Here is a 243793-nt window from a genome sequence, read left to right on the forward strand (position 1 = left end):
ACATGGGCAGGGTGAGACTGGTGGTGTGGTGCTCTGGGAGCTGTCTGAAATATTATATCTTCTTCCAGAGCAACTAATGGAAAGAATAGATGGAGAAAGACAGCATGTGAACCTCTTTGTTAAAACTCATAATAAATCTCTGGGGGGAAAAGGAAGAACTATGTACCAGGAACAACCAAAACCTTTGCTTATTGATAATAAGTTGATGACTCAGCATGCATTCAGCCTCCTACTGGCTGAAAGTTGAAGAAAAACATCAAAACGTCCAGCAGTGAGAAGGATATTGGCTTGCTTTGTGGCCTGTTTGCCTTTCTTAGCTGTTCTTGGCACTCAGAGAGATTAAGTCAACTATGAAACAAGAAAGGTGAGACCTGAGGTGAGGTAGACTTTAAAGTGCACCCTTATTGAAAGACTGGTATAATCCACAAGAGGAAGGAAGAACAGGCAATCTGAGGGTGTTTCATAAATACATTCCTGTTCAAAGCTGAGGCAGTGCAGACAATAAATTTGTCTAAGTTGACATTCAAGTCTTTCCCTGAAAAGAAAAAATGATGGACAGTGTGTGTATCTGCATACGACTTTGAGTTCTTAGTCTGTGCACATGCAATCATGGGTGTGTGGCTGACAGGGGTGCTATGACCCCGGTCAAGTCACTTGACTTCTCGGCACTTCGGCCTCCCCCAGCTGTAACAACACATCCCTGCTCTACCCGCACAGGCAGGCAGGCAGGCAGTGGGCCGGCAGTGTGTCAGGAGCCTGGCTTCAGCCCATCACATGGAGACTGACTGTTTGTGTGCATTGTAGGTGGAGGGGACCCTTCACCACAGCTCCACTCTGTGGAATTCTAATTATTCCTCTCCACCCTCACCCCCAACTGGCAACCATGCCCTGTGTAAACAAGCAGCTGGGGTCAGGGGCAAAGCAATCAGCACCACTGGGTAGCTCTTAATGGATTGCTGTGTTTGCTGACAGGTGGTTTGGTGGCACTTTGAAATCAATATGGACTCAGTAGAGGCAGGTTTTGGGATGTGTTGTAAGACCAATATGTATGTATGTTACGTGGCTCATGCAAATAACAATAACACTGTTATTGCTGTTATTGCAGGAGGTGCAGGTGGTGCAGTATTTAATAACAATATTAGACGTTAAAGTGTGATACAAATCTTTGAATTTAATTTGCTATTTTCCACTGAGCCAAAATTTTCTCTAGTCTTGTTCTCTTATTCATCGATATCCCTACATATGCGGATTTACATGGCTTACTTAGGTAACAGTGAATGACAAATGCATTTTCAAATGTAGGGACCACAAATTTTAAAAAATGGATGTTATTATTAATCAAATCTACATTTTGTGTTGATAATATGCTAATAGATGTATTTTCATCTGAATACATACCTGTAGCATTTTCCGATAAGTGTAGGTCAAACCTTTTATTGAAGTCTCTTGAGATGTAAAACGCGCAAAGTGGAATCAAAAGCAGATTCAAAGCAGAACAAGTCAAGGTTCAGAGGATTACGGAGCAGAGAGAGGAGACGTGAGTTGATCTAGGTGAATCCTCAGACAAGGCTTCCACAGGAATGTATTGTGTATGTACACTCCTGAAATGTATTGTACACAGTATTGCGTTAGATGTGAGTAAAATTGTATATTTAGGTAATCGGAGGATTCTTAGGAGGCGGGCTTTGGCTTCATTTAGTCCTGACAAAAGAGTCATAGGACGGTGGGTCAGCAAGTGAGTTGATGTGTTCTTCAATCCAACGAGGAACAATAGGAAACAGAGAAATGCAGACATTAAACAAGAAAGGTTTACAGGAATATGATGGAAAGTCCTGATCACCACAATAACGTAGCAGATGATCAGGTGTAGAATGGACATCAGAGCTGGTCCTTAAATACTGGCTGACAGTGAGAGTTGATGATCAGTTGGTGTGATGACCAAAGAGCGGAAACTCAGGGAAACCTTCACCTGCGCAGCCCAACCAAGACTTTGGAGACTTCTGTGTTGGGTCTTCATAGAGACTATGAGGCAAACATATTTGTCCCTCGAGTTTTTCCACTTCTTTGTACATTCCCTCGCATCCATTCCAATTACTTTTGTGCACAACATCTGTGAGATATCATATTTATTGTTATTCAGTGCCTGATCACTTCGAAAACTACGGTGTAAAAGTATCCAGAAATACACAGGAGGACTCCATGATAGTGAGCATGCCAGTCACAATAGTTGTGGGCTGTGTTGATGCTACGTGTTGTTACATCTCCAGGGAGGTGCAGCTCAAGTTACAGGGTAGGTTTAACACAGGAGCATAAATCTCCTCTAACACTTGCTGTTGACCTTCTATTATACTTATGGTAACATAATACCTTGTTGTCAACATTGTAAAGTACTATTTCACTTCAGGTGACTGCTGTCAGCTCCACACCTGTGTGCAAGGAGGAGAAAATGAGAAACCAGTCTTACTGTAAATTATAGCAATTTGCAGCCTAACGACTCTCACTTTGATCCAAAGTAAGACCAGTGAAAATAAATTAGATGTATCGTACCAGCAAATTGTTTATTCGTTCCCCTTATTCTTCTTGGGCTTGTTTTCATTTATTATTTCACTAATAAATATCAACAGTTTGGTAACTTCATAAGTTTTTTTATCATCAGTGCTTCGCTTCACCGCAAACATGTTGTGCAGCTGTAACTTATGTATCTGTAGGTTCAGGCGCAAAGGTGAATCGCTGCATTGTGTTATATGTTTAGCTTTAAGTAATGTGATAAACGTTTTAGGCCCCTTTGTTGTTGAATCCCATGTAATCCTTTCCACTTGCACAAAAAATCTGGAGAGCAAAGAGCCTGAGTTTAAAAAAATCCTGCTTTCATCCACCTGAGGTCATGGCAGTTTGTATATGTGTTCATATCATGCTTCACTTCAGGCTCACTACGGAAGGTAGCCGGAAGAGGATGTGGATATGGGTGGAGGGATAGAGTAGTCGAGCTACACACTGCAAAGGGTTGTTTGTGTGGACATTGATACGAATACCAGGAATGAGCACAGGGTGTATCTGACCCTGGGATACAAGTGCGGAGAGACGCGCTTTTAAAAGAAATAAACAAACAGGTGGTCTTGTTAGCAGCTAAGATTTTTAACACCCTTTAACTATCTGTCTACCTCACTTGGATTTGAAATATTAAACTTCTATGATTATAACAATTATAATTACAGCTTACATTTATAAAATCCCCTATTGAAATGCACAAGGTGCTTAATGAGTCAAAACACAGCTGTAGGGAAAAACATAAAAATGGTTTCCATTTTCAAAGACACATAAGGAAGATTTTCTTTTTAAAATTGCAGCTCTCTTTACGCCGCTGTTAAAATTATAATGCATAGCTTTAAATGATGACCCGCATTCTGCATGTTTAATTTCTGTCCATTGGTTTTTAAGTGGATTAAAGGATGCTGGATGCCCTCGTAAGTGGCATTTAATTTAAAAAATGAATTAAAGTCTGCCACTTTACTAATCCTCTCTCAATCTCTAATATCATTACGTTGGTAAATTCATCTTGGAGCGGGAAGAATGAATGGGCCTCTTGTGTTATTATTATTATTTCTGGCACGGAGCACCACACACACGCCTGTGTAGCACTGACTGAAGGTCTATGCCCAGATGGCAATGGTGCTACAACTTATTGTACAACAAACACATCTTTCAAGTCTCCAGCCAGCACTGGCCTCAATATGGGCTGGGACAAGGGCCAAACAATGCATTACCTCTCACCGCCTAACCTCCACCGCTTCCATTTCACATAGTTAGCCCTCCACTGAACAGGAGCATACCAATCCCCAGGTTGATTTACTGTCCGAGGGATGCTATGGGTTTCCCTGCTCCAGAGTAGCTGAGGAGCTGCTGTAGAACACAGCATGTAGACAAATATCCTTTAACACAATGGCACAAATGAAGAATAAAAGGGAACATTCATACATTTAATTGGTTATCAAGTTTTGTATGGTTTCCACTGGATGACTAATGACTATTTGGAGTTGAAAGCCTTGGGGCCTTGAGTGCTTGGGTGTGTGGTTCTATACAGTCTGTGTTCTGACAGCTGGTAGAGGAAAAAAAATAACTTGGCAGAAGTTTGCAATCCACAAAAAAATTAGTCAATAACAGGAACTCAATCAAACTGCCCTGGTTTCCGGCAAGCTATGTACTCTGGACTGCCTGGTCTGACAGGGGCTGGCTTGCAGAAATACTGTTGGCAGCAGGTTGGCCCCCACCGCAGCACAGAGTGCACTCAGTTGGCTCTGTTGTGTGTGCCACACTCATTTGTACCTAATCTCAGTGAGGTTTTCGTGTTTTATGCCGTATACTGCATAAGAAAGTCATTGTTAGAAACTTAAATGACTTGTCACAAGTCAATTTACTGTAACCTGATCTGAGTTATTCTGTTTGCAGGATAAACAACATGTGCTAGAAAAGGAACATTTGTAGAAACAGAAGTTTCACATAAATAGTGGTGTGAGTGTGTACAATACTGATCAGCAGAATGTCTCGAAACCATGGACGTCACCAGCTGATGCTTTTACCCCCTTGAGATGCGTTTACTGCAGCCATCTTTAATTGCTGCTGGTCTGTGGGTCTCTGCGTTTTATATTTAGGAATTGGAAAACATGTTGTGTTGGGTTGAGATCAGGTGACTGTCTTGGCAATTGAAAAATATCATATTTCTTTTCCGACTCTTGGGCTGCTTTTGCAATACGTTTCGGGTTATTATCCATTTGCACTGTGATACTCTACCCAATCAGTTTTGCAGCATTTGGCTGAATCTGAGCAGCGAGTATAGCCCTGCACATGTCAGAGTTTATCCTGCTACTTCTATCAGCATTCAAATCATCAATAAACACTAGTGACCCACTTCCTCTGGCAGCCTTTCATGCCCATGTCATTAGCATTCCCTCTACCGTGTTTAACCAATGACGCTCTAGCATCTTCTCATTGACTGGCATCTAAGATTCCAGAGATGATTTCCTTTTATACCACATCCCTGACATAACATGTCATCTGAAACAAAGCAACATATTTATACAGATATAAATACAGTCTTAAAGATTTGGTTTAAAACTTTCCTTTTTGACAAAGCATACAGTTAAGGTTGGAACCAGTGAGCATGAATCATCGTTTAGTTATGCTGCTGTAGGTCTAGGCTACTTGGGCTTACCATGATGTACTTACCATTTCTTATTCAGTCGCCTTTTTTTACTCACTGTGTTTATATGCCACTTTGCATTTAATCATTAGTTATTATTTGACTCTGGCTCTCTTCCACAGCATGTGGTTTGTCCTGTCTTCCTTCCCTCACCACCAACTGGTCGTGGCAGATGGCTGCCCTCCGTGAGCCTGGTTCTGCTGAGAGAAAAGGGCGATAATGTTGATGCTGACATTGGCTGATATTGTGGTACACGTTGAAAATAATGTCATAGCGAGTAAACCTCCAGAGTGACATGCAGCGTTAGCTTTCCACACTTGGATTCCACAGCACCTGTCATCACCGCTACCTTGTTTAGTCTAAGTGTCTCTGTCTATCAGCTCACCTAACACAGAAGAGGCAATGCTTTGAAAATCAGATCCAGAAGTGAGAAATAAAAGAGATATTTACAGGAGAATTTTTAGCATTAGAGAGATTTTTCTTTTCGGAATAATGACCAAAGTCACAAAATCATGGCTTCAAGTGTAATCTGTCTTGAACTGGTAGGGAGCAAATAGGTACAAATACTGTGCTTAATTTGTACTTTATTGTAGTATTTATTTTTCTGACAACTTTTTACTTTCACTCCCTACATTTTTAAACAAATATCTGTGCTTTCTACTCGTTGCATTTTCAAAACACCCTTGTTGCTTTAGGGTCAACGTTCATAGCGTTTATACTCGGGAGTTAAAGTGGGCCGGGTGGACTGCAGGTGTCCGTATATTGTGTTTGCGGTACTTATTTATCTAGCCAGCACTACAGAATAGGTGGAGGGAGTGATGTTTTTTAAGTGGTAGGTAATTTAAAATTCAACATTTCTATCAGACTGCAAACTGTTTGTGTGCAGTTTGTCGCACAGTGTCTTGCTAGCTAAAGGTCTAGCTGCTGTATTTAACAGGAAGAGAAAAGAGTGCGACATAACTAAAGTGAGAGATAGAGAAAGATGTAGGAACACAGACAGGACAGGAAAGGAAGAAGAGAGGTTTGATTTAAAGGTAAGGTCTGCTCATTGACACCTGATAAACTCCAAATTTAAAGCTAAATAAACTAACACAAACTAAGCTGCGCTAACTTTGTGTTATTTAAATGTTGCATGAAAATACTGGGTAGCTTTGTCCAGGATAAACAGGTTAGCTTGCATTAATGTGGTGAATTCACAGTAAAACGCCGTGTTGGATTGGTGCACAGTGCCTGTGGTGCTCATGACCAGAGGTAGGTTACATCAAGTGTAGCAGAGATGAATTTGGGTTTAAGCTGATGATGCTTAGATTAATTCACTGAATTCCAACTTTACACTGTGTAGTGTAAATACACAAGACAGTACAAACAGTATAGTGCCAGTGTAGGATAGACGTCAGCCATTATAGCCTGTGAAACTACTTGAATTCAGTTGTCTAAATCCACAAAGAGCAGCATCTTGGCGTTTTCTGACCTGCTGAATCTCAGGTTATAGGTTATAGGTGTGGAGGCAAGTCACCCTCTATAACATAGCCAACAGAAAATAGTTGTTTTTTTATTCTCTTTCACTGCTTTTGTCCTACATAACAGATTCAAGTGCAGTCATTAGAATTAGAATTTAAATTTGAACATTTTTTCTTTTCATGTACTAATATTCTTTTATTGTTATATTAATATAACCAAAGGGTTGCTTTGTACAAAAAATGTTAGAAGAATTGTCCTTCAAGGAGCTACTTTGTGCTTTCTTACTTTTTCACTTTTACTTGAGTAAAAGTTAATTCAGTACCTATGGTATTTTTTAACCTAGGTATTTCTATTTCTACTTAAGTAAAGAAAGTCTGTACTTTTGCCACCTTTGTTCAAAGCAGCTTGCTGATGACCCATCAGGAATGAGTCACAGCCTATTTTGTATCTTTAATCAAGCTCCTGTAGTTATTTACGCCTGCTTATGAGATGTCATATAGGCGCCACCCTCTGGCAGGAAACCTCATCTACACTTAAGAAAAAATGAACATTATCCAGCGTTGTCAGTCCTCTTTAAAGTTTGTGTCTTCTCCTGTCCTGTTTGGCAAAAAAAAATAATAATAATAATAATCATTGCCAGATCAGAAAACATTTGGGGTGGGGTTTTATCACATATGCCTCACACCACCACCTCCCGCATGTGCAGACCACCACAGTCTATCTGTACCCTTTCTCACACTCTCTATTGCCCTACCCCATGTTTAGAGCCATGGCTTCAGACTAATTGAATAAGCAGCGACCCTGTGGACCGCCTCTCTGAGGGATTAGGATATGATCTCAAAAGAGCGCTCCTCTGAGGGCAAACATAGCCAATCTAGAGCCATTTCATGCTCTGCGCTCCAGCATATGAGAGGTCGGCATGGAGGCCCACACACACACACACACCAGAGAAAAGTCATTCATGGGGTCTCAAATCAAACATGTTTTAAATTCTGGTCTTTCTCTTATGAAGCACAGATGTTCTTTATCTTTCTGTCAACCTCCCAAAATAATGGCAACACTATTAAAAGTCAAAAACTACTCTGGCACTTAAATTCATCGCGTTCATATAGCACTAATTGTATTATAAAGAATTACAAAGGTAATATGTTTTGACACTTTTATTGATCAAGTGTTTGTGATGGCCTGCCTGAATTTCAGATGTCTGGATTTTTAAATCACTGCTGTCACACTTTTGCCCGCATGCCATTCATCAAATTAACTGTATGAATCTTCTAATGACGTTCGCTTTAATTACAGTGATTAACGTTAGCTCTGTGGAGTGGTTCTCACACGTAATGTTGGCTACAAATCCTCCGATCCACCACTTTATTTTTGAGAAAATGCTGCAGTCTGCGAGCATTCACCTTGAGCAGCATTTCTGTGAGCTTAAGGGTTCAGAGGAAGCGAAGTCAAACAGTGTGGGTTTTATTACATGCCTCAGCAATCCAGGAAAGGGGAAGCACATGTCTCGGTGAAATATGATCAAATTTAGATTATCTGTGGATATTTTGCCCCATTTTAACCTCTCACATAAAATGAATCATATAAAAGTCTACCCTAATTCTGTGTGCATTATTTGTTACATGGAGCGTCTTCTTTTCCCCGTGGGCAGCCAGTGTAGCAGTTTATTTCTACCTTTCTTTTTCCAGCTGCCTATTAGGATTGTGGCTTCCCTGTTGCCGGCGTATTTCTCCCCTATGGCAGAAAGAGAAGCATGCCATTAGTTCACCAGACCTGCCATTGCTGTCAAAATATCAGTCGGCAGTAAGAGTATTAGATACCTATATTTCCTAGTACAGCAGCCTCCATCGCTGTAGAGCAGCCTCCATCGCTAGTAGAGCAGCCTCCATCGCTGCCTTCTCTTTTGGCACGTGGAATAGAAAGACAAAACCCAGATGACTGGTTCCGAATCTATGAAAACATGAACTAAGTACACTGCTTTGGATGTGGATTCCGAAAGAAAATAACGAAAAAGCCACTGGTGGAAAAAAAAAAATGCTTCTCAAATGACAATTCCCCTGAGAAGACACAGTTTGCTGTCATGGTTAGCTACAATCCCAAGTGCATTATTGTGCTTTGTTTACCTGCTTGCTCTTTTTTTTCTTCTCACGAGTTTGTTTCATACATTTTGTGCTGTACTGAAAGAAAACGTGTGTTTATGTACTTTTTTTTCCAAACGCAATAATTCTATTTTTTTTCAAACAGTGCCAGTTGCAAATGCTCACAGTGCTACTTCACCTCATCTATCTTCATCAAGGGACTCAAATAGTTGGAAGCCATTTTTTGCTATTTAGTGCTGGGTTTCACTTCCACAGTGAAGCCAGTTTGATTCCTTAAGTAGCAGAGGGAATGGTGCAAGAAAGATTTGTAATAAAAGCCTGCACAGGTAAATCAATTTTCAACCTGTCATCACCCACAAGGGTAATATTATTGGAAACAGGCGGTGTGTATAGCATGTGGATGCTGGCAACTGATTTCATGGTCCCTTATGACTTGGGCACTGTTAAATTCAACACTTCTTTGTGAATTATCATCAAATTTTGATGTTTTTTTTCCTCATTTTTTAAAGTTCACTTTTTTGTGCATAGACCCAACTAGCAAAAAAAAATCCCACATTGTAGTAAATGTCTCAGAAATGTCACTTAGAAACATTAACAGAATTTTATATTAATCTTAAATTAAGCATATATACACAAACTAAAACACTGTTATTCCTGCCCTGTGCTAACAACAAGCTAAACAAAACAGGATTGTATTAATGATAAATCATCAATAATGATAATAAAAGTTTAAGATCAGATTATAGTTTAGTTGTGTTAATAATCAAACAGTAATATTTAAATATATATTGTTGTTAATTTAATACAGTATTAAGCAAAATAATTTCAAATCAATGTATAATCTCAAGTAAAATAAAAACTTTGTAATAGTTCAGTTCAAAACAGAGAGATTTGAAGGTGACTAAATAATAAACTCATTTTCTGGATTGATTATCTTAAAAAAGGTTAAATATATTTATGTAACTATATATAGTTTGCTTTAAATTTAAAAAAATTTAAAATGTATATTTTTTTCCCATCACAGGATTATTAATTCTGCAGTTATTTGAATACTCCCTCTGACTGGCCAAAGCCTTATCCACTAAGCTGAATCTCAGGGCAGTCCACAGTTTGTGTGAGCTCTGAATCTGCAGGCTTTGCAGGCTTTCCTCTTCCCCAGGCAGGGCGGAGAGGCTGCTGACTCCACATTCTCATCCCTCTATCCCTTTTCCTCCATCCCTCCATCCCCCAGTGTCCTGTTTACTCTCTGCAGCCCTGTGGCCATACCACCTCGGAGACTCTCCAGACCACCAAGGCCCTGGCGGCCTCCTTGGATTGGTTGGTGACGGCCCTCACCATGGGAACTGCAGGGAGAGGTGCTGGAGTGGGTGGGGGAGTGGCACGGACAGTGGCTTAGTGGTGGGGATTTTTCATGCTGCGGACCAGGCCAGAGGGTGAAGATATGATTACATGTGGCCGGTCTTTGACATTCAAAATATATAGGTAGGATGTTGCATTGTGTGGCCAGGTGACCTTTTATAATGCTCCTCTGCTGCACTGGAGATTTTTTTTTATATCTTTACACTGGCTAATGACTATTTCAAAACCATAAAAACCATTATGAAAAAGAAATGGGATTTCAGATTATCGTTGGAGAAACTATAAAGATGTTAAAAGTTCCAGTTCGAATGTCTTCTCTCAGATTCTACCATTACATTCAGTCTCGGCTCTGGTTGGCAGGAGGTTTTCATACCATCCTTCTTAACTTTCCTCTATTGCCATGAAAGTAATAAGAGATGTTATTTTTGACACTCTGAGAAAACGGGAGGGAGTTATGCTGGCCTGCTAATGTCCTGGGATTCTTTCCAGAGCATTGGTCGCCCTCTGCTGGTCAGAGTCTACAATCTTGTCCTTGTCAGCAATAATGTGGTGTGTTTGCACAAAACCTACAGCCTACCACAAAAGCAACCACAGCAAGCTCCATTATGACATTTATATTTGCATGGGTGGTCCCCTTTACATTGTTGAACTCAGTGACAGCAAGCTCTTACAAATCTACAAAGACAGCTCGGGTCCAATTTTAGGCAGTAAAAAAAAGGAGCTCCGCTTAGGTCAGTCCGTCAGCGACCCATTAAAGCAAACAGCACGGGCCAAACAGCATATTGAAGGTTTTCTCAAAACGTTCACTGGCAGGACATCGTATTCTCTTCAGGAAGGCCTGCCATGGTGGAATGATGAAGGAGTGAAGGAAATATGGGTTTCTAGTTTGGATGCGATATATACGAGGTGTTCAGGGCTAGACTCTGGAATAGAAAGAGATGAAAAAAGGAGGCTGGAAGAGGATACAGGTGTGTGTGTGTGTGTGTGTGTGTGTGTGTGTGTGTGTGTGTGTGTGTGTGTGTGTGTGTGTGTGTGTGTGTGTGTGTGTGTGTGTGTGTGTAACATCAAGGCATTCTGCATTAATTTTCTGCTGAGGTTTTGGAAAGCAGGTCCCAGCTCTGAGTTAAAAGTGTGTGTCTTCCCCACACTGGTGTGCTGACGTGAGCTCTGTGGGCCTACAAGTTTCTTGTGGCCCCCTGAGTCCTTTCAGAAAAGAGGGGGAGGGTCTGCTGAGACAGCACATATAGGTAAAGAGTGTGGCTTGCAGTGGTCAGTGATTAAGCAAAATTTTAGGAAATGAAAAACTTGTTTGTGAATTATTGTAAGCAGCTTCTTAACTGGACAGTGCATATGTGTCTTTTCGTGTTCCCTTTAAAGTCTGAAAGGGAAGCTTTAGTTATTGATTCTAAAAAAAATTATTTGTTTCCAGCTATATTCCTGAAAAATCTCACCAAACCTGAAGCAGTTCTGGAAAATGCGCTGGGGGGGGGGGGGCTGACTCTAAAGTGTTTGTGTAGGGTCCTCAACATTTTGACAGCCACAGGATATGTGTGGGCCATTGTTAGTCACTCCAAGTGCTACCTCGGTGGTACAGCTTCCTCCTCTCCCACCAACTTCCATGCACCCACACACACTCAGACACACATTTACATGCCGGAGCCATTACACACAACTTTCCATATTACTATCACAAGTTGTTGTTTTTTACTTTTTGGTAAGTTTCAGATAAAGTTAAAGACTTTTCCTGCAGTTGCATTTCATTTACATTTACCCAACAGATACAAAGTGTTGATTCAGACAAGACTGAATAAATAACATAAGAGTAAAAGTACAAGAAATAAAAACTAGGTTAGTGTTTCAATAAAAACCGTCACAAAATAATATAAAAAGGCATCGAACACGTCATTATTTCTTAAACTTTAGCTATATGTGAATGATTTTTTGGGTGAATTTAACTGCTGGAAGAAAAGGGTGTCACCGTTGTCAGAAACATCCACCTGATAGTATTTTCCAGCTGCAATAAATCTCCAGCCTCTACCAGTAAGAGCATGAACATCATCCAAAACACCCCTGAATAGACACAGACACAGTAAATCTTTTTTCTGCTTGCGCTGCCTGCCACACAACACATAAAATGTCTCCCTCAAAATGGGCTCTTTGTGTGGTCAAGTGAATATAGCCCGAAGAATGAACCGCAGTGCTGTGATTCTTTTCCTGTTTCCCCCGTCTAAAAGCAGACTGCCCTGAAAATGAAGGCAGGCACAAAAATGCCAAACCAAGAACAAACCAGGGAGGAATTTTTAGCTTAGGTCAGGTATCAGTGATCCCCCAGCAGTGAACGCCAATCTACAATCAACACCCAAATGGATGTTATTAAATGCAGTCAGCAGCGGTGGACAGTAATATGAGGATATCTGGCTGCTGTAGCTGTATAGTGTTTCTCAAAATATGCAGTATTGCAAATGTTGGATCCATCTTTTGCGCTGTACTAAATGTTTCAACAAGACACAAACTAAGCTGACACCCATTAAATCATTAAATCTTTTGCTTCACCTCAGAGTGACCCTTATCTCTCAGTTTCATTGTTGTGTCATCCATATAATCCTCCTGTCCCGTCCTGAGCTTCATCGTGGGAAATATTTCATACTACAATAGGAGCGGCTGTACGGGTTGCCATTTGGTTGCCTCGTGCTGTGTTTTTGTTGGCCATGGTGGCTGTTTTTGGGAGTCAGACGGAGAACAGGCTAAGGGTCTTTTCCCCTCTGTACGGTCCCTGCTGCAGAGAGTGCAGCTCATCGATCACTGTGCACTGGGAGGGAGGACAAACTCTGTGGGTGGGATGGGGGAACATAACAGAGACATGTACAATATGGATGTAAGAAGCTTACATACATCTAGTATGCTGTATCCTGTAACATATGAGAGCTCTACAAGTTATATGTGTGCGCAGGCAAGTCACACACACACAGTTCATTGGACTAGATGAAGAGGAATCCAATAAAACATGACAGGGGTATGTTGTGGGCAGGATAAGTAGAAGTTTGGGGGGGTGAAAGGGTCAAGAAGGGAATCATTTGTGTCCCTGGAAAAATCCAAAGAGTTAAAACATGCGCACAAGCAGCGTGTTCAGACACCCACGTCTGCACACGAGCTCAAGTTAGCACACGAACCTCAGACACCAAGAACATGCGCCTTCGCCCTGTTTGAACAAGATGATCGGCTCCATTTAGTCACTTCAGCAAAAACTCCTCAGCAAGAGCTAAGGCATAAAAGAGCGAAACACATACATACAGAGGCCTGATAGATTGCGGCTCTTTCGGCCACAGAGGCCTCTCAGCGGGGCTGGCAGGATGAACAGAGACCCCATGCAGGCTGAGGGGTGAGTCGGAGGGATGAGTAAATACAAATCTGATGGAAAGGGACCGCCTAACCAGCAGTAGGGCCCAACCTGAAGATGAGCCAAGCTGATGACCCAACAGCGGGGAACCGCCAAGATCATTTAAGGTTTGAGCGTGACCATTTGATCGAAGCTGAAACCACTAAGTGAAAACACCGGACGCAGCAAGCTGCCATGTTTCTCCCTCGTCTGGAAATCAATCTGCCTGTGGGTGGGAGCTATTTTCATTCCAAGTCATGATGCACTCTCACTGAAAACAAAATTTTACTGTAAATATCTGTCAACCATATGGGACGTCAAGTTCCAAATAATATCTGGGAAATTATCGTTAATATTAGACTAATTTGATTTTGGCATACTTTAGAACATCAACATCCCTGATCATTTCTAGCTAAAGCTCTATTAACTGTAAGTGAACTTCTCATTGAAATTATAGCGTTTTAGCTGCCTGTTAGAGATCCTGATCACTATTAGCAGCTCATTATCCAAAAGCATAGGCAACAAACCCAAGTAAAATCAGGTTTCATTATTTTTGAGGGACATCGTCCATATTTTCTTGAATGTATTAATTATGTTTCTGCTAAGAGTGACCAAAGATGGCAATTAAAGAGTAACAGCAGATGATATAACACAGGATACTTCAGTGTCATTAGAGCTTTTAGAAAAGTTTCTAAAAGCATCTGGTCGTGCCAGATTTAAAGCAGTAGGTGCAAAACCACTGAGTGCACTGAACTAAAAACGAGTGTGTTTTATTGCTTGTGAGTTACACATTGCTTTTTTCTTTCAAACTTAGATCGTCTCGGTTTAACAGGAGAACAGTAGTTTGCAGGTGTGGCTGTTCAGGGTGAAAATTGTGAAGGAATAATTGGACATTGTGTTCTTATTGGTGTCAGACTTCAGCAGAGTAAAAAACAGATCACTCACCCAGCATGTTCCCACCGCTGGACGTGACGACACGTGTACTGCTATTAACTGAACATAAACATGGTCTGTTCCTCCCCTGCACAAATCAGAACCACCTGCCCTCGGGCCCTGAGAACTAGCTGGTCCTCTCTCCGGACCTCCTTTGAGAGAGCGAGAGAGAGCACCTCTTGTTTGGACAAACGTCAAAGCCGGTCCAGCGGCCTCCTACATGAAACGAATAGTGGAGAAAAGAGAATCTTAGCCTTCGTGTAGCCTCCTTCAACCCCAGGCTTCCTCTCCACCCCGTTGCACAGAGCCCAATATTTTTTAATTACATACAGGAAACTCCTGTTACAAAGGACACTTTCATAGTCAATCTAATGGCAGGCTGTGAGAAGTGCTGGGGTCACCTCTCCCTCTCTCCCTGTCTAATTGATTGTGTGTGGGTGGTATTGACTAACAAACAACCGAGAGTGTGCAACCTAGAAATTCGGGTCCACTTTCTCAAAGCCAAGAAGGCACCAGGTGCTTGAATGCAACACGCTTCTTAAAGACACCAACAGCAAAACTACATGTACAGCTATTGTCTTCACTTTTACAAGCACCTGATCTAGCAGAGAAAGCTGCCTCTGCAGCACCTTCTGTCTTATTTCCTTGTTCATGTATCCTGGATTAAAATACTTGTCAGTCTTAACAATATTTTATATTGCCAGACAAAGAGTTAGACATGTCAATAAGCTTTTTCAATTCTCAGATTTTTTTTGCTCTGGTGGTCTCTAACTGACAGGAACTGAGGCGCTATTTGTTATCTTTAGGTCCAATAAGTACATCTGGTTTTGGTTTGGCTCCTCAAGATCGCCCCTGGAGATGTGGATGGAGGGGACTTAGGGGTGAGGTGGGGTAGTGGAGGGGCAGTTCTTGGAGCCTTTTTTCTTCTCTTAAATTGAATTTCTCACCATTCCAACCTGGGCCTTAGACCAGGGATAGAGCGAGAGCTTGCATTTGGCTTCCAGCCCTCAGGCTCCTGAAAAGCTATTCAAAAAAAAGAGAAAAAGGTAGGGAAAAATCCTTGGCCCAAATCAGTATCACCTGTTTTGCCAAATGACTCGCATGTTCAGAGTAATGGTTATTAAGCGACTCAGATTCTCTCTGCCTGTGTTTGCAATAGAGGAATGTATGAACTCTCTCTGAACCGTTCCTGACATGAAACTTTTAGTGGGATGAAATGATGTGTGAAAGTAAACAAATAGTAGACTAAACAAGACTGTCAGCCTCAGATAGGAAACTATTTGAAATGTATTTTTAGGACGCTTTATGTAAAAGTTTTTTTTATTTTCATTTTGATTTTTCCCCTCAAAATTGGTTATAAATCAGTTGCCAATATTCTAGTTCGGTTCAAGCATCTGTAATATTTATACAACACTGTCAATTGCACATGTTCAGTAGCCCACAGGAAAACAGCTGTTGGTGGAAGAAAGATTATTATAATAACCCACTAAGGTGGCCTATGTAAGGCAGTGCGTGTTACAGTTTTTTATAATTATTGACTTTAATTATTAAATAATTATCATTTCAGATTCAGGGGAGTTTAATGATATAATCAAACTTTTTTCATTTATGTTCTGAACATTTATAATTGAAAATAAATTAGTCAATTCAGCTTAAAGGAGACATTTGTGCTTCTTGGTTTATGTCTATTAAGTTTTTAAAAATCTGAAAAAGCAGAAAAAAGGCATCCAAACTGTTTTTCTCCCAGGTTGTTTAACTTTACTGTAAAATTGAGTGTCTGTGGGGTTGCCTTTAAAGCCAGCTTCAAATAGCCATTTAATGAAGTTCAGAAGTGACACTTGGTCACTCCAGACATTAGGATTGCAGTCCAATAGACTGCATAAAGAAATGCGTTCACTGAAAACAAAGCATACAAATACACTGCAGTGGTTTGTCATTTTTCATTTACAGAAATGCTCATAAACTTACTTCCTTAGACTCCATGTGCGACAATATGCTGCTTTATACATTATTTGTGCAGTTCAAAGTTAACCAAATCTTTACATTTAAGAGTATTTAATTGAATAAAAAGTGGATTTAATGGTTCTCTTTGACAAGTTTTATTTATGATTCTTATTGTTCTCTTTTGCAGAGTGCATATATTCAAGTTTTTGTCTTAAAGTTTATTAATTTATTTTAAGAACAAGAACAACAATAAGAACAATGATGAACATTTACCATCCTTAATATATATTATTACCACATATTTACCTTATATACTTGCTTTTCCAATATATATTGGAATAAAAAGCTTGAAAATTATTTGTTTTTCTTAGTGTTTGTTTTTGAAGTGCACTTATTCATGATAAGAAAATTACATGTTTGGGTATGCTAACAAGCATATGTAGTTTTGCATAAATGCATTTATTGATTGACTGATTTTGATATAAATGGAGGTATGGGACATTATATTGTAAAATGTTTATCTGCCAGTATTTACCATGTTTTTGACATATATTAGATATTCAGTCCAGCAGATTTTCATGAAGAAACCTGTCAAATAAAAAGCCATTTTAATATGCAAGAAATTTGCATAGGCCTGTTAATTCTGAGAGTCTGGTTTTATGGACAAAGCCAAACTGGAACCGTGTGAACTAAAGGATCGGGCTGTGGTGTAGAAAGGGCAGTTAAAGAACATCCTGAAATACCTGTTCTTAATGAAGAACAATAAGATTCACAAACTGAAGATAAATCATAGAATTTTCTAGCAAGATATCAAGAGTCGAACAAATATGAAAAATCTTCTTTTCCTATGGTTGTGCTTCATTTCTTAAAAATCACCAAACCTTCCATTACAACTACAGAACAGTTCATTATAGCTATCATTTTTTCTTTGTATTCAGTTTCGATATGAGATGATTTTTAGTTATTTTCCATGTTCAACTGCACTTTTCACATCATGTTCATTTCCTAAGAAGAAATTCAACCAAAATAATTCAAGCTTCAGCAGATTCCAGATTTTACAGATGGAAGAAAACCCGTCACTGTCTAATGCATGCTACGCAAAGCAGAATTGCTATATAAATCAAAATAGTTTATTTTCTCAACTCTTACGATTCTGTAGCATAACAATTTCACACTGTAATTGTACTCAAATACTGGGTTCCTAAGGCTTTGGGGGCAGTTTGCATTTCTGGTATTTCTCTACAACTGAATACATGTTTTCCCGTTGTACTCTCCCATAAAGTCTTTACTTATCCCTGATTAAACCCCTGGGTTCTGTAGAATAAGAGCTTATAATGCTTGCTTTGTGGGAAAATTCTACTTTTCCTCACTGTCATTCTCCTTTTTTCAGACTCTTAGCCTGTTTTTTGTTGTCTGTACAATCCCTGATACCCTGAATCCCATTACTGCAACAGCATCGTCACCCCCACACGCTCAGTTTATTTTCTCAAGTGACTGTATTGCACAAACTGACCCCTTCAGATTCTCCTGATTTTGCTCCTGGAATCTGCTCTACTTTCATTCTGAGTGAAAGTGTGTGCTCCTGTGTTTCACTTATTATGTTTATTACATAAACTGAGCCAAGGTTTAAAAAAATAATAACTTTGCCAAAAATAGAATATTGCAAAGTTTATAAACACACAAAGAAAGCTATTAAAGTTCTATGTAATATTATCTTACTAAATGGATTTCGCTTTTGACAACATGCAGTATTCTTAAAATTCAAAAAAAGAAAGGACAACAAACGCTTGAAGATACATTTTCAGTTTAATGAGTGTGTGCACACTTCAAAAATACATGCTAAATATGTTAGCAATCAGTGAGAATGACTTATTTTACCAGAACTACAATAATCTGGTATTTAACACGAAGGTAGATGAAAACGTAGCTCTAACTAGAGAGGCAGCAACAGGTAGACGGTGTGTCACTCTCAGTTAGTGAACCTTCACAGAAGGCGTTTCAAATAAAAACTTGTTTTCTTTATTAGCGATTTTAGTGCGATGAATATGCAGAAAGAGAGGCTCTGAAGCACAAGGTACAGTTAAAAAAACTAATGTAAGTTATAACTACGTACCAAGTTCAAACTTTAGCTGCAAAGACATGCAAGAAAAAAAATGTATATACTTTGCTAATAAGACATAAACTGTGTTGTCAAGGTGTTTATTTTAAGGTGACATGTGTTGCCGACTAGTCTGTCCAGTGGAACCTCAGCAGCATTGTGTGATATTAGGTCATAAAGCGCATATACTACAGCTTGTTAAGCCAAACACACAAATTTCATTGTCTCCAATAAGCACAATGCACATCCAACAGATTCTAATTTGAATTATTAGCACCTATTTACAGCTGACCGTGTTTATAACCAAGAGGGCAGCGCAGATAATTACATTTATATTACAACTGTTGCTGTAGCCTTCAAGCAGTAGCAGCTGAGGTATATTTCTAAATGCATAAAGTTGTTGTTCTCAAAAGGACAAAAAAAATCAGCAAGGAAAGGCGGTACAGTGTTTTTGGTTAGAGATAAATAAGGATGAGTCCAAGCGAGAATTTTATAGTGAAATAAAAGAGAAGAAAATGCGAATTTTTGTGGCTTCCACAAGAAAACACTATCATACAATATGTGTAATAGTAATTTGTAATAATAATAATAAGTATTAATATGTTTCTATTAAAACTACATCAGATTATGACTTCAGCACCATTTTGAAATGCCAAATAAAAGAATATTGCAAACCACCAGTTGAACATGTATACTTCCCCTGTCACAGTTTCAACAATAACTGAACAGTATTAGCTTCACAATGATAGCACAGTAATCACACGTCACATAGTAATTCTACTGGATTTTTTAGTGTTATGTGATGGTCTGTTTTTTTTTTTTTATTTACCCTGTTTTTTTGTGACATCATCCCCAGTATTTAACACACAGAACTAGCTACTGTTATACCTAAACTGAGCTATTTTCCTTTATATATTTCATCAGGGTGTTGCTTACAATAACACAACACAGTGGATCACATGTCAGGAAGAGGTTTGCGGTGTAGACAGATTTTCAGTCAGTGTCATGAGTGCACTGACTAAAATTTAGGTAATTTACAGGGACAGAAGGGTTGGTCCAAGTGGCCACAGGTGGAGCGTCACCTCAGTGTAGCACCCTGGAAAGAAACATTGCGATGGTTTACTGTGAGAGAACCACATCAGTATCACAGCATCCATTCTGCTACTCCAAACAAAATTTGAGACATGCTTCCCTCTTGTGGATGATTTGAAAGCATAACTCTGACACTGAATTTTTAAAATGTCGTCCCACAGTCCAAAAAAAACACGTCGGTTCAGCTAACTCATGATTCTAAATTGGGCGTGCATGTGAGGGTGTGTTTCTCTGTGTTTGCCCTGATACACTGGCATCCTGCCCAGGGTGAGTATAAGGAGGTGTGTGCATATAAGAAGGGAACAGATTTAAATATAGAGCAATACTTTCAGACCCACCTCAGCTTTCAGTATTGGGCACACATGATGATCTCCGTGATCTGCACATAGTTTTCTGTGAAACAGACAAAAAACAATAATCACCAGTACAATGGTAAGACAGGAATAAATATCCACAACAAATGTAAAGCACAATAAGATGCATTCAAATAATTTTCTTTACTAGGTTCACATATTTTACAAATTTAAGTAGTTTTCCTGCATAAAAAGCCTTTACCCTCACAAACGCATGCTTTACCTTTGTGTGAAGACGATGATGAAGGGCAGGGTCAGCAAGCCAAGGATGCCTCAAAGCCTCACATGCCCCCATCCTCCAACTAATGGGAAACACAAAATCACAATATTTTTTTTTACACAGTTCATGTATTATTAGCTTTTGTAAGATCAGAGGTCAGTGTATGTGTACAAAATCCAAATACCTTTTATTTACAATCAGGAGTCTGGAGATGAAGTCTTTGGCTTCTTCTGATGTATCTACAAACTCTTGTTCCTCAAAGTTCCACTGACAGGCCAAGATGTTATTCAGAGTCTCATTGTCATCATCGCCGAGGAAGGGACACAGACCGCTCAGACTAGCAGGGAAAAGGGAACGGATGATCAGCAAAGGTTTGTGGATGTGCGTGCATGCTTCTGTGTGTTTACTTACAGCATATATGTAATTACACCAAGGCTCCACATGTCTGTGTTGAATGACACAAAGTCATAGTTGATGACTTCAGGAGCGAGAAACTCTGGAGTCCCAAAATTCACTCGGAGTTTCTCCCTTGGTTTATATCTAAGTTTGAAATATGATTGAAATTCACAAAAATGACATGTTGCATGTTGTATGACCACAGCAGTTCATCCAAGTGGGAATAAAACAGAAGTAAATATCAGTACTTACATCCTGGCAAGACCAAAGTCAATGATCTTGACCTTATTTGTGATTCTGCTCACACACAGGATGTTTTCTGGCTGAAATTCAGCAACAACAAAGTATTACCATTTGACTTTTAGAATGTGATAATCCTGTTGTGCAATATATCTACAAAGCAATCACTGCAAACACGTGTGACTTTGTTACCTTCAAGTCGAGATGCAGGATGGACATTTTGTGCATGTGCTGCAGGCCATCGCAGATCTGCCTGATGAACAGCACAGCATCCAACTCCATCAAAGTGTGGTTTTCATCAATAATCCTGTCAAACAGCTCGCCTCCGGCAACGCTGAAGGCAAAGACGAGCACATGAAAAGCATTAAAAGAAATTTTAAAAAGAAAAAAAAATGGCAGGTAGATAAAATATGTAAGCAAAGTAAGTTGCATATGAAATCAAATTAGAAAAAAGGTAAAGAATAAGCTATAAGTAAACCAAAATCCCTTCTGAAATATATAAACATGTTTTTTTAATAAAGGAACGTACTATTCAAGTACAAGGATGATGTCATTTCTTGACTCATAGGCCGCATACAGCTTGATCAGGTTGGCATGGTCGAGATTATTCATGACTTGGATCTCATTCTTCACGACCTCCTACCAAAGAGACAGAAACACAGACACACGGATGCGATGAGAGGTGTCAGCTGTTCTCTGCTAGGACAGACAATGCTTCTTCTCTTCTAGGTCAAATACTTGTCACCTCGGTGACAAGTATTTCCCTCTATCTCTGTTCCAAGAGCGATCTTGTTTTGTACTAGCGAGTGTTTAAAATTTGAAACCGGGACTCTGCTTTTTATATCATGTGATGTAGCTGTCACTGTACTTTGTAGTCGTGACAGTATATGAGAGGTGTCATACCCTTTCTTTCTGACTCCTGGCTTTGATGACTTTCGCTGCCAAAGTGAGACCGGATGAATTCTCCACACATTTGTGCACCTGGCCGAAACGACCCCTTTGAGGAGAGAAAGCAAAGACACATTTCTGTAGCTGGAGAGAGAAACGTGTCAGTTCCATTATCACATCAAATCAGACGATCCAGCAGTTGGGAAAGACGGTGCTGTGATAGATGTATTTTCCCACGACGAATCAAAAACTGATCTTCCTTCATACGGGGATGTTTCTGGAGAGTCTTGTGCTTAATCTGTTATTTCATTAAATGTGAGCCAAGCTGTGTCTCCACTTTGAAGACTTGGATTAACACTTTGTGATTAGCTACCAGCTGGCACCGGGGATACAGTTTCACATGCCAGTCGGTTCTAAAGTAAAAATAACTGCCGTGACTCTGAAGTTATGAAACATCAGAAAGGAAGGCGGGGGTTGGGGGGACTTACATTTACATTTACGGGTAATTAAAACCTGTTCTTACCATCTTTGATCTGTGATGGATCAACTTGTCGATATCTTTTACTTATTTTGCATTTCATGGAGATTTGAGGAGAAGTACAGCACTCACCCGCCCAGGATCTCCTGCCAGCTGATGGTATAGAAGTTTGTAATCAGGTTGGGCTTGGCTGACACAATGCGGTGATTAAAAGGAGCCACTGGAGGTGGAGTGGTGTCTAAAGTCGGATGGGGGCACAAGAAAAAAGATGTAATCTGTTTTAATAAGTTGAGGAATGTGAGAACATACAAGCTTCACTGATAATTAGCTACAGTGAGCCTTTGGAGAGTGTAGATAGCTGTCATAATCAAGTTAGCACATTGTGTACTAAAGTGCTATGATAATCAACAGCTACAGAGTTGCCGCTTTAATATAACAGGTTACCATTTCACTTCATTTTGTAGTACTCCATTTGTAATTATTTTTCTTTTTTTATCCTCCCTCCCCTCACCAAGAACCAGTCATACCAGATGGTCTGGCTGTACCTGAGGTTTCTTCCTGTTAAATGGGAGTTTGTCCTTCCCACTGTCACCAAGTGCTTGCTCAGAAGTTCTTTTGATAACTGGGGTTTTATCTCTGTTATTGTACACTCTTTACCTTACAGTGTAAAGCAACTTGAGGTGACTGTGTGATTTGGCACTATATAAATAAACTGAACTGAATTGAATGAAGTCTGTGGCTAACTATGCTCAGAGTCCCAATAAAAAGAGAGGGAACGCATATGTACTGATATATAAAGCTATATAAAGACTCTTTACAGATATTTGAGCAGTTCCAGTCAAGCCATTACAAAGACTTCTACTATACAGTGTACTATAAATGATACATACAGAATTTGTTGCTACCTTGAAAAAGCAAACACATTTTCAGTTTAAAAAATGTATAATCCTACAAAGATAAGTATATAATAATTTACTGGTGCTCTCACCGATAAAGTACTGCTCAGGACCGTCGTCATCCTCCTTTTCCGCATCATCTTTTTCTCTCTCCTTCTTCACCTGTTGTTTCAGGTTCAGCTGGAGTTCAATTCCATCTGCCTTGAAGACACCCCAACCCTCTGACTCAGCCTTCTTCTCGTCCTTATTTTTGTTTTCTTCCTCCTCTTCCACCTTCTTTTCCAGCAGCTGGCTCTTTGGGTGTTCCTCTACAATAAAGTGTTCCTGGGTGACAAAGGACTTGGTGCTGCTGACCTGTGATATGGTGTCCTGTTCAGCCTCAGGAGATGGTGCTGCATCTTTGTGGTCATCTCTACTGAATGAAAGTCGATGGATTAGTATGTTTTTTTGCATTTTTAAATATTTTTTTATGTTTTTGTGCATAAATTTGACCATAAAAATAGAAAAAACACAAACAAACAAAAATAATGTAATAACATATCTAACACTGTTATGAATTGTTATTGAATTAATGAAATGTTTTAGATCTTAAATATATACTATACAGTCGCAATGTGACACCATACAGGACGTTCATGAAATATCATGTTTTGTTCAACAATTTTTAACAGACACTAAAATGTTTAGTATTATAATTGTAATAATAATAAATTATTACAGATTGTTTTAGTCCTTAAATGTAATAATGGACTACCTGATTGGAGTTGCTTCCTTCTTCTTGTCAGGGGAGGTAGAAAGACCTGAGTCTTCTTCAGCTGCAGAAACACCTTTTTCCTCTTTGTCCTCTTGGACTCCAAGCTTTTCTTCTTCTTTTTGCTTCCCTAGATTCTCCACACTAGGCTTGAGCTCCTTCTCTGTAACATCCTCAGGCACCTTCTCTCCACTTTCCTCCTCAGTAACTGCCTCAACATCCTCGTTTTTCTCAGCAATATCCACTTGGGAGTCTTCTTGCAGGTAGTCCACCAAGCTGCTGGCAGAGGCATCGGGTTCTTGATCTTTAGGGGGCACTCCAGCTTCTAGATCCCGAAAACCAAGGGTGATCTGCTGACCTGATTTCTCAGCGTTCTCCCTGTTGAGTTTCTGAACCTCCTCAAGGAGCAAAATCTGCTTCTTCAGTGAGATATGTTCTACAAGAATACCAAAGAGAAGTTAGATTTAGTCTCTTAGGATCTGGTTAATATTCATCACTTTAAGAAGAATTAACATTTTCACTCTGAAAAATTCCACTCCGATCTTTAAACGTAGTTTCTATCCCAATTAAACGCTAGCAAGCAACAGCTACATGTAATAACACTGTAATACAGCCACATGTTCCACTCATAGAAGGTATTTTAGAGTATTTATTTACATTTTGCTGCTGCTGTGTCTCAGATTATTTTGACTTGCAAAGAGACACTGGAGTTTGTAGAAGTAACAGTGTGTTGATCTCAGCACCTGCTGTATCTGGAGGCTTCATCTTCTTTTGTGCTTTCAGACCCTTAGGGCTCAAACGGGGTGTATCTGTCCCATCTTTGCCTTTGTGGTCTTTCAACTGTGAAATGCAAAACAGAAACTGTCAAACCAGAGACCCAGACAAGTACATTAATATGAAATGAATGCATGATCAAAGCTTTATTAGAAAATAAACAAATCAGTTGTGTCACCCTGGTACTATTTCTTGTCCCAGAGCGATTATAAAATACAAATGGTCTTCTTTTTTTTCGTATCTCTGGAGTGGCGATGCAAATATTTCACATGTTCTCTAAGCACATAAACGTACAAAGTTTCCACATTTGCGAGAGGCGAGGAAATGCTTTGGTCCGTGAAGCTTTATCTTGGGAGAAGACTGCAGAGTACTGGGCTCACATGCAGGTGTTATCTCTTGTTTCCCTTTTTTCCCTTTATTAGAGGTAGTTTTCTAGTAAAAAGACAAGAAGACAATGCTTAGAAGGGTTACATGAATGCACACAGAATTGGTGGCATTTTGGTAAGTTAGATTCACACGTTAATGCACAGGATGAATCAAAAATCAAAGACATGTTGGATTTAGTGTCACATGTAAAACGCAACAAGAAGTTAATAAAACGTTGAGTAATTTGATGACAGGTGAATGAAGGATAAAATACGAAGCATTTTCTCTGTTCTCAGCACACAAATTAGCACAGTTAGTGCACGTCTTTATTGCACTGGTAGAATTGCATGCCTTTGATTATTTGTGGCAGACTTGGATAGACAGGAGCAGGGCAGTGAATTTATAGCTTATCACTGGTCACACTCAGCGATGGAATGCAATGTCGACCCTGAATGGAAAATATTGCAAGTGACTGCAGGCTGTAGTTCAAATTTCTCAGCTAAGGAAACTCACTAAACACTCTCTGATCAGCTTAGCATGGAAAAAAGCCTGTCTTGAACATCAGGTGTCTCACATTTGTTTTCTGTATGCTGTTGGGACATAAACAGCAGGGGAGCTATTTCAAGTGCAGCGTCTCTCCGGTGACCGCGGTGATTGGAGGGTGAGGAAGTGAATGCAGATGCCGCAGTAGCCCGAATTACTTTCAAGTATGTCACACCTGTGGAGGTGGAGGAAGACAGAGCAGCCACCTGACAAGTGCTCTGACGACAACAGAAATTCCCTGAAACGTGAGTCACGGTGAAAACATCACATTGGTATTTGGTCATTAATCATCAGGGTATAATTAAGCCATAAAATGTGACACAAACTTTTAACGGGCTTGATATCGTTGAGTCTGATTTTAACATAACCAAGTATGGGCATATAAAACCTAAGAGTGCACCACTGCACAATGTGCACTGTTACGAAGGTATTTTTTTCCAAGTATGTGATATCGTTATCATGTTACGTCAGACTTAAGTGAGTTTGTGATTTGCTTGTACGTCATACATCAAGAGAGATACAAGCTGTGTGGCGAACTGATAGGAGTGTGGTGTAAGATGTCAAGCAGCACTCAGTGACCTTTAGTGAGGTTTAACTGGATGTGAGTGGATCCTAAGTTTTCAGTTGGTGAATTGTTTTCCTTTAAAAAAGTCATAGAAAAATGCATATTTGTTTTTTTTTTTCTTCATTAAGTTCAACATTTTGAATCTTGGTAGACTTGCGAGAACTACAGTGGAAGCAGGCATTGCCTCAATGGGACTGTATTACTTCCATGAACTTGTAGCAGACTTCTGAAACACTATCTGCAGTTTAAAATAAAGACAATTACTGGAAGCTGTAATTCAAAAATACCTTGGCAGCATTGTAACAAGAACTCTCGCCTAAGTTTTACATTTTATGTGCTGCAAGAAGTTTAGAAGATTGCAAAGAATCACAATGACAAAGACTTCAGACAATGACTGTTCATCAACAAAGCGATAATGGCAAAGATATGACTTGGATAGTAACACTAACAGGTCTGCACAAGAGAGCCGCAGAAATGAAATGGAAATGAAAGAAATGGACTGCAAAACAGAAAAGGAAAGAAAACTCTACAGTTTGTTAACACCTGGTAAGCTGAAGGGATGCAAGGCCATTTGGACCACAAACACTGTAGCCCTCATCCAAAGACAGCATTTCTAAACCAGGCCACTCGTATTTCACCGCAGACCTTGCACTGGCCCTCTCGTGCCCTGCTGGAGGTCCCCCGCAGGCTTCATGCGAAGGAGACCCTCAAGTTACACTCGGAGATCCAACATCGACACGTGTGAGTTAAACTGGGAGTTTATATATGGAATAAGTGACATACTGTCCAGTAGCTTACCCAACACTATAAAACTAGTCTTCTTGCTTACTTTACCTTTAATCAGCAGTTGGCAAGTTTATACATGCCAAAACTCAGACACTACACCAGTCTATTATATGTGGAATTTCACACACAAGCCAAGTCACATTTGCTGCTATGATCGTTTTCATATGTCCTGCCAAGAACAACAAGATCCCAGTGAGATCTTAAAAATCAAAGTCAGCATGGAAAATACAAGACTTGATGCTCATGGTGATGCATGGGCTATGATGCCTGGGCCACCTTTAAATACATCAAAACAAATGCTTGTGAATCTAAATTGGATCAGTAATAAAGGTTGTCCCCTTTTTCTCCAAAACCTCATTCATGACCAAACATCTTACAGTCCTTTTGCAGTATAGAGCAGGTGCACACTTCAGCCTATATGTGCTGTGTCTTACTTCAGCTTGTCTCACCTTGTCAGGCTTTTTCGATACTGTATCTGAAGATGATTTCCTCTTTATAGCTTGCTTCCCTTTACTGTCTTTTGACCTCGAGCCCTTCTTAGCCGTCGGGCCTTTGAGCATCAGCTCCATTATCTTCGAATGTTTCACCGTCTCCCCGATGAAGCTGATCACCTGTTGCATGCTTAGGACCAATTTTTCCATTCCTTCCAGCTTCTGAGCCTGCTGCTCGGACCGCTGGTTCACCGCCGACATGATGGAGCTCATCTCCTGGCAAATCTGCCCCACCTCTCGTCCCATGACTTGGGTCTGATTCATTACCCTGGGCGGGAGATGGATCTCCTCCTTGTCGACCTTCAAATTCTCCATATCCTTCTCAATGTCGTCAATGTCGTGAGACATCCCATCTAGTCGGCTGAGGACTTTTTCCTGAATATTGATGAGCTTGTCCATCTTGCTGCTCAGTGTCTCTATGCGATTTTGGATGATGTCAAAGCCTGCGTTCTTGCCATCACCCACTGCATTTATTACCAGGGAACTCATGGTTTCCAGTGATGTAAAATTCACGTTAAGACACCAACTTGGGACAAGAGTAGGACCAAGAATGCCCTCAAAAATACTTCTGCAAAAATCTTAGCCAGCTCTACAAAAAAATGAAATAAAATTCAGAAAAAATATTCTACATCGAAAACTGCCAGGTGACAGATCAAATAAACTATAAAGTTCAATTTGTGTTTATCTCAGTTACTACTGAGTCAGACTTCTGTTCCTCCCAAACCTTATCCCTGAGCGGCTGCTCCTCTCTTCTAGAATTGGTATCTAGAATGGAGTGAGCAGGTGTCCCTAAATGTAAACGGCCAGCCTACGTCAGCGGGGTTTAAGTGATTGGGGTGGGAGCTTGGCAATGCTTGGGACATATGAGACGTTTGAGAGTCTTTAAGTGTTAAGCCCACCACCATCACTCGCCTGCTGGCTGTCAAAACGTTCACTGTACACATTTCTGCTTCTAAGGACAATGCTCATTAATTTGCACAATTTATCCTATTTAACTGATGGAGGTATTAACTTGTTCCAAGAGAGGGATACATGTGGTTCACATTTTTGAATCAACTGCACTAAAAAAAGAGAGAGAGCTGAATGTGAAGTCCATGTGTGGCTTTTTAGGCAACGCAAGAGTACGTTTGAGATCATTTCAAAAGAGAAAATGTTCCGTTCTAGTGTTTATTTGTTGTATTAAAAGGTTTGTGACATCAAGGGAAGGACTGGGCTGTAAGATATTTGGCACTGATGCATGTGACTGTGCGTGTACTGTTGTGAATGAGAACCATGTTGCAATGCAGATTCCCTCCTTATCTTTTGAATGCCTAAAACTCGCACTCAGTGTCAGGGGCAACCTGAAGAGGTCTGTGTTTCCTGGTTGGGTGGAGATAGATTAAAATGTTTATCCCTGACCTGAAATAAGAGATGGGTAACATGGGCGAGTTATATGATGCTTACTCACTGACAGAAACATCCACCGATAACCATCCTTAAGACAGCAAAGGATCCATTTTAACTGAGCTGCTGAAATATGACCGCAATCCAGCTTCACTATATATCAAAATAGGCATGATGTATTCTACCAACAAATCAGAGAAAACATATAAACAGAAATGCAGCCTCGCTGTCGGTCGGGTTTTTGTTTCGTTTTGTTTTTTGCCTTTCTGAGTTCATTCTGTACCCATAAGTACACGGATGACAAAATGAAGGAAGGATCCAGCTTTGCTCAAGCTACCATGAAATTCTTTTGACAACAGAGGCACAGAGCACAAATTGAGCCACGGTGACCTTAGCCAAACTCGTTGTGACGCGAGCCAAAGTCTGGCCTCACCAGTGCAAAGGACCAGGGAAGGTTCTGAACTCTGCAAAGGAAAGTGCAAGCAAGTGGAAGTGGGAGAAAAAGAGTTTACCTGTCGGCTTATGTTTCATGACAAGTCACCACACTGGGTTGAACATTTGTCTAATTTTTTTTGTGTGTGTGTAGATACGCTATGTTGAACAAAGCCTTCGGAAATCCTTCTACACCAGTGAGACCAGAGAGTGAACCGAACCACTGCTTCCCCTTGAATCTGTATTGTCTCAAGTCTCACTAAAGCAAGACAGCTGCAGCGGGAAGACCAAGTAACTGTGACAGGGCAGAAACAGATGGAATGAAATGGACCATCAGTCACTCAGGGTAAGGCACCAGTGCTCACACCTGTCTTTGAATGCCAGCAGATGACAGACAGCATGGGAATTAACATCATGTTGTGTCAATTTAATGAGCTCGGACACTTAGCTTTCTTACAGTGTGCATGTGCATGTAACACGCACAAATATTAAAGACAAGACAGAGCAAATGATTCTGCAACGTGGTGTTGTTGTCATATCAGTGGACATTAAACGCAACCTTGCAACATCCTGGCACGATCTCGGTAGATCTGTCAGTGGTCAGCGGCGGGAGGTTACGAAACCCAGCAGGAGATATAAAGAGACATTAGACTTATGACATAAAGCAAATGTCAAGTTTATATCACTTACACTTTACAGTGAAACTAATACCAAAGAAAGTAACAGCATCACGGCCAGGGCTCAAAGTAGTCTCTCACAATCTCTGCCAAGAGCGAGTATGTGTACACACAATGTGGAAGCTGTGAAATCTTTGCCCGGTTCTGCTGCTGCGTGGTTAAAAGTTGTTACGTTAATGTGACAGCAAAATCACTGGGATGTTTAGCGGCATTGTGTAATGCATAAATGATGAATGCTTTATAGATTATTCAAAATAATTCTTTGTTATATTTACGGGTGCGTATCCCAGTTGAACTTGTAGTTCTCGAGTGACTTCTAGAGTGGAAAACATTTGAAGGTAAATTGATATACAGCACAGGGGAGAGCACCTTTAAATAGTAAAACATAGAACTTTTGAGATCACCGTGTACCCTTTGTATCCCCTAATGACTGTAAAATCAAAGTCTTGCGTAATAAAAGCACTAAGAAGAATCAATCTAGTTTATGCCACAATCACTTGGTTGCAACTGATGAAGCTGATTTATCACTCAGTGAATAAGTTCTTTGTCATGTTGCAAAAAAAACAGAAAACAGATGATATCTTTGAATGACTTATTTCTTCTACAACCATTCAAAAGCCCAAATATATTTATTTTCCCTGGTAAATTGCAGAAAAATCCTCTGCGAATTCATAATTATGACCTAACTTTGCACAGATTTTTGTCACTGACCTCATTATTTTAAGCTTCAATAAATTGTCACATTATTTTGGTTATTTATTATACATTCAAGGGACATGCTTTTGGAAAATGAATGCTTAGAGGCATTTTTCTGCACAAATAATTGCTGAAAGACTTACATGTTGCTTCAAATTTCCGATGAAACTATGCACCCCTCATTGTCCTCACCTGTACGCATACATCCATCTACACATACTGTGTACATGCAGCATAGTATGTTTTTTGTTTGTTTGTTTGTTTATTCATTTAAGTTTCTGTTGACAGCAGTGGAAGAATTCAAAAATGAAAAGAAGATCTCATCCAGCCCTGAATCATAAGAGCAAAAATGTAAAAAAGTTTACCTAAATGCCCTACAAATGTGTTTGTTTGCTTGCTTGCTTGCTTGTTTAGACAGCATTTTTTAAAGGGTCAGTGTGTGAATATTGTGACCTGCGTGACCCTCTGTATTAGGTTATTTGTTTGGCACTGAGACAAGATTAAAAATGGACTGCCCTTACAGAGAACACAATGTCCTGGGAAGCTCTGGGGATGTGTGCTATGGCCACCATCCAGTCACCTCTCCGTCTCCGCTCACACACCGCTCTGTCTGCCAGCTCTGGCTACACTTTCTCTTGGAAACTTGTGGGCTTAAATGTGACTGGCAACCATGAAACTCAACTCCTCGTGCTAATGTCTAAGAAGCCTCTTCTGTTCTCCCACTGTCATCTGAGATTTTGTCTTGGCATGCAAACACGTTTTGCTGCTGCACTTTGACAGACTTTCTGGTTCTGTTTATATAATGTCATGAAACCACACTACACAGCGTCCTGATGATTCAATATAGTGAGACGCACACACTCCAACTTCACCCTCACCCTCTCGTTGCATACAAATATGTCTGTCTTGTTAAATGCAATTGTCACGAGGACACATTGCATGCACGTTTCTGTATGCAAACTGAAATATGTACATATTTTGAAAGCAGCTTTTGGATCCTCCATCCAATGACCATTTAAGAAAATAGTCATTTTTTGGGTGCTTTCACTGGTTTAATTTTTCAAATAGAGGGTGTTGTGATTTCTCATTATATTGTTAGTCATATACCACAAGGAGCGCTTCAAATAAACCAACAAAGTGCCAGAAAACTTTCTTACACCACCACCTGAGGGTCACTCCAAAAAGGAAGCTAATCCTGATAGACTCCTGTGTTATAATTTCCAACATAAGGGTAGAAATAAACATACTTACAGCTTGGTACAAAAAATATTTTCCCTTTTATAGCATATTGTCCACGCCAATGACAACTGTACAGCAGTTTCATTTCTTCCTAATTCTACAAGCTGCAAATTCTACAAGCTGGATACATTTTTTTTATGTCATCTTGTAATTTTCTTATATTGTGGTGACTTCTGCCTTATAGTGCATCACATAAAGTTACAGAGATTCTAAAAAATGACTGACCAAATGCTGCTTCAATGTTCCTCCACATAACATATAATCAGACAATATACATCTACAACTGTATGCAAGTCTATAAACACAATACACCCTCAAAATTTCTGCATCTCTTGAAAATAATTTATTTTTATCTTTAAACATTGCTTTAATTCCACATTTAAACTGCTTCCATATTTCACACAAAAACTTCTTATGGTTCAATATTGTGCATCTTTAGATTTAACGTATGCCTTAAATTGTACCCATCCAATTTAAATCGCTTAAACAAAAATTCTTAGGCAACGACCCATACAAAGAGAACAGTAAAATTACCTGCATACTGTCACAGTTATTTGTTGTTGTTTTTTAATCTAAGCACTGCTCAGAGTAATTTCATTCAATTGCTTCTACATAGCACAATAATCCTTATTGTAATCCTAATTCACTCCCATTAACATCAAGTGCAGTCCCACTGAGGAATATATTCCCAAAGGCACTATTATTACCAGTATGGAAATGTAAGGAGCGTTTTACACAAGAGATATCAAAGTTAGTGACAGACTGTAAAGAAAGCTTGGTCAAATACGTGCCACTCTCCTACAGTAAATGTCAGTGTGTGTCTCCTAAATGCCAAGAGAGGAATGGAAACAAGAGAGGGTGAGAAGTCTTCAGCTTGTCTCTGTGGTATACTGCCACAGTATTAAAGATAACTAGAGGATGCGTGTATTTATAAGCAGCGGTGTATATAGACAGTGTATATATTTACTCTCAGTCAGATTTCCCTCAGTATACATGAGCTTTCTTCAAAATAAAATGCCATGTAAGAGTTCTGATGGAAACAAAAACACATAGGAGACAAAGTGAACTGAACTGTTGAGCTGCAAACAACAAAAGACAAAACTGTTGAGTTGCAGAAAAAATTTTTGGCTCTGATGTCAGCCCCTGAATGTACTACACTAAATCAAGGCTGCGAAAAATCACTAAGTCGCTAGATGGCAGCAAAGCCAGGATCTCCTGTCTGTTTCATCATTCAGCAGAGACACTACATTATTGTGTCTGTCATGCTCTGCCACTAGAGTACACTGTACCTTTACAGGTGATTCTCTAATGTGCTCCCACAAACGCCACCAGCTGCAGTCCTAATTCAGTCCCAACAAACTGAATGTTGTGCAAAGAACTTTCCAACTTCTAATAAGCATAAGAGGAAGCCAAAGATTGTGCTGACATTCCCTTGTGACAGTAACTGTTAAAACACAAGAAGAACAAAGCAAGTACTAAACTACACAAATAATCTAGCTCAACTATAAATTCTGCATTTACAAAGTTATTAATCTTCATCTGCTATTGACGCTGACAGAGGATTTTTAGTTAAACTACTTACTTGTGATGTACCGTGGCATTGTATTTAACAGGATTTAGGCCAATTGGGTACATAAGTTTGTCTTGTTGTAATGAATTACAGGCAAATATAGTATACATCTGTGGCACTTGTGTTGTCTGAAGTGTCATACAGACTTGCTGAGGCCAGACTTTCCATGAAACCTAAGGGTACAATAGAGCACAACATCATTTTCCTGTGTAGTATACAACTTGAACTGGACTTCACCTGTAGAATAAAAACTTTTATTATGCATCAGGTAATATTTATGTATTTTGATCCCAGCAGTGAATCTTTAGTCTATTCCAAGGAACTGAAGAAGACTAAGAGCAGAAGAGAGGTGATTATGTTCAAGTAAGGGGACATCTGCAGAAAACAGCGGTTCTTTTGACATAGTAAACTAAGTAAGTAAAGTTTATTTATACTTTATAGAGCTTTTCATAGACATAAGAGTCTCAATGCACTGTACAATAAAAACAACAAAAAACACACTTAATACCAATAGATACATGCACCAAGACATAGCTGTAGGGTTAAAACACTGTATATTACTATCCAAGAATATTGATTTTAACACATACAGTGGTGTAATGTCCTTTCATTTAAATAATAATACTAGTAATACTACTAACTTAAAAATCACCACTAGAAACATGAACACTCAAAAAGTGCAAACCTCCACCAAGGCAGCTCATTTTCTTTATGTTACATATATTTCATTTGTTCTTTTTAAACATACTTTGGAAATTGTACGTTTTTATTTCCGTAAAAAGAAGTGCAAAGTGCCGGCTTTTATTATTCACCCTGTGGAAACCCATTTTAATGTACTTGACATTATTTTGATTATAGTTTTTGTTTTATTATTTTTTACTTCTGTGGTTATGGTACATGTGGCATTCATTTTATTGTTTAATAAAATTCACTTAAATGTTTAGTGAAAAATATAAAAAGAAAAGTGTTTTTTTTGTTTTCCAAAAAATAAGATTAAAAATGCTTATTCAGAAACATTTTATATGTTTTCAAACTATTAAGTATTTAAATGGTTGTAACCTGTTACTGTAATGTATATAACAAAGTCATAATACAACAAACACTGTGTAGGAGTAGGAAATAGATAATAGGTTTAATTTGACAACAACTGGACATGAATAAACTGAGCTTATTATATATTATTACACTACAGTATATGTCTAACTGATTAGGCAGCTCATTCTCTTGCTCTTGACAATACTTTCGTTAAAGATATAACACGTTTTGGGGCAAAAAAAAAACAGACAGATATGACAGGTCAAATGTGACATGATATTTGGATGCAAACTATAATGTAATATTTAGAATCCCCATAAATCACTCTAATATTGCCAATATAAACATTTTTTTAAAAGATAAAAGACATATTATGAAAGCTTGACCTAATTAAAGTTTACTTAAAGAAAACATCAGTGATCCAAAGCAACATGATATTAAGAAGCCTCATAAATCCTTCCCTATATGCCTGTATGCTGTCAATATAAACAATGGAAGTAAGAAACACAATTTTAAATAGCTCTGTATAGCATTATTATCACTTTGACCTTCAGATCAATTTATTAACCTTGAAGGAGAGGTCAGAGGTCAGATGTAACATGATATCTTAAATCTTTATATGGTACTTTTTATATGTTAATGATACATACCACACATGTAGGAATCATAATTTATACGTTATAGGGGTTTTTTGGTCAATTTATGACTCATAAATCGTGACGTTGACCTTGATGACTTTGGTGGATGTGCGCCTAATTTTCATAGGTTGTTTAAAGTTTTAGCAGAATTCATTGAAAATTTCTCGAGCCATCGTGTTTACAGACAGAATGACACTCGTGCACGCACGCGAAACTGACAAAGCATAACTTCCTTGGGAATAATTCTATTCTGCAAGAAAAATACAGTCCTGATGTGACAGTAAACACTATTCTTCCCTTCTTGAAGGACATATCAATGTGGATGGTGATTACCAGGTAAGAGCTGGTATTAGATGTTGCTTTAAACGCTGCTGCTGTCACCTCTTCTTAACACAGAGTTTTTGGTAGGATTGATACTATTTGTTGTAGGTCCTTTTTAATGATTACCAGCAAACAAAAACACAATTAGTGTTTCAGAGGAAAAAAAAACATAACTCACAGTGCAACAGTATTGTTATATGTGTACGTAATAGGGCCATTAACATTCAGCCTAGATAACTTATTAATACCTCAATAAATCAAAGATGTCTTCTTCTAATTAGATTTTAAAACAACATGGCATAGCACCCCAAAAGCATCTTACACAGATCCAAAAAAATGCAATTAAACAAATATGTTTTAGTATTCTGTGCTGTCTCATTAGGACTTACAACAACAAAATAATCCCCATGTTGAAAGGACTGGATCTGAATATAATGTTTTTGTTTGCAAAGGTAGAACGTTTTCTTTGTCCCATCTGCTAGCTCATCAAAACATTAAGACAATCAAACTCTTCACAGAACAACTGCTGACTATTCAAATGCTTACATTGAAACCCATACAATGAGAAAATGTAAAATACTGATAACCATTGTTTAAAAACACAAAGATATTTTAGCTTTTTACAATTAACATGTAAATATTGTCCCACATATCAGAAGGTTTTGTATGTACCTGAATGGTGAATGCTCTTTGCTGCCTCCTGTAGTAGAATAAATCATACAGGCTGTGCCAGAGGTAGGAAAGAATCAGACACATGCTGTTGACTAGCCAGATATCCCAGAATGTGACAAAGTTGTCCATGGCTTTCACTTTACCCTTCATCCTTCCCTTTCAGCCTCGCTTTGCCTATATTTAACTACAAACGGCCTTTCAAAGCTCAAGGAGGAGTCTCTCAAGTGAAGCTGATGAGCGTATACTTTCTCAGGATAAGAGCTGCCAGGACATTAATGCTACTCTACCTCCCGCAGCCTCTGTTAATTCAGCCAAGGGTCCTACTTCAATCAGCACTTGCAGCTAAAGGAAGGGCAGTGTGTCCTCATGACAAAAGAGTGACAGGTGCCAGCAAAGGGTGTCTGGGAGATAAGCTCTCTCTCACGCTGTCCAGTCACTCCAGCTGTATTAGGAATCGACCTTTTTTAAATTTTCTATATCACTCTTGTCCCATTGATCTCCACTTTAAAACTGAGAATCACAGAATAAAGAAAAACTAAATTAAATCAGCACAGCATTGACTCTGAAGAGTGAGAGAATTGTTATGGGTTTCCAGCTCGCTGTCAACACAGACCCAGTGTAAACCAATAGCCTGTGCTATGCAATTCCCACTGCAAATGTCACAAAGACTATTACATGAAGGATTAGACTCAATGATTCCAGCTGTATCAGTTTCATATATAATAATTATTAAATGACACTACAAATGAACTTCTAATCAGTACTTCATGGTGGCTCTGAAGAGTTTTAAGCTCAGCACCATATCTTCAGTATATTGTGCAATAAAGACATATAATGGGTGTGTGAATATATATAACCACAATCCCAAGAATGTATTATCTGGCTAAGAGTGGACAGTCACAGCTACACAGCTATGTGCAGCATGTCTGGAAACTTCCTCTGACTTGACCAGTCGTTCTGCCAAACACAACACTGAGCTCACTTTTGGCTTCTGGGTGGAGGCATGTCTCAGATTGTTTCTTACAGACAAGACAGAGAAGTGTTGAGGCACATTAGTTATTGGTTTGGTTTTTTTCTATATTATTATTATTATTATTAATATTGTGTTTTATTTTTAATATTTGATCAACTGGAATTGCTCAATTTACTGAGGTCAGATTTAAGTGTCTTTTTTTTCCCCCAATGTATTTCAAATGTTTTGTAAAATTATAACAAGTGTTGCTGATTATGTTATTTCAGGATACTGATAGACATTGATCCTGAATATGAGATCTTAGAAGTTTATCATTTAAACTTATGAACTGTGAATTTTTGCAGTGGTGTATTTTTACTGATACAGTTCAATAAACATTTTCTCCATTATAGATATAAGCAATTAGATAAAGATGAAGAACAGTTAAATTGGTCATTTAAAAAGACATTCAACTGGAAATAAAGAAAGCACATTCAGAATTTACAATAGAGAAATTATTAGAGAATTATTTGAATAGTGAAAACTTGCTGAAAACTTAAAATGCTTGTTCCCACAGTCTTGCAAAACCACAGCCACAACTTGCATGCCTGAGGGCATACAGGTGCTCCCGACTTTTCAGAGGAATTCAGACTTTCAAACAAACAGCTCCAGGGTCTTTTACTTTGACACAAAGCTATTTACAAACATTCTGGCATAGATACCTTTCACCCTGAACTCTTACAAAACAGTTAAAAAAAAATTAGAAATAAAGAGGGATAGAGAAGCTAAAAAACTGTGTGGTTCACCTTTTAAGTCCCAATTTTATTTTATTTTATTTTTTTATAATTAGGTTCTGAGTTTTTTTTTTTTAAACCTATCGACACAATGTGCTTTCCTGGTGACGGACTGTCTAATCGGCACGTAAACGCACACAGGAACGTAATCCGAAAACTCGTCTAGAAAGGCAAAATGTTCATTAAAAAATGTGTTTAAATCTTCACACCACACCACAGCTGGTTAAAAAGAAAAATTTAATCATTAAAAATGAAAACGTCAAAAGGTCAACGCCGTGTTTTGGTCACGTGATCAAAGGTCCAACGTTTAGCGGGAACCAACATGGCGAACGAGAAGACAGCTGCAGCACCAGACTCGGTGCAATGTCCCGTTTGTTTTAAAGACTTCACGTCCGCCACAATCAACGGACATCTGGATATATGTCTACTGAAAGGCGTTACCGACAGCAGCCCGTCCACAGCAGACGAGAGCGGACCTCCCGTAAAGAAATCCCGCACTGGTCCCGAGGCTGTCATCAAACCTGCAGCCAGCTCCTCCTCCATGGCCAGCGCGCAGTCACCGGGGGTGTTTTCGCTGTTTCAGAGCAACAGGGGGAAACCTCCGGTCCAGACTGAACGGAACGGTTTGTTTGTCGGTAAACAAAGTCCTGGCAGTGCTGCCAGCAAGGGGGTGAAACGTTTACTGAACGAGGAGGCGGATCTTGGAGCAGCAGGTACAGAGACTTTGAGGAGTCAGCAGCCCGCGCCTGCATCCAGCGGGCAGGGCTTGAAAACGGCGAAACGTCTGTCACCGCGGACGTTGTTTGCAGTAGACAAACCTCTGGCGGAGGTGCTGAGACCAGAAACACTGGAGGAATACTTTGGGCAAAATAAAGTTGTAGGAGAGCAAAGTCTCTTCCGGCCACTTCTTGACTCCCAGGAAATACCGTCGCTGATCCTCTGGGGACCTCCGGGATGCGGAAAGGTGTGGAGGTGACCCAGTATGATGCAGCATCTCTACCCCGCTTTGCTTAGTATTTTCCTGCCGTTTGATATGTAATGGTTAAAACACCTTATTGCCACTGATTCAGCTCCCCTCACTTTATTTGTAGGGGACAAATTAAAGGAAAAACCTGTATCCTTCACCCCTAAGATGATAACCGGGCGGTATTATTGGGTCAATTCCAAAGGTCACTATAAATCAATGCAAAGTATTTCTGTATGATCACTTTTTATGTCTTATTGTAAAGGAGGCGATGAGTTTCAAAATTAAGTGAATCACGTGCTGTGCTGTTTTGTCCATGTCCTATGCCACGCTCTCCAAACACCAACCGAGATGACTAAAGTCAGACGTGTCGCATCATTCATTAAAGTTTTCCTTTAATTTGTCATTAATGATATCCCGAACAATAAGTCATCACCTGCTCTCGGCAACTAGTACTCAGAGTTGAAGATGCTTGAACCGACTGAGTTCTAATTTCTAAAAAAAACAAAAAAAAACAATCAGGGATATTGAACAAAAACTTGTACTTTAAAAAATGTCATTATATAAAATTATCAAATGTTAATGTACAGTATAACCATATAAATATTTAACACTCTACCTCATCCATATAGTGCTTTAAAAGTGTTTTTTTAAATATAACTTTTAAAGTCTCATCTATTCAGTGATTCTTAAAGCTCTACTCTGATTTTTCACACAAAAAATATTTTAATTTAAGAAGCTTTTATCAGTTTTCTTTTAGTAATATGGCAATTTTCTGTTGAATTAATAATCCACAAATTGCTGAAATTATTGTGGGTAAGAGAAAAAAAATGTTAAAAATTATTGTGATTAATTATTCGAATGTAAATTTCTTATATTCTAATAATTACAGTCTCAGTTTTGGCATGAAACTTGGGGCTTGTCCATTTTGCACCTTTTTTCTTGTATGTTTTTAAATAATTATTGTCTAGATTAATGCTGAATATCCAATACAGTGGATTTAAGTGAAATTTCAGCTGTGGTACTCTTTGTTTTATTCAAGTAGAACTTTTATGTCGTGTTGAAAGAGTGAATGATGGCGTCTGTGGCTGCTCAGTTGGTGGTACAGCTTGTTAATGACTCCTTAGGCATGTTGAGCTGCCAGCGTGGATCATTGAGCAGTCACTAGCCATTCCCAGACTTTGTCGGCATGCTTTTCTGACACCTTATCTCTTCTTTGACCCTCCTGTCGACTGCTTTGCCGCAGTCAGGTTTCCTCATTGAATAGACGAGTCACAAAATCAGCTCATTTAACTTGATTACACATCACAGAAACTTCTCGATGAAAGCTGCATTACATGTTCTGCCTGTGAGTTTACGTTAAATTACTCTCCATGTGGCTCGCTGTATTTCAGACCACTCTAGCCCACATCATTGCCAGCACCAGTAAGAAGAAGGGGACGGCTCGCTTTGTAACTCTGTCTGCCACCAGTACATCCACCAATGAGGTCAGAGAAGTGATAAAGCAGGCGCAAAACGAGCTCCGACTGTGCAAGAGGAAGACCATCCTGTTCATCGATGAAATTCACCGCTTCAATAAATCCCAACAGGTGAGGAGGTATTTTAGAGCAGAAAGTTGTACTCTGCTTGTTGCAGACTTGTAAGTACATCAGATTTTTTTTATGTTCTTCCCCCTGACAATAAGATTGTATATCAGCAGGAGTGTATATGTATGTATAAACAGCTTACGGGACCATCTTTATCCCTTCAAAAACAGCACGAGTTCTCCAGCTCATGTCTTTGATCTATTGGAAACATACATTTTTGGGGTTTCGACTGATAATAATAAGTAGAAACGATTTATTTACATTTTGTCTCCTAATTCATTGGTAACTAAATGGTTCATGTTTATGTTTTACAGAAATCTTAAATGGTTGTATCAATCAATATAATCCATTGTCCTTTATTTGCAGTAGTTTATTCAAAGGTCTGCTTCACTACTGGTACCAAATATTGCCAAAAGTATTCGCTTGTCTGCCTTCAGATGCACATGAACTTGAGTAGCATCCTATTCTTAATCTATAGGGTTTAACATGACAACGACTCAGCCTTGCAGCTTTCACAAATGTTTGTAGAAGCAGTCTGCATGCCTATGTGCTTGATTTTATAGACTTGTGGCCATGGAAGGGATTAGAACACATGAATTCAATGATTTGGATGGGTGACATCCAATTACTACTTTTGGCACTATACTGTATTTATTCTGAAAACTGAAGCTTTAAATTCTAGCATCCTGTGAAATCCTGTATTATGTGTAACAGTAATATAACAGCAATGTCTAATAGAAACAAGGATTGGTCCAGATCCTTTTTGAATGCCCAGTAAAATTAGTCTCACTTGGATCTGTATGTGTTTGCGTCTGTAGGACACCTTCCTTCCACATGTGGAGTGTGGCACACTCACTTTGATTGGAGCGACCACTGAGAATCCATCCTTCCAGGTGAATGCTGCCCTACTGAGCAGGTGCAAGGTGCTGGTTCTGGAGAAGCTGTCTGCGGAGGCGATGGGCTCGATCCTGAACAGAGCTGTGGCCACACTTGGGATCAGAATCCAGGGACAAGATTCGACAAACCCCAAAGATGAAGACCAAACAGATGGACACAGGTAGGTTCCCACAAGCTCCTCGACTGTAGTGTCACACGTGACCAAATATCACCTAAACCTCACTATCTTTGTATTCCTCACATAGTGGGTATCGGAAGATGGAGCCACAGCAATCGTCTCAGCTTTGGTTTTGTTTGATAGTTTGACAGATGAGGTTCGGCACAAGCTATAATCACCTGTTAGCTGCCAGCTGATGATTGTATATAATCTACTATCTGTTTAAGGTAGATTACACAAATCCATCGTTTTAGTTAATTATTTTTTATGGGGGGAAAATAAAAAACAACATTTTGACAAAACTGATAAAATCATTTTGCTGCCAGTCAGAGTGACTTATATCAAGATATGTTTTTGAGATGAGCGCTAGTTAAAACAGAATAGCATAACACTGAGAATATTCATGATGAAAGGCATTTAAGCATTATCTATTTTTTACTTTTTAAATTTTATTCCATATTAAACAGTAGTGGCACTGATACAGTGTATATTTTTAATGTTTTTAGACCAAAGATTTACATTCAACAAAAAGCCCTGGACACCATGGCCTACCTTTGTGATGGCGACGCAAGAGTCGGGCTCAATAGTCTCCAGCTGGCTGTTCAGGCTCAGATGTCCAAAACAAACCTCTTGGCACCCGACGATTCTCCTCAAGAGATACTAGTGACAGAAGAGCATGTCAAAGAAGGTCTCCAAAGGTCCCACATTCTCTATGATAAAGCTGGTAAGCGCAGATGTACTCACATTGTCATTTTAGCATCGACGCTCCTTTCTTTTAAGTTCCTTTTATCAAAGCTGGTCTTTTGGGTGTCACTATGTGCAACTAGGCCTGAATAAATATTCCAGCTCATAACACTGTGACCCATGCTTGCATCATCCTCACCCTCTGTTTTCAATTGTATTTCCAAAACTCTTACATGGAATCCTGTTTATGTGGAAAATGTTTTTGCAGGTGGGACCAAGAGGCAGAAATTACCGGCCTCTTGCCTCTAATTTCTTATTGAAACTGTTAATTTTTTTACTTCTGTTTTGCTGGAAAACGTCACCAGAGGTCCTGGGATAACGGTTGTTTCAATAAAAGAAGAGGCTTTGTCTTTAAGGATGTGGGCAGCACTAGGGCTGCCACGATTAGTCGACTAGTCACGATTACGTCGACTATCAAAATCGTCGACGACTGATTTAATAGTCGACGCGTCGTTTGAAGCTTTGTAAGATCACAAAAGACGCAGGAATAAGTAGTAGGATTTAAGAGTGTAATAACGGACTGAAACAGAAGATGGCAGCACTGCATGTACAAGGATGCCAGCTGCCGTTAAACCGCGAAGAAGAAGTAGCTCTGTCCCAGAATTCATAGCGCAGCCCAGCTCAGTTTCCAACAATGGCGGCAGCTAGTTAGTTTTAATATTACTCTTATTATTCTTTCTGGGTCACAAAATAAACGTTTAACATATTTTCAGGCGAGAATGTAACTGTGTAAACCTCAAATATCTGCTCAGTTTATCAAGACACCACATATTTTCAAATCGCTCCGACGTTTTCGGAGACGTCTGTTACCCACTAGCTCGATAGCTAGCCGGGGGCAAGGCTCACTAGAGCCCGTGAGAACACCGGACTCCCGGCAAATCGTTTTCAAACCCACCGCCGTCTTTCGCTACTCAGGTTAAACATATATAAGTCACTTAGATAACTTAAAAAATGTTATTGTTTGGCTTTTTTAGTATTTTATTTGTTCCTGAGTAAATCGCTTTGGCTGAGATTAAAGTTATAGTTTTTGCACAGCTGAATAAACGTCAAGCAGAAAGCTGATTATCAGAAGTGTGAGATGCTCCAGAATATACTCCAGTGTCCCGTTATATTTTAGATAGCAAGGAGTTTATTAAACCGAAACAATCTGCAAATTTCATTAAAATTTAATAAACTATCATCTTGTCTTTATTTTTAGTTAGCACATACCTTAAACACTTAAAGCTGTAAGTTAATGATAGTTATATAAGAGCAGATGCATGCTGGTGCAATAAGCTGTAAGTTTTAAGTCCAATGGATGCATGATCTGATTAGTCAACTAATCGCAAAAATAATCGGTGACTAGTCCACTATCAAAATAATCGTTTGCGGCAGCCCTAGGCAGCACAAATCGCTCCATACTTTACAAATCCACATTTTTTAAATTCCTCTCGGCAGCGTCATTTATAGCACTGGTCATGAGTACTTTCATGCTTTGAGCTTAACAGCTCTATCATATTACGCCCCAGTGTCTTTGATCACCGTTATATAACGGGGACGAACCTTATTTCTTGCGTTTCTTTGCCCCTGCTAGGTATTTAGGTGTGCCGTGTGTTTCTTGTGAGTGCAGTGCACGTATTTTAGCTGAGCGTCAGAGCAGCGTGTGTTATTCATTCATACCAGATTCATAAAATGAAGCGCTTTGAGACTGTTTTTTTTTTTTTTTTTATTGCATTCATAGCTAACTGATATTTTAATGTTTTTGCTCATTACAATAACTTATAAGGCCTGGGTTTACCTATAATCAGTGCTTTTTTTTTTAGTCTGCTGTAGTTTTAGCTGTTCTCATCACCTTTGCTCATCATGCACAGAACTCCTCAGACTCATTAGTCCTCCACACTGTCCTGTTACACAACAGGCAGCTGTCCCAAAAGATGGAGATTTACTGTTCCCTGCTTCACTGGGAGATGAAGCCATCATTCAGCTTGACTAATGACTTTAATGGAGACGGTATTCATCTATTTTTGCCTGATCAGTCCTTGTTTTTTTTAGATAAAGTCATTTTTTTTCAGTATGTAATGACCTTCAATCTCTTGGTTTGAAAATTGCTGATGGAATGCCACCTGAAGAAAAATCTTCTTATCTGTTAGAAACATTTCAGTTGGGTGTGTGTGTGTGTGTGTGTGTTACTTAAAGGTGAAGAGCATTACAACTGCATATCAGCGTTACATAAGTCTATGAGAGGCTCCCATGAGAATGCGTCTCTCTACTGGCTGGGCCGTATGCTTGAGGGTGGCGAGGATCCGCTCTACGTGGCTCGCAGATTGGTCCGCTTTGCCAGTGAAGATGTGGGTAGGTGAATTTAATTATCGCATTATGTCACCTCTACATTTATATATATATTTATATATTTTAGAATTTTCCAGCTGCAATCATCCGGTGTGTATTGACCTTTTTTTCCCCTGGCACAAAGGGGTTAATAAATAGCAAGAAAATCAAAATACACACAGAAAAAAAAAGATACGGGCACTGCTATCAGCCCAATATTTTTTTTAAACATTATCAGTGCATCCCCAAGTTAAAGGCTTCTTACACTTTTTTCCAGTTTTTCTTCTCTACATTCCTAACCCCATCTGGCTTTATTATGTCAGTAGAGCTATTTATACTTTTTTATTGTACAATTTTAAGACAAAACAAGACAATTTTGAATTAGGTGGCAGCAATATGTCTCAGAAAAGTTGAGACATGGCAACAAAAGCCTGGAAAAGTAAGAGGTACTACAAAGAAACAGCTGGAGGAACATGTTGCAACTAATTAGTGTAATTGGCAATATTACAGCAACAAGATTAGATATAAAATAGCATCTTAGAGAAGCAGAGAGTTTCTCAGAAGTAAAGCGCAGAGGTTCAGCAATCTGCCAAAAACTGCATCTACAAATTGTTAAAAAAAAGAACTCAGAATAATTTTCCTCAATGTAACATAAAGACTTTAAATATCTCATCATCTATAGTACATAACATTATCAAAAGATTGATGATTGAAGAAATCTCTGTGCATAATGGAGAAGGCTGAAAATCAACATCAGATTCCCGTGATGCTGCATTAAAAACGGTCATGGTGTTGTCATGGAAACCACAGCACGAGCTCAGGAACACTTCTATAAATCGCTGTCTGTGGAAATAGTTCAGAAACTACTGACTGGACTGAAATGACAGAGAGAGAGGAAGCTTGACAAAGTAGTCATAATGTTTTTTTAAAAAGTGCTTCTTATTCTGCAGCATCCTTCTTGTCTTTCAGGTATGGCAGATCCCGCCGCTCTTACTCAGGCTGTTTCTGCCTTCCAAGCCTGTCATTTCATTGGGATGCCTGAATGTGAGGTAAGGTCAGTGGACCAATCAGTGACTGGAAGTCTCCTGTCTTGTCAACCCTAAAGTTGTCTTCACCTCAGTTTTCTTCCTTTTGTTTCATCTGCTGATCAACAGGTGATCCTCGCTCAGTGTGTGGTCTATCTGGCACGAGCACCCAAGTCTGTTTCGATCTACAAGGCCTATGATAATGTGAAGACCTGTTTGAGAAGCCACAAAGGTCCCCTGCCTCCCGTCCCCTTGCACCTCCGCAATGCCCCAACCAGGCTTATGAAACAGCTGGGATACTCGAAAGGCTACAAATACAACCCAGCCTTCAGCGACCCCGTAGAGCAGGAGTACTTACCTGAGGAGCTGCAAGGAATCAACTTCTTCACCTGGAAGCCCTCAGACTCATGAGTACTTTTGTAAAAACAAAAAACACAAAAGTAAATACAGCAAACGTATTTTCTCCACATAAATTACATCCACTGAGCTCTGCTTCACTGCATATTATTCTGTAGTTGTCCAGCTACCCTGCTGTACTGACACACTGAACCACAGTTTGAAAACCACTGCTGTCATGTTCTTTAAAACTGAGGCTGCTACAAGGACCAGTTAAGGCTTATTATATAAGCTGTGTATTTACGCTGGCAGTTAAGATTTTTCACTTGTGTCACAAACTTGTTAATTACAAAGGTTAGAAAAAAATAATAAAAAACTGCACTCATTCTATAAACGGTCATTTGTCATGTTATAGTTTTTACATTTGCTTTGTAGTTATACAAATAGATCAGTGACACAGTAACTAAATACACCCAACTCACCTTTGTATTTTCATAATGCTAATTCAGACTTTTAAAAATTGTCCATGTTTGGATTTATCTTTGTAAAACATGTATACATTGTTTAAAATGAATAAATGTGTTTCCTTATCTGTTCAATCCTGCATGTTTCTTATAATGTGTAGATACTTAAAGGAAATACAAGTCAGACATAATACAAACGTTTCATTACACACGTTAATGTTCAGCCTCTTCACATGTTATGAAGTCTAAATCAGTTTTGGGCCATTGTCTGCAAAGAAACATCACCAGAGTTTGTACCTGTCTCAGAGAGAATTTTCTTTACAGGGCAGTGAAACAGATTCCTGTCATCGACTTCCTGATTTCTTCTTTTTCACATATTTGTCAAACTGAAATGTTCCAGATAAAACAACATTTAACGTTAGACCCTACCTGGCCCTGTGTGAAAAGGTAAATGGCCCACTTGTTAAATTCTGAATTAACTTAGAAAACAGAGTTCAATTTCACTAACCACACACTGACCTGATTACTGCCAGACCTGTTGAATCAAAAAGATCACTTTAACAGGACCTGTATAACAAAGTGAAGTATGCCTAAAGATCATGCCACGATCTAAAGAAACTCGAGAACAAATGATACAAGTCAATGACATCTACCTGTCTATAAAGGTTACGTCACATCTAAGGCTTTGGGACTCCAAAGAGTAGACAGTCTACCAAAATTATTCCCAAGAATACATCAACACCTCATCCAGATCACAAATGAACGCAGGACAACATCTAAAAAACAGCAGGCTTCACTTGCCTCAGTTAAGGTCAGAGTTCATGATTCAACAATAAGAAAGAGACCAGGCAAAAATGGCATCCATGGGGGAGTTCAAAGGTTAAAACCACTACTGGCCTCCAGAGTCACCCTGAACTGTAACACATACACTGAACAGCACTGTACTGGAATTGAAAACGAAAAAGGCTTTCGGTTCATGTTTATGACACTTTTTTTAGTATTCAAAACGGCTGCTTATATGTGATCTGGCCATGAAAACACCAAGAACAAATTCGCTCTCGTGTGATGCAGTGTGCTGCTGTCAAGACCCAGTTAGGTGCAATTATTGTCCCTCCACAAGTGGGTTAGAAGGACCGCAAAGAAACCTGAAAGTAAAGGAAAACTTTGATTGATTTGGATCAGAAATCACAATTTTGTAGGAAGGGTCTGAGCTTTACTTCTACGAAGGCTCAGATCCTTCAGTGTTAGCAGCAAGATGCTCTATATGTTTTATCAGTCTGCTGTTGCGAGAACCGTCTTCTTTGCTGTAGCATGCTGGAGTCCAGGCATCAAAGCAAAGGACGCAAACAGACTGTACAAACTCATCTGGAAGGCAGAGTCTGTTTTTGGCATGAAGCTCGCCACCCTGGAGGAGGTGAACAGTGACAGAATGCTGCTCCCACTGCTATCAGACTCTTTAATTTATCCCCGTGGGTCACTTTTGTGCACCACAACATATATTTGCACACATACTTGTCCTATTATATTTATATGTATATTTAGATTTAGATTTATACCTATATCTCTATATTTATCTATATGTCTTAATGTTTATTTATTAATATCGCCGTTTCTACACTCATTTTGTATGAGTGCTTAATGTTTGTTGTATATCTGCTGCTATGACAACTCAATTTCCCTCTGGGATTAATAAAGTTTCTCTGATTCTGATCTGCTCATGTTTTTACGAGGCGCTCTAAAAGATGCAGTTATACTCCCTGCCACAAGAGGGCGTTTATGGAAACGGCTTGTAGAGGAGCCGAAGAAGAAACTATAGTTTAAAGATGGCGCTACCCGGTGTTTTACTCGTGCGTTTGAGAGCGCTATGCAACATTGGCAAATGCGTTCACAGTGGCTGTAAAACAGCGTCTGACTTGAGTAAAGAAATGCGGTGGTATGGGACCAAATCTCCAAGCTTTCAGATGAATGCGACATCTTATTTCCAGAGTAAACGAGGTGAGTGAAGATGCCGGTTAGCTAACGGGTGACAGCTCGCCAGCAGCGGCGCTAAAAACTCAAGGGCACGTCATTTAAAAGGTTATTTGTTGTGCTTGTATTTCGTAGTCTTGCTTCTTTTGTTTTCTTTAATCTCATATTTGGACTCCCATGTATCCACTGCCGACAGTCACCTTTTACAATTTTTATTATATTTACTATTTAGTCGATAGCAGACGCCACCTCCTGAAGGAGTTTCCAGATCCTAAAAGCCTCCTGCACAACACCATCTCACGGTCACTGGGAGTCAGCGACCTCTCTCAGCTCATCCAGTACAGTTGCATGGAACATGCTGGTGTTAAGGTCAGCGCTAAAGTCAGAACAAGACAGCATTATTGCTTTCACTGTACATGTGACAAAATCCGTTGATGGTGTTAAGTTTTGTGTTGTGGCTCCTCTGTAGAAGGCCACTGTCACGCTGCAGTGGCCCTGCAAGATGGAAGTGGAGGGTTACGGCTCAAAGAAGAGCGAGGCAGAGCAATTTGCAGCAGCTGCCGCTTGTCAGAAGCTCAGAGTAAGCTGAAAACCAGCATGTGAGTTTGCAGTATATGATATGTCTCTTTCTCCCCTCTCACCGTTCTTTGATTGTGTTTGTTTACAGGAAATGGGTGTGATAGGGCCAAACAACCAGCTCCCCAGGAGGAGAGCTGGCCGTGGGAGAGGAGGGCTGCATACACCTCTTCATGATAATGAGGATAATTCCTGGACAGGTGACATCTACAGAGGCAGAGCAAATGACCGGGCACCTGCTAAAGAGGATGACTCCAATGTGTCAGAAGCTCTTTCCTTGTTTCCACAACCTAAATCTCTGCTGAATAGGGTTATCCAGGTGGCCACATCGTCCAACAATATCTGGGTTTGTAGTTCACTTTGTTTTGGGCGGTAACCATCTATCCTCTTTAAACTCGATGTGCATTGTAAGCTAACATGTGACTTATTACTGCAGGAGCTACTGCAGTTCAGAACAACAGGAGGGAAGCTAAAGAAGTGTGAGCTGACTCTGCTGTGGCCCGAGGAGATGACATTCACAGCCAAAGCAGGCAGCCGGGCGGCAGCAGAGGCAAGAGCTGCTGCACTTGCCTGCATGAAGCTAAAGGTGAGTATTTGTCGAGAACTACTGTATCTTAACAAGTCAAGATTGTACTTAATATATGCATCTCACCTGCTGGTTACAGGAATTGGAGCTGCTGGATAAGGACAACAACCCACTGACACATGCCAAGTATCATCGAGAAAAGGTGAGGGAGGCTGGAGAGAGGGAGAGGCGCCCACTTCCATTGGAGATTCCAAAATATCTGGAGCAAAGCATGAGAGAGTACCTCACCCAGGTGAGTCTTGGTACAAGGAGGATTAGTGGTGTTTGACTGAGTTTTGACAAAAATGTAAGTTTCTGAGTTTGCGCATTTTTCTAACAGTACCCAGTGACAACAGAGGTACAGAAACTATGGAAAGAGGAAGAGGCAAAAGAACGGCAGACAATAAACCGGAATGATGAGGAAGAGGAGGATTTTATAACAGATGCCATCACAGGCAGGCCGTACAGGCCTCTTTCTGAATCTGAGGCTCAGCAGCTCAGCATCCACCTGCAGGAGAGATGGAACAGAGCGAACCCCGAACTGAGCCTCGAGCTCCCGGTCGACGCCCACCGTCAGCGTGTGATCTCAGCTGTGCAGGCCTCCAGGGTAGTTGTGATTGCTGGAGAAACAGGATGTGGCAAGACAACTCGGGTCCCTCGTTTTCTGCTGGAGGATCGCGTGAGAGGGGGCAGCGGGGCTGAGTGCAACATCTTGGTAACCCAGCCTCGCCGGATCAGTGCTGTGTCGGTGGCCCACCGTGTTGCTCAGGAGATGGGTCCAGCTCTGAAACAGTCTGTAGGATATCAGGTTAGGACAGCCGCATAGATTATACAATATCTTAGTTGAACACAAAACGATTTGTTTTGATTTCTCTAATAAGAGAAATGTATTTGCACAACTTCAAAACTTCGTCTTGTGCTTTAAAAATTAAGCTTTTTAAAACTTTTTATTCAATAAATGTATTTGAAATTCCTCTCGACAAAGCTGTTTTTGGGCTCCCACAACAAAGTGCTCTAACTTTAATTTCAGTCATCACCGGGACATAAAATTATGTCATAGGTGTTTTTGTTATTTTTGTTTTTATGAAACTATCTAGATTACAGCAAAATGTTTGATCTGCCTGCACCTCTCTAGAAAACTTGAGCGTTGCAGCTCATGCAATGACTACAGATTTATATTAAAGTTCTAATTTTTGAGGGCCTTCCTTATATCTATTGTTTTTAACTATTTTCTGACATAAAGAGTAAAAAGTAGAATAAAATAAACTGGCAGTTTTCTTATTCTACCACATTGGTTTTGTAACTGAATCCTTGAATTGTGGCTGGTAGCGTCAAAAGGATATGAAGGGTTGAGTTAATCTTTTCCATAGTAATGCATAATATTTGTATTATCTTTCTCCTGTAGGTGAGACTCGAGAGCCGACTCCCAGAGCACAGTGGAGGAGCGTTGCTCTTCCTCACAGTGGGCGTCCTGCTGAGGAAGCTGCAGTCAAACCCAACCCTGAAGGGAATCAGCCACGTGGTGGTTGACGAGGTCCACGAGAGAGACATAAACACAGACCTGCTGCTGGCTCTGCTGCGCACAAGCCTGAATGAGAACCCTGACCTGAGGGTCGTTCTCATGAGTGCCACTGGGGACACCCAGAGGCTGGCTCAGTACTTTGGCGGCTGCCCGATCGTAAAGGTGCCAGGGTTCATGCACCCAGTACGAGACAAGTACCTGGAAGATGTACTAAAAGAGATGGGGCGTCGGTCTCAGGTCCCAGAAAGGGCGAAGACGGACAAAGAGGTGGAACTCACATCTGCCACATTTTTGTTTTTCACACATTTTCTTTCTTTTTTTTTTTTTCCAAACTGATGAGTTGCTCTGCGTCTTTTTCTTGTTTAGAACGATGCCGCACCGGTTCTTGATTTAGTCGCTGATGTCATCGAACACATTGACAGATGTGGAGAACCAGGTGCCTATTTTACCAAGCTGTTAATTCACTTTAAATAATAGTGTTTGAAATTTTGGGCCGAGTCATATTTTACAACAACTCCTCTCCCCTCATTCTTCAGGTGCAGTGCTGTGTTTCCTCCCGGGATGGCAGGACATAAAAGCTGTTCAAGAGAAGCTCGAGGAAAAACCGCGCTTCTCCTCTGGCTCCCAGATGATCCTGCCCTGTAAGTAAGGAGATGGATTTCCAGAGGCCTGCTTTTTGGCCTCTGGAAAAAGGTTCCCCACCTATAACCACTTTATAATTTGGCTCTGCTTTTCTTTTAGTGCACTCAAGTTTATCAGTGGCTGACCAGCAGGCTGTGTTCCAGCGCCCCCAAGTGGGACAAAGAAAGATTGTCCTGGCCACAAACATTGCTGAGACCTCAGTTACAATAGATGACATTGTTCACGTGGTGGATGCAGGAACTCACAAAGAACAGAATTATGACCCAAGGACTAAGGTTAGTATTGGCATTTGATTTTATTCCAGGAAAATGTCAGCAAAAGTAATCTTTCTATTTATTTATTCCCCCCCAGGTGTCCTGTCTGGATACAGTTTGGATTTCCCGTTCAAATGTTACACAAAGAAAAGGGAGAGCAGGCCGGTGTCAGCCGGGACAGTCCTACCACCTTTTCTCAAGAGAACAGCTGGAATCCATGCCTCCCTTTCCCATCCCTGAGATCCTGCGCACCCCACTTGAGAGTTTAGTAGTGCAGGCTAAAATCCACAGTCCAAACTCAAAGGTACAGGAATAATTTTTTTCCCCTGTTCTTTCTTGTATCTGTATTTAAAATTTTTTCCATTTTATATTTATTAATGGCTTATCATTTTTGGTGCTTGTAGGCTGTAGATTTCTTATCCCAAGTATTGGACAGCCCAGAGCCAGAGTCTGTGAGAGACGCTGTCCGTAATCTACAAGATATAGGTAAGCGCGTCTTTACTCGTCTTTACTCGTCTTTACTCGTCTTTACTCGTCTTTACTCGTCATTTTGATGCACTTTTGTTTTGCAGGAGTCCTGGACAGGACCGAAACACTGACTCCATTAGGGGATCGTGTCGCCTGCATGTCATGTGACCCACGGCTGGGCAAAATATTAGTCCTGAGTAGCATGTTTAGATGTGTTCTGCCTATGTTGTCTGTAGCTGCCTGTCTCACTAGAGACCCTTTCCACAACAGCTTGCAGAACAGAGCACTAGTCAACAAGGTGAGATGTCTTCACCATAATAAATTTTTCCATATTTTTGTTTGCTAAGCTGTTACTGAGTCGTCTGCTTTCTGTTTGTCCAGGCCAAAGAGGCTCTGAGTGGCTCAAGCTACAGTGACTATCTGGTGGTCAGTAGAGCTGTTCTGGGCTGGAGGAAAGTTCAGCAGGACGGCAACCGAGAGGACAGGGATGACTTTCTGGAGAGACACACCCTGTCCAAGGCCAGCCTTCGTTTTATAAACGGTCAGTCTTTTACACCCTGTCTCAGTCCACTTTTGGAAGTTAAAAATCCCTGCCCTTTTGTTTTTTGCTAAAATGCTAAATTCAAATATTTCTGTCATCTGATCCTATTGCAGGTCTTATATCTCAGTTCAGTGATCATCTGCATGACGCCGGGCTGGTTTCTCATCCCAGTGACTGCCAGCGTTACACCTCTCTCTACAATGAGCACAGCAACCAGGATGAGCTGCTTAAAGCTGTGCTGCTGGCTGGGCTGTATCCCAACCTCATTCAGGTACATGTCAGCTACCCAGACTGACTTTCATTGCCTATATCCTGCTATAATCCCCCCAGGGACTCATAATTATCTCTGTATGGGCTAAAATGGATACGTATGCATTTGTATGGTAACAGTGATGTAACGGTTCTATACATCTACTTGAGCCTTTCTAGGTTAAAGCTGTATAGGTGTTTGTGTTGAATCTGACGTTGCATTGCATTTAAATTAGACCTGGTTTGTTTTGTTCTTTTGTTTTTAGGTGAAGAAAGGTGTTGTGACTAAAGGAGGACGCTTTCGTCCCAACAGCATTTCTTTGCGAACACTCAGTGGGCCAGTGCTGCTTCACCGCTCCTCAGTGAACCGGTCAGAGCGTGCCCTAAATATTGAGTTGCATCACAAACAGACTTGATGTGCATGTAAAGTTTGTTTTCATTTTATATTGTAGAGGGAAAGAAGACCTCCCTAGTCGGTGGTTGACCTTCTTCAGTGCCATCAAGTCCAACGGGAATGTTTTCATCAGAGACTCTTCTGCAGTCCATCCACTCGCTCTGTTGCTGCTTACAGACTGCGATATCACAGAGATGGGTAAGATGTTTTCTGCTCTCCCTAAAGAATGCATTTGTAGCACAGGTTGGAGGATGGTAATCTGACTGAAGTCCTTTGTTTGTGCACGTCTCTGATCAGCTGAAAATCTTGTTGGTTTAGTGTTCAAGTGCTGACTAATGCTTTTGGACTGTTATGGAGTGCTACAGTAAAAATGAAATTATTTCAACTGTGCAAGTCTGTCTACATGTTTGCATTTTAGACAAGCACCAAAAATGAAATCATCCCTCTGCATTAGCAGACTTGAATACTACTCTTCTTTTTCTTGTGACCAGTGCATGGCGACAAAATAGAAGTATCATTTCCTGGACGATCTCTGGTGCGCTGTGAGCTGCCGGTTGAGACGTGGGAGCTGCTCTGGGAGCTACGCACTTCCATTCAGACCATGCTGCACCGAAACCTCAACAGCCCCAGTAACACAAACGCTTCTCAAGATGGAGAGCTCATCTCTTTACTAGTAGAGCTGCTGAACAATACAGATTCAAACCCTCTTGTTCACAGCAGTGACAGTGAAGTGGATTGATAAGACTGAGGGTTTTCTACATGTCTGCTGGCTCAGACAGATTAAGTGGCTGATGATTTGCTGTTTTGACATCACTTTTTTTTTTTTTTTTTTTTTTTTTTCTTTTAGTGCTGGATTCCATTGTGAAAGCACGGAATTTGTCAGGAACTCTTTAAAGAACACACTACTGCTATTTTATTATTATTTTTTTTTTATTTAATTTTTAATGATGGCTGATGTAAGGCCTCATTTGAATTTCGAACTTGTAATAGATGGTTAGTTGCTTTCTGAAAAGCTGAAGCTGGATCTTACTCTAATGGGTAGTGACAAAAGATGGCTGACCAAAGATTGTATGCAATAAATGTCATATTTATTAAAATCAACATCGCTGTTTCAGAAATGGTTTGATTTTCTATATAGAGTTATGGGATTAGAGAACAATTAAACTCCAATGGGAAGTTTGTCTTTAAGAAAAATCCTTCATAAATGTCATGTGGAAGCTGCTCAGGCGTCTCAGTAATTCCTCCATGACGTCCTGAGGGACCGCGATGCAAAATCTGCAGAGACAAAAAAAAAAAAAAAAAAAAAAAAAAGACTGAGACTTGGACCATGAAATGAATCCATCTGCAGTCTAAACACAGACTTCTTTTAACAATAGAAATAATTTTTTGTTTCATACAAAAATAAAATTGCTTTATATAATATCTATAATTTCTCAATTATGTACTTTGAAGAGTGCCCGACTTGTGTTGTACCTGATGTGGTAGGTGCCCTCCTTTTGTCCGTACTCCCAACCAGGACCGGTAAACACTCCACCTTCTTCTAGCAGTCTCGTACAGTAGAATGTGTCTGGCTGCAGTCCTAATTCCTGAAATATCCAAGGAAAACAACAAAAACACATTTCAGGAAAATGAACCAGGAGAAAGTTCAAAGGGCTTCAGCATCGATTATGTAAAACATCCTCTTGCATTTCTGCTGTAACCTTGGCTTTCTGAATAGCTTTTGGTGTGAGGTGCAGTCTGGGGAACGCAAACAATCCTCCTTCAATGGGTGGGCAGCTGAATCCCGGTAGGCTGTTGACAACCTCGTGGACTCTCTTCACGCTATGAACCAGCACAGTCCTGATCTGCTCAATCTCCTGCAGAAGACATCAGCTTGTAGAAAATGGCAAATTCTTTATCAAAAACAGCTACAGCGCTACATGTAGTTGGTCGTCCTCAGCTAAACAAGAGTACAGTTCTCAGGTCCAACCTGTTTATAGAGCAGGTACGAGGGGTCTCCTGGCTTTGGAGGGTCCGTCATCAGATCCAGGGCAATCTGACCTAAAACTGGTGCACAAGAATCTTTGGAGAACAGTGTGTGGATGTATTTCATGACAGCAGGATCCAGATTTACCAGCTCGACATATCCAGCACGGAGACCACACCTAATGAAAGAGACTTACATGTAGAAACAACAAAAAATGTAGCTGTTCTGGAGCTTTGCTTCTCATAATCACTCTCAGTGGATGACCAGTTTATCACTGAATTTGATTTTTTATTTTCATTTCACACTATCCCTACCATCCTCCTCTGACATACCAACCCTCTGCACGCCCTTCTTTACTACATCCTATGAAGATTTCTTCTTTACTTCCTGCCTGCCAGTTCAAGGGGACTGGTACATCAAAGGGAAAGCTCAGGTTGAGCAGTTTGGAGACATAGTTTGAGACCAAGATGGTTTAGACATGTGCAGAGGAAGGATAGTGGATATACTGGACACACAACCTTCCTTTTGACTCTTGCCCTGAAATGCATCCCCATCCTCTCCACCCTGCTTGCACTCTTAAAAGTATCACTGTTACACCTGTGATACTTTTAAGTTCCGTATGTTAGCTTGTATAAGAAGTGTTTAAACTTACAATGAGACTCTGGTCAATGATCTCTTAGTTCATACCAGTCTAAAGAAAATGTCCAAAGCTATTTTAGCACACTTGGCACTAATTTGCATGAATTTCAAAAAGACATTTCTACAATTAACACCGAAAATATATGTTAAACACAAAAGTGTAATTGTCACGATGCAAGTCATGCAATGCAATCAACTTTGGAAGAGTTTACCTGACAGCCATAAAAGACTGACAGACAACATGAGCACCCAAGTTTGTGAATGTGATAACTCGAGATCAAAGTGATGTAGGAGTTTTAAATTACATCATAGGTGTATCTACTAGAAGGCTGAGAGGTGCCACTAACTACCGCCAGTATCAGGGTAACCATTGCACTGGTTAGCATATTAACCTGGCTGCAAGGAGGTTCAGGGGTCAAACCTGCTGACCAGCTGGAGTCTTTCCCTGTGCATATGTGGGATTTGTCCAGGTTATCTGGCAACCTTTCAGAGTCCAAAGTTTGCATGTTAGGTTAATTGGTGACTTTAAGTGTGATTGTGTTTATAAATGACTGTCTCTGTACTGGTCCAATAATAGCCTGCCAGCCTGACTAGGGTGTATCTCACATCTCACGCAGTGACGCTGAGGTACCCAAAAATCTCCTCAGAACTTGTTTTTTTTTTTCACTAGTATATCCAGTGTTCAGATTTCTCTTCTGAAAAAAGCATAAACTGTAGAGAGTAGCTTATGTCACATTTGTGTTTTTCAAGATAAGATTTCTTAAAACTCAACAATACAGAGAAATAATATTTGTAATATTATAAGTTGTATAAGTTTTTAAAAATCCTGATCATCTTTGTAGTTGTGCAAATAATGCACAATAGCACTTATAAGTATCAGTGAGCATACTAACATCTTCATCTTTTTGATCTTGTAGTGAGATTGCTTATTTGACTGCTTTATTTCTTTAAATTGCAGTTTAGTTTTTGCCTCAAGCTTTGTGAGAATCATCCATTACAAACCAGATACATATCTGGACTGAACACATACTCTCCCGAGAAGCCTTTGGACACTGAGTGAAAGGACGCCAGCTCCACTGTGCCTGAGAAAGGAGGCCCCATCTCGCTCACAGCCCTTTTGTAGGACACAAACTCACAGTTTTCCCCATAAACACAGTCCTGATAGAGCTGCAATGCAACATGTAAACATCCATAAGTTCCTTTATACAGATGCATTTGGTTTTTAAAATATGCTTGCATGGATGATAATAGCTTCTCCACCTCATCAACCAGAAGAAAGAGCCTCTTTTCCCAAGCAAACCGGATCACCTCTTGCACTGATTTTTGGCTCTGAACATGACCTACAGGCAGTGTGGCATAAAAACAAGTAAGGGTATAATATTCATCCTGTAACACAAAGAACAAACACTTACAGTAGACGATCCCCACACTGGCTGGAATAAATACCTGCTGGATTTCCGGGGTTGATGATGTACAGAGCCACAGGATTACAGACTCCCTTTGCAGATTCGAGCGCTCGCTGCAGCTCTTCCACCTGCAGCGCCCATCCCTGCTCCTCACTCAGGTAATAAGGGACGGCGACTGCACCCAACTGCGTTATGGACAACACGGTTTTGTTGTGGCATGGCACTGGAATCAACACACCTGTTCTTGGTGAAGCCTCACGGTTCACTAAGACATTGAGAATGTTCTAGAAAGCACAGAAAAGAGAGCTTGTGATGATCCATTAGAAAGCACATACACATGTATGCTGCATGTCTGTAATCATGGAGTTACCGAGATTGACCACTGTGAGCCAGGACTGATGTAAATGTTCTCGGGGTGAGATGGAATTCCTCCGTCTCGTCTCTTTATGAATTCAGAGATGCTGTGGATGATTTCTGGTATGCCAGGTACAGCAGAATATGAACCTGAAGAGATTGAAAACAGACTTTAACTCACTTGGGGGAGAATGGACTGCCATACACGTTATGTGTCTGTGAGCGAGGGAGGGAGAAAAAGGAAAAGTACGAGCTGTCATCGAGCAAAAACGGGAGCTGGAAGCATGTAAATATAATAATAACCACTGCAGCCAAGAAGAGTGCCTGACGAGCCCAGTTGTAGGTAAGCTATTAAGACTCGACTGTACACCGTGTTCGTGTTTTCCTCCAAAAACAACAAGTTCCGTTGGAGCAGCCTTTCAACGCCTCTCTCTGTCTCTCGCAAGCAAAGTTGACCCAGACAACAAAGTAAAGCTATTTTTCGGCTACGAGCCCAACACGAACCTGACGTATTAGCCAGAGGTCCCTTTACTACGGTTCGGAGCCGCGAACCTTCAGTAACAGTAATAAATCACAGCAATAGTACATTCACGTAGTTGTAAACAGCATGATAATATATTAACTAATCCAAAGTATTCAGAATACGTTACTCTCATTGAGTAACGTAACGGAATACGTTACAGAATACATTTTGGGGCATGTATTCTGTAATCTGTAATGGAATACATTTTAAAAGTAACCTTCCCAACACTGTGTCCTTGGGCAAGACACTTCACCTACCGCCTACTGGTGTTGGCCAGAGGGGCCGATGTGCGATATGGCAGCCTCGCTTCTGTCAGGCTGCCCCAGGGCAGCTGTGGCTACAACTGTAGCTTGCCTCCACCAGTGTGTGAATGTGAGAATGAATGAATAGTGGAATTGTAAAGCGCTTTGAGGGTCTCGAAAAGCGCTATATAAATGCAATCTATTATTATTATTATTATTATTATTATTATTATTATTATTATTATTATTATTATAAAACACACCTACAACTTGATCCGGCAAAACAAAGCAGACTTTTTGTATTTGTATTTCTGCCTAGATTTGAATTCATAAAATGGCTTTTTTAAAATGTTTTATAAGACATATACATTTCATTGTATTTATAATGTTTGTCTATATGAGCCTATAGTTTATTAAACACTTCTATTATTACATATGCTTCCTGTATAGAGACTTTTATGTATATAATAAACATGGAAGCCAGAGTATGACAGTATTTCTGCGCAGTTTATTTGTAATCTGTGGAGACCTGTTACTGTTGTTTTAAGTGAATCACTGAAAGTAAGATATTCTCACCCAACTTTATGAATTAAAAAACTTTTTTAAAAGAATTCTTGCAAACCTCATTTTTCATACATGAACAGCTATTTTATTTTATTTTAGAATTGAACTGAATTTTGATTTTTTTTTTCTTTTTTCTATTACACACAGTGGGCGAAACGGCATTTCAGTGCTGTGTATGTCCTGTACATTGCAGAACTGACAATAAAGTTTAATTTGACTAACAATGATTGTAGTAACCCTAAGAACCTTAAAGGTATACTCCAGTTCCATTTTTACCATTTGAAGCTCTGTAGATCTGTATCTATAGATAGTTTTGATGCCATCTGCCCTGTTTTGGGGGTTTTAGTCTTTTGCTATTTCTGTATGGGCTCAAAATGTGGTCATAAATATTTTGTACTTGTAAAAAAGATTTGTATGCGTAAAAAAGATTTGTGTGTGCGTAAAAAAGATTTGTGTGTGTGTAAAAAAGATTTGTATGTGTAAAAAAGATTTGTATGCATAAAAAAGATTTGTGTGTGGACTTAGCCCAAAAAAAACCCCTGCAAGTTACAAGTACGAATTTTGACCCCATTTTTCTTCCTTTCATCTGATTGGTCAATGTCATGTCAATCACAAATGTAACAATCCAATCAGAGAACAGATGGGTTTGGCTGTCGGAGGGGCGCTTTTTTTGAACTGCAGGTCTTTGAAGGGAATAAATGTCCTTTTACATGCCAACCCAGCGTTTTCCTTCATCACCACGAAGGAAAACAGTCTGTGATCGTCCGAGTTTGGTGATTTTTGTGTCACAGGTCTACGTGTTTAATATAGGGACTTCCACAGCCTTTTCAACAGCGCTGCGGACCGCGGGGTGGGGGCGGGCAGTGTTTTGGAAATGACAGTCTTCATTACAAAGCTTTCTTCGTTATGAATTAGCATACATGTTTTTATTTAACATTTGAAGAACCAGCAAAAAAAATAGAAACTCTTGTAGAGGACATAAAGTTAGAGATAGAAAAGACAAGGAGCAGGTGCATCTAGTACAGGTAGAGCTGCTGCAAAAACCCACAGAGCCCAGCAGCCAGCACAACAAATTCTGGATCCTTTGCTTTTAGTTAGCAGTTAGCATTAGCAGCACATCCTGCGTCTGATGTGAAAGGACTTTTATGCTGCGCACTGTGACTCACAGCAATGGTCCCGGGTCAGCCCTGACTTTGTGTTAAACTAATCCTAAAGTAATAATGGTATTTCTAACCACTGATATAGCACAACTTTATCCTTTCAACAGCTGCTGAAAGCTAGGGGACCTAGCTGCTATCAGATATTTATATAGAGATCCTCCAGCTTCAAACTGTATTACCCTTCAAGGACCTGCAGTTCAAAAAAGCGCCCCTCCGACAGCCAAACCCATCTGTTCTCTGATTGGATTGTTACATTTGTGATTGACATGACATTGACCAATTAGATGAAAGGAAGAAAAATAGGGTCAAAATTCGTACTTGTAACTTGCAGGGTTTTTTTGGGCTAAGTCCACACACAAATCTTTTTTACGCACACACAAATCTTTTTTACACATACAAATCTTTTTTACACATACAAATCTTTTTTACGCACACACAAATCTTTTTTACAAGTACAAAATATTTATGACCACATTTTGAGCCCATATTTCTGCCACCACACGGTTACTGCAGATAAAGCCTTGTGGCAGGGGCGTGGTCTCTGGCCTGCTGCAGCGGAGAAAGCGTCACAGTGAGCTCATGGGGCGGTGCTGAGGCGGGGAGAATAGGTGCGCAGGTGCATCAATTGACTGTGTGTGTCTGCTTTTTGTCAGTGAAAGCTAGCTGGGAAGGTGTGGCAGCGAGACGGGGTGCCTGTGTCCGGAGCCAAGGGCCGAAACCACAGTAGTAGTTGTCACACAATAAAGATAACTGTGTGCAGTGAGTTTATGTGCTCCACCTTGGGGGTCCTGCACTACAAGCATTTTCATTTTTTTCCACGTCATTAGACCGCATACGTTGCCCTCACCTACACTCCCTCCAACACATCTTCCCAGCTCCTCCTGGGCCCTCTGTCTTACATCAAGTGGCAGATTGCTGCTGTTGATAAGCGGCGGGTAAACACACGCTGCAAGAACCTGTGAAAAAGCGCAACACGGACATCCTTACTCAAAGGAAACGTAATGAGTTTACACAGTGTGTAAAGGTCCAAGTTTACCTGTCTGACAAATGTCAGAGGTTTCATTCCTGCCCTGTGTAAATCACCCTGGAAGACATCGATCACTTCTTTGTAGGGTCTTCTCACTCCCTGTAGAAGAGGAATTGAAAGCAAAGGTTAAAGATATTACAACAAAGACAGCATGACTAACTCTGGTTTATGCTCCCTATATTACAACTCTGCGTAAACATAGTTTTTCTTGCCTGTCTGAGCTCGTCCTTGATCTGGTTTGCTCGTCTTGCCAGGGCTCCATACTCTAACTGCTTCATGTTCCACATGTTTGAATTTATGTCCTGCTACGCAGATATTACTGTAACCCTCTTTACTTTGTTCAGACCAACAGAAGTGTGGGGGAGGTGAGCTGAGTCTTTTCTTCCTTCTCGGCTTGATGTGAGCAGAATCATTTACCAAAGGATTTGTTTTTTTAGTCAGATGTGCACAGAATTAGGCAATATGTGCCTTATTAACAGACCATGTGCTGGAAGGACAGACTTCTTGAATTGACTCCAGTGCACAATTTGATGCTTTACTTCTGCATTGTGTATAAACTTTTGGTCATGACCATGCATGACAGAGCCCATTAAAGTATCTTCTCTTAGTGCCTCTGTGTGCGATCTGTCAGTCTTATTTAGAGAGAAGTTTTAAACAAATAATTATGATTTGTTTTTTTTAGTATTTATTTATTTATTTATTTCTAATAGGGCATGAGATTCACATCAATGAACCAAACTAAATTAATTAATCTATGGATGGACAGATCTCCATAAATAGGAACAAACAGCACAACAACTTATGTGCCATGTGGTATGTGCTACTGAATGTTTAGGCCACAGGATCAGTACAACTGTTTCTTAGTCTGAAAGGTGAACAGCTTTCATCGTGGCACAAAGGTTAGAAGAAGGTGATGATGTCTTCACTAAGAGAGGCACACAGAGGTCAGTTTGACAATTTTGTTTCTGTATTTCCGATAAAATTAATGATGGTTTATGTCAGTCAAATATAAATGTAACACTCATTAAACAACATTGTACATCCTTTCCAAAAATCCATTTTAGTAGCATTAGAACTAAAGACGGTGACTCAGTGAGTGAAACCACGCCGTTTGTCGGTTGTTGTTCTGAGATTTTAAACAACAGCTGCTGCACAATTATGTACTCTCACTGGCCACTTTGTTAGGTACACCTTACATTAACTTGCCTCACACAGTTGCTACAGATTTGTCGGCTGCACATCCCAAAGCTGTCCTTGGATTGACTGTGCAGGTCTCTTGAGTACGGTGAACTCACTGTCTCTGTACGAGGGTTGATCGAGAGTGGTGTGTGAAAATCACAGTAGATCAGCAGTTTCTGAAATACCAGCACCAACAAGGATGCCAAGGTCCAGGTCACTAAGATCACCCTTCTCCCCTGTTGTGATACTCTGTTTAAACTTCAGCAGGGCATCTCTATATGTCTACATACCAAAATGCGCCGAGGTCCTGTCCTGTGATTCATGTTAACAAGCAGTTGAAAAAGGTATAGCTAACAAAGCAGCCAGTCAGCATACAGTCACTTGACTCCTTCAACTTCAGCAGGTCGTCTTGACCATGCCTAAAAAGATGGAGCTGTGTATTTTAAACCACAGCTGCTGCACAATTATACTAAAGCAAAGGAAGCTGCAGTCAAACCCAACCCTGAAGGGAATCAGCCACGTGGTGGTTGACGAGGTCCACGAGAGAGACATAAACACAGACCTGCTGCTGGCTCTGCTGCACACAAGCCTGAATGAGAACCCTGACCTGAGGGTCGTTCTCATGAGTGCCACTGGGGACAACAGAGGCTGGCTCAGTACTTTGGCGGCTGCCCGATCGTAAAGGTGCCAGGGTTCATGCACCCAGTACGAGACAAGTACCTGGAAGATGTACTAAAAGAGATGGGGCGTCGGTCTCAGGTCCCAGAAAGGGCGAAGATGGACAAAGAGGTGGAACTCACATCTGCCACATTTTTGTTTTTCACACTTTTTTTTTTCCAAACTGATGAGTTGCTCTGCGTCTTCTTGTTTAGAACGATGCCGCACCGGTTCTTGATTTAGTCGCTGATGTCATCGAACACATTGACAGATGTGGAGAACCAGGTGCCTATTTTACCAAGCTGTTAATTCACTTTAAATAATAGTGTTTGAAATTTTGGACTGAGTCATATTTTACAACAACTCCTCTCCCCTCATTCTTCAGGTGCAGTGCTGTGTTTCCTCCCGGGATGGCAGGACATAAAAGCTGTTCAAGAGAAGCTCGAGGAAAAACCGCGCTTCTCCTCTGGCTCCCAGATGATCCTGCCCTGTAAGTAAGGAGATGGATTTCCAGAGGCCTGCTTTTTGGCCTCTGGAAAAAGGTTCCCCACCTATAACCAGTTTATAATTTGGCTCTGCTTTTCTTTTAGTGCACTCAAGTTTATCAGTGGCTGACCAGCAGGCTGTGTTCCAGCGCCCCCAAGTGGGACAAAGAAAGATTGTCCTGGCCACAAACATTGCTGAGACCTCAGTTACAATAGATGACATTGTTCACAAGAACTCACAAAGAACAGAATTATGACCCAAGGACTAAGGTTAGTATTGGCATTTGATTTTATTCCAGGAAAATGTCAGCAAAAGTAATCTCTTTATTTATTATTTCCCCCCCAGGTGTCCTGTCTGGATACAGTTTGGATTTCCCGTTCAAATGTTACACAAAGAAAAGGGAGAGCAGGCTGGTGTCAGCCGGGACAGTCCTACCACCTTTTCTCAAGAAAACAGCTGGAATCCATGCCTCCCTTTCCCATCCCTGAGATCCTGCGCACCCCACTTGAGAGTTTAGTAGTGCAGGCTAAAATCCACAGTCCAAACTCAAATGAGAGATGATGAGATAGCCTTTATTTGTCAGTTGCAGGTCTTTTGCCCACAAACGAGATGACAGACCTTGCCGACCTTACATACAATACACAAACATCACATTGGAGAGACAGGTCAGGCTAGGTAGCGAGGAAAAAAAAAACGTCGAAATGTGTAACACAAAAGGATAATACAGGAATGCACAGATATCAACACACCATAGCACAATAAACACAGACAAGCAACATGGGAAAGAGTTCCAGTGTGTACATCTGATCTGGGACCGCTGCAATCTTCGACTGCGCCTCCAACTGACCTGATGTCCACATCAGAGGGGAGGTAAGCGTTGGAGGTGGCGTTGGATCCGGGGTAGGGAGGGTGATGCGTCAGTGAGTGCTTATCAGTATCAGTATATGTATGTGTGTGCGTGTCCATAGTTCAGCTGAGACAGTGTCCTTCGCCCTGCCAGGCTAAGTAAACAGTCTTCCAGCCAACCCAGGTGGCCTTGCATGGAATGGGAAGGAACAGACTAAACACAGTCGTTATCAGGGAGTTTTGTTCAGCTCCGGCCTTGCAGCTGGCGCCAAAGGGGTATCCGCGTAAGTGATGGTATTTTTTACTTTAGTGGGAACAGCTCATATGAATTTCAAAGCAGTTCTACAGTCCAACACTGGTCTCTCAATCTCCCGTTGGAGAGCCGCGAGCTTCGCCATACTTGCGTTCTGTGATGTTGTCATTTCTTGTGCTCAAGGAGCCAATTTCTGAGAACTCACGGCAGTGTGCCTCCCCGGGATGTCATCCAATTTGCGCCCAGAGATGTTATTCCGGGCTAGCCCTTCCGAGATGTATCCAGTCTGCAGTCAGAGATCTTATTCTGAGTATTCACAGCAGCCGTAGCCTCTCCAAGATCTTATCCGTGCTGCACTCAATGAGCCCACTTTGAGAAACTCACGCCTCTCCCATCGTTTCAATCCCAGCGGGCAGCCTTGTGGGGGTTTGAACAGCCGGTTCCGCTTTCTTAATTCTTCGATAAGTCAGGGCCAAGCCAGCTCCGATCAGCCAGAACCCTGTTACCATGGTTCCGAATAGGTAGATATCTTCAGCACTCAGGCTCACCCAAGCCCAAACTTCTCGTTGAGAAAGGGGTGTCAATTACAGTTAGGGACCAGTTGATCCAATCCATAATTCCTCTTTTAGGTTTTAGAGAACAGACTGTGAGAGAGTGTTCCAGGGAAAATACAAAAAAAACACGAGACTAGACAAGGACATAAGCAGGGAAGATAAGGGAGAGGAGAAAAAGTGCGTCCGCCTCCTCCGAGAGCCAAAGAATGAAACAGGTACTGGGTACTGGAATCATTTTTTCCCTGTCCCTTTCCTTTTCTTGTATCTGTATTTAAAATTTTTTCCATTTTATATTTATTAATGGCTTATCATTTTTGGTACAGCTTGTAGGCTGTAGATTTCTTATCCCAAGTATTGGACAGCCCAGAGCCAGAGTCTGTGAGAGACGCTGTCCGTAATCTACAAGATATAGGTAAGCGCGTCTTTACTTGTCTTTACTCGTCATTTTGATGCACTTTTGTTTTGCAGGAGTCCTGGACAGGACCGAAACACTGACTCCATTAGGGGATCGTGTCGCCTGCATGTCATGTGACCCACGGCTGGGCAAAATATTAGTCCTGAGTAGCATGTTTAGATGTGTTCTGCCTATGTTGTCTGTAGCTGCCTGTCTCACTAGAGACTCTTTCCACAACAGCTTGCAGAACAGAGCACTAGTCAACAAGGTGAGATGTCTTCACCATAATAAATTTTGCCATATTTTTGTTTGCTAAGCTGTTACTGAGTCGTCTGCTTTCTGTTTGTCCAGGCCAAAGAGGCTCTGAGTGGCTCAAGCTACAGTGACTATCTGGTGGTCAGTAGAGCTGTTCTGGGCTGGAGGAAAGTTCAGCAGGAAGGCACTGCTGTTTTAGTGCTGGAGTCTAATGTGAAATCACTGAATTTATCAGGAACTCTTTAAAGAACACACAATTGTCTGTTGCCAGTGTTTTTTAATGATGGCTGATGTAAGGCCTCATTTGAATTTGGAACTTGAAATATATGATTAGTTGCTTTCTGAAAAGCTGAAGCTGTATCTTACTCTAATGGGTAGTGACAAAAGATGGCTGACCAAAGATTGTATGCAATAAACATCATACTTAATAGGATAATACTTAAAATCAACATCGCTGTTTCAAAAATGGTTTGATTTTCTATATAGAGTTATGGGATTACAGAAAAAAGAAACCTTAGAGGGAACTTTTCCTTTTTCTTTAAGAAAAATCCTTCATAAATGTCATGTGGAAGCTGCTCAGGCATCTCAGTAATTCCTCCATGACGTCCTGAGGGACCGCGATGCAAAAGCTGCAGAAACAACAACAACAACAAAAAATAGAATAGAACTGATTTTTTGTTTCATACCAAAAATAAAATTGCTTTATATAATATCTATAATTTCTCAATTATGTACTTTGAAGAGTGCCCGACTTGTGTTGTACCTGATGTGGTAGGTGCCCTCCTTTTGTCCGTACTCCCAACCAGGACCGGTAAACACTCCACCTTCTTCTAGCAGTCTCGTACAGTAGAATGTGTCTGGCTGCAGTCCTAATTCCTGAAATATCCAAGGAAAACAACAAAAATACATTTCAGGAAAATGAACCAGGAGAAAGTTCAAAGGGCTTCAGCACCGATCATGTAATACATCCTCTTGCATTTCTGCTGTAACCTTGGCTTTCTGAATAGCTTTTGGTGTGAGGTGCAGTCTGGGGAACGCAAACAATCCTCCTTCAATGGGTGGGCAGCTGAATCCCGGTAGGCTGTTGACAACCTCGTGGACTTTCTTCACGTTATGAACCAGCACAGTCCTGATCTGCTCAATCTCCTGCAGAAGACATCAGCTTGTAGAAAATGGCAAATTCTTTATGAAAAACAGCTACAGTTACAGCGCTACATGTAGTTGGTCGTCCTCAGCTAAACAAGAGTACAGTTCTCTGGTCCAACCTGTTTATAGAGCAGGTACGAGGGGTCTCCTGGCTTTGGAGGGTCCGTCATCAGATCCAGGGCAATCTGACCTAAAACTGGTGCACAAGAATCTTTGGAGAACAGTGTGTGGATGTATTTCATGACAGCAGGATCCAGATTTACCAGCTCGACATATCCAGCACGGAGACCACACCTAATGAAAGAGACTTACATGTAGAAACAACAAAAAACGTAGCTGTTCTGGAGCTTTGCTTCTCATGATCACTCTCAGTGGATGACCAGTTTATCACTGAATTTCATTGTTTGTTTGTTTCTCATTTCACACTACACCCCTGTCAGCTGATCCAGGTGACAGGATCAGCTGACTGTGACAGGAAGATGGCGCCTTTGCTCGGCTTCACTTCTACCTGCCTACGTTGTATTGTATTTTATGCTTTTATATCAGCCCTGACGTTTAATATATGGAGCTATGCTGCTGTGATTTACGACCGTTCTTCCTTGCTCCACATCAAAGAGTCTATGGAACATCTTTATGATGACTGGGACAGTTATAGAAAAACTTTTCCCCCCCACCATCTGTGCACTCTTCCACCCCACCGGATTACTTCTTGCTACCTGCGAAACGTGCCCTAAGCAATTCCAAGAAGAAATCCAGGAAAAGAGGCTGTAGGGCCGGCATCCAGGTACACATCAGACGAGCCTACAAATCGGAGATTTCCCGACTCGTCTGGAGGCGTCCCCGTTTTCTGCTGCCAGTTACCCTTCCGGATTTGATTGGAAACACGTACTTGCAGCCACTACAGCGTGGATCCTGCCAATCTGATGCTCTGGATTTTGCCGATTATCTCCCCACCGCTGCGCCCTCACAGCCTGCATGCACAACCGGTGGTTGGCCCCGCCGGTTCCGTGGCGCTGCTGGAGACCCCGTGTGCGGACACGGTGTTTGCTGTCAGTTCCACTCCGACAAGTTGACGGGAAACCTCCGCTGCCAGCTTTTAAACGGATTGCGCTCTTGAACGCCCGCTCCATCGCAAACAAATCCTTCTCTCTGAATGAGCTCTTCACAGGGAAAAGCCTGGACTTTCTGTTTCTCACTGAAACATGGCAGAGGGATGGCGAATTTATTCACCTAAGCGAACTGCGTCCTGCAGACTGCTCTTACTTGGGCGCCCCCCGTTTAGGTCGCCGTGGTGGAGGTCTTGCTGTTGTCTTTAAGGACAGTTTCACCCGCAGAGGTATGCAAACTGAAAACTATTCTTCCTTTGAGTCGCAAACAATTAAGGTGGGCTCTACGAACATCTTTTATTGTGTTTTAGTCTATCGCCCTCCTGGCCCTGCTACTGAGTTCTTAAAGGATTTTATGGACTTCTTATCTTCTATTATCAAGCTGGAGAAAGTTTTAATTCTTGGGGATTTTAACATTCATATTGATGATGCCTCATCTAACTGAACATTTATCTATATCTGAGTCCTTTAACTTTGTCCAACATGTCTCCGGTCCAACCCATTTAAAAGGCCATACCTTGGACCTTGTTTTTTCCTTGGGCCTCAATATTGGCAATGTGTTTGCTGAGGATGTACATTTGAGTGATCATAACTGTATCTTTGTTGAACTTAATTTTAGCTCTAAACAGACACCTGTGAAGTTAAAAACTCATAGACGCATAATAACTGAGACTACTGCTGAGAGGTTCTCCATTATGTTTGACAGTTCTCTACTTTTTACCGGAAACGATGTAAATGCTCTTATTCAGTCTTTTAATAGAGAATGCACATCCATTTTGGATCAAGTGGCACCTATTAAAACAAGCTCGGTTTTACAAAAGAAGACATGCCCTTGGATAAACGAGTCTATCTTAAACTTAAGGAGAATATGCCGCAAAATAGAACGACTATGGAAGAAAACCAAACTTGACGCACACAGGCTCCATCTTTGAGATCTCATGCTCTCCTTAAATGACACGGTGAAAACTGTTAGATCAGAATATTTTTCTAGACTCATAACAAAAAACAAGAGAAATCCCAGGTTTCTTTTTGACAAAGTTAGTGCTATTGTCTCCCCAGATGTGGTACCTTTAGATGTACACTCTAAAGTAGATAGTAATAAACTCCTCCGATTTTTTGTTGATAAGACTAAAGACATCAGTGCTAAAATCTCCCCAAAGCTTTCTTGTTCTCCGAGTCAGGCACTCCCTTTGTACTCCTGGTCGACTTTTGCAACTGTAACATATGATGAAATAGCAGCCCTGGTGGACAAAATGAAGCCATCCTCAAGCCCCTCAGACATTATCCCCACTAAGCTTTTTATTAATGCCTTTGACACCATTGGTCCTTGGGTTGTGAACCTTTTTAATGTTTCTCTTCAGACTGGGGTGTTCCCCAGCTTTTTTAAACATGCCATTGTGGAACCAAGGCTCAAAAAACCCAATCTGGACCCAACACTACTTCAAATTTTAAGACCTATCTCCAAACCCCCATTTATGTCAAAACTCCTTGAGAAGGCAGTAGCTGTCCACCTTACAGCATACTTGGGGAAATATAACATCCATGACCGTTTTCAATCTGGGTTCCGTAAATTGCACTCCACTGAGACAGCACTACTGAAAGTTACTAATGATATTATGATGTCAGCAGACTCCGGAGAATACACAGTCCTAGTCTTGTTAGACCTCACCTCAGCCTTTGATACAGTCAACCATACCATCCTGATAAACAGACTGAGAGACCTGGTTGGGATGTCTGGCTCTGTTCTAGACTGGTTTTCATCTTATATATCTGAAAGGAGTTTTAGTGTGTCTGCAAACCAGATCATGTCGGAATCTCCTCAGGGCTCTGTGCTGGGACCTATTCTGTTTTTAATATACATTCTTCCTTTAAGTCAGATAATACAGCATTTTCCTGAAGTATTTTATCATCTTTTTGCTGACGATATTCAGCTATATTATTCTTTTAAGCCTGCTGAAGCTCATAAGCTCTCCAATCTGATTGACTGTTTAACCAACATTAAACAATGGTTGAACAATAATTGCTTACAGCTAAACCCGGCCAAAACAGAAACTTTGATTATTGCACCAGGCAGTGCAATACCCGATATTAAACGGCGACTGGGTGACTTAGGTTCCTCACAGAAATATAACCTTAGAAACTTGGGTGTTATTTTTGATGAAGCTTTTTCTTTGGAGGGACATTTAAATCAGATAGTAAGAAACTGCTTTTTTCACTTGAGGAACATTTCTAAACTTAGATCCATCGTGTCAACATGTGAACTTGAGATGATAATACATGTTTTTATCTCTACAAGACTTGACTACTGTAACAGCCTGTTTACTTTTCTAAACATGAAAGGGCTAGCCCGCCTACAGGTTGTTCAAAACTCTGCAACGAGGCTACTGACCGAACAAGGGTGTTCATATGACGCCTGTTTTAAAGTCGCTGCACTGGCTACCAATCAGATTCAGGTTCCATTTTAAAATTGTAGTTTTAACTTTTAGAGCATTACACCGACCGATGACCGATCTTTCCAAGCTGTTGCACCCAGACTGTGGAATGCACTTCCCCTATTTCTACGGGGTCTGGACTCAGCGGAGAACTTCAAAAAGCAGCTAAAGACATTTTTATTTCAAAAAGCTTTTAATTAGACCAGGGTTTTTATGATGTATTTTATGACTGTATTACGTTTTTACCTTGTAAAGCACTTTGTGACATATGTCTGTGAAAGGTGCTATATAAATAAACTTTACTTACTTACTACTTACTTACTATCCCTACCATCCTCCTCTGACACACCAACCCTCTGCACGCCCTTCTTTACTACATCCTATGAAAATTTCTTCTTTACTTCCTGCCTGCCAGCTCAAAACGAGTGGTACATCAAAGGGAAAGCTCAGGTTGAGCAGTTTGGAGACATAGTTTGAGACCGAGATGGTTTGGACATGTGCAGAGGAAGGATAGTGGATATACTGGACACACAACCTTCCTTTTCACTCTTGCCCTTAAATGCATCCCCATCCTCTCCACCCTGCTTGCACTCTTTTCTTCACCTCTCTTTTGCATTCATCCACTAATCTTTGCTCCTTGCAGCATCACTGTTACACCTGTGATACTTTTAAGTTCCGTATTTTAGCTTGTATAAGAAGTGTTTAAACTTACAATGAGACTCTGGTCAATGATCTCTTTGTTCATACCAGTCTAAAGAAAATGTCCAAAGCTATTTTAGCACACTTGGCACTAATTTGCATGAATTTCAAAAAGACATTTCTACAATTAACACAGAAAATATATGTTAAACACAAAAGTGTAATTGTCACGATGCAAGTCATGCAATGCAATCAACTTTGGAAGATTTTACCTAACAGCCATAAAAGACTGACAGACAACATGAGCACCCAAGTTTGTGAATGTGATAACTCGAGAACAAAGTGATGTAGGAGTTTTAAATTACATTATAGGTGTATCTACTAGAAGGCTGAGAGGTGCCACTAACTGCCGCCAGTATCAGGGTAACCATTGCACTGGTTAGCATATTAACTTGGCTGCTTCTCTTCTGAAAAAAGCATAAACTGTAGAGAGTAGCACATTTGCGTTTTTCAAGATAAGATTTCTTAAAACTCAACAATACAGAGAAATAATATTTGTAATGCAGTTAACAAACTTGAGAAGTTTGGTGTATAAGTTTTTAAAAAGCCTGATCATCTTTGTAGTTGTGCAAATAATGCACAATAGCACTTATAAGTATCAGTGAGCAAACTAACGTCTTCATCTTTTTGATCTTGTAGTGAGATTGCTTATTTGACTGCTTTATTTCTTTAAATTGCAGTTTAGTTTTTGCCTCAAGCTTTGTGAGAATCATCCATTACAAACCAGATACATATCTGGACTGAACACATACTCTCCCGAGAAGCCTTTGGACACTGAGTGAAAGGACGCCAGCTCCACTGTGCCTGAGAAAGGAGGCCCCATCTCGCTCACAGCCCTTTTGTAGGAGACAAACTCACAGTTTTCCCCATAAACACAGTCCTGATAGAGCTGCAATGCAACATGTAAACATCCATAAGTTCCTTTATACAGATGCATTAGGTTTTTAAAATATGCTTGCATGGATGATAATAGCTTCTCCACCTCATCAACCAGAAGAAAGAGCCTCTTTTCCCAAGCAAACTGGATCACCTCTTGCACTGATTTTTGGCTCTGAACATGACCTACAGGCAGTGTGGCATAAAAACAAGTAAGGGTATAATATTCATCCTGTAACACAAAGACCAAACACTTACAGTAGACGATCCCCACACTGGCTGGAATAAATACCTGCTGGATTTCCGGGGTTGATGACGTACAGAGCCACAGGATTACAGACTCCCTTTGCAGATTCGAGCGCTCGCTGCAGCTCTTCCACCTGCAGCGCCCATCCCTGCTCCTCACTCAGGTAATAAGGGACGGCGACTGCACCCAACTGCGTTATGGACAACACGGTTTTGTTGTGGCATGGCACTGGAATCAACACACCTGTTCTTGGTGAAGCCTCACGGTTCACTAAGACATTGAGAATGTTCTAGAAAGCACAGAAAAGAGAGCTTGTGATGATCCATTAGAAAGCACATACACATGTATGCTGCATGTCTGTAATCATGGAGTTACCGAGATTGACCACTGTGAGCCAGGACTGATGTAAATGTTCTCGGGGTGAGATGGAATTCCTCCGTCTCGTCTCTTTATGAATTCAGAGATGCTGTGGATGATTTCTGGTATGCCAGGTACAGCAGAATATGAACCTGAAGAGATTGAAAACAGACTTTAACTCACAAAAAACACACCTACAACTTGATCCTGCAAAACAAAGCAGACTTTCGGTATTATTATTTCTGCCTAGATTTGAATTCATAAAATGGCTTTTTTAAACCGTTTTATAAGACATATACATTTCATTGTATTTATAATGTTTGTCTATATGAGCCTATAGTTCATTAAACACTACATTGGAATAATTTTTCTTTTTTATTATTACATATGCTTCCTGTATAGAGACTTTTATGTATATAATAAGCATAGATGCCAGAGTACGACAGCATTTCTGCGCAGTTCATTTGTAATCTGTTGAGACCTGTTACTGTTGTTCCTGTTATGTTGGTTTCCAGGAACACCAATTATGTTCCTGGGTCAATTTGACCATCATCCAACCTCATCCAAAAGTGTCAGAAACACTGGTATTGATTATTTTACAGTTTTCTTTTATAATTTTAATTTTTTTCGTTTTCTGTAGTGATGCAGATGACATGTGACATCTCTTCTGTTCTGGGTCAATCTGACCCACAACATAACAGGAGGGTTAAGTGAATCAAATCAAATCAAAATTTATTTCTATAGCACATAGTAATACCACAATTTGACCAAAGTGCTTCACAGTCAGTCAGAGCAACAGTATATAAGCCAGTTAGAATAAAAACAGTTAAAAGGAGGGCAAGAAAAAATATGAGTAAACAGCATAACTATCCACGAAATAACCGACTAGTTTGAATCAAAAGCCAGAGTAAAAAAAATAAGTTTAAAGACGCAATTTAAAAGACTGGATGGACTCGGAGGAACGAATATAAGGAGGGAAATTATTCCAGAGTCTGGGTGCAACGATAGCAAAGGCCCAATCTCCTCTGGACTTCAGACGAGACCTCGGTTGTGTCAGGAGCATCTGATTGGACGATCTTAGTGCTCTATTAGGATTATACAAATGGAGGAGTTTAAATAGATAGCTGGGAGCCAAATTGTTTAGAATTTTAACGGTAAGTAAGAGAATTTTGAAATTGATGCGATATTCAACAGGGAGTCAATGTAAGTTGGCTAAAACTGGTGTGATGTGATCATAATTTCTAGTACCAGTTAAGAGACGCGCAGCTGCATTTTGAACTAACTGGAGCCAGTGAAGAGAAGAATATGGGAGGCCCGAGTAGCGGAAATTACAGTAGTCCAATTTGGAAGTGATAAAAGCATGGCTAAGCTTTTCGAGAACCTTCAAGGGAAGGTATGGCTTTGCTTTATCTGACGCAGCTGGTAGAAACTGTCATGTTTCGGCTGTGTGCAGGCAGGAGAAGGACCCAAACGCAAAACCACACAGGAATTAAACTTAAAAAGCTGTTTTATTGCAGAATGGCGCAGAAAATATAACTAAACTAAACTGGGACATGGATAACTAACACACAGGGAAACACAGCCATGAGGGAGACTACGACACTGACAAAGAGAAACACAGGGCTTAAATACACTGAGGGATAACGAGGGAATGAGACACAGAAGGAGAGCACAGCTGGGAGTAATCAGGCTTGACGAGACAAGGGAAGCAAAACTAGAAACGCTGACATGAGACACGGACCTTCAAAGTAAAACAGGAAACACACTGACTGAACTCTAAACATGTAAACTTAACAGCAACTGGGGAGACAGAACATAGGAACCTGAAACATGGGACAGAAAGGCACAGTAGACACAACGTGGACATAACAACGCCACAGGGAAACAGTAAAACAAAACACAGAACGTCTTAGAAAATAAAATAGGAAACCTAATGAAACGCAGACATGACTACATGAACTTGACAACATAACAGACATGAAACACATGAAGGGCAAGGGAGACTTAACAGGGGTTGGAAGACACAAGGGGAATCTAATAACAAATGAACTAGAAAACCTAATCAGCTTAACCATATACTATAAACATCAAAATAAACTAAAACTCAAAACTCTGGGTCATAAGACCCAGGATCGTGACAGAAACTGTTTTTACCACAGTGGAGATATGTTTCTTGAGCTTGAAAGAGCTGTCCAGGAAAACACCAAGATTTCTTACAGTGAGCTCTAGCTCTTGGCCAGCAAGAGGCCCTAAGGCATCAGTTAGTTGGTCCAGCGGAGTGTGACTATCAAAAACTATAACTATAACTTTTGTCTTATTTATTCAATGTAAGAAAGTTACGTGATAACCAAGTTTTGACCTCTTTTAGACAGTTGAATAGAGGTTGCAGAGAAGTAGAGACATCCAAAGGGAAATAAATTTGTATGTCGTCGGCGTAACAGTGGAAGGAAATGTTATATTTTTTAAATAGTATTCCCTACGGCAGCATGTACAAGGAAAGTAAGATATTCTCACCAAACTTTATGAATTAAAAAACTTAAAACAAAAAATTATTTATGCTTTACAACTACATTAGTGTATGTAGCTTTAAGAATCCTTGCAAACCTCATTTTTTTAATACATAAACATCTATTTTATTTTATTTTTGAATTGAATTGAATGTTCAATTGTTCTATTTGCACACAGTGGGTGAAACAGCATTTCAGTACTGTGTATGTCCTGTACATTGCAGAACTGACAGTAAAGTTTAATTTGACTTACAATAATTGTAGTAACCCTAAGAACCTTAAAGGTATACTCCAGTTCCATTTTTACCAGTTGAAGCTCTGTAGATCTGTATCTATAGATAGTTTTGATGCCATCTGCCTTGTTTTGGGGGTTTTAGTCTTTTGCTATTTCTGCCACCACACGGTTACTGCAGATAAAGCCTTGTGGCAGGGGCGTGGTCTCTGGCCTGCTGCAGCGGAGAAAGCGTCACAGTGAGCTCATGGGGCGGTGCTGAGGCGGGGAGAATAGGTGCGCAGGTGCATCAATTGACTGTGTGTGTCTGCTTTTTGTCAGTGAAAGCTAGCTGGGAAGGTGTAGCAGCGAGACAGGGTGCCTGTGTCCGGAGCCAAGGGCCGAAACCACAGTAGTAGTTGTCACACAATAAAGATTCCGTGCTCGGATAACTGTGTGCAGTGAGTTTATGTGCTCCACCTTGGGGGTCCTGCACTACAAGCATTTTCATTTTTTTCCACGTCATTAGACCGCATACGTTGCCCTCACCTACACTCCCTCCAACACATCTTCCCAGCTCCTCCTGGGCCCTCTGTCTTACATCAAGTGGCAGATTGCTGCTGTTGATAAGCGGCGGGTAAACACACGCTGCAAGAACCTGTGAAAAAGCGCAACACGGACATCCTTACTCAAAGGAAACGTAATGAGTTTACACAGTGTGTAAAGGTCCAAGTTTACCTGTCTGACAAATGTCAGAGGTTTCATTCCTGCCCTGTGTAAATCACCCTGGAAGACATCGATCACTTCTTTGTAGGGTCTTCTCACTCCCTGTAGAAGAGGAATTGAAAGCAAAGGTTAAAGATATTACAACAAAGACAGCATGACTAACTCTGGTTTATGCTCCCTATATTACAACTCTGCGTAAACATAGTTTTTCTTGCCTGTCTGAGCTCGTCCTTGATCTGGTTTGCTCGTCTTGCCAGGGCTCCATATTCTAACTGCTTCATGTTCCACATGTTTGAATTTATGTCCTGCTACGCAGATATTACTGTAACCCTCTTTACTTTGTTCAGACCAACGGAAGTGTGGGGGAGGTGAGTCTTTTCTTCCTTCTCGGCTTGAAGTGAGCAGAACCACCAAAGGACTTGTTTTTTAGTCAGATGTGCACAGAATTAGGCAATAAATAAATTATTAACAGACCATGTGCTGAAAGGACAGACTTCTTGAATTGACTCCAGTGCACAATTTGATGCTTTACTTCTGCATTGTGTATAAACTTTTGGTCATGACCATGCATGACAGAGCCCATTAAAGTATCTTCTCTTAGTGCCTCTGTGTGCGATCTGTCAGTCTTATTTAGAGAGAAGTTTTAAACAAATAATTATGATTTGTATTTATTTATTTATTTATTCATTCATTCATAATAAGCCACCTGATTCACACCAATGAACCAAACTAAATTAATTAATCTATGGATGGACAGATCTCCATAAATAGGAATAAACAGGACAACAACTTATGTGCCATGTGGTATGTGCCACTGAACAGCTTTCATCGTGGCACAAAGGTTAGAAGGAGGTTAATACTTTCCTTAGAAGAAAATGTCTAAGAAAGACTCTCCCTCTCTACTGTTCAAGGTTATCAGTGCTTGTAGGTTCACCTACGTTTGCAGTACCATGCAGAAGTTTTGATCCACCCCTCATTTCTTTATATTTTGCTCACAAAATGGAAAAATAAGTGCATCAATTTATTGAAACGTGAAAATATACATGGAAATACAGAATATAAGGTAAAATTGAGCTTTTATAGTTCAAATCTGGATGATCAAAATCTGGTGGTACTGTTCTGCATTAATAATTCTATCAATTTTGACATGATTCCCACTGGCTGAAATGCAGACCCCAGACAAAACCCAAAACATCCTCCACTGTGTTTTACAGATGGCTGTAGGCACTCACTGTTGTACATCTTCACTGATTTTCTCTGTATACGTTGATAATTTGAACTACACGTTTCAGTTTGGATTCATTACTCCATCAGATCAGTTCATGTGAAATGTGGCATACCTCAGCCACAAAGAGGAGAAAACCTCTTTCCCTTCATTAACAGTGGCTTCTTGACAGCCACTCCTCCACTGAGACCATATCCGATGAGGTTTCAGTGAACAGTATGAATTTAGCTGAAGGCCCACATGCATGTCTCAGGTCCTGTATTAGGTCTTTGCTGGATTGTTTCCTATTTTTTATAAGGGCATAACTTTCAGATTCTGTTCAACTGTTTTAGATAGTTTTTAGGCCCAACACTCTTTTTTTCCTCCATTTGTCCAGTTTCCTAAATTGTTTTTAGGCACACAGTTTCGAGATATGCCAGGTTTTTGACTAACAGCTCTTTGGGAATCACCTTACTGGTACAAAAATATTTCTCTCTCTTTTTTTTGTCTATCAAACCATGTTATGTTTGGTATTTTTCATAGATCCAACCAAAGAAACTGGAACAAGTTATGTGTTTTGCACTAGGTTCAACCCTTTGTTATGCTGCTACAACAATATGAATTTCCCAACTCTGGGATTAATAAGGGGTTAGTAAAGGGTGTTAACATCCATGTCTTACCATCCATAAAGCTTAAATGACTTATAGCCTACTGGGATGACTGTTTCTTTAATTTTCTTTTTCTGAACAGTGCATATAAATAACATGAAGCAAACGCAAGTATGATTAATATTAGAGATATAATTCTTTATTAGAGATTATTAGAGATTAATATTTTTAATTTTTAATCCGAGTGTGTGTTTTAAATCTTTCTTATACTGCGCTGTGTTTTAAAATTGGAGTCGCTGTTTCTTTACGGAGAAGATTTACAGTCGTACTCTTCAGCTTCCTGTTTTGTTTTTCTGTCGCTCGGCTTCGGGTAGACATGGAAGAATTTGCGAGGCGCGGAGACAGCCAGAGCCTCCCCGTGATAAAACGCGCTCTCTTTAAACACCGGTGGACTTGTTAAACCCCGCAGAAGACACGGGCAGCAGTACCGAGCCTCACCCGTCCGTGGTGTCCGCGACATGGCTCTCAGCTCGGGCGGCTGGGCTCCACCAGCCCCGATTCCTGCCTCGTCCCCACAGGCTGCATGCGGCGGCCCTGCACCTACCGCCTGCTGCAGTACAGTCTTAATGTCCGTCCGTGTTTCGGTGTGCCATTCCGGGATCCGACCGCTGTACCTCCCCGGAGCGGGCAGCGAGGCTCTGCGCCTGCAGCTCAGCATGGACCCGAGCCGGGCCGGAGAGTTCCGACTGGCTTTACGCGATACGAGCGGAAACCGCAGTGTGGTAAGCGTAGACACACACACACATCTGTATGTTTAGAACAAATGCTTTTGTTATCAACCTAAACGTGTGTGTGTGCACAAACGCCTTTTTAAAGTGACATTTATATTCTTAACTAACAAAAGGCCTTTACGCGCAGTTTTACGGATCTCATAGCACGACATGTGCACCTTGGTGGATTCAATTTGAGGCACGACAAATCTCAGAACAACAGAAACTCTTTCCTGCGGTTTACACCAGGATCCACTGTGACAATCAAGCGCCTGATAGCAGAGCCTTCAGATTCCCACCCCGGTGTCGTGCTTATTACCGAACAGTATGTTTTTAAAAGGGGGGCCTTAAAAAGCCTCACATTGTTGTTTTAACGGAGAAGTGGTGTAGTTACTAAAACTTTTAGTTTCGTTTTCATTTTCGGCCCTTCCACGACATAACAGCATCACGGGGGAAGTCCTTTATAGTGGTAAACTCTCCAAGTCTTAATGGCAAAATGGCAGGTGGGAATTTCCACGATCCTCTTGTCATCTGAACAAACATGCAGATTTCAGCCTTGTACTGGCAAGTCATTTCTCATTATGTGTGTTGTAGGAAGTCTGTATTTATTCACTGGTATTCTACACCAAATGATTCAAACAGTGGCTTAAGCAGAAGAAGAAGCTTTAGTCATTCTGTTAGCCAGTTAATGGCGTGACTAACCTTAGTGCTCAAGCCCTCCTGTGATTGGAGAGTTGGTAATGACAGATAAAAATAACAGCATGGCTTATCGGGAAAACCACACTGAGCACAGAGTGCATTTACCTTGGCGCTTTACCACTGTTTCCATTTAGATTGCTGACTGTGGCACTAACAAAAAGTCAGCAGGCGGAGTTTAAGATATATGAGATTTTCATTGGAAGTGACCAGGAATTAGAAATGAGTACAACAGAAGGACAGCTCAGGTTGAGCGGTTTGGAGACAACGTTAGAAAGGCAAGGCTGAGTTGGTTAGAACATGTGCAGAGGAGGGAAAGTGGACATATTGGAAAAAGGATGGTGAAGATGGGAAACATCAGGCACCCCAGGATATGATACTATTTAACATTTTATAATATGAAGAACTGTGTCACTAACAGATTATACTTTTGAACAAGAGAAACAGTGTAAGGGTTAAACACAGAATTATGATTAATTTGTGAGTTTGCAGATAGTTAAATATGCACAATACTGATCAGAACATAATCAGTAAATATAAAAGTGTTAGAAAATAATCATTTTAGAGACAGGCGTAAGTCAGGCCTGGATCGCAGTTGGTCCAAGTCAGACTGCGACTGTTTGCACAAACTTTGTATCCTATCAGGTGAACTCTGGGCAACCATTTAATCACAACAAGTTACCATCCGTCACAAAATGTGAAGAAAAAAAAAACAGTACAGTCTCCAGGCAACCACCGGTTTTTTGAAATACATGGAAGGATGTTGCTATCCTGTTTTCACTGAGCCTTTAGCTTTGTCGAGCTAAGAGTGTCCACTGTTGGATGGTTCTTTGGTTGACCCGATTAAAAAGTAAGAGCCAGGAGGATTGCTGTGGTTTATACAATCGAACAACCTCTGGCTAAGAGGATGGCACAATGCAGAGCCCACAACTACCTCTTCAGGCCAGGACTCTGCAGTCTATTTACTCCTGTAGGCCAGTGGACACCTTCAGTGATGTGGATGTACACATATTGGACAGGGATGAGCATTGGGGAGTCTAGGAGGCCACGCTCAAGAAGAACATAGAGGAGATTGATGGATGTATGGTGGATGACGGATGTGACAGAAGAAGATGGTAGGGATAGGGTGAGATAGAGGCGGGTGATGCGCTGTGGTGACCCTTAAATGGAGCAGCAGAAAGAAGAAATGAATGTTTACAGGCTGTATAAAACACCAAATGTAAGCATAGTACTTTCAACTTCTAATGTCTGATTAGTTCTCGCATCTTCAGTGCTTCTCATTCGTGAAGTGTCTCCATGCTCTTTCCCATGGTTCTTGTGTGGTTTGTGGCGTTTGAACCTGTTGTGTTTGGCATAATTTGCTGTGTTTGTGTGTGTGTGTGTGTGTGTGTGTGTGTGTGTGTGTGTGTGTGTGTGTGTGTCTATGTGTGTCAGCCCCTCGTTCAGGAGCAAGCTCCTCGATTTGTCTCGGATGGTCCTGCTGCTGTTCAGAGCTACCTATGCAAGCCTGCACACCGTCATCCAAATAATTAAAAAGTATTGCCGCAAAATGTAACGTGTGACACCATGAAATAAATCATGGAGCATAATATGAAACTGTAGATCTATGATATGATATTTAGACACATTTTTCAGACAGTTTTTGCCCATGCAGCAAGGGGCCACCATTCAGACTCGAACATGACATACGGTCATTTTTCAAATTTACTGCTTGTTTTTATGTTTTATTGTCCCTCTTTCAGTAACAGTAACTTGTTCAGTTTAAATAAAGCTTTGATCTTAAATACTAAATACTTAAAAACCGACCAACTCTAAGCAGTCTGTGAGACTAAACGTGTATTTTTGCACAATTAATCTGGCAAAGCAAGCCATTTAAAGCTGTTTGGCTTCACATATTTGTGCTTTTTTTTTACTTTTTGACGATCAAAGGATCAATTAGCAGATTGTGGCAGGCAAAAGACATTTCAATACAAACACAAGTTTAATCTTCTCAATACTGGCAATAAAATAAACAAAAAAGGCACACATTAAGCTCACCTCACTTTGCACAGTGTCTGACTGGCCACATCATAACTTAACTCCCAGATCTGCCCTTTGTTTGTCACATTCACTGTGTGTCATCTTCCTGAACTCTGACAGGCTCTGAATTTGCTTTTGCATCTCCACTCTGACAGATTTCCCCCTTGACTACCGAAACACGTCTTGATTCAACTTCTTTTAGCTCGTCTGTCTCAGCTCAAAGACTTGACAGCCACCCCGCGTTATCGTATCAGACAATGTACATGCATTCCTTCCGGCAGAAGGCAAATCCATCTTCCCGGCTTTTGTCTGTGCCCTGAAGATCCCACTGCCACAGTGAATGTTCCAAGACGGATTGTGTGTAAAAGAAATCTCTGCTGCCAAATTCACTCACTGATGACACGTCTTTCTCTGTCAAAGTGAGGATTTCACATGCTTCATTTTGCCATGTATCAGGGGATTGTTTCCTTTCTATTAAATTGTGATAGTCCTCCAAAGAGAACTGCAGTTTGCATCTGTTGCATCTACTGTTTGTTTTTTTTCTCCCTCAGCTCTTGTTCAGTGCAAAGGAGGGTCTTCCTTTTTAATATGCTAAACATTCGTTAGTCCCAGCTTTTCAGGTTTGAGGTGTTTTTTGACATATTAAACAATTAGTCAGGTGGATGCAAATGAAAGTGATTTGACTTGTGGGTGTTGGAACTGAGTTTTTGGCTCTAGGATTCATTTGTCACACTTCAGCTAATGTATGGGGAAGAAATTTTCTTACATCACTTTGTGTTTTTACCTGCAGTTTATCGCAGAGTTTGACCTGCGCTCTGTGCAGTATGAGGTCAAGTCTTCTCGCTGCCATGAGATGCGTCTTGTTGCTCCGCCTCACGACTGCATCCGCTTCAACTTCCGCTGTGACCGAGAGGCCGAGGAGTGGGCCACCGTGATGATGTCTTCACTAAGAGAGGCGCACAGAGGTCAGTTTGACAATTTTGTTTCTTTATTTCCGATAAAATGAATAATGGTTTATGTCCGTCAAATATAAATGTAACGCTCATTAAACAACAGCTGCTGCACAATTATGTACTCTCACTGGCCACTTTGTTAGGTACACCTTACATTAACTTGCCTCACACAGTTGCTACAGATTTGTCGGCTGCACATCCCAAAGCTGTCCTTGGATTGACTGTGCAGGTCTCTTGAGTACGGTGAACTCACTGTCTCTGTACGAGGGTTGATCGAGAGTGGTGTGTGAAAATCACAGTAGATCAGCAGTTTCTGAAATACCAGCACCAACAAGGATGCCAAGGTCCAGGTCACTAAGATCACCCTTCTCCCCTGTTGTGATACTCTGTTTGAACTTCAGCAGGGCATCTCTATATGTCTACATACCAAGATGTGCCAAGGTCCTGTCCTGTGATTCGTGTTAACAAGCAGTTGAAAAAGGTGTAGCTAACAAAGCAGCCAGTCAGCATACAGTCACTTGACTCCTTCAACTTCAGCAGGTCGTCTTGACCATGCCTAAAAAGATGGAGCTGTGGATTTTAAACCACAGCTGCTGCACAATTATACTAAAGCAAATCCAGCAAACAGCAACCTATTTTAGTTACAGGAAACAGTTTCTGCCATGTTTGCTGTAACTAATTAGATATTTGTTAACGAGTGGTTTGAGAGGACGTACCCAATAAAGTGTATTTCACAATTCTGTTTCCTGTGACGCATTGTTTTTTCGCTGTGTTGCTCCAATTTGAAAACTCAGTTCAACTTTCACCCAAATATCTGCTGAGTAAAGGATCCTCTTCTGCGTTTTGACTGGCAACGGTCCATTTTGAATCAGCTTTGATGAACTGCAAATCTCTTGAAAGCACAAAGCATCAGCAGTTGCACAAGTTCCTTACTTTGTGCATACACAGCAAAACCGTTTCTTACTGGTTCTTTTTTACAATGACGCAAAACTTTTTGTCTTAAACTGTGTTGCACTCAGTTTTTGCTGTAACAGTTCAACAAACAAAATGCTTTCAAGCCTCCACCCGAAGGGAGAGAGTATGTAATCGGTCTGTCTGTTTCCTAACAGTCTAGCGTCCTGAGTTTTCAAGATATCATTTACAAATTTCCTGTGATGGTAGATGCCAGAATCAGGTCAAGTTAAAGGTCATACCAAATGTGGAAATCAGTACAAATGTTAAATTAACCACAATTTTTCATGGATCATCTTCAAATTTTGCAACAACATACTAGGCCTTGGGGGACATGAGTACCTAGGTTGGTTAAGCATTTGACCTTGACCTTCAAATGACCGTGAAAAGAAATTCAAGAACCCATATGGAGTAATATGTCATATGAAAGGGCATGGAGACCCTGCGACGTCACAATGACGCCGTAAAGCTTTGCAAAAGTCACACAGCGCATGAATAAATGTTAAAAGTTTTTTCAGCTTACAGAAGCCAAAGATTTCAGTCAGTTGGGTTCCAATCATGTGGGTGAAGATGATAAAATACAGTATTCGAGTATTTAATGCTTCAAGGTCATAGGTCAAAGGTTAGGGTCACACCAATTAAGAAAAAAACTGTAAAGCAATATATTGGTCATTGGGGGACATAAGCTTTTTTTTTTTCTTTAAAACATTTTTTCAATATAACATTATATAACTTCACAATGACTCAAAAAGATTAATATACTACACTTGATACCCATATTTACAATGCTGACGTCAGCATGTTGTAATAAAAACATCATAAAACATTAGTTTCAGTGTAGCCCTCTGAGAGCTCTTGTTTGTAAAGAATTGATTTAATGTTGATAATCCATCAAAGAAATAAAACCTGAGGCGCCCTCTGGTGGCGGCATGCCGATGAACAATCTATTTTTTTTCTCTACCCGTTTTGCCTTTCTCTCTCTCCCCTCATACTTTTGTTTATTACATTTTTCTTTTCATAAAAACGTGAAAATAGGATTTACCTCAGGTTAAAGGGGATGAATAAAACCATTTGTTAAACCGTTAAAAAGAGTCTTTATAAACAAACTGAGTAAATAAGGGCAAATTACTGACCCTTGTTATACTGTAAACGTATTGCACCTAAAATTTTTTGTGTCTGCGAAACATAACTCGCGCTGTGAGAAGTCAAAGAAAAAGCACTTTAGATGTTTTCTATCTGAGGTTAATGGTAAAAGCTGGAATCAAATCAAAGCAGCATTACACATGTTAGTTGGAGGAGATAAAGTATTGTTTGGTTTGGGCCAACTGTTATAGGGCGTTAGTTTTTTGTATGCTTTTGCTGTGTTGCTTCGTGATAAACGTGCGCAGACGTCGGACCTTTATCAACCCGGTGCAGCAAGTGTAAACACTGATATCGGCTGAACTTGGTATGTGTTGACTTCAAGGCGTTGTAAAGCACTTCAGTGACAAACTTCTCCATCTCTCCTCTGACAGTTGCAAATGTGGACACATACGAATCAGACAGCAAACAGAACAACACGGCAGTGGCGAAGGAGCAGTGGAGCTCAGCCTCGCTCCCGCTGAGCGGTGAGCATCCATGTTTAGTCGCCATGGTTTTTTTTTCTCTCTCTCTCTCTCTCTTTACTCACAGTGTGGTTTAATAATGTCACGTTTAATTGCTGTGCTGTGCTTTTCAGAGGAGCTGTGTTTGGAGCTCACAAGGGCAATCGAAGCCGGCGACACGCAAGCTGCTTCACAGCACGCGTCCGCGCTGGCTCGACAGAAAGCGGCGCTGACGATACAGCTGTCGGAAAAAAACTACGCAGATGGGGAAATCAGGTGAGGAGGTGGAGAAACGTTTGGCTGCGCGGGGCTATTCAAGGTCATTATTATGACCGCTGTGTCTTCCAGGGTTTACCTGTGTGCCATGTCTGTGTTGCAGTTTATCTGTGGTGGTGGAGGATGTCTCCTCATCCTGTTGCGTCACAGTGAAAGTGTTTCCCTACATGACTGTGGCTGCACTCAAGCAACAGGTCAGAAAACTGCTGGTTACAACAGCTGGAAATGTAGCTGATCATAAATTTGCACTCACTGACTTCCTCCTCCTTTCTTCTTCTTCTTCTTCTTCTTCAGGTATTTCTCGAGTACGGTTTCCATCCTCGCGTCCAGCGCTGGGTGATCGGTCAGTGTTTGTGCACCGAGCCGAGGTCATTAGCTTCCTACGGGGTGCAGAAGGATGGCGATACAGCGTATCTATACTTGATCTCTGCCCGGCAAGCCCGGATTACCCGCCAGCTGTTCCAGCAGGACCTGGAGAGTGCCCTACTCACCACACCTCTCCCCCCAGGCAACGGGCCCACCTCCCAGGACTGGAGGGGTTACAACACCCTCCCCTCGAGGCTTCCCCACAACAACCAGGGTGAGTTCAGGGTACATTGCGATGATGATGTTTCGGTTGCATCTGCACAGCAGGCGATGAGTGCACTGCTGCAGTCCTGCTAATTAACAACAACACTTGTTAGCAGAGTCAGTCGCAGCCACCTTAACCATCCTCAGTACTTTAGAGCTTTTTGTCACTGATGTGCTGAGGTAATACTGATATAAACTGAACCTTTCCTGCTGCTGAATCAGGGGGACGTTGGAAGTTATTGCATAATTAGTTTCATTTCATTAGGTAAAGAAACCCTTCATGGAGGAAGCCTTGCCGCCGAGCAGCCAGCACTCTGTGACCGAACACCGGAGCAATGTTTGCTGACTCGATCATCTTTTAGATTTACTGCGTCTCAAACTTGTGGTCAACGAAGCATAAAGTCTAGTAGAAAGTCACCTGTGTACACATTAAAGTCTTGTGATTTCCAGATTAGTTCCTGACTGCAGAAGATTTGCAACCAGTCTTTAACTGTCCAAGTTTTTAACTGCCAGCCTGTCTTATCGTCTTTCGTTGGTGTCCGAAACACCAACATAGACCTTCGTTTCAAGAAGGATGAACACCTGTCCACACACATGGCATCGACCAAATCGAGTGCTTCCGAGCACCAAGATACAGAGTCCCATTTGTGAAACCGATGGTGCCCTGGGAGGAGCAGATAGAGGAGCATGACAGGAGGAAAAGGGAAATAGATATGATGGTACTACGCTGAAATCCAAGCCAGACTGCGTAACGGCTAAATTCCTGAAAAGCATGATGACCGCTGATACTGATGAGCATAAAGTGCTATTAGATTAATTATTCTAATTACTCGCTGTCTTTTGGGGGAAGTTATGTGTAGAAAATACAAGAATCCGGACAATCCCTACAGTTTGAGAGTCATCAAACCTGAATTAACACTGCAGGAAAACAATTCCTAATGTAGGAATTATACATGTTCTGTCAGGAATTTGTGAGTGGGGCTGCTAAATAACCTTAAGATATTATTCAAAAATTACAATTCTTTATTTTGTGATTTTTGTAGGCGTGTGAAAGTCTTTCAAGCTGGATGTAGATGCAGCCAGTTTAACATTGTGTTGTCCGCAGGTACAGGTGGAGGGAGTGACAGACCAGGTGACATCAAAGATGTTCTCGACATTGAGAAGCTGCAGCTGAATGATCATACCAGCAAAGCGAGTAAAACACAGGTATGTGTTTAGTATATGATGCTTCTAACATTGCAGGGACACGGGAATGCCAAACTTGATTAACTCCCATGCACCCTAATAACAAGGACATGTTTTGGCTCTAGTACGCTGTATAAACAGACCCAGTCATTTTGTCCTGGAAGCCAGCCTACAATATGAAAGAAACTGCTCTGTTCAGAAAAGAGAAGCAAGGGTTACCCCTAGTAGGCATCCCAGGAGGGAAGAGTTGAAGGATAGATTATGCTTGGAGTGAATTAAACCTTAAAGTAAACCTGTTTGTAATGCAGTCATAGGTCAGTGTTGGTGGGCTCTGGGCTCTTAATCCCCACAGACAAGAGTTAATGCAAAATCTACCTAATTTTTCAAACCATAGTTCCAGCAAGAAAAGTAATGGTGAATTTGTTAATTACGAATAATGAACACCTTGACAGCACAGACATTATAGATAAGCAGTATTATTACTTTTGATAGAGCTTTAAATGAACTCCACATGTTTGTGTACTCAGCAGACAGAGTGGGCGTGTCCCTCGTGCACTTTCATCAACAAGCCATCTCGTCCCGGCTGCGAGATCTGCGCTACAGCCAGACCTGACACACAGAGCTTTATCCAGCAGGTACTATAACAGATACCTAGGAATCAATATTTGTTTTACTCTCCTGGACCTTCTCCCCCTGCTGACAGTGATCTTTTTTTCATCTCGCACAAAGGAGAAAGGAAGGCGAGAGGATCGGGGAGAGTCTGGTTTAAGCAGCAGCTGACTGCCCTTCATCACTGTCCGGTTTTCACTTCTCACTCACTCGCACGCACACATACATACACACAGAGTGAGAAGACTAATTCTGCCACTTACATGTTGACAAAATACTTACACGAAGCCTGTCAAGTGCACTGAGAGTCCTCTGACAGCTGGCTGGCTGCTGAAGACGGGGCCGTTTGAAGCGCTGTAGCATGAGAGCTGCACCCTTCGCTGCTCAGACGATGAACTGCTGACACGAAGCTTTGACAGTTTATATGGACATGACCTGACCATGACATACATCTGCATCAGGCCAGATCTCCTTGCTATTTATTTTACTGTGTGTGTGGGTGGGTGTTAGTGAGTGTGTGTATGTGTGTGTGTGCGCGTGTGTGTGTGGAGCAAGCAACACAGACAGCCTAATATTTATTTTAGGTGGGAAGAGAAGGGAGGTAAATTTGATTGGAGCTGAATTTGTGGAAATGTCAAACTCCGGTGTCTGCCAACTGTGAAGTGATAAGAAAGGTTGAAGCCTTGTGCAATACCCTATTCTGTCTGTTAATATGACATCTGTTGGTGCCAAAAGAATATTAAAAGTGTTTTTAAAATAAAAAAGAAGCAGCAGTGGCTGTAAAGAGAAGGATTTGTGATGCATTTACAGGGTTGTTGAGTGCTTTTATTTTTGTATAACATTGTATTACATGTATTATTTTTACCAGAGGAGCATTGAGTAATTGTACATTTTAGCAGCTGATCTAATTTGTTTCTTTGAGATGTGACAGCAAAAGAATGATCTGTTTTCAGTACATAATACTGTAAAAGCTCACATTATCTGAATAAACAAAATGGAATTAAAATAAATGCTGTTTTTTCTGTTCTTGTGAGATCTACAAATGTCGCGTTATTAGGCACAGCCTGCTAGTAACAGGTTGGACCTCTGTTTGCCTTCAGAATTAACTTAATTCTTCATGGCGCAGATTCAACAAGGTGCTGGAAACATCCATCAGAATGGCATGGCGGCATCGTACAGATGCTGCACATACATGATGTTAATCTCCTGTTCTACATCATCCCAAAGGTGCTTTGTTGCCTTGAGATCTGTGATTGTGGAGGCCATGTGAGTAGAGTGAACTCATTGTCATATCAAGAAACCAGTTTGAGATGATTTGAGTTTTCTGACATGGTACGTTATCCTGCAGCCATCAGACGATGGGTCCACTGTGGTCATAAAGGCATGAACACGGTCAGCATCAATACTCAAGAAGGCTGCGGTGTGAATCATAGCCTCAGCTTCCTGCTCCTAGGTGAACAGAATCTGGTGCGATCTTCTGCTGCTGTAGCCCATCGGCTTTAAGGCTCAAGATGCTCTTCAGCATACTTGGCTGTAATGTGGTTATTTCTGTGTCTATTATCTTGAAGCAGTGTGGTCATTCTTCTCCAACCTCTAGCATCAAACAGGCATGTTTAACCAGAGAACTGCAGCTCACTGGGTATTTTGTCTTTGACCGTTCTCTGTAAACCCTCCAGATGTTTGTACAGGGCCTTTGTGGAAGTCCTTTTAATCTGTGGCAACAGGTCTGAAATCTTTCTGTAGGAAAAGTGTCATTTCACTCTTTTTTTTGTGTTTTTCTACACTAAAAAAACTATTTTTCATCCATGTTTATTATATTACAGATTATAATGTTAAATAATTCTGTGACACAGTAAATGATATAAAATTCGTGAACACCCCCTGTCCTAATGGAACGTTTTTATGTATTTATGTTGCCGCAGTAAATAAGATGCACGTATGCGCAGTGATAATACAGGAAGGTGTCAAAATGTATTTTATTTTTGGCAGCCATAAATATGAAATAAACACAAACCAAAGTTTCAACAAGTATAAAAATATTAGATGTAGTGATGGCTTGTTCCAATGCAGACAAACATTTTAAAAAGAGGCAGACGGCCAAAATGGTTTCTACCATTATATCACTGTTTTATATGTTGGTACCGAGTCAATGTTTAGCATCCTGTATGATTAATAAAAAAACAGTATTGTTCTTTATGTATCCCCCCAAAAAACCTTTAGAAGAAATCCCCAAAAAAGTCTTTAATCAAAATCTCTTTTTACACAAATCAACCCAACCGTGACTTTTATAGTTATTGGGAAACTCATCCCCTTCATGCAGCTATACTGTGTAATTCTGAGACTGATGTTAAGTAGAAATCAGTTCATTTTGCTCACTTTCAAATAGTTTTTGGTGACTCAGAAATGCCTCTGATGTTTAAAGACTGAAATATTTTGAGTAAACGTAATAACCAAATGTCCAAACATGGAGTTGGAGTTGCTGCGTCTTCTCCAAGGCAACTACAGTACATTGTTTTTTCCTCTCCAGTGGATTCAACTGGTAATTCTTCACATTCACCCAGCAATGACAGACCTGAGTACATTTCGGAGGGCGGTCGCACTCACGAGACCCTTCAGTGGACCTGTGGGCTACTTCCAGAAGAGGATGTTCCAGAAAAGCAGCCAGCATGGATAAACCAGCAAGGCTATGAGTGGGTAGACTAAAGATCCGTACAGCGAGTGGTCCAGGATCCCCTGTGAAATGACTGATAGATACAGCAACCAGCCATCTTGGAAGCTGACAGGCATGTCTTGCAGCTCTTGAAAGAAAAAGACTGAAAACAGGAGCGTGCAAGCTGGGCTGAGGATGACCAAGATGAACGCTGACAAAACCCTGGAGAGAGAAAAAGAGCAGAACACGGTTTTAGTTCTGTATAGTGATAGAGGGCTATGAAGGCCAAAGTGTCTGTGCAGGTGTTTACTTTGGAACGTGGGGTGTGACAAAGGCAGCTAAGGGCACCAGAGTGAGAGCCAGAATGAAGCCTAAGGAGAAGTTGATGAGGGCAGTGCAGCCCAGCAGCACAGCCAGGTACAGCACCGCGACGAGCTTCAGCACTCTCCAGCCCTGCTCCGTGCCCTCCCCCGACAGCAGTCTGCAACAAACAACACAACAGCTCACTTAATCTCCTGCGTCAAGTTAACCATTGTCTGATAATCAACTAAAAGTTATGTTTTGACATGTTTACAATTTAAGTTTATGTACTGAACTTTGAGGGGTAATCCACACAGGAAGCTCACTTTAGTTGATCGACTCATTCGGGCCCCACAAATTTTACGTCGCCGTCACCTTTTTAACTTAAAGTTACCAAGTGCTACTGACTTTCTGTGGTTTCTGGTTGCTGTGAAATCACTTCCTATGTGGATGTCTCTTAAGTGTGTGCACTGATGCATACATAACTCAGTGTAAGAATGATTTGAATTTGTGCTCATACTGAAAACTCAGTTTCATAGTTTGTACATTAATGTTTTGCCCTCCTCGAGTCACTCTACACTGACATCAGGAACTGTCGCTCGCTGGATATTTTTCTCTCTTTTTCTGATCATTCTCTGTAAACCCTAAAGATGGTTGTGTGGGCAGTTTGTGAAATACTCAGACAAACCACTTCTTACTATCATCTGATTGATTGATTAAATATTTGGGTTAACAAGCAGTAGGACAGGTGTATTTAATAAAATGTACAAGGAAATAAACAAGGAAAATCAATTTACACACACACACACACACACACACACACACACACACACACACACATATTATGTAGTACCTGTGTGTGTTATGCGGCAACGCCAGGCCTGCTGTGTAAATAGCAATTGCTGTCAGGACCACAGCCTCGGTCTCAGACACAGGGAAATGTTCGACAGCAGTCTCCTGAAAACGGATCGGCAACGCGTACAGAGCAACTCCTGTCAGGTGGCTGATCACCAGAGGAGTCAACACCGACAGCACTCCTGGACTGGACTGCTGGGAGGAAGCAGATTTTTATTAAAGTGTTGCTTAACCAGCAAAATTCAGGTTCAGTTTTGATGAGTTTGTCTTAGCACGTGTGTCTAACCTGATCAATGTCAGCAACTCCATCCTCTGTTGTCGATGGTGGAGTATTGAGTTGAACCCACAAGTCTAATGCCTGTATTACAGTCAAGGAAAAAAACTGAAGGTTGAATTTGTTCCCACCCTGCTCTCAGCTGTTATTAGGTTTCTTTTATACATTTCATTTCATTTTTATTTCAGGATACACGAAGCAGCAGAATAACGGCGAGCAAGCCGAAGGCTGGCATGTAGTATCCAATGGAGACAAAGTGAGAGAGTGACGGCATGAGGTAGAAGAAGTAGGACTGGTGCAGGCGCTCCAGGAGGTTATTCAGCTTACGATACATTCCTTCCAGCAGCCTGCAGGACATTCATTTAGACAAAAAAAAAGATCATAAAAGTGTCAAATTACAAGCAGAACATAAAAGCCTTAAATATAAACAAAATCAGTATACACCATCTCTGACCTGCCGATGGTAGTGGCGTCAGTCTTGTACTGCCGGAAGCTGTTGACACCCTTGATGGTTGCAGCTTCGATGTGGTAGCGCAGAAACAGGCCATGGTCTCCCCAGGGCCGCCCACTGGCCTGCTTCATCACCATCAGCATCATAGTCTGGACTGCGTGGCTGTACCCTGACACGCTATCCCAATCGTTCCTTTGCAGCTGTAAACACATCCACAAAGAAAAGCTACATAACGACTCTCCAACACATAATCTTAGCACTCTGCTAACCATGCACAGAGCAGAGTGCATCTGTTTATAAGCATTTACCTTGCCCTGGATGGTGCAAAGAACTCCTATCTTCTGACAAAAGGCATAGAAGAGGTTTGCTAAGTCCAGGTTGGGTAACTGGCCATTGAGGCCTTCCAGTACCAGGTCCAAACTGGTGATGACATCACTGCTAAGCTCCAGGGACAGTGCTGCCTGGATTGATCCACCACGGCCTTGTAATGGAGACCACGACATACCTGGATGAACCATTTCAGCAGTAAAGTTAACTTAGTTATACATCTCTTTCCTTTATTTTACTGTACTGTAACTAGATACACGTGTTTGATCACCTGTAGTGTTGGTGTGATGGTAGCCCTCCAACCAGGCCTGCATACCAATCAAATCATGCTCATTGACAAGGAAGATGATGTCCTTGGCCCAGTAAATCTGATCTATTAAACAAACAACATTCATTAAACCAAGAAAAGCAACTGCAGCATCATTCAAATTGTGGAGAAGGAGAGGGGAATGGGTGTTGTACTCACTTCTGAAGTACTGAGCCAAGCCGAGAAGCAGTCCCACAGCCTGGTTGTTGTTATCACCTGGGCTGCAGGGAGCACTCAGCACCAAGGCTTCAGTTCGTGGAGCTCTAGGAGCTCGAAGGATACCATATACATTTGTGCCTTTTACAATCTGCCAAGAAGAGGAGACAGCACCAAAAACGAAGTCATGAAATATTCATAAAGATTATGCAAACACCAGTCTGTCTCTTGCTGAGAACAAAATCAGTTTTCCACGATAAACGTACATATCGCTCTTTGTTTTCATCAGGGAAGGGTAGTGTGCGAGAGAAGCTCTGAGTAAACACTTCCAGTCCTCGATCCTGCATATTCTTCACGAGCCAGTCCACTGGCATCCCACTGCAGAGAAGCAAATAGTCAAACAAGATTACACTAAAAACGATCAGACTTCTACCTAGACTTGAGTTTGAAAAAAGAACAAAAAACTAGGAACAAACTGCATAAAGACCCACAAGCTTATAGTAAACCTTACCCAACTTTCTTCTTATGGGCTGCAAACTCCCTCCCTGTGGCCAGCGCTCTCTCCCCAGCTGGAAAGCGCTCCTCCACCATGGTAGAGCCCATGGCATTCTCTGACATGTATGTCCGCAGAGTGAACGGCTCAAAGGCCAAACCCATGAACCAAGCCACACCGGCAAAGTAGCACACCACACTAAAACAAGACAGGAGTAATATTAATAGAGAGAGAGAGAGCTAAACGAAAGTAGGCAGACGGTTCGCACTGACTAAAGCTCACCAGATTGGGGCATTGAGGCGAGTCAGCATGCTGATCAAAGCCCGTCTTCTGTTTGGGTCAGATAGCAGCCCCATATTATCAGCTGTAACGTTACTCCAAAGCCTGGATTTACTGGCGGATCCTGAAGGAAACACACTAACAATCCGTCAGGATAGCTGCCGCTGAGGAATAAACATCGATATGAAGACATTTATGACCATTCGACGCTGCGGTAAACACGCCTTTATATCGAGCTGAGAAATTGCTTCCTGGGATCCATTGTCAGAGCATCTACTGACAGCTGAGGTTAGCCTGGACGGTTTCGCTAAATGGTAAATGTTTAAACCCGCTATACCCTGCAAACGCGTTTTTTAAGATGTTTAACAATAACTTTGTCTTATTTTGCAGAATATATATGAAAAACTCACCTGTGTCCACTGGTCACATCCACCTTCAGAGGTGGGGCTTTATCGCAGAAGCCGCTGCTGGACGTTTTCGATTTCCTTGTTCCTGCGGGAACATTACTGCGGCGCACCGACTTCCGCTCAACCAAGTTAAAAATAAAATAAAGTAAAACAAAATAAAACGACACAAAGAAATATTGAAAATACTGGATGAATAACCTGTTCCATCGTTATTTTAAGGTACATATTTAAAACTTGCCTAAAGCTCGTAGTTTTCATTTAGCTTGTGAGTTTACGCGTTTATTTAGTTTTAAACATTTAAACGTAGTTTTGTTTAATTGTTATTTATTGCTATAAAATGTAGAACATCAATGTGGTAGCTTGTGGTAGCTTGCCAGTGGAAATATATATATATATATATATATATATATATATATATATATATAGCATCTCAAAATGTGTGAGCTCAGAAATAAGTCAAAATTTCAAGAACTTAGTAACTTAAACTTTTGAGAAAAGGTTAAAATCGCAAAAAAAAAAATGAGTTGGACAAACAAGCTTCCATCGTAGACAGTAGGGAGCAGGTGGGGAAGATAACCGGGAGTGATGGAGGTGTGTCCTGGAGAGAAGGTCAGTAGAAACAAGAGAGGATACATGTTTTAATGGCAGGTGGAGAGGTGAAGCTGCAGGAGCAGATGTCGTATAAGTAGACAAGTTTGAATACCTCCCTCATAAATAAACAACCAATAAGGAAACGATGCATGACTAACATATTTATTATTACATTTATCACATTCATACAAAAGTATTCAGTGACTGATATAAATGAATTAAACGTTAATATCATTTGTAAATATTTAAAGTCCAATAACACTTTCAAGCTGCACTTGGAATCCACATGTTCCTGCTGCCGTCCCACGTCACTCTCCGGTGAGCACAGAGGCTTCTTGAAGATGCTGCCTCACCACCTCATCCAGCACTTTGCTCACACCTTTACAAGCAGTCATTGCAGCCTCAATCAGAGTCTCGAGGTGATCCTGATGCAGTCTGGCATCCATCTGCAGCAGAGCGATCTGTCCACCTCGGGGCAGAAGCGCTAAAGCCAATGAGCTCACGCCTCCATTTTCCTCTGCGTAGCACAGGTCAGCAAGGGGGGTCTCATCCACAAACCCTACAGTGCAGGCACACACATAGTCCCGCATCGGGATGCCAGCGTCAATCACTGCCAATGTGGCAGCATTCACGCACACGCTGTAATTCCCTCCGTCTGACTGCAGAATCTGTTGGAAGACGATGGAAACGTGCTTGTGAACAATTACAAAAAAATCTATTTCTGCAATAATACCTCTCACCAGATGAAGCGTCAGTCCAACACGAACCTTGACATAGATATCAATTTGAGATCGAGGGTACAGCTGGGTCATCACAGCAGCCTCAAATGTCTGCTTCAGGTGGAGGCTCATCTCAGTGGATTTGCGGTCTCCGTGTGGTCGTCTCTTCCTCTCCGCTGTGCTGAACGTGGCCATGCTATACTGGCAGTTGATAACTGCTCGATCATGAAGAGTCCGACTTCGGGAACCTCGCATCTGGTTGAAAACGACAGGTAAGAACTGATGTACAGCTTGGACTGGACGTTACCGTGCTTACACACTGGAACAATGTTAACTGCACCCAACATAAATAAATGCTGCAATATACACCAACTGGACACATTTTTTGGTGCACTTGTTCAACGGCTTGTTAACACAAATGGAATATAAATGTATCATTTGCACAGAGTCAACCTGATTATTGTTGCTGACTGTGTTCATCCCTTTATGACCACATCTTGTGATGTTTGCTTCCAGCAGGATAGCACCCCACATCACACACCTCAAACAGGTTTCTTTAATATTCTCAAATGACCTCTACAATTACCATGTCTCATTCCAAAGGAGCACCTTTAGGATGTGGCGTAAGGAAATTAATATTATGGATGTGCAACCAACAAATCAACAGCCACTGTGTGATGCTAATATCTCAATATGGACTAAAAAAACTCAAGTGGAAAAGTGTTGTTGAATTCATACCATGAAACAAGGTATGAATTCAACAACAAGTGTACAGTGTACAACAACAACTTTGATTTCAATTCATACTTCATGCTGTTGAGCCTTAAATAAAACTTACTACACATCCCGTCTGCTTTGAGCAATAATTTAATAATGATACTACACTGTGCAAGTACTGCTACAAGCAAAAGTTCTCGCTGAAAATGCCCCTTTCTCAGGTATTTACACTATATTATATCAAAATGTGGCGACTTTATGTCACTGGTGTGATGACCATAATCAAATGCATTTTATTGTTTATCCCCACTAACCCTCTCCTCCATCCGCGGCACTTACTTCGTGGGGACCGTACACCACGGCCAGAGCTTTGGTGTTCCCCTGCTCTAAATACGCAGAGCCGTCGGCCTGAGTGAACACACCCATACGGGCCTGAAGCTTCCGCAGCTCGGTGGCTTTCCTCCCATCTAAACGGTATCCTTGATCAGACAGCAGTTCCAGGCCCGCCATGTTTCCGTAAACTTCGAATGAACGGCAACGCAGCGTCCCACGTGTCTCCTGCTACACTACATTACCCATACGCCGAGTACCTAATAGAAATACGGCAACACCATAGGTCCAAACCGAACGACAACTTCCGGGAAAAAAAACAGGCAGAACGGAAACCATGAGAAGCAGAGTTAGTATCCACAGTAAACCGTTTTCATTGTGTTTAATACTCTGGCTTCACGTCACTGGTGGCTATGGTCATCTTTTATATACAGTGTTGTGGTCCAAGCTGTTCATACCAAGATGCCAAATCAGGAATCCGTGCTCATTGTGATGATTGTGATACAAACTTGCTCAAAACGTCTAAAATAAAATATCTTCTCTTGAGGCCTCTGGACTTTTGGTACTACCCAGATCACACAGTAGGATCCGCAATCCACAATGGAAGAAAGGGTGCAAGAAAATTCCAACACTTTTAAAAATAAAATTTATTAGCATCTCTAATGTGTATAAATAAAAACATATATGAAACAATGCATATACGTATGATGTAATGAGCTTAACAATAACAGGGTTACATGTGATACAAAGGAGCAGTCTTCATTTTAGCCAGTGTATTGTGAGGAAAACTGAAATCAAGCTTTCAAATATGCATACCTATAAGTTGCAAATCTACATTCTTTGACAAGAATGAATCTCTTTGGGGCGATAACAGGGAGAATATGGTAAATATCCTTTCTTTTATGCATTCCTGTTCAAAGATTTTAAAACATCTTTCATTGAGTACATTATACTTCTTCTTTTTTTTTAAGGTTCACTAAATGTTGAGGCGCGGAGATGCAACACTATTCACACTGACCCTCTCAGCTTTACATAAAAGTTAAAATCCTAAAAGGATTTCTCTTTACTCCCTTTTACCAAGGTCACGTTGTTCCACAGACTTGTAATGAGGGTCTTTATAAGCAGGCCCGATGGGAACAATATGACTATAATGTTTGACACAGAGACAAAATATTGTAACATATCAAACTTTACATGTAACTAGCGGACCCAAGCAGATCAAACAAACAAGTGGATTTTACATTTTTACTAATGTAACAAGGTTTGTCATTTTCTGCATGGCTTGCTGTGCCTGGGTCACGATACAAAGGAGACAGTGAACATGGGGGTGAGGGGGTCATCTAAGGATTTGGCTCTCTAAAGCTTAAAGCAAAGAATGGAAAGGACCTCTCTTCTTGTGTCACCTAGCGTTTTCCCATTTGGTCATCCTTTAATCAGTCAAAGTTGTCAAATGTCTGGACAGATTTGCACCTAAGACAAAATCTAAATGTGATGCACACTCTTAATTTACATTGCTGACAACTGAACGGGAATCCCTACGACCCAAAACGTGTGTATCATTATTGGCCACTGTCAGTTTTTCCTCATAAATTGAAAAATATCACATTTTTATAGGGGATAACAACATCCAAGACTAACTGCTTCAAAGTAAAAAAAATGGATAAGTACAAAAAAAACCAAAAGAAAGAAAGAGAAAAGTGATGTGTCTGCTTTAATATGCAGGTGTATGTGACGGTGACAGGTTATCGGCACCCAAGGATCATGGCGACCTCATTCAGCCTTGTGGAATGAAGGGACTATGTAGTAGATCTGAAAAAGATGGTCTCTGCTCCATCCCAAGTCTTCAGAAGAGTGCAAAGATCCCCTTATTTTCCCTGATATATCCATGTTCTCACGTCCTAAAACTCTGCGAACTCCTTTGCGCATTTTTCCGTTAAAGAAACGCGGATTTCCTCCTCTTCGTAGTCGTCGAAGTTGCTGGTGTCCCCCGGCCCTCTACACTTTGGTATGAATGGAGCTTCAACCTGCAGAAGAACAGAAAGACTTGTTTTACTGGGTGAGATTATATTATATTGATGCCTACACTGGCTTGTCAGTAGAGCAGGCAAGACTGTATTGTATTACAGTGAATGTAGACAGCATCTGTTGTCCTGGCAAACCCCGAATGCTGTCAACTTAAATGATGTGCCTGTCAGATAGCTAGTGTCTGAAGCCTCTCCCTCTACAATGGAGGCAGTTTTTAATAACTTAACAAAAACTGTCAACTCTGCAGTTTGTAAAACAATTCACCAGGTGTGCAGATACGAGAGCACACACACATCTAAATTTCCCTCTAAAGTCTGCTTTTCATTCCTAAAACTACTTTATTCACGTCCTATGAGTACAACAAAGCACAAAAGCATGAATCCTTTGATTAAACATCTTAATCCCATCTTAAAAATCATCTTCAAAGCATCTGATCTGAAGAGCTTCCATACCACAGATATAGACACTTGTGCCTTCATACATAATCAGACACACACTGTACAAACCAGCTGATGCATAGCAAAGAGTTAACCCTTTAAAGCCCTAACCATGAAATCATTCAGAGAATTTGTTCTTGAATCTTCTGACAATTTTTGCAATTTATTGTTTAAAAGTGTATTGTCCAATTTATTTAGGTTTTATGGGAGAAAACCCCCCCAAAAGAGCAGAATCACAATGATGATGAAAAACTGTATGTATCAAATATGTTACAGGTTAATGGGTACCTCTGGTATCGCTTGTACTTTCATCTTTGTCCCCTCTAATTTAACAGGATTTTGTATAGCTACATTTTAACTAGGGCTGCACAATGACTCAAATTTTAATCTCAATCATTTGAGAGTTTGACTTCCCATAACTGTTCAGCATCACATTTCCTGAAAGCACTTGACTGGGGTGATAGACTCCAGGTAACAGACCACTGAAACAAAATTTAAATGTCTGGCGCAGCACGACGTGGAGCTTGTCCCTAGAAGCGGATCATCATTCATAGTTTGGAAATACTTTGGATGTAGGGCAAGCAACGTCAGCCAAGTCATATTATGTCTGTGCTGCAAAGCAGCACAAGTACCTTATTGAAAACACATCACAAACTGCAGGATAATTAATGCATGAAGGCTAAGGAAAAACAATGCAATGGCTGCTAGCAAGAATTTTCCAACATCAACTCAGACGTTTGTAAAAATAAGGTGAGTTAAAAAAACAGGGTGAGTAATGCAGGCTTCTGGAAAGTGATCAACATATGGGGACAAAAGAGCCGTTATCCCCAACGCAATTATTTTTCCAAAGTGGTAATACCTGCCCTGTATGCAAAACATTGCAGGGGAAATGGCAAATGATCTCACTGTCTGTCGGGCACTTGGTACTCCAAGCTTCATTCATATCCATGGTACTGGAGTGAAAAACTTCACATTTTGCTTCTAGGAGACGCACTTAGGTCACTGAAATATTTGTCTGCAAAGATGTTTTAATTAACAGGAATTTTAGAAAGCCGCTGACTCAACTATGCATTAAGTTCTACTTTAATTTTTATAAATATTTATTTTTCTTCTAAATGATGCACTGAATTTAAGTCATTCACAGTATGTTTTATTTATTTATTTATTTTTTGTTTGTTTACATCTGGCTTGTGGACAACAGTTAAAAATTAGCCATCTGGCAAACACTGTATATTTGACCTCTTCGGACAAAGCATTATCCTTGATAAAATTAATATAATTTATATGATCTATATTTAACTTTCTTTTAACTTGTTCTTTGTACTGTGTTTGTACATTAATTTTACCCATTATTTAACAGAAGTCATATGATTGCAGCTTATTCAAATACATAATACACATAACTGAGACTAAAGACAAACTGTGATTGGATGATTTTCTCAAACAGAGTTGCATCTGTAATGCTTCAATACATCACTTACTGAACACTACTTTCAAAGATGCACTCAGTACAACACAACGTGTATATCTTAAAGACAAAAACTGGCATTTTTTCCAGAGTTGCCCGTTCAACTCCCTCTGCTCTGGATTTACTACATGTCAGAGAATAACCTTACACGCAGAAGCATGTGACATTAGCCAGGATCCAGAAACAAATGTTATACAATTAATCTGATCATTTCGTCGTAGTCAGATGTCTACTTTTTTTTCCATAATTATTCCATCATGAAAATACATATTAAAACAAAATGGTCAAAGAGAAGAAAGGACCTCTGCAAAAATAACAAAATATGCTTATATAAGCTGGACTAGAATATTCAAATAGGATATTTGTTCACTGGGACTTCATAAAATCTCAGCATGGGTGCCCGCCAACTTACAGTGAGACTACACAGTGATTGGCCCAAGATATTACATTCTAACACTGTCATACAGCAATATACTAAAGGCAAAGCAACTGAATTTCTGTCCACAAAGAAAAGGCTCCAACTTCACTGTAAATACAAAACGGGTTCTCTTCCTTTTTGCAGCTCTTTATCTTACTTTTACTTCATAAAACCCCAGGAAGCAATTCTGCTCATGAGGAACTACTCTGGAGTTTTACTGGACTAACTTAAACAGAGAACGCTGCTTATTTTCATCTTATAACAAATCACAGGTAGAAGAGTGCAAAAACAAAGTTAATAAAAAAACCCATAATGATTCCATATTAGGCTAAACTAAAGGAAGTCAATAAGATTTAAGCCCAAGCTAAATAACTAATTAGATTTATCCAAACAGTCCATTATCACTGTCACGCCTGCAAACTGGCATGTGGCACCATGTGCAGTAAAGCTGGGTGATTTCCAAGTGAAAAAACCCCACACCTTTACTGGCCAGTTAAAAAATAAAATAAATATATTAAGTAAATACTGTGCATGCAACAGTTAAGTAACGACAATCAGAAACGACCGTGTAGTAAAACTGATTGAAGAGTATTTAGAAACTTTCTAGAAAATAAATAAATAAATAAATAAATAAATAAATAAATATGCGTGTAAATCGATATGTAATTAACTCTACGAGCTAATTCTGTATGGTGTCACTTCAATGTGTGTTTGGTATCTTGCCTTTCTCTCATAGATTGCAATCCAGTCTGTTGTGGCGAACCATTTGTGTCCTTTGATGTCATTGACTCCATTCTTCAAGTTGCCGTAGCGTTTGGTCAGATCCACCTGCAGCAGGTTTCTCAACAGGTCCTTTAAATCGGAGCTGAAGTGAGACGGGAACCGAACCTGAAAAGGCCGCAAGTGTTAGGATTTCATTTCTAGTAGTTAAAGCAGTCGTGCACATTTCATTTAACTTAGCTATCATGCATGACCGTTGCTCCTCATGCCATCATGTTGGCATTTCCAAAAGAAGCAGCTTCTTACCTTTCCAGACACAATCTTCTCATAGATCTGAATAGGCTGATCTGCAAAGAAAGGAGGGTAGCCAGCTGCCATTTCATAGATGAGGACTCCAAGGGCCCACCAATCCACAGCTTTGTTATAGCCCTAAAATGAACATAACACATGTTAATATAACAGAAACACACAAGAAGAAAAACACTTCTAGTATATAATTGGAGAAAAAGTAGGCTGTTTTTAAGACATTTAAGACTTTCTCATAATAATTTATCACTTGAGAAAACTTCCAAATGGCTCCCGCAGCTGCACTTGGATAATAACACTGAGGAGCTTTGGTTAGTTGCATTGTAAGAATCTGCACTTCACCACTAATTTTACTCTGACCTGCAGTTAGAAAACTGGAACTTTGTATATAGAAATAAGACATTTGTATAGCAAGCACAGACAATTCTGTTCCCTCTCTAGATAAATTACTGCAACAGTCTTTTTCTTTTAATGAGGATTTTTATTTTTTTGTCATAGAAACTTTTGTAAAATATGACTCATCTACAGACCAGTGTTTAGGCTTTACAAGCATCCATTAGCAGAAATGAAACGGTACTCATAAACGTGCTCAGTCAAAACTGCTCATTAACGCAAATGTTTAATCACCCAATCATACTGCACATCTCAATTCATTTATGCATGGTCAGGACAACCTACTGAAGTTCAAACTGAGCATCAGAATGGGAAAGAAGGGTGTTTTAAGTGACTTAGACCTTAATATAGTTGTTGGTGCCAGGCAGGCTGGTCTGAGGATTTGAGAAACTGATCTGCTGGGATTATCCCACACAACCAACTCTAGGGTTTACAGAGAATGGTTTGACAAAGGGAAACAATGCAGAAAGCAGCAGTTCTCTGTGTAAAAATGTCTTGTTGATGCCAAAGGCCAGAAGAGAATGAGAAGTCAACAGCAACTGCATTCAAAACTCACTGAACCTTGAAGCAGATTGGCTATAACAGCAGAAGAGGACACCTGGTGCCACTCCTGTCAGCTAAGAACAAGAAACTGAGGCTATAAATCACACCGGTTCACCAAAACTGAATAAAAGCAGATGGAAAAATGTTGCCTGGTCTGATGAGTCTCGATTTCTGCTCCAAAATTTGGTCAGGTTTTAGTGAAAGCATGGATTCATCCAGCCTTGGTGGCTGCTGGTGGTGGCGTAATGATGTGGGGGATATTTCTTTGGCACACTTTGAGCCTGAGTACCAATTGAGCATCGTTTAAACATCACAGAGTATTGTTGCTGACCATGTCCATCCCTTTATGAGAACAGAATCTATATAAAATGAAGAATTCAGTTAGTTCTGAAGCCAAATGGAGATCTGTACCTAAAGTTGCCCAGGAGTTTTTATTACTGTATCACCTATAACTAAAAGTTTTGTGTTGTTAGAATGTGCCCTTCTTATTTACACAGGCAGTAGGTCCACTTCCATTGAGCTGCAGCGGACACTTAAAGCTCACCTACATGTCAAGAAAGGAACCGGTGATGAGGTTTCTTGCAGTCCTACAGACAAGCTGTTTAAAAGATAAGCTGTAAACCTTTTCTTCCTATGTAGTCACACAACAGCAGCTTAATGTTATTTTGCTTCAACATTTCTGTGTGGCATCAATGATTTTCAATATTAATCAAATAATGACTAAAGTAAGAAAAAATGCTTTGATGCAGTGCAGAAAAGTAATGAAAAAATAAAGTTACAAAATGACGTCCATACTTTGCTGAGTATGATTTCCGGAGCCAGGTACTCCGGTGTCCCACACAACGTCCATGTCCTGCCTTTTACCCGCTTAGCAAATCCAAAATCTGTCACCTGGAAGTCAGTCGCACATTGTTTATTCAGCAAGTGTGGACACACAGAAAACACAGCAGAATGGTGTATTGATCTGCGTTCTGGCTCACCTGAATGTAGCCGTGGTGGTCAATGAGAAGATTCTCGGGTTTCAGATCTCTGTATATGAGATCTAGTGAATGGAGGTATTCAAATGTCAGCACTATCTGGGCGGCATAAAACCGCGCATGTGGTTCACTGGAACGGAAGAAGAGATAATTCTGTTTAGAGTCGTAAACAAACACGCGCGAGTAATATCAGAAAATCTATATGACGAATCAAAACCGCAGGAGACTGCAGAAGAAAACTAACCTGAACCTTCCAATTCGTCTTAGGTGTGAGAACATCTCACCACCTGGAACATACTCCATTACCATGTACAAATTGGAGTTGTCCTAAAACAAGAGGGGAGGGGCCAAAAAACACACTTTAATTTTACTGAGACTCAAATAAAGGAATTTTAATTATATAATGCCAAAAATCATACTGTACCTTAAATGCGTACTCAAGTTTGACGAGAAAGGGGAAGCTCACTGCCTGTAATATCCTCTTCTCATTTAATGTGTGTTCTATTTGCTTGAGTTTCACCACCTGACAGATAAAGAGATAAGATGACCTTGCCGGGCAAATCTCACTAACATTAGCAACAGCTGAACACTGAAAGCAAAGGCAGCTTTTAGTTATAATTTATTTTACTTGTGTCCCCCAGTAACCCTTTTAATACAACAAGAACGGGTTATAATGTCATTCTTTTAAGAAGATTAGCAGCCATTTGTTGGATGTGTTTAGCGCCACCTCACTTTCATCGTCACTGCGTGGTTCCCGCTCATGTCAACACTACTGTCTGTTTGACAGTGTTGCCACTGACCTTCTGCTTGTCCAGTATTTTCATGGCGAAGTATTGCTCTGTTCCTTTGTGCTTCACCAGCATGACTCTACCGAACGAGCCGGTACCCAGCGTCTTTAATCTGTCAAAGTCATCTAGGCACGTCGTGCTCTGTTGAAACAACATTATGTTAGCCTGCTTCGTGTGCCAAGTCTTTAAATAGCGAGTTCAACTTTTCGAGATTCTGACCTGTGGTGGGCATTCCCATTTCCGTAAGAAATCTTCTTTGGCTTTGGCTAGAAACTCTTTAACTAAAAGATAAAGAGCACAGACAGGCGGTCAGCACACACTTCTTTATGCCAAAAGAGCTTGGCTTATGAGTACAAAAGTTATATTTGGCAAAAAGAACAAAGGGCATTGTTATAGAAGGGAAAGGAACAAATGAGGAGAACAATACGGGCAATCAACTCTCATCTGGATATGAATTAAAACATATATTAAAAGTATCACATACTTTAGTTTAAAGAGGGGGACAAAATACAAACACAAGACAGCAACATCCACAACAAGCAGACTAGTGATGCATTCCAAGACACCCAGAACGTTCTCTGTTATTTTGTAGCCTTACTAAAAACGGTAAGAGGACCACAGCACTCAGAAATGAGAGGGAAAGGTTTATCTGAGCATCTTGTGCATCACTTACAAGGAGTTTGTGGGAAGGCTACCAAACAAAGCATAAAATGGTAAGCATAAACAAACCAATGTATGGGACACACAGCAGATATCCAGATTGAGAGAATGCAGATAACAAAAAACACTGAATTATTTTCAAAGCAGGACAAAGTAAAAAGCAAGCACATCTAGCAGGTTTTCACAATAAGACCAATTCTGTTTGCCATTCTGGTCATCTTTGGAGGAATTTAGCATACCAAAGGTCTCTATTGATCACCAAGGTTTTGCAGGAACAATCACCCACACGGATGACGTGATAGAAAAGAGAAGACAGGGAGAAATATAGAGTTCATGTACATAAAAACAAGTATAACACGTCAACAAACATGGAGCATGTGTAGTGAATAGAAGCAACAGGAATGAAAACAGAGCTGAGAGTCACGTGAGGAATCGAAGAAGCGACTGACTGCCTACTATGGTGTTTTTAAAAAAGCTGTATCAGAAACTCAGCCATGCGTGCTAGATCAGCCTGAAAAGATAATCTGTAGCAAAGATAAAAGCATTACAAATCTAATCTGAACTACAAACTTTTTTTATTTAAAGCATCTTCTTTCTTTTTTCACTCCCACTGAAAAAAGAACAGCTATGGTACAGTAATAAGTGGCTACCTCAATGTCGGAATTGAAGGTTTTTAGCAATAACTTTTTGTTGATAAACTCTATGGACACCAAGACATTTGGGTGTTTTTGTCTTTAACATGAGTATAGTGATTTTGTCAAATGAGGTTCTGGTTTCTAAGAATCAGACACGTGCTATCCGAGTCACTTCCAGCACCCTTTCAAAACAACAGCAGTCGGTCTCCTTAGTTCCCAAACTCTTCCAGTGGGCTGTGAAAACAAAGAGGTGATACAATACAGCAGTAAACATCCTCCTTCACCAACTTTTTAAAGCATGCTGTTGGTATCAAGTTCAACACAAGCATTTTTATGAGGGAAAATAATACAGTTTCTCAGTTTCCATTGGATATATTGACTGGCAGGTCATAGCATACAGATTTTATTTGCATTTAACAGTGCCCTGTATATCATCCATTATACATTTTCACAGCAGATGCTGTTGCAGATGCCACATCACTCATCCTGCTGAACCACTGCGCAATAGTTTTGTACTATTGAGTGATTATTGTTATCGTTTTGTGTTTTTTGTTACCATTTATATGCATTTTTATACTTTTAACTAAAACATCTGTAGAGCTGCAAAACCAAATTTCGTTTCACTGCATATTCTGTTGTTGCCAACTTGTATCATCTATTCTCTTAATTACTTTTCTTAGCTCTAGTATGACCTTTTATAAACTTTAATCTGTTAAAAATAAGAAAATAATGCCCCAAACTGCAGAGGTCAAAGTTAAAGACACATTTTTACCCTTGCTTAAATAACCCATCACAAACTAAGCATAAATTCCAATTCCAAGGTCTGCAAATACATTAGAAGAAAATATCCATCTTGTTAGAGAAATAAATGAAGCATCTAAAAATTATATCAAAAACTTGAGGAATATACTGTCTCAACTCTAATTCAGTGCGGGGGTTAGAAAAAACAAACTGTGAGGTTTAGGCTTGTTCAGTTTAAATCTTCAATACTCTTTGCAATGCTGCGTGTCTATAGAGTAAAGTTAGCACAGTCGACAAGCCCTTTCTGAGATCAATGCCAAACTCCACACAAGCAAGACATGGTTGAGTTATGTTGGCTTATCCAGTTACACTACAGTACACGCGCACTGTGAAATAAAACAGGTGTCATGATGGCAAGTGTTTAATCTCTCCGTCCAAGTGTGACCGTGTCAGTGCTCTTCCAACCGGTCCAGCTCGTTGCATCAATGTACAGTAAACACAGGTAACGTGCAGCTCTGTGGGTAACCAGGTCGTCTTATCAGGGCGGCTACACTCCAGACAAATCTGCCCCTCGGAGCACAGTGTCAGCTTAAATGGGTTTAACAGTTAGCTATGGCCCAGGATCTAGGGATCATAGTTGTATTCAGCGGAAATGCTTGGCAGTATAGATAATATAGCTGATCTGATCATCTCCGTCTGCCTGAGTACGTCTGCTTGGAACTGTGCACAGGGCCTGTCTGGTGTCTCTCTACAGGTCAATAAATCTCAGCAATCACTGCATCATAAAGTGGCATTACCTTAAACAAACTCAGTGTACAACTCAACCCAGATGGTTCTCGGCTTTGTGTTGTTGTTTTTTTAAGAGTAAGAAAACGCACTGGGCGTGTTTTTGTTTGTAGCTAAATACAGGAGGATTTTTTGTATTATTTAAGACCAAGGGGATGCTCAATGATGACCAGCTGCACACATAAAAGCATATGAGCACAAAGTAACACTGGCCTAGTCTGAGCTACGTCAAACCTTTCAAAGCTTGTAATACCCCTTATCCTCTGACGAAGGTCTGATGACAAGCTGCTCCAGTCAATGACACTGAGTGTGAGAAGTGAGCCCTGATGGACCTTTACCACAGTAAGATTAGCAAAGGGACTCTAAACAAATGAGTGACATGATTAAAGTGTGCTTTCTGGGGAGCGTGCGGCCCCAATGCTGGGAAGACGGCAGCAGGTCCAGGCTTTATGAATGGAAAGAGGGCATTTGTCATTTCTCCACCATATTTGGTCATGCTGCTGTTTATGCAGCCCAGAATAAAATGTGGCAGTGAAGAGCCCGGGGCAGGAATAATCCTACGCTGCCTTCAGATAAAATTTACTGTCTATTTATTTAACAATTACCCAAGAGCCTGCGGTTTATTGCCGCAGATTTAAGACCATCTGTGAAAACTTTCTGTCTTGTACAACTAGCTGCTGTTGTTATTGTTGAGAAGAAGCCTGCAGTCAAATATGCAGCAAGAGCCAAAGCATTATAAAGCTCGAGATGACACAACAAAAGAGGTGGCGAGGTGATGCTAAGGCTTAGGATTTTTACTCATTAAGCAGGGATTTTGATATGAGACAAATACAAGTCGCTGATGAGTGTGTCAGTGTATGAAGGCCCTGGAAAGCTACAACCATCAAGAGGCAATGAAATGACAGGGGCCTTCTGAGGGCTAATCCCCCTACCACTACCACCACCACCACTTAAAGCTAAAGTTAGCAGGCTAGCTGCTCTTCCAGGCTTTCTTGTGCTCCAGTTTGCATGCAAACCGCCTTTTTAACATTTGAAATGACCATAGAGAGCCATTAATAGACACGCACTGCTTTCCTGGCTACTTAACAGGCTTTAATAGTCTCCTAACACTGCCAGGGCTCCCCTTCCCCACCCCCCTGAATGCCAAAAAACCACAACAATCCCGGGGTCTTCTTGGAGCTATAGCTACCTTCAATAGCCCCCCTATTTTAAAAAAAATGGATATATATTCGCAGAACCACAAAAACAATCCTTCATGCTCATTTTTCTATCTAAACGGATAGTGCTTTCAGCGTCGGTGCAATGTGGGAATGTGCGGGGGGCGATGACGGACGGACGGCCCTCCCTTGCTTTACTCTGGCTGGTAGTTTAAACAGTTTTTAGTTATAACAGGCTAGCTGGCTGCTTCGTGGCATCTTGTTGAGATGACTAAACGCAACACAATAACACTGCTGAGTTCAAACGACAGCTCGCACTCACCGCTCTCTAGCTCGTTGCCCTTCTTGGCGGTGGCAGCGTTCCCCATGGTGTGGAAGACACGGCGGTCGCTCCGACTGAGAAGAGATGGCGGCGGCTAGCTAACCTTCCAGCTTATGTTTTCGAGGTCTTCAAAAGAGGCTAGCCCGAAATCGATGCGAGTGTTTACTCGGTTTAAAACGCAAGGAAAGCAACGTCCAGTAGCCGCCCCCTTTCCTTCCAGCTGCCCCCTCGCTCTCCCTCTGTCTCTCCCGCTCCTTCTTCCCTGCGAAAGATGTTCCGCTCCCGCTAGTTCACTGATGTCTGCACGGCTGTCATGAAGCTAGCGGTCACTCCTGTTTCTGACTAAGCTGCTCCCGAGAACCGTCACCAGCACTCAGCTGCGTTCACGGAGCGCTCAGGGGCTTGGATTGGCCACAGATGGCTCTGAGCAGATGCCAAACCAGGCATGCTTCCGCGTTTTTGGAGCATCGCGGTGATTGTATTTCGCAGATGTGGGATACCGTTAGAGTGCTCTTTTGTCTGACTTTAGAGGAATGAGTCTTTATTTCATTTGTGCGTTCAGAGCCAAACGCTATTAGTGTTCCCTTACACCATGTCAGCTGCACATCTGCTTTGACAAGTTCATTGCACAGCTTCAAATGTTTATTTGTATGCCTGTGTGATTTATACATGACAAGTACGCGATAGACAGATATAGTATCACAAATATAGTAGTAATAAATCATATATTATCATTATTAGATTTAACTGAAAAGGAAAGGGAAAATTATGTTAAAACCATGTTGTTTTTCTATAAAAAAAATAACCAAGGTTTTTATAGTTAACTGAAAGTAGACAAAAAACTAAAACTAGATTTGTTTTTATTTAACTGAAAAAATAATAAAAACTAGAAATGTAAAAAAAAAAAGTGCAAAGTAAATTTCAAAAAAGTAAGTAAAGTAAGTTAAACAAAAAAAAAGTCAGTGAAACGATTTTGTGAACTTGGAAAACAAAACAAAAAAATATATATATGAAATATCCTGAATCTTGGTATATGTTCAGTCTACGGCCTTTGACTGAAAGTCAAATGCTTTTTAAAAAGTTCTGTTTGTGATTTTTCTAAATCTTGCCTCTGGCATTTGTCATACATAAAATAACAAAAATTAAAAATAAATAAATAAATTATATAAAATACTCTGAAAACAGATAAAATCAAATCAAATATGCAGAACATTTCGTTTACATTTTTACAGATTTGGTTGTATTTGTTTACTAGTCAAGTACATAGAGGACTGTTTGTAATCTACTTTAAACTTTATATTTCTATCTATCTGTAAAACATTTCAGACTAGGCTAGATTTCAGGTTTAAAAACTGTCTTAGAGTAAAGTATTTTTTTTTTTTATCGAACTAAGATTTGGTACATAAAGGAGTTTAAAAGTGATTTAAAAACATTAATTTAGACACCCCAAGCTGTCTTCATAAACTTTTGTATTATAAAATCTAGTTTAAACTCAAAATACCCATATTAGGACAGGGTATTTATTTTATAAATAAAATAATAATACCATAAATACCACAAGAAATAGAGTAAAACATACCACAAAACAAATAAAAATGCAAGACTAAAAACATAGTATTAATGTTTCTAATAAAAATATTGAAATTATCTGTCTGCCAATCTATCATCGCAGCTTTTTCTGAACGGCAAACAGTTGAAATAATCAATAATAAGTTATTTTGTAAGTACAACTTTAATAAGCATACCTGTAGTTACAACCACTGCAGCTGCCTCATTCTTTTCTGACAAGATGTGGCTCGCTTTGCTCCATTCAGCTACATGTGCCTCGCAGGTATAAATACCATGTGGTAGATGGTATAAGACCTCCTTGATCTTCTTATTTCTTTTTCCTCTGTAACATCTGTGTCAGGGTTTTGTTCTTTGCCTGCAGATCTGAAGGGAGGCAAGTGCATTGTGCTTTTGCGAGGCACAGTGCAGCTTGGCTTTAGGGTGACAGATAAAAAAAATTCCTGCATTTCTTTTTTGTTTTATTCCTTTTTAATTTTTAGTATTGGTAACTTCTGGTAACTACTGAATCTTCCTGTGGTAACGTGAGTCTCATATGGACTTTCTAATATAGGAAAAATCAGAAAACAGATGATCGGGTGCCAAGGGAGGAATTGTGGTACTACAGGAAGAAGTCTGGAGCGGCAGAGATGTATGTGAGGGTGATGTAGGAGGTGAGGACAGCGTAACAGAGGTGAGATGTGTGGTGTGGTCGGTTTAGGGCAGCTGTGGCTCAGGTGGTAAGCAGGTCATCTGCCAATCAGAAGGTCTGCGGATTAGTAACTGTGAACAAGATACAGAAGCCCGAGTTGTCCTTGATGTACCCACTGGACTGTGAGTGGGTGAATTTTAGATAAAAGTCTTTATGTGTGTGATGTTGCTTTGGTTGGAGTGAAAAATAGGTTCAACGTGGGGGTTGGAATACATCAGGTGGTCAACCATACATAGCAACAGATAGTTCACAAGAGAGGAGAAAAAGAGTGTGAATGCTGGGTGGAGTGGGTGGAAATGAGAGTCTGGGGGTGATTTGTGACAGAAAGATAGCAGCAGAAGTGAAAGGGAAGATAGTAGAGAGACCGGCTATGATGTATGGTTTGTAGACAGTGGTACTGACAAAAAGACAAGACGCTGAGCTGGAGATCTTCATTGACTAGAATGGACAAAATCAGAAATGAGTACATCTGTGGTGAACCCAAATGGAGCAGCTGGAAGACTAAGAAGAGAAAAAGGCTAGATAATAACGTCTGGCTTTGCTTATTTATCTGTGCTGTGAACTAGCAGAATGGTTGGAGAATCTGATCCAAGCTTTGCAGTTTACCTCAGGCCTACATCAGCTTCAAATCCACACTGGGTATTCAGTCTGACAGACTAACTGTATGGTGATGTTCCTATTTAGATGCGTATCTGTGTGCATCTTTGAAAGTCGGTCTGCTTGGAGTTTGGATCATTTCCTGTGGCTTGTTCACAGTTCACATTTCCTGGTTTTCATACACACGACCTGGATCAGTGTCTTGCTTCTTAGGAACAAGCCTGTTGTCTCATACTTTAATCTTTGGTAAGTGATAGCCTTCTTTAAATAATTATGGCAGAGCTGCCAAGAATGTCACAACTACAGCATGCAGGAAGATTATTAGAGGAAGTGAGGAAGTAATCCATGCCTTTGGAGTGATGACCAGCGAAGCAGAGCATTTGGTATCCAGCCTTGCTGTCATATGACATCATGGGTGTCTGATGATTGCTATCAAACACTGGCTGGTCAGTTATTTTGAGGGCAGAAGCTGAAAAAGCATTTTATTCGACATATATTCTGACACAGGAAGAAGAAAAGATCGAAATCTTTTTAGGTGTTTATTTCAGGCTAGTGGTTTGCCTCCATAGATTAAAAAAATATTTTATATTTCCATTCTTCCAAAACACAAGGAATATGTTTACATTGTCCTTCAAGGGCAAGCATAGCGCCTTGCTGTCCTTCATTTTAGCCTGTCATAGGCAAACTACGTCTTTACAAGATGCATGAGCACTAAGGAGATTGTTCCTGAGGAGTGCAAATATTCCTTAATTGGAAGACTGACTCATTTGCACCCCTTTACCTCAGGAAGCAGAAGGAAGAGAAAATCCATCCCCATCAAGGTATCAGGCAACTCTGCGCAGGGCAAGAGGTCTTTTGACCCAACCCACCTGTCCATGTTTGTTTGTTTTGTATCACTGGATTCAGTGGAAATGTTAGCCTTTTCTCACTTTCTTGGGGGCAAGTTTGTGTTTATTGTCACACTAGAGGTGGATCTCTAGGGAAGAGGGGATACAGATGATTTGGCATTGTTATGGGAAAGCCCAGCCCTTTGTTTCACACACAAAGATTGCTCTATGTTGTTTTCTCTGGCAGAGACCAGCATTCCTCAGGGGATGGATGGCTTTTCCAACGACTGCCTGAAGGGTCTTGTCTTCTATGCATTTTCTCCACTCTCCTGACAGCATCTCACTTGGTGAGATCGTCTTCTCACACGAAATCCTCTGAAGGCCCCCAGGTAGCCATCAATATGATTGTTGGACAGAAATCACCTGGAAGCCTCCAATCAGGATAGAGCTTTGGGTGTGGCCACCAAAAGCTTACAAAAGGGGTCAGTGACATTTAGGTGTCCTTCAGTCTTGAATTTAGCAGACTTTCCGTTACCCAATGGCGCCAAAAGAGCTGTTTACAGTAACAGACACCAGACTACAGATCCAAAATGACTGCTCTTTACAGCACATGCAATTGCTTTAAAGGATTTTTGAACTTAAATATAAATTACTTTATGCAACCCTGAAGAATAACCTCGGAGGTGGTTGATTAAAACCTTCTGCAAAAAATGTCAAAGAAAAGCAAAGTAAGCTCCGAGAAAAGTTCAAGGATTGCTTGTCTGCACACTATTATTCAAATCATACGCAAAGCAAATCAGTCCTCCATCACATATACTAATCCTGATCAAAATTCATAAATGGAGGACTTCTGTCGAGAACAGAAGGCAAACAGGAGGAGCCAAAAGGGCACAGCAGTAAACTGAGCCATATAACTGTGTGTAAAGTCAAGACGATGACACACAGAGATCACAGAGAATTACCAGTTCACCAGTGTTAGGCCCAAAATTCATCACAAGCCCAAAGAGTAAGAAAGTTTCCTTTGCAAAAGAAAAACAGCAGCTTTTAGAGACTTCTGCATTCCACCTGCGTGTCTCTGACAGCAGAGATGTGACGTATTTAAAGCTTTATAATTCACCTTTTATACGCTGTGATACTGTATGTGCAATATTACTTTTTTTCCACTTCTGCAGTGTTGCTTACTGTTCTAATGATCACATCCCAAAACCCTGCCCGCCTTGTTGTTTTTAAGACCAATAGCAGAGGTGGTTGAGATAGCAGAACTCACTGCTTGGCTTAGTGCAGATATCAAGGGTCTTATTATCGCCAGCATGTGGGGTGGGAGGTTCCCCCCTTCACTGACAGACTCAGCCAGCTGTCATATTTTGATAAGGTGTCTGGTGATTGGCTTTTCCTGTTCGACTGCAGCCTTCCTGCATACTGTAACCAGATATCCCCACCATTTGTTGTCGCTGCACTGATCCACAGTTAGGTTTACATGTATTCACCTTTGGATTGCATTTCAGGGGGCTGTTATGCAATTTATAGCATATGTTAAAATGCTGAAAAACCTACAAACCAATTTTATTCTGGCATCTTTCAACTTTTTTTTTTAAATGAAATCAATTATTGCTAGCTAAGTGATTAAGAAAGGTGATTTTTGCTATTAACAACACTACTTATTTTATTACTGACAACTAAAAGATTAGTTTGAACTCTTATCCCTGTGTGGAATTTATCCTGTTTACATTTACACTGAAATATTTGTGCCATCTTTGGAATTTCAAATGCAGCTCAGTGCACAGCTTTTTCCAGACACAGATACTACATTTGTGATTCTAACTTTGACCATCTACTGTGACCTTTTATTAAAGGTTGTTGTTGTTCAGTTAACCAAACAGGTTGTTTGAATTTTATTTTTCCTGCATCGGTTGTTTCATCCGTCTATTTTCTTACGCTTATCCGATTCAGGGTCACGAGGAGTTTGGAGACCATCCCAGCTGCCGTAGGGCAAAAAAGTGCGGTAAATTCTGGACATGTTGCCAGTCTACTGCAAAGGTAGATCTATAACCATTCACACCAACATTCACACCTATCACCAATTTAGAATCACAAGTTCTTCTAATGGGTTTACTGAGCTTGGACTGTGGGAGGAAGCATAAGTACCTGGGTGAAACCCAGGCAAACATGGGGAGAGTGTAAAACTCCACACAAAAACACACACACACACACACACACACACACACACACACACACACACACACACACACAGCCACCTGGCTGGTGGATTCAAATCCAAGACCTTGCTGCCTCAATTGTTTAATTTTAAATATATCTTGGACACCTGGAAATGTGAACGTGTGCATTATTTTTGCAAGATGAAAACCAAATTTATGTGCTTTATCTCGCAAATGTGTTCCAGCAGATTTTGCAAAGTCGCTAAAGACAACAGGATGACTGACATAAGAATACTGATAATACTGTGTGAGTGGCTCCTAGGGCAGTGTGTTGCACGTTTGCCCATTGAGTGAAAGATCCTTGCTTTGATCCTGGGAGGGGACACAAATCCCTCGGGGTTTGTTGCAGGAACAGCAAAATAATGGGAGCTACCTGCTGGGGTGACCCCTTGTGAATGAGGGGAGCAGCCAACAGTAGCTTTTACTGTGTGACATTAAATACAGCTTTTACTGTGCTCCCTCTCTCTCTCTCGGTATTGCATCAGGCCAAACTTTGAGCTGTAGTTATCTTTCACTACACAAGAGGGCAGCAGACCTCTGCCGCATAACCTGTGATAAACACCCGAACCAATTCTCTGTGCACTCATGTTTTGCCTTGACCGCAGTCAGAGGGAGTTGATTTAATTTTTTGATTTCAGTTCATTGCGGTCAGCTTTGCAAACTCGGTTCAGTGAGTCTGCTTATATTGCATTTGGCTGATGTAAAGTTTGGTGCTTGTCTGCTGTGTGAATTTAAGACTTACAAACAAGGCTTTCTCTTGTGGCCAAAGTAAGTTGCACTTTCTGCAACAAACATGTGACAGTGTGTCCTTACAGAGCTGTGGCATGTCTGATGGTTAAAAAAAGAAGTGTTTTTTGTGGATTGATAGCTATCCAAGAGTTTTTCTCTCTGAAAATGTGGTGCCTCATCGTGTTTTTCACAGAAATTGCGTGCAAGCACGTAAAGAGATATTTTGGTTATTGAATGGAGCGTTCATCTGTTTTCACTCTTTTACCTCCTCGTTTTTTCCCTTTCTTTCTCTTTTCTTCTCAGCAAACAGCAGGTCATATTCATCTCGATTGACCAGCTGCTCTCCATATTGGCTTTCTTATGTTTCTTGCAAACAGTCTCGGCTGCGCTTCAAAGGGAATGATTTATGCCCTTAAATGAATGAATGAAAAGCCATATCTTCCATGTTTTCAGATTTGATCGCCTCAGACCTGTGACTGGAGAGTATGCTGCATTCTTTCAGCCTTCTTTTATCTTAATCACAACAATAGCCACAATGATTATTGTAATTATACTGTAACCGCGACTCTCGACTCATTTGATGACATTGTAAAACAATGATAATTCTATTCTAGGCGCTTATTTGTCCAAGCAATTGAAATATTGGGTAGAGTGGCTGTATTTCAGACACGCCCTGCTACACATTCACACAGGAGCTGCCTAGTACAACCACAGATTTCCTCTGTTGGCAACCGACCAGCTCTACTCCAGTGGTTGAGGCTTGAGTGCCTTCATCCACAGCACATCAGCTGAATTTATAGGGAGTAGGGTGTGTGATATTTGCAGCTCTCCAGCTCCTGGTTGTCACTGAATCCCTAAATTTCCTTCCACTTGCTGGGATTCAAACCAACAACATTGGAATACCACATTCACTGCAATCATTTTGTGGCCGTTAAAACCTAGGGAGTGAAGTTATTGGACTCATTTTGCTTAAAAATCGCCTATTCTTCTTTAGGCAGGGGGCGTGAGTGGTGAGCTTGGGAGTGATTGTATGAATATTGCTACTATTAAGCATCACATGAAACTAGGGCAAACTGATCAATGTGTATGCTTAAATATGTTCAAATCTGCATTATTCTAACGTTGTGAGCTGGTTAAAGGGAGAAAGAAAAAGGTCACAGGTAGCAGACAGACACGGATGTTCTGGTTATCTCCCTCTTATCAGTCACCAGCTCCTATTAGGATGTTGCATGTGGTTCCAGGACATTACCCATTTCCTCCTCTGTATATCAAAGCCTCGAGGTGCCCCTCCCTCTAACCCCCTAATTTACTCCAGATGAACACAATGGGACATTTGATTTAGTGTGCAAAGACACATGTATACAGCTGTGTCAGCTTGCCTCAAACAGCTGGCGCAGAGCTTCGGTACAACTTTTAATCATGCATTTGTTTATGTAATTAAGATTTTAAAAAAAACAGCGCCAAAGACTGTGTCGTATTGTGCTCAGCTGCAGTCCGATCAGATATTTCAGTATGATGTAGGTCCTGTCTCTACTGTAGTTCACATTGCTAGCAAATGCTCATGGTTTAATGACATGCAGGTGATACAAATCAAGTGCAAACTGCCAAAGGTCTTCCAAGACTGTGTCAACAAACGTGACAGCTCTCCCACTGAATATATTTTTGCTGAATATGTACTTTGGACCCCAAACAAGAGGCTTAAATAACCTGTTGCAAAAACTGCTTGTGAACTAACATGTGGTCCTTTTTTTTTTTTTATCAGCCTTTATTTAACATTTTTATTACAGTGATAAAATGTCAGACATGAGCTGCAAGAATGCAGGACACATTTTGTATATTCATTTCCCGTTTCAGTTTTACAGCCATCAAGTATTGATGCTTGTATTTGCTGCTTGGCACCCTCTTCCTGTGTTAGCTCCAAGCAGGGTGAGCACTGGGCATGAAGAGGTATCATATATTTACAACACGTCTGTCTGGGAATGTTGATCTGAAAACCATAAGGGCTTTTCTCTATTGGTTCTCTGTTCACTGTACTAGGTCTCCTTTGTATCTTTATGTGGGAAATATTCAAGTTTTTTGTCCTTTAGCAGCCTTCATGGTGCACTACTACACAAATGCCTGTAATTTCCCAACCGCAAGATAATGTATTCTTACCAACAGAGGATGGTCTCAAAGTGCTCAGACAGTTGCAAAGGCAGCTAATTTGGGATAGATGCACAATATCCCTTTGAAGTTCTGCTTTAGCGCTAGCGCTCTAAAATTTCCCCCTTAGAAAGCAGCACATAAGAGCTCCTCTGTTGTGCACTGTTTTAGTTGCTGAAGGGAAAGCAATGTTGCATTTGATTAAGTCGAAGGTTTATTCATTAACAAAACAGGGCGTGCACGTGGAAGTCCAAGTGCAAAGTAAGAAAGTGTTCTGGGTCACCTTGCCAGAATCCTGCTTGTTTCATTTCAAATAACTGCAATATTTTCTTCTTCAGATGAATAAACGATTTTTTTTTTTCCAAGATGTATTCAGGGTTTCCTCAGAAGTGTTTCTTCCCTGAGCTTTTATTAATAGATAAGGTTCTTCATGCTTACTGTGCGGGGTGAAAATATTGCCCAGTGCAGAGACACAGAAACCCTGTCAGTGTTTTTTTCCACTGCAGTGTTTCAGCGATGGCAGAGATTATGGGAGGATAACACTGCACAACATGGCCGCCCCAAAACCAGATCAAAGCAAAGACAATCAAAGCCAGAGTGAAAGCTACAGCAGTAAGCTCTTCTAAATGTCTGGCTCCCCCCACTCCGCCCCGACTGAGCAAAAGTGTTACCCTCGACTCAACTGTTTCCATCCCCAATCTTTCCTCTTCTGGGGCAGACATAAGCCCCTTTGACTGAAAACTGGACAGTGAGTAGGCCGGACGTAAATCCTTCAAAGCAATGCAAACAGCACAGTAAATGACCTATGATAATATTAAACCTGAGCCGTCGTGCTGTAAAGCCTGTGTAATGCCAATACTGATAAGACATGACACTGGTCATAATCATTTATGGTTCAGGGTTTGGCTGTACAAGATTGTCATGACAAACGATTTATCATGACTCATGTATGGTTTTACATGAAAGAGTGTAACCATGGGGCTCGTGCAGGGCTCCATCATAGCAGAGTTGTCTTGACCCACTTTCCCACACAGAACAGATTACGCTAGAGAGGATTGGGTTATTTCTCAAATGTAATAAGTCACCCAGTTATCCCTTTAAAAGTGTAATAACTAATTAAAATATTTTAAGTTCATTTCTAATTTCCTTTCTTCTTTCAAACTGGTATAAAAGTATAAAAGTCCTCTACAGGCTGCAGATGTTGGACATTGAGCATTTTGTGAACTTTTATGTTATTCAGTGTTTTAGCCCTTTTCAGATTTTAGAAGGAAAATAGTGAACAGATACCCACCTTGGTGTGGTCAGCTAGTACAAGTGTAGTAGTCATATTATAAGGAAAGGGGTTTTTTTGTTTTTAAGATTTTTAAATAATATATGTTTTTAAGCCATAAATATATATGAAAGAGTTCAAATATGTCACAAAATCTAAATATTTAAATAAAATAGAAAAAAGTCAATATGTTGAAATTAAAGACAGATAAAAGAAAAAGACTCAAAATTCTGAGCTTAAGGTTTTGTTCATTTTATTTATTTATTTCTATCTTAAATAAATTATCCCAAATAATTTCCCCCAGGGATCAATAAAGTATTCTGATTCTGATTCTGATTAAAAGGGGCTACATAAATAAATCTACTTACTTTTTTTTTTCGCAGAACACTGAAAAAAATCAGGATTCAGAGATTAAAGTTTTGTAGGTTTTCTCCACACTCTGAAAAGTCACAGCAAAGTCAGAATTCACCTTTTCTAAGATAAAAGTCAAAAATATTTTTTAAAAAGGTCAGAATTGGGAGATTAAAATTTATATAGATAATAAAATAGATAAATGTACATTTTGTCAGGAATGTGTGTTTTTTTTCTCAGAATTCAAAAAAAGAAAAAGTTCACAGCCCCCAAGTTGTTTTTTTTTAAAGTGGCCCTAATCCTTCTCCATAAAGTAAAGTAATGCATTTGAAATATTTAAAATGCATTACTAAATTGCGAAAGTTGCGCTTCAACATTTGTGAGAAACATGTGTTTGCATTTTCCTGTGCTTTGTCATTATGAGCAGCAGGGAGGCGACCGCAGTGATCCCTTTTCCAGACACAGTCTTTTTCATTGCTTTGTTTTGATCGGTTATTACAGAAAAGGAGGCCTTACATAAATAAGTGGGTTGCTATTTTTCTCCATGTTTTGAGTCGCACTGCTACATTGAAACCCTTACATGAATCCGTTTTGAATCCAGATATGAAGGAATTACATTTGTTGCTTTCTCTTTTTGTGCGGTTTTATTGCAGTTGAATGGCTTTGACAAGTAGAGACTGCATCAAAAGTGGTTACATGTGGTTTGTTGAACTTGCAGAATTGAATTAATTATTGTTTCGGTATTTTTAGGAATTATGCAGGAATGATATCATTTTTCAATTAACTTTTCTTTTTTTTTTAAATTGAGCACGAACTCTATTACTCCAAATTTCCTCTAGTGGTTCTGCTACCTCCATATGAGAAATGCAGACAAGAGCCAGTGCACATTCAAACAAGAGAATCAATCAATCAGTCAGTCCCCACTGATACTATATAACGGTGGCTACAGAAATCTATTGATGCTTCACCATATTTCAAAAGTCAGGCCTCCTTAACTTTTCAGCCTTTGACATTTGACCTCCTTGACATTTGCCCATGTGGTTTTAGATTGATGGATGCATTTTTTCTTCCTCGCAGACAGCTACTGGTTTCAGTTTATTTCAGTGTGGTATGAAAATCTATATCAGAGCACGGAGCCTTGCTTGAGAAATTTAATCCGCCACCCTGGGCATTCAGCTTTATTTTTAGTAGCTGTTGCATTAATGATAATGTATTCTATAAACCTGAATTGTTTTTGGGATGTGTTGAATTGGATGTAACATTAACGAATATTGTATTTGTCTTCTTTTTCATTTCGAATCAAAGGTTCCTGCCAGCATCGCCTAACCCTCACCGATCCGCAGGTAAATAATTTCTATTATCACACCGCGATACAGTACAATGGCTCAATAATTCATAAATAAGTATTTGCTCCTATGGATTAACTGTCCGGAGCAAGATTTTAAGATCTGCAAGTTCATTTTCAAACTACACTCGACAGTAAACAGTGGCTCCATGGAAAGAATGAAACACACTGATCGGTGTTAAAAACTGCGGTATGCTTTGGGAAGCAGTCAGCATGAACTATTCACAGTAAATGGGCAAACACTTTTATGTAGAAACATACAGACTCTGCATATGACCTCAGCCTCACCCATTTCCATTTGCCTCAGAGATAGAGGTGACAGGTATACCGGGAGACCTCTCAGGGAGAGATTTACCGTGTGGATCAAATGTTTTAACTGGACTTGCAGCGGCAAAGGACAAACTTGTATCAATTAGGAGCATCGTAATGATTACGAGTGAGATCAAACAGCCGACCTGGCCCTGCTTGTCAATTCCACAGACAGCATCTTTTCGAGTGCTTATAATGTCTGTGAGAGCAGAGATGAGCCCGCTGAGGGGGAACTTTCATTTTGATGATGTTTCATCAATCTGTTTGAAGTTTTTTTTTTTTTGGTCCCTTTTTTCTTTTTGGCTGCACTCTTGCTTGGTTTGCAAAAGCTTTCACTCCAGGTGACTCATAGCAGTATTTTGCTATGTTTGCTGTCCTTAAATATCTCCATGGTATCTAAATGTACAATTTAATTAGACCAAACTATGTTTTGGGGGGGAGGGTTGGTTGGTTTGCTCTGAAAAGATAGGTCAAACTGAAAATGACAGTGCAGCTGATAATGGTCTTATCAGGTCCATACTGTGGGAAGATTTCTAACTCAAATTTAACTCTCCCAGTAATACACAAGTTGCTGCTTATTTTTATCTTCAGCCTCGTCTTGTATTATTTTTACTATTAGTCTTATCAATAGAGCTTCTTCAGTTATGACAGTTCAGTTTATAACTTTTCTATTGTTCTATTTTTCCACTTCTTAGTTTCCTGAGTACTGAATAAATTACTTTTTGGCATGAGCACAACAGACTGTGCTTGTGTGTTTCAGGCAAATAAAATGTCTGCTGCCGCTGCTCTAAATATTTAGCCACTGCAAACATGCAGTTCATGCTCTGTGTCTGCTTTAATAAGATGTGACTGTTTCTGGATCTAGCTCCGTTCACATTATTGCAGTTTTCAAATAGGTCTACATTTTTTTTGTCTTGGATATGAAAGAGAGGACACGAGTTCTGGCCCGCGATGCGAGTGTTCAGCAGGGAATGTGTTGTTAAATTGCTTTAAAATCAGAACTGAGAAGTCTGCACAGGCTTCCTCACACATAGCGCTGAAGACATGGTTGATTCCAGGAGTGCTTTCTGATATCACCATATTCAACTTGACTCCAACTTTCCCTTTATAAATCAAGAATGTGGGAGCAGTATTCTTAGCTCATCTCAGGGTTTTTTTTTATAACCCTCTTGATAGCTCTGATTCCTATGTTCAACATCTTTTTCCAGCTAAGGTCTGCCTCATACCATTGTAATTAAGACCAAGAATTATCAGACCGGAATCAGATGAAAGGCTCATAAAGCACTGCTGAATTCAGACGTATGCCAGGGGCCAGCTCGGTTACAGACTTAATTCATATTCCCTTTGTTCCTCTCCAGTCTCACAGAGGGCTTGGGGCAGCTGAAGGACTGGTGGGTCTAGTGACAATATAACAGGTATTAAATAGACCATTTCCAGTGTCACCATGTGGTAACCGGAGGCTTCAAAGAGCCACCAATTTGCTATGAAATTAAACCTGGGATCTGTCTGGCCCACATGATGCCTTAGTATATCTTTAGCGATCCACGAGTGAAATGTTGTGATTCAGGCACTTAGCATGCACTCAGCAGCGGCTTCTAAACAACGTCATTTTCTTGTAGATATTAGTCCAATGTGGCATTCATGTGAAAGACTTCTGTACACTCACCGTGTGTATAAATCACGATGTGTTTCTAGAGGATGTGGCATGAACTGGAGTGTGCTACATCATCCGTTTTGCTTTCCACTTTTGGCTCAAACCCTCTAATAGGCTGTTTCAAGTCTATTTCTGTAAACATGGCAGAAATTATGCAGCCTAACCTTGCAAGTAAAATGATTCTGTTTGTAAAGCCTGTTTGGTATTCCGGTCATTCCCAACCAAACCATCTGGTGGCGGTCTTTGCACTCTCCCCGTGGAACATTACTCTTAGTGATCTTGTTACCCTATCAGTTGCTACCTCATTAAAATGAGTGATGATAATAAATTCCATAGGCCACGTTCAATGAAATCATATTTATCTGCAAATATGCACACTCGTATCCCTCGTGTCATACATATGAGAGCACAAACAAGCCCGGTGCAAAAGCACAAGGAACCACTCCACTAGTAAAATAATTCAAACCCAGTCTCACTGTGCAGCACCTTGCAGGGACACGCTATAGACACACTATAGACACATAGGAAAGGCTGCTTTTTCTCTCTCTCTTCTGAATCCAAACCAGAGAGGAATGTTTAATCAGCCAAGGTCACTGTGTATGTTGCTATGCTGTGTTGTTGAAGGAGGTTCTGGGAGAACAGAGGGACCATCTCTCATCTGTATTCTCTTCAGATGGCTTGCGTTAGTAGGATCATGCAGATATGGGATTTTTCTCTGAGAATTAAAACCCAGATGTCACGCTAACAGACACACACATCCGCACCACAGTAAAATATTATTTATGGCTCCGCAGTCAGCATAACTAATGCCTCACACTCAGCAATCACTCACAGTGAACAATGCAAAAATAGTCTTCAATTTGAACTTGTTGGCAATAATCCAGTTCCACCCATGTACCAGAATTTATCTGCCCTACTAGCTCCGCTCACACACACACACACACACACACACACACACACACACACACACACACACACACACACACACACACACAGGCTCACTTGAATGTTAAACATTAAATTATTTATTTCACAGAAAGAAAAACAAAACAGTGCTGTTTCTTCGATTTTAATCTCACTGCGGCCCGAGTTATTTCTGAAAGTTAGTGTGAGTGTCAGAAACACCGAGCAAAGGGACGTTTGCTGCACCCTGCATAAACACACTTGGTTAGGCTGTTTCTGCAGCACATCCTGTGGCGATCGTATAATCGCAATGCTGAATGCAAAGGGAGCACACCTCTTTTGATGTTTGAATGTTTTATGTAATGCATGAAAGTGTGAATGCTGTCAATAATAGCGTAATAGTCTGTGCAATATCAGCTTGCCTATTTGATATGCAGGAACACTCGCACACAGAGGCTGGTTACATGTCAGAAGCCTTCCGCACAGAGATATTTAATTTAACATTATGATGAGTTCATATTTGTAGAGCATCACTGTATCTGCAGATAAATGTGACACTATGACATGTCCGTATCTTCTGTTGTTGTGGAATAAATTCCATCCTGGAGTGGCGGCAATTGACTGAGCTACAGATACGAAGTCTCTGAGAGCCTTCTGCTGTTTTACATGAAAAAAACGAGGCTTTGATGTCCCCCGCCGAATTGCGCCGCAATAACAACAGAAGACATCTCAACACATCACAGGTAAAGCAAATGCAACAATATGACAACTGGGTTTCATGCAGTGTTTGGGTATGCTAATGCACTAAACAAATAAGATCCGGCATGAATGTAGGCGCCAAAGAGCAGTTTAATATGTCTGTTCGTTGCCTTTGAGACAAACTACAAGCTACAGAAGTGATTATTGTGATTTTTGATTTACTAACATAGAAGAATATCCCTCATCTTTACCCAACGGAAGCCTGAGAGCCCTTCTTTTAAGACCCCTGATGGGATACGAGCTGCAGCAATGAGAAAAGAGATTCACTGTGTGCTGAGAAAAGGGATCAGAGTTTAAGGTGGGCTAGTCTTTAATTATTGAGCTGATAATAAAACATGGAACCTACACATATAGGGGCACTAGTTTAGCTTACTGAATGGTTTCAGCTGTTTTATGTCTATTAAGGTGGCTAAAACAAAAATTGTTTTAATTACAGCAGATTAATTTTTTTTACAGATGTCGATAAAACTATTGAAATAAATATATTTAATATTCAACATCGTAACAACCAATTAATTTTATACCAGTATAACATATTCTAATTTCTCTCTTTCTTTCTTTTTCACTGGAGTTGCATTTTAGTTTCTTATTTTGTCATTCATGAAGATAATTTCTTTTTCATTTCCACTCAAAAAAAAAAGAAAGAAAGAAAGAAAAAAGAACACTGAAGACATTTGGCTTTAACAAAAGTTATCTCGGGTGATCTCACATGCACAATCAATTCCAGGCTGGAAAAAAAGTAGGTGAACCTCTCGGCTAATGACTTTTCCAAAAGCTACTTGGAGTCAAGTGTTCCAGTTAAGGAGCTGACACTGTAAGTGTGGGCTGTGAATACAGACATACAGAGTCTGTTCTTCTCACCAAAGATAGGTCATAACCGTGCCTCACACCAACTTTTAGGGCGCTGTTAAAGAAGCATTACAGAGATGCAAGAAGCTGGAAAAAGATGCATTTCTCATGGCCAGAGAGGTGTAGATGGTTCTGCAAAACCTAAAATCCAAGTCAGAGATAACAGGTGTCACCAACATCCTCTGTTAAGCCAGGCTTTCTGTTTCAGACTTTGGACATGCTCACATTAAAAAAGGAACATTTCACGCATCATATGGCTTTTCTTTTGCAGAAAATAAACCTACTCCAACCAGAGATGTTATCAGATGATAATGACTATGAAAAGGTGATAAAAATCTATTAAAAAAAATTTATTACCATTTTAATTTCAGACCAGTATGTAAATTGATGGCAGCTAAATTCAGCCAGCGTGTAAAGTTATAAAAGTAAAATGCAACACTGCTGCAAATTAGATAGACAATTAATGCAGCAGAAATAATCTCTGGGTTTAGCGCACAGAGCAGAAAAATAAACATTTTTAACTTGAGTTAATTTTTTAATGCTGCTGGGTTTTTTATTCTAATGCGACAAGTTGCAGATTACAGCTCTGAAAATGTTCTTGATACATTTAAACATTGCAGGTTAGTGTCCCATAATCTAATAGAGGAGACGTATAAATAGATTTTGTTTGTTGACAAATCAAAGTGAAAGTAATTGTATTGATTGATCTGTAATTTTGGTGATAAATAACCTGATCAATTTTTCTAATCTGTGCATTTCCACCTGTAAAACAGACTTAACAGCACATTAGAAGCCCATATGAAAAATGTATATATTTTTTTGCATCACTAGCTGAATGTGACATTGCCACGCACAGTTAATTCACTTTACAGTCAATTATTTGGTGGATGTACATCTTAACAACTTCCACATATATAACATATTCTTACAACGGAGAATCTACATAGTGCTTAAAACCTGCTGGGAAAAAAAGGATCCGTGAGTGGCACTGTGTGCAGCATCAGTTACCACGGTGATTTAACCAGGTAAAAAGAGAGCCACTTTCATAAGACATAAAACTCTGACTTTAAGTTAAACAACATAGCTCACTAACCCATCAATCTCATTTTCAGTACACCTTTCTGGTTCACAGAAATACATTTCATGTCAAATAGAGAAAAATCAGGAATTTTGCTGCTCTCCCCAGGTGTGGGCACCTCTGAACGATCACAGAGCACACAACTTGCGGTGTGCAAAGGAGGCGATAGAAGCAAAACACCTTCAGAAATCTTTGGGACAATATTTATGCCTCGCTGAGACAAAGGTTGAACTTTTTTGGCAAAGATCTTCAACGCTTTATTAAATTTGTATCAAGAAATTTTACAGAAAATGTCAGGGTAATGGTCCATGACCTGAGCTTAGGAGCTCTTGGATGGTGCAACCACACGAGCGCCCAAACGACACAACAAAATCAGTAACAGGATGTGAAAAGGGAAAAAAAGTCAGGTTCAGACAGACTGGTGACCTTAAATAAATAAAGATACTGTGGCATGACCTGAACAGGTTTAGGGTAAATAAAGACAAGCCAGAAATACCGAGAAAGAGACAGAGTTTAGCAGGGAGAAATCTTAAAAATGTTCCTTATCATCATGGTGCAGGAAATATCTCATGGGAGGCTGCTGCTGCTGCTGAAGCAGGTTCTGCTAGATTGATGAGTCAACCCAAAATGTGAATGATTAGTCAGTGGATTTGATTAGGACCTGATATGTACAATTGCTTGTGTGTTGTCAGTTTAGTGAGGCTGGGTTTTTTTTATTATTTAAATGTGGAATTGACTTAGATGAAGAATGAATGAAGGCAGGCTACATGTTGTGAGTAATCAGTGCAAAAACCCTTTTTCCATTTGTTTTAACCACAATAACTACAACTGGTTTGCTTCTATGCAAAGTGTGTATTGCAATATAAATGATTGTTTGTTCAAAAATAAATATTTTAATAACTTAATAGGGTTTTATATAAAAAGGTAAAATATTAATATTCAGGTTTCTTATCCTTTGTTTTGCAGGCTGTATGTTGGATGGAAATGCTAATGTAAAAGAGGCGAGGGTATAATTTTAATGTTTTCATTCTTTTTTTGGCAAAACACACACATGCTCTTTGGGAACCCTTTGAGTGAAACCTTTTTGAGTCTGTGCCCACATTATTGCCTTTTCTGTCCCGTCATTATAATTCCACACAACAGAAAAGCGCTCAGAGTCAGCACCAGCCGCGCATACTTAGAGCGGAAGACATTAAATGGAGACATACCTGAAGTGACACAAACTTGGCTGGGCCGAAATAGTTTCCAGATAGTTAATTAACCTCGGTGGCTGGTGCAGCGGTCTTACGTGGCTGGTCAGTCGCAGGCTGTTCGGGGATAAATACAACCAGTCATGTTGACATGTCAAAGTTCATACATGTCATGTGTGTACTGCCAGCCTTTACACTTTGTTTAGAGCTGAGTTCAGAGGGGATTTTCACCATGGAGGAGGGGGGCGAATTTGTGCACAGCCGTAATGTTATGCAAACACGCCAGAAGTCTGTGTGTCTGTCCATAATTAACTCAAGAAGTTTGTAAAAGTTTGAAGTTTGTAGAAGTATTTTTACAACCCTTTGTTGAAAATATTATATTATTCATTAGAATTAAACAGAGGTTTTTGACATGAGAGAGGAAAAGAAAAAGCAGTTTTGTCATGTCCCAGCAATGTGAATAGTTTTTGGTTTTATTGCCCCAAACCCCAAAAGAAGGTTAGGTGAATTTTGTTGGTCCTTCAATAAAAAAATAGATTTAAAACATTTTAAATGTTTCTAATAATTCAAACAATGTGGACCTGAATATGAGTATATATATATATATATATATATATATATATATATGCAATGGAAAGCATGTGAGGCATTTTAAATTTGGTGTAGTTGACTTTTGGCCTTTTGGTCGTAAAAGAAATTATTTCACCCTCAACCGGAGGCAGCGGATGGCTGCCCCTCGCCAACCCTGATTCTGCTGGAAGTTTCTTCCTGTTAAAAGTGAGTTTTTCCTTCCCACTTTCACCAAGTGCTTGCTCATAGGGGGTCGACTGATTGTTGGGGGTTTCTCTTTACCAAAATTTTCCGACCATAAGGTGCACTGTCGATGAATGGGTCTGTTTTCACAAGGTGCACTGGATTATAAGGCGCATTAAGCAAAACAAAACAGTCAGATAACTCAAACTTTACTCAACGTATTCTTCTTGCTTCCTCCACTTCCGCACCATTGATTCATTAATGTTGAATTCTCTAGTTAACTTTTATCGAGTGGAAAAAAGTTAGCATTCATCCTCCAGCTTCACTGTGTTTATGTTATGCTAACATAGCTGTGTCGCTAGCGATCATGTAGCACATCATTATGTGCTAGTCCAACTTCAGTAACTCGACAAAAGTCACTATTGTTTATTTTTGTGTCTTCATTTATGTTGGAAGTGATAGCAGAGCTGTACGTCTTTATTTTTTCAGAAATCTCTCAGTCAGAACATGCTATATCATCTTTAGGTGGAAACTCGAGAGCTAACTTCCTGCTAACTTCTAACTCTGTTAAATTTAATAAATTCTGTTTTCATGAATACCTGGATGTTAAACTTAATTGTTACACCTGGTAAAGCAGCAACGCTGATGATTTTATTAAAGATGAAAGAATTTAGACAGTTTTTAACTCTTAGTGATGTCACGGTGTTCGTTTGACATTGGGACGGAGTTTTGGACCCAGATCACTCCGCGAGGCTCCTGACTACGGTAGCCATAATGCTCCAACAATCCATCAAGCGGTGCAGCTTCGTAGCTTACCAAAGTCGTGCTAAAACATTTTTTGACAGATTTTTGTGCACCATGTACCACATAAAATCGGTTCGAGGTCAGTAAGCACAACAGAATTCATACATAAGCCGCACCGGATTTGTCGATTTTTGTGAAAACTAAAGGATTTTAAGTGCGCTTTATAGTGCGGAAAATACGGTATTTTCCCTAACTTTCTAATTTTCAAAAACATATGAGTAGATTTTGAAGACAATTGTCATTTGCAGCCTTACTGGGGACATTTTCTCACTGGAATGGCTAGCGAGTGAATACGTTATTGAGTTTTAAAGCAGATAGGTAGTGAAAACCATCCCGATGCCTGAAGTATTAAATCAGTGTGCTGCATGAGATCCAGATGTCACTCTGCTGCGATTTTTATGGAGAGAAAATGTCAGGCTAGGAGGTGGCAGCCCCAAGTAACTATTAAGTCTATAGAGTGACATAAACATTTATGTGCATCGCTCTCCCGATTCTTTAACGTTTCCATATTTCTCACCGCCATCTCACACGTAGCTACATTTCAGCTAGATCTTTAAAAGCTATGTCCTAATCAGAATGCCTCTGACTGAACTGAGGCTGAAACATCTGGACGGTAACACCTCACAGCTTCTGGAGAGAGAAAAAAGGCATTAAAGTTTGCTGAAAGAGATCGCATATGTCAGAAAAATGGATAAAGAGTCGGTGGTGGAGTCGGTTGAAATGAGGGAACAATGACATGCACATGGCTGTGATTACACAAAAAGAATAGAAAACGGGTGGAATCGGCATGCACCCACTAGGGACACAATTTTATAGTGTTAATTTTTTCAGGCTTTCTCCCTCGGTGAGGCGAATTGTTCTTTTAGACTTGTTCACAGTCTCAGAGCCTCCACGTGGCCTTTCCAGACTCATCCTGTTAGTTCAAACACCAAGGACTGAGACATTTCTATCTCAGGCTCGAGCAAGGCCAGTCACATCAGTGGAAACTTCGCCTCACAATTTTATTCAATTACTCAAAGAGATACTTGAAGACTTTTGCCCAGGCAAACGAAATGAACGCAGTGTTTTGTAGCAATTTGTTGAGCAAACCCTGTCAGTTTGAAGAGATAGATTTGCATGATATTACTGCCAAAAGCAATCATGGTTGACATGTAGGATATCCCAACTTTTTCCCTATATAAGCCTCGCAAACGTCATACCTCAGCGCCTACCGCCTGATTCGTCCCCCGTCAAATTCTACCCTTATATTTTGTTTTAACAGAGCTTAGGTGATTTAAGAAACCCTAACAGAAGAAGACATGCGGTTTGTATTCTCATGGCTGTCTCAGCTTAAATGTCTCCAGATTTTTTATGGAACGGATTGTAGGGGGTGATTTGCTGACGTTATTTACATGGAGAAGGTTTTGTAGCCTCCCTGTTGGCCAGAACATCAGGATTTTGGAATTTTTTGGCAGTGACCTACATCTGGATTTCTGCACTAGAGGGTGCCCCACCCCCTGACTGCCTCTCACAGAGCCACAAGCCAGATTTTTTTTTTCTCCCTTTCTCCGTGGTTCCACTGCGAGACACTCAATTGTGAATACAACCCTTAAATGTTCTCTGTCACACATATCACAGCAGAGTCCGGTTAAGTCTTAAAACAACACTTCCTCGCTGCATCTCTCTTACAAATGTGAAGCGAAGGAGAAAGAGACATAGAGCGTCCTTCGGGTCTTATTCTTCATGCTGTATGTGGAACAGTATGTGGAGCACCCAATCTGGTTTTCATCCTCCGCGCCCCACCCTGGCTGAAATACAATGGACTGGGAGCAGGCCTGTGACTTTTAACTCACTCTGCAGATTCTATGCTCTGCCGCCAGTCTGGCCAATCTGCAGCCCAGAAAAGCCCCTTGATGTAAGGGCCAAAGCAGCTTTGAATCTAATCATAAGGCCGTAGGTTCCCTTGTAATAGTACGTCCATGTTCCCTCACTTGGACACAATAGAATTGCGTTTGTTCGAAGCGATGTGGAAAAAAGATGAATTGATTTTTTAGTCATCAATCTCTGCTATTGCATGTCAGCAATAGTTTAGTAAACACTTAAAATAGTTTTCCTTTTTTTTTTGTCAGTTGTTGAAAATTCAACATAACTTTTACATGCAGTTGAACAGAGCGGTTGGCACTTTGCCCAAGGGCGTGCAATCAAATCTATATTTGTCTTTGTTACTTCCAGCCGTTTATTGAAGCACTGTTTTCCATAATAGGCAAGAATGGGCACTTTAATTAAAGAAAGCTGGGATAAATGAGTGAATGACAGTCTTTGAAATCCCAGTTGTTCATTCGTCAAACTTTGAACCGCCGTACTACAGACTTCTGTGTCTCCGCAGTGGGTTTTGAATGATTTTCTTGTTGTAGCCACCGTACAAACAAAGGCACCCCTGTAGATTTATGTCTCATCCCTCTCTCTCATATTGGACTCTGAGGGCTTTAAGGCTGTAATTAAATTCCAATCCCCACTCTCACTTCTCCACTGACTGTCCCTGTCTCTGTGGGAGGCTGAGAAGCTGGGTCTTACTGCCTGTTGTGGTTTGTTTGAAAGATCCAGAGTTCTCTGGAAACCCCAGCCATTACGATAGAATTCACACATGTGGTGCAGAGAGAGGGAGAAAGAAAAGGCCTTTGCTCTCGCACAGACGCGGGAACTGGTGTGACATCCGGTCTGGTCGAGAAGTTGAGACACTGCAGCATGTGTGCGTGTTTTACCCACATCACCACCTCTGCCTGTGAACTGCAGGATTTGAGCATTCTCACGTCAAAGTCAGGGATTGTCATTCCAACACGTTGCTATTTCATGCATATGATAGTGCTTTCGAGGGGTGTTAAGATGCCCATATGAATAACTCCATCATTGTACCTATCAAAGCCTCGCCTTAGCAGACGGCCACCCACTGCCAAAGCACAGATTGCTGGCATCAGCCCATAGCAGGGCCAACAAACTGGAATCAGCTGCAGCAGCAGGCTGTCAGTTGGGACCCCTGACAGCGATATGAGGGGCTAGGCTGAGCAAGTCCAGTCCGGCGGGGACCAGCGGGAGAGGAAGGATGAGTTCTGCACCACTGATCCAGAGTGACAGTGATGGACAGGTTCAGAGAGGAGAGCTGATGGCCAAGGTTTTTCTCCTGTCTGGACAGTGTTTGAAAAGATGGACATGACGGTCGCAAGGCTTCTGAGTCCAACAGGGCATGTGTGCCTGCGTGTGTGCATGTGCATGAGTGACTGTTCCAGAGTGTTGACGCGCGTGCACACGCTTGTCAAACGGTCAAGCAGAGCAATAAATGTGAAAAGTGACACTCAAAATCTGACATCAAAAACTTGTTTGTGTACAGTTTTAGCTCCATTTCAGGCAGAGCAGTCTATTAAATTATAGAACGTCTTTATTTTAAACTAATTATGTTTGCCTGAGTCTGAAAACGATTCTTGCTGCGTTTGTTTGACTTTCTTGAAGCAGCAGTAAGGACATGTGCTGCTATTTATTGTATTCTTTTCATAGGCAATAAAGCCCTCCATTAGCTCTCGTTCTCATAGTCCCATATTTATCACTTGGTTCTTTTAATCATTTTAGGTTGATTGGACTCATTTTAAACATTTTTTTAGAAACATCACCCTTGAGTAGAAGTCCAGTTTCATATCTTCGGGCTCCTAAAACCTCCAAAAGAAAGAGAAGCAACAAATATTCAGAAATGAACATTTTTGGCATTCGTACTAATAAAAAAAAGAAACATATCCAAATATCTGTTCATCAGCTAATGAGCTGGTTTATAAAATCACCTCATTTCTGGCCGGGTCTTTGCTCGAGCTGCCATTACTGTAAGCACCACTAGCAGAGGAGCAAATTCCCTCTTTTTCTCTCTTTCTCTTGTTTTATAGAGCAGGGAATCGACTCTGTCTTGTTAAAAACCTGAATTATTTGTCACAAAAGACGCTCCTCTGCAGCTCATGCTTCATCGAAAGTCAAGGTTCCCCCTCTGACAAGTAATTACGTCAAGAACAAACATTCCCAAAGGCAGCAATTAATGCTGAACTCATAACGCACAATGATACTCCAGGGTCCCGGATCTAATATGAACGATGGCACCCCTGGTTGGAGTGTTTTCCACATTGTCTGCATCTCACAGTTTGATTTTCTTTTACACACTTTAAAGTTTTTCTCATCACGTCGAGTGCGTGCTTCAGTCACTCTAAATATTTCCTCTTTGCCTTTAATTGGCCCGGGGGCAGACTGTGCATGCTACCATACACAAAGACAAGCAACGGAAATCATTGCTTCCCTCCCCAGGTGAGCTGATTCATTTTTCAGACAGATATATTATCAAATGGTACAACTTAAGGATGCAGCCCAGCTATCCATTGCCTTTATGATGATTTTTTTTTTAACTTCTTCAGGATTTGCAGGTCCTCCAGAAAATACAGGTACATCCAGGACAGAGCACTCCCCCATCCTCCCCTCTTCCCCCCGTGGAAATAAACTAAAACGCAACCCCTGTCCTCCCCATTTCTCCTGGATGTCTTCAAGGTCTTCACCATATCTCACAGAACCCTTGTCCAAACTTGAATTATGTCAGTACATTTCTTCCATGGTCAGGAGAAGCTTTCAGAATAAATAGTTGATAGGCTCGGTCAGAGAAATGAAAGTGAAATGACCACTGCCTCTCCGCGCCGAGGAAGATTGACATGCAGCATTTGGAGCCTGGTGGTTTGAGGGACGGCTTCCTCTTTTGCGTGAGGTGGTCAGAGACAGCTCTGGGTTTAGGCTTTAGGGGCTTTGTGAGGTTGTTAAAAATGTTCCTGTTCACTTTTCCAGCTGCAGCCTTTTAACGGTGCATTAAACGACAGTTAACCCAGCCCCCCACCCCCCTCAAAAAAAAAAATCCACCAGGGAAAACAAGAAATGCTGTCTGAAAATCAAGGAAGGGTCAAGTACAATCCTCTGGCAACACAGACGTGCAAAGAGAAAAAGCAGATATAGTTTTAAGGTCACTTTAGATGGGAAAAAAAGACATATTAAACCCCTAAGTCACCAAGAAAGAGGCCGCAAACAAGCGCCAGTAACACTTTAAGCTATCTGAGGAATTTTTCATCACTTGTATTTTCTCATATGTGAAGATAATTACTCTTATATGAGCAAATGTTTCATATTATTGCACCAGGGTTTAAAGATTACAGCAGGCATGTTTGGAAAATTGTAGTCGGCGCGCTGCAGAGACTTAATGCTAATGCCAGCAGGCTAACTTACCCAGAGTGACAGTGACAACATGTTGACGTTTAGCGAGGACGATGCCGACCATATTTACTATCTTAGCTCAGAGTGTTAGCAGATGTTTGCTAATTAGTCAGGCTGACAATATTTGATTCGCTTTATTAGAATTTAGCAAATCTAATGCAGCTTTACGATGAAGCTGAGCCGAAGTATGAAGAGATCACTGTAACAGCTGATCACAAGGGGGGCAATTATGGGGGAAAAAACAAATCCAAGTTCAAAAGTACCAGGGGTAAAATCATGAATTTCATAACAATGTAGTAGTTATTAAGATATTTTACTAAAAACAGATGCCAGCCGCATGGCGCAGCGAGAGGGAAAGCCAGGGGATCACAGAAATACATAGTTAGAGCTAAAGCACAGCAGCTAAATGTTTGGCGAAGCCAGAGTATGTCATGTTGACATGTATTTTGGCATTTGATTTTTATGCCACAGCAATACAAAAATCAAAGGAAACCACATGTGAAGTTACAGCAAAACACAGCTGGAAACCAAACCAAACCGCCGGCTCAGTCCAGCTCAGTCCAAATCCAGAATCCAAGTCCAGACAGCAGCTTGATCCAGGCATGAGGAATATAAATAAAATGAAAAAAACACAAAATAAGAGTGGTTCTGAAAAAAAAAAACCTAAACCCTCACCACCACATACACACAAACACACACAAATAAATACATAAATGGGATAAACTCGGTGTGTAAAAACTTTTAAATTCCACAATGAAGTCTGTTAAACTGCTGTTTTTAAATAAAATGTGAACGTTCATTTCCCATTGTGGTTTTATTGTTACTGGATTTTTTAGACACATTATGTTGCTCAGAAAATTTATTTTTGATTTTTTTTTAATCAAAAGGCCGATGACCTCAGTATTTGCTGACTGCTGTTAGATCAAGGTAAAGTTTTCTTAAGGTTTTTTAGCAGTATATTTCATAAAGGCATCCTTCAAAATAAAAGTCTAATGGACAAAACACAGGAAAACTTCAAATTTAGGCGTTACATCCTGTTATAATATGAAAACTTCCCATCAACCTGGTAACTTCCCATTTTTCTGCAGTAACATTCAGTAGTTTCTGGGATATTTCAATCACATAGCCACACTAGCAGCAAAAACTCATTATGTGTGATATTTCCTGTTTTTGAGATACTGGTCAGGTTTGCAGCAGGTAGAAAAATGGGTCACTATCAGGGCAACATGCTGTTTATTAATCTTTCTTTTTTATGAGAGGAGAGAAAACTTTTGCCACCGCCGTGTACTCTTCTTATTCCCACCATCATTTTTTTCCCTCTCTAAATGTCTCGATACCGAGTATTCACATTCTCGGCACTCTCGAAGCAGACTTGAGTCAAGACCTTTCAGGGTGTAGACGAAGCAAAGCGATAAGGAAAGGAACAGAGGGTTCACTGCAGAGGCCCTGAGCGCAGTGTGGGATTTTCCTTTATGCATTTACTGAAAAGACCCTTCCTGCCCTTTCTTTTTGACTGTGCCGAACAAGATGTGAGTTCTTGAAATGCAGCTAATGTGCTAAAATGCACGTCCATGAAAAAGTTTATTTATGGATAGTAAGGGGGGGGGGGGGGGGGGGCTAGAAAAAAAGAAGGAGTAATGTGACCAAGGCAGGAACAAGTGTTGCTCTGCGCTTTACAAAGACTGAAATGTGAAAGACATGTGGAGGGTGAAAACTTGGGAGATTTTTTTGGGCTGCCTGGAGCTTTTTTGAGTGTGAGCTCACACAGAACAGAGAACACAGAGCAGCAGCTCAGAGTGACTTTCCATAATGGTTTTTTTGCTGTCGGCTTCTGAATGTTTTTTTCTTTCTTGCATTGCACAAATGGAAAAGAAAAAAATAGCAGAGAGATGAAGGAAATGCTTCAGAACAACAGAGAGGATATTTGCCCCTGTATTTATTATTTATTTAGCAGTGTTATATGTCTTACATTTTTAAATCATTCCTCTTCAGGAAAACCAGCAAGACTAGTGAGTCAACTGAGGATACTTGCTTTTCACTAAGAGCTCTGGGTCTCTCTTCTTTTTTTTCACACAGTCATTCACCACATGGAGAAACCGTGGAGCCACTGGAGGAGACGTCAAGTGGACTGAACTGCAGGCCTCTTGTCAGGGTGCCCACAGTATGCGAGCAACCTTTCAACGCAACGCTTTTGTCGGGTAAAAATGCAGAATGAATAGTTATTCATGTAGCGTGTTAGGTGGGAAAGAAATACAGCCTGGTTATTTTGCATTAAGGGCTTTGGTATTTATAGTGGTGTGAAATAATGTGAAACACAGTCTAATATCCTCGGGGATGTAGCATAAGAAATACATGAGAAATAAACCTTTTCTTGTGTTTCGTGCACAGAAACTACTTGCTTCAAAACAGCAAAATATTTAGAAATGAAAAAACTGTGGATCCTAATTGTCACTCGTGTCTCTTATTCTTATTGCCTTCTATTGTCAGATATGAAAGACTCAAGCTAAAGTCATATCAGCCCAGCGGTACCAGCAGATTTTCTATGGCTTATTTTACTTAAAAAGTCATCTTTTTACACAAGTTATCCTCTCATTCTGAGCAAATCAGGGTTAAATACCGTGAAACTAATAGCCTCTCCGCTTTTGTACTCTTGTGCCAGAAAAGAAAAAGTCCCCCCACGTCTGGGGACATGCTTTCTTCTAATTGGCTCGGAGATCTGGGGCTCCTTAGAAGCGAGGCTGACACCTCTGCATCTTCCTCGCCTTGCTCTGGGGCACGCTGATAGTAGGAAGCTGCAACAACTGAGGAGCTTCCTTCTGAAATTTGATCTGTACGTCCATAAAAGTGTCAGGACGTTTTCCCTGAGCATCAAACCGTGCGCCCAAACTGACTCTGACTGGAAGTTTAGATAACAAAATATTTCCAAAACAAATGTCACAATGAAGCATTTTTATTACTCTGTCCTCATTTTTCTTTTGTTTTAATGCGTTTGCGGGTGGTTTGGAGCATGTGTGTCTGTCTTAACTCCTAAACCAAATATTTTGCTGGAATATGAACCCTTGTTGATGTAGTCTGCATAAAAGGTCATTTAGTGGCTACAAGAAGGCAATAATAAAGCATTTCACCGTGTGTAGTAGCTCAGTTCATCGCAGCTCGGTATAGTTTCAAAGCCAGGGCCAAGCTTTCTTTTTCTTTTCTTTTCTTTCTTTTTTTAAACCCATCACTTTGATTTTCAAACTAGTGGCTCAAGAAAACATTGCTTTAGGCATCTATGTAACTTCAAGCATGACATTGATTATCTTAGCTTCATAATTATCTCCACATGTTACTGTACCACTGTATTTCACATCCAGACTAGGCTGGGCACAATCCTGGGTGGGAATGAAAGCCTTTTTTAAATAAAGGCACCCTGCAGATTAATGCTATAAAATGTCTCAGTATTCCAACTGCGAAGTTGGCGCCAAACAAAAGCAGGGCACGCTTTCAGTCAGAAAATGACTAGAAATGGCTGCCATACATGAGAAATATATGTGATTTCAAATGAGAACAAGGCTTTAAATGATATGATGAGGAAACAAAAGTTTCTATATGGAGGCTTATAATTGCCACTGGAAAAAAAAAAGATTAAAAAAGGTAAGTTGAAATTTCAAATTAGTATTTAACAATTTTTGAGTTTTGAAGTTGACATTTTGAGATAATAAACTGTTAATTTTGACTTAAACATGATGTAAAAAAATAAATAAATAAATTAAACAAATGAATGTTGAAATTATTACATGGATTAATTATATTTGTTATTTAATAATTAAAAATGAATCTATTTTAAAATAACTGTATGCATTAATAAAATCTTGACTTTACTGTAATTTATAGCATAACATATGCCTCTGCATTATTTACCTTTGCATTAATTTTCCTGCATTTTTCCATTTTATTTATTTTTTCAGTTCTCCTACTCGGTTATTTTTTCTTTACACTTTCACCTATATGGTTTCCCTCGGACCTATTCATGCACGGTTGTCCTTCACAGTGCATTAAAGGGTCAACCTTGTGCCGGTTGCTCACAAACTCACACTCGCGTTTTTATTTTTCAAGGATTTTATTTGGTTGAGATTTTGGCAGATGTGGTCCTCCATACGCTCTGTGCTGTCTTTTGAAAATACTGTTTCTCTGAATTGCCAAATCAAACAACACTTTGAACTGGGACACACAGCAGAATCGACTACATTTTATCTTCAAAAATGTATTTATTTTTTCCACGTCTGGACTCCAGCGAGATATGCTTTCTCACACATTCACCTTTCTAGTCCTAGATTTAAAAAAGAAAAAAACAGAAAGAGAAAAAATAATTACAATCATTATGTTTTGTCTCAAATGGCCAAAAAATGTGGGACCAATTGCTTAAATATGGGAAAATTCCTTTCTTGACCGTTTGATTAATGGCAGTCGTGTGTTGTGTTTGTGCCTCCCGGGAATGTATTGATATTACTTTAAGGGAGACAACCCAACCAAAACACAGCCCACTACAGAGTGTTTACTGTATAATGGGTGTGACAGGCTACCTTAGCCCAATTCTGAGGTCACTGCTGGTGTTTCCTACGAGGTATGACAGTTTTACAACTGCGGGGCTCAGACTCAGATTGTTTCTGACATGTTAGACTGCTGCTGCTCGCCGTCTGTCTCACCATCTTTCCCCTTCGTTTTCTCCTCTTCAGCCTCCCTGACTCGGTCTGAAACACACTCCATTTCTTTCTTTCCCTGCAAATTATATACAGGCTTTCTGAGCCAGACACAGGAAAAGGGACTCTTGAGCATATTTTAAGCCAAAAGTCTTAATCTTTCATAATAGCTTTTATTTGTTAAAGTTGAGTGAAAGCCCATATTTCATTTAAACGGGCCTCTGCTGGGAACGATGAGAGCTAGTTGTGGTAATTTTCTAACAAGCTTTAAAACAACAAACTAGAAATGTCAAGGGGCTAAAATAAAAAATAAAAAAAATTAAAAGAGAATCACAGCACGGTTAAAGTGCCATAAACTGCACAGGAAAAACAGATTTTTCTTTTTTTCCACTCCTATTCAACACACCTTTCACATCTATTCTCCACCAGCATAAAAATGCAAGGCAGCTTGATTTCGCCTTGTTTTGCAGGCAGGTTTGTGTCACACAGAGAAGCTGAGTGAGCCAAGGCGGTGCGGCGCTGTTCGGTGGGATGGGTGGCAGCAGATGCAGGAGCGGTTCAGATGTCCTTTATCTTCATGCTGCAGAGCAGTGAAATATGGAGGAATGCAAGCTTTACATTTACAGAGGCCCCGAGGACACACAACTCTCCTCCTGCATTGTGGTTGTGATAATAGAATCATGCATAGTTTCTGCACTAGCTAAAGAACAAAGATTGCTATCCAAGAATATAAATATTGTCTGCAAGAATGTGTTTTAATTTTAATAATAATGCCCCCCCTTCCTTTCCAAAAGATAGACTTTGGTGGAGTGGGTCAAAAAGCTGTCTCTGTAAACATCCTGTTCATGTTAGCTTTGAGAAAGTTTTGGGGGGGAATTTGTTAAGAAAAAAAATGTACCTCCTTTCTAAGTACTCACACAGTATACAGTATATAGGCAGTCAGTGCACACACACACACAAGCACACCACATTTCGGCCGAGGCTCTGTGATCTGATTTTGAATGCAGCATCTTGTTTGATGTCTTTTTGATGATGGACATGAAATAATGTCCAAATCACCAGAGGCTGGAACATCAAACAGTTCCAAATGAAAACACGGTAATGTCTTCTCGGACTGAGCCTTATTGCGCCTTCATTTGCCACTGCCCCATGGAAGCTGGGCTTTGACTACGAACAGATAAAAGATGAGTTGATAAATGAAGCACTTTCATCTCCAACAAACTTTGACAACTTTTTCATTTGCAACACAAACACTGCATGGCTAATACGCTGCATCATAATATAATCAGATAATGAGAGACGGTAATGTCAGCAGCTCAATGAAAAGTCAAAGGTGGAAGGAATATCTTTGAAGAGGATGAATGGTCGGAAATCATCGCAGCAGGATAAGGAGTGCCCGGGAAATGCTGATTTTTGTATGAAGAACCCCATACACGCACATCCCACCCCAACACATGCAGGCACACAAGCACAAACAGTACAGGATCATTTATATATTGTTCTATTTCAAAATCCAATGTTCTTTAAGATAATGGGGTGAGAGAGCTAATGCAGAGCACAGGTGACTTAGTGATAATGAACCAATATATATGCATCATGCAAAACTGAGCCTTATGCTTGGCAAAGAGAGCTCAGCACATCCATTCATCTCAATTTCGCCTGTTATGAAACACAGGCGGGGAAGCCATCCTCGCAGTTGCATCACGCGTGCCTGTCCCGAAGGGTTCGTCTCGTGTGAAGTCCCGCTGCGAGCTCGTCACGTCCGTTCTCCGGCGTTTATCATAAGACGGCTTTCGCAGAGGGTGCGGGCTCGTTCCCGGTGAACCGCGAGCAGGTCATCAACTTTGCATTTAATTTGAGTCTTAAGTGAAAGGAAGCAGAGTTTCTGGATGACTTGCAGATGGGTTCGGTGTCTCCCGCGGGGCTTTTTGGATGGCCCTGTGTAAACCGAGAGGCCGATGTTCAAACAACAAGACAGAAAGCCACGGTGGACTCAGAGCTTTGCTTTGGCCTCCGTGTTAGTTCCCGACAGCCTACTGGCACCCAGCTCCAGTTAATAAAGTGCACCACCCAGATCCTGCTGTGACCGTATGTCTGCTGAGTGCGTGTATGTGTGTGGTCAGTTCAAGCTGGAAAAGCCACGGATGAAAGACAAACTGCATGCCACATTTGCTAAGTCTGTGATGGGAGTCTCATCCACTCTGTCTTCTCCTCAGATGATGCGCAGCAGCTCAGCACATGGAATGATTTAGACACAGAGGATGATCAAAAATGATTATGGCACGTCTTGTTAAACTTGCATAATTACTGTCACAGCGTATTCTTGCAGTGGCAGTCAGAAGCTCGAACTGATTATTTTTTGTGTTTCTTTCTGGTCAATAAAGCCCACAAAAAGAACTACACAGGCCACGAAGCTTCAGCTGCTTTGGCGCGATCATTAAAAGGCCGCGATAGTGGGCGCAGCTTTTTAAATCCGCAGTTCATTCCTGCAGCACAGCTCATTAAGTAGTGGAATTTAAAGAGAAGAAAATAATCTAGTGACGTATTGCTTTAGAATGGTCCTGACAGATTAAACTTCTTCTCTAATGACGATCTCAGATGTATCCACGTCAACAAGCTCAGTGGATAACCTCCAACCCCAGTGGATAACCTCCAACCCGTTCGAGCCAACTGTCAGGAGCTTCCCAAACGCAAATGTTTCATTTTGTCTAACCGAGTTGGTGTTGCTATAAAAAGAAGCGATAACAGATGGATCTCAATTAGTTCCGAGTTGTGACTGCAATTTATCACACGCTGTCAACTTTAGATTACACCTGCAACTCTTTAGCTGAGTTCTTTTCCTTCTTCCCCAAAACGGATTTACACCACTGGGGGACTTTTTACGAAGCTTCTGCCGCCGCCGATGCTGCTGCTGGACACGGAGCAGACAGGCATTACGGTGAGACAACAAACGTCCCGTACAAAGCTGCGAGATGCAAGCGCAGATGCAAGAAGAGACAGAATGAGGACAGAAACAACATCTTGCTGTGAGAACATCATGGCTGACACACATAAAGGAGATGTTTTTCTCTTTTTTTGTGCACTGGAAGGCTAAAATCAGACAACATGCAGTCTCTGGGTAGAAAGACAACCATCAGACTTTTAGAACGATGCTGATTGAATGTTGCACTCACATTATTTGCACATTTACAAATGATTTTGATAAAATGCAAAACATTTGTCTAGTCTTGTGTCGATGCCCAGGGAGCTCCAGGGTGTCTCCTGTGGTGTCTGGCAGCGTGTCCTTTGGGTGTTTGGGTTTTGCAGGGTTTGGGCCACGGCTGCTCGATCTGATTGGGATTTGGGGGATTTTTTGGATGCTGGGTTAAGACTTTTGGCACTTTGCAGTGTTTCACGTTCCAGTGTTGTCTGGGGTTCAACTGAAGGCACTATCCTGCTGTGTGTGAGGATGCTGCCATCAGGGAGCATCAACACAAATGCCAGCATAAAGTGTATTAAAGAGATAATTAATGCAGTTAATATACAGAATATTTGATTCTTTATGCAGTGAAAAAGGGGGATAGTGTGATAGCTTGGCAACCTGTTCAAATGGGTTTCACTCTGTGGCAGCTGGGACAGATTTGAGCCCCTCCCCTGCAACCCTGAATTGGTTAAGCAGCTGAGAAAATGCCTGTGTGAATGGAAAAATTGGATTTTTGTTTTTTATATACCATGAATGATAAAGTTACCCATGAATTTATTTATATTTGAAACACAATATGACGTTTTTTTAGACACGCGAGTTACAAGCTCACGGGTTAGTCATTTCTGCTTTTGCGTCACTAGCAAATCACGTGTGCATTAATCCACCCAAGAAAATACTTCCACACAAATCCACAATTTATTCCCATTTACGTGAAGAAGAAAATTGATAAATGTGTCCATATGTTTAAGTAAAAATGCTTGGTTTTTTTCACCAACGAGTCTGTAGTTTGGGTCTATTTGTGGGTTTTACCTTCAATAAAAGTGTGAAATATGTCTGTGATTTATTATTCCGAATGCGAATAAGCAACCAAACATCTGCGAACAAGAAAAAATTTCACATTTATTTGATATCAAACAGGAGTTGAATTAAATACCAGCTGATGATGGGCTCTTACAAAAAGAAATAAAATGAACCTAATCAGTGCTGCAACAACTTTTCACACTTCCCAACCATGTTCTTTTTTTGTTTTTTAACATTTTTCTTGGAATAATTAATAAATTAATTCGTGTCAAAGGATGAAATGTCCTCAAAAACTGCAATATCGCATCTAAGTCGCATTAAAAAAGTCTCAGAAACCCGACAATTTCTTTCTTTCAAGTAAAATAAATTACACGAGGATCCAATTTTACTCCAAATCTGTGCATGGCCCGGTGTTAACAAATATTAACTACTGGCGAAAACTCATCATTCATGAAAGCAAAAAGCACTTCACAAGCAGAGACGTGAGCATGATGATTTCATATGGATTTTGTATCTCCCAAAAACTTTTTTTTAAATGATTTTCTCATATTCAAAGATACTACAACAAGTCAAGTGTGAGAGGAAAAGCACATTTCCACCATTTTTGATTAGCCTTGTCTGAAGAATCTTATTAACATTGAAAGGGCAAGAACTACTGAATGGTTGCCTTTCTTCTTCTTCTTTTTTTTCCTTTTTTAATTTCACTTTTTACACTAGTGGTACAGCAAAATATATTTTTTTCAGCTGTTACTTTGACAACAGTTAAATGTGCAATAGAGAAAATATAAGGCCTGAGTCTGAATTAGTGGTTTCTTAACTTTACAGTCCTGACTGTGTAGTGGAGCCACACTAGTTCTAGTTCTGCACTTCTTGACTAAAAAGACCCCGGTTCTTCAAAGCCCCCCCAGGAATACGTCAGGAGTTTCATAGTTCTTAGAGTACTTTTTCCCCCTTTTTCTCTTTTTTTTTTTTTTAACTCTTATTCTTCGATTTTTCTCGCAGTACAACAGAAATGCCAGATTTATCTCGGCCTACGTGTCATTCTCTGCTCCTCTTTAGTCCAACAGCAGAGCCTTCACAGTCCACATTTGTCTGGCCTCAGATGGGATGTGTTTTGTGTGTTAATGAGATCTGTGTGCAAAAGTCATGTATTCATTCATTCCTTTTTCCACCCAACAACTTTTCACTTCTTGTCCTGACACAAAGAACAGAAAGAGCGTGTGAAGTGCGGAGCCAGGCTTGCCGGCTCTCTCCGATGCACCCGTCCTGCTAAAACCTGTGCAAACAAAGCGTCGCCCGCTCAGAGGCTGGTGATGAGCTGCATTTGTCCGTCGGCGGGCGCCTCTCCGTCATGCGCACAGTCTTCGTTGTTGGGTGGGATGATGCACCCGTCGCTGGTGCCCCGGTTTATGTGGTAGTAGGACAGCGGCTGCGGCGCATCGCCGAGCTCAGGCATGCTTTTGTGATACGCGTCTTCGCTCTCGCTTTGAGGTGAGGGGGAGAGCTCCTCCTCCTCCTCCTCTTCTTCCGGAGGGTATGGGGAAGCTGAAGGCGAGGGGGAGTCTCTCAAGTTTGGCATGCTGGTATAAAGGGAGTCTCTATTGTTGCTGGGTGAATGGGAGCCCATGTCCTCCTCTGCGGTAACAGTCTCAGAGCCATGGCCGCTCTGGCCCTCCAGGCACCTGGGGGCCTTCTGGGAGCTGTACAGCAAGGAATGAGTCCTCTGGGGCAGGAGAGGGGCTTCCAGGACCTCCTTATGGTGGGGGTGCAGGAGCAGCTCCAGGGTGGCGTGGCCTCCTCTTCCGCTCCCTCTCTGCGGGGATGAGGCATCGGCGTCATCTGCCACGATGGCGTCATCCTCGCTCCCGCTCCCACCCCCGCCCCGGTCCACCGTCACCCTGGTCTGCGGAGGCAAGACTCTGTCCCTCTCCCGTGGAGCATCGCGACCTTTGGGAGCCCCGCGGGGCCTGAGGTTGTTGTGGACAATCTCGGATATGATCAACTTCTCAAAAGCGGCATCGTCCAGGTTGAGGCCCCCCAGGTCACCCGGGGCTCGAACGCCCACAGCCTCATAGTCGTCGTCTCGCAGGGAGTAGCTGTTGTTGAAATTGCCGTTGAGGGGGAGGGTGTCCATGGCACTGATGTCCCTGCTGTTGCTCAGAGACGGCTGTCCTGCAAAGAAAGGCGGAAATGAGCAGGTGAGACGCAACGTTTCAGCTTTTCACAGAACAAGACGGTCTCCACTACATCATCCACATGTGCTTGATACTGCTCAGGACACTTTACTCTTGTACTCTTTGATCTCTTGATTCATTTTAATTTTAAACAAATATCAAAAAAAAGAGAAAAGAAAACTTTTAAAATTCAAAGGAGAACCCAATTAGCTTCCCACCACGTCCAAGCTCATTACTGCTGAATATCATAAAAGCCAATCTAAGAGATTATCCTGAACAATATTGAAGAAATGAGAACAAAAGATGGCTTAGAAATCAAAAATATAGTACAGCAACATGTAATTAGGTAGCTCATGACCAGGTAACAAACAAAGCAGCAGGAAAACAGAAGAAAACTGGAATAAAAGAAAGAAAGAAGTACAAGCTGATGAGGAAGTGCAGTGATGTTAACAATGAATAAAACATTCCAGCAAAACTATAAAAATAAAATAAAATAAAGAAACGAGGGCATAACAAAAGAGTAATGTCAAACACAGATGGCAAACCACCTCTCTGCACTGGGGCCCCACAAGCACAGCAACAAGCCCCAAACACCACAACACACAGGCAGGGTGCAATGACTCACTTTGCCACCACTCACATCAAGTGTGTCTGCTCAGGCTACCTGGCCTAAGAACAGCTGATTTGCAAAGAAAGCAAAACAGATGCTTTTTTTCAATTGAAGCAGAAACAATAAAATCACTCAAATAGGAAGAAAGTGAAAGCTCGTAACATCCAGCCCGGATTCAGTTGACCCAGCTGGGATTGTGTCCTTGCGCTTAACTCGAGTTTAGTGCAGAGGCTTTGCTTAAATCGCTGGACGCAGATGTAGAAATCATTTTGTTTACCAATTTGAGCGAGCTAAAGGACAAATGATTGGACAACTGAATCCTGGACTCAGCAGGTGAAAGGGTTCAGCAGCAAGCAGTCTTTAAAAAAAGAAAAAAGAAAGAAAGTTGACAGAAAAAAAGAAAAAGTCAAAGAAAATATTTCCTGATGAAACTATTTCTTTCTGAGAAACACAAAATTTTTCCGCCTTTTTCAAGTGTACATCTATCAATTTTACACGAGCGAAACACGCACACAGACGTACACACAACAGATTACAGAAAGGGGGAAACTGCACTCTTTCAAACTTGTCAGAACATGATGATGGTACCTGAAAAAAAAAAAGCTCTGAAAACAACATCAAAGAGATTTCCTTAAAAAAAACGCAAAAAGAGTGCAGGGTGCAAAAGGACTGTAAGAGCCAATTAAAGGTTAATTTTATTGGTACTGATAAAATGATCAGAGGAGAAATATACATGTTTGATGTTAAGAATATAATTTCTAGTTGATTTCAAAATACTGTTTGTTAAATGTATAGAATATAGAAGTGCGACATTCTAATGCGCTTTTTAGTATTTTGGGCTTCCGGCGCACTGTAATTACGTAGTTGGGGAGTCGGATAAGCTGGAAGCAACACAGTTTTTTGACCGAGTCTTGCCATGTAACTTAAAAGTTTCAATAAACATATATTTTTGCAAGAAAAGTACCTGGACTTGTTCGCGTTCAAATGCATGTTGCTGGACTGACTCCTAAAGGTGGTACAGAAGAGTGAAATAGAGACGGAGTGCCGCCGCTACATAAGTCAAAAAACTCGCTTCACCGACATGTGGAGGATTGGCTGCATGGCGCTCGGATGGAAGGGCGCAGCCTAGCGGAATGTAAGATAAAAGGCGCTGCTTAAGGATGCTGGCACAGAACCGGATAATTCTTTGGATTATTCTTTGGAAGAAGGTAACAAACTCTCTTATTACTTCGTGCTGTAAGAGGAAAAAGACGTCTTTCGGAGGCTCGTTAAGTTTGGTGGAAAACGAAAGTGAAAATTAACTGCGTGCCGTAGTCAACCCCGCTCTCTTTTCTCTCTCTCTGCCTGTGGGACTGCATGTTGTAAAACAGGATTTGATGCAGTCAATGTGGAGTTTTTGGCATGTTATGAAGCTGGTTTACACTATGTCTATTAAAGATTCTAAGCAGAAGACAAATAGTGCATGCAACTTGAGCCAATAAACCCCTGCAACTTATAAGATGGCAGATGAAAGAGAGGTGGGAAGAACATGTAAGTTAACAGAGAAGGCTTTGGAAGAAAAATTACAAAGATGTATTGCCTTAAGAAGACGAACATTAGGAACAATCACAGGCAAAATAAAGGAGATAAAGATAATGATGAGTGATGCTCAGAACCTTCAAAATGTGAAAGAAAGAATGGAAAGTGACTTTGCATTGGCTCTGAATGAGTTTCACAGTCACAATAACCAGGTTAAGAGCCTTTTGTCTGAAGAAGAAAAAAATATTTGACCAGGACAATTGGTTTGAGCCCAAAATGGCATCTATAAGAGAGTTTATGCAAACAACAAAGAAATGGATCGCAGAGGATCATAAGCATATGATTCCAAATGAAGCTGAGCAGCAGGAGCACGTTACAGATGACTTGGAAGAAGCTGTTAACCCAGATGACAGCGCATCACAGGTTGGAGCTAGAAAGGATGCAGTTCATAGCTCGCGTGGGTCTCAAGTCAGCCGAGCATCTACAACATCTAGAGTTTCCTCCACTCGTGCTAAACAGGAGGCAGAACACGCAGCCTTGCTGGAACGAGCCGCAGCATTGAAGAAAAAGCAAGAACTTGAGTTAGAGTTGGCCAGGATTAGGCAACATCTTGAGCTTGAAACAACAAGAGTCAAAGCGGAAAAAGAAGAGTTAGAGTTGGAGACTGCTTTAGCAGAAAGTCAAGCAAAATTAAAGGTGCTCAAAGAATATGAAAGATCTGAAGATGGTCTGAGCAGTTATGTGTCAATACAAAGATCGCAAGGTCGAGGAGTTAAAAAGGAAAGAGTTGGCATAATGCTCCCACAACAAGCTGATGTGAGTAGTCACGCTAATTCACAAGTGCAAAACTCACAGGTACCACAACTGTCTCATCCAGTCTCCACTCATGGGCTTAATGCTCACGTTAACAGAAGTGATGATCTATTGTCAGTCATGCAGAAACAGAATGTAATCACTGAGTTACTTGTGAAACAGCAGCAGCTGGCTCAGTTGCCATCAAAGGACATTCCTGTTTTTAAAGGTGATGCACTACAGTATAAGGCCTTCATAAGAGCCTTCGAACATGCAGTAGAGCAAAAGACTGATAACGATCAAGATAAGCTGTATTTTTTGGAACAGTTCACTGCTGGCGAACCACAGGAGCTAATTCGCAGTTGTGTACACATGACTCCTAGCAAAGGTTACCGTGAGGCCAGACGGTTGTTACATAAGCACTATGGAGATGAGCTAAGGATCGCAAGCGCATTCATTGAGAAAGCACTCAAATGGCCGCAAGTGAAAAATGACGATGCAAAGGCATTAAATGCTTATGCTATGTTCCTGACTGGATGTCGCAACACCATGGAGGATGTTGAATTTTTGGAAGAGATGGATAATCCAACCAATCTACGCACAGTGATATCCAAGCTGCCCTACAAAACCAGAGAACGTTGGCGCGTAGAAGCATTTGAACTCCAAGAAAAGAGGGGCAAAAGAGCAAGATTTGCAGATTTGGTGAACTTTATAGACCGCCAGGCTAAAATAGCTATGGATCCACTCTTTGGTAATATCCCAGACAACCGTGCAGCGACAAGTGGAAAGACTGACCAAAAGGAAAAATATCCAGCAAAGAAGGAGTTTCGAAGAAGCAGTTTTGCCACCAACATCTCCACCGAGAACAAAAGACTACAAGAAACAAACGTTAAAACTGAAAATTCAATCAAGACAGTGAGTGCCTTTGAGAAGCCATGTTTGTATTGTCAGCAGCCTCACACTCTTGCTTCTTGTGGCAAGATTAAGAATCAACCACACAAGGAACATGTGGATTTCTTGAAGTCAAAGGGACTCTGTTTTGGATGTTTGGTTTATGGGCATCTCAGCAAGTTCTGCAAGCGCAGAATGGAATGTAAAGAGTGTTCACTAAAGCACCCAGACATTCTGCACATGGGGAAAAAAGAAAGTTCTGTGGAAGCAGAAAGGAAGGATGTTACTGATGGTAATGAGGCACCTTGTGCTCAAGTTCCTGTCAGTCAAGAGACTTGTGGGCTTACAGGGGCCGGAGGAGTGTGTGCTCTCTATAGTACCAGTCAAGATCAAATCTAAAATGAGTGATAAATATATAGAGACATATGCCTTTTTGGACCCGGGAAGCACGGCAACATTCTGCACGGAAGATCTACAAAGGAAACTGAATGTTAAAGGAAAGCCTACACGGATACTTCTAAGTACCATGAGTCAAGAAAAACCAGGAGAACAGAAACTCATGAACAGTTTTGTTATATCAGACCTGGAAGTGTGTGGGTTGGAAGATTCCAAGTTCGTTGAGTTACCCAAGGTGTTCACTCACACTAGTATACCTGTGAGTAGTGGAAACATACCCAAGCAGTCAGACATCCAGAAGTGGCCTTATCTACATGAAGTGAGGCTACCAGAGATAGAGGCTAATGTAGACCTGCTTATAGGAGCCAACTGTGCAAAAGCAATGGAGCCATGGCGTGTCATTAATGGACAAAATGGAGGTCCTTATGCAGTGAAGACCACCATTGGTTGGGTTGTGAATGGACCTATAAGAAAAGAACTAAATGACTCAGAAAGCAAAGAACCACATTTCTCAGTAAGCCGAATCTCTTTAGTGGAAGTTGAGAAGCTACTGGTCCAACAGTATAACATCGATTTTTCAGAACGTAATTATGATGACAAAGAGGAAATGTCACAAGAAGACAAACAGTTTCTACAAGCAGTAGAAAAGACAACGACCTTCGAAAATGGACACTATAACATTGGATTGCCACTTAAGAATGAGAATCTTCAAATGCCAAACAACCGCTGTGTTGCGGAGCCGCGGATAGCATGTTTGTTCAGGAAGTTTAAGAAGAATCCTCAGTTTTTTGAAGATTATAAGTGCTTCATGGAAAACATCATCACCAAGGGCTATGCAGTTCCAGTGCCAGACCACCAGTTGAGCCGTGACGACAACAGAGTGTTCTATATACCACACCATGGGGTGTATCACCCGAAGAAGAGAAAGTTGCGAGTTGTGTTCGACTGTACGGCTTCGTACCAGGATATGTCTCTAAACAAGGAGTTACTGCAGGGACCGGATCTGACTAACACACTGGTGGGTGTTCTTTTAAGATTCCGCGAAGAGCCAGTAGCGCTGATGGCAGACATTGAATCAATGTTTTACCAAGTCAATGTACCAGAAAGAGATGCTGATCTTCTTCGTTTTCTCTGGTGGCCAGATGGCAAGCTGGATGAGCCCATGAAGGAATATAGGATGATGGTGCACCTCTTTGGAGCTACTTCCTCACCAAGTGTCGCCTCATATGCGCTAAGAAGAACGGCAGAAGATCACAAGGAAGAAGCATCTCCAGAAGCTGTTCAGACAGTCCTGTGCAACTTCTACGTAGATGACTGTCTGAAAAGTGTAGCTACAGAAGAGGCTGCAGTGAAATTAGTCAGTGATCTTCATGCTCTGTGTACCAGTGGAGGGTTTACATTAACAAAATGGACAAGTAACAGTAGAAAAGTGTTGATGTCAATTCCTGAAGAACACAGAGCCAACGAGGTGAAAGATCTGGATCTTAGGCATGACACTTTGCCAGTTGAGAGAACTCTAGGTGTACAGTGGAACACAGAAACAGATACCTTCACTTACACTATAAGGTTGCAAGACAAGCCAATGACCAGAAGAGGCATTTTGTCAGTCATTAATTCAATTTATGACCCTCTTGGCTTTCTAGCACCAGTCATCTTGCCTGCAAAACTTTTGTTGAAAGATCTCTGTAAAGAGCAGCATGGTTGGGACAAGGAGATCAGTGAAAAGCATGCAAAAATTTGGAAAAAATGGAAAGAAGACGTTGTACTCCTCTCCAACTTCCATGTGAGTAGATGCCTAAAGCCTACAGGTTTCGGATGCACTGTTGTTGCGCAGTTGCACCATTTTTCCGATGCTTCAGATTACGCATATGGAACTGTCTCTTACCTGTTGATGGAAAATAGACGAGGCAAGAGACATTGTGCCTTTCTCATTGGGAAATCCAGAGTTTCTCCGCTCAAGCAAGTCACAATTCCTAGGCTTGAGCTGACTGCAGCAGTGATTTCAGTGAGGATGGACAGATTACTGCGACAAGAACTTCAAGTTCCTCTGCAACAATCAGTCTTCTGGACGGACAGCACAACTGTGCTTAGATACATTGATAGTGAAACATCTCGCTTCAAAACATTTGTTGCAAATAGAGTTTCACTGATTCGAGAAGCAACCAAGCCATCGCAATGGAAGTATGTGACATCGGCAGAAAATCCGGCAGATCAAGCAAGCAGAGGCTTAAAGGCAAAATATCTGTTGGAAGGAGGTTCATGGATTCACGGGCCGAACTATCTTCTAGATGAAAACGAATGGCCAGAACAGCCAGTGAGAAAGAAGGAAAACCTTCAAAATGATCCAGAAGTCAAGACTTCAGCAACGGTTAATATACTGAAAGTTGAGGAAGGCATGGAACCAATGAGACGTGTGATAGACTACTATTCAGACTGGAATAAACTGAAAAGAGCAGTGGCCTGGATAATGAAGCTAAGGAAGGTGCTGTGGATGTTAAAAGAAGAAAGAAAACAGTACTCAAAAATAGTCCAGAAAAATGAAAATGATCCTGAAAAGCAAAAGTTAAAGTTGCAAGGGCACATGAGGACATTTAAATCTGCAATGGGAAAGAAAGCGCTTGCTTTGGAGGATCTTGAGGCTGCCGAATCAGAAATTGTTCGTTTCAGCCAGAAACAACATCATGGAGAGGAGATCAAAATCCTACAGGAGGGAGGACAGCTTAGTTGTAGCAGCCAGCTGTTCAAATTAGACCCAGTTCTTCGAGATGGGATGCTGAGAGTTGGCGGCAGACTCCATAAATCAGGCTTGCCAGAAAATGCTAAACAACCAGCAATTCTTTCTAAACACAGCAAAATCTCTGAAATCATTTTGAGAGACATCCATCAACGAACTGGTCACTGCGGTCACAATTATGTGCTGGCGCAATTGCGATGTAGATATTGGATTCCTCAAGCCAATTCGGCAATTAGAAAGATAATCAGCAAATGTCAAACTTGCCGTAGGATTTCTGGAAGGGTTGGTGAGCAGAAGATGGCAGACTTACCTGAAGACAGTCTTCTACCAGACAAACCTCCGTTTACAAACACTGGTGTCGACTATTTTGGCCCATTTGATGTCAAGCGGGGCCGGGGTACTGTCAAAAGATATGGTGTCATGTTTACCTGCCTCACTCTCAGAGCTGTACATATTGAAGTTGCAGACAGTCTTGACACAGACTCCTGTATCAATGCGATTCGCCGTTTCATCTGCAGAAGAGGTCAAGTTACCATCATGAGGTCAGATAATGGCACAAACTTTGTGGCAGCGGAAAGGGAGTTGAGGGAAGCCATTCAAAGACTGGATAACGACAAAATTGAAAGAGTCCTACAACCAAAAGGTATAAAGTGGATTTTTAACAGCCCGGCTGCTTCACATCAAGGTGGAGTTTGGGAGAGACAGATTCGAACAGTGCGTCGAATTCTCAGCGCTCTCTTGAAGGAACAAGTGCCAAATGAAGATTGTCTTCATACGATAATGTGTGAGATTGAAAGCATCATTAATGGCAGACCTCTCACAAGCGTCACAGAAGACATAAATGACGTTGAAGCTTTAACGCCGAGCCATCTGTTGCTGCTTAAGTCCCAGCCCCTCATGCCTCCAGGTGTCTTCAACAAAAATGATGCATACACCAGAAGAAGATGGAGACAGGTTCAATATCTAGCAGATTTGTTTTGGACCAGATGGACTCGTGAATATCTTCCACTTCTGCAAGAGCGCCAGAAGTGGCTGAAACCGAGAAGAAACTTCACGGTCGGAGATCTTGTGCTGCTGGTGGACAGTTCTTCTCCACGCAACTCCTGGCTCATGGGGAGAGTGGTTGAGACGTTGCCAGACTCAAGTGGAACAGTCCGAAGATTGAAAGTAAAAACTAAAAGCAACATCCTGGAAAGACCTGTTAACAAGTTGTGTCTTCTGGAGGAGGCTTCATCCGAGCGATGAAGAGAAAGAATGTTTGTTCATGGACATTACAATTAGGTTGGCTCTTAATGATTAATGTGTAAGTTAGTAATTGTTTAGTTCTCTCACCTAACCAATTAGGGGCCGGATGATGTAAGAGCCAATTAAAGGTTAATTTTATTGGTACTGATAAAATGATTAGAGGAGAAATATACATGTTTGATGTTAAGAATATAATTTCTAGTTGATTTCAAAATACTGTTTGTTAAATGTATAGAATATAGAAGTGCGACATTCTAATGCGCTTTTTAGTATTTTGGGCTTCCGGCGCACTGTAATTACGTAGTTGGGGAGTCGGATAAGCTGGAAGCAACACATTTTTTGACCGAGTCTTGCCATGTAACTTAAAAGTTTCAATAAACATATATTTTTGCAAGAAAAGTACCTGGACTTGTTCGCGTTCAAATGCATGTTGCTGGACTGACTCCTAAAGGTGGTACAGAAGAGTGAAATAGAGACGGAGTGCCGCCGCTACAAGGACACAAAAAGGCGGTGGTGGTAATGGTGGAGGGATTATTAGACAGTTCTCTCAAAAGGCCCGACTTCCAGATTTGCATTTGTTTATGCTCAGCTGGGCGATTTTGTTGCAGACAGGTATTGTCTACCGGGAGAGTGGGTGAGGGAGGGAAATGATGTGAACAGAATTCAACTGGACACAGAGACAGCTGCACTCTGGGAAGCTTTCCAGCAGAGATTCATCCAAGATGTTCTCCTTACCAATTTTACAGCACCGGATGAGCATCTGTGGAGTATTACTGAGTATTAATACACTTTATAGTAAAAGACATGCTCATCTTTTTTGCAGGAGCTAAGTGTAATGACTCTAGCAGGGGAAATTTAGAATAAGCTTGAGTTAAACGTGACATTCTCTCGGCACTTATTTCATCCTTGGATGGTGATCTTCACACCGGGATTTGACATTTGTGTGTCGCGGTGCTGTCTTCTCTCCTCAAACTAGTTTCCATATGTAGATCCTTACATCCTTTTACTATTATTTTTTTGTCTTTTTACTTTCTGCTGTCCTCCTGTTTAAACTCAGCTCAGCAAAGCGGTCCTCTGCAGTGGGATATAAACTGTTTCTACAGGTAAAGTGGAGATTTAAGCTTGGACCCAAAATGATCTGCTAATTAAATATTGCCATTTTTACCTGCCTGCTCTGTTCTGGTGTTAACCTACAATTATCCAACAACGATTAAGCAGGTAAATATTTTAGGCCAATAAAGCAAATGCTGTCTGCACGCACACACACACACAGATACACGCACACAGTTTTGTGTTGAGCTGCTGCTCTGCTGCAGAGCTCCAGAGAGCAGGGCAAAAATATATATCACAAAAATGTCTTTGAGTTCCTGAACAGACATTTTATGGTCCCAACCCTGCTTCATTATCTCTAAGTGTGAAGTGCACTCATTGTGCTGCAAGCCAGTTTGCAGCACAAAACGAGAGCAGCAGCCGCAGCATGTTAAAGCTATATGTTACTGCATATCTTGCTCCTTATACACTTTTGCCATAGAGCTTGTATTTTTTTAAATATTCTCTTTTATCATCAAATGCGTGTGAATATCTGAGAGCTGTGACTCTGCCCGCATTGCGTCATGTGCTTCTGCTTTCTCCCCTTTGATTAGGTTTCCTTTGCTTTGCCAGTGAGGAACTAGGTCACCATAAACACTAACACAATTTACGCTCGGGTTTTTCTTTAAGTTAGCTAAACAGAATGCAAAGATCTCGTGTAAATACGTCGCTCGTAAATGGTATAAACGATCCGAATCGTCACCAAAAACCTTGCATTCAAGAGAGGGCAATTCTCTTATGACTGCTAAGTGGACGAGATAAGATAGCATTGACGTCTCGGAGTTTATCTCCCTCTGTGTTTACAAAGGAGAAAATTGCCTCGATAAGAACAAACAAAAATACAGAGAAGGTGTGAATGAAGAAGAACAAAGCGAAACCTTGTGTAATTATTCTCAACATTTCCATTCATGCTGTGTCACAACCGCAACCTCAACAGTTTCCATGTTTTTGGTGAATTTAGTAAACAGACTTAATGGAACAGTTCGACATTTTGAGAAATCGTTTCTGGCAGAGGCTTAAATGAGATGACTGGTACCACTCTCGGTATCTGTCTCTCAAATATGAAGCTGCAGTCGGGAGAGGGCAAGCTTAGAATAGCATAAAGACGGGAAGCAGGGGTAAACAATTAAGACAGCTCTGTTAAAAGAAAACAAAATCTGGCTACAGGCACCCCTAAAGCTCTCTGATAGACATGTGATATCTGAAATTATTATTATACATGCAAGAACTTTTGCTTAACTCTCTCTTAACCGGTAACTTCCTTTCTCCGCTCGTTGCCTGGAAACTGCTCAGATCAAAGAAAGAGCCGGCAGATGACCTGCCCCGAAGTGGCAAATTGTTGTTCTTGTATGGATTAAACAAATGAGATGGAAAGCGTTAATTAGTGTGTTTCCAAGTGCTGATAGATCGATGTTGTCACTGAAGGAACTCAGGCTGACTGTTTTGCCACAAAGACTGAAACCTGTTGTTCTTACACGTTTGCTTTTGCACAAATTCAACAGACAGGATAAAACCTGTTAATTAGTAAGTCTTGCACTTGCTGGTTGGTGGATTTTCTTATCATTTTGCGAGGCTAAGCTAGCCATTTCCATCTGTTTATACCACAGACTGTAGTTAAAAGATGGATGCAACCTCAGGGCTGTCCTGTCAAGTCTGTCCTGTAAAAAGTTCCGTGCATTGAATTTCATTGACTAATAATGTGCAAATATCAAAGAAAATGCCAGATGTAGCAAATATGATACCAATGAAATATACAGGGAGTGCAGAATTATTAGGCAAATGAGTATTTTGTCCACATCATCCTCTTCATGCATGTTGTCTTACTCCAAGCTGTATAGGCTCGAAAGCCTACTACCAATTAAGCATATTAGGTGATGTGCATCTCTGTAATGAGAAGGGGTGTGGTCTAATGACATCAACACCCTATATCAGGTGTGCATAATTATTAGGCAACATCCTTTCCTTTGGCAAAATGGGTCAAAAGAAGGACTTGACAGGCTCAGAAAAGTCAAAAATAGTGAGATATCTTGCAGAGGGATGCAGCAGTCTCAAAATTGCAAAGCTTCTGAAGCGTGATCATCGAACAATCAAGCGTTTCATTCAAAATAGTCAACAGGGTTGCAAGAAGCGTGTGGAAAAACCAAGGCGCAAAATAACTGCCCATGAACTGAGAAAAGTCAAGCGTGCAGCTGCCAAGATGCCACTTGCCACCAGTTTGGCCATATTTCAGAGCTGCAACATCACTGGAGTGCCCAAAAGCACAAGGTGTGCAATACTCAGAGACATGGCCAAGGTAAGAAAGGCTGAAAGACGACCACCACTGAACAAGACACACAAGCTGAAACGTCAAGACTGGGCCAAGAAAAATCTCAAGACTGATTTTTCTAAGGTTTTATGGACTGATGAAATGAGAGTGAGTCTTGATGGGCCAGATGGATGGGCCCGTGGCTGGATTGGTAAAGGGCAGAGGGCTCCAGTCCGACTCAGACGCCAGCAAGGTGGAGGTGGAGTACTGGTTTGGGCTGGTATCATCAAAGATGAGCTTGTGGGGCCTTTTCGGGTTGAGGATGGAGTCAAGCTCAACTCCCAGTCCTACTGCCAGTTTCTGGAAGACACCTTCTTCAAGCAGTGGTACAGGAAGAAGTTTGCATCCTTGAAGAAAAACATGATTTTCATGCAGGACAATGCTCCATCACACGCGTCCAAGTACTCCACAGCGTGGCTGGCAAGAAAGGGTATAAAAGAAGAAAAACTAATGACATGGCCTCCTTGTTCACCTGATCTGAACCCCATTGAGAACCTGTGGTCCATCATCAAATGTGAGATTTACAAGGAGGGAAAACAGTACACCTCTCTGAACAGTGTCTGGGAGGCTGTGGTTGCTGCTGCACGCAATGTTGATGGTGAACAGATCAAAACACTGACAGAATCCATGGATGGCAGGCTTTTGAGTGTCCTTGCAAAGAAAGGTGGCTATATTGGTCGCTGATTTGATTTTGTTTTGGAATGTCAGAAATGTATATTTGTGAATGTGGAGATGTTATATTGGTGTCACTGGTAAAAATAAATAATTGAAATGGGTATATATTTGTTTTTTGTTAAGTTGCCTAATAATTATGCACAGTAATAGTCACCTGCACACACAGATATCCCCCTAAAATAGCTAAAACTAAAAACTACTTCCAAAAACATTCAGCTTTGATATTAATGAGTTTTTGGGTTCATTGAGAACATGGTTGTTGTTCAATAATAAAATTATTCCTCAAAAATACAACTTGCCTAATAATTCTGCACTCCCTGTATATTCATGTATGCAAATTCATTTTTTGCACTTCTCCCACTTTTGATTAAAGCTGCTGTTGCTCCCTTCAATCCTCCGCCCCCCTTTCATCAAATTAGCTTTTAACCTAAGCCTAGCGTCATCCATGTCGAACTATGTGATGTTGGGAGGATACGAGTATGTTTGCTCTGGTTACAGATCCTTTATGCGTAGCCAAATACCTACACAAAAAGACACAAACATGGTACTGTAAAACAAGCCCTATGGAGGCTGCTGCCTTATTTTGGAGTGAAAAGTGATCATATGGGGCTAAGTTTTAGCTAACGCTAACTTAGCTGGGACAGCGCCGCCATAGGCTATATAAGTATAGATTTTACATTTATGGTTAAACCAAACTCGTGTGCTGACATCCACCCATCAGCCATAGCAGTCGTACCCACAGTGTAAATAAAATTAATTTTGCACAGTAGTTACGAAGGGTAGTTTTTTATGCTAGCGTGTAAGCTTTTTTTCTCCTGCTCTTCATGCTAAGCTAAGCTAACCTGTTGGTTTTCCAATTATAAGAGATAAAACATTAAAATTAGCAGGCTTTCTAGTTGCAAGCTGGTGGGGTTTCTTTTGTTTCTCTTGTTTTTGTTTTTTTTACAATGCCAAGCTGTCTGTTTCTCTCTAGTTTCACTCTTTTTGCTGAAATAAGCTAGCTTTGGGGTTGACTGGCAGAAATGAAAGCCGTTACAATCCTTTTGTTTGTCATTCATCTAAAAATGAGCAACTGAATGAAACATAATGTTGCTTTAAAAATAAAAGGAAAAGCAAAAACAAAACAAAAAAGCAGATAAATTGCAGAAGAATAAAGGTGGAGGGCGGATGTGCACCTGGGGAGTGAAAAGCCGGTGGAGAGGGGGTGTTGCACACCACGGTTTCTGCCAGAAGGTTGTTATAAGGGTTAGTGTCGTGGGTTCGAAGGAGAGGGTTAGTTAGGAGGTAGTTGCCAGTCATCCCTGAAATAACAGGAAGAGAGAGACAGAGAGGGAGAAAAATTAGGAGGGGTGGAAAAAGCAGCTGAAGAAGAGAGCCTGAGTCATTGAATCTCATGGTCTGTGGTTATATGTTGGTTAGCTGTCCACATAAACAACGGAGCTGACGTTCACTGTCCAGAATCTCACACTGCAGAAGATTTACAGCCTGCGATCCGTCTGCCTTCTATTATGGACAAGGCAGCCATAGAAACGCCGGTCAAAGCAAACCATTATCCAAACAGTCATCTGCTCTAACTGACAAACAGTATTACTGCGACAAGTGTCAACCAAAAAAGCATAGCTGCACAATCAACTGCTGTGTTTATATGGAACTAATTCATCTAAACAAACTCGTTCGGTTGAGACAGAAAACGAAACACGTCTAAGTGGCGCGTTGTGACCATGTCACAGCATCCCCATCATCCTCAGCATGCTTGTGTATATCTTTAGGAATGCAATAACCATCCCCTAAAAAAAATAAATAAATAAAAATAAAAATATATCCAAACTAATTGAGAATTAGAGCCAAATCTGTGCTGGCACTGTCTGCAGCCTGAGCTTCATCATGCTGGGATCAGTCCAAAACCTGCTCTGACCTCAGCCTGACTTTGCTCGTCTCCCTCCCCTGCTTTCATGCTGACAATCACCCCAGGATGAAGATGATTTAGAGGGCTGCTGCGCAGTCAGTCTCTCCGCTCAGGGTCGTTATTTGAACTCAAGTCCTCGTCTATAACTTTTTATGCCAGACTAAATATCGCACCTCCTTTCTGTCACTATTTTTTCCCCTCCGTTCAGAGGATCCCGGCGAGCAGGAGCGTAGCGGAAAAAGCTCTGAACTTAAGATACACAAGTAACATTTAATGCTATTTTTTGATTGCTTGGCGCTAAGAGAACGGCGGCATTAAATCGGGTCTTATCTTACTCCTTTCTGAGCTGCCACATAGCCAGGTGGGCCGCATCCATTGATGTGTTTATTGTGAATTCAGAGCTTCATCACAAAGAGAATGGCGTATGTGTCTCGTCTGGCGGTGGCGAAGGAGAGATGGCTGCTTACCCTGGTTGAGTGTGGAGGTGCTGTTTATGTCTCCTGAGATGAAGGAGGACTCTGACTGCTTCCTCACAGTGTCGTTCCACATCCGCCTGATGCGGCTCTGGGTTGAGAAAAAAGGCAGCCACTGATCAGGACTCAACACGGCGCGACTTTTATTGAAGGCTTTTTTGCCCCAAACGGTTGAGTGGCTATGCGAGTTTGTGCTTCAAACCTGCACTTGTACACCAAAAAAAAATCCAGCTCATTCACCGCTTGATGACATGTTTGTGTTCGGGTACAACAAAGCTCTTCACGTGCTATTGATCCAACCAAAAATGGATACGCTGAGAGTCTTACGGTTTGTAATTTGAGAGATCGGCCCTGAGCAGCATTTTTTTTTCTTTTTTCTTCAGATGCTAAGAGCAGGAGCATCCGCCAAATTCCCAGAGGTGCTCTTAAGATAGCTCTCACAAAGACAAGAAAGAAGATATTACCACATGCATGTATCTGGGTTTTTTTTTTTTGTTTTTTTTTTACAATTTTCAAATAGGGTCTACCTACGGCCACGATAAAACACATATGAAAGAAGCACTGGGTGTAAATGTCTTTTCGGGATTTTAAAAAGGAAAGATTTCTTAACACAAGCGACAAGAAAACTTCAAGTCCATCCTTTGATCACTAACATTTAACATTACACAGCCGAACAATCTGAAAACTACACTTAAGCTACAATGTGAAGGCTGAAATGTGACATAAAGCACTGCACTCTGTTACATTTCTATTTCAATGCCCAACCTCTGTAGAGAAGTTTGGCTTTACAGAAGAAAGTGTGAATTTAGCGTTTGAGAATCCTTTTCAACACTTTTATATTTTCAATCAAAAGATAAGAGTGTGTTACTTTGTCTCTCAAACTTCACACCTTGTCTGTACTCATGGAAAAGCACTCAGCCTGAAGGCCATTTGTAGCTCAGTCTTAAAAATGGCTTAGAGTCTATATATGTTTAAGAAAACAGGGCTAAATACTTTGTTTTATTTTGGCCTTCAAAAGTGCAAAAAGGTAGCAAAAAATACTTTATGAAAAGCCTGTAAAATGTTCAGTAATTAATGAATTACTCATTCTCTGCGGTGCAGTCCATTTTAAGGTACAGTTCTCTAAATCCCAAACCTCGATATGCCAGATTCTCTGGTGTGTACCTGAGTAGCGGACGAATAGCGGGCCGTGGATCGAGACGTGGCTGTTTTGGCTGAGCTGTGGGAACTCTCAGATGGCAGCGCCCCGCAGCACTGGGACTGACGGAAACATTTGCTGTACTCTTTGCGTACCTGCAGAGGAATAAAAGATCAGGACAGACTCATCATACAGACACAGACAGCAGCCCCCCCGCCCCCCGAGAGATGCAAATCCCAAATCTTTATCAAATGCCATCCAGCTGACAGCAGTTTAAATGTCATATGTGTAAGGGCAGGAATAACAAACAGTGTGCAGCATATTGCAATATTGTAGCAAGAAAGCACTTTGACATGAGTGTTGCTACGTATGAATATATGAAATACCAGTAAAAAAAAAAAAAAATTAAAAATGCTCCTATAAAGAAATACAAATAGCCACACCTGGAATCTACTTTAGATTCAGTGACAAGCAGGCAAATCTTAGCTTACATTTTTAGAAAATTCCCCCTTTTAGAAAAGGGGAAACAATTACTGAATGTTTCCTCTATTTAAAAAAAGACAATTATAGATCACAGTTAACACACATATTGTTCTGTCTCTACAGCAGTTTAAAATGAAATTAATTTATTACCACAGAGGACAAAGAAAGGCAAAAAAATATCCTGACATTTGAAAACCTGCAACAAGCTGTTCATATTTGTCCTAAAAAAGTAACTATAAACCAACTGTGCAATTAGTTAACTAGTTAATATCTCCTCGCTAATTTCCTGCCAATCAACTAATCACTTAGAGTGATTAATTATTAATAAAACTTATTAATAGACTTGTTTAAGTAATTCTCTTCCTTTAGTTTACAAAATGAGAGAAGACAACTCAAATCATAGCTGTCACAATGTTGGACAATTAAAAGCTACTTTCAGCTGCTCCCTTATTCACAGCGGGTAACCACAGCAGGTAACTGAACATGTTTGATTTGGCAGTTTTACAGTGGATGCCCTTTCTGACTCAATCCCAAAGGCCATTTGTCTCTATGGTTGGAAATGAGTAAACCGCAACACAACGAAGCCACAAAATGTGGAGATACCGGGGACTGAACCCAGGGCCTAATACACTCTACCACTGAGCTACATCCCCACACAGATGCTGGGAGTGCAATTATCGTGACTAAACCAATTCCCGCATAAATATTGTATATTTGTCACATGTTCATGTTTCAGATTATCAAAGAAATTAGACAAAGATAATTAAAGTAAATACAAACGGTGATTTAATTTATTAGAAAGCCATCCAAACCTTCCCAGTCTTCTGTAAAAAAGTATTTTTCGGCAGTCCACAGAATATCTTCCCTTGGTCATTTTTTGACGAATGTGAGACGAGCCTTTGTGCTCTTTTTGGTCAGCGGTGATTTTCTTCTTGGAACTCTCCAACTGTTAAATCATGAACTCTGACCTTTACTGAGACAATTGAGGCCTGAATTCTTCAGATGTTGCTCTGGGGTCTTTTGTGACCTCCTGGATGAGCCGTCGATGCACTCTTGGAGTAATTTTGATAGGCTGCTGTTCCGCGTTTTCTCCATTTGTGGATAATAATGGCTCTCACTGTGGTTCACTGGCATCCCAAAGCATTAGAAGTGGCTTTGTAATCCTTGGCAGACTGATAGATGTAAGTGCCTTTGCTTGTCTGCTGTTTCTTTAGATCTGACCGTAATGTTTGGCTTTCTAAGATCTTTTAGCTTACTTGACATTGTCAGGCAGGTTCTATTTAAGCAATTTCTTGATTCAACAGGTCTGGCTTTCCAAAATATTTTGGTAAATCAGAGTTAATTCATGATTTAATAAGGGGGGCAATTACTTTTTCCACATAGGCCCAGCTAGTTTTTTTCCACTTAATAAATGAAATCATCATTTAAGTGCATTTTGTATCAACTCGGGTTGTCTTTGTCTAATATTAAAATTTGTTTGACAATCTGAAGCATGTAAATGTGACAAATACGCAAAAAGCTAAGAAAAGGCAAACAGTTTTTCACCTTACTGTTAATCTATTTTACAGCATATCTGAGACACAGAAGGACAAATCTTACTTTTTTCTGCAGCAGGCAGTGAAAGATGAAGATGAACATCCCTTGCAGAGTGTTGAAGATGGTAAAGAGGTAAGCCATCACTATAGAGGACTCATTGAGAAAGAACAAGCCAAAGGACCACGTCAGCCCCAAAAGACAAAGTAGAGCAAAGGCTCCTAACACCCATGACCTGCAAAAGACAGGAAAGAGCAACATTAAAACAGCAACAAATCCTAAATTCCCTGCTTCTCCACTCCTGGACAACACCCTTTTGAAACACCGTTTTTTTGGCTTGTAGACAATTTGCACTAGTGGTGGCAAAGTGTAAAAAGGCTGATACAAATTTTGCAGACAGCGCACGTTCACTGTCTGACAGTTAGGAAATTTCCTTGGTCTTCCTCTGAATTGTTGTCTAACAAGACTGCAAACACAGCAGGATTTTCCTTGGTGGTTTCCAGAATATAAGATAACTCGACAGTCAGTTTCAGTGACGATGCCTGGTCGTTACTGACACACAAGAGAGAAGTAAGGCATCCCCAGAGAGATACCACGAGCCTGGAAATAAATGGGACAACGGCATGTTGTCGGTGGGAGAAAAATCACAGTGAACAATGTTGAAAATGACGCCTAATTCTGCTTGCTATCTAGTGCAGCGAAGATATTATTTCATTGTTTAACAAGTTCCTAAATTTGAGTCAGAGACCAAATTCATAGCAGATTCAAGTTGGACCATAACAGTTAATGACTACTGAGTACTTATTATAATGTGAGAAATCCAGCATCCATAAATGTGAGCTTTGTCTGTGCAAAAAAATCCAAAAATCAGTTCAATGCCTTATCTTGGGTTTGGACCAAAATCAGAGTGAATGTCTTTGAATCAGACACCCACATAACATATGTTGGCCTGCCCTCAAACATATTGTTGAGCAAGAATCCAGGCACAGAAACGGTCAGAGGCTTTCGTCTTTTCACAACCAAACGCAGCAGACAGGAAACGAAAACACCGAGGCCCCCCTGTTTTTGTTTTAAAACTTCAAATCTGCAAAGATTGCGGTTGAATCCGCCTTTCAAAGAAGCCTATAAACTATGCCAGCACAGGAGCAAAAAGATACAAAGGTCAGAATTGCAGTTATGAAGAAATAAAAAAAAAAGGCAATATACCCCAGCGTAGCGCAAATACAGAAATCATAAAATGAACTAAAAAGGCACCACCTACGGACTGAAATAAAATCTAAAGGGAAAATTACTGGTCTGGTCGGGTTTAAGAGAGGAGAAAATCAAATAAACGTGTAGGTCAGAAGCTGCTTTTGAAATTTCAGGAGGTAGGCAAAAGAAGTAATGGTGCATATTATTTTTCTTCCCACTCCCCCCGCTCAGCAAACACAGGCACACTCTAACAGCAAGCAGCCACAGCTCAGCCTCCTTATCGACTAGAGTGACACCCCCCCGCCCCCCTCACCTTATACCCCCGATCCTGGACGAGTCAGGTTTCATGGAGGTGGAATGCTTCACCATCTTGTACATGGTCACCACCAGGAAGATGACATTGACCTGTCAAAACAGACGTCACATAAGGGTTAACAGAACGCATTTAGGTAGTCATGTGATTCCTGCTGTTACCACCAACGAATGGAGCAAGTGCTCTGATCCTTTACTGTCGCGCTGACCTTGTGTTTGATTTCTTTAATTTTATATATGCAAATAGAAATATTGAAATTAAAAAGTAGTCAGTGCAGAAAACAGCTCCCTTAACATTTTCAACCAGAATATTTTTTGAAGCTATTCTCTCGCTGGCTCCGTGGCGTGTGTCAACACAAACACACCTTTACCGAGAGGAATATGAAAATTTAATGCCTCTGTGCAGATCACAAAGTACATTGACTTTCAAAGAGGAAAAACAACTGTGAGAGGTTATCGCCTTGGTCTGCTTCACACAGCTTCGATATTCAACATCGGCTACATTCGAAATTTCTCCCTCATGTTTGTCATTACAGCTGATTCCAAACACAGAGTACAAATCCACAAAATAAGGGACGTATATCTGATGGAACAGATCTAATACAGTGCAGGCAAGAGCGCCGGGAGAGAGAAAAAAAGTTAAATCTAGTGGGGAAAGTATAGAGTTTGAATGTCATGTTTTAAAAACAAGCTTCACCGAGGCCAGGAAAAAAACATTTAAGTGATTCAAGCCATACATCCAGAAAGAGACATCCTGAAAGCATCGAAACCTATCTCTAACTCTCTAAGCACTGCAGGCCCTGTAGCCACAAAGGGAAAGGGAGGAGATGCACTTCAATTTGGCACGATACCACATTCAACCTTTGAAATGTACTTCTGTTAATATTCAACGAAAAACAAAAAAGAAAAAATGGATCTGGACTCTTATCACATGAAAAACTTCTACCCTCAAAAACCTGCTCCGGGCGTGCATTTTTCAAGCGCACCTGAGCGCATCGAGCGTGAACGGCGGATAATAAAAGGCACGAGTTGGCATAAAAACGGACCCCTAATGATCGAGATGTAGTGCTCTCCAGTTTATCAAATATTTCAGTTTCAATTCTCATTCACAAATCAGCGGCAAGATCCCCGTCATTATCCCGCGTGAACGCATCCCGAGAACACAGGCGGCAACAAAAGCAGGGTCCTAAATGGAAACAAAGAGGCTGTGAGTGGAACGCAGATGGAAACCAACAACAGCGGCGTTGAGAAAGATGGAAGAAAAAGGAGTGGCTAAACAGACAGAAAGAGGCTTTTAGATCACAACTTAGAGTAATGCCGTGTTTTGTCTCCCAGCCACAGGGGCCGATTTACGTCTGCTTGAGTCGAGAGGCTGGAGATGCATTTAACACAGCTGTAAGTGGTGACACAGATACGATGAGACAGACAGCGAGGAATGGAGTAAAGGGGGCACTCTGCAGAAAGATGAGGCGAACTGCATGTGCCATCTAAAATTTGTACTTCCCTGCCAAATCAAGAGCATATAACAGGGGCTGCCTACACGGGGTCTGGCGTGCATCTACAGCCTATGGACAGATTTACATACGTGTTACTATATACGCCTATATGGATAAGCGCTCTGGGTCTGCTTAGGTCATGCTGAATGCGTGCATGTGATGCGCACACGTTGTGCGTGTGTCTATGCGCATGGCGAACACCCAGCGCCGTGCATGAAATATTAAAAGGTGAAGATGGAGATGTCCGCGCTCTAGGATTGGCTGGGGATGCGTCATAATCCTCAGCAGGGCTATGAGCTGTGGTAATAGTTGTCTGGCCCACCCACTCATTACTTCCATGTTCACCACCCCATCCCCACCCCCCGCCACCATCACCCTTGTTTTCCCACTGAGCAAATGACCTTCATGCCTGAAACGATTTCTCCTCCTGATTGCAGCAGGGGAGTATTCTCTAGATGTACAGCAAGGACCAAACAGCTTCAAGTTGTTGCCGCTCACCAATTCTGATTTCAGAGGATTTCATAGCTGAGTGGACACTGATGTCCTCGTGTCAGCTATAATGGGACCACTTTCCTTTCATGCAAATTGATCTGAGAAAGCAGTGCTAAGAGGCTGCCAGCACAGACGGAGAGAGAGAAATCTATAAACTATTCTCTGAGCTTTTCTTTCAAAGAACAAAAAGTTATCACACGCGTGCACAAATTTACAACTTACCACAATTATGAAGGTTACAGGTCCGATGAAGCTCCAGATGAAATGGTTGTCGACTCTTAACCAGCACCTATAGGGTGCAAAAGGTGGTGTTCAGTTCATTAAATCGTCTCTTTGTGAAAACAAAGTTGCTTCTCATTGATCGGAGCCCAGCAGAGCCGGCTGCATGATAGGCCGCAGCAACAGAATAGAAACTCCTTTGACCGCAAGGAAGAAAACCCGACCTTAAGGGAGTGCTGGCCTCGTGCCATGAGAAGCTGCAGTGTAAAAGCCAGTGGTTACTGGACTCATGACTTCACAGTCTGCAAATGTCTACAAATGTGGGATATCTGTGTGTATGTAAGAACAGTAAACATTGTAATGTAGACAGTTTAAGAATGAATTGCACCTCAGCCCACGTTTATCACCGGTAAACAGAATGGAAAATAGAGTCTGAAAAAGGCGGTTTACTTAAATTCCATAAATTAGAGAGGACTCGCCGTTTTACAAATCATAAAGCTTGCTGCTTGGATGAAGACCAGCAGAGGAGTGCATAAACTTTTAACTGACATGGGCGGCAATTATCCACATCCACAAGACTAAAAACCCAGCGAGCGAGTGCAGCTAGCCAGCACATTCATTAATGCAGCTACTTTGCTCACAGCCTCTTCTTTTAGCAATGACAGGCTGTAAATTTGCAAGGGGGCCAGAGGTGGACTACTCTTTGTGATATTACTATCATTAGCACATACAGTACATGCTGTGTGGGTGTGTCGCAGTGGGGAGAAGGGAGGACTAAAGCTTGTGATATTTATCCCGGGAAGAAGAGCCTCTGCAAAGATCCCACACTTACGCCCGCTGAGTGCCGTAGCTTCTGTAGTCAATGGCCGCTGAGATGCCCACCACCACGGCTGGGATGAGGTACCCAGACATGTAGTAATACTTCCTGCGTGAAAACTCGCTCTCAAACACCTCGACCAGCATGAGGTACAGCTGCACGCCCTCCAAACACATCCACACGAACGCGGCCAGGAAGCAGAAGTGGAGAACTCCAGCGATGATGGAGCAGACCAGCTGATGAGAAAATACAAGCAGACGTTACACGCAGAGGTAAAAGGACAGTGAAAGAGCTAATTTTACTAAACCCTGCGCCTTGGATGAACACGCTTCCCTCCCTGCTGCTTTGGAAAGGTTTATTCATGCAGTCAGCTTTCTGCTGTCTGGGCTGAGAGGAATTCAGAGTGTCATAACAGCAATCAAAACAACCATAATAAATGTGTAATTCTATACTACAAAACACTCCTGACCCGGATGACCTTACCCTGCGAAACCTGTGGAACCCCCTGATGGTGACCTTACCTTGTGCTTTTGCCAGCACTTTCCACACACCCTCCATGTTTTTATCATTATTTTTCTGTACTGAAAATAAAAGTCAAAAGATAAATAAATAGAAAGATTTTTTTCCCTTTTTCATTATTACCAAAAATGACTTGTCTATAGTATTTAACACAAATCTGTATGTTTTTGCTTTAGAAGGGTGGTTAGTTTAAGTTAGTCTAGTTATTTATTTTTATTAAGACAGGACTAGATGTTTGCAGATGTATGCTAGCAGATTTCTGCATCTTTTAGCTGAAAATGTTTGGTTTTTAGTCCACAGCTTTATTGTTGTCATTTGTGGGATCAGAAATGTGCCTTAGTAAGGCCAAATACATGCTGCACACTCCTATATATGATGAAGTGACGCTTTTAGCAGCTTAATAACACTTTCACTGGGAGTCAGTGGAGACCAAACCAGAGCTAAAAGCATAGCAATGATTGATAATTATTACCTTTATCTTTTAGATGGATGTTAACTGATGCAAAGATTAAGCTTTTTAACATGTTTTGAGATACACATTTCTGTCAAAGTTTGAAATTAAGAAGCTACATACTCAGTGAGTAAAGATGTCTTTTAGTCTTTTTATATAAAAAATATCTAGCAACAAATCAGCTTCATAAATATCAGAATCAGATGTTTGGAGGTACTTTCATTTTTCTATCGATCAAATAGTTCAAACACTCATTTTTCACACTTTATTAGGATTTAAAAATCTGCATCTTCCTCCTATAAATGTAACAGATTCCACAGATCTCAAAGTATCCGTTGAGGTTTCTCGCATGATGTCACATGCACATTTCTCAAGAGTGTAACATGTGTGGTTTCTGGCTGTCAGGTGAAATCGATCACAAAGAGGATGCTGCACCAAAAATCTCCTTGTGTTAGCTGAGGTATGACTTTTGCTTTGAAGGCAAACGTTCTCCATTTCAAGTTTGTGTCGAGCTTCTTCCAAGTCTCACTGCTGCTCAGCTTTTAGTTAATGAGTGTTTGCAGACAAGTTGGCATCTCCCATGAAAACTACAGGTAACCGCAGCAATGTGAGACCAGAGCAAACACCGACCAGGAGAGAAATATAAACTTTTTTTTCCCCCAAGCAACCAGTTTCTTTATTCCCCTTTTAAGCTAGTAAACAAAACAGAAATATTTTTTTAAATAAATCTAAATACTTCTGAGATAGGTGAGTGTGAGAGAGAGAGATTAAGCTGTACCTGACTGTGGACCTGATTCAGTGTAAATCTGCAGGCCAACTGCAGCTAGCCAAGTCAAACCGCTCCTCCCTCATGAAAGCAGATTTTTCAGCTGCAAACTTGGTTTAAATTGAATATTCTGGAGGAATCTTACAGCAGACTAAATTTTTACATCCTCTTAAAATGATATGAAGAGTTATGTTCCAAAACCTAAACCTTAAAATTATAAAATGGTTAAATAATTCCTAAACAAAGCCTTTTATTTACCCAAAAGCTTTTATATTTATATTTTTGGGTTTACACCCTTTAACCTCTTGTGTTAGTTTTGCTCTCAACGCAAAGGAAGGCAAAGTTTCAACAACCAGTTTCCTCACAGCCGGGGGCAGGTCATTAACCAGCCTCCAGTTCTGTGTAACTGGATCTTTAGCAACCGACTTTCCCAGTGACTGACAGCAGCGTCCATTAACCACTCGCCAAAAAGTTGCGAATACACATTTTTGCCTCACGCTCGGTGTTTCCCAGATGGCCCCGGACTGTTCTCTAGGCCGGTGAAACTGGCGGGCAAAGTCACCATGATTGTCACACGTCCAAAGTGTTGCAAAAGTTAACATCCCATTGTTAGCAGTTACATGTTTGCAAAACCTCAACAAAAACATAAATAATTTCAGACATCTGTGATTAAATTACAGGAAGAATATTTGACTTCAAATAAATATGTTGCTGCCATAAAACTCCTGCTTTTAATATTTGCATTAAATTCTACCACTGGCAGACTCCTAATAGAAATATGATATTTTAATCTAATGTGGATTTTTTTTTGGTTTGCCACTTCAAAGGAAAACTGAAGGGAAAATTCAGGCGTACAAAAGGTTAATTACAGCAGATGAGACTATTAATCAGTAGTGTGAAATTGAAACCTTCTGCAGAGTCACTTCCACGGTACCTTTGGTTCTGTCATGTTGATGCCCACAAGAAAGAGAAGCTCGCCGATGAACAGGTTGAGGCACAGGTTTTTGTGAATGGTGTTGCGGTCACTCTGCAGACCTCTGAAGAAGCAGAAAGTGAAGAGGCTGATGGCCAGGCAGACCAGAGACACAGCAATGCCCATCCTGGTGATGACGGTGAGGAGAACCTCGTGCACGCTCCCGTCCCTCTGCAGACAAATAGAGAAAGCACGGACTGACTTTAAACTTTGCACCTCTCATTATAATGGGCAGCGTTTGAGCACGTAATGAGTGAAGCTGTGCTGGCCTAATGGGGACACATACGCACCCTGTATGTTGTCACTGAATGTTTAATCCTCGCTTATTACTGGGAAAGTCGCATCACCTTGCTGATATTAATGATTAGAGCCTCCACAACATGTTTTGGTATTCATATGACAACTTGACTGATTAAAACCACGCAACTATCCTTTAATCTTATTAGAGCTCATGAAGTTTCACGAGAAAGTGTTGCAGAAAGTGACATCAACAGAAAAATGCCACAAAAAGAGCTGTGAACATGTGGCATCCGCGTTCTCGCTTTGCGGTTGAATCACGCTGCGTTTCAGGAGGTCCAAAACTGAGCGTATTTCAAGATGGCCACCTGGCAAAAGTGAAAATAGCAGACACGACCATAAAAAAATATCACTCAAGGACATGGTGGCCTCAAAGTGAGCCAATTCCTCCTGTGATATTTGTAATTTTATTGAGGGCAGGAGTTACAGTTGAGGTGATGTGTAGGGGATCGGTGGGGCTAAGCCTAGCCTCAGGGCTCTGGTTTCAAGCTGTGGTTAAGGTTGAGGTTAAGACAGATGACAGGCATAGAGTTCATGAGTTGGGACGTATTATTAGACAAACCACAAACTTATCCTCTACATTTATTACTGGCTAGGTCCTCGCTGCACATGCTATTTATCATGTAATTGGATTGTAATTGCATTTCGCAACCAAATGGGTCCAACACCACTTCAAGAGGGGTGGAGACACAAGTTAAAGCTGAAGTTATGTTGTTTCCCATGATTCTCTGAGACATATGCACAGAGGGATATTAGACATGGATCACAGGTAGAACATAATTACTTCTGATAATGGTATGGCACTTCCTGACACAAACTCGCACTTTTAAAGCGACAGCCCTGCTGCCTTTTCTCTACTTCTCCCTTTCTTCCCTGCCCTTACCTTCTCCTCCAGCTTTAATCTAATTATCTCCACTGAAATGCCATTCTTGTTCTTGCCGCGTGTGCACAAATCTTTAAGTGAGACGGAAGAACGAGTAATTGAGACAGAAAAATAGCTTGAGCGAGCCACAAGGCGAGGGCCACTTACCACATTTCCCCGATGAGCCATGAGGATGGCAAAGTTGGTCAAGTGACTGCACGAGCAAGTGGTGTGGCTCTTATTGGTTTCCAGCAGTTTACAACCCTGAGTGGACCAGTATCCCATCATGCTCCTCTCTGAGTAATTCCAGAAGGAACAGTTGGGATTGTAATAATGTTCTTTCTGCAAAACACAAAAGCAGAGAGGGGAAAAAATTAAACATTTATGAATATGCGCTGTTAAAGCACGTCAGTCATGTGTTTACTTCTCCTTTTTTTTTGATTTAAAAAAAACGTAATCAATTATTTGTGAAGGAGAAAGATCAAAATGGTGCTAATCATCACTAACGGCACACGGTTTCTCCTTTACTGTAAAAGGTATCGCAGTCTATCCTGTTTTTTGACAGCCTGGCTCTATAGTGTGGTCAGGGTAAATCTCCGAGGGAGGCTTACATCCAGGTGCTCCAGTGTGAAGATCACGGGGTCTGCCACAAACACACGGCTCGACTCCTTTGTAATAGAGGCTGACAGGATGTGGGAGTTGACAGTGAGAGAGAGGTTGTGTTTGTTCAGGTCTCCCATTCCCCGCAATGTGGCATTTTCTGTGCTGAGGAACTGACCCAGGTGCTTGTAGAGTACAAATACCAGCTTGGCTACACCTATGACAAACAATAAGAAGTACAGCATTAGACATAATTTACAGTTATCTACCAAACAGTAATAATTCACTCCCCCAAAATAACACGGCTCACTGCATTTTATATAAAATATATAGATTGTTAAAACTGGTGCCTCGGCCAATGAACACATAGGATGTCGAGCCAGTTAGACTGATGAGGTGTACAACTCATCTGCCTGACTGTTGCAAAGCGCACTAGGCTTTACTCGTTACAGTGATAATTAAGATTAATTTTAAAATATGAAACATCTGATCCATGTTCTTCATGTTTTGCATGTTTTTAAAACTATTTTTAATGGCAACCTTAAGACTCTTCATTGCAAAATGATGTGCTTTCGCTGCGTTGCTCCAGCAACATCATAATTAATGTCCATTGTTGCCACTAACCGACCATGTCACTGGGAAAAGATAAGAGAAAGCCAAGTGCACATGGGAGACATTTGCCTTTGGGGCTTTTTGACCAAAACCATGATCTTTATCTAGACCAGGTAGTTTGGTTCAGCCTAACAATACTCCAACTGAAAGCCTCAACATTAACGTAAAAATCAAACAAAGATTAAAACTAATGAGCAGTGAGTTATGGTTATGCATACAACAAGCGTCCCAATCTCCTCTATTTAGTATTCCACCTCACCAGAAACCTCTGAAACATTTTAACAGAAGTTCTGTTTTCTGCAAAAGTGATCGTTACACTTTTTTCCCCCTTCCCCAAAATATCAAAATGTTAAGATTAGATCACTAATCTCAGATCTGCGCGTGTGTTTGTTTGTTCACAAACTCCTCCTAAGATCATCAGGAACATCTTAGGCCCCTGTAAGTCTTTTACGTAGTCACTGGTTCTTATCTATATCAGATATTATGATGTTATCATGCTTCCAAGCAACCACCGAGCAACAGGTTTTTTTAAGCCTTTATGCACCGTTAAAACCTTATGAAAGCATCCGATAGGTTTCATTTCAGGACAATAACATCTAATTTATGTCCACAAAACCTGAATTATACATGAATAGCAAATAGCTAAAATGCCCAGTGTTTAAGCTTTTAGCATTTATTGTGACTGGACAGCGGAAGTAAGACAGAAACTGGCAGAAAGACACACAGTAAAAAACCCTTGGGGCAGATTTGAACCCAGGCCTCTGCATGAGCCTTGCAGCACACAAGTCAACCGCTCAACCCAGTAAGCTAAACCAGCAGTCCTAGATGACACATAATTAAAAAAAAACAAAAAAAACCCCTTTGAGAACAAACAGGTCAAGCAATACTTCAGCATAGACATGCACAAACACATGAAACCGAAACAATGGTTGTTTTTGTTGACCCATATCCAAGGAGCATTGCCTTTTAGCATCGCTAATTCGTTCCAGGATTTATGCTAAGCTAAGCTAATAACCTCCTGATTATATTACCCCATACAGTGCAGCGTATGAGACTCATATTGTAACTCCCGGCAAAAAATAAATAAATCAATGAGCATATTTCACAAATGTCTTACTAATCCGATTCAGAATGCCTTAGCACGTAAAATCACTTTAAGGCATTATCCCAACTTAATTACCCAAATGAAAACAACTATGTGAATTAGGACATGGTTATGAACTACCATCGAACCATCTGATCAGCTAGGTGTTTCTTCTGCGGTGACGTTGTCTCACCGTTTTTGCTGTTGACTTTCACAGTGTTGGAAGACAGCTGAAGAGTCATTCCGCTCTTGCTCGTCTGTGGAAATCTGAAGTCTTGCACCTGCCCGTCGGTGCTTAGCACACACACCTCCAACACTGAGAGATGGCCGAGGTAAAAGGGAAAGCGACAGAGAGATTGAGAGAGGGGGAGATGTATTACTCATAGGCAACATTTGAGAAGCATTACATGGTGTTTAATAGAACTCTATCGCTCAGGCCCAGTGGGGTATGTGTAAAGACTCGAGGTTCATTGTACCAGTAACAGAATCCAGTCTTATTGGCAAAACCCCGTCGAGTGTCATTTACTTAAAAAACCATGTCACTAAGCTGTTGGCTGGCATTGTGAAAGCCTTGGAGGCAGGAGCGGAAGAAAAAATAACAACAAGGGCAACGATAGAAGATGAGCAAATTCAAGCACGCAGCCTACTGCGGCATGAATGTCAAATATTCATAGGATCAAAAATATCATTGAGCTTTTACTTTACTTTTTCTTTCCCCTGTGGGTTCAGATAACTCTGGGCCTCGACGAGCAAATCTCTGAAAATCCTCCAAATTCCTGCAGCCCCTCTCTCTGGTATGCCAGCTGCCGGGTGGTGCTCCCTTTGATGTATGAAATTATTAAAGGGTCAGGAGGACACACGTATCAGCACACTCCCTCCCATCAGAAACGGCCTCACTTCCTCAGATAGGTGGCTTCTGACAGACGGAGATGAGGAATTGTTCTCTAGCTGCTCCCCCCACCACCACTACCACCCGTCATCTACCTTTTAGCTCCCTTTCTCCCTTTTTTCCCCTCGCCCTGCCCTTGATACTCGCCCGGAGATGCCATTTGAGCTTCGAGGAAACTGCTAATTAGAATCAACAATCATTTTCGGCTTTTTTCGACTCTTTTAAGAGAGGTCAGGTAGGCTGTTCTCTGAGGTTTCGTCATATTTAGTTATGTTTTTTCACTGGAGCATTATCTATATTGTGCAGATAAGCAAGCACTTGACAAGCTCATAAAAACTGTCTGAATGCGGTGATTAAATGGCTAATGTGAAACATATTACACAATGTGTTAATCAGTGCTTTTGGTAAAGACAGAGCAACTAGTCCTTATCAGTTTGGCTAACTACTTATTAATGGGAAAGGCTTAGAGGGAACAGATAGAATGCCATGTGAATGGAGCAGTGCCATTCAATTGGTTTCTTTGTTTCCCCCCCAAAAGGTCTGGACAGTTCATCTGGCAGCACCCATTCAATGAGGTGACTTTACAATGCGAGAAAAAGATTAAAAATCAATGAGGTATAAGACAAAAAGGGTAAGTGGAGGACCATAACCATAGAAACAAAGAGATACGAGTAGAAATATGACAGTTCACTGCACACAGCTGACTTATATGAATGAGATCATGTTGATAATAAAGTGCCTGCCTTTGAGGGCAAATTAGCTTTTTTCCCCCTTTTTTTGAGTCAAATCTTTTCTTATGACGTCAGTGAAACGAGATGAGATGAGGCTATTTTCAAAATGACGCTCTTCTTAAAAATAGCTGCCTGAATGTGAGACAATTTTTACCGCTGTGTTTAAAACTATCTCCCTGAGACTGAAAAAAAGAAAGAAAAGAAAAGCCATCAACATCACAGACTGTGAATGATGGATGTGCACATGTGGTTTTCTCAGTTACTGGAGAGGAACTTACGGATATTCTCTGCGGGAACTTTCACGATGGCGGGCTCAATCAGGTTTTCCGCGAGGACAAACGCCCCTTCCTCCAGGGTATCCAGCAGCATCGTGGCGGCGTGCGTTTGTTCCGTGGAATTCATGTCTTTCCAGGATTTTAGAGCTTCCAGCCTCAAGAGGTTGTCAACAGTGTCCACAATCGCCTGTATCCATGGAGACAAGACAAATTTGTCAGCTTGCACTCCCTCCACCCCCAAATCATAACTTGAGTTTAATGACAAAGAGCAGGGACTGGAAAACAAATAATAATAATATTAAAAAAAAGATCACAAAAGCAAAATCATTCCAACTGAAGACATGAAGGTCAGAGAAAGCCATGGGTAGCTAAAATAATAATGACGATGGAATATTTAGTGTGTATTATTTAACATTCTGTTTAAAAAGAATAAAGCTAATCTGGGGAAGTCTCTCGTGGGCCAGCGTCTTTATTGAATGATAATGCAAACATCCTTGAGGGTAAAAAGAAATACAAACCAAATGTTTTGGGGTTTTGTTCCCCCTTCATTGAATGATGCATTTGCACTTCCTGCTTTAAGCAGCTATTTTTCAAAAAACAAACCAAAAAAAAAGAAGAAAGAAAGCAATCGTATCCATGGACAATACTCTTATTTCCATAACAGGATCTGACCATAATGACTTGGATACAATTTTCCTCGAGGAAAGAGGGCATTATCGTGAAATCCGTGTTCGGCGTAGTAGTGCAAGTCAAAACAGCAGAGAGAGGGGAGGGTGGTGGGATTTCTGCTTGTTTTAAATGGCAATCCTTTCATTTCCTGCTTTCTGATAAGCAGCATGCGAGCAAAACATTCCACAAAACCTACACAAGTATCATATGTTGATAAAACAAGAGTTTCCTTTGACCCTGGCAGGGTGAGTTCATGACTCCTGGCTGGCACAATTAAGAAACAACATCATTAACTTTCTTGACCCCCCCTCGAAAAAAAAGACAGACATTTGTACACAGATCTAGACGAGCCCTGGGTGTGATAAATCAGAGTGACAATTTAACCATAGGTGCCATTACCCACAGCAAGACCCACCACAATAACGGTAATTAACCAAAACAAGCCCTTGCTCACTGTACCAATTAGTCACAGCTGTGATTATCCAAAACACTAATTGACCAAGGACAGGATTATCCATTTGCTTGGAATAACAAGAAAGGGAATGAACCAAAGTCTGCACCGATATATGATTAACCGCAACGTTTTAACCACCGAGCTGATGTTAACCGCAGCAGTGATGGCTGCATCCAGACAGAGTGCTCAGCATGTCTTTATATCTTGGATCCAAGCACAAAAAAATCAATCTCTGTGGCCCTAACCTTGCAGGCAACTGTGACTATGACAGGAGTTAAGTGTGTGTGGTGTCTGTGTGAGAGAGAGAGAGAGAGAGAGAGAGAGAGAGAGAGAGAGAAGTGGCGATTATGGGGTTGGAGCCATTACAACCAGACAGACACTAAATGGTCTTCTCCCGCCCCCTGGTAAGCCATCCTCAAAGGACCCATGAAATCCAAAAGAAGGGGGGAAAAAAGTCTGTCTCCAATTTGTGTAGCACAGAAAGAATCTGTCTTCTGATTTAATTCATGCCTGGGTGGTGGTCAATTTACAAATCACAAGAGTGCAACCACCAGGGGAGCCCCCGTGGCTGCCCATATCAGCTGCTCTGACTTAAACAGCAATGGACGATGATCAGTGACACTGAAAAATAAAATAACAGCCACATTAGCTTTAAGCTAATTGCTAATGCCAGGATGCCAATGTGCTCAATATGGCAATGTTAGGTTCTGGATATTTAGGAGTTAGTTGTAGGTTCCTCATCTTTCATTAGCATGAGGCTTGTGCACAGAGCTCAGACTTCGGTTTTAAGATATTTAATGAAAAACCAGAGACATAACTTATAACAGTGCAGCTGGTTCGATGCCCCAGGGTCCAGAAGGTAGAGGGGACCAGTCAACATCACTAGTCCCCCCCCCCCCCTGGCTTTACACAGCATGCACATATTCACTGTGTTTAGATAAAGGTGGACAGATGTTGCAATATATGGCTTTTATTTCCTGCCCTTCCTCTCTTGTCATTTGTGGAAAATGCTTGCAAACCTCTTGACGTCAACTGTGAAACAATTTGTTTGGCAGAAAGTGTCTTACAGAGTAGTTTGTCAGCACAGCCCAGGGGACAACATGGTGGTAAGGGCCCAAAGAAAAATCTGTACGGGGCCAAACATGGTCAGAAGTGTATGTGACACAATAATGGAAAAAAACAAAATGCTTCGAAATCCAGCATTTATACAGCATGTTGCTCAATTAAATAGTAAATTCTTGTATAAAAGGCTTTTCTACTCTACTTGAGCCCTCAAACTGCTTTATACACAATGCCTCATTCGCCCATTAACACAAGCACTTTTTTCTACACTCAGGTGCTTTCTATCTAACGTTCTCACATATTTATACTTCAATGAATGCAACAACTTGAGGTTCAGTATCTTGCCCGAGGATACTTTGGCATGCAGACAGGAGATTGGAGCAACCAGGGATGGAACCACAAAGTATCTGTTTAGTAGATGACCTGCTCTACCTCCAGAGCTACAGCCCTGCGTTATCCCAAGTCCAATCTCTGTACATTTTCTAAGGTACAGACTTGATGATTTCTCAATATCTCTGTTCTCTATACCTGCAAAATACATCTGCTGAGAACACAAATGATCCTCCTTGTATTCAGAAGTTTTCTTCAGCAGCAATCTTCAGTGTTTCAGTCACAGGATCTCCTACTAACCTATTCCAGGTACCTCTGAACTCAGATTTCAGGAATTGGGACGACTTAGCGCATTCCAGAAAAAGTGAAAAAAAAAAACCCAACTAAAAACAACAACAACAACAACAACAACAACAGGTGATTCAAGTACCACTAGCAACACAATATAACACTTTTTTATGCTTAAAAACACCGCTGCAGCAGATTCATGGACAGAGCCTGGTCTGCAACTGGCTTGTTCAGTAAGTCATAAATACACAACAGTGGCAGTGCTGATTAAAGGTTTTACTACTGTTTATGTTCACTGCCACCATTTTGGATTGTTTACTCTGGGAGGCTGGGGCTGCTTTAACTTTTGGAGGAGGATATTCGAGTATATGGGGAGAACAGACCACAATAATGCATACTTTCAAGCTGCTAAATGTAAACCAAATACAGGCAGGAGGTGTATGGGAGGAACTGCATAAGGAGAGGCCCATCTTTACAAACCATTGTACTTCCGGCAAAGCTAGAGTCTGGGATACAACCACTGGGCACCATGAATATTTGTGTCAAACCACCACTGACACAAAATCTAAACACCATGCAGTGCATCTTCTCCCATGTGTCTACATCACGGCCTTGTCTTCCAGCAGACCCAAGCCCGGGAAAATAAACAGTACTGCACTCCACTAAGTAAAATGTCTGGTGGACAGCCTGCAAAGATCAGACTGGAACACAAACATATTTAATGGGGTTGGAAATTAATCCCACAGATAAATCAAAAAGGGGCCAAGAGGTTTTTTTTTTAAATTTTATTATTATTATTATTATTTGCAATGGCGACAGTAGAATTTGTACAATATAAGCAAGTGAAAATTGAGCACATTGCCACTTTGATCACACTTCTGCCTGACAGGGAGGTGCAATTACAACCGTGGGAAGGCAATTATTCACACGACGTGTAAAGAGCCGACAACAGAAGAGATGGAGGGAGGCAAAAAAAAGAGTGGTGGAGGCAGAGGAGGAGGAGAGGCAGAGGAGAAAGTAAAAAAAAAAAAACGAAGGGAAGATTTACGAGTGAAGAAGAATATGGATGGCGGCATCCTCAGATGGACAGAATGACAGGGCAGCAGACAGCCGAATCTGAGGAAGTGGCCGCATTTTGCACAAACACATCAGCAGGCACACGCTGTAACAAAATAATCAAAGACATAAAGACAGACAGTGCGGCATGCTGCAAGTCAGACGTTAGGGATCGGGGTGAAAAAGGAATGCAGAAAGCCTGGCAGTTATACCTTCATGTACGCTCTGCATGTCTTCTCCCTTTTTTGAAGCTTTTCAGCGCAACCAGACGATCAAGTGCAAGAAACGAATTGAAGAAAGAGGAGGTAAGAAAACAGGAAGCATTAAATCATGCCACTTACCATCAATTACAGAGTTAATGAAAAGAAGAAAAGGCACAGGTCTATTAACTATAACCCAAAGAGTAATAAGTGCTTTTCAGGGGAGCTGTGTTTGAATACTAAGTATAAATTTGGATCAAGTCAAAGTGAGGGGAGAGAGACGAGAAACGCAAAGCAGCAGTGAGGAAAAAACGCTGAGACCAGATTCTGAAGCTTCCCCATTAGTGATGCTTTAAAATACATTCGGAAGACAAACAATGTGAGATGAGGTCATTTGTATTTCTTGTCATGGAGAAAATAATACAGCGCTAGCTCTCTTTAAAACCCCTTTGTTAGGCTCTTGGCTTTAAATAAGTTGGTGTCTCTTCCTAATTGAGTCAAACCAGAGAAACTCACATATCGTTGCATCAGAATTTGGAAACAAAGATAAAAATGTTCCTTGTGTCCAAATTACAACCATAAAAAAAAAAAAAAAAAAAAAAAAAAAAAGCACACACAGGAAACCAGAAATGGTTCTTCAACGCAGTCCAGATTGCGCCCGTGGACGCCGCCATTTACTTGTTTATTTGGAGGAAATGGCTGCGTGAAGCTGAAAGCACCGCGTTCTGTTTTTGTTGGGGGGTGGGGTGTTCTCAGTTCAGCTTTCTTGACTGCAAATCATGTATGCAATACATTTCTTCTAAACACTTTCAAACCCATGTGTGTAGGCTCAGATGTTCAGGCTTCTTTTTTTTTTCTTCTTTTACTGGCATCCATTGGTGTCTATTTATTCCAGTATGGCATGGAAATCATTTGGCAGACAGGTTTCAGTCTGCCTTCTGCATTAACCTGATTTCTTTAATCATACGAAAGCCAGATTCTATAAATCAGGGCAAGGAATTTAAAAAAAGATCTTGATTTTGAGTTTTCTTGGTCTTGCAAATACATGTGTGCATGGCTAAAGTGCTCAGACGGGGGGAAACTGTTGGTGGAGAAGCGCAACGAGATCAAAGGAAGGATAACTAAATTATTATATTCACAATTCCAAGCAGGTTGTTTAAAGAGTGACTTTAAAATCAGGCACGGTAATAGTATTTCTCTGTCAGATTCACCCCTGGTGTGCTCGAGAGTGAAAGTGTTTCATTGCAGCTGCAGAACTGTAGGTACAAACAACAGCTCTATGACAGGATGTCACAATTTTCAAGTAGTTTTAAGTTGAATGTTGTTGTTGTTGTTGCCTTTGAATTGTTCCAATCACCGCAACAATATTGGCATTGCAGTAAGAAACCTGTTAGCTCTTATCTTCAAATAATAGCAGTGCAGCTGTCTGAACACATGGGCGCAAACAATGGGCGTCATTTTTGGTTGTTTTGTTTTTTTTGTTCAAAATCACTTTGTTTACACAGCAACTGCTCCAAAGTCTGAATAACAATGTAATTTTTCAAAACTGTCACTCAAATCGCCACGGGACTGCCAGCAGCTACGAGATGTAGTTTTGTCTCAGGCCTGCTTTCTTTCCACTGAGCACCTGCATGAGCTCCAGGAGGGGGCACCTCCACACTTGTCAGCAATGAAGAGTTATTCTTTGTGCTGGTTGGGGGCTCGTGGCCATTAGCTCCTTAAAGGTGGAGCTGCCAGGTGAGCCTGTGTTTTCCAACGCTGGTAATTACCAAGGAACTCTAGAGGAATGAGCTTCCCCCGCAGGGTTAGACCTGCCTCCCTAGCCCCTCACCTCAGACTGCGCGTGTTTGGATGATGCATGCGTGCATGTAAGAAAAGCGCCGAGCGGCTTGTGTGCATCTGTGTGTGTGTTTTGCTAATGAATGTCCTGAGTCATGCTGACACAGAACCGGGGCAAAACAGGGACAACGTTTAACGAGAGGTCAGAAAAGGAAAAGGCCAGGGAGGATTTTCACAGCACCTTGTTGAAGCTGCGTCCAGCTGAGTCCTTCTCGTTGGGCTTGAGCTCCTGCAGCTGAGCATCGAGGATGTCCACGAGCTGCTCCATCAGGCGCACAGAGGAGCTGACGTCGCCGGCAAACACCGGGCCCTGTGTGTGACGTGCCAGCTCATTGGCTAAATTTGCAGCATTTTCCCCGCTTCGGATCTAAAAAAAAAAACAGCCATGGGAAGAAACACGGGGGTGTCAGTGAAGTGTCAGTGATGCAGCGCTCAGATCAGAGTCGCGCAATATGAACCTGGACTAATATCTCTCACACACATCTGAAAATTCACAGCAAGTCTAGAAGGAATTTGTCTTTGTGTGCAGACGGAATGCACTCATGCTGACTGTATGATTAACCAGGGACATTATAACATAACTATGTCTTATTAAATGCACAGCAGTACTCTCTCCAATTAGAGAACCACTGCAATACTGTGTACATATTTTATATAAAGTGTTCAAGGTGTCTTTTGCCACAAACGAATAAATTTTTTGCACTAAAATGCGGCAACAACGACATCAATCAAATGTGACTTTGAAGTGCCGCCGCCAATTAAACTTCAAATAGAGGAAGCTAATGTAAAACCAACATGCCATTAATCCTTGAGCCATTCAGCCTCCAAAATATAATTCAGGGCTATCAGAAGTATCTTGTAGCTACATTACAATATCTCCCCACTTACTATAAAGTACTACAGTGGTGTCAACAGACCAGAAGCATTGCAGCTCTAAGGCCCACCATCGCTGGCAATTATATCTTAATAAAATCTAACATCAGGACTTATACAGCCAATTCAGCCAATTAAACGCTGTTCATATTAGTTTCACTTTTTAATGAGCAAATATGCAAAGCTTAGAACAGATAACTAAAGCTCCTGCTTATTATATGTCATAGCAAGGCTAGCAGTGTGAATAATCGCCTGAGAGTAATGGAGTTGTCTGAGTTTTTCGACTTGGCAACAGTGCGTAAGATGCAAAATGTTTTGTTGGGTTTTTTTTTTTTTTTCCTCTATCTCTGTGCGTTACTTTGAGAGAAAATACTGTTAACTGAATGCTTCTAAAAATATGCAAAAACATGTTGCATTAAAACTTGAATGACGAAAATTCTGGAAGAAGCAGAAACTGAAAGTGTTGCTAACTTTTGTCCAAACACGGGATTCGGACCTCACTTTCCCAGCTGAAATTTTTCTTTTCTTTCTTTTTAAAGCCTATTACACCTCTGCATCGGACTTCTATTTGTAACTGCTTAGTATTTCTCACCCAATGAGGTCTCCAAAGACTCCACACAGATGAGGAACATGAGTCTAGCTCCCTCTCAAAACTGGAGTATGCTGAAAGGTAATTATGGATTTTAGTCCAGTGATGCCGAAAACATATTGCATACCCCAGTTTTAATGCAGTGTGCATGCTTTCTCTATTACATTTCATTTTGCTGTGTTTCTAGCGTAAAAACAGAGCGTATCCAACACTTTTTCACTTACTACTGTTTTTTTGTTTTTGATTTTTTTAAACACACAGCTGTTCATTAGCCAAGATGTCTTTCAACAATAGACTGAAACCCTGCCTGAACCTGCAGCATTCTGTAGGTGTTTTTGTTTTTTCAAGAGAAACAATAATCTCTTCTTCAGGGTTTGCTATGTTTTACATTCCTGAGCATCTAAGCAACTGTTATCTGCACATCTACATTACATTTCTACCTGCATGACATCAAAGCATAAATGTCACCGCAGAAAGAAACCGTGGCTCTTTGATTCTCACTAACAGACTGCAGTTCTTGGCATTTACTCCTGATGCTTTAGCTCATTTCTTTCTGCTGCCAAACAGCATTTTAGTTACCCTTGAAAGTTTCGTGTACACTTGAAAAGTTCTGTGCTGGAAAAATAAACCAAGCTAGGGAACGAGGTCAGAAATTACCGCTGTATGTTGGATCGCAGCCATGTTACGTGGTTGTTTGCTGCTATATTTTTGTGATCGACAAATTCTCCTTTTACCTTTTGTGCCACTTGAGTCACCCAGTGGGAGGTGCAGTTGCTGAGGTCTGGCCCTTTGGAGCACCATGTCCCTGCCATGGTGCAGAGGAAAGAGGCGATGCCTGCAGTACCACAGAATAAAAACAACAGTTGGAGGGGAGCCAGAATGTTGCTCAGATACAGTTTCTCCTGCTTATCCTTCATTCATGCAGACTCTTCACCCGGAACAAAGATTTCTAAATGATTGAAAACCTAAAAGCTTTGTAGACTGTCTGTATGACAAAAAAGTACAGAAAGGACACTAAAAGACTATTAGAGTTCTTCAAAGCTTGGGGGAAAATACACAGAAAAAAAGAAAAGGTGGACGCAGTGGTTTGTTATTGATCGTAAACAAATATTTTAAAGACCTCTTGCTATGCATGTACAAATAAAACATGAATCCTCCAGATAACATGCAGCTTGACTAGTAAAAGCTAAATCTTTTTCCTTTCTCAATATCGTCTCCTTTCCCACTTTCTTTTGAGTCTTTTCAGTTGCCAATCTTTGCAACGGGATGTTTAGATGGATTTTGTGAGATTACGGCAGATGATCACCTGCAAAATTAATGGCCAAGTTTCTTCATTTGTAGGAGGATTTTTAATCTGGCTATCTAATAGAAGCAGTCCAACATATTTTTTACTTTTACTTTTGCTCTGTTACAGATTGTTTTTTCCCCCTCCTTTCAAGGAGAAATGGGCTTCAAAATTACAGTAACTAGGTACATTTCGAAATCTTATTTTTGTCAAAGAAGGCTCAAGTCATGCTATAATACATTTTTAGACTGACATGTCCATTTTATGAAGTTTTACAAAAAAAAAAAAAAAAAAAAAAAAAGGACAAGTAAACCAAGATGGAAGCAAGACCTAAATAAGTACAGCTAAATAACTCTGCAATTTTAACATGTTTAATTGGGAGCTTTGCTTTTTTTTTTTGCTAAACTGTGATTTGTGATCATTCTGAGGTTTGGTTAATGATTGTTAATGGCACTAATTATTTGTCACTAACCTCCTAGAGAGTAAGGACTAATTAAGGCAATTCAAATCAGTTGGAATAAGACGCAAAATAAACATTTATGAATTAGTGTTTCAACAGAAACAGTATTTTTGTAAGCTGTAAACTTTTGTAAACTGTCAGAGAAATGTATATTTTAACATATGAAAATATTGTGTATTGTTCCTGTGCCATTGTTTTAATTAACCATTTAAATGAATATTTTCACATTTGTGTTCAAATATCTTTTTGTCTTTATGGTGAATGTTAGACATCATTAATGTCAAAATGTAATTGTTAATACATATCTTTAGACATGTCATAAAAATAGACCTAAACCCTAGAAACAATTACTTTAGCTTAGCTTAAACTCAGACAAATTGATAGGCAGAAAAAAAGCTAGCTTAAAATTACCAAACGATTTTTGTAAGAAGTCATAACAGAAGAAAACACACATTTTTCACAACACCAATAGTATATGGCTTAAATAAAACAAAATATAAAATGTTGATTATTAAACTTTAGAGGCAATACGAGACATCTTTAGGCTAGTAAGCTTAGCACTGTTTCCAGTTTAAGCTAAGCTAATAAGCACCTAGCTCTTGCTCTATACTTAGCTCTTCAGATAAGATAAGAGATGACAGTTGCATTTATTTTGGATTATTAAGATTACAATCATGCACACAAGCTCAAATATATATATATATACTGTATACCCCCACTAATATTTGGTCAACTGTCCCTTAGCTAGCTGCACATTGACAAAATGCAACCAATTAACAGGTTTCTGGCATAATTCTGGCTGAATATTTGACTACTCTTCTTGGCAGAGTTGATTTAAATTGGTAAATTCCCTGGCATTGACCCAGCTGTAACGCCCTAGGACCTGGCGTCCACATATGTGGACATCACATTTTGGGTTGTCTAGACCAAAATACTAAATTTTGCTCTACAAGGGCCTGATATCCACGTACGAGGACATTATACTGCCACTGTTCTCTAAAAATTTAAAACAAATGTCTTCATATGTGGATCTCATGTCTCAGAAACAAAAATCAGGTAAAAAATAATAAAAATATGGTAATTCTTTGTTTTTACATTCATCAGGTCCCAATCAGCCCAAACAGCATAGAGAAATTAAAAATGCATGCCATGAAAGAGTTTGGGTCTTAGGAGGTTAAGTCTAGTCCAGAATAGGGTCGAGGTCAGGGCTTTCGAAAGGTCATTCCAAAAGCTTGATGTTAGCTCGCTTTATCCAATCAAAAAACCAACTTTGATGTGCGTTTGGGATCATTGCCTTTCACGAACACGCAATAGTCCAATTTTCACCACCCTCCTTCCACAAGACATTTGGCTTGCCCGTGAGGGCAGCTGCAAATTTTTGTCAAGCTTGAAGGTGTTAATTCTAGAGCTGGGGCTTCCATCAGCCGGTGTTTCATCAGTTTCCAGTTCATGGCAGGCTTGAGCCTTTGTGGTTACTGGTTTGTTTTTGAACATCCTAACCAATTTCCTCTTACAAAGGTGGTGAAACATCCTAATAACTCATAGTTGTATACAATAGTTTGAACATATGATCTTGGAAGCTGCAGTTTTCTAATCTGCATTTGTCCTGCATATTTGAGTTGGCCAAGACTTTACGCCAGGTACCCGCAGCTCTCCCCAGTTATCCAGGCCTGGAGCTGGAACTATAGCAGTACACTGGCTTGTGGCCTCCCTGTAGCTGGTTCCAAGACACCTTCCAAACTTATATAAATCTAAAACTCTTTCCCAGTGCTTTGATATTGATCAATCCAATTAGTGCTGCCAAACAAATCCTTTTGATGCTGGCAAAGAGAAATTACAAGTTGTAATCAATTATGATCACTTACAAGAAGTTACTAGACCCTGGCTTTGTCAAGTTAAAATATATTGTAGAACTTTAAGCATCAAAAAATGTAAATGCATGTATATTTTTGACCCTGTGTGGATTAGAAAAATCCAAAATAAATTCAAACTTTTTGAACCGTCTTGTCTTGTTTTTTTCTTAACTTGTTAAAAATGTATGCTGTATAGTCACTGCACCCTGGAAAAACAACAGTATAAAGAAATAACTAAAAGCCCAGAATTACAGCAACATTCATGCCTATGAGGACTGTATATAGACACACGTACACACACAGTGGTAATGGTTTTCTTGTCCACACTTCAGAGGGTGAATAAGTATTTCTTTAAATGTCAGACTGTTCCTCTGTTAAAACCCTATGGTCACAGGGCTGCTAAAAGTTTCAGTGGAATACTTTTACAGAAAAAGAAAAAGAACGTCTACCTCTAGCAGGCACACAGTAGACAAAATGTTGAATTTTCATGTTTCAAGAAAAGTGGTGGAAATACCTCTGGTCCCCTTGGGGCAGGGCCTCTCCACAGTGGTCCCAGTGTGGGTCTGGGGCCAGTCAATGGCTCTCCTCCTAGTCGCCTCGCAGAAGCGTCTGGGTGTTGGAGGCAGCTCTGGGATAGTGGGCTCAGCGGTACTCGAGCCTCGGCTATCCTCAAACGGATCTCTGCCATCTCTTGGATCTGCTCCTGCCACTGTGGTGTCACCGCGCCCCTTCACAGTGGACACGGCAGTGGTGGTGGTAATTGTTGTGGTCTTAGGCATGGCAGACGAGACAGAGGCGTCTTCGGTGGTTGGCACTAGAGACAGAGAGAGGGAGGGAGAGAGCAGTGACGCTGTTAGAGCTCGAGACATAAACGTCCTCGCCTTGAACCCCTGCTGTTTCTCGCAGTGGGGGGGACTGCATCTGTTTTGAGCCTCATGGTTTGTTGGTATTACTAGAGTTACTGCTTCCCATATTATCTGGAAATAAAAGCATTGTGCGGGTTTCAGTCTTTATTTCCACTTTCTCCCCCCCAGCTCATTTACTAAAAGAAATCAAGATAAACATGTAAACACAACAGTATCACTTACTATTTTATACTTTACTTAAGCCCATAAATAACAACAACAAAAAGGCAATGGCGGTCAGGCATCCTTTGACATAGCAGTTTCTTCCCAGCAGAGTCAGTACCTTGCACTGATTAAATATCAACAATGAAGACAAAGCCTGTCTGCATTTTACCTTTTTTCTGCCTTGTTCATTTCTCTTTCACTCAGATAAAGCTGGTGTGCGGAAGGAGAATTGCACTGCTCTGGGCAAAAACCATACATCAGCAATAATGCGATTTCACTGTATTCAGTCCATGGCTACCCTGCGAAGCAAATCTTTGCGTGAATGTGCACGTGTGCACGTGTGCTTGTGTTTGCTCGATTAGTCAGGTGTGTCTCTGCTTAAAACCACTGTGTGCACACAGATGGATATCTGCTGCACAGAGCCTGGAGATAACTGGGAAATGGGTTCAGAAATGGGAAATCTATAAATTTTATACAGTATGAATAGCCAATAAGAATAAAAGGAAAACACATTGTGTGTATGTGCACAGGTCTACGTGTATATACTGGGCTACTTGTCTCCTGCATGAATGATCATACATTTCTACCCACAACCACTTGATTGTATTTTGAGATAAAAGCAGATTCCCAAAATGAGGTCTGCCGCTGTGAAAGGCACCAAAGGGTTGTCTTCAGTTTCCCTGGGAGCTGATGGGAAAATGCAATATCATCCTGTCTGACAGTCCATCATCAGACACATTTCTCCATTTCCTGAGAATGGTGACTGTCCCCACTTTAATCAGCCAGTCAGGTGAATATGTACGTTTTCACTGGACAAAAAAATATTTAAATATATTAAAAAAGTTATATGTGGTGATGCAGGAACTGGAGAGAAGCATTAGTGTGACGGTGGGTGGAGTGGGGTGTTACTCATTTGTGCCTGAATTGTGACAATTCTCTCAATGACCTTTCCTCCAGACAGGAGCTCTGGGTAATTACCTTACACTCATTTGGTCCTTGTGTGTTTGACACCTGCACATGCACAACCATCAGCTAAGGTGCAGTTAGCATAGCCTTCAGTTATCACCCAAAGACAGGACAATGTGCAGAATAAGTTAAAAAATGACGGCCAAAACATACCAAAGCAATCAAAAAGAAAAGTGGCCAGACATCCGATTTCCCCCCCCCCCTCTCTCTACCTTTTGGGAAGATGCATTAAACAGACTTTGTTTACGTAAATAAATAAAAACTTTTATTTATTCCTTTACAGATAAATAACTTTGAGGCTATCGGATAATAATAAAAAACAATGCTACCGTAAAAAAAACAACAAAACAAAAAAAAAAAAAAAAAAATGGTGTTTCAAATATATTATATATTGCAGATGAGGATTTTTTATTGACTCAGGAGAAGTGAGATGATTCATAGGCTGACTTGGTTGATTCAATATACGCATATAATGCAATACAAGGGCAAGTGTAATTAGGTTTCAGAATATTAAACCTCTCCATACCTGAGCAAACTTGTGCTTTTCCACAGGCTGATATAAGCTCTAATATGCATCTGGCTGTAACAGCATGCTTGCTTCACCTGATTAACCTGCTCCTGAGATGCTGTTTCTCCAACTCAAGAGACCAAAGCACCAAACTTATTACCCTGTACTGAGAACTATTTAGTTTGCTTTTCGGTATTTATATTCTGTTTGTTTTCCATTTTCATAAACGTTGTTTGTTTTCAATTGTATGATTTAATCAATTTAGATCTGCAGCAAAAAAAAAAGAAAAGGAAAAACTATGATGAGGTTAGGAGAAAATCATTGACAGAATTAATCTGTCAACGATTATTTTAAGCAATGGTTAAGCTTTAAGATGTGATTAAATGTTATGTATTCAAACTGATGGCTCCGATGCTTTTACGTATTCACATTGTGAACCAAAACAGGTAATTTATTTATTTAATACTATTTTATTTTAGCATTTTTACCATATTTTAACATAACTTTTTTTTTTTTAATTAATGCCAATCAGATTTTGTAACAAATCAAACACAATCAATTAGCTCCAACACAGTCTGAAGCAGACTAGCTGAGATTTAAATGTGCAAAAATTCAATACAAATACTCATTTAGTCATGAATATTTAATAGTAATTGCTTCAGACTTATTTCTGTTAATCACTTAATTGATTATATGACTCATCACACAATGCCATTTCAAATATATGAGTCAAAACCCTCGCATACCAATAAAGCATTCCCAGTTCAGTATTCCAACACAGAGCTGTAACTTGATTATTCTTATTAGTGATTAAATTGCTTATAACTTCCACAATATAAAAGAAAAATGCCCAAGATTATTAAAAAAACAGAAGATCATCACATCTGTAACGTTGAGAAATTATAAAAAAGGATTCAGAGTTTGTGGGTCGTCATATTCGTTTATGTTCATGTGCATTTTAAATTGATTATCCAGGCACAGGGTGCAAATTTTGACAGCTCTATAGCAGCCGGCATCCCTAAATATTTTTCATACTATTAGATCATATACATCATTTACTATTAGATGGTCATTGTCTCTTGTAAGAGAATGTCAGGGAGAATCATGGACTCGTTTCACTGTAATTAGGAGTGGTACTCTGATGTCAAGAGCAATTTTTATTCTAATCAAAGACATGATACCATCTTTGTAGCTGCTTATAGTCATCATGTCTTGGGTTTCATATCACAATGTGACTGAGAATAACACCAAGAACATCAAATATCTATTCAGTAGTACATCCAGTAATGTGCTTATCAGATGTCGATGCATCTGAGGGGTTATTTTGATGTCTGTGCACCATGCTCGCTACAATTTTCCTTTGATTGCAAAGAGCAAATTCCCCTCCAGTAAGAGCCCTGTGTCCTCTGATAGCACTCAACCAAGAGAGGGCTGCACCAATTAGCTACCATTTCTCTCGAGAGGCAGCGAAGTCGCTCTTTATGGGCAATCTGACACCAAAGGCATACTGTTGACATATGGTGAATAATACCTCTTGTAAATAATGGAAGAGTTTGAGATTGAATGCTTGAAAAATGACTGTCACCAGTGTCAAAACAGAGTGTGTAAATTAAAACAGAGCTAAAAGGAAGGAAAACCATTATGCAAGATCATCCATCAAGACACTGGAGATGGAACAGAATTAGTTTTATCACTTTATAGCCCCCCAGAGTCATTTACGTATCCGAGAGGAAGATGACAAAAAATATTAAACCATAATCAGATGATCAGAGGTCTAGACACTCTGTTTGTCCTTGCTTTTATAGCTGACACGGCTGTACTAAAACAGCGTGGTTTTGGGTTGTTTTTTTTTTTTCATATCAAATTACACACATCGAGCGAGAGCAGTAAAAACTATGTACCTGTCCAGGTAGACACCAGAATAAATGCATCATAAGCTGCCTAATACTTGCTATTAAGGGAAAAGCAATGACAGCTGCAGTCAAATCAAGCTGTTTTAATTGCTTTCAGTTTTGAAGCTGAATCACTTACAAGGCTAATCCTCACAGTAGACGAACAAACAGACCCACACAGCTGAAAGGAAATCATTGCCATTGGTTAGAAATCATCCTTGCATTACCAGGATTCCTTTTCGGAGCTATACGAGTTGATAGATTTGTAATGAATGGAAGAAGGGTGCACGGTAAATAACGTACAGTCTGATGGGTAAAAATAAGACTGCAGCCAGCAGCTGGTAGCTTAGCCCACCGTGGCTCCATGTGGGGGTCCTCGTGTATCCACGTGTGGTTTGATTGGCCTGACTCCACAGCGAGGGAGAGGAAAAGAGCCACGCAGAAGCTACAGTTGGTTTTTTGCCTCTTTACCTAAAGCCACTGCTGGTAATTAATGACAGAAACAAATCCCAGAAGTCATGAATTTTACATTAGGCTGTTTATATGCACCAATGCTCTTCTGCCTGATTCAAGCTTTCGTGACTTGAGCTTGGCATGCAGGGTACAAAAAACCGCAAAACAATCCATGTGTACTTTCTGATCCGATGCCAAAGTTCATGTCATTATTCCTCCTAAAAGTACAAAAACTCGAGTTATTATGAAATTGTTGCAGGGTTGACTGCTTTATTGACACTTATTCTTTAAAGAGCAGCAGACAGAAAAAGGCTCTGCCCGACATATCCTATGTCTGTGTGGGGTAATTTATGAGGCCTGAAACTGAATACCGTGGAGCAGCAGACATAGCACAGTCACAACTTGACAGTCTGAGTCAGAAGGATGGCAGAGCGGCTCACAATACAGACACATGCATGCAGACAGGAAGATATATGCGCAGACAGAAATGCACTCTGAGCAAAACACCCCAAAACCCTCTGTCATATAGGCCTATAAGGTCCACTGAAAAAAGTTTTCCTGCCATAATCCACCAAGCAGAACAATTAGAGCTGTTCCAAATCCCCGACTCATTCTCTGGATCCCCTATTTCTGTTGCCAAACATCATGCATCAGAGGGTGGAACACAGGCTTAGTGCATGACACATCTATAAATGTCCTCCGTCTTGAAGGCACACCTGGAGGCGTCGTTCTGAGATATGAAAGCAAACCAAAGTGCTGCATGGCGCACAGCTGGATTTAGCCGACAGATATGCGCCGCATGCAGGATATGATAATAATTGTTTTGTAATTTAGCAGAGAGCCCACTTATTGCTCACTGCTACCATGCTATTCCAAGGAGTTAAGTGTTTCGGATAAAGCCAATAGTTTTATGCCTCTTGTCTTTAAGACCTCAAATCGATGCTACCTAAAAGACAAATTAATTTTCTGTTTTCTCTCCTTGTTCGCATGAAAAGCTTTCTGCAATTACTGGTCCTTTTGATTGGCTTCTGAGCTGTTCAGACTGAAATCAGCTAATGTCTCTGCACATCACAGAGAATACATTACCGCTGTCCCTCTTGGTTCTGTAACTACGGGCACTTAGATGGGCTTTTTATTGTCTAATTGGCAAACGCCTTTTTTTGGTTTATTATTTTTTTTTAAGAGGTCCACCTCTGAGAAGGTAGACTCTCCAGATATTGACCAGAGCTTTTTGTGTTCTCAACGCATTAGCAGAGCATAGAGGTTTCCTCCAAACTTCGCTCAAATTATTTAGAGCAATAGGCGAGAGCGATCGATTTGGGGAATGATCCGAGCTAATCACCTCAACCCGGAGCCCGAATTAAGAAACCTGCACTGTTACCAACACTACACAAGGTAAAGGGAATATAGACAAGTTGCTAAGGTCAATTATTTTCTGCTTTGATCACTTTGCTAAAAAAAAAACAAAAAAAAAACACCTTAATATAAACCCCTAATCCTGCTAGCATTTCAGCGCCTGTAGGATGAGCACTACGGCCAAGGTTGATGCTTCTGACAGAAAAGGACACCGACGTTCATTGTATTACACGAGCTCTAAAAAGGAGAGAGATACATTGGGTTTGGTGTTCGAGGTAACTTCACTCTGTGGTCGATGAATCTTAATGGGCACAATTAATTTCCTTTACGCCTCAAGTGCCCCACAGTTTCAGAGAGAGAGAGAGACATTATTTCAGCACCATTAGATTACCCTGCAGAATAGGTTGTTTAATTCAACGGCATATCATGGGCAGCAATAAATCCTAATAGCTACACAGTAAAGAAGTTAAAGGTGTAAATCTGAAAAAAAAAACCTAATAAACAAGAACCAATTATTTTCAAGTGCCATTCACGGGATCCGGCATGCTGCTGCTGCTGCTGCTGGCCTTGGCATCTACAGATGCCTCCTCTCTCCTACTCGAGCTCGCAGCATTTCATAATGTTCTCATAAGGCGCACTTAATGAACCACAGTGACAAGTTCTGCTGCAAAGACACATTTCTGATTGGATCCCAATAACGGAACAGTGGCAGGAAGCCCGCACTTCGAATAATGAGTGAAATCAACAGCTATGTTCTTTGGGGTTTCTTGATTAAATGCACTGTTGCTGCAGCAAGTGGCAACACCAGGCTTCAGTGGCATTTATGTTTACCGAGCCATTGCAGTAGCTGAGGGAGCACATTAGGCCCTTCATTGAAAATGCTCTGTGATGGCCACTTTTCTCCTCTCCCCAAGACTCCTTTTGAGACAAGGAGGGTAATTATGATAATTCAGTTGTTAATTACATTTACATACATCAGGACTTGAGGAGTTGAGCAGGCAGTTTGCATGCATGACAAACTCATTAAAGTTGGGAGTATTTTTCATATCTTCTCCAACATACTCTTAATTGAGGCTTTGGTTGTTCCGCGACTCAGACACAAACCCGGAGCCTCCCTTGGGTGTCGAGTTATCATGCCGGGGGAGATTCCAGGGAACAGCGGGAAAACAAACAGACGTGTTGACAAGAGGCCAGAGTTCAGGAGCACACAGCCTCCATTGAGACGTCAGCGGCAAACCGCCCCCACCCTACCCCCCTCGCCACTTTTCAACAGCTCAGGTCAAGAATCAGATTTCCCCCACCGCTGTGCGTAGCCCCTCCCGAATATCCAGAAGTTAAAAAATCATAACCTAATCCGGACCACTGCCTGAGGGCAACCTGAGCTTCTAACGTATCGTTGAGTCAGGTCAAGATTCTTGTTTTCCACACTTCATACAGAAGACTTAGAGAAGCCGAGCTTTATGGGATAAGATGGTAGCAGTCAGGCAATTAAACCCATTATCAGCTGGATGTAAGGCCGCTGTGTGGTGACACGTATGTCGCCTCTCAGCACTTCACAGATTAATTTAAGCCCCCCCACCTCCCCACCCCACTGCCCCCAAGACGAGATTCTTCGGCGTAATCGCTTTCCAGCCACTCTCCTGCTCGTGATTCACCAAGTGGTACATAAGTCTCGCACACCTCAGTCTGGCGATTTTTAAAAATATTATCCCACAATAGGGTAGCGATTATCTTCTGATCTGTTGCAAAAATGGCCTCTGTGAAGTTGATGAGATAACCATGGCCACAAATTGAAAACCCGAGGTAAAGAGGGAAAGGATAACCTGTGTCGTACTGTGCACAATACCTCTCGAGCATATTCCCAGCAATAGAGGCGAGTTCAGGAGGGCCGTGTTCATAATGGTTTTGGATAAGGCCCGAGATTAAAGAATTTGATAGGGTCCAAACTTCAGCTGGAAGGAGTGCCTCGGCTTGCCTCATGGTAATAAAGGAGCTGATTTTTTTTGGTTGCGATGCAACCCCCACTGGGAGCTATCCCTCATTCCAAGGTGAATGTGTAATTTCTGTCTGCAAATGAGCCCTTTCCCCAAGACTAACGCAACACTCTTTTTTTATTTTTTATATATCACACCTGACTTGCATCCAAAATTAAAAGGCAGCCATCTGTGACATCCCACGCTGCAGCCAAACAATAGAAGAATTAGACAAAGACTAAACAACAATGGAGCAGCTCTCACCTCCGGCGGGATCCGGCGGCCCGAAATCCAGGTCGTAGCGCAGGATGTAAAAGTTATTCCACACGTACAGCTGGTTGTCCCTGGGGTTGTAATCCACAGCGGTGATATACTGGTACTGGTTGGGGAACAGGATGTCTGTGTACTCGCCCTGGCTCAGCTTGGTGTTGTAGATGTAATCGATTTGGCTCCGGCTCGCCTCGCTCTCGTTCTCCTCATAGGTGGAGCGTACTACGTGCAGCACGCCGCATACCATGAAGGCGTTGGAGGCAGAGCGTTTGTCGTAAGCCGTCTCCCAGGTGGCTTCGAAGCGGAGCGTGTACGGGTTGAGCTGGCTCACCACTATGCGGCCATTGTTCTGCTCTGTGGCGTAGATTACCCATAAGCCCCGCTCGTCTACTGCGAGGTCAATGTCGGTCTTGCCACCCCAGCGGTAGGGAGAGGTGTCGTGGTAGTTGGCATTGTTAACAATGGCCTCGCCGCTTTTGATGCGCGTGCGCAGGTCGAACTTGACGATGTTGCGCGTGCGCTCCTTGTTAAAGAAGATGGCGCCATCATAAGCGACGAAGCCCGTCCCGTCGACACGGTGCGGCAGTTTATAGGTGGTCGTCTGGCGACCATTTTTTAAATCCTCCAGAGAGGCATATTCGATGAGGGTGTCAGTGCGGTATGGCGTCCAGGGCATGAAGAAAATTTTGTCTCCGGCCTGCAGCGGGTCTTTGCACCACGAGCCGGCCTGCTGCTCGCCTTCAAACAGGAAGGTGGCGGCGCCGATACTCTTCAGAGTCCCGGGACAAATGAAAACTAGTGACAGAGAAGAGAGTGAAACAAAATAAGGCAAGAATTTATATACTTTTGAGAAAAAAAAACAGTATTATTTGACAGGCATCATTCTCGCTGCTGTGCGACTCGAGTGCAGGACAAAAAAGATCAGGGACTGTGATTTTGGAGGAATCTTTAAACTAGTGCTTTTGTACTACTGCTAATGAGCAGGGAAAAAAAGAAAAGAAAACAAATGCATGTATCAACAGCGATTGTTCACAATGAGAAACGTGTGGTTGAGAGAACTTGCATCTCAGGGGTCTGCTGATACATCCTAACGGGGACAAAACAAAACAAAAATGAGAACACAAAGAAAAAGGAAAAATCCTGCAAACGAAAGACGTGGGAAATGGAAATAAGAAGTAGGGTTCACAGTGTTTCGATTGGAACTTTGTTTCGAAAAATACCAGTCTGTTGTGATGTCAAATGGCACACGAACAGCTGGGTATATGGACACACTGCACATGCATACTCACATGACTGAGGTCATAAACCGAAATGATAAGGGGTAACGGGCTTCACGTCTTTCGATAGGAGGGAACAACAGGTTGTTAATGGTGGTGGTGGCGGCAGCAAAGCAGAAGGTAAAAAATGAAAGTGGAGGTTGGAGGGGAGGGGGAGGCAACAGTGGTAAAGGATTTTCACTACTTCTGTGGCAAAAAGACAGAGTAACCACTGATGGGTGAGGGAGGCCATGGCAAGGTTCCCGTTTACATGCTTTTAAATTAATTGGTTCTGGATTTTAAAAAAGCAAAAAACAAAGGGAACACAGTGAATTGCTGTTTTTTTTTTCAAACTTTTTGTTCAGCCTGTGCCAATCTCACTCAGCCATCACTGCTATTTCACATCACGTGCTATGGGTGCAGCAGAAGTTGGGCCAAGCAAACTACGACTGAGCCAAATAAGAATATATACACACAACTAGTGATTCTTCAGGGTTCTGGAACAAATCAACACCGGACAGTTGGTGATTTCTGTCACACTGTCAGGAAAAACTACGTTTAATGACCGCGGATGTCATTTGAAATTGTGTCCATTTGGACTCCGTGGGTGCAAACAATCCTCCTATGGGTTTAGCATTTGACAGGAGAGGCAATCAGGAGAGGAGGGGGGGAAGACGTGAAGGGGGGAGCTGTACTCAACACCACAGAACAAGGAGCCAAAGGAGGGGGAGGGAAGGACCAGACCACTCATTTACCTTTTTGCTCCACTTCTATTTCAGGCATTGGAAAAGAAAGCAAAAAAAGAGTGCGAAAAAGGGAGAGAAAGGTTATCATGAGTCAACTACCAGGTACAAAGAGAAGAATTAGTCTGAGGGAATGACCATGAGATGAACTGCAGCGCTGCTTAGGGAGGAAGAGCTGGAGGAGGGAAAGAAAACAAGGATGTTTGTTAGTGAAAACGGCCTCTCGTCCCTAGGATATAAAAACAGACAAGTTATATGACCAGAGACGAGCTACGTGCCGTGTTTTCCAGTGCATTAAACGTTTCGTTTTCGTCGTCTTTGTCTGCCAACAAAATAATGCACTGGCCACTGCAAAAGCAGAGCAAATCCCTCTAAAAATGCTTCCCCCTAAGTGGCAGGAGAATAGAAATCTCAAAGTTCGGCTCATATTTAGATGGATAACATTCTTAGAGAAACAGCACAGTAATTATTTTTGGCTTGTATTGACTGCGGGTGGAATTTGTTCAAACTTTATAAACACAAATCAAAACTCGCTTCCAAACTCGCTCGCCCACACACGTAAAACATGACACGGTGCTAATGTTACAGACCAAACTCTCAAATGAGCCAAAGAGAGCAACAGCACATGAGATGACTGATGGATATTCGGCCTAATATGGAGTTTCTTTAGTGGGGTGTCGAAGCTGCATATACTGGGGCAGAGGAATGGGGTGGGGGGAGGCTGGAGACAATATGGGAGAGATCGAATGTTGAAAGGAAGGAGAAAAAAAAAATGGAGAGCAAAGAGGTTAGTCGGGGGGATTAGACAGGAGGTGAAAGGGAGGTCTGTTTGAAAGAAGAAGAAAAAAAAAGAGTGAATATTTCTGAATATGTTTACATTTCATCAATTTATATACGAAGGATTTAAATGAAGCCTGGACTAACTTTTTATAAACTAGTCTATAACACTCTTTTAAGGTAGATTTAGTGAAACTAGACACCAGAAACAAACCAACCAACTCTCAAGCGATTTAATTAACCCACTTTCATAATGGAATACTAGAGACACTTCACAGCTAAATACATGAGTTCTGGTTTAATCTGAGAGCAGATGCACATTCATTTTAATTTTTAATCTGCCTCTTATTCAATGTGTTCTCAAATTAAATGACTGAACACACTGTATGAATGCCAAAAACAAAAACCAGTGTACCCAATTATTTGTAACATCTCGGCGAAAGACAATAAATCTGAAGTTAAGGCCGGTGGAAGGTCAGCTCAACGAAATTACCAGTAAACATATTTTCTTCCACACTCCTAATGGTATCGCCTCATGCAGAAAGTTTTGGGATTTTTTTTCCTTTTTTTGTATGTGTTTTGTTTTGCTCATGAAAACTGCTGAAATTTCTGCTAGAAGCCAAATACAAAAGAGACAGTTTTACAAAAGGGGGGAAAAAAAGGGGGGGGGAACCTTTTACTACGGCTGTTTGTTCAGTGGAAAGTAGTTCCAGTGATAACTCTTGACAGTAAGCGCTGCGGTTTATCCAGACAAACAGCAATACTGCTCCTGAAAGAGATTTTGCTATTGAAATACTTTAATTACGACTTTTCAGTCCCGCGTGCTGCACAAATACATCACCGCTGCAGACAGGGATGGGGCTTTATATATGGATCCGAAACCAGACTCAAATCTGCTTTTTGTGCGTTGCGTGTAACATTTTGTTTGACCCTGTCAGAGAATGCGTGGTGGACCTCAGCTTCTTAAAAGACATTTTTGCTCTTGCAAACTTAACATTAACCAAACTGCCAGCAGTGAGAGTTGCTATTTTATCAGGCAGGGTCAAGTGAAAACAGGAATAAAGCTTCTTGAATGTTTCCCAAATAAGACCAAGGCAGGATGGTCATTTAAAAAAAAAAAAGAAGCCTTTAATTAATCCAGTTATTTGGAACCAGAGCCAGAATTAGGGTCACACGGATGTCAAATAAGGTGATTTAAACTTCTATAACGGCCTGCATGGGTGGATTCCATTAAATGTAATTTCGATTTTTTTTCATTATTGGGGTGAACTGGAGCTTTAAATGACCAAAACACTTCATATTTCAGCATAACTTAGCGTCATTAATGCTACAATCCCGTTTCAAATACATCAGCGGGAGCACCGTCCGTAAGGGCGAACTGCAAAATACTTGCAAATGATGAGACACAGCGGTTACATCACACCATTTTCAATTGCACACAGTAAGATTTCAGTATGAGATTTGGATAGCGGTACTTACTATATGGAACACACTCATACTGGACCTCTAAGTACTTGTAGGTGCCAGGGCATGGATCGGGAAAGACATCAGAGCCAGTGACAACCACGCACTGCGTACGGTTGTTGCACCTAAAGAAGAAAAAAAGATTGACCAGAGATTTCATCATGACTACCCACAGCAAGAGCACTCCTCAAAGATAACATTAATAACAAAGATGAGGCCGGGAGGGGGGAGAAAGTTCATCGTTACAGCTACACTGTAATTGATCAAATCCCAGCCGGAGCTGTCACAAATGCACTCAAGTTTAAACCTTTGCAAACAGAGAGAGAGGAATGAAAACATTAAGGAAGAGTAAATGAGCATGATGTGATGAACGACAGAGCGAAAGAGCTGCTAAAGGCATGTTAGGAATTAGTCTTCGCACCGCTATTGAAAGAGAAGACATTCATTAAGACACACGCGACAGGTGGCGGTGACATGCAGTGGACATGAATGGCTGGCCTCTAGCGCAACAGCAGCTCCTCTGCATGGCACGAGAGCGTCATTTCGATGAGAGGCCTTGCAGTGTGAAATGGTGTCCCTAAGTCAGAGTCTGACGTGCGGATTGCAGAGACGGCATGCGTGCATGTTAGCAGATGTTTCTGGGTGCTGAAAAAGTTCGAGTAAATCAGAAGAAAAGGAGGGGAGGCGGGGAAGGAAAAGAACAGCAGTGGACTGAGTTTGTTTAAATACTGCATAGGCTGAAATTGGCTCCACTTCAATCAAGCTCTGTTGAGATGGAGGGATTGAGAATGTCACCAGTGACAGAGGCGAGCCAGAAAAAAGCAAGACAGAAAGAAAGAAAGACAGAAAATGGCACCAAAATAGGACATTAAGCAATTTGCAAGCCTCAGATAAATTTTTCAGAAGGTCTGAAGCACAAATTCAAGTTGGACGTACATTTGAAGACCGGACAAAGAACCATTAGTCATTCGAGAAGCTTCCTGTCACTGCAAATGGGAGTCGTGCTGCACGGCAACCACACGAAACCATGACAGTGCACTTTTTGGCTCTGGTCGAATTAATGAACGTAAAAGGTAAATGTGTGTGCATTAAGAGACAGAGCATGCACCTTAACAACAAGAGCCATTTTCTTCAAACTAATGGATTATAAACGTTATACGGTGTGGGGGTGGGGGCTCCCATTAAGGAGTTAACAAATAGCATCGGCATCATCGGCCACGGTTTGAACATCACTGACAGCAACGCTGCCAGCTGCACTTAGGAGAGGTGCTTTTGTGGCTTCACTGCAGTGAATGCTCAAGAGAGCTGCTGCAAAGGAGAAGGGTCACTGCATCAAAATGTGAACTGACTGACAGCAGATAAGAACAACACACTTGATTAAAATGCACCCCAACATATTTGATCTACTTCTACGTTATGAGTTTATGAGTCGGACCGACGACAGCCCCGGTGATAGAGGGTATATTTAATCAAGTAATATGGTTGCAGGTATTTGTAAATTGCTTGTGTAATACATTTTGTGCTTGTACTTATTTTCAGAGGATTTACAAGAGTATATCAGAGAGATAAAACTAGCGTATTTAGGTGTTGCCTATAGATGAGTAACCAATATCAATTCACTAAAAACATTCACAGCAGAGTAACATATTCCTTGAACGTGAGCATTTTTCAGTGAGTCATTTATTTTCAATGCTTGCATGCGTTGGGCTTATCATTACAACTTATCATTACGTGCACAGTCACTTTGATGAGTTCTGTCTGCCATGTGGTACAAAATCTTCCAGAGGAAATAAAGGCTCGACTGCACAACCAAAACAGAAACAGGACAGCACTTTTTATTTTTCCACAAATATCAGGAACTTTCCCCGGGTAGCTGAATTAGCGGATGCTGGAAACCCTACCTGGCAAAGGAAACAGGAGTGCAGCTGTCGGAGGAGGCAGAGAATGCAAAGTGATTTTAAAAAAACCAAAGCAAAACAGTAAAAGACGAGTAAACCTTGGGCTGGCATTCACTTTTTGGTGAGCACTCCTGGTCTTAAGAGAGCTCAAAAGCAGCAATCAGTGGACATTATTTCTGGGTCAGTAAGCAAGAAAATCTACCTACTTATTACCCAAACACAAGCAGGAGTTTCAAAATGAAAAGCGATCTGCTCTTAAAAGCAGTAGCGTGGGTGCCACTTTTTGTTTTTTTCCCACTTTTTGGTCAAATAAGGGTAGAAAAATACAGAAACGCCTGCCTAACTACACAAAGCGCTGAAACATTAGAGATCATTTGGTGTCCTTTAAGCGCTGTTTTGGTCTCTGTTACCTGCAGCTATAATTATATGGGTCTCCAGCTGAGGACTTGTGTGTTTCACTGAGTTGTTTGTTGGAGATGCAGACTGTATATAAAAATGGAAGTGCCTTAGCAGTGTCTAAAGTGTAGCTGTCGTGTAAATGTCTTAAACTTGCATTTTGGATAATGGCCGGTCAGTAGTGGGTGATTCCTGGTTGCAAAAAGAGGTCAAACTGTACTGAAATGACCCCGCTGCTCGCTTGATTTATGACCGCAGTAAAAACACTCTCTTAATGAGGCCATGATGGACTGTCTAGGGTGTACCCTGTAGCTGGGATGGGCTGCAGCTCTGCCGTGACCCTGAATTGGATAAGTGGTCAAGAAAATGGATGAATAGATAAATGGATGGTCGATTTCTCTGTCAGATCAGGTCTAAGAACGTCAAGATGGCCAAGATGCTCATTTCAAAGCCTCATAATGGGACTTCACTATCATGGTGGCTACTTCCATCATTTATATACAGCCTGTGGTTACAGACAGAGACGTGCAGTGAGTCTGATGCAGTCCAGGAAACCAAAGCCAGGAGTTAAAAGATGAACCAAGGGATAACTGGAGAGTTGGGGGCCGATGCTCTGAAGGGTCCATCGTTACAAGAGAAAACCCTTCACATTGCACATTATCGCTTGATTCATTGTAACTACAAAATATCGATCGGTGTACCTTCAAGTAAAGGATATAAATACTAATGAACCCACTGTGGCATTTATTCAGCTTTAAGTTTTAGTCCTCGTGCTCTGGAGATCAGCAGATGTGTTGTTGCTAAGCATCCTGACAGTCTTCCTCTGTTTTAAACTGCAGCTGAAATCACTGCATGCAATTTTTATTGCACCGAGCACAATCTAATGAAAGTCCTTGAAGTCTTGCTTGCTTTCTATGAAAACGCTGAACCTTTGATCTGGTAAAAGTTTTATTCGGGCATTTTGTAACAGGTCACGGAATGGGCAGCCGTTGAAATAAGGTCATGGAAGTCAGCAAAACAGGCGTATTTTTGCATTTGTGCTGGTGGCAAACTGAGAGACGGAGGGAGAAGAGCAGACAGAGAGAAAGGTCAGACATACCGTCCATTTGCAGTACATCTCTGAGGGGACGATCACCTGAATATTAAAGTGACCTACAATCCATCAGTTCCTTCATGCATCTTTCATCCAAACACTTTTTTGCGTGAACAACAAAACATTTCACTTGACAAAACACTTTGATGTAGATGCTGAAAATCAAGCCATTTGATTCCTGTTAGTTGGGTTTTTTTTGTTGTTGTGGAAAAACAGGCGGTTGATGAATACTTTCTATCGCAATTTCCAAACCAGCAAAAACTGCCACTCTGTGCAGCAGGCTCCCCACTGTTTCTGTCTCCCCAATCTTGTTTAATATGTTTGTTTATGTCCGTGGAGCTATTGCCTTTTGTTAATCTTGATGATTCTGGCAGGGCAGTCTGTGTCAATGTTGTCTTAGTTGTTCTTGTTCTGGTTTCCTGCAGACTGAAGGAGGGCTGATCAGTGTCTGCCAAAGCTTTGTGACTGCTTTAACATCCCCAGTTATCACATCAACTTTAATTACGGTCAGGAGCCCATTTCGTCTCATCTGAATCATTAGAATAATTCTGGTTAAGGGCTTGTGGTGCAGACTCTTCTCAAAGCCTTCACTCGCACACTGCCTCCAGGGAATCTTCAACTGAGATAAGTTTGAAGTGTAGCTTCGGCGAGTCAGTCTGACTTGCCGACAGATGTGGCGCACAGTGTGGCAGGTTGCAGTCAAACCGAGGGGCATGGACACCGTCAGCAGCATGTTACTATGTGAGCGTACTGAGGCGGTGCTGTAAATTTAGAAAGACAGAATAAGATTGCTGGATTTGATCTATCCCTGAAACTATTGTGCAGTGCCGGACCTCATGGGAGTAAATACAGAAGAGAGCGAAGCAGGGAAAAATCCCAGAGGTCTGAGATGGTGGGCGATGATGCTCAGAAGCTAGCGCACGGAGGGGGCAGGTTAAAGACAGAGCAGTGCATTAGAAGATGAACTGTGCTGGTTACTATTTATGAATAGTTCATCCAGTGCCCTTTAAAAACACACACTCCTCTAGGGGTAAGCAGCAGTGGAGCTAAAGTGTTGCTGTGATGTCATTTGACAGAGAGGCAGCATCCTGTGAGAGGGTAACCAGGATAAAAGGCATGATGATGGGCATTGCTCACTACCTGAGGCAAAGCCACTTCAATGCACTACAAGTGTTTGAACAAAGCAAGCCCAATGTTCCAGATAGGGAATTAAGAGGGTGTTCATGTGACTCGCAGTTCTCTGAGCTACGCTGATTATGACTCAAACAGACGCAACAACGCGCAGCTGGTTTGAAGAGCTCTGCAGCACGGATGTCTATTCCTGCCTGTCAAGAATTAATGTGCGCCCCAGTTTTCGAAAATTTCAAATGCCACCTACATAATCTCGTCAATGGACGAATAAATTACATTTAACAAGGTGTGAGATGTCGATTAATTGTCCGGTATGTAGGTGGCTGCACGAGTGGGGCGATAATTTTAACAGTTCTTTTGTGCGAGGGAATGTCTGGTGCGGAGAGAAGGGGGAACGGAAAAAAAAAAACAGAAAAACGAGAGCCTTACTTTTAGTCCTCAGCTCCTGGTTGTGTTTGTGAAATAAGATCCGCCCTTTCATGACAGAGTTTTGTCTTTTTTTTTTTTTACCTTTGTGATATAATCTTGTAGGCGTCGGGGAGGTAGCATTGGACGTTCTCCATCTGGAACGGGTCAGCATCGCAGATCTTGTCGTCAGTGCGGCCGTAGTTGGCCGTCTCGATCATAATGACATCACTCCCCGGGCAGCGGAGATCAATTGCATATCCTTCACATGAGAGCTCCCTCCGGACCAGCCCGAAAGGCAAGGCCGCTCGGCTGAACCCTGACAGAGGGTGAGACGCACGGAGACAGAGAAGAAGCACATTAAATCAGGGGAAAAAAGAACGAGTTAAAAGGATCACTGCTCTTGATACAATAAGACCACACATCATGCAGTAAAAATCCGCTGGCGCAAAATAAATAGGCAACAGCAGTCCAATGTTTACCACAGTTTTAAACAGGAGGGCCATTACACGCGATATAGGACCGGGGAAAGACGAAACAATTCATGTCTCCATCGCTTTGTGGTCTAAGCCTTTTGGCTAAGACATCAAATTTTGAATCACTGGAGACCAATGGTAACCTCATAAATTCTTGAGCAAACACAAAGGCCACAGTGCATCCGGAAGGTCTCCACCTATAGAGAACAACCACCGCAGAGCCAAACTGAACTGGACAGAGAATAGTTTGTTTTACGCTCGTTAGAGACCTCCACCCCAGCATTTGTTTCTTTTGCTTTTCTTGCTCTGTAAAGAAAAGAAGAAGAAGGGGGAAAAAAGGGCAAAATCCCAGCAGAAAGGAGTGTAATATAATCCATTTTACAGTGCAGGCGATCGAACAGGGGACAGTCTGGAGTCCACACAGGAGGAAAAATCTATAGATGGAGCGCAGCCAAATAGCTCTACTTTAAGGGGAATATTAACTATTTCATTCAAATCTCTGCCTCCTTTCAGCAAATTACACTGGGACAGGTTATTTCTCAGCATTTCGTTTTCTAACTTTTTTTTTCTTCCCCTAAGTAATAAACTGCCGCGTCACGAATAGAGTGGAGCCACAGATATGATGATTTACAAAGAGAGAGGGAACAAAACTGGAGAAAGCAAAAGATCCATTATGTGTGGTTAAAATGATCTGAACTACAAAAAAAAAAAAAAAAAAAACGAAAGAAAGAGAAAGGAAGAAAAAAAAATGTAACTGTCTGCAATTTTGAGAAAACAATTAGGTAAAATCTAAGCAGAACATGGAAATGTGTTCCATTTAAGAAGTGCAAGCAGAGCGCTGCATGAACTGCCAATAATCGCTGTTGTTTGCAGCAATGGTGGGCCCCTGAGGGGGCAGCTACCATTTGTATTTTCTGCACTGCTCTCTCCTAATTAGCCCTCCTTTCAGCCTGTTACCTTTTTCCATGCTCCCATTGGCTCCTGAGCATTGTCATGTACTAACACTTACCACCCCGGGTTCACATTGCCCCCTCACTCTAATTATCCTCACACTTTTGACAGTCAGGGTCTGATGCAATTAGCATTGTCTGAACCGCTCAAAGCTGAAGTGATTCGGGCTTGAAATTCCTACCCTTAAACCCCAACACACACGTCTGCTAGCCATTCCAGCCCGCTGTGCCTGGCCCCGGTTATAATGATATTCTATGTCACTCTGTACATGTCACACCAGCAAACAGACAAAAAAAATAACATCTGTGAAACACACACTGTTGAGAATATAATGTTAAAGTCATTGTGCATTAGGAAAAACTCCTGCACACACTAGAAGCAGTAGCAGGACAGCAAAATATGAAACTAATGGCATAAATTCTCTGGCATTCGGCCACTAGACATTTCATTATAATACCATGATCTATCTAATGGCCAGTAGATTCTGCTTAACTGGACTGTTTATCACCTCATTAGGAGACGTCATTGTAGCCGAGCCATAAGTGGAGGGCTGCGGGGTCACTCCATCTTTCCCAATAACTACTACAATTACCCAAACCTTTCAGAAAACCTGTCCAGAATGGCAGATGATAAAACACAGAGAGAAGTCGTCGGCTTTGCTGCAAAGACTAATGATCGGCCCGCCTGCCATTCCTCATGGAAGGAGTGACGGGTTTATCACGGCAGCTAGAGAGGACAGACAGAAAGAATGCATTTCATTGGGTTTTAAAATTCTAAGCAGGGAGACGAGTCTTTCGGCTGAAACACCCTCGTGGACACACACACGCACACGCCATCTGCCTTTTGTAACCTCCTTTCTCTGGTTGTCCACTGACTACTCTGCCTATCTATCAGACCGCTATGGCATGATAGCATGCTGTTGTCAACAGAAGCCTAACGATTGATTAGGCCTGTGCCTCGGCGGCATCCTCCTCCCTCGCTTGTATAGATTTCTCTGGTTATAGGCTAACAGTACATCAATTAGGGGGAGTATCTAGACCGTACTGGCGGCCTAAAGAACAAATTGCTTCTTTTCCAAACTGTAGATAGTCTCTGCCTCATTAATGACCGTCTTGTCAACTTGTAATTGGGCAAGTAATGACAAATCTGTCTAAAAAAGTTAAAATACATATAATGGTTTTTATTTTTTATTTTTTTTGGTACTGTAGGAAGAAGAACAGAGCCGAATTCAAAGTAAAATATTTTCGGTCGACTTAATTGGGTTTCGCTTAAGATCTTAGGATTTAAACACGGCTATGAAGGAAAAACCTTGTGGCAATAAGAGGTTTCTGGGTGTCGGTATCCTTTCGTGTTGATTTTCTCGGTTTAAACAACTTTTGCGAGATTCTGGAGAGGAGGGGGAAGACTGTTTGTGTGCACAAATGTCAATGTCTTAGGGAGGCATGAAAAGCTTTTCATCTCGCGTTCTGTGCTTTGTTTGACTGTTCAACTTTGCAGCAGTTGAAGATTGCGACAGAAGGGCACCAGCTGCAGGAAAAAGAAAAAAGAAAAAAAAAAAAAAAACGGTGTAGAGAAAACTGCAGGAAAAATCCATAACACAAACACTGCAGAGAACAGACTGCTCCAAATGTATCCATACCTCAGATTAACTTGAAATGGCAAAATTATTGAGAGCTGAATTATGTTTAGCCATGGTAACCACTTTGACTTGGCTATAATTGGCTGTAATCTCTATTCCTGGCCTTGTTGACATGAAGTCTTATCATGCATTCTGGTCAGTGAGTGACTGCGAGAGGAAAGTAGCTTTTCAGATTCCTCCCCCTGACCTGCCTGCTAAGCTGTCTATTGAGCTCAAGAGAGCAAAGCAAGGGCTGGGACTGCTTCTCAATATGTTGCATTCTGGGTGTGTTTTTTTTTTCTCCTCCTTCTTCTTCTTCTTCTTCTTCGGCTTCTCCAGTTGACAGCCTATAATTCACTGGTGACAATCCCCCTCATAATACATATTTTGTTTTCTATCAACACCCTTGAAATTGGAAGTGGCACTGTGGCTCAGATGGGTGCATCTAAAACCATCCACAGAGTTACACTCCGTGGCTCTTAAAACCCTGGAGATGAAGCGAAAAGATAATGGAGGTTTGGTGTCGAGGTATCGCCATTTGGCGACTGCACGCGGCAGACCGTAACACACATGTTCGGGGTGATCTTTGCTGCTCTGAGCGTTCCCTCTCAAGAGTGCTGTCGTGACCAACCTTTAACCCTTCAAAGGCCTCGGCATCAGGACAGAGAGAGAGAAAAAAGTTAAGGAATGCCCGACCGGAAAAAAAAAAAAACGTGGGCCACTTTGGGAGGGTAGACAGAGCGGCGAGGGCTGGCACAGACAGAGAGCAAAGGCGTTGGCTGACGCTTGTCATCCTCCATTAAGGATCCTTTGATTGGCCTTTGTGGTCCGGGAAACGGCAAACAGCTGCATGCAAATGGCCCTGTTTCCCCGAGGCTGGCCCCCATTGTTCTGGGCTTCGGTTTGACAGGGACGCTTTCTCCACAGCATAAAGGAGGGTGTAGCCTTTAGTCAAATAAGAGTGCCCCCACAGAGGTCACAGCAGGAGTACTTCAGGATTGTTTGTCTTTTCATATTGTTTCATTCCCCATACTACTGGTAGCCGACATCTCTGGAAGAAAGAGCAAATCTCGGAGTCAAGCTTTTGCTCCAACGGTGGGAGATGCATCCATAATCCAATATCCGAGTGGTCACAGAGCAGGTTTTGCTCTAGTGGAGTAAAGATATTCACTGGGGGGGGGGAAATAATAAACTCTCATTTGAATTCTTAATATTTAGCTTCTTTTTTTCCCAGCTTCTTTGTTCTTTACTCAAGTATTTCTAATCTGCTCAGGGGAACTTTCTGATTGCTGGCCAAGGAGAGGGAAAAAAATAGCTTATAAAAAAAAAAAAAAAAAAAAAATCAAGAGACCACTGCGGTAATTCTTTCATGTATTAATTAAAACACAAGTACCCTTCGCTGTCTATGCACATGCCTCTCAACTAACAAACTCAAAAGTTGGGTCTAATTCAGCTTGCACGGTCCAAAGGCAGCAGGCAAAGTCTTTTTTATTTCCCCATCCCTCAATTTGTGAGGCATCTGGCGATGCTGCCTAAAATGTTCCCAAATGCAGAACATGACCACCCATCAGATGTGAGAGACAAGCCGGGAGCGAGGTGGGAGATGAGAAAGGAGATTTGGGATTTACAAAGTAACACCTGCTTTTCAAATACAGACAACACCCCGAGAACTCTTCGCTGTGCCACCGGCAGATCATATTTCATTTCAACTGTCAAAACGCGCTGAAACACCGGGAAATCAACGTGGATATATGGCACCATTTCCCATGACACTTAAGTCCCAGCTCTGGTCCACCTTTGCTGGGAAGTGTTTCTAAAGACAGTGTCAGACAAGACCACAAACCACGCCAGCCTTTCCCAGACAACTGCTATCAGACACTCTTGATTCCGATATAAGAATTTTAAAATAGAAACTGGCAATATAGGACCGAGTCCATTTGTGGTTAGATGAAGCGCTCTGAGTCATATCCCTTTTCTCTTTGGTGGTACATGCATTCAGCGCTCCCCCTTCAAAAATCCCCACTTTTTTTTTCTTTTTTGCATTCTTGCTCATTGCCTTTTCTCTGATTCATCTCTTAAATTTATTTCTTATATTGAGGCGAAGAAAGATCAGGAGGAGGAGGTGGGGGGAGAAAAGAAATCACGTGCTCCATGTTGGTGCATGTCTCGTTGAGGGGGTTTAAGGAGAAGGATTTGTCATTTTGCTGAGGCTAAGCGTGACAGACACCGCTGCTGCCTCTTAACTCCTCAGGTGGATCCATTTAGAGTGCGCTAGATCCATATCACACCTGATGCAGCCATGTAATATTTCCTCTGTAACGAGAGCAGCAAAACCATAAATAGAAAAAAGTAGGGGTTTTTTTCCCTCGCCTCAGTCTTAATTCTCATTAAAAATAAATAAATAATGAAAACATCTTGAAATGCAGACGCTCCGTGTAAAGGTGATGACACCATCGCACTTTTAACATGGAGCAAGACCCCGCTTATGTTTAAAAATGACCTGGCACAAACCAGGGAAGGCAGCCACAGAACAAAATGTATATTAAATTTAGCTGCGCAAGAACTTTTCAAGATTTTCCCAGGGTACCCAACCTCTCACCCTTTTGTGTGTGTGAGTGTGTGGGAGAGACACTTGCTGGCAGGATCTGGCTTTTGCAGCTTTTGGCCCAACAAGATCCCACAGCAAATAAAACAGAAAACCTCAAAGCTTCTTCTTCATGGAGAAAACACTTACAGTGCATTTACAGTCCCATGCACAGGATGAAGTCTAAACAATGCAATGTAGGTCCATGCACTCCAAAAGACTTCCTTAATATCTTGGCTTCCCATCTTTACCAACTGAAACTTGAACAAAATTAAACAAATAGATTTTTCTTGCTCTTTTCAAAACTAACAAAATCTGTCAACATGCTTACCAAGGACCACTGAATAAACCAGTCCTATTTTTAAATCCATATATAACATGTGGAAATGACACATTGTGACTTTTAAAGACAGTTATTGATGTTTATCAATGCCAGAAAGCTGTTTTTGCTACATATTGTATAAAATAATATTATAATTCTTCATTTGCTTTTTTCTGATATCATCCTGCTTGTTAAAACTGACTGTAACATGTAGAGACTAACATGGTCACTCCATCATTTTAACCAGTTGCCTGTCCTGGTCTGTCAAAATCATTTGAATTGAATAGAGAGCTGCAGACAACCAGTCATCTGGCTCAAAGCCTCTTCCCCCTCTGTGAATTCAAGGAATCTGAACACAAAACTGGTCCAACTGACCAACCGTGTACACATCTGCAGGCTTTGGTAAGAACAATTTATACACACTCTCAAGTTAACCATTACTTTATATACAAAACAAAGCAGAAACAGAGACACATAGTGTACTACTAAACTTCTCTATGTGGGGAAACCCCTGGATTAAGTCTATTTTATGGCACTGCGTTTGTGTTAGTTTGCATTGGTATTTGTCTACACAGAAGGCTACGTAACCCATGCAAACACGCTTGTCTGCAGTCCTCCATAAATCAAACAGCATGCAACTGGCCCTGAAACAGGAGCAAGGGAGCAACAGGAGAGTTCACAATAACTGATTTGTGTTGATGAGGATATGAAGGCTTCTCTGTTTATAAGCACTGGCATTTTTTTGCTGCTGTTAGCTGCTGTTAGCCTCTGTTAGCTGCTGTTAGCCAGCATTAGTGAAACTGTCTTGAAGTGGATCTAACATTGTACTCTGATGTTTACTGAATAAACTGTTATGTGACATAAGAATATAATCAAACTGTTTATCAGGGGGAAAGAACATCCCTAACTGGATTTTTAGCTTATAGCTCCTGTTGTCGTTTAGCTGGCTCATTGTCAGCGGAGATGGGTGGGAGGTTTGCATGTCTAATCTGCTGACAATAGGAAATAGTGACAATATCAGGAATAAATAAGCCTGTTTAGGATTTTTAGTTCTTTGGTGAAGGGAAGTCCTTCTCCGATGGTAAAACATAGGTATGATCCTAAATAGCTTCTGAAGCTTCAGGCACAAGTTTAAATGTCCCTCTACAGCACAAAAACACCTATGACTTCTTTTCTCTGACTTTGGCCTGCTGCGTATGTGGTCGGTCTCAAGACACATGAGTAAAACGTCATCAGTCAGAAGGGAGACGTCCTTCCTGGCCACTGTATTCAAATATGGTGGGTAATAGGGGTGGGGAAAAAAATCGATACTGTATAGTATCGTGATATTTTGTTTGCTAATAATGTATTGATACAGGGACAGCAGAAATCGATATTTTGTTACAAAAAAAGTTTTTGTGCTCTGACTTCAGAGCATGTTGATCCTTTTTCTGAGCAAGAATCCTGACATTCCTTCACTGTCCAAATGTGTTTAACTTTTTTTTTGGCAGCAATAAACATGACAGTTTACTTATTTTAATTTAAGACATGTTTTATTTTAATTAAGTTTAAAACTTTTTCATTTAATGTAAAATTATATTTTGTTTTAATTTACTTTCAAATTCTTCAGTTGCTGAATGGGCTGCATAGTTTTCATAAATTGCATAGTTCAGAATAGCTATAATTGTACCAGATGGTTGCATTCAGTTAAGTTGGACTAGACTGTAATACAAACCGTTCAGTTTGTCAAGACTGAGTGTGAGACTTTGATATTAGATAAAATGAATATTGATAAAGTTTACCTTTATGTACAGAATCTGAATGTCGCAAAATATTTTTTAAAAATTGCAATAATATCGTATCGTGCGTTAAGTATTGTGATAATATCGTATCGTGGGATGTATGGTGATTCCCACCTCTAGTGGGTAAACATGGCACCTTCCACAGACCAACGCTTGCTCCCATGTATTTTTAATAGATTAATTACAAGTTTGTAATTAATACTTATATTTTTAAGTACGGTATCCTTTTTTTTTTTCTGTTAAATAACCTCAAAAAAAAAAATAACTGACTGTACCTTTAAGGATGTAACTTCTGGCAAAAACAAAATACTTGAAATGCACAGCCTCCTTTATTTTGATGTTGCAGAAATCACTCTCTGGGATTACAAAACTCTCAGAAAATGTTTCAGTTTTGCCACAAGTGATGCGAGTCGACATGGTGGATTATTTTTGCCTCTTCAGAACAGCCGGCTCAGCTGCAGAAGACTGCAGATGAAGAATTTCCCTCATGGGGCAAGAACTGAAGAAAAAAAAAAAAAAAAATCAGAAAGTGGAGGCTATAATGACTCTGTCTTAATTTGCCTCAGAAAATCAGGGTTCGCTCCTCAGTTGATTGGTAGGATGAACCCTGACCCCGTGGGCACACATCAAAGACAAGCCGCTCGGGAAGAGGGGGGCATCATTACATTACTAATAATCCGCTAAATGCAAAGAGGGTCAGCGTGTAATGCACGTCATGACAGGGAATTTTCAGCTGGAGAGATGGTACTAAATGGAATGTCTTCTTTTATTTGGTCCATGGATACATCAGTCAGATTAAAGGAAAGCATAATTCGACACCTTGTATTGTCTACTGAGAAAACAAGGCTTTTCTTAGAAATTACAAATAACTGTCACGAAGGCTAAACATTTTAGAAAAAGATGCTCGACTTGGAAGATAGAAAAAAAAAATCCTATATGCCCCTGGGAGAGTGCCACTTTGACAGAATTAGTTCATTGCTTGTTCAATATCTAACATATTGTTGCATCTCTTCAGGGGAGTTGATGAAACACAAAGAAAGAGAGGTGAGTTAAAGCAAGTCTCCCTGGTGCAGCGAGGGAATAGTTTCACAGGTTTGATCTGCCCTGAGTGATGCTTAACTCCCCCTTAAAGCCCATATTTTACCCCTGCACTTAAACCCCAGCTGGATTTTCCACTCAAGAAAATGTCTCGGAGTAAGTCAGGTGCCCCCCTGAGGGTGGGGATCGAGGGGGGGAAGCAGGGGAAGAGAAAATGAAGGAGGATGTGGGATTGTCTCCATCTCATGCTTGTGTCTCTGTTTTTGTTTGCTGTGGCAGAATCTCCCCATTTCTCCCTCCTAATCAACCCCTACTTCCTTCACTCAGCCCTGCCTGTACCGAGCACAGCCCAGGAGGCTTACTCCGCACGTCACATTGACACGGTGTCAGAAAAGGCTGCAACTGGAACACGGATGACACGAATAATGAGTCAGAGAGTACAAGAATGACAAGGAACAGAGATCAGGGCCTTGAGACGATAATGAAGCGACAATTCTGATAAGAGACGCGGAATTACTCTTCACGCGGACTCCCAGCCTGCAGTAGTCTTTAACACATTCGCACTTCTATCACTTCTGTTTGTAACAAGTCCATTTTGGTATTTTCGTGTGTCTGAAAAAACCCACTTGTGGCGAAGTGGATGGAGTGGTAACTCAGGCTGCGTTTATGCAGATGAGGTGGTGCAGAGCAATTTTAGTACTCGTTTTGGCATGAAATTGTGTTTCTCTGTTTCATCCCAGCACAATATACTTTTGAGGCTTTTGTTGGTGCATGAGAAAAATATTTTTTTTTGAAAAACCCTTTCATGCATCTTTTATTTTGACATGCGTTTTTCATTTAGTGCAGAGTCAGTGCACACGGACATACAGTTTTTAACGCAATTAAAGCTCAGTCTGTGCTGGATTAGATTAATGGGGGATTTCTTTTTAAATCAGTAATGTCTTCAGCATGCATCCTGAGCTCCATTGAACAGTGTTCATCTTGCTAGAGCTCCTACTCTATTTGATATTTTGCACGAGGGCTGGATTGGCACATCAAGTCATCATAATTCAAAAAATGTGTTGGTCACACCCATGTGTGCTTGCAAAATAAAAGCAGTAATATAAATACCGTTGACAGACCAGTACCAGAAAATTTCTGAACGTGGGAGAACTCCCACTCGCGGGGTGGTCCAGAATAAAGCGGGCAATACTACTACCTATACGCCAAAAAATGTGACACTGAAGGCAAATGACCACTTTCTTTTTAATGCTGTTGTTGTTGTTTAGTGTAAGCATCACTGAGCTTCAGCAGCCACTCCACAGCATTCATCATGTGGATACTGTACATCAAACGAGACAATAGCAAAGAATTTCAAGCTACCAGACACAAGCAGCTTCTTTTGTTTTCTACTGATTTGGGATCAGCACCTAAACTCTTTTGAAGTTTCTGTTCAGAAATGCGTGCCACCGAGGGGAGTGTGTCTCCCACATTAAAATTCTTAACCCGCCAAGCATGTAATAGCAGAACGCTAGCATTTTATGGGCAACGATGCCTTCCTTGTTAGTATTTCTTGTTTTCACTTCAGTTTTGACATAATATTGATCACCATCTGCAAGGGTCACTGGACGAAAGCGGCAAAGCTAGCAATTTTTAAACTAGCTTATCTGCTGGCATGTGAAGTGCTGGCTCTGCATCTATTAGGGTATTTGGTTGTATAATGCTCTGGCTTGAGGTCTTTTTGCTTTATTGAGTTCTATCGAAAAATTGTTACTTTGACACAAAACAGAAATGTTTTCTGAGTATTTTCTTCAGTTCCTTTGAGCAGTAACCTCTTTATTGGCAGCCATTACTCCTGATAAAAGAATTCTGGGCGTCGTGGATCTATATATACGTACTGTACTGGGCAACAGAGAAAGCTTTTGTGGCCTTTGAAGCCTTTCAGATTTACCGGGAAAGTCAATAAAAAAAAAGAACACATTCCTTAGCAATAGCCCCCTGCTATCACTGCAACAATGACCACTTTGATTGACTTGAGCGTGATGACCTTGCCCATTCCCTTCCACTGGCATACCGCTGAATGCGAGTGGAAAACAGGAGCACTGATAAGAGATGCACAGATTGCCGTGGGGGGGTGGGGGTGGCGGGAGGCTTGATGACAGACAGTTTCCTGCACCTCATCTTTGATGAGGGCATTGTGCCTTGCACACTCAATAGGGATATACACTACAAGGAGGAGGTCAATACTGATAGAGCAAGGCAAACAAAAATGTTCTTTGTGCTTAGCTGTTTCTCTGACTTTTTTTTTGCAGTGTACTTATTCAATTTCCTGCACGGCAGGAGAGGGCTTCCTTATCTTAGACTGTTTATACCTGCAAATCAGCTGGTGGCCTTTTGTTTGCAGGTGACCCACCCTGAGGTGACATTTAATTCCTAGACAAAAGAAAATGTGCGGTCGTGCTCTATGGCACAGACCCTCAGCCTGAGGAGATTACTAATACAGTGAATGCAACAGAGAAGCATTCATGGCCTGTAGTGAGAGTAAGCCTGCAGGCGCCGAGAGACAGAAACCCCAACACACATCAAACACATTGATTCACATCATATATGACCATTAGCGATGCAAAATAAATTAAATAAGACCAGTGGCAGCGTACCCACTTCCAGATCATATTTGAATATCGCTCTGACTTCAGAGGACGCTTCTGTAAGTCGGCAAAGGCAGCGAAACGCACAACTGAGCCACAAAAAGCTCGTTTTTACCGAATCCTTTGTAATTTCTTTTATTGATTGCCATCCCTTCCCCGCTGTCAACATTAGTTTTAACACCACCATTTACTGTGTAAAGCTGCAGTAACAAAAATGTGAGACCTGAGCTGTTGTGACATTTCTGATAAGGAGCGACAAAGACAGGTAGAGACAAATGCATCATTTTTGAACAATTTTCACACGGGGTAATTATAATTGTAGCCTCCCTCCCTTTGTTGCTCTCTAACAACAACCAGGTTTTTGTTCAAATGGCCTTGTTCTGCACATGCACCGCGCGTCGCCATCATCAAGCTGTCCTTAACAAATTAGTGCCCAAAATGTATGCTGTAATAACAGGGGAAAAAACACCTGGAGTGGCAGTGTAAAAAAAAAAAAAAAAGTTGCAGGTATTCATAGCAGCAACCTGCTTTTGTTGCTTTTGCACAGTCTCCCTTTGGTGTTTAATGTTATATAGCCGCTTTTGTTTTTGCATGTTTGTTTAGCTTTTTGTTCAAATAAATTAGTCCTGACGTGCCTTCAGGCTATTCAGAAGTGTTGGGAACACTAAAATCCGACAGGTTCTTGTTGTCTCCGTAAATAATTTTGTCTCAGATCCAAAACACCTTCTCACACACAAAGAAAGAAAGGGGGGAGGGGAACGACTCGGCTGCTTTCCTATAGTGTAGACTTGATTTTATTTGAAACCCTTCTGCTTCCTTTCAAGATTAAATGCATTACTTTGTTATGACAGCTGAACCCTCCTGTGAAGCAGCGACTTACACTGAGCAAATCCAAAAGTTTAGAATCGGAGGAAAAGTACTTTGTGGTTGTAAGTCGGGCTCATCTATTATTTGAATTAGCCTGCCCGGAGGAAAGAAAACGAAAAAGGAAAGAATACACGTGAAGACAGTACTTAAGAAAGGACGACGTCATGTGTGCATCTGGTCCACTGTTTATACAACTTGTTACCATAAGGGGTGTGAAGTGAACAGCTCTGAGATGCTATTGAAATTTAAGGCCCGCTTAACATTTGAAATTAAACTGTCATAAAAGCGCAGCTCTCGGCCCCATAAAGTAGATGTTTGTTCGTCGGCCTGACTTTTACAATCACGTCTAAACACACAGTGGAGGAAAGGAGGCTCTCGCTCTCAAAAAAACGCACTCAGGAAATCGCTGTTGCAATAAATCTAGGATGACCCCATCGAGGGCGATATTGTATTTCATTTCCTCTGAGCGAAATCCTGATCCCGAAGATTCATGCGACTCTGGCTCATTTCAATTTCGCGTTCTCCTATGATTTAAAACTTTCCAGGTCCTCGGTTATTATTAAAACAGTATATTGTAGTGCTGTGTCGTGCAGAAATATGTCCGCGGTGCGGGAAAGCGAAACGCCGCGTGCACCAGAGATTGTGGCAAAAATGCAGAAAGAATTGTATTAGCAAATGAGAGGGAGCGACTGAGAAATGGGACGATTTATTTGTGTCAGCGTGCCTCTCAATACGAAGCAAAGTCCGTTCAATTCAAATGATGAACCCCTGCCTTATTTTTTGAAATGCTTCCAGCTGGCCAAAAATTTCCATGCAAGCCTGATATATCAGATTTTTTTCCCCTTCCTCTGTGCTTGTTCTCACCACACAGATTGACCAGTCATCTGTGAATCTCCCATGGTTTAGCTGATAATTCATGATCGCCCTACCATGGACCCGCAGCATTCAATATGAATTATAAAATGGCAAGCCAAGCATATCAATGGATGACAGACTGGATGTGTATGGCCCTGGGCCAGAGAGGAGTTGCAGCACAATAGCTTCCCCCTTTCAGTCAACCCCAGGACTGCAAATACCAGTGTGGCACAAAGGAGGGTCTCCCATCAGCACAATGTATGGCGCTGCTTGAGACAAATGTTGAGCTGAGACGTAACATTAACCTTTACAACCTTTTCGGGGGAGAAACGCAGGCATGCTGGTGTGTTCGACTAAGTAATATTTTACAGTTTAAAAAAAAAAATCTCTCTTAGTGAGAAGCAAACAGCGAGTGATTCTGAGCAGCGGGGGCTGAAAACCAAAAAGCATAACGTTGCAAAAAACTTTTTTGTTTTTGGGCGGGGAGGGCGTCTCCAGTGCACCATTTAGCAGTTTCCTTACAAACGACTCTCGAGTCCGCCGACTTGATTATTCAACGCGCTGCATATTAATGCCTCTCGTTCGCACATTCGTCATGCTGGAACAATTTCTAGGACCTAAACAAACACTGCCTCTTTGCTCTGATCCTCCGTCTCTGCAGATACGGCACAGCTATCAAACATAAACTACTTAATCTTTTTACATTCCTCTTTTGTGCAATATTTTGATACGAAGGCTGCGCTGTCTGCTCTCCTTTGGTATTCAAACACAACAGCCAACGGAAAGTGTTGGCACTGACTACATGACATAATCCCTCCTTACATCTGTCTCTCTTTACTTTAAAGACTTAGATAACTGCTCTCATTCAGGCACAGCAGGCGTGTACCTGTGCACTCGCCCCACCTTCGTGGCTGCTCACTTTGAATCCGGGCGTCTTCTTTCATATCTGCAATCTAGGCGGTTTGAAACATCTGAAACGAACGTGATACCTGCATGCCCCAGTTTACTCCAGCAGACGCGTCATTTTATAGATCTGTTTTAGAATCGTGGAAGAAATGCAGGGCGAATTAGGCAAAGTGTGGAGTTTGAAACATTAAGACTAGTTCGGTCACAGCTTAGAGAAGTTTTTCTTATTAGTGTTGGAGTAAACAACTGCCTTCACACACACACAAACACATAAGAGATTCACAGGAAGTGACGTGTGGATAAAAGCCAGCATCGCTACCTTCACGTCTGCCTCTTCACCTCATCGTCTATGGGAGGTAAAATCCAATATTTAGCCTTGTTTTAGTTTTTTGGTTCTGGTAACTCTGTGTTTGCTGTCTGGGTGGTGAATCAGTGGTTCCTATTGCTTTTTTATCAGCATTCTTTTTGGCCTCTTTTATTAGAGCAGTTAACATTTAACCCTATAACTCCAATCACCATCATCTGTGTTTTTTTAACCCTAATGCCCTCATATGTTTTTGTTTAAGATAAACAAAATGCGAGCAATAAATAGCACAAAAAGGCAGGTGCAGCAAAAATGATGCAAATGAAAACTCATAAATGCAAACTGATATGTCAGCAGGTTCAATAAACAGTCCGTTTTTAGAAAAAAAATGGCATTTCCTGGTAATTATTTCATAGTTCATAGGCTTTTTACAGGGTTAAATTACAGGCAGCTAAACAATAAGCTGAAACATGCAATAAAACTTGATAAAGCTGTGCAGAGCTGTAGATTCAGGAAACAACTCCCTAGTCCCCCCCCCCCCCCCCCACACACACACACACAGTCATTTTATACATTACTATAATAAAGAAATATGCCGTATATAACTCTAAGTGAATGCCACTTTAAAAAAATAATGCTGTCCATTTGATTCTGCACGAGTCTGCCTGAAACCGAGCTCAACTGGTGTTTTTTCTTCCCCGCTGGCTGAGAAAGTCAATACCAGTAGAGTGAAAAAAATCACCCTCTTTTCAGGTATGTCGTCGAGCGTTTCAAAGCAAGGGGAATGTTTTGGGTGAAAATCATAACCTGATTATAGCCTCTCCTGGCGAGGGACAGGAGGTAATTATCAAGTGGAGTTTTGCTTGCAGGAACTCTCAGGGAAACGCAGATCATAAGTCCTGGGATGCAAAACCCTCCGGGCTGCATTGGCTGAAGGTGACTGGCATGTGGATAGAATCAGATATTGTTTTCAGATGAACCTACACACACACGCACGCACACACACATTCCTTTATTGACGGATGGGCAAATATGCATTCTTAGGCCTGAGAGCCCTCACATCAACTGAAACCCAAAACCCGCACTTTCTGCATACCAAAGCAGTATTCCTCTTTAAGAAATTCAACAGGACTATTCAGCTCAGTTTCTAAGCCAGGCCAAATCAGAGGGCTATTCTTCAAGTACCTCAGTAAGACTCTCTTCCATATTATCTAAAATTGCTAATCTACAAAGAAAAAAAAAAGACTGAAGAGGTAGCCTGCTCTATACTAGACTGCACTGCTACCTTTGTTAAAATAAAATAAAAAACTGTACGCTACAACCAGGAATAACATAAAAGTGTAGGGTGTATCTATCACAGAACAAAACAGCAAGAGAGAGAGGGAGAAAAATGAAAGATCCAAATTCAAAAGGAAGCCCCAAAATAAAGTGCTTCAGCATCTATGTGTAATCAATGCTTGGCACACGAGCATGCGATTTTGGCTTACTTTGTTTCCCGTTACAATGGGACTGAAACGGGGGAAAAAATATAATGATCATCATTAAGCAGACATACCAACATCAGTGGTTTTGATGGGCATGGAACTGATGGGAGTGTTTTGTGACAATACTTGTAATTACAGCCAAATGTACTAATCAAAAGTGAGGGAAGTAACCAAAAAAATGTCACTGCAGACAATTAAAAACACTGACACATTCCTTCCCAGTTCCTCGCTCTGGCACAGAATCAAGTGCCCCGCTTTTGATGGTTCCAAGTACACAGGCTGCTCAGAACAATCTGATTAAGGTGCAAATAAAAAAATGCATCAATCCTCTGTGGCTGCAGTGCCTCAAAGTACACTCAAATAATCTGTTACACAGCTCATCCGGCAGAAAAGGTGTAGTTATGAGGCTTTGGGGGAAGGACACACCATTTGAGTTACTGTGGAAGTGAAGAAATGTGTCAGTCAAAGTGTCCGTGCGCTGCCAAGAATATTCAATGAGTTCCATACGAGGTGTTTGAAACACCTTTTTCAAACTTCAAGGGTAAAACCACTGAAGAAGAACTCAGCAACCTTGCTACATAACAGCTCTCCACTTCTCTAGTGTGGCGACAACAATGTGTGCTAATAAATTCAACACATTCATAAGCTGAATAATAAGTGGCTTCTTGAAAGGTTGACTAGCAGCACATTAACGCTGCTTTCTGCCGTGCAACTCCATGGTAACTCACCTTGTGAACAGTGAAAGCAAAAGAGAAGGAGCAGGAGGCAGTGAAAAACCGGACACCTCCGCAGTGCAGAAGCCATTGTGTTGCTGTATGCAAACGATCCAGGAGCCTGATGGCTAATAGTGCTGGTTCGGCGAGTTGCGGAGGGAGAGCTGAAGGCTGAAGCGACGTCAACGATCAGTAGTTCTTGGAGAAGCCTCGCCAGTCATTTTTTTCATCTGGAAAAAAAAGGGGGAGAAAAAAAGAGAGGAAGATTGCATAAAAATGGAGGAAGTTAGTGAGATCTATGAGATCATTAGCGCTTCGCTGGTTTAATTGGCGTAATCTCTACAATCTGCATCCTACACCAGTTCATGTGTGAATTGCTTGTTAAACGCAGTCAAGCAAATATCTAAACACCACAGGAGGGAAAAAAGAGAAGATCCTGACTGCTGTTTGATTGAGCAAACAGAGCATTTCTCTGATTTCAAGTTTCACAGAAATATTCAAACTTTGTTCTCAAAACGATTTCGAGAGCAGCGGCATGAAAGCGCATAGCGCGCCTGATGCTCTGCGCTTATTTAGCACGCGGCGGCATGTTACGACTAAATGTTTACACTGCCTCATTCTCCCACTCGTCCCCGTTCCACCTTCCCCATTTACTCCCAGGATCCCCGCGGGAGAAAGCTTGTCACTCCGGCAACACGCTCGCAAAGGACGCCATTAGAGACACAGCTGCTTTGAGAGCTACTTTTGTCTCCTTCCTTATCGAGGGGTGGCAAAAACAGGCCTTTGTCTGTAAAAGCAGCGAAAGGTTAGAGCCTGAGACAGACTAACACGGCAGACAGATAAGCTGCTTACCAAAGTCAAACACCGAGGATGGGTGTGTTGTGTCATATGTGAAATTACGCACATACACACACAAAAACTCATATGGACTCATTCATGCACAACTCCACAAACGTACAGCAAAGGACGTGGATACGCACACACAGGAACTTCCACACACCTACACAAGCATGCAGCAAGATCTTGTTTATTTCTTGGCGGTTGCCATCTAAGCATCTCCCCACGACATGCACACATATCCACACAAACTTTGCAGCCGTCGCTATGCAAAGGAGAGCGAATGCTTCCTGCTTCTCAACGCCGCTCCTTCAGAGCCACCCGTCAACCGCCCTGATTATTTTATAATGAACCTAAATTTGAGCAGCAGAGCAGTCAGCTCTGATCGCTCTCTGGGCCTCACTAATGCGCCTGGATATTTTTGGCAACACAAAAACCCACAAAACATGGAAAGCTTTCACATTAGCATACTGAGCAATAATTTAAGCCACTATTAGATTCGTTCTATACGTGTCCAAAGCCTGGTGGAGGGATAACAGTTTAACAAAAAAAAGCCTCCACCTAGCCTGTTGGAGCCGGAGCGTATTTATTTTAATTTGAGGTCACCCTGGCCGAGCAGTTGTGCTGCAGAGTGTGCACCAAGGAAACTCGCACACACACTCACTCGGCTAGCTTATAATTTATCAGTTAAAGTTGGGTGGCTTCGTGGGATTGTGGTTTTATTTGTCTTCCAGTTGTTTACCTGCCAATGGCGCCAAACCAGATCAGATAAGGGCACAGTGGAGGGGACTCGCTCTCCTCCATGGGAGAGCTCACACCACGTCTACTCAGGCTTCTCATAATCTCGGATCTTCCACCAGCTCCAATACCGGGCAGAGCACGTGACGTCTTCCACAGCAATTTATCATCCACAAATATGAGTCCTGGGGGCCACGGAGTAACCATAATGGTGGCTGACAGGAGGAGATTGCAAACTGTTGGGGGGTGGAAAGGAGGGGCACCCCCCTGCCCCTATGGCCCGCTGGGCCTGCTGAGCCACTCGGCCCCTACAGACACCAGGGGGCGAGAGCCCGCCAGGCCTCGCGGCTGAACGCTCGCCCTCACCACCCTGGGGTTCTTTCTCCCGATCAGCCGTCGCCCTGCTGAGTAACACGTCTCCTTTCTCCCCTAAGCTGATGCAGGACACAGGCATGCTCATCTTCCTAAAAACACAGTTTTGTTTGGTGGGATTTCTGCACTGAATCGGTCCGGACTTGAGATAAAGGGATTAGGCGATTAACACTGAGATGCTTTACACAAGCGCTGACAGACGTATCATAATTTCACATCAGGGGATGCGGCGGGGAAGAGGGGGTTGACGTTTGTCTAAGGGGGAGGGTGGGGGGCTAAGATGATCTCGAGCAGAAAATGATTTTAAGAAGTAAGTGAGGCATCGTTAACCCCTCGGAGATCGTGCCGAGGAATTATGTACACCCACCCCCCACCTCGAAGCCGGGGAATTGAGGTTACTTGTTACTCGGCCAGTGATTTCTGCATAATGATAATCATGCTCCACAGAGGCCGATATGTTAAAAAAAAAAAAAAAAAAGGGAACACAGTTATGACTAACTGTCACCACCTACACTACATCTAATGAGCTCAAATCTATAATATACACCAGGAGACAAATGACACAAAAGTTATTAATTTTCATCTGCGTTTTTAAGCTCCTCTTCCTACAAAAATACAAGGAAATCTATTCCCTGAGGGTTTTTTTCTCCCTCTCTCCCTCCCCGTCCTCTATTAACAGTATATCTTTCTGGAAACGAGACAAAAAACTTCACCAATGAAATGAAAAATGCTATGCAAACATTCACGACATCTGTTTTTCTTTTGTCTCTTACACACACACAGTGTGGAGACCCAGGGAGAGAAATCTATCATCAGTTAGGATAATGGAGAAAATCACAGTCCACAGCAAATTTTTCACATCAGCCTGATAGAAATAATAAGCAAGCATTGAAAAAAGGATGGCGAGCAATTAAAACATAATTAAAATAAATGGATGGAAGGAGACAGCCCACATGTCTTCACATGAAATACTAGGCTGTGTGTAACAGCCAGCTGAATGAATGTGAGGCTCCTTTGACAAAGCTTGTATCTGCTTCACTCAAGCTGGAGAGGCGTCCAGTGAAAGAGAGTGGGAGAAGAGGGGGAGTTTGGGAGTTTCTAAGCCGGGAGGGACTAAATAGATGGGAGAGGGAAGAGGAGAGGAGGAGAAGAATGGAAGGGGGAGAAAGAAAGGGGCGGTGGGGTCACCGAGGAGGATTGACAGGCTGTGAGTATGGCCTGACCTCCTGGGTTTGCCTCCAAGTTTTCTCCACAGGCTTAGCGAAGACAAAAATAAAGCCCAGGAATGTTAATTTATTTTCAATTGTCAACGCCGAGAAGAGAGATAAAGAGCGCATACATACATATCAAGTACGAGCGGAACAAAACTAATGCGCAACTCCAAGTGTAAGCTCAAAACCTACAAGTGAAATAGAGCCGCGGCCCTGTAGAGCTGGATCTTGCCAACACAATGATCCGTCTTCCACTCTTTGAATAACTACTAATTTGAAGAACTTTCTGGCCCGCCCCTTTGCCCTACATTCAGGACAAAAAAGAGAAAGGAAAAAAAAGAAAAAGACACACATGTGAGAGGAGAATTTGAAACATCAGAAAATTGTTGATGAGCTAGAAGTGGAAGATGCGAACTACAGGAACTAAGAAAACAGAGCCTCCAGACACTCGTTTTTTTTTCTGTCCTCGGTGCGCCCTGACGTTCCCAAGGAACTCTTTTGTCATGACAGTCCTGTCAGGGCTGCGCTTTCAACCCCTGCAGCGACATGATGTCATTTCCTTGGCTCCACCAGTGATGTAGGGAAGTTGCCGTCAACTGCCAGAAATAGAGACGTGGTGACACCGGGCGCAGTCTGCAGAGCGTGCTTTATCAACACTGCTGATAAGATAAAGCACTGTTAGGATTAACAGGCAGTAAACAGGGGGGTTTACAGCCTCACACAGGGAAACAATTAAAGACAGATATCTCAAATAGAGCCGAATCTTCCTTTTTTTGTCTTCAGCTGCCGTTCTGTAAGCACAACAAGAACTTACAGTTTCCAGCTTTACAAATGTTTCTTCTTTTAGGTGTTTTCGGTGAATGCTGTTGGGGGAGTCGGACGTAGAAAAGCGTAAGAGCAGTTTAAGTACTTAAATATGCTTACGTATATTAGTAAACATGGAGCCGCAGCAATAAATAGTAGCAAAATATTCGGATGATATCTTAATCGTTAAAGCGCTGGTTCCAGATGTGGCTCAAATGTTGACGTTTGCGGGTTTTCGTAATCTTGTTTTGGCTAAACAGATAAGATTTTTGACGATTCGCCCAGACGTAACAGCAAATTTTTTGAGTTATTTTTTTATCTCTAAAAGTGGAGAAAAGGAAACGATAGAGCGGTAGGTTGCTTTGCTTCGTGACGCACGGATGTTGGGAAGTTTGCTTGAATGTTTTGGCAAATGAGTGTGTTTTCACACGCTAATTTTTTGTGAAAATATGTCTTTGCATGAGTTCCCATTAGGCTGCACGTGCTACTTATTCCCTCATAATTAGAACAGGCTCAGTGCCCATAAATAATTCATATGTCAACAGGTAATTTATTTTTTTTTTTAAAGATGGTTTGCAGATGACGAGGTCAAAAACGTTCCTGTAACATGTAAATATGCAAAGCTGCAATTGAAGGCAGCTCCACTTTATGTCTTGTTTTCTTTTTGGAATAAATGGCTCCAGATTAAAAAGAGACCTTTGTGGATAGCATGCTTTTAAGTAGAAATGGTTTTCGGTGCAGCTCAAAAAGCGCAAGCACACACATATACACAAACACACAAAAAGAAAACTTGAAAGGTGCAAAGCTTCACTATTTTATTGAGAGAGGACAACAGTTGGTGTGTTCAGCGGCTCTTGGCCAAAAGATTGAGCCAGTAGATAAGATAGAGTGCCAGCGGGCAAATGGACATGGTGAAACAGAGAGGGGTGAGCAAAGAAGCTTAGCAAAGTGAAGAGAACAAAGAAGACCCGGGCTGAACAACCAGGTTAGTGTCAAGCAAAATGAAGAGAGGATGGTGTGTAGCTTTCAAAAAGAGCCGTGCGGGGGAGCAGACACTTGGATAAAGGGTAAAAAGTGGAATCTTCTGTTGACGCCGGTAGTTGAAATCACCTGTCAACAAATAATGACAGCTGCCTAAAATAATTACCATCCCCGGTCTGCTTTGTCTGTCAACGATCAAATTAACACCTAACAATTATTCTTACCACAGCTTATGAAATGTCACCGATAAAAAAAAAAAAGCTTCCAGTTGAGTCTAACGGTGACGATATTGAAACAAGCAAAAAAAAAAAAAGGCAGTGAGTGATGTGAAGCTGTACACACAAAGAAGAGTGAGGACTTCCAAATGTCCTGAGTAGATTTAAGATTAGTTCTGTGTTTCTAAAGCGAACAAACAATATCTCAATCGAACAATTTCACTGGTTTTTGATGAATTGTTTGGAGTATCAAAAGCTGCGAGTAACAGGAGTAACAGAAAATGATGTTTTGCTCCAGTCTGCATGTATATTGCATTGTTTGTTTGGGTCTTCGGGGGACTGTGTGTTTCCACACTGTAATTCTTTAGGAAAATGTGGCTTTGAAAGATTCATTTGAGACAGCGAGCGCTTCTCTTGCTTCTTTCTTCTTAATTAATCTTCATGTTTGAGAAGCTACGGCAGTGCATGTTCAGCATTCTGCTTGATAACCGATTTAAACAACTAATACATTATCAAAATTGTTGGGAGATTCATTTTCTGCCAAGAAAACGGCTTTAATGAGCCATCGCTTCAGCACTGGCTTTATCATCACTGCTGTGACGCTCCCCGATTCCCCCAGTTGACCCCGGAAAAAGCTACATCATACCACACGTATTTGAAGAGATCAAAGAAAAACAGAGGGAGACAATGACCGAGGTGTCAGTTTTATTCACTGATATCTGGCTACAGGCTACTACTGAGCGCCGTAGCTGTTCCTGCTTGGCACCAAAATGAATAGGCTGACCTCAGAGCAGTTGGTTGAGCAGTAGGGTCACTGGAGAGGAGCAGAGAGCAGCTTGACACTGACACGAAAAAGAGCGGTTTCTCCTTTCAATCAGTCTCTTCATAAATTTACTGAAGGCCTCACTTCTCACCTCCTCCACGCATAATGCTAGCACTCCGTCCCCCAACCCGTTCGCTCTTTTTCCACACACAAACACACCCACACACCTCGTACAGCATTAAAGCTGCATTTTTTACGAGGGAAAACGCGATTGGCCTGGCAATATCACCCCTCCACCCTTCAACCTAACCTTACTACACACGAGCAGCGCATTCACAACAGATTCATTCACTTTCAGCACGTTTCCACTGGGTGATATGTTGATGTTCACACCTTTTCGGGGGGGGGTTGCGCACCAACTCGATGTTAAATTTTTTACACACTGTAGCTCCATTCAGACTGCATTAGGTTTTAGTAGGATGTTAACCGCTAACACACAACATCTGTGACATTAATGAACAACATGCAGGCGAGGAGTGACGGCGCAATCAGCCTCCAGCTTTGCAAAACTTCATTCATGTGTTGCCATCAAATCGAAATAATCCAGCATTAATTTCCACCTCTGACAACAACTTGTTTAAACAACGAGAAAGGAGAAGAAATCCTACATGTGGCCCAAAGTGATCTCAGCTTTGGGGTCTGGGCCAGAACAGCCCGAGGGGAGAGGCACGCTATTTTGCAAACTATCTGAGGGTTGTCATTTCGGATATAGGACCGGCTTAAGGTGTTATAAAGAGTTTATTTCTACTCGCCACTGGTAGGTCAAACCACTAAAAGCCACACAAGTTACTGACACGGCAAGACTCAGATGGGGCTGAAATATACAGACATGCTCCGTTTTAAACGGCATTTAAGTGAACATTTAATCCGTGAGATATTTTAATATAAGAAAAAGAAGCTGCAATTTTAACAGTATGTCTCAGTGTTTTTACATGATAAATGTGTAAAGAGACAGAAAAAGTTCTGGTAGCCTTGCTATTATAAATTGAGGGCAGCTTAGTGCCCAGCATTTATATGTAATATTTTAACTGTGGATCCACTAAAGTAAAACTAGAAAAACTGGCTTTTTTCTGTCATTTCATTGTTTATTACTACTTTGGCATAGTATGAATGGGAATACTGTGGAGTCTTTATCAACAGGAAAAACTGCAAAACCTCAAAACCTATGCACTCCTCACATTTTCCAAAGCTTTCCAGTGGGCCAGATTTGAATCTTTCCCGGGCTGATTCTGGCCCCTGAACCTTATAGTTGACACCCCAGTAGTAGATGTTACAGTAAAAGAAGCTTTAAAAAAATTCTCTGGCACTGATATGTTTTTTTATTAAGTGAGATGGCACATGTAGGCACATTTAGATATTTAAATACATCTAATGAGTAACATGTTCCTTTACTGCAAATTACTGGTTATAACGCCATCACTACTTGTTTGGCCAAGCAAAGATAATATAGATTCAGATATAAGCATTTCTATATCAATTTTTATATATATTATTAAAAATTTTTAATAATAGTATGTTGCTATTGATCAAACGTATGCTTCTGTCTGGTCTTTGATGCCGATCAGTTTTGGCACCTTTTTAAGAGAGAGAATATTTAGAGTAAAATAAAAGAGCAGAGTTCTCAATATTTTTTTTCCTAGCCTCTACTAGTACATCCTGTCTTGCTAGACTACCGATCAGAGAGCAGGGGTGTAGCCTGACAAGTAAAAGTCAGGGCAAAGGTATTCTCTTCATCTCACTCGGGTTTTCTCAGCTGGACTGTCAAAAAGAAAGGAATCGTTTTTGCGATTAAATCAAAGGAAAGACTACAAAAGGGAAAGTGTTTTGACTTTTTTTTAATGAAAGGAATCATGATTATTGATTATATGTCTACTTTGTCATCTGGCACAGTCGCATTAGTTCATTATTTAGTTTAATTATTACTGAATAAAAAGTTAACTTTGGATTAAACCTCATTTAACATTGATTAAAGTTTCCTCTAATCTGCCAGTGGTGCAGTCGCTCCCTCGCTGTGTTTCACCCACAGAGCTGCTACATTAATGTTCCTCACAGAGCCGGATCTTATTTTTAACACAAGGACATGACACTGTACATCACTCAAACAGGCTGTTATGTCTCTCCTGACATCTTGGTTTACACTTCATGCTCGCTGCATTTTCATACAGATTTTAGAAGCTATTTAAAGTTATATGGATTCTCTCAACTGGGAACAATTTAATGCAGTTCCTGCTTTGCCACAACGAGATCTTCATGGCTCACTACACATACTGTGATGTATCTATCCTTGCGGCCTCATCGCGATCCATGTTTGTCCAATTTAAAGTGCATTTAAAGGGCTTTTTTTGTCAAAAATTCAGTCTGTTTTGCATAATGTGTGTTTGTTCAGTACATGGTGTGTTTCCCCGCTGTGGGACGTCTGTGGGGTCTCTATTAGATCAGGGTCGTAGAAGTCAGTGACATTCACGGATATGCATTGATTTTTTGAGATCATCTTGGAGTTTTTGTTTGTTTGTGTAGTCATGATAGGCAGATTTTTAATCACAAATCAGTTTAAAATCAGGAAATCCACATGTCACAGTCACAAAAAGCTGGTGGTGTTTTCGTTACTCGTGTTTGAAAACTGGTTCTTTTTCTTTTCTTTAATGCTCGTGTTAAAAATGCAAAATAAAATATTAAATAATTATCGGTTTCATTGCCAGGACAGAAAAAATATCAACTTTCTGTGATTCACTCCAGAAGCAAATTCTCTAAAGCGCCTTATTCAATGTAATAACTGAGCTGGGATATTATATATATATATATTTCTTAGTTATTATGTAAAACACCAAAGTAAAAGTCTGCATTTGTGTGAACAAAGTTAAACATTTCTAAGAAACAAGAAGTATTTTGCTCCTTTTGGTTATTGTTTACAGTTTTAAAAGTGACTTTTGAACTCTACAACTGTGTCTACATTAAAAACTCACTCAAAACCTTTTTTATTCTCAAAGGCTTGCACTTAACAACCTTTGTGTGTGTAGTATGTATGGTAACTTGTATTTCTTTATTTATTCTTTATTTATTCTTTATTTCTTTATAAAGTCTTTTTTGTTGTTTCTTATTACCTTAAGGCACAGTAGAGCCATACAGGTTTTTATTTTCTTATCTTTTATGTTAAGCGTAACATATTGAAGTGTACTGTGTGAATAAAATTGCCATTCCATTCGCAGATATTGTGAAGCCTTCCTACTCCTATTCCAACAAACACCTACACAGTTGCTGTTTTCTGAAATTTGTGGAAACAAAGTCCAATAAACATACATATATATTTTTTCTGATACTCACTCACTAAACCCCTTTTCTGTATTACAGCCTTTATGAAGTGGGTGGAGGGAGGTTATAACAGAAACGTGCTTTTAGCTGCATCCGTTTTAGGTAAAAATACAAAAAATGGCAACTCGGTGTAAATCACAATATGACAAGAAATAAATAAATAAGAAATAATAATAATCTAAAGCAATGAGTCACCTGGCAGAGCATTAACAGCAGGTGTTTTATAATCACTTAATTGTGCTTTTTTTATACCCGAGATTCAGCAAAACAACACACCTGAAACATTTAAAGAAACAATAATGTAGTAAGAAAATTATATTAAATTAAAGGATGCTGAGAATAATTGTTAGGTGCAGCACTAATGTACTAATTTAACCCTAAAATAATCTGATTGATTAAAAAAAGAAAAACAGCTTGCAATAATGAATGCGAACAAGCCAAAACTGTCAAACAATTATGCTGATATTTAATATTACTGATATACTGACCTACTTTCCAGTGCGCACTCACATAATGCAAATCAAGCACCACATGGAATAGTAAATAACCCTTAAGGACGCCTCTTATATAACTGAAGCTCAGTGACTGGAGACATAAAAAATGTGCTGATATGAGAAAATATTAAGACTATAGCGTGAACGTGTATAATTATAGGACTAAAGCCTCTGACTGGGTGAGAATGGAGGGAGGCGGAAACTGACTCCACACTCTTCTCTACAAGGTTTTCCACGATGTTAAAGGAAGTTTATATCCGGTGACAGGGGAAACCATACCAGGAATTTGATTTAATTCATAAAACCGCCGCAACACGGGGAGCAGCAACAGTAGTCCTGTAAAATTGCCTCATACACCTTGGCCATTACACCACTGTGCGGAGTAATCGTCAGACCTAATGAGTCCCACGAGACGGCTGCCAATGCTATTACGGACCCACCGCCATGTTTAACAGTCGACAGCAGACACATACGGGTTTTCTCTGCAGGTAAACTCATTAGATTTCGAGAAAAACATTTAACACCGTTTTATTTTGTCTGCGTTTCGATGCCAGGTAGCTAAGTGCAAGTTTATGGCTGAGCACTGGATGAAAGCGATTTGTGGATGTTTGCCTGTTCGAATCATGGTGTGCGACATGCGAACTTACGGTTTAGACTTTTAAGCTGTTTACTAGTAAATATCTCAGTTTTTATGCTTTTGTTCACATCTGATAGGAGCCTGTTTAACCTCAGTACCACACAATATTTTTTTTTTCCGTCCACGGCACTTTTTATTAAAAGTTTGCTATCTCTTTTTTTTTAGTCCGACTTGAGGATTAGGGCCCGCAGATGGAGCTGTAAACAAAACACTGACATATGATGACCAAGTGTTTTTATTCAATCTGTTAGCAAACAACTGCCTAATTACACATCCAGCAGTTAGAGCCCAGCATTATCATTCATTTGGAGTCGCATTTCTGGCCAATACACCCCTCTCTTTTAGCTCTGCCGTGGTCTCCAAAACTCCCGAGGGAAATATCTGGCTCTTAAGCTGCTAAATGCTCCATTATTGGCTAGTTGCTAAATTTGTCTGTCTGTGGTTTGTTGATGGGCAGGTAGTGTGCGTAGGGTTTTTGTTTTTTTTCTCTTTGGTGAAAAACAACTGCCTGCTGCTGCCGTAAATGACACTATGAGAGCACGGAGAGTGGACCAAAACAGTGAAGTTGCAGGCTGTGAAACCAACACTATAATCTAAAAGATGCTCAACGCTCAGCAAATTGAAGGGATTTCTGAGCACAAGAGCCCACTTTTGTTTTTCATGCAGTCGTTTGAGCCGCTGTGATATGAAATTTTTGATTATTGGATTGCTTTGACCCATGTTTCTTGCGTTTAAATTACTTCACCACAGTTTGGCTTATTTCTTTTAATAGTTTTTAGTTGTCTTTTTTCAAAAATCAGGAAAGACCTTGAAAACAATGCATTATCGCTACACAACCATAACAGTTATGAACAATACCTGGCACAGTGTTGAACATTCATTTTCTTTTCTGTGCCCAGTACCTGCTAATTCAAGTAATGACTGCTCAGACCTGCTACTTTCATGTTCAAATGTGGTGCTTAGTCTCTTTTGAAGCGGACTCATTACTGTATATTCAGCTAAGCGCCATTCATCAGAGAAGCAACTGAAATTTAGTTAGACTTTAATTGAAAAAAGAGCAAAAGAGAAAATTGGGTATGATTGATGGCATGTTAGTTGTGGTGGTGTTTGAGAGAAGCCAGAAAATATGATTAAGTTCACAGACACCCGGCATGTCCCAAAGGGACAGTTTTGGAGCAGAATATTCTTCTGACTCAAGATCTGAATTTTAATCAATGTTGTTTAAAAGAAATAATAATAATGATAATTTCAAACTCCTAGTAATCCCGACTTTGTCTGTTCAAATCTACCATCATTTATTGAAGAGTGATTCCTCTGAATTAAAGCACCGATTAGAGAAATCCTTCTGCAGAGATTCAGTATTTCACCCATGCTCAAGCTAATATCTTTTAGCCATATTGCCCACATTCACAACTTGGCTGTATTGAGCTGGAAATGAGCCATGGACTTAATATGCACATACGTGGAGGCCTGGGTGGTTTTTGTGCTTGTTTTCTTCACAAATCCTATTTTTTTTAATTTTCTCAGTATTGGTTTCTATTAATTTGTCCACCCCCTCTGTCTGTTCCTTTGGAAACCAACTCACAGGCATCAATCTACAGCATTTCCAGTGGGAAATGGAAGCTGGTTGGACTTGTTTTTCTTGTTTTCTTTGTACATAATTGCTTTCTTGTGCTGTTCCTGTCTTCGCTGAGAAAGTCTCGGGGTTATTATTCAAGAGTGACTATCGCTGATTGAGCTGTAAACTACTTTAAATTTTCATTGTGAAGACGGACCACCGCAGGTTGACGAATGAATGCAACATGACCTCCAACACATCGAAAAAGACTAACGCAGAGCCTCTAAACAGCTGGATGCATCTCTAAACTCAGAATATGATTTCTTGCTTTAAATGCACCAAACCTGCGACGATTTGACAAAAGACAGGCTGCTTTTTAAGGCCAAACGTAAGATTTTTTTGTGGCTGAAAAAAAGCAGACGCTAGAATAAAATCCAAAATGTAGCTTCAAGCACAACGCTGCAGATTTCTGCTTGCTAAATTATACGCTTTACCGGTATTTCCACCAGTTCGTCCTGCTCGCCCCATTGTAATGCAAACACGAGGCCCAGATGAGAGGAGAGAGAATGAATTGGGACAATGATGAAAGTGCGAGCTATAAGAATCAGGACAGCTGTCAGGTTGTGCGGGTGTACAATTAATGGCTGAGGACTGATTTTACTAGAATGCAGCTACATTTTCAATAGAGACAGACACAGAGAAGAGCTCTGTGTGTGCAGCAGGTTACACAGTTTGCCATTCAGGGTCAAATGAACAGCTCAGACCTCACTTTCACCAAAAAACTAATTAAGACTCAAGGCTGTGTGGTTTCTGCCTCCAAGAGCATTCATAAATACTGTTTACACTGCCTTGGAGCAGATATGTACCAAAACCTTGAGCGTTTATAGCCACATTTATCAAATTCGAAACTGTGAGAGGACACAAGGACTTCACATTTGGTAAGAGCCTGCTAAAACCATCCGTTAAAGAACTGATCATTATCTTCATTTTATATATTATCCCATCTATGTTATTCATTTATCCATCTGTGTGACATCTTCTTATTGCCTGATTTGTCCAATCAAAAGTCCAAAGCCCAAAACACATCAAATTATCTCTGATTACAAGCGAGAGAAAAGCCAAAAACATCCAGCCAGAAACCAAAGAATGCTTTGTGTTTTTACTTCTCTGGGACAATCAATCAGTTATCACTTTTTATTTGACCGCCTAATCAATTAATCAACTCGTTTCTGCAGCCTTACCCGGGTTACAAACTTTATTTGTCCGTTTTTCTCTCCTGACATCACATCCTGTGTTGACACATGTACTAAACTTGAAGCATGTGTTTCTGCAAAAAAGGAAAAAAAATTGCAAAAGGCAGACTTCTGTGTGTATCCTTGCAAAGAAAAAATACGCGGCCACCACATCACTTTTCAATGCTTCAAAAAAAAACAAAACAAAGAAAAGGCTTCAGTCGATGCAACGCTTTTCTCTGCTGCCAAATTTCCCTTGTGCTGTGGCTTAGCCCAACAGTAGCGTAAAGGATGCATGCTTCTTTTATTTTATTTTCAGCCCCCTGCCTCCGTTTTTCTTTTCTTTTTTTTCTCCTCCCTCCAGTACATCATTCCTCTGGGTGTTTGTGCGGTGTCCCTTAGTTACCGGATAAGAGACCCAGCAGCTCAGAGAGTTAAAAGCCTGCCCTGTCCCACTCATACGAACAAGACCATCAATAATTCACCCTCATCGGGAAGCATTATCTAACAGCCTTATAAAAATTTCAAGGTTGTGGGTGACAACATGGAACCAGTGAAGAAAGTGCTCCGTAAGAGAGCACTCCAGGTGCCAACAATGTGGGCAACAGATATGTTCAAGTAAAGGCAGAGGTACACTCGTCTGCACTATCATGTAAGCCAGTCCCGCAAGGTTGATTTAACCGTTACACGGAAAACACAGAGGTCTCTCTGAAATAAAGGACAGCCACCGCGTATCTCCTCTTGTCTCCACCGTGTGTGTGTGTGAGTGTGTTAGTGTGGCACAGAGGTGGAAGCGTTTGCTCGGCTGTATTAACGCCCAGGCTCATTCTCATTGACAGTGAAATCCCTCTAAGCCTAGATCAATTACATCCAGCTCTGCTGTAATTAAAATGTCCTAACAAAGGTCTTAGGAGCACAGGACAGAAACCTACCCATTCAAAATAAGCTCGGTCCAATCTATAGCAATAACCCCAAGAAAATAGTTTAAAGCTTCCTTTGGTGATAAGCACATGCACAAAGTGTCCACGCACGGCTGCTGCTCGGCTCAAAACAACCCCAGTTTATCCTTTAATGAGATCAAGATATGATTTAAGATGTGAAAAGCACACGGGCTCGCATTAAGCACAGTTAGCAGTAATATTTTTAATCATTGCAAGTACATAGTATAAAATACTAATTAATCCATAAAATAAAAAGCTAAAACAAAACCCGTGCACGTGCTTGTTTGGTAGCCCTAACTACTAAGACAACTAATTATTTGTTCTCTTAAGTACATCTGATGCTTGACTATGCTCTGCTGAGAAATGACAGAATGCTTATGAGTCTCCTAATTAAAACTCAGCAGTGGAGTGATTAGCAATCACAACTCCACTCTTCAAATATCAAGATCTGATTTGCTTGGCTGATCAACAACAGGCTTCCTTCTCTCACTGCAACCCTGAGAGCCTGCAGCCCCTCTCAGTGTGTATTAAGGAGGCTTTTGAAATGTCGGAAATCAGCAAGAAAGGGCTCAGCTGAATTTTGAGTTTTATATTGCTCTTCTTCTCTCTTTTTTTTGCCAGAATGCCATTTGCATTTCTTTTTCCTTCTTTCTTTCTGTCTCTTTTTTAATATTGACTGCCAGCAATCACAAAATAGATTACACACTGACGGTGATGAACGCCTAAATGTTTTTGGTTTCACAAGCTAATTCATCATGCTACGAAACCCGAGTAAGAAGAAAAACATCAATAACATCACTTATGGTAACCAGTAAAATTAAACTTGAAAGCTGCTCCCTCATTGCGCCGGTGAGGGGACTGTTCCTGACACGGAGAGCGCAAGATGGCTGACTGCACTGACACATTGTGAAAGCACGCTTCGCAATCCTAGGTAATAGATTCTCTTTGCTGTGCGACTCCCACCACTCCTCATCTTCTGTGACAACGCCTGCCAATCAAAGCCCGAGGAACGTTCAAGGGCTTTGACAATATCTCCTCACCTTGAAAATACATTGGCTTCATCACAAGGCACCGAGTGACACCAAGTAGGCATCAAATAGCCATTAGACATGGCAGACAAAGAGCTGGCACACTACAGGTGATCCCGTGCCTCTCTCCTCTTATTTTTCTTTTCTTTTTTTCCCCCAATGTAGCAAAACAGGTCCTTGAAAAATTGGCATTCAAAGTATTCTTTCTGTACATAAAGACACAACAAGAACAAATGCCAGCAATACCGTGGGAGGTGACATTTAAGAGTTGGACAGAAAAGGCACTGCATGAGAGCACTAACTGTGGAAGCGTTTTTATGATCATTTAAAAGAATCTGCAGCAAAATTGAAGGAAGTGAAAGAACCCCAATATTATGTTCAATTTAGCTTTGTAATACACTAAGTAGCTTCTCGGGAAGCAAATGCTTCTGTGATGTTTGTGCGAAAGCACTTAATAGCAGAATTCGTGCTGTCCATCACGCGCGGAGGCCATGACGATTACTCATTTGGAAAATAAAACATGGGTGTGGGTGTATACCTGGTCCGATCTCTTTGAGAAATAACGATGTTACCCCACATCAGCTGACTCATTTCCATCTTTATGTGATTCATGAATACCATGAAGGATGAACAAGGAGATCTTTCTGCAGTGAAGTGTGGCCTGAGCTTCAATTTCTGGGATAATTATATAATACTATTTAGGAATTTGAAGAAGAGAGAAGCGCTTCCTCGGCTCAAGACAGATGACCTGTCAGATACACCTAATACCAACACAAAGCCTTCAGCCTTTAATCTGCACACTTCCTGTGACCTATACTGTGGCAGAACCAAATAAAGAACCCTATCTTCGTATCCCCCTGAGACAGAGCAGTGTCCTAATATGCTAATGCCAGCCAGTGTTGGAGAAGAAGCTCTGAGGGCGGCCCAGACAGCACAGGTCAGTGCTAATCTTCTGATATATGGAGCTTAAAGACCTGGGACACATCCATCACATGCCGCTGACGGCTCCCCTACTGGGCGAGATCTGCACACTCCAAAGGGTTAACACACACCCCAAAGAGACCTCTGACGATCCATCACTCAAGAACCGGTCTCTGTTTGAGCAGAGTCCCCTAACAACGCAGAGGAGGTAGCTTTCTCCGCGGTGAGCGCATCTACAGCCAGCGTGACTACTAGACCTAAGCGCCAAGCCTCTGTTGATCATTAAACATCCATTTTTAAACCAGTGGGGGAAAGTTAACTGTCATTTTAAACGCAGGAGGTGGTAGTATGGGAGAGAATTTTTCTCCCTCAGATCTCAGCGAAAAGGAGCGAGGCCATATATCTATCCATCGGGTTAACTACCCTAACACATAATCATTCGTTCCAGTCATCTGTCTCTTTATTTTTGAGGCGAGCCACAAAATGGCTATGATAGGATTCTGCAGCGACTGAGAAACTCACCCCGAAGCACTTTGTTAAATAAACAAAATGCCCTTTGCTTTCTTCTTTTTAAGCCCACACTCCTCTGTTGTGCATTTTCCTCCCTCCTTCTGGCTAACAGGCAAGAGTGCCGCTTCGATGTGAGCATCACCGGTAAATATCAGGTTTGGTGTCAGCCCCTAAGATTCAGACACTACTCTCCAGACCTGAGACCATTTTGCAGTAACACTCAGCCAGGACAAAATCCATCTTAGAAGGAGCACTGATAGGGATGGGTATTGATAAGATTTTCACGATTCCGATTCCAGTTTCGATTCTGTTTAACGATTCGATTCTTTATCGATTCTCTTATCGATTCTTTTAAAAAAAAAGGAGAACACTAAGGTCGATTAGCTTAGAACTTTGTTTTATATCTTCTCTTTGAACAAGATAGAAATTTAGGAGTAACATGGCCTTACAAACCCAACAGTGAGATCTTAAGAGATCCAGCCTACGGCTCTTCAATGGGGTGTCACAGGGTCCCCAGGAAAAAAAATAGTAAATGTAAAATAATAAAATAAATATTCTTCTGTAGCAATAACAAAGTATAACATAAATTATTCTGTAGCAATTACACAAGAATATCCAGTAATGTCCCTGCCTACAATTAAACACATTCACTTACCGAAAATCGGGGCATCTGCTGTGGCAAATGGGTTCAAGCCTTTGACCACAAACTTAGTCACTGCTCGGTGACATTCGTCTATCCTGGCCTGAAAGGAGACGCTACCGGTAGACTGCAGCGAGAACTGCCAGCATCTGAGCCAGCCAGACTCTGTCTCTCTCATCATGGTCACCTAAATGCACAGTAATGGCAGGTTTTGTAATAAGGCAGATCGCGCTAACATAATATGCACTGTTAGTTGATTATTTACCTGCCGCATTAACGGGAGAAGACGTGCAAACGTTACCGCTGCTGCTGGGTTGAGATTCACGAGTCCGGAGCAGAATTAAAAACACGACATTCATTTAAGGTTATCGCGTGTTTTGTGAGCAAATGCTTTTGCATATTCGTAGTGTTTCCTCCCTTAAATGAAATATCTACTTTGCAAGTATTGCAAGTAGGGCTGCCACGATTAGTCGACTAGTCACGATTACGTCGACTATCAAAGTCGTCGACGACTGATTTAATAGTCGGCGCGTCGTTTGAAGCTTTGTAAGATCACAAAAGACGCAGGAATAAGTAGAATTTAAGAGTGTAATAACGGACTGAAACAGAAGATGGCAGTACACTGCATGTACAAGGATGCCAGCTGCCGTTAAACTCCGAAGAAGAAGAAGTAGCTCTGTCCCAGAATTCATAGCGCAGCCCAGCTCAGTTTCCAACAATGGCAGCAGCTAGTTAGTTTTAATATTATTCTTATTATTCTTTCTGGGTCACAAAATAAACGTTTAACATATTTTCAAGCGAGAATGTAACTGTGTAAACCTCAAATATCTGCTCAGTTTATCAAGACACCACATATTTTCAAAAGCGCTCTGACGTTTTCGGAGACGTCTGTTACCCACTAGCTCGATAGCTAGCCGGGGGCAAGGCTCACTACAGCCCGTGAGAACACCGGACTCCTGGCAAATCGTTTTCAAACCCACCGCTGTCTTTCGCTACTCAGGTTAAACATATATAAGTCACTTAGATAACTTAAAAATGTTATTGTTTGGCTTTTTTTTAGTATTTTATTTGTTCCTGAGTAAATCGGTTTGGCTGAGATTAAAGTTATAGTTTTTACACAGCTGAATAAACGTCAAGCAGACAACTGATTATCAGAAGTGTGAGATGCTCGAGAATATACTCCGGTGTCCCGTTATATTTTAGATAGCAAGGAGTTTATTAAACTTCACCAAAACAATCTGCAAATTTCATTAAAATTTAATAAACTATCATCTTGTCTTTATTTTTAGTTAGCACAGACCTTAAACACTTAAAGCTGTAAGCTAATGATAGTTATATAAGAGCAGATGCTGCTGGTGCAATAAGCTCTACGCTGTACGTCCAATGGATGCATGATGTGATTAGTCGACTAATCGCAAAAATAATCGGTGACTAGTCGACTATCAAAATAATCGTTTGTGGCAGCCCTAATTGCAAGTTGCCCTGTTGTCATCCGTTCTCGTAAAGTATAACCAAACTTTTGAGCGTTTGAGCCGCCATGTTTCCTGCCAGGTAAATGACGCTCCGCAACGTGGTGACGTCATTCGGGGCGACTGGAATCGATAAGGGAATCGTTTGCAAAAATGGCAAACAATTCCAAGGAATTGAAACAGTGGGAACCGGTTCTCAACAAGAACCGGTTTTCGATACCCATCCCTAAGCACTGATGTCAAATCCCTCCACTGATAGCAACCTCAACAGAGCAGAATGCATGTACTTCTCCTCTTCAGCAGCTTTTTATTAATTTGAAGAACCGGGCTCGGCTCAGCACACCGCAGCATGGTTTCTTCCCCACTCTTGTTTCTTTTCTGACTCACCAAACTCACCACAGTTGCTGCTGCCCTGTCCTCCTACACATGCACAATGAAGGCAGCCCTGCTCTCTGAGCTTTGTCAGAAGCCATTGTAGACAACACAGGAGTAAGTCAGTCCTAACAGGGAAGGAGAATTCAACCATTCATGAGAAAAGCATCTAAAGTGTGCTTCTCCACTAAAATGAATATAATCCCACCTGCCGCCCCTCTCAGACCTTCTTCCTGTCCATTTGTTTGTCCAACTTTTTCGCAGCGAGCCAGTCAGAGGAACTGAACAAGTCAGCTGTCAAACCCGCCTGCCGTGAGTGAAGATGGCAGGTGAAGTCCTGCTTTATCCACCTCCGCCCCCCCACCTCCTCAGCCTTCTCTATCCTGCTCTTTGGTTCAACACGGAAAAGTGGCCTCCTACTCTCGCCTCTTTCACAAGTTTTGTGATCATATTTTGTCCAAACATAGGAGGGAGAGGAAGCAGCGAGGTCTCTCCTCTTGAAGGTTGGGAAGTGGTTGGCTCATGTTATTACCCAGGAGCAGGATGACCACGAAGGGGCCACCGACCCCTACCGCGCTTCCAATGGCATTTCCATTCCCTGTCTCTGTGTAATAACATCTCACACACTGCACTTTCTTTCACTATTAACCTATGCTGATCCTATTTTCAAAGTAAGGGCACGCACAAAGCAAAGAAATGGCTTTTTTTCCCCGTGTCTCTCCTTTGCAGTGCAAACGTGCGAGTGTTTATTTTCATCTACTTAACCTGCCTAAAATTGCTGTGAACATTAGGCCACGTATCCCCACACAAAGGGAGGAGAAGGGAAAGGGGGGGGGGGAGACGAATCCATCAAAATAAACAGCGTCTTGCCGCATTCCTTCTCTGACAAACAACAGCTGCACAGAATTGGAAATAAATATTATCTCTGCGACAAGAAAAACAACACCGCTAGGTTCTCGAGAGTCGTACACAAAGCTTGAACGCTCCGTGTCATTACATCTACGCTCGCTCGGTTTTGGAATTAAACCATTTATTTTGTCAGAAAGCGACTGAAAGCAAATTGATTTTGGAGCCTTTTTAGATGCAGGCCGCAGTGACCAAAACGCCAGTTAACAACGAGTAAACATATTTTCAGCAACTTCTGTTCTTTTCTTTTTTTCCCCCAATCGCCATGATTGCTCTGATGGTGTCCCATTCTCCTAAAGAGATTGAAACACAGATCTTTGTTCCTGGTCTACGCTCGCCCCGAGAAATACTGAGCGAAAATGTTTTAACAGGCAAAATCTTTTTTAACATGACCACGTCTCTGAACGGCGTCCAAAATTTCCGCTAAATACGCGGCTTTTGGTGTTAAGCTTACGGCCAGCAAATTCTCCCAATCCACACTAAATCTGTTTCCAAGACAAACACTTGTCTCTCGCACACACACATAAACCATGACCAATTGCAGTGTCCAGCAATCCTGTCAGTAGCTTCCACCAGCAACAGCAGCAGCAGCAATTCTTTATCAGAACAAAACTGCTTAGAGGAAGGGGGCTGGTAGCTCAAGTTCTCCCTATTGAAATGCAGACACTTTGATATGGAAATTGGCAGTTACAAAAACCCGCTAGAATTCACACTAGCATGCACTGAAACCATTTGCGCAATGTGAGATGAGATGGCACTTCCTCCCAAGAAAACACAAGACAAATGGACTAAACCAGCATGTCTGGGGTGGGCGAGAGATGGAGTGGAGGTAGAAACAGGATAGAGGGAGGCAACAGACCATTTGTCCCCCTCCTCCTCCTCCCTTCCCCTCCTTCTCCTTGAATTCCTACCATTCACTGTCCAAGCACTTGTTTCAAGACACAGACCCACCCCCCGAACTGAGGCATTTTTTTTAAGTGCAACATCTATATTCAACAGTAAAGCCTCCTATCGGCAGGGGAGGAAGTGACCTTTTCATGTTCAGCAATCACTGATGGGTACGTCAGTATTAACCAGACGCTCTGAGCATCATCCCAGCCGGGGGAGACTTTTTTTTTGTCTTTGACCGACACGACACAAAAAAACTTATCCGCCACGGCCCCAAAATATGCCTGGATTTGTCTGGTGGCAAGACAATTAGTCACACTGTGCATATAGCTTATATAATGCTGCAGTTTTTTGCTTTTTCCCCCCCTTTGTAGTTCGTGACTGAATTGTGAATTTTGTCAGGTTTCTTTTAAGGCCAGCTCATCCATACTTTTCTGCATGAAGCTGTTATATAAGCATATGAAAGGGAAGCTCTCAGTTTCCCCAACTTAGCTTATATAATGTTGCACCACCATCCTGATCTGGCATAGACAGTATGGATTATGTGCAAACGTTATTTAACCTTCCCACGTCTGCCCAGCACAGTCATGCTCTCCTCTGGCTTCTTGCTTTAGTCTGTGCCTCCCTATCTCTAAAAGCTTCACGTGAAATTGGGAGATGGTGCCTGTAAAAACTGTGTGTGTGTGTCTGTGTGTGTGTGCGCGCGCGCGCGTGTGTGTACGTGAGAGACAGAGAGTGTGAGTGCGTTTGTGAGTGTGTCCCATCATCACACATGGCTGACTCTGGTCTGTGAATTATACATGCCCTGTGAAATGATCTTATTTTATAGCCGCAAAATGGAGAAGTAAATGGAGACAGTAACTGACATCCAACTACTTAGCTCCTGGTGTCCTGGACTGGGTGGAGATGTTTGTGTGAGCGCTCCCTTTTTTTTTAATATCACTCTCAAATATCATATAAATATAAATCAACTTCTGTTTGTTTTTCCTTACGAAGAAAAACAGGCTTCAGCTTCATGCTAAGGGATTTTCTTGTCATGTGTGCATCTTGATTAAAAGAAAATCCAATTTGTAATGTGAAAACACAATAACTGTCATAGAATAATCGTTTTTTTATAAAGCACCTCTCAGTGGGCATTTAAGGTAAATTACATGGAAATATATATACATCTCAGTAACTAAGCAACTTCACATTAATTTAAAGTCTGGATGCGAAAGCCACCTAAAAATAACGTCGCCTATACTCTGGGCTTTATATTGATTCCATCACCACAGTTTTAAACTGCCGGAGGAGCCCGTGGGCCCGTTTTCTGACATTTGCCTTATCCTATCCTGGGAGTGTAAATAAATGGTATTGATTCAGCGAGACATAACCCAGCATCTCCCCTGAAAGACTCAAAACATCCGCTTTTAAATGCTACTTACAGAGGGTATACGCCGTGCCAAAATACGGATCCCGGCGCGGAATGTGAATCTCAGATCAACACCAGGAGCCCTCTTCTTCTTCTTCTTCTTCTTCTCCGTCTCTCCCTTCTTTTCTTTTTCAGAAGAGGCCCCCAGAAACTAAACAGCGGGTCGCACAAAGACGGCTGGGGTTCGGCTGCATGCTCCACTTTCCTCACAGTGGAAGAGAAAGGTGGGGTTTCCCGTGCCAGGTATCTATTCTTCTTCCAGCCAACGCGCCCGGGACCGGACGAATAGCTCCATGGCGAAGGGTCTGTTCAAAAGTAATGATCGTTACTCCCCCGCCTCCTCCTCCTCCTCCTCTTGTGCATGCACCCAGGCTCCTTCCGACGGGAGCGCTACGGATAGACTGCATAAAAAAAGGGATCACTTCAAGGAGACGGAGATGCGCCCCAGTCTCGTTTAAAAAAAATCAAACTCCGAGCTCTGCTCCCGCACTGATAAGTCTTTCTTAAAGTCTCCAGCGGTCGGGTTCGCAGATAAAGCACGGAGGGGGCTAATAGGACTTCTTCAGGCTGGTTTTCAGTGCGTTCCCTCGGTTGTTCCCTCTGCGCCTCATCCACACGCCGTGCAGACAGTCGGAGCTACAGCCGGACTGGAGGCAAACAAGGCGAGGAGAAACGGCTCACCGGTCCCCTGCTCTGCAGCAGCTGGCTGTTGAGAACAGCGCGCAAAACCTGGAGCGGATCGCCAGGGAGCGCGCGGATTAGGATCCTAATGCCAATTATGACCGCGCGCATTAAGGCTAATATTAAACATTTATCTCCCGGGTGTTCAGATTTTATGCATGCGTTAAAGCGCGAGCGTGTTCTGCTGTTTTTGCTCCGGCTTGTGAAGATGGACTTTTTAACAATCCACGAAGCGCAATATTTTAACCAGCATTCCCCGGTGTAATCAGGAGAAAGGAAGCAAAAAAGCAAAAGAAAAGTGCAAGACCATTCATTACCAAAATCCACCTTA

The 243793-nt window shown here is 41.2% G+C and overlaps 11 protein-coding genes across 29 annotated transcripts; 4 read left to right on the plus strand and 7 right to left on the minus strand.

Annotated features, from left to right (window-relative positions):
• Positions 1–18178: 18178 nt before the first annotated feature.
• On the minus strand, positions 18179–28051 carry mylk4a (myosin light chain kinase family, member 4a). Of its 3 annotated transcripts, XM_084913439.1 has the most exons (15): positions 27268–28051; positions 24853–24990; positions 24528–24624; positions 23788–24220; positions 23126–23448; positions 22270–22375; positions 21675–21768; positions 21301–21410; positions 20964–21105; positions 20784–20854; positions 20547–20675; positions 20320–20472; positions 20139–20217; positions 19901–19955; positions 18179–19566 (listed from the first exon to the last, which is right to left on the minus strand). In XM_084913439.1, exons 1-14 carry the CDS (start codon positions 27796–27798, stop codon positions 19902–19904), a joined length of 2460 nt encoding a protein of 819 aa, XP_084769565.1. In that variant the 5' UTR covers positions 27799–28051; the 3' UTR covers positions 18179–19566; position 19901. The 3 variants fall into 3 exon arrangements, with proteins under 3 accessions (XP_084769565.1, XP_084769564.1, XP_084769563.1); XM_084913438.1 differs by lacking the exon at positions 24853–24990 and having other exon boundaries at positions 23126–23445; XM_084913437.1 differs by lacking the exon at positions 24853–24990.
• Positions 28052–37990: 9939 nt separating this feature from the next.
• On the plus strand, positions 37991–46333 carry wrnip1 (WRN helicase interacting protein 1). 2 transcript variants are annotated; one of them, XM_084913097.1, is made up of 7 exons: positions 37991–38682; positions 40077–40271; positions 41087–41325; positions 41829–42046; positions 44242–44397; positions 45343–45427; positions 45528–45626. In XM_084913097.1, exons 1-7 carry the CDS (start codon positions 38041–38043, stop codon positions 45529–45531), a joined length of 1539 nt encoding a protein of 512 aa, XP_084769223.1. In that variant the 5' UTR covers positions 37991–38040; the 3' UTR covers positions 45532–45626. The 2 variants fall into 2 exon arrangements, with proteins under 2 accessions (XP_084769223.1, XP_084769222.1); XM_084913096.1 differs by having other exon boundaries at positions 37993–38682; positions 45343–45422; positions 45528–46333.
• Positions 46334–48000: 1667 nt separating this feature from the next.
• On the plus strand, positions 48001–54480 carry dhx30 (DEAH (Asp-Glu-Ala-His) box helicase 30). Its single transcript, XM_084913005.1, has 19 exons — positions 48001–48193; positions 48399–48535; positions 48636–48746; positions 48834–49088; positions 49179–49328; positions 49408–49560; positions 49648–50115; positions 50713–51096; positions 51196–51265; positions 51366–51470; positions 51571–51746; positions 51823–52029; positions 52130–52211; positions 52298–52491; positions 52575–52734; positions 52848–53005; positions 53250–53353; positions 53436–53575; positions 53869–54480. The coding sequence occupies exons 1-19, from the start codon at positions 48022–48024 to the stop codon at positions 54114–54116; spliced, it is 3474 nt and encodes a 1157-aa protein (XP_084769131.1). The 5' UTR covers positions 48001–48021; the 3' UTR covers positions 54117–54480.
• An 81-nt stretch (positions 54481–54561) lies between these two features.
• Positions 54562–61569, minus strand: LOC146367691 (alanine aminotransferase 1). The gene is made up of 11 exons (XM_084913006.1): positions 61471–61569; positions 61268–61357; positions 61079–61187; positions 57759–57892; positions 57429–57672; positions 57243–57322; positions 57013–57149; positions 55347–55521; positions 55078–55233; positions 54851–54963; positions 54562–54652 (listed from the first exon to the last, which is right to left on the minus strand). The coding sequence occupies exons 1-11, from the start codon at positions 61543–61545 to the stop codon at positions 54562–54564; spliced, it is 1404 nt and encodes a 467-aa protein (XP_084769132.1). The 5' UTR covers positions 61546–61569.
• Positions 61570–63063: 1494 nt separating this feature from the next.
• LOC146367692 (ATP-dependent RNA helicase DHX30-like) lies at positions 63064–63809 on the plus strand (the record flags this gene model as incomplete). The annotated part of the gene is made up of 4 exons (XM_084912687.1): positions 63064–63226; positions 63310–63379; positions 63480–63584; positions 63685–63809. Coding segments are annotated over exons 1-4 (393 nt in total), but the record flags the coding sequence as incomplete, so codon positions are not given.
• A 325-nt stretch (positions 63810–64134) lies between these two features.
• On the minus strand, positions 64135–76503 carry LOC146367693 (alanine aminotransferase 1-like). Its single transcript, XM_084911978.1, has 11 exons — positions 76405–76503; positions 76202–76291; positions 76013–76121; positions 72764–72897; positions 72434–72677; positions 72248–72327; positions 72018–72154; positions 67148–67322; positions 66873–67028; positions 66646–66758; positions 64135–66511 (listed from the first exon to the last, which is right to left on the minus strand). The coding sequence occupies exons 1-11, from the start codon at positions 76477–76479 to the stop codon at positions 66421–66423; spliced, it is 1404 nt and encodes a 467-aa protein (XP_084768104.1). The 5' UTR covers positions 76480–76503; the 3' UTR covers positions 64135–66420.
• Positions 76504–78310: 1807 nt separating this feature from the next.
• On the plus strand, positions 78311–88623 carry LOC146367694 (ranBP-type and C3HC4-type zinc finger-containing protein 1-like). 3 transcript variants are annotated; one of them, XM_084911977.1, is made up of 9 exons: positions 78311–78783; positions 82277–82451; positions 84905–84997; positions 85108–85249; positions 85353–85443; positions 85544–85829; positions 86931–87025; positions 87532–87639; positions 87734–88623. In XM_084911977.1, the coding sequence occupies exons 1-9, from the start codon at positions 78520–78522 to the stop codon at positions 87782–87784; spliced, it is 1305 nt and encodes a 434-aa protein (XP_084768103.1). In that variant the 5' UTR covers positions 78311–78519; the 3' UTR covers positions 87785–88623. The 3 variants fall into 3 exon arrangements, with proteins under 3 accessions (XP_084768103.1, XP_084768101.1, XP_084768102.1); XM_084911975.1 differs by having other exon boundaries at positions 78312–78783; positions 86925–87025; XM_084911976.1 differs by having other exon boundaries at positions 78312–78783; positions 86925–87025; positions 87535–87639.
• A 936-nt stretch (positions 88624–89559) lies between these two features.
• On the minus strand, positions 89560–94226 carry gpaa1 (glycosylphosphatidylinositol anchor attachment 1). Of its 3 annotated transcripts, none has more exons than XM_084911974.1 (13): positions 94116–94226; positions 93709–93829; positions 93445–93624; positions 93200–93311; positions 92937–93084; positions 92742–92843; positions 92452–92648; positions 92147–92343; positions 91886–92039; positions 91705–91776; positions 91417–91610; positions 90574–90744; positions 89560–90485 (listed from the first exon to the last, which is right to left on the minus strand). In XM_084911974.1, the coding sequence occupies exons 2-13, from the start codon at positions 93780–93782 to the stop codon at positions 90242–90244; spliced, it is 1845 nt and encodes a 614-aa protein (XP_084768100.1). In that variant the 5' UTR covers positions 93783–93829; positions 94116–94226; the 3' UTR covers positions 89560–90241. The 3 variants fall into 3 exon arrangements, with proteins under 3 accessions (XP_084768100.1, XP_084768098.1, XP_084768099.1); XM_084911972.1 differs by having other exon boundaries at positions 91417–91613; XM_084911973.1 differs by having other exon boundaries at positions 91417–91613; positions 93709–93843; positions 94116–94207.
• A 625-nt stretch (positions 94227–94851) lies between these two features.
• On the minus strand, positions 94852–96728 carry exosc4 (exosome component 4). The gene is made up of 3 exons (XM_084912467.1): positions 96479–96728; positions 95471–95677; positions 94852–95371 (listed from the first exon to the last, which is right to left on the minus strand). The coding sequence occupies exons 1-3, from the start codon at positions 96647–96649 to the stop codon at positions 95012–95014; spliced, it is 738 nt and encodes a 245-aa protein (XP_084768593.1). The 5' UTR covers positions 96650–96728; the 3' UTR covers positions 94852–95011.
• A 1517-nt stretch (positions 96729–98245) lies between these two features.
• prkacbb (protein kinase, cAMP-dependent, catalytic, beta b) lies at positions 98246–109324 on the minus strand. Of its 2 annotated transcripts, none has more exons than XM_084912465.1 (10): positions 108846–109324; positions 104764–104825; positions 104557–104685; positions 104181–104279; positions 104001–104083; positions 103760–103886; positions 103575–103670; positions 101844–101966; positions 101541–101705; positions 98246–98493 (listed from the first exon to the last, which is right to left on the minus strand). In XM_084912465.1, exons 1-10 carry the CDS (start codon positions 108889–108891, stop codon positions 98368–98370), a joined length of 1056 nt encoding a protein of 351 aa, XP_084768591.1. In that variant the 5' UTR covers positions 108892–109324; the 3' UTR covers positions 98246–98367. The 2 variants fall into 2 exon arrangements, with proteins under 2 accessions (XP_084768591.1, XP_084768592.1); XM_084912466.1 differs by lacking the exon at positions 108846–109324 and adding an exon at positions 105444–108839.
• Positions 109325–142876: 33552 nt separating this feature from the next.
• Positions 142877–243480, minus strand: adgrl2b.1 (adhesion G protein-coupled receptor L2b, tandem duplicate 1). Of its 11 annotated transcripts, none has more exons than XM_084912956.1 (24): positions 242795–243480; positions 220500–220714; positions 204064–204277; positions 199051–199160; positions 196807–196821; positions 194790–195590; positions 186822–187121; positions 183444–183544; positions 181429–181614; positions 179421–179459; positions 175353–175536; positions 173648–173770; positions 171770–171975; positions 171327–171500; positions 169961–170170; positions 167306–167526; positions 166477–166543; positions 164268–164359; positions 162830–162998; positions 160774–160902; positions 159604–159700; positions 158406–158531; positions 145616–145654; positions 144876–144973 (listed from the first exon to the last, which is right to left on the minus strand). In XM_084912956.1, the coding sequence occupies exons 2-23, from the start codon at positions 220573–220575 to the stop codon at positions 145617–145619; spliced, it is 3678 nt and encodes a 1225-aa protein (XP_084769082.1). In that variant the 5' UTR covers positions 220576–220714; positions 242795–243480; the 3' UTR covers positions 144876–144973; position 145616. The 11 variants fall into 11 exon arrangements, with proteins under 11 accessions (XP_084769073.1, XP_084769076.1, XP_084769074.1 ...); XM_084912955.1 differs by having other exon boundaries at positions 144882–144973; positions 145601–145654; XM_084912957.1 differs by having other exon boundaries at positions 144906–144968.
• Between the last annotated feature and the right edge of the window lie 313 nt (positions 243481–243793).

This window comes from Perissodus microlepis, chromosome 18 (assembly GCF_051167445.1).
Source record: "Perissodus microlepis isolate ML-2025 ecotype Zambia chromosome 18, ASM5116744v1, whole genome shotgun sequence".
NCBI classification, from domain to species: Eukaryota; Metazoa; Chordata; class Actinopteri; order Cichliformes; family Cichlidae; genus Perissodus; species Perissodus microlepis.

What these genes read in the sequence shown, in the direction of transcription:
- mylk4a (XM_084913439.1), bottom strand. Translation starts at nt 27,798, where the DNA reads ATGAGTTCCCTGGTAATAAATGCAGTGGGTGATGGCAAGAACGCAGGC. An exon ending in GAAGCCTCCAGATACAGCAG is followed by an intron (nt 24,221 to 24,527) that starts GTGCTGAGATCA and finishes GTATTCTTGTAG; the next exon opens with AACATATCTCACTGAAGAAG. An exon ending in ATCATCCTTGTACTTGAATA is followed by an intron (nt 21,106 to 21,300) that starts GTACGTTCCTTT and finishes CTTTGCCTTCAG; the next exon opens with CGTTGCCGGAGGCGAGCTGT.
- wrnip1 (XM_084913096.1), top strand. Translation starts at nt 38,041, where the DNA reads ATGGCGAACGAGAAGACAGCTGCAGCACCAGACTCGGTGCAATGTCCC. An exon ending in GACCTCCGGGATGCGGAAAG is followed by an intron (nt 38,683 to 40,076) that starts GTGTGGAGGTGA and finishes GCTGTATTTCAG; the next exon opens with ACCACTCTAGCCCACATCAT. An exon ending in TTGGGATGCCTGAATGTGAG is followed by an intron (nt 45,423 to 45,527) that starts GTAAGGTCAGTG and finishes GCTGATCAACAG; the next exon opens with GTGATCCTCGCTCAGTGTGT.
- dhx30 (XM_084913005.1), top strand. Translation starts at nt 48,022, where the DNA reads ATGGCGCTACCCGGTGTTTTACTCGTGCGTTTGAGAGCGCTATGCAAC. An exon ending in CTCCCAGATGATCCTGCCCT is followed by an intron (nt 51,471 to 51,570) that starts GTAAGTAAGGAG and finishes CTTTTCTTTTAG; the next exon opens with TGCACTCAAGTTTATCAGTG. An exon ending in TCCACAGTCCAAACTCAAAG is followed by an intron (nt 52,030 to 52,129) that starts GTACAGGAATAA and finishes TGGTGCTTGTAG; the next exon opens with GCTGTAGATTTCTTATCCCA.
- LOC146367691 (XM_084913006.1), bottom strand. Translation starts at nt 61,545, where the DNA reads ATGTGGAACATGAAGCAGTTAGAGTATGGAGCCCTGGCAAGACGAGCA. An exon ending in CTCTGACATTTGTCAGACAG is followed by an intron (nt 61,188 to 61,267) that starts GTAAACTTGGAC and finishes GCTTTTTCACAG; the next exon opens with GTTCTTGCAGCGTGTGTTTA. An exon ending in TCCAAAGGCTTCTCGGGAGA is followed by an intron (nt 55,522 to 57,012) that starts GTATGTGTTCAG and finishes CTCTTTCATTAG; the next exon opens with GTGTGGTCTCCGTGCTGGAT.
- LOC146367693 (XM_084911978.1), bottom strand. Translation starts at nt 76,479, where the DNA reads ATGTGGAACATGAAGCAGTTAGAATATGGAGCCCTGGCAAGACGAGCA. An exon ending in TCAAGGACGAGCTCAGACAG is followed by an intron (nt 76,292 to 76,404) that starts GCAAGAAAAACT and finishes CCTCTTCTACAG; the next exon opens with GGAGTGAGAAGACCCTACAA. An exon ending in TCCAAAGGCTTCTCGGGAGA is followed by an intron (nt 67,323 to 72,017) that starts GTATGTGTTCAG and finishes CTCTTTCATTAG; the next exon opens with GTGTGGTCTCCGTGCTGGAT.
- LOC146367694 (XM_084911975.1), top strand. Translation starts at nt 78,520, where the DNA reads ATGGCTCTCAGCTCGGGCGGCTGGGCTCCACCAGCCCCGATTCCTGCC. An exon ending in ACTAAGAGAGGCGCACAGAG is followed by an intron (nt 82,452 to 84,904) that starts GTCAGTTTGACA and finishes CTCCTCTGACAG; the next exon opens with TTGCAAATGTGGACACATAC. An exon ending in GCTTCCCCACAACAACCAGG is followed by an intron (nt 85,830 to 86,924) that starts GTGAGTTCAGGG and finishes TGTTGTCCGCAG; the next exon opens with GTACAGGTGGAGGGAGTGAC.
- gpaa1 (XM_084911972.1), bottom strand. Translation starts at nt 93,782, where the DNA reads ATGGGGCTGCTATCTGACCCAAACAGAAGACGGGCTTTGATCAGCATG. An exon ending in TTTGCACCATCCAGGGCAAG is followed by an intron (nt 92,344 to 92,451) that starts GTAAATGCTTAT and finishes ATGTGTTTACAG; the next exon opens with CTGCAAAGGAACGATTGGGA. An exon ending in GTCACACCCCACGTTCCAAA is followed by an intron (nt 90,486 to 90,573) that starts GTAAACACCTGC and finishes TTCTCTCTCCAG; the next exon opens with GGTTTTGTCAGCGTTCATCT.
- exosc4 (XM_084912467.1), bottom strand. Translation starts at nt 96,649, where the DNA reads ATGGCGGGCCTGGAACTGCTGTCTGATCAAGGATACCGTTTAGATGGG. An exon ending in TGGTGTACGGTCCCCACGAA is followed by an intron (nt 95,678 to 96,478) that starts GTAAGTGCCGCG and finishes GTTTTCAACCAG; the next exon opens with ATGCGAGGTTCCCGAAGTCG. An exon ending in AAATTGATATCTATGTCAAG is followed by an intron (nt 95,372 to 95,470) that starts GTTCGTGTTGGA and finishes GTCTTCCAACAG; the next exon opens with ATTCTGCAGTCAGACGGAGG.
- prkacbb (XM_084912465.1), bottom strand. Translation starts at nt 108,891, where the DNA reads ATGGGGAACGCTGCCACCGCCAAGAAGGGCAACGAGCTAGAGAGCG. An exon ending in AAATACTGGACAAGCAGAAG is followed by an intron (nt 104,280 to 104,556) that starts GTCAGTGGCAAC and finishes TTTATCTGTCAG; the next exon opens with GTGGTGAAACTCAAGCAAAT. An exon ending in AGACGAATTGGAAGGTTCAG is followed by an intron (nt 103,887 to 104,000) that starts GTTAGTTTTCTT and finishes CTTCCGTTCCAG; the next exon opens with TGAACCACATGCGCGGTTTT.
- adgrl2b.1 (XM_084912947.1), bottom strand. Translation starts at nt 220,575, where the DNA reads ATGGCTTCTGCACTGCGGAGGTGTCCGGTTTTTCACTGCCTCCTGCTC. An exon ending in TCAACATGACAGAACCAAAG is followed by an intron (nt 167,527 to 169,960) that starts GTACCGTGGAAG and finishes TTTTCTCATCAG; the next exon opens with CTGGTCTGCTCCATCATCGC. An exon ending in TCCAGGATCGGGGGTATAAG is followed by an intron (nt 162,999 to 164,267) that starts GTGAGGGGGGCG and finishes TGTCTTTTGCAG; the next exon opens with GTCATGGGTGTTAGGAGCCT.